This window comes from Onychostoma macrolepis, chromosome 05 (assembly GCF_012432095.1).
Source record: "Onychostoma macrolepis isolate SWU-2019 chromosome 05, ASM1243209v1, whole genome shotgun sequence".
Taxonomy (NCBI): Eukaryota; Metazoa; Chordata; class Actinopteri; order Cypriniformes; family Cyprinidae; genus Onychostoma; species Onychostoma macrolepis.
Genome location: NC_081159.1, coordinates 28,626,879 through 28,847,587, shown reverse-complemented (window position 1 = coordinate 28,847,587; position 220,709 = coordinate 28,626,879). Strand labels below are relative to the sequence as shown.

General features: G+C 37.5%; 10 protein-coding genes across 22 annotated transcripts; 6 read left to right on the top strand and 4 right to left on the bottom strand.

The window, feature by feature from the left end:
* Positions 1-25,859: 25,859 nt before the first annotated feature.
* LOC131541272 (zona pellucida sperm-binding protein 3-like) lies at positions 25,860-29,138 on the top strand. Of its 2 annotated transcripts, none has more exons than XM_058776921.1 (8): positions 25,860-26,411; positions 26,584-26,699; positions 26,787-26,890; positions 26,971-27,148; positions 27,430-27,547; positions 27,728-27,807; positions 28,038-28,156; positions 28,245-28,845. In XM_058776921.1, exons 1-8 carry the CDS (start codon positions 26,040-26,042, stop codon positions 28,412-28,414), a joined length of 1,257 nt encoding a protein of 418 aa, XP_058632904.1. In that variant the 5' UTR covers positions 25,860-26,039; the 3' UTR covers positions 28,415-28,845. The 2 variants fall into 2 exon arrangements, with proteins under 2 accessions (XP_058632904.1, XP_058632905.1); XM_058776922.1 differs by lacking the exon at positions 28,245-28,845 and adding an exon at positions 29,039-29,138 and having other exon boundaries at positions 25,866-26,411.
* Positions 29,139-37,313: 8,175 nt separating this feature from the next.
* tmc2a (transmembrane channel-like 2a) lies at positions 37,314-53,801 on the top strand. The gene is made up of 20 exons (XM_058776728.1): positions 37,314-37,477; positions 37,561-37,599; positions 37,852-38,209; positions 39,089-39,238; positions 39,876-39,966; positions 40,363-40,444; positions 40,624-40,730; positions 42,829-42,927; positions 43,622-43,764; positions 48,238-48,385; positions 48,655-48,843; positions 48,956-49,135; positions 49,247-49,405; positions 49,551-49,679; positions 49,753-49,820; positions 51,407-51,646; positions 51,744-51,869; positions 51,950-52,028; positions 52,137-52,260; positions 53,101-53,801. Exons 1-20 carry the CDS (start codon positions 37,438-37,440, stop codon positions 53,310-53,312), a joined length of 2,763 nt encoding a protein of 920 aa, XP_058632711.1. The 5' UTR covers positions 37,314-37,437; the 3' UTR covers positions 53,313-53,801.
* An 877-nt stretch (positions 53,802-54,678) lies between these two features.
* LOC131541611 (annexin A1-like) lies at positions 54,679-70,887 on the top strand. 3 transcript variants are annotated; one of them, XR_009271544.1, is made up of 14 exons: positions 54,718-54,747; positions 54,934-55,008; positions 55,124-55,235; positions 56,097-56,191; positions 56,743-56,856; positions 57,039-57,129; positions 57,221-57,300; positions 57,388-57,444; positions 68,971-69,064; positions 69,180-69,275; positions 69,578-69,636; positions 69,758-69,880; positions 70,061-70,170; positions 70,763-70,887. XR_009271544.1 is itself a non-coding variant. In XM_058777475.1 (13 exons), exons 2-13 carry the CDS (start codon positions 54,955-54,957, stop codon positions 70,115-70,117), a joined length of 1,032 nt encoding a protein of 343 aa, XP_058633458.1. In that variant the 5' UTR covers positions 54,679-54,747; positions 54,946-54,954; the 3' UTR covers positions 70,118-70,423. The 3 variants fall into 3 exon arrangements, 2 of the variants coding, with proteins under 2 accessions (XP_058633458.1, XP_058633457.1); XM_058777475.1 differs by lacking the exon at positions 70,763-70,887 and having other exon boundaries at positions 54,679-54,747; positions 54,946-55,008; positions 70,061-70,423; XM_058777474.1 differs by lacking the exon at positions 70,763-70,887 and having other exon boundaries at positions 70,061-70,423.
* LOC131541612 (annexin A1-like) lies at positions 70,888-75,128 on the top strand. The gene is made up of 13 exons (XM_058777476.1): positions 70,888-70,960; positions 71,150-71,214; positions 71,374-71,485; positions 71,853-71,947; positions 72,538-72,651; positions 72,729-72,819; positions 72,901-72,980; positions 73,082-73,138; positions 73,571-73,664; positions 73,759-73,854; positions 74,232-74,290; positions 74,691-74,813; positions 74,928-75,128. Exons 2-13 carry the CDS (start codon positions 71,170-71,172, stop codon positions 74,982-74,984), a joined length of 1,023 nt encoding a protein of 340 aa, XP_058633459.1. The 5' UTR covers positions 70,888-70,960; positions 71,150-71,169; the 3' UTR covers positions 74,985-75,128.
* A 760-nt stretch (positions 75,129-75,888) lies between these two features.
* Positions 75,889-117,015, top strand: pcsk5a (proprotein convertase subtilisin/kexin type 5a). Its single transcript, XM_058774439.1, has 37 exons — positions 75,889-76,050; positions 79,172-79,276; positions 79,537-79,650; positions 79,762-79,896; positions 82,061-82,137; positions 82,246-82,334; positions 82,726-82,898; positions 88,015-88,227; positions 88,315-88,415; positions 88,649-88,752; positions 89,289-89,406; positions 89,602-89,790; positions 90,499-90,635; positions 92,663-92,782; positions 93,252-93,354; positions 93,472-93,662; positions 93,949-94,036; positions 94,124-94,227; positions 96,252-96,390; positions 96,478-96,593; positions 97,912-98,014; positions 98,462-98,598; positions 99,068-99,268; positions 99,440-99,508; positions 99,798-99,840; positions 99,958-100,100; positions 101,167-101,367; positions 108,417-108,500; positions 108,620-108,818; positions 109,674-109,888; positions 110,547-110,789; positions 111,916-112,149; positions 112,868-113,042; positions 113,239-113,456; positions 114,688-114,788; positions 114,897-115,092; positions 116,032-117,015. Exons 1-37 carry the CDS (start codon positions 75,889-75,891, stop codon positions 116,502-116,504), a joined length of 5,613 nt encoding a protein of 1,870 aa, XP_058630422.1. The 3' UTR covers positions 116,505-117,015.
* Positions 117,016-117,568: 553 nt separating this feature from the next.
* On the bottom strand, positions 117,569-134,304 carry prune2 (prune homolog 2 with BCH domain). Of its 2 annotated transcripts, none has more exons than XM_058774582.1 (11): positions 134,254-134,304; positions 124,482-124,558; positions 123,980-124,180; positions 123,723-123,899; positions 122,185-122,287; positions 121,972-122,103; positions 121,783-121,869; positions 121,532-121,630; positions 120,348-120,386; positions 120,197-120,241; positions 117,569-119,789 (listed from the first exon to the last, which is right to left on the bottom strand). In XM_058774582.1, exons 2-11 carry the CDS (start codon positions 124,534-124,536, stop codon positions 119,762-119,764), a joined length of 966 nt encoding a protein of 321 aa, XP_058630565.1. In that variant the 5' UTR covers positions 124,537-124,558; positions 134,254-134,304; the 3' UTR covers positions 117,569-119,761. The 2 variants fall into 2 exon arrangements, with proteins under 2 accessions (XP_058630565.1, XP_058630564.1); XM_058774581.1 differs by lacking the exon at positions 134,254-134,304 and adding an exon at positions 130,123-130,244.
* Positions 134,305-134,477: 173 nt separating this feature from the next.
* Positions 134,478-148,190, bottom strand: LOC131541442 (guanine nucleotide-binding protein subunit alpha-14-like). Its single transcript, XM_058777173.1, has 7 exons — positions 147,880-148,190; positions 145,708-145,892; positions 145,454-145,608; positions 137,054-137,182; positions 136,842-136,971; positions 136,576-136,729; positions 134,478-136,081 (listed from the first exon to the last, which is right to left on the bottom strand). Exons 1-7 carry the CDS (start codon positions 148,046-148,048, stop codon positions 135,891-135,893), a joined length of 1,113 nt encoding a protein of 370 aa, XP_058633156.1. The 5' UTR covers positions 148,049-148,190; the 3' UTR covers positions 134,478-135,890.
* A 6,162-nt stretch (positions 148,191-154,352) lies between these two features.
* Positions 154,353-161,916, bottom strand: gnaq (guanine nucleotide binding protein (G protein), q polypeptide). The gene is made up of 7 exons (XM_058777038.1): positions 161,113-161,916; positions 159,604-159,788; positions 158,444-158,598; positions 156,822-156,950; positions 156,543-156,672; positions 156,003-156,156; positions 154,353-155,789 (listed from the first exon to the last, which is right to left on the bottom strand). Exons 1-7 carry the CDS (start codon positions 161,246-161,248, stop codon positions 155,599-155,601), a joined length of 1,080 nt encoding a protein of 359 aa, XP_058633021.1. The 5' UTR covers positions 161,249-161,916; the 3' UTR covers positions 154,353-155,598.
* An 8,787-nt stretch (positions 161,917-170,703) lies between these two features.
* Positions 170,704-186,496, bottom strand: hnrpkl (heterogeneous nuclear ribonucleoprotein K, like). Of its 5 annotated transcripts, none has more exons than XM_058776489.1 (16): positions 186,367-186,496; positions 184,297-184,407; positions 183,674-183,771; positions 183,532-183,588; positions 182,619-182,662; positions 180,662-180,734; positions 179,397-179,510; positions 179,156-179,284; positions 178,723-179,033; positions 177,167-177,220; positions 176,518-176,560; positions 175,358-175,373; positions 175,141-175,173; positions 174,952-175,019; positions 174,061-174,230; positions 170,704-171,631 (listed from the first exon to the last, which is right to left on the bottom strand). In XM_058776489.1, the coding sequence occupies exons 2-16, from the start codon at positions 184,355-184,357 to the stop codon at positions 171,601-171,603; spliced, it is 1,302 nt and encodes a 433-aa protein (XP_058632472.1). In that variant the 5' UTR covers positions 184,358-184,407; positions 186,367-186,496; the 3' UTR covers positions 170,704-171,600. The 5 variants fall into 5 exon arrangements, with proteins under 5 accessions (XP_058632472.1, XP_058632473.1, XP_058632474.1 ...); XM_058776490.1 differs by having other exon boundaries at positions 176,518-176,557; XM_058776491.1 differs by lacking the exon at positions 175,141-175,173.
* Positions 186,497-187,322: 826 nt separating this feature from the next.
* On the top strand, positions 187,323-215,024 carry ntrk2b (neurotrophic tyrosine kinase, receptor, type 2b). 5 transcript variants are annotated; one of them, XM_058775842.1, is made up of 19 exons: positions 187,323-188,316; positions 190,124-190,198; positions 190,279-190,350; positions 190,489-190,557; positions 190,681-190,826; positions 190,923-191,074; positions 192,576-192,711; positions 198,906-199,220; positions 199,339-199,350; positions 200,377-200,400; positions 200,526-200,554; positions 201,123-201,222; positions 201,976-202,164; positions 204,527-204,657; positions 204,774-204,946; positions 205,302-205,542; positions 209,886-210,044; positions 210,256-210,458; positions 211,061-215,024. In XM_058775842.1, exons 1-18 carry the CDS (start codon positions 188,123-188,125, stop codon positions 210,439-210,441), a joined length of 2,403 nt encoding a protein of 800 aa, XP_058631825.1. In that variant the 5' UTR covers positions 187,323-188,122; the 3' UTR covers positions 210,442-210,458; positions 211,061-215,024. The 5 variants fall into 5 exon arrangements, with proteins under 5 accessions (XP_058631825.1, XP_058631827.1, XP_058631826.1 ...); XM_058775844.1 differs by lacking the exon at positions 190,489-190,557 and having other exon boundaries at positions 210,256-215,024; XM_058775843.1 differs by lacking the exon at positions 199,339-199,350 and having other exon boundaries at positions 187,325-188,316; positions 210,256-215,024.
* The last annotated feature ends 5,685 nt before the right edge of the window (positions 215,025-220,709 follow it).

Sequence of the window (220,709 nt, the reverse complement as noted above, 5' to 3'; positions counted from 1 at the left end):
TCAGTTGGCCATATATTTATATTATGTTTACTCAAGGTGATGGCTTTGTTTGAGGACTTGCTAAAATGATTACTTTGCTAAAAGGGCACTTCTCATATTTATTTATTTTTATTTTTTCTAAACAAAACATTAAATATATTAGGGGTGTGCGAAATTTACAAAAATATATCTCAATATTTTCTGGGATTTTATCTATATCAATAATTAGACAATATTTTGCTGAGTGTGTTATCTTAAGGACTACCGTGGACAGGTGACTCCTCTTTTTTTTGTGTGTGTGTTAACAACTGTTTATTGAATTTTCTTTAGGGAACAGTGGTATAAAACAAAAAGCAGCTGTACAAATGTAGAACCCAACCCATCCCACCCCCTGGTAGACTTATAAAATAAATAAAATGTAAATAAAATTAAATAATTAATTAATATGTATAGATAAATAAATAACAATAAAATAATTTTCACAAAGATTTTAGAAAAGATGACACAACATTAAAAGCTGAATGCCATGAATTTACAGTTTTCACATTAGATCCATGTATACAGGAAGTTGAGAGTTCCATCAAGATAATGTCCAACAAATACACAGTCCAGGTTCGTCTGTCCATTGTGTGAGGAGGATTCCAACGGTTGACTAGCAGTTTTTTTGCTGCTGTGAGAGCAGCTTACAGTAAACATCTTTGTTGGACAGACAAGGTGAAGTCCCAAAAGTCATTCATGAAAAAATGGCGCGAAACATATCTCAAACATATCTCAGTACCCAACAAATACGATAGGTCCTGTGAGAGCTGAGTCCAAAAAGGTGAGAGAGAGGGGCACTCTCAAAAAAAAAAAGCAAAAACGTTCCTAAAACTCCTTGGGAACAGAGATTACACTTAGGAGAAGATGACAGATTCATATAAAAACGTTTCATTGGAGTCAAGTAAACCCTATGCAGCAATTTCCAATGAATCATTTTAATCACCGATATACAAGCCTGAAAAGAAGTAGGAAGACGAGACCAATTTTCCAAATCTGAGGATACTTTGGCTAGAATACTACTATAGTTTTTTGAGATGTTTTCCTGCAGGGAAGGAAAAACATCTACCCCCATGTACTTAAAGTTTTGAACCAATGAAATAGATATAGATATAGAAAGGGATACGGAATCAATTTTAGAATTGAGGGGAAGTAAACATGACTTACTCCAATTAATTTTAAACCTAGAGAGAGATCCAAAATGGTCAAATAAATCCAACACATGAGTAATAGAATGTGACAGCTTCTCCAAAAACAATAAGATATCATCAGCAAACAAAGAAATATGACGATGAGTATTCCGTATATTTATGGGAGAAATAGTTTCAGATTGTCGAACTGCTTAAGCTAAGGGTTCCAAGGATAGGGCAAATAACAGAGGAGAAAGCGGGCAACCCTGACGAGTACCTCGATGTATAAAGAGTGGGTTAGAGCGAACAGCACCTGTGAGAACAGTGGCTGCTGGATTGGCGTACAGAACTTTTATCATATTTATGAAACTCGATCCAAGACCCAGATGCTGTAGAACCGCCCATAAATAGTTCCATTCTAGCTGGTCGAAAGCTTTCATCGTATCTAGAGATAATACTGCGCAAGGGGAGGACGAACTATTCGTTGAATTAATAATATGATATAACCTGTGTAAGTTATCCGAAGCTGAGTGAGATTTAATAAATCCTGTTTGGTCATGTTGAACTAGCCTATTCATAAATTTCTCTAGACAACAAAATAATACTTTAGCATATAATTTAACATCAGTCCCTATCAAAGAAAGTGGACAGTAACTAGAACAGGAAGTCGGATCTTTATCTTTTTTTAACAAGAGAGAAATAACAGCTATATTAATAGATGGGTGAAATGAGCCTTGAGTAACTGAAAACATTTATCATATCTAACATGAGGGGGCCTAAATCCGACCAAAAAGTAGTATACAATTCGATTGGAATACCATCTATGCCTGGGGATTTCCCTTTGTTCATAGATCGGATTGCTGACTCCAGCTCCTGAAGAGTGATCGGTTCAGCCAGGTATTCCGAATCCGAATCTGACAGCGTAGGTAAATCAAGGTTGGACAGAAAAGATGCAAAAGAGTCAGGGTCACCATCAGCAGAAGAAGTATAGGGGTTAGAGTAAAAAGAGTGGAAGGCAATATTAATGTCTTTTGGGTCTGTCATAATGAGCCCAGATTGGAATTTCACTGCAAACTTTTCACTGTTGTGTAATCTTAGAGCTAAAAGGTGGCTTGGTCTACTCCCTTGAAAACAGTAATTCTGCCTGGATCTTTGAATCAGGAATTCTGTCCTGGATCTCAGTAACGAATTGTGTTCGGACATAACTGCCACGATTTTACTGAGTGTATTGTCTGAGAAACAACGTTGATTATCTCTAGTCAGATTCTAGAGCTGTGATTCCAGTTCAACTATCGTTTTGTGTTGGTTTTTCAGAAGGAAAGAGGCATATGAAATTGAGTTATTCCTTACAAATCCTTTAACTGCATTCCAAAGTGTTCGAGGATCATCCACTGAACCTTGGTTAATTTCAATAAACTCAGCAAATTTATTTCTGAATTGACTGCAAAAGTTTTCATCCTGTAACAATTTAGGGTTAAATTGCCATCTAGTGGCACGAGATGGCCGAGGGATCAAAGATAATCTGCACAAATTTCCATCGTGATCCGACAGAGATAAGGAACAGATATCGGCATCACAAACAGCTGAACATAAAGAAGTAGAAATGAAAATATAGTCAATTCGCGAATAGGATTTATGAGTAGCAGAAAAGAAAGTGAAAGACTTAGCAGAAGGATTTAATAAATGTCAACTATCCACCAATGAGGTTGAGGTTACACATTGCCGAAGTTTGTCTGAACAAAAAGCTTGAGAGTGTGATTCCTTTGGTCCAGATCTATCTAGGATATGCAACATTACAGAATTCTGAGATAGGTATCAAAACAAATTTTGAGATAGGTTGACAAAACAGTGAAAAAAGTAGGGTCAGGAGTACAAGGGGCATAATGGACAGCAATAAAGTTTTTTGATATTCTGCATATTCTGTGTGGTGATCAGTTCACAGCAGTGATAGAAAGTAATCTTTTCGAATAAGTTTAAATTTTAAGCTTAAGTTTAAAGTTTAAAGCCTTTTATGGGCATTTTTACCTTTATAAAGCCTTTTTTTTTTTTCTAAAACTGTGCATCATCTGTGCATCATCTTTCCTTCTTAAATTGAATCAGTCAATTAGAATAAGTAATTTGGGCTGTTACCAAGCAAATTAAATCAGTATTGACAAAATTAATCTTTGCAATGCAGATAAAACACAGAAGCTGCATTAGAAGTGGCATTTAGATGCATTTACACACTGTTTAATGCAGGGCATGAATGCACTTAACCTGCAGTTACAAATGCATTAATACTGTTTTGATATTTTAAACATAAAATGCTGAATACTGATATTTGAAATTATTTTAAAAATTGAAAAGATACTTTAAATATGAAATTAAAACTGCCAGTAGGTGGCAGCAAGTTACTGTTAATAAGTGAGTCATTGCGACCGAACCAAATCATTTAAACGGTTGATTCATTCAGGAAGGAAACACGACATGTTGCTCAAACATGAGACGCAAATTGGAATTAAAACATAAGTTTTGAAACGTAAGTCTGAAACGTAAGTGTCTTAATATTCAATTCTTGTTTATTGAACTGCTGTATAAAATTAATATCACATTTGTAATCATGCTGCTTTTTGGTGCAAAAAACGTCAGTCTTCGCGTGATACTGATTAACTATATGAAATGATATACAACCCGAATTCCTGAAATTTTGGGACGTTTTTTAAATTTGAATAAAATGAAAACTAAAAGACTTTCAAATCACATAAGCCAATATTTTATTCACAATACAACATAGAGAACATAACAAATGTTTAAACAGAGAAATTGTACACTTTTATCCACTAAATAAGCTCATTTCAAATTTGATGCCTGCTACAGGTCCCAGAAAAGTTGGCAAGGGGCAACAAAGGGCTTAAAAGCTACAAATTTTGAAAAGATTCAGCTGGGAGAACTTCTAGCAACTAATTAAGTTAATTGACATCAGGTCTGTAACATTATTAGCTATAAAAGGGATGTCTTAGAGAGGCAGTCTCTCAGAAGTAAAGATGGGCAGAGGCTCTCCAATCTGTGAAAGAGTGCGTTAAAAGATTCTGGAATTCTTTAAAAACAACGTTCCTCAACGTCATATTGCAAAGGCTTTGCAAATCTCATCATCTACAGTACATAACATCATCAAAAGATTCAGAGAAACTGGAGAAATCTCTGTGCGTAAGGGACAAGGCCGAAGACCTTTGTTGGATGCCCGTGGTCTTCGGGACCTCAGACGACACTGCATCACTCATCTGCATGATTCTGTCATTGACATTACTAAATGGGCCCAGGAATACTTCCAAATTCCAGAAGCCACCGCTGGTAAACACAATCCGCTGTGCCATCTGCAGACGCCAACTAAAGCTCTATCATGCAAAAAGGAAGCCATATGTGAACATGGTCCAGAAGCGCCGTCGTGTCCTGTGGGCCAAGGCTCGTTTAAAATGGAAAGTTTCAAAGTGGAAAAGTGTTCTATGGTCAGACGAGACCAAATTTTACATTCTTGTTGGAAATCACGGACGCTGTGTCCTCCGGGCTAAAGAGGAGGGAGACCTTCCAGCATGTTATCAGCGTTCAGTTCAAAAGCCAGCATCTCTGATGGTATGGGGGTGCATAAGTGCATACGGTATGGGCAGCTTGCATGTTTTGGAAGGCACTATGAATGCTGAAGGTATATAAAGTTTTTAGAGCAACATCCCCTATCCCCTCCAGATGATGTGTATTTCAGCAGGACAATGCAACACCACATACTGCAGCTATTACAACAGCATGGCTTCGTAGTAGAAGATTGTCTTATGTGATTTGAAATTCTTTTAGTTTTCATTTTATTCAAATTTTAAAAACGTCCCAACATTTCCAGAATTCTGAGAAGGCGCTACAATCCTGACGAGTCATAGCAATAGAGCGGAGGCGCCAAAGCTGCAGAGAATCCGCTTACCCGGAAGCTTCCGTCACTCACATAGATTTACAGAAAAATTACCATTGTTTTCAAATAAATAATTTTACATACTTATTCCCAACACTTTATTAAGCTTTAAGGCACATCTCAAATGACAAGGGATCAACTTATAATCATGTTTATATTAATTAGCCCGTGAACTCATTCTCTCAGACGCAGGGCTGGACTGGGCCAAAAAAATTGGCCCTGGCATTTTTTGGTCCTGGTGGCCCACCACTATATATATATATATATAGTGGTGTGAAAAAGTGTTGGCCCCCTTCCTGCTTTTGATTTTTTTTGCATGTTTGTCACACTTTAATGTTTCAGATCATCAAACAAATTTAAATATTAATCAAAGATAACACAAGTAAACACAAAATGTAGTTTTTAAATGAAGTTTTTTATTATGAAGGGAAAACAAAATCCAAACCCACATTTGCGACCAAAAATATTAATTTGCGAGTGAAGTTTTTGCTGAGGTCGCCAATGGCGACTATGTTATGACTTGAGTTTTTTTCCTGATTGTTTTGCGATCACATCTTTTATGTCCAGGTATTAAACTGAGACGATGCGCATCAAAGTTTTAATGGAAAAAAAGAGTTTCAAACAGTCCTCATCTCTGCCGAAATGCCTGCTTATAAACGCAGCTCAGTTGTGCAGCGCGAGAGATCAAAATGACGGAGACGTGCAAAGTGAAAGTGCAGAAAAGCAGTGTCTATTTCATGCACAACTTGAACAAACTTCAACAGGTAAAGCTGTCAGCTGTGTGGATTTTGGCAATATCGTTAACAATTCTCGTTTATAAACATTACTAATATGCAGGGGTGCACATAACTGGTCCGCAGGTCCGCATGCGCGACCAAAATTAAAAATGCGCTGTGTAAATAAGCTCTGACAGCGCATTTGCGTATCGACATGGTTGACAGCTGTTAATGCACAATTACCATTTTAGATCGACAAACTGTACTGTATAAGATTTCTATCCAAACTGAAAGCACAATCTAGGCTACCGCTGCCGTTTTCAAAGCAAAACTGTGACATTTCATTCACTGACGCTCTTCCATCAGCAGCGCTAAACCCGGAAGCGCATAATATTTACTTGCCGGCAACCCGCCAAAATAAAAGCTCGCTGATTTTACGTTTGAAAATTATAAAAATTAAAGTTAAAATGATAATAATAAAACAAATAATAAAAATATTAGCATTTTATTTTTGTTTACTATAAAATAATTGCATTTGTATGTAATACTCCCTTTTTATTTTAAAATAAAATAGTATTATCATACTTGATTATTTAGTTCATTATTTTTAGTTAGTTATTTTATTTAAAAAAAAAACGAAATAAAGTGCAATAATATTATCACTATTATTAATTAATTTTTTTAGAGTTATATTTTATGGGTCACACTACATGCCATAGCCCGTGTGAGGACCAAACCAAATCTCCAGGTTCTCATATGAGAGCCAGGCTGAAAAACTTATGTGCACCCCTGCTAATATGGCTTCTTGTTATCAATATCTTTAGTCTATGCTGAGTTCTGTAAATGCGTGAACTTCATATTAGCCTGTTTGCAGCGCACTTGCCGTCCAGTAATCATAAGCTTTGTGCTTTGTTACTTTTTAATAAACAAAGTATCAGCTTTAACATTCTGCCAAATTCATAACAAAATTCATAAAATAAATACGGTTTTGGCGCGGTTTTAATGCGGCAGGCGCAATCGCTTTAGCGCCTCAGTTCAAGCGGCAAGTGAACCCATTATATCTTTCTCTATTATAGTATGAAATTAATGTGAATTAATATCAAAAGGTAGGCTATTTTATAAGAGAGCCTACACTTATTGAAATGTCTCATGTAATCGCTCATTCTGTGTCAAACTGGAAATCTTGTAAAGTTTGTAAACAATGCCACGTAACAATACCTAACCACTGGCCATCCATAAACTCATCAGTCAGCTAGAAAAATAATTATAAAGAGGAGCATTTTGCTATATTTATTCACTCTTGCATATTAATATGTTTACTTAACCTGTTGTCTACATGATAAAAAATGCAAAAACCGACTGGATGTGTGAGAGATTTGACATTTCTATAGGATGCATTGAGGAGGAGCCCAAACTAACACTGTAAAAAGCGATCAGTTGACTTTTCTTTAAAGAATTGAGGAAACCCAGGGCTCGCAAAATCGCGGGGCTATTGCGTTTTCCAGTTGGGCTACCAAAATGTATCACTGCCCTGCCCAGCGGGCTAACTTAAATACTGTGGGTCCTTAACCTCTCAATTTACTTATTTAAAACTTTTTATGGCCGTAAATTTTATACATGTTAAATGGTATAAGAAAAGTCTTAATTATAATTTCAAGAGGTCTTACAGTTGGGGATGGAAAGACAAGTGTCATGAATCTAGTCTGCACTTCCATTCACCCTCCACCAGAGGTCACTCGCTCACCACATGGACTTCACACCATACATTACACTGATCACAGCTGTCACCAATCACTCATTGCACTAATCACACGCACACCTGATCCCACGCACATACTGATCACACACGCTTTATAAGCCTTGGACTTTCTCTGCCTCTCTGCCGAGTATTGTATGCGTTTACCGCTCCCATAGCCGTAGCTATTCTACCGAGCCCCTGTTGTTTTCCTAGTTTTCCCCCTGCCTGTTTGGTTTGTGTTTTCCCGTGTTTGTTCTAGCACGTGTTTCCCTGGATTAACCCTTGCCTTGCCGTTTGGACTCTCATTGCACCCCATTGGATTCTAGCCCGTGTTCCCTGGATTATCTCTCTGCCTTGCCCACTGGATACTGTTGCCGATCATCGACCTTCGCTTGCCCTAGGATTACTCTTTGTCTTGTCCCTGCCATACCTGTTTGCCATTGTTTCGACCCTGCCTGTACGACCACGTCTCTGCCTAAATAAAGCTTGCACATGGATCCGCACGACTCGCGTCTCGTCAGCCATGTTACAGAATACTCGGCCACACAAGGATCCAGCAACTTCTCAGACGGACATTGGTCAGGTATGGACACAAATAGACAATTGTTTGCCCTTAAACAAGGCCCACATTCATTGGAGACCCATATTAGGCAATTTTTAGTTTTTGCTCATTATTCCGATTTACCAGACATAGTCTTAATTGAGATTTTTTTGTGATGGCATTAATCCACCTCTGCGATCTCAGCTCAGACGCGAGGGCCCGCGTTCATCACTGAGTTGTTTCTTGGATTATGCTCTGTGGTCTGTTGGTTCAGCTTCCACTGTGGGTGTCGCGGAGGAACGCGACACCGCATTCTCTCGTTGGATAGCAGACACACAAAGTGGCAGCTACACTAGAGCACGAGCACAAAATGGCGGCCACAACAACACCCCGTCATGTCATTGCTGCTATTCATGAGCCAAGTCAGGTCAAAGTTGATGTCAGAGAATCAAATCCAGTCACAGTTGGTCGTCATCAATCGAGTCATGTCACGGCTGCTCGTCCAGAGTCACGGCTGCTCGTCCAGAGTCACCGCAGCACGTCACGGCTGCTCGTCCAGAGTCACCGCAGCACGCCACGGCTGCTCGCCCAGAGTCACCGCAGCACGCCACGGCTGCTCGCTCCAGAGTCACCGCAGCACGCCACGGCTGCTCGTCAGAGTCACCGCAGCACGCCACGGCTGCTCGCCCAGAGTCACCGCAGCACGCCACGGCTGCTCGCCCAGAGTCACCGCACGCCACGGCTGCTCGCCCAGAGTCACCGCAGCACGCCACGGCTGCTCGCCCAGAGTCACCGCAGCACGCCACGGCTGCTCGCCCAGAGTCACCGCAGCACGCCACGGCTGCTCGCCCAGAGTCACCGCAGCACGCCACGGCTGCTCGCCCAGAGTCACCGCAGCACGCCACGGCTGCTCGTCCAGAGTCACCGCAGCACGCCACGGCTGCTCGCCCAGAGTCACCGCAGCACGCCACGGCTGCTCGTCCAGAGTCACCGCAGCACGCCACGGCTGCTCGTCCAGAGTCACCGCAGCACGCCACGGCTGCTCGTCCAGAGTCACCGCAGCACGCCACGGCTGCTCGCCCAGAGTCACCGCAGCACGCCACGGCTGCTCGCCCAGAGTCACCGCAGCACGCCACGGCTGCTCGCCCAGAGTCACCGCAGCACGCCACGGCTGCTCCAGAGTCACCGCAGCACGCCACGGCTGCTCGTCCAGAGTCACCGCAGCACGCCTCGGCTGCTCGTCCAGAGTCACCGCAGCACGTCTCAGCTGCTCGTCCAGAGTCACCGCAGCACGTCTCAGCTGTTCACGTCTCAGCTGCTCTTCCAGAGTCACCGCAGCACGTCTCAGCTGTTCACGTCTCAGCTGCTCTTCCAGAGTCACCGCAGCACGTCACGGCTGCTCGTCCAGAGTCACCGCAGCACGCCACGGCTGCTCGTCCAGAGTCACCGCAGCACGCCTCAGCTGCTCGCCCAGAGTCACCGCAGCACGCCTCAGCTGTTCACGCCTCAGCTGCTCGTCCAGAGTCACCGCAGCACGCCTCAGCTGTTCACGTCTCAGCTGCTCTTCCAGAGTCACCGCAGCACGTCTCAGCTGTTCACGTCTCAGCTGCTCTTCCAGAGTCACCGCAGCACGTCTCAGCTGTTCACGTCTCAGCTGTTCACGCCTCAGCTGTTCACGCCTCAGCTGTTCACGTCTCAGCTGTTCACGTCTCAGCTGTTCACGTCTCAGCTGTTCACGTCTCAGCTGTTCACGGCTCAAGTCCCGTCTGGTCCGCCCTGGTGGGCTCAAGTCCCGTCTGGTCCGCCCTGGTGGGCTCAAGTCCCGTCTGGTCCGCCCTGGTGGGCTCAAGTCCCGTCTGGTCCGCCCTGGTGGGCTCAAGTCCCGCCTGGTCCGCCCTGGTGGGCTCAAGTCCCGTCTGGTCCGCCCTGGTGGGCTCAAGTCCTGCCTGGTCCGCCCTGGTGGGCTCCTGCTCCGCCCTGGTGGGCTTGTGTTCCGTTGGCTCCACCCTGGTGGGTTCCAGTCCCGTCCACTCTGCCCTGGCTTCCTGCTCTGCCAGCTCTACCTCGGTCCCAGATCACTCCACTTCCACATGGACCTGGCCCTCCATCCCTCCCCCTGTTCCGCCTCCGCTCCACCTCCCTCCTGATTATAGACTGTGTGGAGCGTCTGGAAGCCGCTCTTTGGGGGGGGGGCTCTGTCATGAATCTAGTCTGCACTTCCATTCACCCTCCACCAGAGGTCACTCGCTCACCACATGGACTTCACACCATACATTACACTGATCACAGCTGTCACCAATCACTCATTGCACTAATCACACGCACACCTGATCCCACGCACATACTGATCACACACGCTTTATAAGCCTTGGACTTTCTCTGCCTCTCTGCCGAGTATTGTATGCGTTTACCGCTCCCATAGCCGTAGCTACTCTACCGAGCCCCTGTTGTTTTCCTAGTTTTCCCCTGCCTGTTTGGTTTGTGTTTTCCCGTGTTTGTTCTAGCCCGTGTTTCCCTGGATTAACCCTTGCCTTGCCGTTTGGACTCTCATTGCACCCCATTGGATTCTAGCCCGTGTTCCCTGGATTATCTCTCTGCCTTGCCCACTGGATACTGTTGCCGATCATCGACCTTCGCTTGCCCTAGGATTACTCTTTGTCTTGTCCCTGCCATACCTGTTTGCCATTGTTTCGACCCTGCCTGTACGACCACGTCTCTGCCTAAATAAAGCTTGCACATGGATCCGCACAACTCGCGTCTCGTCAGCCATGTTACAACAAGAACCTCGATACAGCTGGATTAAACTTCAAAAGGCAATGATGTCATTGAATAAATATGAGTTTGGTGTAGGGAATATTAACAAGTCCCGCCCATTTGGAGCTGGCTCCAACCTCCGTTTATACCTATCTCGGAGAAGCTGCTATATTTGCTCCTGAAGCGCCAACTTAATGCATAATTAAAGAAATACATTAAGTGAACTTGACAATTCTGAGTTACACTGACAAATAACAGTTTGAAAAATGTGTTGTTCTTTTTTTTATTTTAAGTTGGACCAACTTAAATTTATTAAATTGCAATTACTTAAAAGTTCTTATGGTCCATGATATTGGTACAGATTCTGTGTAATAAACAATTCTTTGTGACTGTATATTTCAAGTTGGAAAAGACATTTAGTTCCCACTTTAAGTGAACCTTAGTTCCCAGGTCATCTACAAGATGGATTAAAATGCTGATAAAGTCAAGAAAAGAGTAGACAAACACATGATTGAAATGTCAAAATGTTAAAAAAAAAAACAAATAAATAAAACGCGTTTATTCTGTGGCACCTAAAAAAATAATTTGGCGCCTAAGTTTTTTTTTATAGGAGCCAATGGCTCCTTACTCGATTTTTTTGTTTGGAGCCCTGCCCTGTGTGAAAAAGTGCTTGCCCCCTAAACCTAATAACTGGTTGTGCCACCCTTTGCAGCAACAACTGCAATCAAGCATTTGCGATAACTGGCAATGAGTCTTTCACATCATTGTGGAGGAATTTTGTCCCACTTTTCTTTGCAGAATTGTTTTAATTCAGCCACATTGGAGGGTTTTCGAGCATGAATGGACTGTTTAAGGTCATGCCACAGCATTTCAATTGGATTTAAGTCCAGACTTTGATTTGGCCACTCCAAAACCTTCATTTTGTTTTTCTTGAGACATTCAGAGGTGGCTGCTGTGTTTGGAATCATTGTCCTGCTGCATAACCATGAGGTCATAAACTGATGGCCGGACATTCTCCTTCAGGATTTTCTGATAGAGTGCAGAATTCATGTTTCCATCAATTATGGCAAGTCATCCAGGTTCTGAAGCTGCAAAGCAGTCTCAGACCATCACACTACCACCACCATGTTTGACTGTTGGTATGATGTTCTTTTTATGAAATGCTGTGTTGGTTTTACGTCAGATGTAACGGGACACACACCTTCCAAAAAGTTCAACTTTTGTCGCATCAGTCCACAGAATATTTGCCCAAAAGTCTTGGGGATAATCAAGATATTTTTTGGCAAATGTGAGACGAGCCTTTGTGTTCCTTTTGGTCAGCAATGGCTTTTGCCTTGGAACTCTCCCATGGATGCTGTTTTTGCGCAGTCTCTTTCTTATTGTTGAATCATGAACACTGACCTTAATTGAGGCGAGTGAGACCTGCAGTTCTTTAGATGTTGTTCTGGGTTCTTTTATGACCTCCTGGATGAGTTGTCTTTGTGCTCTTGGAGTAATTTTGGTTGGCCGGCCACTCCTGGGAAGGTTCACCACTGTTCCAAGTTTTCTCCATTTGTGGATAATGGCTCTGACCATGGTTTGCTGGAGTCCCAAAGCCTTAGAAATGGCTTTATAACCCTTTCCAGACTGATACATGTAAACTATTTTCTCATCTGTTTATGAATTTCTTAAGACCGCGGAATGATGTGTTGCTCTTTAAACATGCTTCACTTTGTCAGACAGGTTCTATTTAAGTGATTTCTTGATTCAACAGGTCTGGCAGTAATCAGGCCTGGGTTTGGCTAGTGGAATTTAACTCGGCTTTCTAAAATAATGTGGTTAATTACAGTTCTTTCATGAGGAGGCAGGCACTTTTCACACAGGGCCATGTGGGTTTGGATTTTGTTTTCCCTTCATAATAAACTTCATTTAAAAACTGCATGTTGTGTTTACTTGTGTTATCTTTGATTAATATTTAAATTTGTTTGATGATCTGAAACATTAAAGTGTGACAAACATGCAAATCAGGAAGGGGGCCAACACTTTTTCACACCACTGTATATATATATATATATATATACACTACCATTCAAAAGTTTTTGAACAGTAAGATATTTCATTATTTTTTTTCGAAAGAAGTCTCTTCTGCTAACCAAGTCTGCATTTATTTGACCCAAAATACAGCAAAAACAGTAATATTGTGAAATATTTTTACTATTTAAAATAACTGTTTTCTATTTGAATGTATTTTTAAAATGTAATTTATTCCTGATTTGCTGCTCAAAATACATTTATTATTATTATTATTATTATGTTGAAAACAGCTGAATACATTTTTTTTCATGTTTCTTTGATGAATAGAAAGTTCAGAAGAACAGCATTTATCTTAAATAGAAATCTTTTGTAACATTATAAATGTCTTTATCATCATTTTTGATCAATTTAAAGCATATTAATTTGCATAATTTCTTTCCCAAAAAACAAAACAAAAATTATACCGACTCCAATCTTTTGAATGGTGTATTGTATAATGTTACAAAAGCTTTTTTATTTCAGATAAATGCTGATCTTTGGATCTTTCTATTCATCAAAGAATCCATTAATAATAATAAATATTTCTTGAGCAGCAGATCAGCATATTAGAATGATTTCTGAAGGATCATGTGACACTGAAGACTGGAGTAATGATGCTGAAAATTCAACTTTGATCACAGGAATAAATTACATTTTAAAATATATTCAAATAGAAAGCAGTTATTTTAAATAGTAAAATTATTTCACAATATTACTGCTTTTGCTGTATTTTGGATAAAATAAATGCAGGCTTGGTGAGCAGAAGAGAATTCTTAAAAAAAAACATTAAAAATCTTACTGTTCAATAACTTTTGACTGGTAGTGTAGATATGTATCATTGCATCTAGTTGTTTTGGATAATAAAAAAAAACGTCAGGTCTGACAATATCGTGTCTTTTCGAATTTAAATCTAGATTTATTCGCATTGGCCCATGGAAACCTCTATGAACACACTTGACGTGACTTGGCCAAAAAAACGCGGTGGACGAATTTATGTTTTATTAAAAAGTATTTGCGTATTCTGCACTAATGGCGCGCGCACACAGGATATAGATGCCTGCCTCCGTTGCGAGTCTCTATCAAGCACTTTACCGATTCAACTACTCTCCTCTCCTCCTCCTGCCTGGCTCTTTACGCCGCATCACTCACCGCAGAGCAAGCCTGTTCTTGATAAAGCTGCTGTGAAAACTGGGAAAAGCCGACGACGAAGAATTTGGGGTGAAGCGTTCTTTAGGCGGAGCAAAACACTTCATGGCTAGCGCATTGTGATTGGGTGGTTTGCGCTGTCAATACAGGAGACAAACCAACGGGCCACTGGCTGTTAGTAGTCCCTGCGTGATGGTCCTTGGCAAAAAAAAAAAATAAAAATAAATAATCTGTCGGCCCCTTCAGTGCGTCGGCCCACCGGGAAAATGCCCGGTATGCCCGATTACCAGTCCAGCCCTGCTCACACACACACACACACACACACACACACACACACACACACACAGACAGCTTGACATACATGCTCAGGATAAGTACTGTAATCCTACTGTATATGTGTACAGTATGCACATTGAGTACTGCTGTTCAGTTGGCTCGTTTGGGGCAAAATTTCTTTTTATTTTTGATACATTTGTATTTTTAAATGCATAAATCTTTTTATTTTATTAGAATGAATTTGTCTTTCATCAGATTTACCAGAATTTCTATTTGTGCTGGTCAATTATGAACAATAGGTAAAATTGAACTGCTAGCAAAAACTTGGTTGCTGCAAATATTTGAGTTGCTCCTCCCCTTTGTGTGGCCCCCCTCCCCTAATCTCACTCCAAACTTTAGCTATAACTTGAGAGCCCTGATAGTATGATATGTGGAAATGTGTGGTTTTATGATAGTATGTTTGTCATCGGATTGTTGTAACATTTTTAAAAGTGAACTAATTTTGATTTGTTTTACCCGACCATATGTTGTACCTCCGCGTTTTCAACCGCGGTGCATAACCTATGTTAAATTAGCCACAGAGATGACATTTGATCCTAAACCAACTCAGATATACGTGAATACATGACACAATTCTTAATTTAAAGAATGTATGTGCAGAATATGCAACTTTTTGTTTTATGATAATTTTTGAAATTTAAATATATAATACTATAAATTAAATTACAAACCCATGTGACCTAAAGACATCAAAGCATGTGCAAATTGAGAAAGTTATTCCCTAAGCCTTGTGCAATATAGAGATTATTATTCAGAATAATATGTATTGCCTTTTGATATGAAAAGGATATTTTCTTGAATATTTCACTCTTAGTGTGTGATAATGTCATATTGAATTGCTTTAATTCATAGGGATTAAACTAATAAACTAATTTTACTAGTGAGTTTACCATTTGTTTTATTAATGTTTAATGACAGTGCAATTTATTGTGCTTACCTGACTTACTCCTGATGTTTGGCTGTGGTCCCTCCAGACACTCTTTGGCAACTGGTCTTTGTATGGATGCCACCATGATCTAGTTTTCTCTTCTCCCACAAACTCCACTCTCAGGTATGTTTTTTTTTGCTTTTTCTTCTCTGTTACAAGGTACTGAACTGTCGCATCTTACAGCTGATGTTGTGATGTCCTGCCATACAGTTACCCGGATGAACATCACCAGTATTATTTCTGTCATGTAGCCTATATGTTGAGTGTTTCATGCGTTTCATCATGGTTTTGATTTTAGGAGCTCCTGCAAGCTGGTGGCCATATTGGTGACTGAGAATAGAGGGGATTTGCAGACCCCCATTGAGATGTTTCCCTTCCTTCAGAAGTATAAAACGGTATAACATCATCTGTACTAGGGGTGTAATTGTTTGGTTTGTGTCATGTTTTTAGGGTCACAATTTTGGCACATTTTGGTATGTGCAATTCTCAGGGAAAATCAAGGACTAATGTCAAATAAAAATGAACAAAATAAGCAGTATAAGCAATAGCACACAGGAAGACTAATTCTTATCGTGGGGAGAATTTTTACCGGTATATTGCAAACGATAAGATATCGCCCATCCATCCCATTGCACACAAAGCTAATCTAAAAAAAAACTCTTTCTCCTTATTTATTCCTTCCCTTGCTAGCTTGTACTTATTTAAACAATGCCTGAGACTTGGTGTTACAAGCACTTCGTTTGTCAGATTGCCTCTTCAAGATGAATCGCTTCATGTGTTCCCCAAATTGTAAGTCGCTTTGGATAAAAGCGTCTGCAAAATGACTAAATGTAAATGTAAATGTCAAGGTCAAACCATTAGCCTTACTGAAAGGTGGACTGCCAAACAATTAAGCATCTGAACTGCAAACAGAAAATGTTTTGTGATTTTCATTTCACATTAATTTACCAATAAATACATCATAAATTTTGCAGAGCAGATTATTTTCATAAATTAATTTTTTTGTTAAAAATGGGTTTAAATGGTACAGTGTCACAAAACACATGCAAACTACAGTCAACACAAGCTAAACTTGAATGAAAAAAAGTTAACATTTCTTAATGTGGGCACAATGAAAATTACTATAATGCTTAGTCCACAATATATTTATGCTTCATGTCTTTGTAAAGATATTACATTTTTGAAGGAAAACATTGGCCCGGTCTCACAGACAAGCCTATGCCTATATTACCTATAGCCTGAAGGCCCTGAATGGCTTGGCACCTCAGTATTTGAGTGCGCTCTTATCACACTATAGTCCTTCATGTCTGCTGCGTTCTCAAAACTCTGGTCATTTGATAATACCTAGAATATCAAAATCAACTGCGGGCGGCAGAACCTTTTCCTATTTAGCGCCCAATCTCTTTAACCTGGCTTACACATAATACACTATCGCATTTCTATAATTCAAATCCGTTAAAGGATTGTTAGGCTGCATTAATTAGGTCAACCGGGAACACTTCCCATAACACCCGATGTACTTGTTGCATCGTAAGAAGAATGGCATCTACGCTAATATTAGTCTGTTTCTTTCTTATTCCGAGGTCACTGTAGCCACCCAATCCAGTCCGTATTCAGATCAAATGGTCACTGCAGCCACCAGTCCATATCCAGATCTTTTACCTTACTAACCTTTTATCTTAACACCATAATTTACAACGATATTTAGGTCTACAAATTACACATTGTGTAGCACCATTATATAATTGGTCTCTGCTGATGTTTAATAATACAAAAGTCGTAGAGGCTTGTCACCTTTACCATGAAGGCACAGTAAAAAAAACAAAACAAAAAACTGTTTGTAATGGACAGAAAATCTTTTTGGGAAGTGAGTGAAGGCCAAGAACAGAGGCAATGCTCACCAGGGACGGGAAGACCTGAGTTCAGCGCTAGAGGGTAAGATTTCAGAGTGTTTTCAAGTAGACTGTAAACGAGAAGCTAGATTGTTATATAGGCTAAGTGTAAAAATGAAAGAAGAAAAAATGTGAGGTGATGTGATATAAACATGGTTTAGACTAGTGTGTCTTTTTACATTCCTTAAAATATTTTAAAATATTTAAAATATTTGAATGTTTTTTTTTTTAAATAAATTTTAAAATATTTTAAACTTTTCAATAAATAAATATATTGATGATTTACTTCTTGAAAATCAGTCATTAGTTTAATATTTTGTGAATAAATCATGATGTGGGTTATTTGGAACACATGTGGGCTTAAATGGTGCCAAAGTACCAATTAAGCCCTTTTGACATTCATAAAATCTTAATTTTATATTCTAAAGTCTACATCAACTAATTAATACATTTTCAAATGAGAGATAAATCTTGCATTTTAACAATTGATTTTTCTTATAAACCACGTCAATATATGAAAAACACATACAATTATTTTGGTGGGCTTAATGGGTACACTTACCCTAAGTGTTTTACTCATAATGAATACTCCAGACCCCCACCATCTAATATACATGTTAGTAAAACAAGAAATGTGTTAAGAGAGCCATCCTGTTTATTTCTAAATAAGAAATAAAACTGAATTCAATATTGCAATGCATCAAGATCAACACAGAAATCTCTTAAACATACACACAGTCGTATTTCTGTGCATTTAAATTAAGTGTTGTAGTCTTGCCTTATGACATTTAAAAATGTAATGCTATTTTTAAAACAATGTCTCCAGTTTTCATCGACAAATCTTGGATTTCTGCAAGGAAAATAAAAATAAGTTATTGAATGTTAGCGCTGTATTTGCTGTGAAATAGCATGTGAAGTTTGTGTGGCCATAACCTTAAATACAATACCAGCAAGCATGCAAATTGTAAAAGAATAATTAACAGGCCAGTCAAACTAAACAATATTCCAGCCTGTCAAGCAAAACATACATACTTGTCTCCTGTTTTCTTTTTCAGTGAGCTGATTACAGATGTTTCACTGCTGTCATTGGCATGATTATAATCTGACAAGAATTTTGTGTAATTTCTATTCTTGTTGCATGATTGTCCTTTGAACTTGAATATTTGTATTCATTTGTTTTGGTTTGTTTTGTTTTTCACCACTGTCCTTTTTAAATACATATTAATTGGTAATGTCCTACACTGCTGTAGTATTTAGACATTTTGAGAATTGCATATCACAAATCAGTGTACTTTACTTTTTGTTGTTCACTTTTTTTTAGTGGTGTGAAGAACTAGATGTGTTGTGGTAAATTAAATGTTAATAAGAGGGTTTCTGTGTTTCATGCAACATTTCTGTATGAAATAGGTAAACTTCATTTAAACTTATTTGCATAAATACCATAAACTTCGTTTATAGGCGATATGCATTTAAAATTTGTCAATAACAGAATTTGGTTATTGTCCCAATCCAGCATACAAATGTTTAATGGGTTTGAAACCATTGATAGGATTATGTGATCACTTGTAGATACATTTACATTTACATTTAATCATTTAGCAGACGCTTTTATCCAAAGCGACGTACAAATGAGAACAATAGAAGCAATCAGACCATCGAGAGTGCAGCAGTATACAAGTACCATGACAAGTCTCAGTTAGTCCAGCACAGTAGACGTAGCTAGTTTTCTTATTTTATTTTATTTTTTTTATTATTTATTTATTTATTTTTTTTAAGACAGACAGACATAATAGGTAAGTGTTAGTATTAGTTGGTCAGGTGCTGGCGAAAAAGATGTGTCTTTAGATGATTTTTGAAAATGGCTAAAGACTCAGCTTTACGAATTGAGATCGGGAGGTCATTCCACCAGGTGGGCACAGTCCAGGAAAAGGTCCGTGAGAGAGATTTGGTACCTCTTTGTGATGGCACCACAAGGCGTCGTTCACTTGCAGAACGCAAACTTCTGGAGGGTGCATAAGTTTGAACTAGTGAGTTTAGATATATTGGTGCATTGCTAGTTGTCGTCTTGTAGGCAAACATCAGTACCAGAGAAGTTGTGGTGGAGTGATGGGTTGGTTGAAACCACGAGCAGTTCTGTCTTGGCAAGGTTGAGCTGAAGGTGATGGTCTTTCATCCAGCTAGAGATGACACTCAGACAAGCTGCAATGCGAGCAGCTACCGTCGGATCATCTGGTAGGAATGAGAGGTAGAGTTGAGTGTCATCAGCATAGCAGTGATAAGAAAAGCCATGCTTCTGAATGACCGATCCTAATGACGACATGTAGATGGAGAAAAGAAGTGGTCCAAGCACTGAGCCTTGAGGAACCCCAGTAGCCAGAAGTTGTGACTTTGAAACCTCACCCCTCCAAGACACCCTGAAGGACCTATCTGAGAGGTAAGACTTGAACCACAGGAGCGTGGTTCCTGAGATGCCCATCTTTCTGAGAGTGGACAGGAGGATCTGATGGTTAACTGTGTCAAAAGCAGCAGACAGGTCCAGTAAGATGAGTACAGAGGATTTGGAAGCCACTCTTGCCAGTCTCAGGGCTACTGTAACCGAGAGTAGGGCAGTCTCAGTAGAGTGGCCGCTTCTGAAGCCAGATTGGTTGTCGTCCAGAAGATTGTTCTGTGCAAGAAACAAAGAGAGTTGGTTGAACACAACTCGCTCAAGTGTCTTTGCAATGAATGGAAGAAGGGATACCGGTCTGTAGTGTTCTAAAAGTGCTGGATTTAGAGAGGGTTTTTTAAGCAGTGGGGTTACCCGAGCCTGCTTAAATGCTGTGGGAAATGTACCAGAGTGAAGAGAGGTGTTGATAATGTGAGTAAGCGCAGGTATGACTGAAGAAGAAATGGCCTGAAGGAGGTGAGTGGGGATAGGATCTAGCGGACAGGTAGTGGGATGATTGGAAAGGATGAGTTTGGAGACCTCCGCCTCCGAGAGAGGAGAGAAGGAGGTGAGAGTGTGTATTTGTCGGTAAGAAGTCAGTTTGTGGTGGGAGGAATTGGTCACTGATGGTTCTTGTTTTATTTGTAAAGAAAATTGCAAAGTCATCAGCTGTAAGAGTTGATGAAGGAGGAGGGGGAGGAGGACAGAGAAGAGAAGATTTTGATTTTGTTGTGGTAGTATGTCGTTTTAGCAATGGAGATATTTGCAGAGAAGGAAGAGAGGAGTGACTGAAACGCACTAAGGTCAGTAGAGTTTTTAGATTTGTGCCACTTCCTCTCTGCAGCCCTTAGTTTAGCGCGATGTTCACGGAGAACATCAGACAGCCAGGGGGCAGAGGGGGTAGTGCGTGCTGGTCTGGATGAAAGGGGGCAAAAGTTGTCTAGGCAAGATGTTAGAGTGGAGCAAAGAGTGTCAGTAGCACTGTTTGTGTCCAATGCTGAAAACTGGGAGGGTGAAGGAAGTGCAGATGAAACCATTGAGGAAAAGCAAGAGGGAGAGAGAGAGCGTAGGTTACGGCGAAAGGTGACCTGTGGGGGAGTGTGTGCTATGTCAGGAGTTAGTGTGAGGTTAGAAGTGATGAGGAAGTGGTCTGAGATGTGCAGTGGAGTAACTAATGTGTTGTCAGTGGAGCAGTAGCGTGTGTAGATGAGGTCCAGTTGGTTACCTGATTTGTGAGTAGCCATAGTAGACACTCGCTTGAGGTCAAATGAAGTGAGAAGTCAGTAGCTTCATTAGATATAATACATAAGGACAGGTAAGCACTTGTTTTGTCTTAATTGTAATGTATGATACTGCATTTTACAAACAGGAGAAAACCCTTTATATTCTTTTGACCAGTATAGTGTGGACACTTACCTGTGATGATCATAAATTACTTAAAAATAGTATAGATAATAGGGGATTGAGTAAGTCTGAGCTTTTTAAAAAGCACTACACTACTGTTGCAGGTGGGTGATGAATATACTGAAATCTTAGATGTCTGATACATAGTCTAAAAGTGTGTGTACATAGATAGGAAGTCTGAAAGTGTGTTTTGTCTTTATTTATGGTATTCATTTTTCGTTGTACATTTATGAAATGCATTCTTATTTGGATTAACGTTGTCTTTAAAACCTAATAAAAATGTTGTAATGACGTAAAAGCATCGTTGAATCGCTTTTGAACCAGTTCTTTGAAACAAACTGATTCGCGGGTATGTCTCCTCTAAAGGATCAAGCGAATAAACGCGTTCCTTTTTGTAGAATTATATTTTCTTACAAAAGTACAGCGTAGCAATAAAATCTTTAAAAGAAATGCAGTTTGTTTAAAATTATAGCGTATGTTGCAGACTAAACACACAGACATGTACTCATAATGAACTACGGGCCAGTGGTGTTGCAGTTACGTTGCCAGTAAGTCATGAAATTACCAAGTTACGGATAGAGTACCTATCTGGGACGTTCTTGCTTATCTTGTTACGTTAGGAGTTGGTAATGGGATGGTAATTACATTACGAGCATACGACGTCGTGGTTATATGTCCAGCAATTCTGAGTAGTTATAATTAATGAAATGAAAAAATTGTACCATTTGGGAGCATATTTGTAAATTCATACTCGTACTGCACAAAAATAAATAATCAAGAATGAAAAGAATAACCTAAAACTGACCATGAGGGAATTTTTAGGTTATTTAAAAAAAAAAAATAGCCACCCTGCAACATTAGAAACGTTATTTTATGGTTGCAAAAAAACAACCTAAAAATAACCACGAGGGAACGTTCTGTATAGGTTATTTTTAGGTTATTTTTAAAATAACCACACTGCAACGTTCTGGGAACATTATTTTATGGTTGCAAAAAAACAACCTAAAAATAACCATGAGGGAACATTCTGTATAGGTTATTTTTAGGTTATTTTTAAATAACCACCCTGCAACGTTATGGGAACGTTATTTTATGGTTGCAAAAAAAACAACCTACAAATAACCATGAGGGAACGTTTTGTATAGGTTATTTTTAGTTTATTTAAAAAGAACCATCCTACAACGTTGCGGGAACGTTATTTTATGGTTTGAAAAAAAACCCTAAAAAGAACGTTCCACTAACGTTATTTTTATTTTTTTATTTTAAATAACCAAACGGGAACCAAAAACTAACGTTAGGGGAACGTTATGTGTTTGCTGGGAATGTATCACTTAATAGGCTATTGTAAAACATCAGTGCTTTTGGATTTAAATCTAACAAAACATGCAAAGAAACAGCTGCTTTTATCATGTTCGTTTTGTGATCGCGCTAGTTCCAGTGACTTATTTCTTATTAGTTTTCTGATAACTTCTCTTTGTTGATGAAATGATGGAGTTGCGTGACGTTGTTCCAGAGAGGCATGTAAAGGGCGGGTTTTAGTGAAGCACAGTGGAGCTTCTGGCCCGACGGTGGAAACGCATCGTGATTTTGGGCTCGGTGCTACAGGTCTGAGACTATTAGCCCCGCCCGGCCCGTTTAAAGCACTGGCTCGCACTGGCCCGACAGTGGAAAAGCGGCTAATCAGTACCCAAGGGTAAAAAATATTTTTGGGAAATACAACACCCCCACTCCATCCAGCGCACCTGTGGAAAGACTGTTTCGCTTAGGAAGATTGGTTCTGACACCAAGAAGAAACAGACTGTCCGAAAAAAGGTTTGAAACCCTTCTCCTGATGAGATATAATTGGCGCTTCAAGTGTGAGCAGTGAAAACTTGTCAGACTGTGTCTCCGCGTCTCGTGTTTTCCCCTCCTATCGTATCCTTATTTGGATTTCCTGTCCGTGTCCTAGTTTGTCTTCATTAGTTAATTCGTCTCCAGCCCTGTGTCTTTAATTATCTCGTTTCCCCCAGTGTTCTTAAGTCCTGTGTTCCCTCGTCTCAGTGTTCGGTGTTATATGTCTATCATGAATGTCTAAGTGTAGTTGTGTTTATGGTAATGGTCAATAAAGTCTTCGTTCCCGAAGTTCCTGGTCTCAGCGTCTCCCTGGTCAACAGCTACGTGACAGAACACCGAACCAAAACTGACGAAATGGTAGTCGTCGCCCACACCATCCTGCCGCCGCTGATCCCGGGCCGCCGCCGTCTGCGGCTGGTCCCGGCCCGCTGGGCAAACCTCAGGCCGGTTCGGCTGCCAAGCACACCTCCGTTCGCGGCGAGGGATCGACAGCCATGGGCGGCTCTCCCAAGCCCGCCGTTCACGGGGAAATTGCAGCCACCGTTTGCGGCTCACCCAAGCCCGCCTGCAAAGAGTATGGCAAGCCCGCTGACGGAGGCTCAAGTGCCTGTAGGAATTTTGGTATGAGGAGTATGAGGGGATGTCGTACCGGCCAGTGCATGCCCCTCGCAAGTGCCAGCCAGTGCCTTCCCCTCACAAGTGTTCCCCAGTGTCTCCGCTGGTCCCGTCCAGCCCTCCTGCGTCTCCGCTGGTCCCGTCCAGCTCCGCGCTTCCAGAGCGCCCCCCAGTGCCTGCGCCACGAAGGCGCCTCCCTATCTCCGCGCTGCCCGAGCGCCGCCAAGAGTCCGCTATCCCTGATCGCCTGCCCAGTACCACCTTAAATTTCCACAAGAAAATTTTGGGGGGGTGGTAGTAGGGCTCCTGCCAGAGAGGCCGAGGCGAGGGCCGAGGTCTCGGAGGCAGACCCGCCATGGCCTCCAGAGTCCCCAGCCCCTAGGTCCACCCTGGAGGCCTCCAGAGTGCCCCTCCCCCCTCGGATTTTGTACGGCGCGAGATGCGCCTATTGGGAGGGGGAGGGGGAGGGGGAGGGGGGGGGTGTAATGTCAGACTGTGTCTCCGCGTCTCGTGTTTTCCCCTCCTCTCATGTCCTTATTTGGATTTCCTGTCCGTGTCCTAGTTTGTCTTCATTAGTTAATTCATCTCCAGCCCTGTGTCTTTAATTATCTCGTTTCCCCCAGTTTTCTTAAGTCCTGTGTTCCCTCGTCTAGAGGTCTAAGTGTTGTTGTGTTTATGGTAATGGTCAAAGTCTTCGTTCCCGAAGTTCCTGGTCTCAGCATCTCCCTGGTCAACAGCTACGTGACAAAACTAGTGGTGAGCAATAGGTATAACATAAATGCAAATATTACATCACTTATAGTAACTGAATTTAACTTTGTTGCTGTGTGCCTATACTGTTTTATTTGTCTACTATAAAAGTAGTAATACAAGTTTTTTTAGGTCATTACTTAATTGAAACATTCAAAGACAACATTCCATTAATTGTTGTTGCCAGATGCATTGTATACTACTGTATAAACTTATTTCATCAGCAGATTATGTGCTGGTAATTGTTGGTCTCTTTTTCCCCGCCAGCATGTTTGGTTGGTTCTGCTTGAGCCATTGGAGATTTTACTGTGTTGCTGCTTTATTAAATAACAGAAGTTGTTTAAAATGTGTGGCTTGTTGTCATATTGAGCCAGTTGTACTCTTCATTTACCTGTAACTTTCATGGATTCACAAGATGCAAATTATACAATTACAAATTTTTTGCAGTGTAATGGAAAAGTAATGTAACGAGTAGTGTAACTAATTACTGTTGGCTGGGAGTAATAAGTAAAGTAATAATAGTACTTTTTAAAGGAGTAACTAGTAATGAGTAATATATTACATTTTTTGAGTAAGGAGCTCAACACTGAATTTACATTTTTGGGTGAAATATGTTCTAATGTGGTTATAATTGGTCTTTTTTTTTTTTATAAACATTTTCAATAATTTAAAGATTTGTTTTGAAAAATGTTGTTTATACAGTGTACTTTAAGTACTTTTGTTAATATTTATACTTCTGTGATTATGGTATCTTTCCTTAATTATCTGAAATGTCTGCTAACAAATATTACGCTGCATAGCATATCTGTTTATATTGATGCTGAGCACGGAACGTCCTGAATGCTTTCATTCATATTTCGCTGTATATCCTGTGTTTTTATTAATAATTTGGGTGTATTTTACTGTTCATATCTGTGCGTTTTTCAAAATGAATTAATTTCGAGTCATATTCATCATTCACAGGCCTTTCAATTAGTTTGGGCATATGAGGACATAAATTAGGTTAAACTACTGCATGTCCGCCCATAGAAAATAAATAATTATAAAACATTACCAACTGATTACCAGCACACAACTATTGATCCGCGACGTTGCCAAGACGTCGCAGTTGCGAACTGGCAACGTCACAAAGTTACATCATGGAGACGTACACGCACCTTTCACTTTTCCGTTTGCCACACATCGCCACGACTTAACTTTGGTCACCAGATTACGTTGCAGTTATGTATTTTTGTTAGCTGGGCTAAAACTAACCATTGTTCTCGATAAGTTATTTTTAGGTTATTTTAAAAATAACCACCCTGCAACGTTCTGGGAACGTTATTTTATGGTTGTAAAAAAATAACCTAAAACTATAGGGAACGTTCTCTGTAAGTTATTTTTAGGTTATTTTAAAATAACCACCCTGCAACGTTCTGGGAACGTTATTTTATGGTTGTAAAAAAATAACCTAAAACTATAGGGAACGTTCTCTGTAAGTTATTTTTAGGTTATTTAATAATAACCACCATGCAACGTTCTGGGAACGTTATTTTATGGTTACAAAAAGAAAAAGAAAAAAAAAGAACGTTTCCTTAACGTTAGTATTTGGTTCCCAAAAATAACCAAACGGGAACCAAAAACTAACGTTAGGGGAACGTTCTGTGTTTGCTGGGAACAAGCTGAATTCACTGAATGAATTTTTAAATTCATAAATTCATAAGATTCGAGTCATTGGGACAACTCAAAGTCCCTATACAATTAGATTAAGAACAACTGCGTAATTGAATATAAACCTTAAAATGCGTCTAAATGAACTCTCCCACTTCCTGCTTCATGTGAACCACGACAATGCTAGAGAGTAAGCATATAGGGATAATTGTTCTATTAGGTATATGCGTTACAAGCGCCATTCGTAATTTAAAAGAACAGCCGATGATAGGGCCAGATTCTAGACAGTACAAAATCAAATCTTTACTGAATGAGGATCCTACAGATGATTTTACAGACGTGACCTCGAGCAGATCTGCACCTGTGCAGGTGCTTTGCACTGAGCAAAGCATGATTTTGCTCATCAGCGCGGACTTTCAATCCAACGGCCGTCGCGTCACTTCTGAAGAATTGAGCCTCGGTTGGTCTACCGAGAGCTGCAAAGCCTCTCAGTACAGTGATACTGAATATGTGATTAAAGCAGATTTACACCAGTGCGGCTCAGAGTTATCGGTAAGATTGTTTTTGCTCCGAGCGTTAGGTTTTCCGAAAGAAAAATAAATGGCCTAAATTAAATAGACTATTAGCTATGTTTATCAGTTTAGGTTATGTAAAGAAAATGACCACATATTCAGAACTGGGAAGACCATTTGTACCAAGTTTATCTATTTTCCTTAATTATTAGATTGATGGAGATCATTTGGTTTATTCAAACCGGTTGATCTACACCCCAATGCAAAACAGCTTTGGTATTGTTAGGACAAGCGGCATTTCTATTCCTATTGAATGTCACTACAAGAGGTTTGGACTTTTAACTATATGGTTACCATCATCTATACATTTAACCTGTTTACTTACTGTGTATTTGCTGCAACCTATACATCTCAGGATTCACTTCGTAAGCAGTATTGATGTGAAGCCTTCCTGGGAGCCACTTACATCTACTAAATCATCTGTGGAATTGATAAGTTTTTCCTTTCGTCTTATGAATGGTATGTTCAATATTACATAAAAGTTTTGTTTTACCTTATCTTTTTTTACTTTTTTTTTATTTTTTATTTTTATTTTTTAGATGATTGGAAGACTAAAAGGTCATCCTATGTGTACCACCTTGGGGAAGTGATGAATATCCAAGCTTCTTTCTTAATGGCTGGGCATTCTCCATTGAGATTAGTAATGGATAATTGTGTGGTCACCCTGGAGCCTAATGCTGCATCAGTGCCCCGCTACATGTTCGTTCAGAACCAAGGGTCAGTCAGTTACGGGACTTTTCCAGAGCTATGAAAACAAGACAATTATATCACAAGCAAATTTGCAAATATCCTTTGCCCAGAAACCATTCTTTTAAATAAAATCTTAAATGAACAGTTCATTTATTATATGTTAGGAGTTGTTGCATCTCTTTGTATTAAAATGAATTGCACATGTCTTACAGTATACCACTCTTGAGGTGGCTTAAAACATGTCACACTGATGATTAGTATGTGTACTTTAATGATAACAAATGGAATTTCTATCCCTTATGATGTAGATGTCTTGTTGACTCTAAAGTGCCAGATTCGAGTGCCCGTTTCATGCCCAGAAAACAAAATCATGTGCTTCAGATGCAGATGGATGCTTTCTGTTTCCATGAAGACCACCGGAATGCTGTGAGTCCTTTATAAACTAAAGCATTTCACTCTTTTGTTTTGTAGAACAGTGTATTGTAAGAAGTAAGCATTTTTCCTGTATACTTTCGTTGTAGCACTCGCCATTTGGAAGTTGATTTTCTATTTAAAAAAGGGTTGCTAAATGAACACATGTAAATTATTAAAATCTTTACTTTATAGATGTATATTACATGCCAGCTGAAAATTGTTGATCTGGAGATGAATATCATGAACAAGGCCTGTACATATTCTATAAACAGGTATGAGTGAAGTTTTTGTTGTGGTTTAAAAAACCAACAAAAAAAAAAACCTTTTTTAGTAATGCATTACTTTTTTATTTATTTTTTATTTTATTTTTTAACAACTATGTGTCCCTTAGGGTATAACAAATATTCCAAAGATAACTTGTTTGAAATGCATATATGCATTGGATTACACCTCTAATATTAATGTCTCCTGATTCATTAAGTTGACTTGTTGCTTTCTGAAGGTGGCTCAGTGTGGATGGTCGGGATGAGGTTTGTGAATGCTGTGAAAATACTTGTGATGTCATCAGCCAGAAACAAACTGGCATATGGAGTGGACTACCAAAGTGGTCAGTCAGCAGAGGTAAGCTTTTATCTAGGCCACATCATGCCAACAAATGGCAATACCCTGTGTTTCCATGGTTTTCTGCTAAGACCATCACAACTTTCAGGAAGTAGAGGAGGACATAGTCTCAGCCTTAGACGTCACACCCACGGACCGTTGGCTGAACGTCTGATGCATATGGCACACAAAATTGGAAACACTTCAGGAGTTTTGAAGTCGTCATCGGATTGGTTGAATAATTATACAGGATTTCCGGGTGTGTGTCGCGTTCTTTAACATTCTGTCTGGAAACAAAGATGCCGTGATGCCAAACCCTCTCATGGAAGAAGAAAGCCATCGTGTTCACAACTGTGACAATGAGCGCTTGTCAGGATCAAGTAAGATGTTTAGTTTAGTCAAGATATGTAAAGTTTGTGGCATACTCTTTAAAATACGTCTGAGTTTTACTCCGGTCTGCTATTGTGGGGACATTTCCACGGCCCTAAACATGACGTGGCACCAAATTAAACCTGATTTAAGGTTTAATTAACAAATTAAACCTTGCTTTACCTGTCAAATGGACACTTGGGCATTCCTTGGACATTGAAAACGGCTAAGGTTTCCAGACCTGCCATCAGTCTGAAGGTCTGGATACGCGAGACTAAGGAAGACACACCTCTTCCTCATATACTTTGCTTATCCACAACCATAAACCTTGGAAAGTACTACAACCCCCAAAAAAAACACACACACTTTATTTTCTACATTTAACCTCTGCTCCTTGCTACATTGTATACTATGAATATTGTTGGCACCATGGCAAATTGTTTGTGATGTTCCTTATTTTTAAATTGCTTTGGGATAGAAGGATCTGGTAAATTACTAAATGTAAAGTAGCCTAAGTCTCTCTTTGTTTTTCAGATACAACAGAGTCCAACACTGTGATGCTTGGTCCCATAACAGTTCTTGGCTAAATTCTTGTGCAATTCATGAAAAATAAAAACTATTGTTTGTCAGTCTATTTGCACTGTTTTAATCTAACATTTAAACACTTAATTTGGAGGTGTTATACTAGAAGTGTCTAATACCAGCTGTCTGAATTAGGCCTTTCTGGTAATTTGGGCTGGTTGGGATGCAACCCACAGTATGAGCGTTCCCTGGAAGTTTGGGAACACCATGAATGTATGATTACCTGTAGGACAACAGGAATACGGTTTATGCTGCAGTTAGTAGAAAACTTTACCGCAGACACCAAAAGATCTGGTATCTGGTGAAGATCCCCATCTCTTTGGAGGAAATAACACTGTTAGATTTTAAACAAGTCCTCAAAAAACCCAACTATAAGTTATTCTTTAAGTCTATGGATCAGGACTTCGAATGAGTTGCGACTGTGAACGCGCATCCTCTTTTCGAGAGGCGTTTGAATGTGGCTGTATCATGGTTCAGTGAGATTTTATCAGATGGTAGTTCCAGGGGTTTTTGGAATTTACTTTATTAGTAGATGATTATGTATGGTATTTACACGGTTTAAAAAAATAAAAAAAACACATGGTAAAAAAATAAGTACAATTTCTACTGAAGCAGTTCTATAATTAATAATTATGGTATTTTCATGGTCCTTGAAGGTACAAGAATACAAAATACATAATGGAATACATAGGCCTAATGGAAAATACATAACAATTGGTCTGCTATGATAACATGGCAAAACTATGGTGTTGCAATGGTTTCGTGTGCAAATAACATGCATGAAATTATACTTGCAAAGATTACCATGGTTTTTGGACTGCCATGATGCATGAATTTCAGTGCAATGATATATGCCAAAGAACCATCATATTACTATTCCATAATACAATTACTTTACTATGCACTTAAAAAACAAAACTTGTTGGATTAACATAAACAAAATATGTACATCAGTTGCACATATTAAAGTTATGTTTACTCAACATGATTTATATATGCTAAATGAACATGATTTATATATGTTCAAGCTACATAATTTAGGTTTGTTAAATGAACACAATCCATACATGTTAAAGCTACATAATTTGTTATACAAACATGATTTTTATGTTTTTCATTCATATATGCAGTGGTTTCAATAAAACTCACCTGGTTCTAAATTTTTATAATACTATAGGCTGGCTTTCCTCAAATGCATTTTGAACATCTACTGTACTTGCCTTAGCTACAACATTAACATTACTACTGTAGTTTAAAAAGTAGTAAGACAAGAAAAACATTTATTTTAGAGTACTGGATATAGAAATACAGCCTTCTCTGTGTGAAGTTAAAAATAGCATAAATTTCATGAACAATAACAACATATCCACTGTCATTGAGTACATTTTGAGTACAAAATGAGACCCCATCAAACAGGTGTAGTGGAAAAGGCGAACAGTAATGACGAGCATTAAGTAGTCCAAAGCTTCCCTTGGCGATTTTGTTTTCAGTTTTAAAAGCAGTAAGAAATCAAATCACGGTATAATTTTAACAGTACAATTAATTTTTCAGAGTATAGGATAAATGGATGACTATGAACTATGACATTTCCTGTCAAAAGACCAGATCAGATACAGTAAAATGCAAAAATTCACCATCAAACAGGTGTAGTGAAAAAGATGAAGAGTAATGAGTAAGGAGTTGTCCAAAGCTTCCCTTGATGTTTTTTTTTTTTTTTTTTCAGTTTTAAAAGCAGTAAGGCAAGACAAATCACTGTTATTTTTAACAAAAATTTATTTTTCAGAGTATGGGCTACAAAACGTGTGTGTGAAGTTAAAAAAAGCTTAAATTCAATGAATTAAAAAAAACAAAATGAGGATGCTTGACTTAATAATGGTTTAGTAGTGCCATTCTTCTGGAAACTGCTACTCAGCACCCTTTACACTGCTACATTCACTAGAGAGGGAGAGGAATATTTTAAGTAAAAAACATAATAATCAAATATAATTGCAGTATATTGAAAGAAATACTCACCACTACTATAGAGCCTTTGCCATTCAAATTGCACGTGAATAGATGAGTATCAGATATCTGTAAAATATTAAAAACAATGCATTAGTTTTTAAGCAATAACAATTTCTCAGAGGTAGATAAGGCTCCCTAGAATTCAGCATATTTCCTTCTTCATTTTAAAATTAAACTGATAAAACCTTTTTAGTAACACTTAAGAATGTTTTAGTGAACAGTATTAGAATAACGGATCAACTAACATGAATTAAAAATGCAAAAAGTTACAGTACAGTATTTATTAAGCTAAAAAAAAAAAAAAAAAAGTAAAGTAAAAAAAGTTTTCCTTGCGCGTTCCAAGGGGGCGGAGTTTCCAGAGAAAACATAACTAAATTATTACATTTCAACATGATTAATTCTAAAAAGTTGAACATCCTTCAACATTAATTGAATGACACAAGACTAAAATATGTTTAGACGAGAAACATAAATTAATCATGTTGGAAATACTAAATGCATTTTTGCAAATTCAACAATCCCCCATTGTCATTTTTTTCAGTGTGGTACAACCACAGCACAGTTCTGTAAGGGTGCCGTATTTAAAATAAATAAAAAGAAGGGCATTTATTATCTCTTATTAGTATCATTTATTACAGAATAAGTGCTGAGATTTTTTTTCACTGCAGTTTCTTTCATTATTATTATTTTTCATTTTTAAGGTAATTGAAAAGGTAAAACAAAGTTTCAAAGAGTCAAACTAAGGCATGCATGTCTGTAGCAGGAAAATCCACTGAGTGTTTACTGAAGTAAGCAGAGGGTAGCATCAGGATTGTAGTTAGGTGTGTTCAACTTGAAGCGGCTCTGCGCAGAATGATCAGTGTATGACATCACAGTACCGCGAGAGCCATAAAGCCATAAGAGATCAGACGAATGCTTTTGAATAGGTGTGTTCGACTTCATGCGGCGCCATGAAAACCGATCGGCGGCTGACTTGAAGAAGTGCATGCCGGTTAGAAAATTTGTCCGACTTGAACCTGCGCCGACGCCACGTCACTGTCACGTGTGGCATCAAAGTACCGCGAGAGCGTTTCGAGAGCAGCTAGCTCACTCCATAGATATCATATAGAGACTAGATACCCTATTGGCCGCTTACAGTGAATGGAGCGGGTGACCGGTTTAAGATGGCGGCCCCACCGCTCGTCAGCGCCAATAGGCAGTAGCGGTCGATAGGGCGTCTATCTAATATGATGTCTATGGCTCACTCAGCCGCCGCAGTTTCTCCAGAGCGACTGCGGGAGTGCTGATGACGACACAGCTGTTTCACGATTGGCCAAATTCACCACATGACAACAATGACCTGTGTTTCTAACATCTTCAATTCCAATACAGCTCACAAATATTATTTTACTAGGAAAATATCACAATCATGTGAAAAAATGGAAGCTAAGCCAAACTTTGAACATTTTATAAAAAGAGATTAAACAAATGGTACTACTACATTAGATAAAATTAAGAACAAAAAGCAAGAAAGACCTATGAAGCTTTTTGTTACTTTAAATTGTTGTAATTTTACCCCTGGCATGAATTGTTTCACTTTACATATTCTCATGAATGTTTATTTGTTTTTGTACTTGTTGTGAGTTGTATATGCTTGTACAAACCTTTGTATAATTTTTGCATAATAAAAAAAATAAATAAATACTGCCCACAAATCTGTTTTTAGAACAGTAAAAGCTTTTTTTACTTTTGTTAACAATGTTATAGTATGTAATGTTATAGTCACAATGTTATAATGAGTCACATTTAATAATAAAAAACACTGATAAAGGCTTATTGGTATTTAAATAGTACGTTTATGTTGAACTTTATTCTTGAACAGATGGCCCTGTATTAAGCAGTATATAAAAAGTGTTTCTGTTGCTCATGAAAACATTTCTGAAACGTCCGTGCATTTGACAAATATTGCATGTTATTCACTTAATCTGTGATAAGAGTATCCAAACACCGCGAGAGCATCACTACCGGGAGCAGAAAGAGTCCGACTTCACGTCTCCGCTTTCAATTCCGCCCCTGACTGCAAGCGGCTGCTCTCGCCGATAGGTCTGTGCGGCGCCGCATGAAGTCGAACACACCTAATATATGAAGGTAAAATACGTCAAAAAGATTTGCATGCGCAGGGTAAGATTTGTGAAAGTGTACATAAGATAGCAAGCGTAAATTAAATTTGCATTCGCAAGAAAAGAGTTGTAAAAGTGCAAATTGCATTTCAAGCTTAAGAAAAAAAGATTTGCAGCCTTTTACTGTTTTTTGTAAGTGTAATTCATGTATTGTGAAACTGCAACTTCATGCTAAGGCTAAATAAATATGATCTGTATTCTTCTGACTTCCATTTTTCCGCGCTTACACTTTTGGCACTGTTGTTTCGCCCAAATACAGCCAAAAGTATTGCAAGCCTGCGCCCAGTGTTTTGCAAGTGAAAACAACCGTATCAAGAACTGCAAAACGGATTGACTGCGTAAAACCAATATGTGTGTGTAGAAAAAAAAATCGTTGCAACTGTCTAAATGACTTCTTGTGTGCATAGAGCAAAATGTTCCCCAAATAATCCGCTATGTACGTCTGCGTCTTTGCGCTTGCAGTTTTGGCACGATTCTCTCACTGATTTCAGATTTGCAAACCCATGTGGAAGGCGGGACCTTCTTCTTGCAGCCAATCAAATGAGGCTTTCGCTGACTCGCGATTTACTCTTATCTGATTGGTTCAATAAACACTCCAGAAGTGAGAACACATCTTTATCTTAATTTGACTCAGCGTCATTCTTATTGTGGGGATGGTATTTTTAATGCAGATACATATAAAAAAATCAATTAATAATACAATAAAATAAAATAATAAAACAAAAAAAGCATGATCTTTTATAAGCTGTGTAGGCTACCATTAGGCTGACTACCATTCATTCTGAATTTCGAGCTAATATTAGGAAATGACATTTCTGTGTATTCACTCTATTTATCCTAATCATCCTCCTCCTCTTCAGCAGACCATATGATATTAGTTTGTAATCTTGATGCTACTGAAAGTATCTGCACTACTATGCATAATTTCACCATGTCTGCTGATCAGGGTTGATGGCAGATTTTTTGTTTTTCCTTTAACGTATTTAAAGGAGATTTTACTGTACTAAATATTTACCCCTAAATTATGCATTTACCATCTGTAATGCCATGTGAAACCACTAGATGGATGTATAACCATATAAAAATATCAACATTACTGTGTATTTCATGGTTTCTGGGAATATTTGATTCAGACATAGTTACTTTGCATTTGGTTTTCATTTAGATGCATATATTTAGACATTATTAAAGACTATATTTTGTCAAAGTAGTTGTAGTTTTTTAAATGTTGATTTGGTTTGAAGTGTCAGTTTTTGCATTACAGTCAAATCTGGAGACAAAGCGCTATTAAACATTTTGATTGTAAAGTTTAACATCATTTCAGTGGTATAGGCAGATTATCTAAAATCTTAAATTTCAATGCAATGTCGAACCAATCCAATAATGTTCACTCTAGCTTGAAGATCAGTATATAAGCACATGGTAGTCAGCCTAATGGTACACAGCTTCTAAGGATCATGCTTTTTGTTTTATTATTTTATTTTATTGTATTTATTTATTTTTTAATAAATATATGTGTGCATTAAAAATACCATCCCCGCAATAAGAATGACGCTGAGTCAAATTAAGATAAAGATGTGTTCTCAGTCTGGAGTGTTTATTGAACCAATCAGATAAGAGTAAATCGAGAGTCAGCGAAAGCCTCATTTGATTGGCTGCAAGAAGAAGGTCCCGCCTTCCACACTCGCTTGCAAACCTGAAATCAGTGAGAGAATCGTGCCAAAACTGCAAGCGCAAAGACGCAGACGTACACAGCGGGTTATTTGGCGAACATTTTGCTCTATGCACACAAGTCATTTAGACAGTTGCAACGATTTTTTTTCTACACACACATATTGGTTTTACGCAGTCAATCTGTTTTGCAGTTCTTGATGCTGTTGTTTTCACTTGCAAAACGCTGTGCACAGGCTTGCAATACTTTTGGCTGTATTTGGGCGAAACAACAGTGCCAAAAGTGTAAGCGCGGAAAAATGGAGGTCAGAAGAATACAGATCATATTTATTTTGCCTTAGCATGAAGTTGCAGTTTCACAATACATGAATTACACTTACAAAAAACAGTAAAAGGCTGCAAATCTTTTTTTCTTACGTTTGAAACGCGATTTACACTTATACAAATCTTTTCTTGCGCATGCAAAATTAATTTATGCTTGCTATCTTATGGACACTTTCACAAATCTTACCCTGCGCATGCGAATCATTTTGACGTCATTTCACCTTCGTACTTGCGTTCATTCGAGCGCTATGGCCAGAACACGATCATACCGTCTTTTATCGTACCACACACAGACACAGAACCAATATAGCTTGATCCCCGCCAGTTGATCAATACATATCATCATATCGCCCTAATTTCTTAAAGCATTAAGGGATAAAATAACGGTAGGCTACGAACCTCTGTAATGCAGCTCTGAAATGAATTGTACTCTGATATTACAAAGTTTTCTGTATAAAGTTTACTTTATAGAAAGGTTTATCTCACCCCTCTCAAACCGATTACAATTTCATTCGGTTTGGACATTTTTATTCCGATTGAGGTGTTTATATGGAGCATTTTCATTCGGATTGGACTTTTAAACCGATTACAATACTCCATGTAAACGCACATTTGCTACACTGCTGTGCTGCGCAGAGACGCGGAGGGGAGAAAGGCATCGACAGAGTCTCAACATTTCCTGACCCGACCTGATATTTAGATTTTTTTATTTGTTTAACAGGGAAAGCTGTGCGCAAACAGGAACACACACACGCATACACAAGCACACATGCATATTCATGTATAAAAAGAAAAACTCCCCAGAAAAAAGGGCACTTTCTTTTGAGGAAGAAAAAGGGCAGGTGATGTCTATGTGTGATGTGCCTGTACAGAAGTGAAGTAAGAACATGTCCTGTGTGAACTGTCTGTGCACACCTGGACAAAAGCAGCCAACTGCAGTGTGAAATGTAATTGCCGTTCAAGGTTAGATGCTTTAGTGAGTTTATACGTGCTAGTAAGTCTCTTACTTTAAAACTAATAATGATTGATGCAATGGTGATACTCTTTTGGCAGTTCACGCTAGTTCTGTTTAGTTTAACATGAACATGCCTTCATCAACATGGTTGTGATGTTATAAAAAAATTATTACTCAAATGATTTTATTGTTCTTTTTATTATAGCTAGATCCTGTACATAGATGTGCAGGAATGTTATGCATGTGTGCACACATTGTTTTTGCCTTTTCGCACTAATGAGCATGTAATAGCTTGCCTGTGAAAACTGAGATGCTGTGTCATCTACCAGGTGTCATGGTGCAGACGAGACAGGAGATCACATATATCTGTTTGTCTGCTTAGAGTTTCACTGTTCTTGAGTGTCTGCATATTAGAATGTGTTTCTGCCTTCAACAGGAATGGGGACCACGCATACCATACACACTGGTTAAGACACCTTCTGCTATCAAAATTTAGGCTAGTTTAAAATGGCAATAGTCAGAATCCTTGTATGGTGTAATGATTGCTGACAGTTGTCTAATACTGCAAATGTTTATTTGGATTCATTTGTGTTGCAGTGACTTTCTAACCATAACAGTTGTAAAGAAAGTGCATGTTAAAATGAAAGTGCAAAGCTTAATATACTGTGAAATGTGTTTAATTGTTTTGAAGGAAAACCTAAACCTTCATTAAATCTTTAAGGTGCCTCTTCTTGTGACAGCAGCATTAGGTGTCATGTGTCCCAATGAGTGAGAGTGCATCTAACAGTTTAAATGGATGCGGCGTACCATCCAGAATGCTTTGTGATTGTAATATTGAAACATTGATGGGATTTGAATTGCTCATCTGAGGGGCTAGACTTGTTTTACTTCATGTAAGTTCTCATATCATTTTAATATTGAGCTTTTCTTTTTTTTTTTTTTTTTTTTTTTTTTTTTGGCATTTGTACTCATTTCTGTCTTAAATAGAACTGTTTTTCTCTAAAAGACTTAAGCCGAACTCTTATCATCCAGACAATTTTTACAGCTCATACTAATATACTAATATAATAATACTAATATAAATAGCTATTACACACGTGAGGTCATGCTATGAGTTGTTGCTATGGCAATAGGGAGTCAGTTACTGGAGAGTAGTTGCACACCTGTGCAGTAATTTGTTAGACCACAGGTGCAAGGGAAGAAATTCAGAGACTAATAGAGATCAGAAGGGCAGCAAAATGCCGAAGAAAAGTGATACAACAAGAAAACTGGAAGATGGTGAGTAATACATTCATTTCAAATGTTGTTTAAAATTATGTCATCTGTTTACTTAGAGAGTTATTCATACATTTTTTATATAGTGGGAATAGAAATTGATGGAGATGTAGAGAGTGCTGAAGGTAAGAAAACGATTTCTTTATTTTCCTCTTTATTTTATTTAATTGGTGGTGCAAACATCAAGATTTCTATCATTCAAAGTCTAGGAAAAAACCCCACAACAGCTAGATCACCTTACATAGTGACAGCACATTTTGAAGAGGCAAACACTTTTTTCCAGAATTTCTACAGATCTCTGTGTTTATCTGCAAAATGTCTCGTTTTAATGCATGATATGCCTTTATAAATATACAGTTGTGCCATCTTTTACTCAGAGAACAATAAAGCAAAAGGCAAGGGTGCTAAAAAAACAGCCGCTGGTAAACGGGGCAAAGCAGCTGCCAGTGAGGATGAAGATGAGGATGATGAACCTCCAAGAGGTCGTCGAACAGCCAATAAAAAAAAAGCAGCCCAGGCAGATGAGGAACACAGCGATGATGATATTCCACAGAGGAGATGTGCCGGGAACAGGAGAAGAGGAAAAGTGCGCGAGAGTGGGCGAGATGGGGAAAATGAGAAGTCCGGCAGAAAAAACAAGAGAGGTGGAAACAAAAAACAGAAGGATGGTAAGGGGAAAGGAAAAGACAAGGACAATGACAGCGACAACGATGAAAAGAAGAAAAAGAACAGTAGGTATGCTGACACAAATGCTCACGAGATAGAATTAAATAATTTACTGATAATTAACATTTATTCCTCACGACACCTACACCAAGAGATCACTGAACGTAAGACAAAACTTTCCTGAAACTCCTATTATAGATAGGACTACTTAAACGTTCCTCTTTTACAGTCCATCCCTAAAGTTTTATTGAAATATTTATAGTTTTTCAGACCTTATTTACATACCATGTTTCCAAATTCTTTTTTTTTTATGTAAGAAAATATATGCTCAACTATTCCAGCCTTTCCATATAATGTGACAGTATCATTTTAACTATTCAAACCCATTGCATTTTTAATACTATGTCTACCCATATGCTCTAGACGCACACTTGTACTTGTTAGAGTTCAGTGCCGTTAATCTCCATTGTAAAACCACAGACATTTGCTAAAAAACATACTTTCAACAATGTAGGCTCAAATATAGTTTTAGTATTATGGGTGTAGGAACATTTACGCAATGAGGGTGACACAATAAGCCATGGGTACACTGGAAACAAAGAAAAAATACTCTTGTTTTTCACTAAACATATCTAAAAATCAATAATACTTTATTTTAATGTGTTCCTGTTACACAGCATTGATTACTGTAAGTTTAGGTTAGGGTTGTTACTTGCTTGTTATTAAGCATAATCTAATGTTATTACTATAGAAAAGGCATTTTACGTGTAACAAGGACACGTTCAAATAAAGGGTTACCAATATATCTTACCATTATAATTCTTGTTATTATAAAATCTTTCTGTCTTTCGATTTTTGTGTTGTCGTTTTAAGTCTAAATCTAACCATTTTTATTGCAATAATGGACTGTAAGAATGAAGCACTCTATCACTTCACGTTCTGTCTTAGTGGTGATGATTCCAAATCAGATGAAGAGGATGAGTCCATGTCTGAAGGAGAAATGGCCAAACTGATGGAGGAGGTGGAAGAGAAGAAGAAACTGATAGCAAGCATCAGGACCAAGCCCTGGCGAATGAGAAGACGACTGAAAGTCCTCAAGTACTGAGGAACCTTATGCAAAAAATGTTATAATAAATCAGTAAGACTGAAGAGACCCCCTGTAGCCAGGACTAAATTCACAATACAGCATGTTTTTCTAAAACAATTACTACTAAATAAAAGTACGAAGAACAAATTTAATGGAGACATTATTTTATTAAGTGATTTCATTAAATTCATTCTTCCACTAGAAGATGTAATCACCGGGGATACTCCACACATAGAAAAATTAACATTTTGTCTTCATTTACTCACCCTCATGTGGTTTCAAACCTGTGTCTTTCTTCTTTGAAAGAAGATATTTTGAAGAATGTTAGAAACCAAACAAACTTGTTGCCCAGAGGAAAGTAAGTCATACAGTATTGAAACAATATCAAAGTAAGTAAATGATGACAAACCTTTGGGGTGGAGTAGCAGTTTTATACGTTATGGAATTTAGTGGGTTTAATACTTTAATAGGCCTTTATGACTGTTGTGCAGTGGCACAATATCTGGTAAACATCTGTTTTACATCATATTTGTCTCTATATTGTGTATTTTAACTGCAATATTGTATACATCAATCCGCTTCAAGGACTACAACTATTTATTTAATCTCTTCCTCACAATACCATGTTCTCCTTAATTGTGTCTAAAGAGAGGCTCAGCAGTTTGTGGATAAATTTGAAGGTGCTTTGGGCAAAGGGAAAGGCAGGAAACTGTATGCCTACAAAGTCATGATGATGAAGGTAGGAACATGAAAATCTTCAATTTACCTTATATTCGTGGATTTTGTTGAAGTAAGCATCACTACAACTATTGCTGAAAATAAAATAATAATACTAAAAAAAAATTTTTTAAGAAAGATCCGAGCTAAATATAGAGATCAGAATGTCATAGAGACTTTGAAGTGGACACTTTTGACTAAAACCAGTATGCAACCACCTAGCAATGCCTTAACAATCACCCAGATCACACTATAGCAACAACATATCAATGGGTTAAAACACTGTTTAGATGCATTAGCAACCCCATATTAACCACCCACAACACCAAAGTTTCATGATGGCAAAATCTAAAATGTTAAAATCTAGTTAATTGTACCTGCCTAATCTTCCCTATATTCTTTGTGTCTCAACATACAGAAATGGATAAAGTTTCAAAGAGATTTTGAAAATTTTAGGACGGCTTGCATCCCATGGGAGCGGAAAATAAAGGAAGTTGAGAGTAAGTACTATGAATCCCAAGAGGAATGGTGCGTATCATATGTCTTATTGATGATAGAAAATTATTTCTTTCACCTGTACTGAGTTAGGAATTAAACTATATTTACTTGAATGTTTCCTGCAAGTGACCAAAAAAAATGTCCTTATCCTGAGCACTGGCGATGTTTCATCCATTTGCAGGTCACTTTGGCTCCTCAGTTGCTTCATACTTTATTTTCCTCCGTTGGATGTACGGCATGAACTTGGTCCTCTTCAGCTTGACCTTTGGCCTGGTTGTGATACCAGAGGTCAGTGTATAATCAGTTATGTTGTGCTGTACCTACAAACACTAATGATAAAATTATGCCCTTTTGCTGTACAGTAAAGGGAGCAGTAAAGTATCTTTCTACTTTGTCTCCACCCTTATAGAAATAGTTAAAATGTATTTAAAGGGTTCATGACATAGATTTTTTTTTTAAATGATTTAAATACATTCTTTCAGATTCACTTATAATGTTAATAAAGGTTTTTTTTTTTTTTTTTTGCACAAAAACACAAATAAGTATGTGGAAAAATTATTATTTTCAACTCTCATTCTGACTCACCGTCTAAAAATGACCTGTTTTAAGGGACGTGTCCTTCAAGGCTTCTCAGTAATCAGCCACTGTTATGATTTGTTAATGTCATTGCATAGGAAACAGTATCAACACCCCCTCTCTATTGCATGTGAGAGTTCTGACAACATAATCAAAATAAAACAGCCGTTTCCAGACAAAGCATTATGAAATCATTTACTTATGTCAGTGGCCATATCACCCTGCAGCCCAAGACTGGTTGCCCACTGAAGCTAAGCAGGGTTGAGCCTGGTCAGGACCTGGATGGGAGACTTCCTGAGAAAACTAGGCTGCTGCTGGAAGAGGCGTTAGTGAGGCCAGCAGGGGGTGCTTACCCTGTGGTCTGTGTAGGTCCTAGCGCCCCAGTATAGTGACGGGGACACTATACTGTCAACAAGCACCGTCTTTCGGATGAGACGTTAAACCGAGGTCCTGACTCTCTGTGGTCATTAAAAATCTCCTATGGCCTCCTAATCATCCCCATACACTGATTGGCTTCATCACTCTGTCTCCTCTCCACCAGTAAGCTGGTGTGTGGTGGGCGTTCTGTTGCAATATGGCTGCCGTCGCATCATCCAGGTGGATGCTGTACACTGGTGGTGGTTGAGGAGATTCCCCCTTTCTATGTGAAGCGCTTTGAGGACCCAGAAAAGCGCTATATAAATGTAACAAATTATTATTATTATTATTATGGTTTGTGATGCAGCTGCAGTCATATCTAGTACCGCTTCATCTTTCAACAAATGTTTCCATGCCTTGTTTACAAAATAAAATCCTCAGATATGATACGGGATGCGATTAAAAAAAATAATCTATCCACTTCCTTATGCTGGGATCCTTCTGATATCTGTACAAAGACGCGAACAAGCTTTTTAAACCAAACGCGTCAAAGTGAAAGTTTTTTCACTCCATTTTTCCTTTTGACGTCAGACTCAAGCACGTGGACTGTGTCAGAAAGCAAATGCACATCTGTATACTGTATCGAGTGTAGATGGCTGGAGGCGGTCATATGCAAACGATTACACCTGCAACTTGGTTTGTCATGTTATGACCCCTTTAAAATGTACTTTAGGCCATATCGAAGGGTGAGAACCAGAAGGGCGTAAGTGACATTTTTGGTGAAATGGAGATATCTATATCAAATGAAAGCTCTTAATGAGCTCTTTCTACTGGCAAAAGTACTGTCATCCATGAGTGTACAAATTTTTATTATAAACAATTGAAAACAATACACAAAGTCAGATCAAACTATGGTAAAATTTTTGTTTTGGCTCTCCTGTAAAGTTGGTAAAATGTCACTTACGCCTTTTTGGTTCTCACCACTCGATATGTAGATGAGTTTGTTTCTTCATTGGAACAGCATTAGCATTACGTCTTTTGCTCACTGGTGGATCCTCTGCAGTGAATGGGTGCCGTCAGAATGAGATTTCAAACAGTTGATAAAAATCTCCAGAATGTAGTCAGCATGACAGTCCATTGACTAATGTCTAGTTATGGGCAAAAAGCTGTGTTTGTAATAAAATTAAAAGTCCTCTGTCCATAATATTGCTTTTTCCAGGGCTTTATCTTGTCTGAATCAGGTGAGAAATATGCACAGATCAAGCACATTTTACACCTGAAAACAGTCCAAAACAGTTCTAAATAAATATTTTATGAGAGGACAACAAGAAAGAAAGTGGAGAAAGTGTTATTATGGTTTATGGACTGGTATTGTATGGCATGGTAATGGCCGGAAGCACCAGTGTAAAGTTTTTTGGGTGAACTATTCATTTAACAAATTACTTTCCACAAGGTACTCATGGGGCTTCCATATGGGTCCATTCCTCGGAAAACTGTGCCGAGAGAAGAGCAAGACACTGCTATGGACTATTCTGTTCTCACAGATTTCAGTGTAAGATTATGATACATGCATTATACAGAGGTCTGAGACCACTAGTGAAAACATTTGCATTTTAAAATACAAATTTCAGGATTTTATAACAACTGGAGTGACAGTTGAATTTAAAAAAAGAACATGAATTGTAGAATATTTTAGTACAGTATTTTTATGTTACCTTTTTGACAGCAGCACCCAGAAAAGAAAAAAAAAAACATAAATAAATAATTAAATGGTATGGTGAAGGATTAAGGGATCTAAAATATGCTCATGCAGAGTAAGGCATTAATATTTGCATTATAAGTACTAATAACCAAACAAAATGCTAGAAATATGCATGCTAGTAAGCAATTAGTTAATAGTGAGAAATGGTTAATGTAAAATAAAGGGTTACCGAAAATGTGAAACTATTTGTCCATTTTTACTTACTATAAATAAAGACTTTGAAACTGAGATTTTTGAAATTTGAAAGAACTCGTTTTAAAATATGCATATTTTCTGTTATATATGTATGTACACAATAGTGCAGAATCTGACATATTTCATTTAATTTAGTATCATTTATTTTACATTTTCTGTTTATTTTCAGGTTTAAATTAAATTTAAAACCCCATATTTTTTTAAAACAGTCTCAGATGTTTGACCCCTCTGTACATATTTTCCTTGGTATGGTTATCAATAACACTCTCTGATGCCTTCTCTTTGACAGGGTTACTGCAAGTACTCAGTACTTTTCTATGGATACTATAATAACCAGAGAACCATTGGCTTCCTGAAGTTTCGTCTCCCTCTGTCTTACCTCCTGGTGGGCATTGGGACCTTTGGGTATAGCCTCATGGTTGTGATCAGAACGTGAGTCACTCTTTCATTCATTGCTAGATGTTGTAGCAATGACATGAAATGTTTTTGAGAAGTACGTGACTGTGAATATCTATGCCTATACAAAAACGTGTCTTTGAAAGAGTATAATTGTTGTTAGTTCTGAATAACAGAAGGTTGTACAGGTAGAATAGAGTGTATTTTCTTTGAATCTAAGATGTGTAGACTGTGTAGTCATATTAGACAGCTATGCAGAAAAGAAAAAAAAACTCCAACCTAAAGGTGAAGTGGTTAATTTTGGCACTAGTGTAATAATAATAATAATAATAATAATAATAATTCGTCACCCAAAAACTTCTACTAACCCTTATACCCGAGCCTACCTTTTAGTGGTTGTTTAAATGCGTAGATTTTTTATAAATTGCAATTCACTTCGGCCTGAGTGTAGATTCCATATGTGGTGTTTATATATATCTGCAATCTGATTTACATGTTTGCCACAAGTAGCAAGCGTGATTGGCACAGAGTGGGTCTGGTGTTACTGGCCACCTGAGGCAAGTACACGGGAGGACACGGGCTCTACACGGAGATTATAGAATCTCGCAAACGTGTTAGGTGTCGCACAGCCAGCAGCTCTACAGATGTCTGCTATCGAGGCACCCTGTGCCAATGCCCAAGAAGAAGCAACGCCTCTCGTAGAGTGTGCTCTTACTCCGAGGAGGCACGGCAACCGTTAGGCCTGATAAGCTAGGACTATAGCCTCCACTATCCAGTGGGCAAGTCTTTGTTTAGAGACAGCGTTTCCCTTCTGCTGTCCTCCAAAGCAGACAAAGAGCTGGTCTGAGGTCCTGAAGCTCTGCGTGCGGTCCACGTAAATGCGTAAGGCACGGACCGGACAGAGCAGAGTAATGGCTGGGTCTGCCTCCTCCCAGGGCAACGCTTGCAAGTACACCACCTGATCCCTGAAAGGCATGGTGGGAACTTTGGGCACATATCTGGGCCAGGGTGTCAGGACAACGTGAGAGTCGGCCGGTCCGAATTCTAGGCACGAATCGTCGACCAAAAATGCCTGCAGGTCCCCTACCCTCTTGACTGAGGCCAAAGTAGTGAGGAGTACTGTCTTTAACGACAGAAACTTTAGCTCTACTTACTGCAGAGGCTCAAATGGCTCCTCCTTGAAGGCCGTCAGGACCGAGGAGAGATCCCAAGAGGGTACCAGGTGAGGGTGTGGAGGATTTAACCTCCTCTCCCCCCTGAGGAACCTGATGACCAAGTCGTGCTTCCCGACAGACTTACCGTCTACTGCATCGTGATGTGTGGCAATAGCGACAACATACACTTTGAGAGTGGAGGGAGACAGCCTTCGCTCCAGCCCTTGTTGCAGAAAAGACAGCACAACTGCGATCGGGCATCTACGGGGGTCTTCCCGGCGGGAAGAACACCAATCGATGAACAGGTTCCACTTCAGCCTGTAAACGTGTCTTGTAGACGGAGCCCTGGCTGAAGTGATGGTGTTCACTGCCGCTGGAGTTAGCCCACCTAGAACCTCTGCAGAACATACGTGCAGATTCCACAGGTCTGGACGCGGGTGCCAGAAGGAGATCCCTTCTCAGAGGAATTTGCCAAGGAGGGACTGTCGGATTGGGTCCGATTTGGTCAGTATGGTGCCACTAAGAGGACCTGCTCCTTGTACTCCCTGACCTTGCACAGAGTCTGTGCAAGAAGGCTCACTGGGGGAAACGCATATTTGCGTAGGCCCAGAGGCCAGCTGTGTGGGTCCCCTCAGACAGGGAGAAAAACAGCTGGCAGCGGGACGTGTCCAGGGAGGCAAACAGGTCTACCTGTGCGTCTGACTCCAAAGGAGGAGATGTCAGGCGAGTTGCGACATGTGACGGGAGCGTAGACCACCTTGGTGGTTGATGCACGCAACGGTCGCAGTGTTGTCCGTACAGACCAGTACATGCTTGTCGTGTAGCAGCGATTTGAAACGGCGCAGCGCAAGCCATACTGCTAGCAACTCGAGGCAGTTGATATGCCACTGCAGTCAGGGGCCCTGTCCAGAGCCCCGATGCTGCATGCCCATTGCACATGGCTCCCCATGGCAGAGGAATCTGTTGATACAACAACATGCCTGGACACTTGCAGTAAGGGCACTCCTGCCCAAAGAAAGCAAGGTCCGACCACGGGCTGAAGGTCTGGTGGCAAGACGGCGTGACTGGGACACGGTAAGTGCCGCGTTGCCATGCCCATCTCGGGACCCGGTCATGAAGTGTCATGAAGTGGTCTCATATGACGCAAACCGAGTGGTGTAACAGCGATTCGCTGTGAACCAATCGAGAGGACGGATGCATTGAAAAATGTGTCTCTGCGTCAACATCCTGAACGGGAGCTTGTGAAGGGCCCGGTTCAGAACATGCAGGTCCAAGATTGGTTGTTGCCCACCGCCTTTCTTGGGTACGATGAAGTAAGGGCTGTAAAACCCAGACTTCATCTCGGCTGGAGGGACCGGCTCTATCGCGTCCTTCGCCAGCAGGACCACGATCTCTGCACGCAAGACAGGAGCATCTTTGTTCAGCACAGAGGTGAACGGAATGCCCCTGAACTTGGGAGGGCGCCGGGCGAACTGAATCGCATAGCCGAGTCTGATGGTTCTCGTGAGCCAGCGAGACAGTCTGGGGAGCACTAACCAGGCCCCCGGAGACCGAACAAGCGGATGTAGAGGAACCACTGACGTACCCGCAGTGGGGCAGCGAGGTGGAGTACAGGGACCCGACCCGTAAGGCAGCGCTTTTTAGGCTTTGGGTACCACTGGCTGGGGAGCTAGCGGCGGAACAGAACAAAAAGGAAACAAAAGATTCTCCGTCCGGCCCTCCTCCAGGGGAAGGAGTGTGGTCACCATCTCCTGAAGAGCAGAACCCATAAGCTCTAGGTCGCCCCTGTCTCAGGAACGCCGCTTGCCCTGTCGCTTTCCGGGCTTGGCAGTTGCGGAGACGGGCTGTGCCGCTTTCCTGCCGCCAGCTCCACACTGCGGCCAGTGTGAAGGCTGCTGTTGAGGCCGAGCTGGAGCGGAGGTGGAGGCAGCAGGAGGGCGCCCTCGGCGAAGAGCAGGCGCAGGGACTGCAGCCGGCGGTGGGGTGGAGACAGCCTCCGTCTGCTTCTGTGCAGCATAGAACTGTTGGGCAAAGCTCTCCAACCGCTTCACCGAACAGGCTGGCCTGGGAGATAGGGGAGTCCAAGAAGCGGTGCTTGTCGGCCTCTCTCATATCTGCCAGGGTCAGCCATAGGTGGTGATCCTGGACCACTAAAGTGGACATCGTCTGACGCGGGAACCGTGCTGTGACTTTCGTCGCCCTCAAGCCGAGGTCCGTCTCTGTGCGCAGCTCTTGCAACACACCTGGGTCAGCACCTCCCTCGTGCAGCTGCTTTAACGCCTTGGCTTGGTGGACCTGCAGGAGGGCCATGGCGTGCAGGCCGGAAGCGGCCTGTCCAGCAGTTCTGTAAGCCTTGTCCGTTAAAGTGGACGAGAGCTTACAGGCCCTGGACGGAAGGCGTGGATTATCCCGCCAAGCGGTGGCGCTTTGCGGACAGAGCTGCATCGCAATAGCGCGCTCGACTGGGGATCGATGCAGCAATCGACATTCTGTAGTCTGCTGGCACTCCGAACAAGATGCTGGGGATGTCCGGGGACCCAGCCACCTCATGCGAGAACACCAGAGGGCGCAAAGTGCTAGAGGAGTGAGAGGCCCACGGAGACGCACTCGACGGGGAAGCTCTCACTGTTATCCTCAGATCACCCTGACCACAAGCCGAAGTAGTCCTCCACTGCTGAGAGTTGGATGAACTAGAACGGGGCATGGCAAGGGGGACACCCCCTCATTTGATGAGGAGGTATCTGGATCGCAACATCGCGATGGTCATATTCCCTCAGTGAGAACATGACTCATCCACGAGCGCTGCTTCAGTGTGCTAATAGACCAAGCATGAGACACAGCGTTCGTGACCGTCAGACGGATCCAAGAAGCAACCACATCCAGAAATGCACGAGCAGAAGGCCGTCTTCGAACGTGACTGACTGATAGGGAAATATAGTTATACATCCTCATGAACTGACTGAAACTGAAGTAATTTTTCACTGAAAACCTTAATACACATTAACCATATTAGCCTCAAGTCCATTTCTCCACTAATAAGAATTCAAAGGTTTGCATGCCAACTTCCAAACGCATGACATAGGTCATGCCAGAGGTTGAGCTGTTGCTCAAATAATGATTTTTAAATAGGCCAGGAGACATTTTAATGTGAAAAACAATAAACACTTCACCTTTAAATACAAAAACTTCTCTTCAGCTATCCACAAAATTAGTTCACCACAGCATTATAGTATTACAGTATATTGCCAACACAACTGTTGTTATTTTGACTGCTATTAGAAATTGCGCTTCTGTTATCCTGCCGGCGAGAATGGATTCTCTACAAATGTTGAATAAAGTCCACTCTCGCTGTTAGGATGGCTAAAAACGCAGATGTAGGGGGAGGGGATGGAGAAGACAATGAGTTCACCTTTGCCTGGAAGATGTTCACCAGCTGGGATTATCTTATTGGAAACGCTGAGACAGCCGACAATAAATACGCCTCCATCACCACCAGCTTCAAAGTATGTGATTGTGTGTATACGTGGAAGTGCTTGGATGGGCGTCGATGTGTGTGTGCTGACCGCTGCAGTTTTTGTTTCATGGTCTGGTTGTCCTTTCAGACACCTGAGGAGGTCAACTCTCTATAAGACCACATATATGCCACTGGTTTGATAAATCCTCTAGCCAGATCAATTGATATGGTTTATATAAATGTTCATACATGTTCTGTAGATCCAAAATGCTCATTCATGAGTTTTTCTCAGTTTGGAAACTCTAATGCTGTCTGCAGGAGTCCATTGTGGATGAGCAGGAGAACCAAAAGGATGAGAACATTCATCTAAGGAGATTCTTACGTGTCCTAGCCAACTTTTTCATCACCTGTACCCTGGGAGGAAGTGGCTATCTCATCTACTTTGTGGTCAAACGTTCCCAAGAGTTTTCCAACATGGACAACCTCTCATGGTATGAGAAGAATGAGGTAAATATAAACACAAAACCACATTCAGCATTTTGTAACAAGATAGATAGATAGATAGATAGATAGATAGGAGACCTGTTAATTATGTAATAACAATAACATTGCATCTCAGCTTGAGATCATCATGTCTCTGCTGGGGCTGGTGGGTCCAATGCTCTTTGAGACAATCGCTGAGCTGGAGGAATACCATCCACGTATAGCTCTCAAGTGGCAGCTGGGGCGTATATTTGCACTCTTCCTTGGCAACCTCTACACATTTTTGCTTGCTCTGTTTGATGAGGTCAATGCGAAAGTAAGTTCTCTGTTGATAGCAGTGTTTACTTTCTATTCTTAGCTGAAAATCAGTGATGTTTAAGTAAACAAAACAGTTTTTTTATTTTTATTTTTTTTAATTGGTTTCAAGCTTGAAGAGGAGGAATCGATAAAAAATGCCAGCATTTGGTTCATGAAGGAGTATTATGCCAACTACTCAGCCAACAACCCAAATGACACAGGCACTCCACCTCCTGTCGACCCCGCTGATGTCATCAGAGGCCCGTGCTGGGAAACTACAGTGGGAATAGTAATGTGTCTTGTGTTCATCTAGCTCCTCCAGCAGAAATCATATATAGAATTTATTGTGTTTAATTGATAAGATCTAAACTTTTGTTTGTACATTTGCTCAAAATTAAAGCATTTACCTCAAACCGTTCACAATCCACCATTAGGAGTTTGTGAAGCTGACGGTATCAGATATACAAGTGACTTATCTGACCATCCTAATTGGTGACTTCCTGAGAGCGCTGATTGTGCGTTTCTTGAACTACTGCTGGTGTTGGGATCTGGAAGCAGGCTGGGTGAGTCCAATATATAAGCTCATCACCAACAATCTAAACTCTTTTGATAACTAACAGCCTTTTGTATTCTCAGCCCTCCTACGGTGAATTTGACATAAGCGGCAACGTGCTTGGTTTGGTGTTTAACCAAGGAATGATCTGGTAGGAACAAATGCACAAACAACATAACAGAAAATGTAAGCAATGGTATCAATGAAAAAGGAAAAACTTATAGGTTAGTGCATAGTTGGCCGAGTCTACTCAAGCCATATTTTGCTGATTAATTGTATCACGTTCTCATTACAGCCAATCTCGTGTTTGCTTAACACTCAGGATGGGAACAGATTCAATTATTTGCACTCCTGTAAGCAGTCTTGCGGTCTCACATTAATTTGCCCTGTTTAGTAAATCTGGCCCATTGCTATTGTGTACAGCAAATATTAATCTGAGGAGGCTCACACTTGATAGTAAAAAAATATTTTTTCCATAGGGTTCCATAGTTTGTAGTTATGCAGTTAAAGAAATGGTTAAGCATCTATTTCAATAATTTAAAGTGCGTTTGCACTAAGACCTAATTACTAGGGTGGTCAATGAAGCCAATAAATGTATCTGTATGTGTAGCAATGGAAAAATTATTTGTATCTGTATGTATATATATATATATATCTGGATATAATCAAATGTAGGCAGGACTTGAAAAGCCCATTTTAAATGTAATTTGGTCATAGTTTACAAATATGCCTTGTATTGCTGTAATTACTAGACCCAGACTCAGAGCTTTCACATCCACTGACTCAGACTTATGTATTTCTAAGGTTATACTATTAACACCAAAATTAATCTGTGAAACTTGAGAAAGCAATGGACAAAACCAATTTACAAGTAACAGTTGTTATGCAAATGCCTTGTTAATAAACTTAAAGTTTGCCTTATAACAGGACATTAGACTTTGTACAGCTCTATCTTAGCTACTTTAAACTGTATTGCATGTTGTTCATTTATTTTCAGATAGCATTATTAAGACATTAATAACAGTCAATTATAGGAATTACTAAGAAAAAAACTTACAAGATAACTGCTCCACTACATTAAAGCTACCGCCAATTTGAATGTTTCCATTTGACGTTGCAGTCGTCAGCTATATGTAGATCTCAGAAAATTTGGAGTTTACAAGTTGTAATCATGAGTTCTACAAGAATGTGAGCAGCTTTCACAAGTCAGAATCTTGTAATTACAGTAATTCTGACATGTTGTGAATGCACAAAGTCTAGCAAAAATGACCGACATCATTTACATTATATACTGTACATCATCAGAATAGCAACCAAAGAGTCAATAAAATAGTTAATCTGTAATATTATTCCACTGTTTATTTGTGCAGTGTATTGTAAGAGATCAATATAATACTATTGTTTAATACTGATAAAGTATTAGCATAGAATCAGACTATTGGAATCAACTTGTGTTTTACATGACAAACACTATTTGTGTGGCACATTTGAGTGACCAATAAGAGAGTTGCTTTCTATGTAGAGATTTCAAGTTTAGTCATTTATAAGGTTCAATGTAGACTCTTGCAGTACACCAGGTTCTAGAACAGGGCTACTGTAAAGGCTTTGAAGCTTTTTAAAAGGCTTTGAGATATAACTCCTAGCAAAAGACATTTGTATTACCACTTCTTCATTAGAATACATACACCACACTCTTTTGCACCTGTAGATATCAAGCTGTTTTTATGTGTTTGTCAGGATGGGGGCATTCTATGCTCCCGGTCTGGTGGGTATCAATGTACTGCGGCTCCTGACCTCCATGTACTATCAATGCTGGGCTGTAATGGCCTGTAACGTCCCACACGAGAGGGTCTTTAAAGCTTCCAAATCTAATAACTTCTACATGGGCCTGTTACTGCTCATCCTCTTCTTGAGTCTCCTGCCTGTGGTTTACACCATCATGTCTTTGCCTCCGTCCTTTGACTGTGGACCCTTCAGGTATCAGCTCACATATGCACAGAAACACATGTGTGTACATGTTATAATACCTCAAATTCATTATTATTATCAAATGTACTCATCCTCATTGTAACAGTGGGAAAGCAAGAATGTTTGACGTCATTATGGAGACCATTGATCTGGATCTACCTGCATTTATGGGGACGCTCTTTGGCTATGTAGCGAACCCTGGACTCATTATACCAGCAGTTCTTCTCATGGTGTAAGGGAATCATTGATTTTTTTTCTTAATCACATAATACAAGCAAAATCTCCTACATTTTTGTTTTGTATTTCTTACAGTCTGGCCATTTACTACCTGAATTCGGTGTCAGAGGCCTATCAGAACGCCAACATGGAGCTAAAAAAGAAAATGCAGATGGTTAGTATTGTTTTTGTACAGATGCACAGCAGTCCATACTAAGATTTGTTAGATGGCAGAGAGTTGTTACAATTTTAGCCAGTTTGTGCTTCTAACATTCATTTCTAGGCAAGAGATGAGGAAAAGAACAGACGGAACAACAAAGACAGCACTAACCAGGTGATGAAAGACCTGGAGGATCTACTTCCAAATCGCTCTCTTGCGTCCCATGCTCCTCCAGAGAATAGTGCAGGTTTGTATTGCATAGAATGTTGTTACTGACCAATTCTACCTTTGCATTTGGTAGTATTAATTAATACCAGTTAAGTATAATTGGTAATATTATCAGATTAGCTTTCACTTTTACTGTTCAAAAGTTTGAAATAAATAAATAAATAATACTTTTATTCAGCACTGATGCATTAAACCAGGGGTGTCAAACTCAGTTCCTGGAGGGCCGGAGCCCTGCAGAGTTTAGTTCCAACCCTGCTCCAACACTCATACCATGTAGCTTTCAAATAAGCCTAAATTTGAAATGTAATTGTTTAATTAGGGTTGCATCTAAACTCTGCAGGGCTCCGGCCCTCCAGGAACTGAGTTTGACACCCTGCATTAAACTGATCAAAAACAAGGACTTTTACATTGTTACACAAAACTGTATTTCAAATAAACATTGTTCCTTTGGACTTCTTATTCATCAAAGAATCCTAAAAAAATAATATATTAGGCAACACAACCATTTTCAGTTGTGATATTAATAATAAAAAAAAAATGTTAACTGAGCACCAAATCAGCATATAAGAATGATTTCTGAAGGATCATGTGACATTGAAGACTGGAGTAAAATAGAAAACAGCTATTTTAAATTGTTATAATATTTCACAATATTACCGTTTTACTGTAGCCTTAAAAAACATAAAAAAATCTTACAGACACTAAACTTTTAACAGTAGTGTAATTCAAGTCGTATGTGTTTGAATAATTTTAAAAAGTATGTAAATTATCCAAAAAGTAAATCAGTAAATCTTGAGAAGAGGATGCTTTACATTAAGCTCTTGCCCCTCATTCCACTCCATGTTTCTTCCTTCCTTAGGAAAAAAACATGACCAGGGTGGAAAATCTCCAAAAGTGAAACCAGGCACAGCTGGAGGCGGCGTGCATCTGCAGAAAGACGTGTCACTCGCGTCAGCTAATCCTAACGCCCGGGGGCCTGTGACTCGAGCGCCAGGCCCCAGGGGACCTGGACCTCTACCTGGCCAACCAGGGGCAAGCAGGGGTCAAGGGCCACCCCCTAGAAGGCAGTAACGTGTGATCTAGTCATTATTGTGTGCTCTGTCAGTCTACACACTCTATAATTAATGTAAACATTGGTTTGTTTTATTAGATAAATAAATATTTAAAGAAATCTGGAGATATCATAATAATTATCATACATTCCTTTACAGTAAATTGCATATATCATATACATACAGTGGCCCCAAAATGAATTTGGATACTCGGTCACATCAAATAACCTTAACTATCAACACTGGACATACAAAAAAGAGTGCAAATATTTTTTGTCTTCATTTTGAACAGCATATAGATTGTTTTATCATTTAAAGAAAAATTGTGAAACATTTTGCTTGGAAAGTGTTCTCTCTGGGGTTTTTTTCTTTTTCTTTTTTTCTATTAAACTAAATGCTTACTTTGGTATTTTGTTGATGCAGTGAGATGTGTTTTTAATTGTGTCTGAAGTGTCTAAACTCTCTTTGGGCCTACTGTATGTGTTATGTGTTTAATGCATGTATATTATACCACCACATATAACTGCTTTATTATTGAACTACAGTTACAGTACATTTGTTGTCTATTTTGTTTTTCGTGCTTTATAATAAATCCAAAATCTAAGAAGTGTTTTAGTCATTTCCTTACTTTAGTGTCTGTTGAGCATTGTGAATATTGGATTACTAATGCTCACTGTGATACATGAATCACTCAAAAAGCACCCAAACTGGTTCTGAACATTTCTGCATGTATCTTTTGTGCAAAAGCATGACACAAACCCTGAACCCAGATATACAACATTACTTTTTCAAACCTCATGATTTAGAGTTTGTCCTGTCACCTAAAATTGACCCCACAGCTTTGATTCTACATCTGTAGTGTGAGAAAACTCTAGTCAGCTTGACCTTGGACAGTTCACCCGAAAATGTCATTTCCTCACCCTTATGTAATTCCAGTAATTCCAATTTTCTTTCATCTGTGGAACACAGAAGGACACATATCTGCATTCTCTTCCTTTTGCCTTTCACAGCAGAAAGTCATGAGTTTTTGGAAAAACAATGAATGAATACATGATGATAGAATTTCTATTTTTGGATGAACTAACTGTGCATGAATAGAATAGAATATAGAATATAGAATAGAATATAATAATATGAAACTAAGTAGAAGCATGTGCACAGTCTTATGCAAAATCTAGTGAACAATGTCACTTCATGTACAGTATATGATTTTTGTTTAGGCTTCATATTGTATGACAGTTTATCTCACACAAACCAATAATCCTACAGTTTGAGGTGAGTGCAGCAAACACATTAAATGACTAAAGACAGGTACAACCAGAACAACTTGGTCCAACCCCTCCACCCACCCAAGTTTTTTTTTTTTTTGCATGTGCCTAAAGAATAAAAGGCCTGGTTATGTTTTCGAAATTACCCATTTCAGAGCAGCTCTCACAGACTTCCCAGGGAAACAGGTGAGATATCATAATAAATGTGTTTTACTGTTGTCATCAGTAGCTTATTTTAAAAAAGCTCTTTGAAAACATTTGACACTGAATCAATGACTTACAAACATATATTAGTTATGACGTTTCATAAGCACAACATAGCATTTATGTATGTATGTGTTTGTTTGTTTGTTTGTTTGTAACTTGTCATAGCTTTTTCAAAAGTTTTAAAGGATGGCATTCTTCAAGAAGTTTATCGACAAAATTAGTGATGATGACAGCAGCAAGGTAAGTATAGAATATATATGACCAATGATTTGAATATATTGAAGTTCACCTCAACATATTAGTAATTAGTCCATGGTTTGACATTCAGTGGGTGTTGTAATATGTTTCATCACAGGGTTTTAAAGGTGGTCCAGCGGAGACGGCATACTTTGGAACAGTAAAGCCTGATCCAAACTTTAATGCCCAAAATGATGCTGAAAAATTGAAGAAAGCTATTGAGACCAAAGGTAAATACATTGCTGTAAATACCAGTGTTTTACTCATTTTGAATTGTGCATAGCAGTGTTGTGCTATAAGGTTGAAGGAGACATCCTAACCAGTGTAGAAATCAAGATAAATGCAACGTTAAAGACGAAAAATGCTCTCATGCTCCTGATACCAATGTTAGAAATACTGTAGGGATGCTGCTTTTTTGAATGTGTTTTGACAAAGTATGAAAAAGACTGTTCATTTCAACTAGATATAATAAGCTATTTGTTTATTCAAGTGTTGTCATGTTTAATAGGACACACCCCTGCAATACCTTGAAAACTTTCCTGGAATGCATTTCTAGAACTACATTATGTCGTAGCTGAAAAACACAGGCTTAATGACACTAATTCATGAGCACTAGAACAAAACTGGCCACATGACAAAATAATTGTCTGTGTACTAAGGAATTATTTTGTATTTTCATCTATTTATATATATATATTAAAATATATCATACATATATATTTTGTACATGTGTTCTTTCCAAAAATGTCTTACTTAGTGTGTATCAACACCATCAGATACAAAAACGTGTACTGTCAAATAAAATACTAGCATTTGACTCAGATTGCACATTTGTTTTAAGAACATTCTAGTGACCATGTCCGATTAATTTAAATGTTGCTTTAAAAAAGAGACAAGCAAAATGTTTTGTCCCATGTCTCACGAATCAGCATTAAATTAAATACATATCTGCCAATACACAGTTATAGTTGTACTTCTTATGCACCTTGAGTTATGTGCATGATGCAGCGGCTGATTTTAACCCACCAGAATTACGCTGTAGTTTGATCATAAAAAAGGCTCTCACTTTCATCTCTTTTCCTGTCATGAAGGTGTGGATGAAGCCACTATTGTGGAGGTGCTAGCAAAGAGAAGCAATGCACAAAGACAACAGATTAAAGAAGCTTATCAGCAGAGTACAGGAAAAGTAAGCATTTTTACATCCAACAATGTTTGTCTTTGGCCTATTTAAATGCGTAAAGATGGTCTGGCATGTAAATATGAGATTGGATGAATAGATAGATGATGTTTAGAAGTTGTCTATTCATAAGTCTGTGTTATTTGTAATTGGGAAATATGAATGTTGTCTCAGATTTTCAAGATAGATGAACAGAAATAGACACAAAATAGAGCTGCAAGCAGAAATTAGGAAGTCAAGAACATCAGTGACATCATGTACACTGCAGTAAACATGGTCCAAGGAATAAAAAAAATTATGATTGTAATAGTTTATGAACTACAGTATGACTGAACTATTTTTGTGCCAATTCTTTCAAAGGTCATGAGCAGATGTAGCCTACACTTACAACATTTTACCAGCAGGTGGCATTCTTAAGTCATAAGGTCACATATTTGGTTTTGTTCTTAAAAAATCTAAATATCTGACAGCTGCTCAACTTTGTGTGTGTGTGTGTGTGTGTGTGTGTGTGTACTAGTGTATTGTACTATGTTTTTTTTGTTTTGTTTTTTTGGCCTCAGCCTATGGAGGATGCTCTGAAAAAGGCTTTGAAGTCAGATTTTGAGGAAGTGGTCTTGGCCTTGCTGATGACACCCCCTGAATATGATGCTTTTGAAATGAAAAGAGCCATGAAGGTCTAATTTTTTTTATCTATTTGTGTGTGTGTGTGTGTGTGTGTGTGTGTGTGTGTTATGTAGTGTTTGTGTGTGTGTTGTGTGTTTTAAACCTTAATATTTAAATATTTTAAAATGTTAGACACACAACCATCCAATGTTTTATTTAAAGATTTCAACACTAAAAATTAATTTATAATTAGGGTCTTGGGACAAAAGAGGCTGTCTTAAGTGAAATTCTAGGGACCAGATCAAACAAGGAGATCACAGCGATGAAAAATACTTTCAAAGCAGGTAACAACACAGATCCAAATACATACATATGCTTCCTGAATGCAGATGTGTGTGTAGCTGCTAAGTGCTAACCCTTTTTTTTGTTGTAAAGCCTATGGACAGCTGCTGGATGAACAAGTTAAAGGTGAAGTTAGTGGAGATCTTGAGACTATCCTGCTTGCCCTTTGCAAGGTACAAAAATTATGCTGTTTAGTATACGTATGGTACACCATAAGAATCTGAATCATTTATGTGTACTGAATATATATCCTATAACAGGCTACCAGGAGTGAAGACCATAATATTGACGATGGGCTTGCAAAGAGTGATGCAAAGGTACTGTGGCAGATTCTACGCCAACACTGTAACAACTGAACTAAACACACAACTCATCTTATTAATTATTGTGTTTAAATAAGCTGATTTGTCTGGGTCTATTTTCCAGTAACCTGTTTTGAATTTGGATTGGTTGGTAGGCATCTGGAAGTATCCCATTCATTTTCTCCATGGACTGTATGTGTATGGTTCTGTTGAAGCTATCCACCTTATTCTTCAATGCAGAAGTAAGCCTATGGGTGAGGCTAGCCGCTATAGGGAAATAATGAGAATAATAAAAACAAGCAGTAAACGGTAAAACTGTTTGCACTACAAACCAGTGTGTTCATAATTAAGACAATACATTAAAATAATATGGTAAGACACACCAATTTTCAATATCAAGCAGCAAAACGAGCTGTTTTGTACAGCTAAAAATTGCTGGACCGGAGACCGGAAACTAGACCCATACAATTTTACTCCTGCTCTTACGGGAAGAAAAGGGTGGATAAGTCAGTGTTGTTTGAAAGAGTGCAACAATATGGTTACAAGTGTGATATTTCTTTTATACAACATTTATACAAGAAAGTTAATATTGAGTAACTGACATTTTAGACAAAATATAGCCATTTATTTTATTTAAAAGTGCACTACTGCCATCTGTGATTGAAACTGAAAATTGCAAGTTAAAAGTAGCCTACTTACAGATTTGTTGTTTTACATCAGTTGTGCTTCAGTACTACTGTTGTGAAATGCTGTGACATCTTTGGATAACATAAGGAATATATACAAATGAGACAACAGTTTTAGTGGTTTTATTTTTGTTATTGTTATTGCTAGCTTAAAGCAAGTGAAGTGCCTCTACAGGTGTCTTCCGGCATCTTTTGAAAGTTATAATGCTCAGGATCATTTTTTTCTATTCATACAGGTAGGGTCTGATTTTTTTTTTTTGTAAAGTCGTAATCTTCATGACTGGGTGGTTGTTAAGATGTGGACAGTGAGGATTTTCTGGTTTAACAAGTGCTTTATACATTACAACAAGGTTCTTAGCTTACTTAGCTGCCATGTGGAAGATTAGATAAAAGCTGCGGGGTCTTCAGGCAGGGACTAAATTTAGCAGTGATAGTAGAAGCTGTGGCTTTATATCTGGTCCAGTGAGATGAAGGTGCATATTGAAAAAAAGAGGGGGCCAAGCACTAAACCCTGAGGCACCCCAGTATTTAGCTGATGAAGTCTTGATAGATTTGCCTCTGAGCTAAGACTCAAGACAGCAAGGTCCAGTTACTGTAATGCCAAGTCCAAAGAGGATGGACATGAGGATCTAGGTCTGGTTGCACCAGGTATGCGTAAAAAAGTTGGACCAGTCTTTTGACCAGTAGGGGGTGCTGTGCCGAAACTACTTATGTGCCCTCAGATCATGCTTGTTATAACACATACCAAGTTTGGTCAGAATCTGCTAAAGTGTTGCGGAGATATAGCCTCATGCCATTTTTTGCACAAACTTCATCAAATTCATTAGTGCGCTTTACGAAAATGGTTTGGTATATCAAAAACCTTTTGATAACTTTTGGCTAGAATGCTCTGAAGATGATCTGAGGCAATTTTGGTACAAATTGGACAAACTGTCTACGACGAGTTTAGAAAAAGTAGGTATTTAGAAAATTCACAATTGCAAAAATCTTGGACACGTAGAAATTTTAATTTTGGTATATAGAGAGTTTCAGTTAAAGACTGTCCTCTATCTGTGTGCCAAGTTTCATAATTTTCCCACAAACGATTCTACTGTATGGGCTGCCATAGACTCCCAGAGCGGAAGAAGAAGAAGAAGAAGACGACGATGAAGAAGAAAACCAATGGATACAATAGGTGCCTAAGCACCTTGTGTCACGGAGTACTTGGGAAAAGAAAGCAAGATTACAGCAACCAAAGACGCAAACCACATAACATATATTGTGACGTAGTGAGACCAGCCCTCCCCTGTGACTCAGTCACTTGTCACAAAACGATACAAAACACAACACACTCTTACAATTTCAACTGTCTTTTCTTTTCATTTTAATCTAATAATGGGACTTGAACTTTAAGGTGCTTGACTTATTCAAAACATACCAACAATCACAATTAAACCACTGAATTTAGGTCATCTCATGAATCATTCAGCATATCATAAACAATGCAAAGTATCAATACCAACTTAGATCTCAACTTTGAATTCAAAGCTTTAGACACAGTAATTCATGCATCGATTCATCCAAACCAAACATGGTGATAGAAATTTTCTTACATGTAAGGTTCACAAAGAAATAAATGAGGTTTGTTTGTTGTGTGAGTGAGTTCAGTTCAAGTGTGAAAGCATATATGAGAGCGTGTATGAGAGTTTGTTTGAGAGTGTGTAGGAGAGTTTGTTTTGAAAGTTCCGCTAAGCCCATCTTTTCTGAAAGTTACTGATGAGTAATTATCTTCGTCGAGTTAGCTGAATGAATGGATCAAGGCCTACCTGAAGACCAAACATAATCAATGAGGTTGTTTTCAAACCAAGATACTCCAAACTCCCAGTACCAGATTCCGATCCAGTGCCGTTTCACACAGCCAATTAACGAGTGGTGCAGCAACCTCCAAACTCGTCCTCTGTGCAACCAGCAACAGCAACCTTTTTGAACACAATGATTTTGAATCTAATAGTTTCCTTGATTTCGACTTTATTTTAGAAGATTCCGCTTTCACATGGCTCGGACACCCTTAAGAAAGGAGCAGCTTGCAGGAACATTGAATCCGAAAACTCTTCAACGTAGCAATGCAACTTTCATATCTCGGAATCTTCAATTATTTCGTTTCATTTTACACTTCATTAACATCTACAAACTGACCATACTTCTTACTCTGAATAACGAAAACTCTCACTTTCAACGTAAAGATCTGGTAGCAAACAAGGGGCACTCTCCTCTTCCCTTCCACAAACACCTGTGTTCAATTTTATCTCCATTTCACTCAGCGTAACTACTTAACTGACTCCTCCCAAAATTGACACGTTGCATTTTGGGTATCGTAGTTCCTTACCGTCGCACTCCCCCTCCATTGATCCAAACATCTCATAGTTCCTTATGAGAGGTTTAAACATCAGAATCCTAAAAATTCTTCATCATCTGAAGATTCTTGAAAAAGATCAATGAGCTTACGTTTCTCTTGCTCTTCTAGTTCAGAGGCAGTTGGAAAGCAAGGTTTCAAGTTGCAAACATGTACAACACGAACATCTTCACCTGTAGATTCCAGTGCTATTTTGTAATTTACCGGTCCCATTTGTTGAATTACACGATAGGGTCCTTTCCATTTCGGTGCAAGTTTAGCGGTGAAGCGATCCTTTGCACTTGACTGTGGAAAGTTTCTCATCCAAATTCTCTCTCTCTCTTTTAATGACATGTCTCGTCGATTCTTATTGTAATTGCGGAGTTGTCTTTGATGTGCTTTTTTACTATTTTCCTTTGCTCTCCTTTGTAGTTGTTTTAAATGATACACTGTGTCATAGTGGGCTGTATCGGGTGACAGATCATAACTTTCACCTTTCAGAAGTTTGTCCATCGGCCCTTGTAGTTTTCTTCCTAATTGAAGTTCGGCTGGAGACATTCCGGTGGTTTCCTGTACTGCAGAGTTAATGGCAAATCTGATTTCTTGTAGGTATTGATCCCATTTTTTATGATTGTCATCCACAAACACAGCAATCATACTTTTAAGAGTTCTGTTGATCCTTTCAGTCATGTTTGTCTGCGGATGGTAGGCTGTAGTTAGCTTTGGTTTCACATTCCAATTTTCACACACTTCTTTGAATATTGCTGATACAAACTGTGTACCTCAGTCAGAGATAAGAAAGTCTGGAACTCCCCATCTAGTTAGTATCTCTTTTCGAAATACATTGGCAACAGTCTGAGCAGTAGCTGAACGAATGGGAAACATTTCGACCCAACGGGTGAAATAATCAACAAATACTAAAAGATATTCGTTTTGATTAGTACTACGAGGCAATGGTCCCATGATGTCTACCCCAAGGAGCTGATTTGGTCGAGTACTGTTGATTTTCTGCATTTTCCCAGCAGGTTTTCTTTGGTCACTTTTTAAGGTCTGGCATTTTACACACCTCTTCACAAACTGTTTGATGTCTGACCACATCCCAGGCCAGAAGGCGACTTCTTGAATTCTTTTGTAAGTTTTGAAGATTCCTGCATGTCCACTCATGGGGTTACAGTGGTAATATTCCAATACAGATGGCACAAGATCTTTAGGAAGAAAGATCCGGTAAGGGGTGTGATTTTCAGTCAGGGTTTTTAGATATAGCTTGTCTTCGATTACTTCATATTTCTCTTGCTGACTTCCTTGGTTCTCAGCCAGAGTTTGAAGTATCCGCACAATTTCCTGATCACTGTGTTGTTTCTCCCAGATTAATTCATCTGTTATTGGAAAAATATTGACATCCTTTTGAGGTGAATACAAATTACAGTTTACATGAGGCGTAATCCGTGAAAGTGCATCAGGTGCTGCGTTCAGTTTTCCCTTCCGATATTCGACAATGAAATCATATTTCTGCAATTGCAGTGCCCATCGAATGAGACGGCTAGTGGTTTTAGGAGAACTCATCACCCACTGTAATGCAGAGTGATCTGTAACAACAGTAAACATTCTGTGTTCCAGATAATGCTGCCATTTCTCTAATGCCCATACTACGGCTAAGCATTCTTTTTCAGTTGCAGAATAATTTGATTCAGCAGAATTAAGAGTTCTGCTGGCATAGGCAATTACCTCCTCTATACCTTGGCTTCTCTTTTGGGTTAACACTGCACCCAGTCCAATCTCACTAGCGTCTGTATACACAAGGAAGGGATGCTCGAAATTGGGATGTCCAAGGTTAGGTGGTGTCATCAGGCATGTCTTCAATTCTTCAAAGGCCTTTTGGCACTGTGGTGTCCATTGGAAAACTCTGCCCCTTTTCTTTAAAGAGTTGAGTGGTTCAGCAATTCGAGAGAAGTTTTCAACAAATCGATGGTACCATCCGGCTAAGCCAAGGAATCGTTGAATTTCCTTAAGATTTCTTGGAATGGGATAGTTTCGAATAGCTTCAACTTTAGTTGGGTCAGCGGTAATACCTTGGATATTTATTACATGACCGAGGAATGTCACTTCAGGCAAACAGAACTTACTTTTCTGAAGATTGATGGTTAAACCAGCCTTATGTAGTTTATAGAAGACAGCTTGGAGGTCAAGGAAGTGCTGAGCAATAGATGGAGAATAGACGATAATATCGTCGATATACACAAAACACACTTCCACGTAGCTCTCCCAAGACAGTCTCCATCAGACGTTGAAAAGTGGCTGGGGCATTTTTAAGCCCGAAGGGCATTACATTAAATTGAAATAGCCCAGCAGGAGTGGTAAAGGCAGTCTTCGCTTTACTGGAAGAATCCATAGTAACTTGCCAGTACCCGCTGTTAAGGTCTAAGGTAGAAAAGATCGCAGATCCTGAAAGTGATTCCAAGATTTCAGAAAGATTGGGTAATGGATATGCATCATTGTCTGTTATAGCATTTAACTTACAATAGTCTACGCAGAATCGAAGTTGTCCATTCTTTTTCGGCACTAAGACCACTGGGGAAGACCATCCTGATTGTGACGGTTCCACAATGCCGGTCTCCAACATTTTTTGTAGCTGTTGATTCACAATGACTTGTTTGAAAGGTGACATTCGATAAGGCCGTTGCTTTATGGGTATTTGATGATGGGTATAGATTTGATGTTGGAGTACATCGGTTCGTCCCAACCGAAGAGTGCACTCTTGACTTGTTTGTAGAAGATGATTTAACTTGGCTTTTTGATCAGATGGTAACTGAGCTGCCTCCACTGCTTGGTGGATGAGAGTTGCATCATCTTCACAGTCACCATCTTTCAAGGCAAATGGTAATGTTATGGGTGGAAGAGAACTTAGTAGGGAAATACTTGGAATGGAACAGTGAATGGTGTTTCCGTCTTGCAGAGTGACACTCAGAGGGGATGGCACACTGGCATAACCAGGCTGAAAGAAATAATCCACTTCTGGGTTAGAGATGAATGAATACTTTCCTTGAGACACTTTCATCTGTATTCCACTGAAGAAGATAAAGTCTAGACCCAAGATCATTGAATAAGCAAGTGATTTGATTCTCAACAGAGCGACAGGTAAAGGGCATACTTGATCATGCAATTTAAGTGAAACATTCAACCATCCAAGAGGCATTTCAGCTTTTCCATTGGCCAAATACAATGGTCCAAGAGTCCAGGGATTAAGGCTTTTTTCTAATGGATCTAGATCTTTCCATAAACTTTCATGGATTAAAGTATAACTTGCTCCTGTGTCAACGATGGCTTTTCCTATCCAGGAACCAATACTAACTGGCACAATCAATTGTTGTGGTACAGCAGCAAATTTCGGACCATATGTGAAATCAACTTTCTCAGGGAAAGTGTTTGCAGTAGCCACAGAGTTAGTAGTGGATCTACCTCTGGATTTTAAATGGAAGGTAGGTTGTACATGTTGAGTGGATGGTAGACTAGATTGTGATGGAGTAAACTGTGGGCAGTTACCTGGAGAATGATGACCTTTACACCGCCAACATTGAACTTGTGGTTTATCTGTAGGTCGATTAACATGGGGACCAGCTTGACTCTGCTTTGAGCTCAAACGGTAATCATATTGCAACTGTTGTAGATGATCCTTTTCCAACTGTTGTCCAAGTCGTACCAAGTCTTCCACAGTGGACACACGACTACGCAGCTGGCTGGCCAGACAAGGCTTTAGGTTTTTCAGAATCATTTTAACTAATTCTGACTCTGTTAAGGTAGGCTTCCACCTTTTACAAAGTGCTCTGTACGTAAAAGCAAAATCTCTTACAGACTCTCTCTCACCTTGCGTTCTAATTCGGACTCGCTCAGCAAGTTCATCCTCATAATCTTCTGAAAGAAAAGCAATAAGGAAGGAAGACTCAAACTCACACCAAGTTGTAACTGTAGTTCTGGCTACTTCCCACCAATCACGGGCAGTACCATACAAGACTGTTCTAAAGGTAGCTAGAATTTCAGGATCAGATAAAGGATGTAATGCAAAAAAATCCTTACATTTAGTTAGATACAACAAAGGATCAGGGTCATCTGATGCTCTTCCAAAAGTAGGAAAGATTCATTTAAGATGATCACTCTTGACAGCGACAGCATTCACAGGAGGCAATTCACCAATGGATGGAGGTGATAGAGTTTCCTTCGATGGTTCCAAAGATACTTTGGTATTTACTGACAACTCATTTACTTTATCACTTAGAAGGTCAAGTTGAATAGTCACATGTGAAAAATCTTCAACAAATTCATTGTGACCCTTTTGAAAGTTTTGGTGAACAACTTTAATGTCGGATAACTGTTTAACAAGTTCATGACTTTTTTGAAAGTCTGAACAGCTCTAATGTCTTCTTGTACCTCTTGCTGAAGTTGCTCTACCATGAAACGAACACTGGATGTCAATGAATTTTCAACTTTTTTAAATTCATCCGTTATTAACAATCTCATGGTCTTCACCATTTGATCAGTCTCAGTTTCACTTTGTTGTTTGTTTTTTAACACAATCTTGGACATTTGCTGTGTGTGGTTGTCTACTTTATCAGCAAGATTTTTTAATTGGCTTTCATGTTGCGAAGAACTCAGCTTTAACTCACTAGAAAGTGTGCTTATAGCCGCTTCTTGTTTCTCCATGGTGTCAGACAATTTATCCCATTTACCTTGAACTTGAGCAGTAAGTTGACCAATCTCCCTTGCGGGGGTGGGAATCGTTCCAGGCAAATCATACTGAGTACCTGAAGATACTTGAGAACCATCCCTTGCTGGAGAGGGAGTACACAATTGCATCTGGTCCTGGTCTCCTTTCCATACAAAAGGTTGCAGGGGGGTACCAGAAGAAAAGCTTGAAGGTGCAAACTGCACATGGTTTCCTGAATGCAATGCAGTAAATCGAATTGGACTATAGGGACAATTAGGTACCTGAGGTTGTAGGACAGGTATCCAGACTGGAGTGGCAACATCTGGAATGTCTGGCACATCAATGTCCACCAAAGTTGATGATGGGTGCAAAGCATCTGCCATTATGTACAGTGTGAAAGATAGAGTATGTATGTGTTGTCTGTATATGAAATGCAAACAAACAAACAAACGTGAACATTTATCACAAGTTTTACAAAGTTCAAGAAGGTTTTTTTTTTTATTTCCAATCTTTGAGTCACATTTCAAGTCAGTTCAATATTCAGTTCTTTAAATTCAAGTCAAAGTTCAGTGTTCAAATAACCATCAACAATTTATAAGTTCAAGTTAATGTCAAGTCAATTTTTAACAATTTTTAATGTTCAAGTCCCTGTTCGGGCACCATTTTCTGTGACGTAGTGAGACCAGCCCTCCCCTGTGACTCAGTCACTTGTCACAAAACGATACAAAACACAACACACTCTTACAATTTCAACTGTCTTTTCTTTTCATTTTAATCTAATAATGGGACTTGAACTTTAAGGTGCTTGACTTATTCAAAACATACCAACAATCACAATTAAACCACTGAATTTAGGTCATCTCATGAATCATTCAGCATATCATAAACAATGCAAAGTATCAATACCAACTTAGATCTCAACTTTGAATTCAAAGCTTTAGACACAGTAATTCATGCATCGATTCATCCAAACCAAACATGGTGATAGAAATTTTCTTACATGTAAGGTTCACAAAGAAATAAATGAGGTTTGTTTGTTGTGTGAGTGAGTTCAGTTCAAGTGCGAAAGCGTATATGAGAGCGTGTATGAGAGTTTGTTTGAGAGTGTGTAGGAGAGTTTGTTTTGAAAGTTCCGCTAAGCCCATCTTTTCTGAAAGTTACTGATGAGTAATTATCTTCGTCGAGTTAGCTGAATGAATGGATCAAGGCCTACCTGAAGACCAAACATAATCAATGAGGTTGTTTTCAAACCAAGATACTCCAAACTCCCAGTACCAGATTCCGATCCAGTGCCGTTTCACACAGCCAATTAACGAGTGGTGCAGCAACCTCCAAACTCGTCCTCTGTGCAACCAGCAACAGCAACCTTTTTGAACACGATGATTTTGAATCTAATAGTTTCCTTGATTTCTACTTTATTTTAGAAGATTCCGCTTTCACATGGCTCGGACACCCTTAAGAAAGGAGCAGCTTGCAGGAACATTGAATCCGAAAACTCTTCAACATAGCAATGCAACTTTCATATCTCGGAATCTTCAATTATTTCATTTCATTTTACACTTCATTAACATCTACAAACTGACCATACTTCTTACTCTGAATAACGAAAACTCTCACTTTCAACGTAAAGATCTGTGTAGCAAACAAGGGGCACTCTCCTCTTCCCTTCCACAAACACCTGTGTTCAATTTTATCTCCATTTCACTCAGCGTAACTACTTAACTGACTCCTCCCAAAATTGACACGTTGCATTTTGGGTATCGTAGTTCCTTACCGTCACAATATACAGGTGGCAATTAACCTAAATTACACACAGCTGAGGGTAATGGGATATAATGGGGTGATGGGAACTGAAGTCCAGAACAAACACAAACAATAGTCCAGAAGAGTGCCATCAAGTGGACAGTCAAGGGCATTATCTAAGGAGCGGATACCAGACACTCCACCAGAAAACACAAAAGTTCAAGAGGGAGCTGGAAAGGAGGTGGATCAGGGGGAGGGATGGCGGGCCAGGCCCGTGTAGCGGAAGAGGGCTTGGAGACAGAGGTAGACAAGGGTGCCAGGGCAGGGCCAGAGGTAGACATGGGTGCCAGGGCGGGGCCAGCAGGGCAGGAGGCCGTGGCGGGGCGGGGCCGGAGGGACAGACCAGCGAGGCTCCAGCCAAACAGGAACCCCGGCGGACGGTCTACTTGCCCGTAACAGGGCAGACTAAGAGTTCAAGAGGGGACGCCACCACCCAGAGAGGAGCTGAAGCGAACACCACTGCCTCAGGAGGTTTAGCAGCAAAAGCTGCTGCCTTTGTGGGAGGAACTGGAGTAGGCTCAGGAAAGTAGGCTCAGCAGTGGGCTCTGGAGGTGCAGGTGGACTCTTGCGGTAGTGTATTACCTTTCCCTTCTTGCGGAGCTGCAAGTACCTGGAGAAGTTCCAGAAATCCAGTGACCTCACCTGTTCCATCTCCCAGTGCGGTATGGCTTCATCCAGCCCTAAGTTAAAAATGTCTTTAACTTCTCCACCCTGATATTCCAGCCTCTCTACCCTAGTCCGGAACTTTTGGGCGAAGGCCCGCACCTCCATTCCCTTTTGACGAAGTCCCTCCAAACCTTGAAGCAGGACATGTCCTTCAGGGAGCCGAATCTTGTCCCTCACACTGCTGGATCTTGTAATGGCTGAAGTTTTCAGTCACAGAGTACTCATGAAAACAATAAAGATCCAAGTGCAGTTTAATGAGTCTCAAACAAAGATCCAAAAACAGGGGAAAAACAAGGCAAAAACACAAGGTAACCCGGGGCACAGAAGCACGTGCCATGATTTAATTGATCAAACATTTCCTAAGTCTGTGTTTTTATATCAAGTCTCCCTGCACATTCTTATGACAGATATATTCAAACATACATTAAAAAATTAAGACTACAAGTTAAGTAAAATATTATGAATGTAACGTGCACATATTTATCAAAATTCTCTTCTCTAGAATTATTTTTCTAGCTGACTATAGAGTTTATCAATGAATGTCTTTCCTGGGGTAAATGTGACATTATGTGACGTATTGTTCACAAGCTGGTTTACTGACATCTTTTTGCGGTTGAAACACTGATTGAGAGATTACATTAGATATGATTCCTTTCAGTAAGTTGTTCTGTTTCTTACAGACGTGAAATAATATTTCCAAGGATTTATAAGGTCTCTCCAAGCAAGATAATGCATGATTCAGTTTCTTCTAATGATCCCAGATCATATGTAATAATTTACTACATAATTACGTACAGAAATATATTTTGTGTAAGGTCATTTAGCACTGTCAGCAATGTGGTAGTCTACACCGATCTTGATGATCGCTAAAGTTCACGTCTGCAGTAATAATTAATTCACAAATTAATTCACTAAATGCGAATCATGTCAGAACAAATCATGACGTTTCACTTTACACCTACCTTTGACTAGGTGTAAGATTTAGACTCAAACATACGCCTACGCCTAGATGGTGCAAGAGGTATTAATACTATGCATAACTGAAAACACATTTTGCCATCTTTGGGAGAGGAGCACAACAAAATGTCTAGCTCTTTGGTGAAGTTGCTCAGTTTACCTAAAGTACGTTGTGTGCAGTGCCTTGTTGGTACTCTTGTTCGGTAGACAGGTCTTCACACAAACAGTATTCACATCATGGTTGATGCATACTATAAAATGGAACACAGAAGTATGCATTATAATTTATAATAACTCAACAATAAATGCCAGCATGCTGGTGTGCATGTAAATGTACTAACTGTCTCTGCTTTATACAGGCTCTGTTTGAGGCAGGAGAGAATCGGGTTGGTACTGTTTGCTCTGTCCTGATTGATGTCCTCACATCCAGGAGTGAAGCTCAGTTGTGCAAAAGTAAGTGGAGAAACATCTATGACAGAATATAAATGTTACAAATATGATTATTTTTCACAGAGAGTTGACTTTATATTTTTAGGCACTAATAGTGTCATTAAAAATGTGTTTGCAGTTTTCCAGCATTATGGGAAGTACAGCAAGCAGGGTTTGGCCAAAGCATTGGAGAGTGAGCTGCATGGAAATCTTGAAGACTGTCTGGTGACCCTGGGTAAGGAAACAAGCCTTCATTTTAGTCTGTGGGTGTGTGCGAGAGATTCTAGACATGTTAAATACTTCAGTGATCGAAAGACTATTCAAAGCAAACCTTTTAGAAAGCTTGTTTTTCCAGCTCTGCGTGTCGAGGGTGGGTCCAGTCAGCACTGTCACACAAACCTTTATCACACACAGATATATAAAAAGATACAATAGTAACTAAACCATGCAGTATGAAGTCACATCTTCCGTGTGTGTGCTCATAACAGTTTTTTACAAACATACAAACCTCACAACATTCTTATTTTTCATGTTTAGTGAAGTCTGCTTGGAACAAACCTGCCTTCTTTGCAGAAAAGCTCCACCTGGCTATGAAGGTAAAGTTGCAAAGGAATTTATGGAATGTGTTTCAGTACGCCCATGTAGTTGTGCACTGTCAGTGCAGTGCTTTTTTATTTCTAATGTTTGCATGAATTTAACTGTAATGTGGGTTTCTAGGGGTTAGGAACCAATACTGATACATTGACTAGAATCATTGTGAGTCGTTCAGAAATTGACCTGCTGAAAATCATTCAAGAATATAAGAGGATGTATGGCAAAACCCTTCAGGAGGCCATTCTGGTGAGTCTCCATCATTTGAAAAGCTCTAAACAAATAGTTTGATGCTAACATGAAATAAAAATGAGCCCATTTACTTCACATCCATTATGGAATGAAATGGTCGCTTTTCATGATCCAGTCAATTTCCTACAAATTCAAGTCAAGTTCACCTCTACATTTACCCCTTTTCTGGTTTTACAGAAGGAAACGAGTGGAGACTATGAGAAGATTCTGCTGACTCTCTGTGGCACTCAATAATCATCTCTTAAATGTATAAATTATGTGAAAAACATCTGCAGATTCATTACATGGTAATATTAACTACCCATGTTGGCACAGCTCAATCCCCCTTAGTCGGCTTATGAAAAATGTCATTATGCACTCTGTAAATGTTATCATCTGTATAATATTCCATATTTACATTGTGATGAACATATTGGTATCTTTAGCATGTGACAGTATGTGAGAACTGTGAGCACTGGCTTGACCTCATCTGTGTGTCTGTTCTCATAATCAAAGAGACAAATTCCACAACTAATAAACTCTTTAAAACTGTGGATCTTATGCAATTTCTAGTGAACAATATCATTACATATGTAAGTTTGGTCACACTTTAGTTTGGGGACCAATTCTCACTATTAACTAAGTTTTAACTATGCCATTTGCCTCAATAAACTCCTAATTTGCTGCTTATTAATAGTTAGTAAGGTAGTTTAGGTAAGGTTAAGTTTAGGTATGACGAAGGATTAAGGCATCTAAAATATGGTCATGCAGAATAAGGCATTAATATGTGGTTATTAAGTACTAAAAACAGTCAATATGCATGCTAATAAGCAACTAGTGAGAACCACTCCCTAAAATAAAGTGTTATTAAGTTTCAATGTAAGATTTGTTTTGTAATAGGTTTAGACTACTGGGGGTGAGTGCAGAAAATACATTAAATGACAAGTCTTAGACAGGTACAACCAGAACAACCTGGTCTAACCCCTTTACCCAGCCCAACGTTTTTTTCAATGGGTGTGTATAAGGAATAAAAAGACAGGTACTGTTCCCGAAATTACCTACTTCAGATCAGCTCTTACAGACTTCACAGAGGAACAGGTGAGTTATATTTGTAAATGCATTTCACTGCATGTCCTACAGAGCTTGCCATAATTAACATTGCCAACAATTCATGATGCTATACTCATAATGAACTGATTGATGGTATTGGAATTGATATGACAATTTGCAGTAGATTAATCTGCACAATGTTTGCAATAACTTCTTCATTTGCTTTGTTCTTTACAGTGTATTAAAAAGCTCACAAGATGGCTTTTCTCCAGAATTTATTTCAGCAAGCTAATAAAGACGGGGTCAGTAAAAACATTTCATACCTTCTGGCAATTCAAAAAGATGAACTTTAGATGGGTCTCCTGTAGGGAGTGACTAACTCAAGCACACCTTTGCATTAGCAAAAGAAACTTAGCATTACTTATATGTACTTACATATGTTGTAATATGCTTCATCTTAGGGTTTTAAACCTGCTGTTGTTGAGACGGGATACCTTGGAACAGTCAAGGCTGATCCTAATTTTAATGCCCAGAATGATGCTGCAAAATTAAAGAAAGCCATTGAGACCAAAGGTAAAATGCAAAGTTAAACACATTTAACATGCCTTTATGTTCCTGGTGTTGAAACTCAAGTAGAAGTTAAAAACTATTTTGCAAATGAATTTTTTTTGTGTTGTTGCATGTTTGAAGGACACACCCCAACAATTACGTCATAGCAGGAATATATATGTCATACGTCATATCCCAATATATAGCTCTGTTAGGACTTGTATTATCATGCTTCTATTATGCTTATCCTAATTTCTCAGTGATTATGCGCAAGGAATCAAGTGCACTCATGTGCAATTGCCAAATAATGTCAAGATCTAGCAGTATTACTCTGTAAACAGCTGCTCATGTGAAAACCGATGTGATTTTGCCCTGATTTCCTGTCATGAAGGTGTGGATGAAGCCACTATTGTGGAGGTGATAGCAAAGAGGAGCAATGCACAAAGACAACAGATCAAAGAGGCTTATCAGCAGAGTACAGGAAAAGTAAGCATTTTCACATCTTTTTTAAGTATTCAGTATTCATTTGAATCCAGTTACTTATTCATGTTACTTACTGAAGCCTTCTATTCCATCTTAACATTTAAGGTGATATTTCATAATCGTTAAATACAAAATAATTAAATATTTTTTCAGATGCACTAAAAATAATGAAAGATTAACAACTGAACATTTTTCACTTTAACAGTCCTTTTCTATGGACCCTTGAACTTAACAATATGGGACAATACAGATGAATGAGCCAAGTCATATTGTGCCATCTACCCATTTCGGGTCAGGCTTTCTTGGTCATTGAAATGGTTGTGTAAAATATGGCAAGGCCGGTTGATACAAGGTTTTAATCCTATCTGAAGTTTTTACTGTACCAGTCGTTTTTGTTTGTTTGTTTTATCAATCCTTGAACTGGACATATGAAACAACATAGATGAGTGAGCCAAGTCATTTACAATATCTGTAGGTCCAAGTTTAAGAAACAGATGAGATATTGTTTTTTTTTTCTTATTTTAAACAGCATGGCCTGTTTATATTTTGTGTTATTTTGTACTAATAGCTTTTGTTTTATTATTAATCCTCAGCCTCTGGCAGATGCACTGCAAAAGGCTCTGAAGTCAGATTTTGAGGAAGTGGTCCTGGCCTTGCTGATGACTCCTTCCCAGTATGATGCTTTTGAGATGAAAAGAGCCATGAAGGTACAACTTCTGACTGTTCTTATTGCAATATGTTGCTTAAATCTACTTAATAATACTAGAATGTCATTGATAATCAGAGTCTTGGGACAAATGAGGCTGTCCTAAATGAAATTCTGGGGACCAGATCAAACAAGGAGATCACAGCATTGAAGACTTCTTACAGAGAAGGTATCAAGAAAGATTTACATACACACTGTACATGATCATTCTAAAAACAGAGGTGGCTGCTAACCTTTTTCTGTTGTACAGTCTACGGAGAGCTGCTGGAGGAAAATGTTAAAAGTGATGTTAAAGGAGATCTCGAGACCACCCTGCTTGCCCTTTGCAAGGTAAAAACAACATAGTTCAGTGACAATTTTGTTACAGAGCAAAAAAAAAAAAAAGTTTTATGTGCAATACAATGACATATTACTGTATCTAATAACTTCAGGCTACCAGGAGTGAAGACCGTGACATTGATGATGGTCTCGCTAAAAGTGATGCAAAGGTAAAGATTCTTTACTTACACTATGGCCAATGAAATATGTAATCTGGTCATTATTGCAAAATAAATCTTGACCCTGACATACTTAGGCTTACCGACATTATACTTATGATCAACGTTTCCATCTTGATGTTTTAACTCGGGCTTCCAGTCATCTATCGACAGTTTTTACGTTCACCATATACTAATAATACTGAAGTTGCCAAATGGTACCACTTAGCTGTTCTAAATTGTGTTGGTATGAAAATAGCATGGGTATGTTGCCATGGACAGCGGTCCATTATAAAGTCTTGCAGTCATTAAAAAAGTATCTGACCACTCAATGCTTGATACAGCATAATCAAGTTTTGCACAATGCCATATAATAAACATTATAAATGAAAACAAACAATGTCGATACTGACTGTCTCTGAATTTGCTATGTTGTTCTTTTAGGCTCTTTTTGAAGCAGGAGAGAATCGGATTGGCACTGTTTGCTCTGTTCTGATTGACATCCTCACAAACAGGAGTGAAGCTCAGTTGTGCAAAGGTAAGTGGAGGAATCAGATTCCTCTTCAGAGGTATTTTTATGAAATGCCATTTTGGAGTAGTTTAGCACTAACAGTGTTGTTTCAAATCTACAGTTTTAAATCATTACAGCAAAATGAGCAAAGATGGTTTTGTCAAAGATCTTGAGGGTGAACTGCATGGAAGTTTTGAAGACTGCCTGATGACCCTGGGTAAATATATAAGACTTCATTTCAGTCTTTGTGTCTGTGTGGGTGTGTGAAAGAGAAACTAATCATTTTATATGCTTCAGTGGCCATTTGGATAAAGGCAGTTCTATAAAAACTTGTTCAAGAGACAGGCTTGTTTTTCCAGCTGTACATGTTAAAGGTGGTTTCGTTCTCACACGTGAAATCTTAGGTTAGGTACAAATATCCAAGATTAACTAAATTTATATCTAAAAAATATGTAATGTTGTTCAAATTCACTTTTTAGTTATTATTTGTAATTATAATTAACAATAACAAGAAGAAGAATTATTTGTTTGTTTGTTTGTTTTTGCATTAATTTGACTTTATTAAATGTTCTTACTGTCTTTTTCATGTTTTAGTGAAGGCTGCTTGGAACAAACCTGCCTACTTTGCAGAAAGGCTCCACCTGGCTATGAAGGTAAAGTTGCAGAGAAATTCATAAAATGTTTTCCGTTTGATCAAATGTGTTTCTTATCTGGCCCAATGATCAAAGAGGCTAGAACTCTTTTGTATTTCTGGAGATTTTCAAATAACGCTTTTTCTGGCCTAAAGGACATCTGTGTGTCAATATCTTGATGAAAATAACTATCAAATCTATATATCACTATACTAAGCAACTTTGCATTTTCACAAATAACTCCAGAATTGGTCTGATTTGGCATTTTAACTGCATCTCAAAGTTTGTGGAGTTTAAAGTTTTCTTTGGTACAAGTGCTAGCATATCCTATTATTAACAAATGGACTAACAAAAATAGTTGCCAACAGAATTCAGTCAAGTCATCAAATCAGTTAAACTGTAACGTGGTCTTGCTTTACAGGGAATGGGAACCAACACTGACACATTGACTAGAATCATTGTGAGTCGTTCAGAAATTGACCTGCTGAAAATCATTCAAGAGTACAAGAGGATGTATGGCAAAAGCCTTCAGGAAGACCTTCTGGTGAGTCTACGTAACTCATAATGGGTGATCTGAAAAGTTTTTGAATTAAAGTTTGCATTCTTAGATCACTCGTATTTCAAACCTCAATGAAAAGTGGCTTCTGTGTTTTTACAGAAAGAAACAAGTGGAGATTATGAGAAGATCATGCTGACTATCTGTGGGGCTCCGTAGACAACAATAAATATCTTTATTCAACTGGATCACGCTAAACACATCTGTTCATTAAATGGGTGTATTCATGACCTGTGTAAACACCTAATCTCCTCAGGGTGTGTCTCTTCAGGAGTGTTTCATTAAAACTCTTTGTGCAACTCATTGTGTAATAGTTTTCCTTTGACCTGTACACTCAAAAGCATGTGGCTATATTTGTGCAAATAAGCTGTATGATTCTCCAAGTTTTGTGACATTTGAATGTACTCTGTAACCGAAAACATACAGTTGTTTCCAAGGTGCTATTTCCTCCTGATCTGATCACATATTTTGGTGTAATCCAATGCATTGAGGTTTATTCTTGATATTGATTCATTTCTTGAGTGAATGTGAATAAAACAAATAAATACAGAAACACATTTGTAAATTACCTGAAGGTACACAATGAAGACATCAACATAAATAAATGAAAAACCAAATATCATAAAAGAAAGAATCAATAACAACTAAGAAAAGGAAAACGAATACAAATAAGTATGCAGCAAGCAAATCATTTTAAAAAGCACACTGATTATGCCCAGTGCTGTTTAATATAATAACGTCATGAATAGACTTTAGGCCTATTATCTTGTACTGTGTTCCCAGTGTTTCTTGTTTGCTGTATGAGCACACAGTGCACCTGTAGAAACTGATAGGACTGTAATTGGAGAAGATGTTCCACAGGCAACAGATGCAGCGGAGCCATCACAGTGGAGTAGCGTTCACACAGTCAAACTAGGTCCTTTAGGAACTTTTTTTTTTACAATCATTTGACAGTCCAGTCTGTTGTAGACAATGTCAAGCCACCTTTTAATGAGAACTTTTCAATGAGGAGTGTCATCAGACCAATATTTCTGCATGAAGCAGAGATCATAACCATCTGAAGATGTCTCCTACAGCACTTTTTCCATATGCATTTTTACTTGGGATTGGACTTCAGTGTGTCCAAACAAAAATCTACACGAACCGCTGGGCGGTTAAAATAACTGAAGGTCCTGATGCTGCTGATCTTATCGCGGGAAAGTATGGATTTGTGAACATGGGCCAGGTAAGTAATCGGCAGAAGTGTATTGCCAGTTGAGTATGTTTCGTTTGGTAAAATCTGATAAAAGCTGAACAGTCTCACTTTTTACAATATAAACTGGGTATTATCTAATATTTTAAGCATAGAATTTATTATTTAAAATGCTTATTATGTATCTCAAAGGCTTTATCAAAATAGATAGTATGCTTTTGTGTTCTCCTGTTTTCTGTATGATCCCAAAATTGTAATTGGCAACTTTTCATTATGATACAGTGATGGTCACAGTTGGTAATGCCATGGTACTTTGAAAAGCATGAACTTTTATTCAAGTCAAGCTTGACTTACTGTCATTAAAAGTGAGAGATGATGTTTCACCAGGTCCAATTACTGCTAGAATAAAAGACCAACTCATTCTTATGAACACATTCTGTATAAACACAAACTCTAGTCCTTCCTAGAATATGCTTTATTTCAAATTAATCTTTCATTCTTGCTGAGCCCATGTCTCTGGGTCACTGGATCTTGTATAATAAATGTGTTTAACCATGCAAGACGAGCTCCTAACCTCCATGGCATCTTATACCCTACTTCAGTTAGTTAAGCAACAGGCACATTTTCTTTTGTCTCCTAGAAGAGAAAATTATTAAGGAAATTACAGTGCAAATACATTTTAAATGTGATTTTAACTTGATTTAATATTAGAGGTTTACCATGATGTGGTGTGCATATACGAATGCAATTGAAGTGATCTAAATTACATAAGTACTGTACATTTGACCAACAGTGTAAAACTGTGTAAAATGTAAAACTGTTAATACATACACACTACTGTTCAAAAGTTTGGAGTCAGTAAGACTTCATTTATTTATTTTACATTATTCTTTTTTTTTTCTAATTAGTACTTTTATTCAGCAAGGGCACATTAACTTGATCAAAAGTATAATTTTATAAAGTTACAAAAAAGTTCTGTTTCAGAGAAATGCTTTTCTTTTGAACTTTCTATTTATCAGAGAAACCTGGAAAAAAATGTATCATGGTTTCTACAAAAAAATATTAAGCAGCGCAACTGTTTTCAACACTGACTATATGAAGAAAATGCACCAAAATAGCATATTATAATAATTTCTGACTGATTAAGTAACAATTGAGACTGTAGTAATAGCTGCTGAAAATTCAGCTTTGCCATTGACAGAAATGCATTTTAAAATATATTAATATAATTACATAAGTTATAAAAATTTATATAATTGCACATACACACACTGCTTTGCGAAAGAATGTTGCTGCTTTATGTTAAACTGCTTTAAATTACTTTTTCCCCCACATCAATCTACGCTCCATACACCATAATGGAAAAGCAAAAAGCAAAAAAAAAAAAAAAAAGCAAATTTGTTACAAATAAAAACCCTTATCTGGAACAGTTGAAATTTAGCTCAGGAGCATTCATATTGCTTGGAGATATTACTACACTTCGAATGGAAGAAGTTTGAAACAACTAGGACTCTTCCTAGAGCTGGCCTCCTGGCCAAACTGAGCAATTGATGGAGAAGGGTTTTGGTTAGAGTGGTGACCATGAAGCTGATGGTCACTCTAGTTGAGCTCCATGATCACATGTGGAGAAACCATCAGGACAAACATTGCTGCAAAACTCCACAGATCTGGGCTTTATGGCGGTATGACAAGACTCTATCCTCTCCTCAGTATAGACACATGAATACACACTTGGAATTTGCGAAGAAAAACAAAAACAAAAAGCACCTAAAGGACCCTCAGACTCTGAGAAACGAGATTCTCTGGTCTGATGAACCTCAATTCCAAGCATCATGTTTGAAGGAAACCAGCTCTGCTCATCACCTGCAGAGTACCATTCCAAAAGTAAAGTGTGCTGGTAGCAGTCTCATGCTGTGGGGCTGTTTTTCAGCGGCAGGGACTAAGGGACTCGTCAGAGTAGAAGAAAAGCTCAGTGCACCAAAATACAGAGATAGCCTTAATGAAAATCCAGTTCAGAGCATTCAGAACCTCAGACTGGGCAGAAGATTCACCTTCCAACAGGACAATGACCCTAAGCAGAAAAGAGTGGCTTATAGACAACTCTGTGAATGTGTGAATGTTCTTATGTGGCCCAACCAGAGCCTAGGCTTGAGCCCAATCAAATATTTCTGGAGAAACCTGAAAATGTGTATCTGCTCCCATCCAAGCTGACAGAGATGAAAAGACGAGGAGAAGAATTGCAGATAATTGCCAAATGCTAATGTGCAAAGCTTGTCGCATCATGCCCAAAAATACTTGAGGCTGTAAAGGTGCTTCAGTTATATACTGGTTATGAATATTAATGCAATGTACTTATTTCAGCTTTTTTATTTTTATTTTTTTATTTTTGTGACATTTTATTTTTCTGTTTTTGCTTTGTCATTATGGTGTATGGAGTGTAGATTGTTGTGTAAAAAAGGTCATTTAAAGCAGTTTCACATAAGGAAGCAACATAACAAAATGTGAAAATGAATACTGTATATATATATATATATATATATATATATATATATATGTATTTTGAAATTAGTTATTTTAAATTGTAATAATATTTCACAATATTACTGTTTTTACTGTATTTTGATCAAATAAATGCCTTGATAAGAATAAGATACTTTATTTTTATTTTTACAAACATAATATATATTAATAAATATATAGATTTCTGAAAAAGCTGAAAATGTATTACTTTTAGGCCAGTTTGAATTCCGGTTTGATTAGACAGTTTATTTTGCTTTGTCTAATTGCACACACGTTGTCTTTGGTAACATGTAAGATGCTGACTTCCTCTCCTCAGTCAAATGAAATGTGTAACTGCCATCCACAGCGGGGCTGTTTAGTTCTGGTTAAATCTGGTATGGCTTCGGCCAACATCATAATGTCAAGGCACAGGGTGTCAAAGAGTAATCAGCAGCCAAAGTTTAAGCTCAGCTGAATCGTGCAGTGGTAGCTCAGGTTGCCTCTGATGGTAAGTCTATCAGCGGTGTAGGATAACCCTTTTGTTGTTTCAAAGGCATACGTCAGAGATGAATACATAATTTATGTCTCTGTCAGTGACACTTCAGCAGTGGCTGTATATATAAAACACAATCTTCTTCCCCTTGTGCTGCTGTAGATTGGTGGGCTAGTGGACCATTACCAGTTCCAGCACAGTGGAATCATCAAACGGTCCACAATTAAAAGCGGAGGAAACCACAGTCTCATCACCACAGAGACCAAGGTACAAGGATCATATACCTTCAGTCACTGAGACACCACTGAATAGTTAATAAGTTAGACTACACCACCCTATAAACACCACACACTTACCAAAACAGATTAAGATGGTGCACCAAACCACACGGATGCTTCCTTAAACTTGCCAAAAACTAGATGAGACGTTGATAATTGCTCTTAATGAATATTTCATATAATTCACTGTGGTTTGTGAAGCATGTTATGTATTCAGCAGCACATCACAAATATGTTCTAATGCTAAAGGTGAAGTGGATCCAGCAACAGATGGTTCAGAAGAGAGTAAAAAGAACTGACACAACAGACCAAACCCACGCTGCCAGCTTCAATGACCCTAAATGGGACAGCATGTGGTATATTGTTAGTATGCAACACATTACAATCAGAAATTTTTAAAAAGAGTACCTTTTATGGAAATAATATAGTTACTAAAACATACAAAAATGTGTTATATTTGCCTTCTGTTCATAGCACTGTGACCACAACTGCTTGACCGACATGAACATTCAGGCCGCCTGGCGCAGGGGCTACACTGGGAAAGGGGTTGTTGTTTCCATTCTGGATGATGGTATAGAAAAACAGCATCCAGATCTAAAACAGAACTATGTAAGTTCATAAAACAAAACAAAAAGAGAGATATTTGCATAAAGATATCTCAGAAGAAAAAAAATGTAATAATTGAAATAAATTGAGTTGCGTATATCATTTTTTTTTTATTATTTTAAAGCCATTGGCAGGTATTAGAGAGAAGGGTGGCTGATATAATCTGATATACTGTGTATTTATAATATTATATCAATTATTATATGTACTAAAAATAAACACATTATCCATTGACAAACCTGATGGTTTATTTTCTAGTCATCAGCCAAGTGGAAATTGATCAATGATCAATTCATACTGTGTGAATAATCAGCAAGATATTGGTCTATCACAAATTTTTAAAAAAATTTAAAATTTATGAATAGGATATGAAAAATATGAAAGACTATTAATACAGGTGCATCTCAATAAATTAGAATGTCGTGGAAAAGTTCATTTATTTCAGTGATTCAACTCAAATTGTGAAACTCGTGTATTAAATAAATTCAGTGCACACAGACTGAAGTAGTTTAAGTCTTTGGTTCTTTTAATTGTGATGATTTGGGCTCACATTTAACAAAAACCCACCAATTCACTATCTCAACAATTTAGAATATTTCATAAGACCAGTAAAAATAACATTTTTAGTGAATTGTTGGCCTTCTGGAAAGTATGTTCATTCACTGTATATGTACTCAATACTTGGTAGGGGCTCCTTTTGCTTTAATTACTGCCTCAATTCGGCGTGGCATGGAGGTGATCAGTTTGTGGCACTGCCAAGGTGGTATGGAAGCCCAGGTTTCTTTGACAGTGGCCTTCAGCTCATCTGCATTGTTGGGTCTGGTGTCTCTCATCTTCCTCTTGACAATACCCATTCGATTCTCTATGGGGTTTAGGTCAGGTGAGTTTGCTGGCCAGTCAAGCACACCAACACCATGGTCATTGAACCAGCTTTTGGTACCTTAGGCAGTGTGGGCAGGTGCCAAGTCCTGCTGGAAAATAAAATCAGCATCTCCATAAAGCTTGTCAGCAGAAGGAAGCATGAAGTGCTCTAAAATTTCCTCGTAGATAGCTGCGTTGACTGTGGACTTCAGAAAACACAGTGGACCAACACCAGCAGATGACATGGCAGCCCAAATCATCACTGATTGTGGAAACCTCACATTGGACTTCAAGCAACATGGATTCTGTGCCTCTCCAGTCTTCCTCCAGACTCTGGGACCTTGATTTCCAAATGAAATGCAAAATTTACTTTCATCTGAAAAGAGGACTTTGGACCACTGAGCAACAGTCCAGCTCTTTTTCTCCACAGCCCAGGTAAGACGCTTCTGACGTTGTCTCTGGTTCAGAAGTGGCTTGGTAGCCCTTTTCCTGAATACGTCTGAGCGTGGTGACTCTTGATGCACTCCAGCTTCAGTCCACTCCTTGTGAAGCTTTCACAAGTGTTTGAATCAGCTTTGCTTGACAGTATTCTCAAGCTTGCAGTCATCCCTGTTGTTTGTGCACCTTTTCCTACCCAAATTCTTCCTTCCAGTCAACTTTGCATTTAATATGCTTTGATACAGCACTCTGTAAACAGCCATGTGGGATGGTCATTAATTGAAACTCAAATGTAAATATTCTAATATTTTGAGATACTGATTTTTGACTTTCATGAGCTGTAAGCTCTAATCATCAAAATTAAAACAAAAAAACTTTTTAAATGTTTTACTTTACATGCAATGAATCTAAAATATATGAAAGTTTCACTTTTTGAAATAACTCACAAGAAAAAATGAACTTTTTCACGACATTCTAATTTATTGAGATGCACCTGTATGTCGTCTATATGCTAACAGATGTTATTAAAGGGAAAGGTCATCCAAAATTGAAAATTGTGTCATCATTTACTCAACCTCACCTTGTTCCACACCTGCACCATTGGTTTTCAGCTTTTGAACACAAAAGAAAATATTTTGAAGAATGCTGGTAACCAAACAGTTGATGGTAGCAATTGACTTCAATAGTGGGGGTACTATGGAAGTCAGTGACTACTATCAGTGGAACTGTTTGGTTCTGTCTTTTGTGTTCATCAGAAGCGAGAAACTCTTACAGGTTTTGAGCTCTTACAAGTGGAGAGTGGAAATGATGACAAAATGTTCATTTTTGGGCAAACTGTCCCTTTACTGTGTCATTCTATCTTTCTAAGGACGCACGAGCCAGCTATGATGTTAACGACAATGATCCCGATCCAACACCACGTTATGATGCAACCAATGAAAATAAGTCAGTTCCCTCTCACTCACTCTCCACATATTTTGATTCTAAATGCATTTTAAAATGAAATGCTCCAGACAAATATGAGGTTTCCTTTTCTTTGTGATTTCATTAAAGACATGGGACAAGATGTGCTGGTGTGGTGGCTGCCTCTGCAAACAATTCCCTCTGCATTGTCGGAATTGCCTACAATGCAAAAATTGGTGGTGAGTTATCAGAAGTGTTTGTTTATGCTTGCATACATATGCAGTGTTGGGCACGTTACTTTAAAAAGTAATTAGTTATAGTTACTAGTTACTTCTCACAAATAGTAACTGAGTTAGTAACTGAGTTACATCATTATAAAACGCCGCATTGTATTGTCAGTAACGGTAACGTCACTGTAAGGAGGGAAACAGTAATTCGTTTGATTACTCGTTACTGAAAAAAATAACGCCTAGTAACGCCGTTATTCCCATCACTGCACATATGTCTCTATGGCTATATTTGGTATACTGTCTGTTGTTATGCTTCATGCAACAATAAACTGTTACTGTAAGTAGTACTTAATATTATTGATATGAAGTGTTTCCCAATTTCTCTTCCCTGCACATGTAGGTGTGCGCATGCTGGACGGTGATATGACTGATATGGTGGAAGCCCAATCCCTCAGTCTGAAACAGCAGTATATTGACATATACAGCTCCAGCTGGGGTCCAGATGATGATGGCAGAACAGTAGATGGCCCCGGACCTCTTGCAAGGCTCGCTCTGGAAAATGGCATCCGCAAAGTTAGTGTGTGTTTGTGTCGATGTACATTATAGGGCAGTTTGAGTCAAGTCCAGACCTTATAAAACCCAAAGACCAATACTAGACTCCCTTTGACCAGTTGTGGAAAGTAATAAAGTATTTTTTACTTTGCTATTGCACTTAAACCTACATGTCACTTTCGGCGATTGGAGTTTTACTTTTGACAAAACTTTAAGTTATTTGCAGAGGAACATTGTTTTGGTAATTGCATAAGTTGTGCTTCAGCTCTGCTATACTATGTGGATGAATCTGATGAGTACTGAAATACAGTTTGTCCTCTCATTTTAGACCATTTGTAAAATCCGTTCCCTCATTTCAGTTAAGTCATTGCCATCACAATTTAACCAATTTAAGACAAGGGATGGTGCAATGCACTTAAATTTGTGTTTAATTGCATATTTAAATTTAATGAATACATAAAAAAAAAAAATGAAACGGTTACGATCTGTGTTGGAGCACGGAACACAGAACGCGGAGACGCAGGAGATTTCACAAACAACCGTCTTTAATAATCCAACATGGGGTAACACAGGGTAGGCAGGAGGCACACGTAGCACATGACGTTAGAGGCCTGACAAGGAAACATGGGCAGACTACACTTTATATACAGGGAGAAACGAGGGAAATAGACGAGACACGCCTGGAAACAATGAACACAATCAACATGAGGGAAACTAGGTCACGGTGAGCACATGAGGAGGAAAACACACACATAGTCCATGGGCATGACATATCGCCCCGGATGGGTGGGAACTTGGGAGGAGGCTAAGGAGGAGGACAGACACCCGGGAGGGGGCTGGCAGACAGAGTCCAGGGAGGTGATGACAGAGGGAGGAGCCAAGGAGGAAACAGGAGGAGCCAGGGTGGATCAGACGGAGGGAGGAGCCAGGGAGACGACAGGAGGGACTTGGAACAGGCGGTGCCAGGTGGGACCCAGGTCACAGCCATAACGGCGACCCACGGTGGAGCGGAAGGGCTGATGACTCCAGGGGGCCGACCAACAGCGGCGGAGCAGGTGGCGGAGGAGCCCGAGGCGGAGATGGAGAGCCGATGAGCCAGGGCGACGGGGATGATCCGGAGGACCAACGCGGAGTAGATGTTGCCGGCGACCAAGGCGGAGGAGGAGATCCAGAAGGCCGCGGTGGAGCTGGAGCAACAGAGGACCAAGGAGGAGCCAGAAGGGAAGGAGCCTGACGGAGCCGGAGGGACGAGGGAGCCCGGTGGCTGCCAGACGACAGCGGTGGAGGAGGCAGGAGCGAGCGGGGTGGGCAGACATTTTTGATCCTCCGAGATTTCAGGGCTGGTGTGCGCTTCCCACACACTCCAAGTTGCGACTCCCAGCACGGAGAGCGCGACTGACAGGGGAACGACAGGGCTGCACTTGGGGACACATTCTTTCTCTGAGCAGGGCGTGGAGACAGGAGCCCTCTCTGGGCTGGACGGGGGAACAGGAGCCCTCTCTGGGCTAAACTCAGGAAAGGGAGCCCTCTCTGGGCTGGATGTGGAAACAGGAACCCTCTCTGGGCTAAACTCAGGAACGGGAGCCCTCTCTGGGCTGGACGGGGGGACAGGAGCCCTCTCTGGGCTGGATGGGGGGACAGGAGCCCTCTCCTTTGGAGTTACACAGTCCCAGATCCATAATTAGCTCACCCTCAGCCACGGTGCAGAGGCCGGAGCTCCTCTCCGCGCTCTCGCTGTCCACGGCTTTCTCCCTTGTGGCGGACGTTGTAGCCGGCTCTCGCACCTAGTCTGGCGATCTGTGAGGCTCTGGTTCCGTGGCGATCCTCCGCTCTGTCGCACTCCTAGGCGATGGCACGTCGGTCACGACGGACTCGGGTTCTCCATCAACGGTGGGCTCGGGCTTGTGCTCCGCGCAGTGGGGAGATGGTGGGCTGGGCATTGGGTCTGGCTGTGTTCTGGATCGGAGGTAGACACTCCAGACAACGGATGATTGCTTCCCTCCAGCTCAGTCCAGTGGTGTCTGGGAGGTCGACGGGGCGGTAGTAGTTGGCCCTGATCCAGAACAATGAGTTCAGCACAGCTTTGTTGAATGCTGTTAAAATGGCGAGCTGGCTGAACTCAAACACATACTCCAAAAGGGGAAGGTCCTTGTGGGCGAGGGAGGTAAACTTTGTGGCGAGGGGATCCATGGGGAGCACAGGGAAACCAGAAAACAAAACACTGTAAAGACGCAAATAAATAAACAGAGGGGAACAACGCAAATAAACTTTTTGTAGGTCGGGTCTTCTGTCACAATCTACTGTGTTGGAGCGAGGAACAAGGAGCACAGAACGTGGAGACGCAGAGAATTCACAAACAACTGTCTTTAATAATCCAACAGGGTAGGCAGGAGACACACGCATGACATTAGAGACCCGACAAGGAAACATGGGCAGACTACACTTTATATACAGGGAAAAATTAGGGAAATAGACAAGACACACCTGGAAACAATGAACATAATCAACATGAGGGAAACTAGGTCACGGGGAGCACATGGGGAGGAAAATACACACAGATAGTCCATGGGCGTGACAGAAACAACCATGTAATTAAATTAATGCACATTTTTATATTGGTTTATTAGAAAATTATTGTTTTTCTGTTTTTTCTTTTTATGACGAGAGTAAACATTATGTATAGTAATTTATAGTACATAAACTAAATTAAACATTAACTAAATGTTTAGTTTTATTGTGAAAATTCTGATTTCATATTGTAGCTTACATAGTGTAGCTTTTGTTTATGGTGAAATTAATCAGAATCAAAATCAGAATGAGCTTTATTGGCCAGGTATGTTTACACATACAAGGAATTTGTTACAGTGACAGAAGCTCCACAGTGCAACAGAATGACAGCAACAGGACAGGACACAGATAATAAAAGAATAATATACAAATATACAAATAGGCAATGTACAAAATAGCAAAAACACAATATATAATATAGACAATTATGTGTGTACAGGTCTGATATGTGCAAATTTGAAATGAAAAAAATAAGTATGTGTGGTGAACAAATAATGTATAATAGTGTTGTGTGACGCTGTGTAGCGTCGACCAGATGTATAGTAACAGTTCAAAGAGGGACAGTGCTGGATGTGAGGGGTCCAGAGTGATTTTGCCAGCCCTTTTGCTCACTCTGGATGAGTACAGTTCTTGGAGAGTGGGGAGGGTTGTACCAATGATTTGCTTAGCAGTCCGGACTACCCTCCGCAGTCTTCTGAGGTCAGATTTGGTAGCTGAGCTGAACCAGACAGTTATTGAAGTGCAGAGGACGGATTCAATGATGGCGGAGTAGAACTGTTTCAGCAGCTCCTGTGGCAGGTTGAACTGGCGAAGGAAGTACAACCTCTGCTGGGCCTTTTTCACAATGGAGTCAATTTGAATGTCCCACTTCAGGTCCTGAGAGATGGTGGTGCCCAGGAATCTGAATGACTCCACTGCAGTCACAGTGCTGTTCATGATGGTGAGTGTGGGGAGTACAGGGGGGTTTCTCCTGAAGTCCACTATCATCTCCACTGTTTTGAGCGTGTTAAGCTCCAGGTTGTTAAGCTCCAGACTGCACCAGACAGCCAGCTCCTTAACCTCCTGTCTGTAAGCAGACTCATCACCGTCCTGAATGAGGCCGATCAGTGTGGTGTCGTCTGCAAACTTCAGGAGCTTGACAGAGGGGTCTTTAGATGTGCAGCCGTTGGTGTAGATGGAAAGAGCAGTGGGGAGAGAATGCAGCCCTGAGGAGCTCCAGTGCTGATGGTGCTGGTGCTAGATGAGAATTTTCCCAGCCTCACTAGATGCTGCCTGTTTGTCAGGAAGCTGGTGATCCACTGACAGGCGGAGGTGGGGACGGAGAGCTGAGTTAGTTTATTCTGAAGGGTGTCCGGGATGATGGTGTTAAAAGTGGAACTGAAGTCTACAAACAGGATCCTCACATAAGTCCCTGGTCTGTCTAGAATCTAGATGCTGCAGGATGAAGTACGGTGCCATGTTGACTGCATCATCCACAGACCTGTTTGCTCTGTAGGCAAACTGCAGGGGGTCCAGTAAGGGTCCAGTGGAGGCCTTCAGATAAGCCAAAACCAGTCTTTCAAATGATTTCATGGCCACAGACGTTAGAGCCACAGGTCTGTAGCCATTAATTCCAGTAATTTTGGGTTTCTTTGGGACGGGGATGATGGAGCATTTTAAGCATAAGGGGACTTTGCACGGCTCCAGTGATCTGTTGAAGATCTGTGTGAAGATGGGGGCCAGCTGGTCAGCACAGGTTTTTAGGCAGGCTACTAACACACCGTCTGGGCCTGGTGCTTTCCTTCTTTTGTTCTTTCTGAAGACCTGAGCACGTCATCTTCACTGATCTGAATTGCAGGTGTGGGGGAGAGGGGGATTGCTGGAGGTGTTAATGGTTGTGTGGAGAGGTGTTCAGGGCGGGTGTGGGGTGTTTTTCAAACCTGCAGTAGAACTCATTCAGATCGTCTGCCAGTTGTTGATTCTCCAGAGTGCTGGGGGATGGTGTCTTGTAACTGGTGATATCTTTCATACCTTTCAACACTGAAGCAGAATCACTGGAAGAGAATTTGTTCCTTAGCTTGCCAGAATAATTCCTCTTTGCCACTCTGATCTTCTTTTCCAGTGTGTATTTTGCCTGTTTATACAAGACTTTATCCCCCTCTCTGTAAGCATCTTCTTTACAATTAAGTTGTAAAGTTGTAAAAGCCCCAAAACAAATAACCTGCATTAAGTAACATATTGGCTTATGTCTAAAGAAAATATATTAAGTATGGTATGGTCTTTATAATGAATACTATTTTTAGTTTATATAAATGTTTTAGTTTTTGGCAACAATGAAATGTCCTTTGCTATTATATAAAAAATACAGGTTTAAACCAAACCATAACTATAATTTGAGAGAAACTAATCAGTTTGAATGTATAAGGGCTACCACCTGACATACAAAATCTCTTGTTAATTTTTTACCTTGTGTCCTTGCAGATTTTCTTTCATTTTTAAATAAGCAATTCCATTAGATGTTACAAGTAAAATTACTGTTATAAATTGTAACTAAACAGTAATCATCCATGAATTCTTCTTTGTTTCTCAGGGCAGAAAGGGCCGTGGCTCCATCTTTGTGTGGGCATCAGGAAATGGTGGGCAGAGTCAAGACCACTGTTCATGTGATGGTTACACCAACAGCATTTACACCATCTCAGTAGGCAGCACCACTCAGAGCGGCCGAAAGCCGTGGTACCTGGAGGAGTGCTCCTCTACTCTGGCCACAACTTACAGCAGTGGAGACAGTCACAGCTTAGGCGTTGTTAGTCACTCAGTGTGCATTTGTTTGATTCTTTGTCAGAAATTGTTGTTTTTTCCTCACCGGCTCCATACATTCATGTGTTTTCAGTTGACAACAGATCTGAGGCAGCGTTGCACTGATGAGCACTCCGGCACTTCAGCATCAGCCCCCATGGCTGCGGGAATCATCGCCCTCACACTGGAGGCAAAGTAAGCGGTTATGGTTTATTTGTGCTCTTTCTGTTAAATGTGGTCATCTATGTGTTGGACCTGGCAAATGCTTTGTGGTCAAATCACATCTGGTGATCTATCATCTTTGCTCATGGGATCTAAGTTTCACATACAGGTCTTATTGAGCCAATTGCACTGCAGGATAAAATATTTACTGCCATCCCTGTTGAGCATGTGATGAATAAACTAATTTCTTTGTTTTTCATGCTCAGTCCATCTCTGACCTGGAGAGATGTTCAGCACATTGTGGTGAAAACTTCACGCCGTGGTCACCTGAGTGCTTCAGACTGGCAGAGCAATGCAGCTGGATATGATGGTAAAATGAGCCTGGAAATGTCACTTATGATATATTATTCAACATGTATTTAATTTAGCTTAAAAACTATTCATAGTAAAAAAGTATGAAAGCACAATGTCCTTTGAGAAAAAATAAATACAATATAATACAATTATAATACAATTCAATATCACATCATCATCAAGATTACACATCTGATCTAATTTATAGATCTTGACTACTGTACTACTTCTAAAACATATGAACCCCCATTCTTCTAATACATGCATACTAAAATCAATAGAAAAAATATATATATACAGTATATATAAATATTTTATATATATTATATACATATATTAAATATAGTTTTGGAACTGGATGGTGTAGTTAAAGCATTTACTAACAGGGGCTCCACAGCATGCTTTTAGTATACGGTACATACTTTTAGTAGTGCATACGTAGTACATAATTTTATGCAGTCATCAATCATTGAATATGCAGTTGCATGGGAAATAAAGCATGGTTTCATTGGCAGTATGTAATAAACTGTTTCATCATTGGCTGTTGCGCAGTTAGTCACCTTTATGGGTTTGGTCTGATGGATGCTGAAGCCATGGTGAAGGAAGCAGAGACCTGGAAGCAGGTGCCTCCTCAACATGTGTGTGAGGAAAACATAGTCCAGACTGCCAGGTAACTGTTTGCCCATAACATTTATACTTTATCATGGTGCAAGTACTGTGGTGGTACCATGGTTTAGTCACATATACTATGGTACTGAATGACCATATTCTTATACCATACCATATTTACATGGTCCTCCAAAAGATGTCAAAGAATATCATAGTAACGCCATGGTATTTTTTTGTCTGCATTTATGTATCTCAGGATCATCAGTGCAGAGAGGGTGTTGAGGTCAGTGTTTAAGTCCTCAGGGTGCTCTTCTCAGCGTCTGCAGCGGGTGGTTTATCTGGAGCATGTGGTTGTACGTGTCACAATCACACATCCTCACCGTGGAGACCTGTCAGTCACACTGACATCACCCGCTGGAACCAGATCTCAGCTTCTCACAAACAGGTACAAATATACTGAGCCAGTTCAGATGGGCTGTAATTAAAATAATAATTGTCTTTATTGAAATAAAGTATATGATTCACCCTTCAAAGCCTACTATATCATATTTGATGACATTTCTGAGGCCTCTAAATTATTCTTTGTTTAACAGGTAAAGGCCTTTTAGTAGAATTTAAAAATGTCCTCCTTCAGCTCATGGTTAACATGACTTTTCACGGGGAATTCTTTATGGATTATTATAAAGTAAATGAAAGAAAAAATTGTATTGTTGGTAATATTTCAAGATGAACACTTACTGGACTGAAGCAACTTAGGTTTACCTGATTGTAAATACATATTTTTAGAAAAATCTTGTTAAAATGAGTATCAAATATGATAGCTCAGGCTTTTGATGAATGTTTATTTGTACATCTCTCAATCATAAAATCTAAACATAATAAAAACTACAGTGCTGTGAACATAAAACTAAGCATTTAAATCTCGTCTTGCTAAGACATACAGTATTATTGGGAGACATAGAGTGACAACTAATATTTACAGTATGCACATTTAGTCTGTTATCTTGTTGTAAAGGTTTCACTGATTTACATTACAAGCTATCATATTTTCATCTTACTTGGCCATATAAATATCAGAAACTTCACCAAATGAACATTTTCCACTAATTCTTTGGAACCTTGCTTCAGTTATTCTGGTGCTATTTCCTTTCAGACCGAATGATCACTCCAGTGAGGGTTTCCTTAAGTGGGAATTCATGACGACTCACTGCTGGGGTGAAAGACCAGCAGGAGACTGGATCCTGGACATCAGAGACTCGCCATCTCCACGGAGAAACAGCCGATTACAAGGTGCCCACACTCTAAACAAAAATGGTGCTACATAGCATTAAAAGTGGTTTATTGGCTTGAAAATAATCAAAGGGGAACCACTTTAAGGTTTGGGGAACCCCATTCTCCTCCGCTGAATTTAGATTTGTTACTCCATTGTCATATGTTTGCTCTGAATGGGAATTTACTACAATGGCAAAAACTGTTTTGAATCACTTTTATGCTTTTCTGAGGTCAAAAAGTCTCGTGTGGGGGCCCTGGAATATTTACTTATGGGGGGGTCTTGGGGGCAAAAAGGTTGAGAACAACGTTATCTTCAGGAAATACACTATTTTAACCAGGTGCTTAATTGTTTTTTTGTATGACAGTGGTGCTATATACAGGTGCATCTCTATAAATTAGAATGTCATGGAAAAGTTCATTTATTTCAGTAATTCAACTCAAATTGTGAAACTCGTGTATTAAATAAATTCAGTGCACACAGACTGAAGTAGTTTAAGTCTTTGGTTCTTTTAATTGTGATGATTTTGGCTCACATTTAACAAAAACCCACCAATTCACTATCTCAACAAATTAGAATACTTCATAAGACCAATAAAAAAAAAATCATTTTTTGTGAATTGTTTGCCTTCTGGAAAGTATGTTCATGTACTGTATATGTACTCAATACTTGATTGAGTGCTCCTTTTGCTTTAATTACTGCCTCAATTCGGCTTGGCTTGGAGGTGATCAGTTTGTGGCACTGCTGAGGTGGTATGGAAGCCCAGGTTTCTTTGACAGTGGCCTTCAGCTCATCTGCATTTTTTGGTCTCTTGTTTCTCATTTTCCTCTTGACAATACCCATAGATTCTCTATGGGGTTCAGGTCTGGTGAGTTTGCTGGCCAGTCAAGCACACCAACACCATGGTCATTTAACCAACTTTTGGTGCTTTTGGCAGTGTGGGCAGGTGCCAAATCCTGCTGGAAAATGAAATCAGCACCTTTAAAAAGCTGGTCAGCAGAAGAAAGCATGAAGTGCTCCAAAATTTCTTGGTAAACGGGTGCAGTGACTTTGGTTTTCAAAAAACACAATGGACCAACACCAACAAGAGGAATACGACAACTGTAGCCAAATTTCTTGACACGTCTGTGTGTGGTGGCTCTTGATGCCTTGACCCCAGCCTCAGTCCATTCCTTGTGAAGTTCACCCAAATTCTTGAATCTATTTTGCTTGACAATCCTCATAAGGCTGCAGTTTTCTCGGTTGGTTGTGCATCTCTTTCTTCCACACTTTTTCCTTCCACTCAACTTTCTGTTAACATGCTTGGATACAGCACTCTGTGAACAGCCAGCTTCTTTGGCAATGAATGTTTGTGGCTTACCCTCCTTGTGAAGGGTGTCAATGATTGTCTTCTGGATAACTGTCAGATCAGCAGTCTTCCCCATGATTGTGTAGCCTAGTGAACCAAACTGAGAGACCATTTTGAAGGCTCAGGAAACCTTTGCTGGTGTTTTGAGTTGATTAGCTGATTGACATGTCACCATATTCTAATTTGTTGAGATAGTGAATTGGTGAGTTTTTGTTAAATGTGAGCCAAAATCATCACAATTAAAAGAACCAAAGACTTAAACTACTTCAGTCTGTGTGCATTGAATTTATTTAATACGAGTTTCACAATTTGAGTTGAATTACTGAAATAAATGAACTTTTCCACAACATTCTAATTTATTGCACCTGTAACACCTTAACAACACCAAAGAACCGCTGAACAACCATATTGGGCTTAACAGGTTCTTAATATAGTAACGGTGCTACTGTATAACGGTGCTACTCAACCACCTCAAAGAACCTCTGAAGAACCTTTTTTGTGCGTGCACCACCTACTAACTCTTTAGTACTATTATATATGTGATTACCATATCCATGTATTACCATTTAATTGGTACTCTAACTTCAAGATACTTCAAAGTATATTGTGGTAACATTCATTGTATATGTACAAAATGTCAAGTACACCTGCCATAGAATGTACAGTAAAATGTTTTTCCTTCTTTGTTGTTTACATTAGGGAAACTGGTAGAATGGTCCCTGGTGCTTTATGGAACATCTACACATCCGTACATTCGACATGAGCAGCCCCGCTCTGCCCAGCTGCTGTCTGAAGACGACACCACAGAAGAGTACAATGGTGATTTATTTTTATAAGCCAAATAAATTTACATAGTATAATTAAAAAATATATATATTATAATATACAGTGGACAATTCATGTATGAGTTTCATAAAAACCTAATGGCATTTGCAAAGGCCATTTAAGCTATATTCCAAAGACATTTTACTAACTGGGTCACAGTGATGGTTGGATTTTTAATGCATGTAAGTCAGAATCTTTGTTTTGTTTGAAAAGTGCTATTTTTCTGTAAAATAAATGCCACTTGGTTATATATATTATTTTCTAATGCAATGACATTTAGCCTATATATTTTTAAGTGGGCTTAACTTCCCACCTTTGATTATCATTATCAAAGTGCATGTAAAGTAATAATAAAAATATGCTAAAGTGTACTTCTTTGGTCACAACGACACTTCTTGGGGCTATTGTACATATATAATTCTATATGGGAATACCTTTTAATTTTCCCTCTCCTTGATATAAGGCTCTTGTGACCCAGAATGTAGTGAGGATGGTTGTGAAGGACCTGGACCCCATCAATGTGTTTCCTGCTTGCACTTTTTCCTAAAGTTCAAAAATAACACAAGGTAAGAAAATTTTACTTCTGTATTTCTCTCTCTCTCTCTCTCTCACACACACACACACACACTGTCTCTCTCTCCTTCACAAGGTTTTTGATAATACTACATCTACTCTTTTTTCAGGACCTGTGTGTCCGAGTGTCCGAGTGGGTACTGGGGGGATAAGAAGAGATGTAAAAAGTGTTACTCCTCCTGCGAGTCATGTTTGGGCAGCCGCAGTGATCAGTGCACAGCCTGTAAATCTGGATATCATCTGAATGAGGAAAAGAACAACTGTGTGACCAACTGTGAGGATGGCTACTATCTTTACCAAGGTAAGAGTGATCCCACCAAAACAAGCCAGTTACTTGTTTACTCAAAGAAAATACTTCTAAAAATAAAGGTTCTTTATTGACATCTGTGGTTCCATACACAACATTTGATGTCAATGAATCCTTTCCACTGCACAAAATGGTATTTTTTTAGTTTATAGCCAATAAATTTAAAGCCCCAGCCACAACATCGCAATTGGTCCAAAGCATATAGCTGTATTTTAAACTTCACTTTCAGTGCTGACTTGCCTTTGACTAATTTTGTGTTATTAATGTTTTTGCCATGCAGAGGAAAATGTGTGTAGGAAGTGTAATATTGAGAACTGTATGAAATGCACCTCAGCCTCCATTTGCACAGAGTGCTCTGAAGGCACAAGGTAATAAATTTTAATAAAATATTTGAATTTCATGACAAAATGTAGCCACGTCTTTTCATTGTAATGAAAGATGACTGTCCCTTTCAGCCTGGTGGGGAACAGATGTCAGAAGAGTTGTGAGGTGGGCCATTACTACAGTGAGCCGGAGGACTCATGTGAGCCCTGCCACCCAGCCTGTGCTACATGCGCTGGTACAATCCACAAAAATACAAAGCACTGTCAATGACATCCCACCAAATGTATTCAGATCAACATGCCTGAGTCCAACCCTAAAGCAGTGGTTCTCAACCTTTTTGGCTCTAAGGCTAGAGCTGGGAATCGATTCCAAAAAGAATCGATTCCTCGATTCCGAGGCGTTGGGAATCGAGAGTCGATTCCAAAGGTTGGAATCGATCCCATCAAGAGGAATCGACTCCTCATTCAGAGCTTTTTTCAGTTCAACAAAGCTTATCTATGGGTGCCTCTCAAATGGAAGGCTGCACACATTTAAATTCACTAAAATAAACTGAAAGGAAACGAGTCGGTACTGCATCATCATAATTTGAGGATGCAGCCTTCCGTTTGAGAAGCACCATTCGCCTCCCTCATGCTCGATAAAAGCCGTAATTACGAGAGTTGTGAGATAAAAGATTATTTTTTATATATAAAAGATCTATTTCATTTTTATATTTACCCTTCGCCTCATGCTCGATAAAAGCCGTAATTACGAGAGTTGTGAGATAAAAGATCATTTTTTATATATAAAAGATCTATTTCATTTTTATATTTACCCTTCGCCTCATGCTCGCTAAAAGTGATTAGAAGTCTGATTCGTTTCCACGAAAAGTTTCTTTCGGATAGTTTTAACGAACCAGTTAAAAAAAATAAAAAATAAAATTATTCAGGGGTTATTTTACGTTGGATCCTATGTTGTCCACAATTTTGAGTGCTGCACGACAGAATAGATCATGACGTGATTGAGGATCTTATTTCCATCTAAAATTCTATTTTTATTTCTATCAGCCAATGATAATTCTAAAAGAAAACGTCACGAGCATAGATCAGTGGCCGAGCATCTGATTGACAGATAAACCACGAGCTCTTATCAGTGTTATTGTTAATGTTCTGGTTATTTTGTTTCAATGTACAGTTTGTTAATTTTGTGCAAAGCATACAGTCAAAGCATACCCTTATTATTAGATTTTTAACAAGAGTTCAATGACCCCTGCAAATACATAAATCATATATACTTGTTCACGATACTTTTAATTATTTAAATGAACATTAAGTAATGTTAATTAGTACATGATGTGATGCTGGAAACCCTGTGCTTGTTATAATGTATCAAACAGATAAAGATTAGGATCATGATTTTTTGATTCTACTACAGCACACTTTAAGTATATATTAGCACTGTTTGTTGTTTTATTCTGAGATCCGATAAAGCATTTGGGCCTGGAAACACTGATTACTGTCAGACTTCAAAATCCTTCTTCACTTGAATTAAGATTCTAATCATTTTTATTTTTTGAAAGCGCAGCCACCACAAAATAAGACTTTAGCACTTTGTTTACTTTGAGATCATTCTGAGGTTAAATACTGCTTTAAAAAAGATATAATTTAATAGCTATGATACTGTTTTTGAAATCAAATCTTTGATTAGCTATGACAGGAAACACTGGCATCTAACAATGCCTTTGAAAAAAATAACGCATATAAATAAACCCAAAAAGGAAATAAAAAGTTATCAAATAAGCATGTGTCCTCTTCTGTGTCCTAAACCCCTGAAACACTGGTGTCTCATATTTTACAGAAGTCAATGTAGTTTTGTAAGAAAATCAGTCAAATCTGTATGTGTGTGAAAATATTCAGATGTAACTCCCTTTGTAATCGTTAACATTTTCACAAGTAACTTTAATTTTTCTCAGTAACTGTAACAGATTACAGTTACATTTATTTTGTAATTAAATTACGTAATTACGTTAGGCTACATGTAACTAGTTACTCCCCAACACTGTGTACCAACTATAGACATTCTTTTATTTATTTTTAATTATTTAGTTTAAATATCACATTGGACTATCAAACAAGTAATTCTAGGGTATAATATACATATGATCATTAAGATTTGGTTCAGAATTTTGACCAAAGTCCAATAGGAACCCTGTACAGGATCTTGTGACTATGACATTTTGTGTCTTTATGTAGATGTGATAAGATCATGTCTTTTCTACAGCTGCAGGTCTAGAGTCATGTAATCGCTGTGCTGAAGGCTACTTGATGGAGAACTGGAGATGTGTGTCCTCCTGCAGTCAAGGTTTCTACGCTGTACAACTGAACTCTGACAGCACAGACACTCAGAGCACCTGTAAAAGGTGTGTGCTAAAACCTCTCATCCTTTCAGCATTCATCAAAATTTCCTATATTTCCTATATATTTCTTAAGTATGTGTATATGTGCAGGTGTGATGCAAGCTGTCTGGCTTGTGTCGGGCCAGGTAAAGAAAACTGCAGTGAGTGTGTAGATGGACACACACTTCTGGACGGTGTGTGTGTTCTCAGCCACAACTGTGTTGATGGTAGGTTCTGTTTTTTGTTTTTTTTCCCAACCGGAATATGCAACCATTTGATTAGGGCTGGGCGATATGATATGATTTTATATACAGTATGATGATCATCCAATGATAAAACTAAGAGGGAAAGAAATATACATTTTCCTCCCATCTTGTATTTATTCTCTGCAGTGAGTCAATGTCATGGACCTAAGGGCAGAGCAAGTTTAAATACCTTTCTAGTCTATATTTCCATCTTGTAATCCCGCTGTTTTGGGTATTTAAAAAAAAAAAAATATATATATATATATATATATTTGTAATAGAGCAGACACTGACTGTTGTTCATTTATTTATGACCTCATTTGGCGAGACAGCAGACGCTGAAAACACTGCGCGCTTCAGTATGTGTGTAGAAAACGAAACTGCGCGTCTGTGCATTCATTCATAAGGAGACACGCAGGATTCATATTTAAATGGTATTTTTGCAGCTTAACATTTACAGATACTAGTTCATATATACAGTACATTCTGTTTTTATAACTAGATTCTGCGATTCCGTCCGCGTTTTCCGAATCGCGGAAATCATAAAGCCCTGATCGCACCGCGACGCTCGTGTCCGGTGTAGACACGGTGTGAGTGTTTTTTTTTATGGGTTATGTTATAGCCCTGCTTGTTTTTTTTTTTTTTGTTTTGTTTTTTTAATGTTTATATGAAACCTCTGTATTGCTCATGTCATCGTATTATTTACTGCCGTGCGAGCCACGAATTAAAGCTTGGCGAGCCGCGCAACACTGCTTTACGGGATCCGCATTCCGCAGTACACGTCATTTTCTTTGCGAACACGTTGGGATGCGGCGGATTGCGGGGGATCACGAAACCCTACCTAAACTCTAATATGGCAAACGCGCGGGGGGGAGGGCTGAGCCCATTCGGGACTACGGGAGCGTCGGCGGATGTTAAAGAGAAAACCGATTTTCATTTAAACAAATCGACGTGAACTACACATTCGAGTTAATCGATAAAATCGATTTATCGCCCAGCCCTACATTTGATATAGAGTTATTGTAACATTTCAGTGTAACAATTTATTTTAAGGTGTCCTTATTACAGTGTAATTATAAATTTAAGTAAAAACTGAGTAATATAAATTAACTACATGTACTTACTACAGTATATGGTTGGGGTTAGGATTAGGGTTTGGTTTAGGGTTACTTGCATGTAATTATGCACAATTTATTGTTATTATAATAGTAATTACATGTAACGTGTAACAAGGACACCTTAAAATAAAGTGTTACCCATTTCGGATATAATTGTAATCGATTTATGTTTGTGTTTAAAGGGGAATATCAGGATGAGAGTGGAGAGTGTCAGCCATGTGATGAGTCCTGTCATAAATGTAAAGGTCCAACGAGTGTGGACTGTCTCAGCTGCTCCAACACACAGTAAGAAACAAGTTCAACAATGACTTATTGTATCATGCAGCATTTTTTAATAATCGTTTTTGATAATCATTATATTATATAAAAATTGAGTTTCAATAATAATTAATAATAATTGAGCACCAAATCAGCATATTAGAATGATTTCTGAAGAATCACGTGACACTGGAGTAATGCTGAAAAATTCAGTTTTGCCATCACAGGAATAAATTACATTTTATAATATAGCAAAATATAAAACAGTTTTTTAAATGACAATAATATATTTTTTTTCAGTAGTGAACAACAACAATAATAATGTTTTACTGTGTTTTTGATCAAATAAAGAGACACAACAGTAAAAATTCTTAATTATCATAATTATTTTATATTTTTGTTTAATTATTTCATAGCATTTTAATGTACAGTTATTTGCCACTAATATGCATTTCCTCTGTCCTGCTCTTGTAGTTGGCTGGATGAGGGGCGATGTGTGGTCAGCTGCTCAAATGGGAAGTACCCATCCAGTGGACAGTGTCACCTCTGTGACCACACTTGTGCTCAGTGCGTAGATGCTGGTCCTGCTAACTGTACCAGCTGTGATACAGGTCAGGATTCATTTCTCATCATAGTCCAAATGGCTGCTGTCCCAATAACTCAACTAAATTAGCATGTGCCACAATCCAGTTAATCTTATTTATAAGAGCTCCATCCAGTGTCCAGAATGAAAACTTGGCAAGCACCAAATGTGAGTAAAATGGACTTCATAATACAGTTCTCTTACATTTGCTGTTTAGTGGCAAGCAAATTAAATAAAAAATTCCAATCCAATCCAATGTTACTGTCTCACATCTAATAGCAAATATGACCTTAGCTTGTATTTGAATTTGCCTTTGGCTTGGAAGATAAAATGTTTTTTTTCTTTCATTTCCACAATTTCATTCCTGGCTTCAAGCCACCAAAATGAAAATAGGAGTAACAACATCATGATGGTTCCACCATCTAACAGTATGTGTCCCTGTGCGTATGGTTTGGTAATTTTGTGTGTATCATGTGTTTTGTTTGTGTGTGCTGTAGACAAGTTTGGGGTGGACCGGTACCTCTACCGTGGCGAGTGCGTGGAAGTGTGTCCTCAGGCTCATTTCCACACAGTGCTGAAGGCATGTGAGCCGTGTCCTTCACACTGCAAACTCTGTTCTTCAGCCACACACTGCATCAGGTGTGAGGACTCCTTCTACCTCAACGACGGAGTCTGTAATAGACTGGAGTGTGGTGAAGGTCTGACTTTATCTTCCTGTGCAGTTCAAATGTCACTTATTTTGTTGCTTGTTTCAAAAAGAGATATTTAGCACAATGTCTGTTATTAATGATGCTGGGCTTTGGGATTATTTTGCACTACATCATTCAATGTATGTAACTAGTGTGTGTGTGTGTGTGTGTGTGTGTTAGGGGAGGTGGAAGACCCAGAATATGATGACTGCATGTCATGTGAAGAGGGATGCAATAAGTGTGTTCTTTGTAAGTTCAGCATTCTATCTGTTCTGTGCTTTATCCAGGCATTTTATACTATTGCTATTGCTCATACAGTACATGGGGTTAGTTTTGTACTGGAGCACATGGCTGATGTTTGTGTTTGTTTGCCATGTGCTCTTTGGACTTTCAACTAAATTTCTTTAGTAAATCGAAATAAGTAGTTGTTAGAACATCACTGATGGTTGTGATAGTATATTTTGACTTCACATTCCACCATGAACTGTACTGAGTTCTATATAATTTCTACATAATTTACAGTTCCTTCACTTTGCAGATAATCCCAAACACTGCCTGTCCTGCATTGGTGGATATTACAAGTAAGGAACATTTATATGATGTAACAGAACCATCTGCTGGAATGTATGTGTGAAAGACAGAATAAACATTAATTTACAGATGTGTGCCACTCTGATAAGTATGCTCTTTCTGCACAGGTTTGAAGAGGGCTGCTATAAGCACTGTCCTGCTAAGACATACACAGTGGAGCAGAACATGAGCTGTGCATCCTGTGAGCATGACTGTGTCAGCTGTGATGAAGATGAGTGCTACTGGTGTGAATCTGACCTCTTCCTGTCAGGTTGGACATTTACATTTAAATGTATGCATTCGGTAGATGCTTTTATACAAATGACTTACATAGCATTCATGGCAGGCTGTACATTTTTATCAGTTCATGCATTCCCTGGGAAATCCATGGCCTTGGCGTTGCTAGCGCCATGCTCCAGTGGTTTTCAACCGGGTGGCCAGGACCCACTACACTTTATTGTTCTTTATCGATGGTTCCATGCAGAACCTTTATTTTTAAGAGTGTAGGGGGCCTCTGCAAACTTACAGTGGTGTCCCAATACATCTTAAAATAATTTAGATTTAGCTATATTGACAAATGCTGAAAAAAAGACTAAAAGTAAAGATGTACAACATTATACTGACATAATATTTTTTTTTAGTTTATTTGTTTTTATTACAACAGAAGTACCAGAGGAGCATCTGAGGAATATGTATGAGCTTAAATAATATTGTGAAAAAGAAGTATACTTTTAAAAAGAGTACTTATTACAGAAATAATATACTTTAAAAGAATACACAAGTACATAATTTCAAAGTTTTTGAACACTCAATTTCATTTTTTTTCACAAATAAATGAAAATATATTAATGTGTATTTTAAATTGATATTAAAGGCAATGAGCTGAACTTTAGAGTGCCTTTTTTGACCCACTGAAGCAGGATAAATTAAGGTAATTTATAATTAATCTTTATATTTCTTTTTCTTTTTTAATAATTACTTCTATTGAATATGAAAAATGGTTAAGTGTACTCACAAGCATTTATGGTAAACTAAAATATACTTTCTGTTGAAACTTGTCATGTATTTATTTACAGATATAGAATGATACATTTTCAATGTAATGTAATATCAAGTAACGTACTACAGTTCTTGTGCTGTAGTATCTTAATGTAGATATCAGAACACTACATTCTTCTAACTTTATATGCAGAGACAACCAAATGTACAAAACACAGAGCATAAAACTTTTAAAAAACATTCAATTTTTTCATTTTTAAACTAATTTTGCATGATCTTTTGACACAATTGGACAAGTTCAACACATGTTCATGTGTTTATTATACTGTGCCCTACAGATGGGAAGTGTGTGCGGGAATGTCCCGATGGTTTCTATGGTGATGAAGATTCTCAGGAGTGTGAGGAATGTCACTCAGACTGCAGGAAATGCAGTGGGCCGGAAGACAGTGACTGTGACAGCTGCGGCGATGGATTTACGCTTGATAATGGAGCATGTGTGCCTGAACAGGATGTCTGCCCTGCCCAGGAATACCTCACCGGTGAGAGCAACACTTCTGAGAGGAAAAAATATATAATTTAGAGATTGCCTGTTCATAGCTCTGGAGATGTTAGCTTTGTCTCATGGCATAGCCCAAATCAAGTTGGTCTTGGAAGAATTAAATTTTATATGATTTCATATTTAAATCAATCCATCTATCGATCCATTATTCAAAACTGCTGGTTCTATGTAGGGTCACAGTCATATTGATATCTTCCTTTTGAAATCTAATGTTTGATTGCAGACTTATAGGCTATTTGAGCACAGCTTAAGACTGATGATACACAGAGCAACTTTTTAATCAATTTTGCAGAGCAACTTTTTTGAGCAATGTTGCTGTGGCACTTTTTCATTGAGAATGGGTTACAAATTTCTATCTGGATATTTTAGATCAGTCTTGGGCTCTGTGTCTCACCTGGTTACCCATTGATGGCAACATTGCTCAAAAAGTTGTCCCGTGTGCAGGGCCGTTGCCAGAAAATCTTCAGTGGGGGGGCATTTCGTTTTCATAGGGGGACACACTTTTTTATGATCTCAGAAACAGACATTCACCAAAATAATAACAACCTGTATTATTACTTAAATTGATCAAGTTCTACATTAAAACATATTTAAAAAGGTAGTCTGTCCATAGTCTGTCGACTTTTGTGTTATTATGTTATATTATGGCTTTTATGTAGGCTATGTTAGAATCACCGCTCAAATCGCCATAGTTTTGTTCTGCACGAATCTTCTCTTTATAACACTATGTATAGGCTAAATAGAGATTCACTGTGCAGTGTAGAGAGAGATTTGTTGATTATAACTTAACTTTGTGAGATCGTGATGAACTATGGGTGACAGCTTTTTAATTGCTATAAAGGGAGCTTTCTATGTCATATATTATCCATTCAGAATTTGAATATAAGTTTTGTTTATCATGCTGCTAAGAGAACCAAATGCCACGTACACTCTACAAAGTAGCCTATTCGGAGTGACATCCACAAATGAAAGATTTAGCCTACTCTAGAAATTGCAGTAGCCTATGTAATAACCATAACAATGGATCGGACAAAACGTGTCTATGCATTAAGGACATGACTCGCAATTAAAGCTTTTTAATTTCCAACAACACAATAATAATAAAACAATAGCAATATAAAATTGGTAATAGCCTATAAAGCATATTAGCGCACTAGCCTCGCCATTAAAATAGTTGAAGGCTGAGGGTCTTTGAGTGAAATCTCCTGAGAGCTTTATTAAAACACTTATCCTACATGATAAACTTGTTGCATGTCACTGCCAAAATTTGATTCAAGATCGCATGCGCAGCTGAGCAAAGGGAGATTTTCTTTTAAGGAATTTAAGTGTTTTAGCCTATGTTTTAAAGTTAAGACACTATCTTATATGATTTATCTATACATCATGCTACACTTTTTTTTTTTTTTTTTTGCTATCTGTAGGCTTATAACAGTGAATTTGTATTTTAAAAAGGGAATACAACGAATTTATGACAGTGTTTTATACATTTTTTTTATACAAGTTAATCATGAAAAGTTCTTTAAAAGCACCTGTAATGCAATCAAGTAGGCCTAATTTGCAAAAAATTTTCAAGCTATTTTTAAAACATTTGCTGCATGGATTATATTTAAAAATATATATATATATATAATCTGCTATAGCCTAGACACATATCAGACAAAATTACATTGAGAGAAAAAACAAGTTGTCAACAAATCATTTAAATTTTACGGTATTCAGAACAAAGGAACATAAAAATCAGAAAATGTAGTCTAAGCAGCTATACAATTATAGTATAAATTTATATATACAAATCATAAAATAAAACACAAATTATAGCCTAATGGCATTCATTATAAGGAACATATAAAAATCTTGCCAAAACGAATGTATTTAAAGAGAAACTGAATTCGGCACGAATACAAATGACAAATCCCACGAGAGGCTCCGGCAGGATTGCTTGGATTCACTTTTATTTGTGTAGGCCTCACAATAAAAACAAAACATTGTGCTTTTGTAAAATAAATAAAACAAATAAGGTGATCTTTCAGTCCTCTCAGTTTCCTTGAACTTGCGGTCCAAAAATAAAACGAAACTCAGTGTAGACATGTCCGCAGTTTTTTTTTTTTTTTTAAAGAAATATGTTAATTATTTAAGTGAAATACATTTTGTTCATGACTATTTATTTTATTCCTTTTATATAGGCCTTGTTTTATTATGTTTTTCTCCCTACACAGAAGCGCTGCAGGTGCGTGAGGTGACGGTTTGAATCCTTATGTGCTGCTATTTACGCACCCGCAGTCCACTATGCCACAGTGTTATTAGCTTCCTAATAAGTTACCGTTGTAGAGATTAGTGGTTCTTTGAGCTAAATGTTGCTGAATACATGATTTTTTTCCCGCAATATTCATAGAATAGATCAGTAAAATAAACGTTTTTCGTTCTCAATATTAAGTTCACTCGTGATTTTGTAAGCAGGGGGGCACGTCGAGTCATTTGGGGGGGCACTGCCCCCTAATGCCCCCCCTTGGCGACGGGCCTGCCCGTGTATCATCTGTCTTAGACATTCAAACTGCATTGCAGATGTCTTCAAAATTGCTCCTAGAGACCCACTGTCCCTGGCAAGTTTATTTCCAACCTGCTTTAACACACCTGCCTGTGATTTTCTGGAAAAGGCGATGCTGAAGACATCAAGACATCAAGATGCTTAGTTGGATCAGGTGTGTTTGATTAGGTTTGGAGCTAAACCCTGCAGGACATTGCTTCTTTAGGAGGAGGGATGAAGAGTTTACAGATTACCAAAGGCTAATCTGGGGAGCATTTGCAGTCATTTGCATGACTTTATTAATATTAGGATCCTGCTGAAATTTGAGTTTTTAACCACAGTGCTTCACAATTAAATTCCACTGTTACATAATGGGCTTTTTCAAGTGCTTAGCTTTGGAAAAGCCTATTATTAACTGATGATTTAGCAAGAAATATTTGTAATATCAATAAGAATATTTTAGTTTGGCAACCTATGGCATATCAGTTATAATTAACTTATTATAAATATAAAGTAAAACGACAGAATACAAAATAACTGCAATAAATCTTGAGCTGTCTGTATGGTCATTTCTTTGTAGGTTCGCTCTCAGAAGAAAATGTGCAAAAATTGTACCTTACAACAGCTTGTCACTGGGGCAGTACTCTAGCATATTTTTCCCCTAAAACATTTATAGTAGTACCGGTGCATATTATTAAGTCAAGTCAAGTCAAGTCACCTTTATTTATATAGCGCTTTTACAATACAGATTGTGTCAAAGCACTTAACAGTATCAAATTGGAGGATAGAGTGTCAGTAATGTATAATGATAAGATTAAACACTCAATTTTCAGTTAAAGACATTTCATTATTGAATTCAGAGATGTCATTGTCTAGCTCAGTTTAGTTTAAATAGTATCTGTGCAATCAAATCGGCGATAATCGCTAGAAATTAAGTGTCCCCAACTGAGCAAGCCAGAGGCGACAGCGGCAAGGAACCAAAACTCCCTCTGTGACAGAATGGAGAAAAACCTTGGGAGAAACCAGGCTCAGTCGGGGGGCCAGTTCTCCTCTGACCAGACGAAACCCGCAGTTCAAAAGTTTCTATTTCTATTTTAATTTTGTTGCAATTTCTAACAATAGTAGTATTATGTAGTTAGGTATTTTATTATATTTTAGTTATTTTGTTATTTTTGGTTGATATATCTGGGGATATATCTCTGGGGGTCATCCGGGCGTCCTGGTCTCCGCCGACGATCAGGGCCGCAGACGTCACCTCCGGCGCCGACCCACCATCTGATCGGACACGGACCGAGAAACAGACTAGGAAAGAAACAGACAAACATTAGCGCAGATGCCATTCAACTTACGATGTAACGAGTACATCGTGTGTTATGGGGAGTGTTCCCGGTTCCGGTTGATCTAATTAATGCAGCCTAACAATCCTTTAACGGATTTGAATAATGGAAGCGTATTAATGTGTTATGTGTAAGCCAGGCTAAAGAGATGGGTCTTTAATCTAGATTTAAACTGACAGAGTGTGTCTGCCTCCCGAACAGTGTTAGGTAGACTGTTCCAGAGTTTGGGTGCTAAATAGGAAAAGGATCTGCCGTCCGCAGTCGATTTTGATATTCTAGGTATTATCAAACGGCCAGAGTTTTGAGAACGCAGCGGACGTGGAGGACTATAATGCGATAAGAGCTATTACTCTAAGGTACTAATGTGCACCCTTTAGTTGTTAGATAAGGTACTTTAACATTCATTCATTCATTCATTCATTTATTCATTTAACTGTGTCGTTTTACTATATTGGTTCTTTAGATCATTGGAGTTTGTTGGTTCATTCATTAACAAAGAAAAAGTGATTTTTAAAGTTTTAAAGTTATTACTTTAATGAAGAAGTTGCATTTTAGTATATTTTAAATAGGGATGCACCGAAATTAAAATTCTTGGCCGAAGCCGAAGCCGAACAAAATGGAACACTGGGCCGAAGGCCGAAGGCCGAATACCGAACACGGTTTTTCGCATTCTTTTTCCCCAGGCCTGTTTTTTCCATTTTTTTTTATTTATTTTTTTTGTCACCACTGCATAAATTAAATATCCAAAATGTGCTTTTTACTGTTTTGTCCTGCTTTTCAAAAAAAATAAATAAATTACAAAACAACAATTTAAAAATATTTACTTAACACTGAACATTTTTTTAACATTCTATCAGACATTATACCAACAAAGCAAAATTTAACTAAAAATTAATAAGTTACTAAAATAATATTTTTGGGCCATTTTTGAGACCCCCTTCTTGAATCAGGCATGTATTTTTTTTACTGTACAAATAAATGCAGCCTTGCTGAGCAGAAGAGAATTCTTTTAAAACATACTACAGATCCCAATTTGAACACTATTGTGAATGTTATAATAAATGTATAGAGCTGTTGTAGGGTAATTATTATTATTTTTATTTTACTTTACAGAACAACAGTAAAATTACAATACTAACATTTATGAATGTTGATGGAGTTGTTGCTTTTTCTTAGACTTTATTTTGGCAGAAACCCGCAGGAAGATTTTAGTGCTTCTTTTTGTTGACAACAGCATGCAGATATTTAAATGATTCTCATTACGAATTTGGGAAGATGTTTGTAGCACTTATCACATTGTCATGTGTCTTTAAAAAAAAAAAAGTTACTGAGCAAAAGACGAGTAGGCTACAGTGTTTTAACGCAGATGTTCCTCGCGCTTTGGACTTTGAACCCTGGCACCGCGAGCTCGTGCAGCGCTGTTTGAATACATGCAATCCCTGCTTGTATTAGAAAACATAACATTCTGCAGTTTATTTACTAATCAGTTGAGGCTATTTCGCGATTTCAATCATCATAGTAACCAGCATCAACCACCTCTTCCTCTTCTCATCGGAGACATGAGATGCAGCGCTAAGCATCTAACTGTCGGTGCTTCGTGCTTGGAATGATTTTTGCGTCTTTCTCTGACAGTTTTAAATACTTTCACACTGCAGACGTGTTTGCTGCATTAGTGCGCGCCCCTATTTGATCGCGTCACGTCATTGACTGCGTTTACATGCGCACGAATATTGCGATTATTTCCAATAATCAGAGTAAGGACTTAATCGCATTTTGATGTTTACATGTCAAGAGCAAAGCTCTTACTCCCGTTTACATGCAATTTCCATTATTCTTATTATTCGCTAAGAATTGTGGTTAATTTTTTCACTGCCATTATTCACATACCCCACTGGACAGCACAAATGATGGACTCAGAAAGAGCAGTGTTACTGGTCGCTGTTTTAATCTATTTACGTCTAATGCATAATGATTTTGTATCGCTCTATTCCACGCTTTTTCGGCGCCATGATAGAAATATGATGGAATTTGTTTGCCTATACGCTGCCGTCGCGTTCTGTTCGTCCTTTCTGGATGAGGGTAAGGAACAGAGCAACCTGATCTCACAGAATTCCGTGTAATGTTCACGGACTTAATTAACCCCGAATCTGTGGTGGCATCACGGAATCGCTGAAAATTCCGTGATGGGCTCACAGAAGGCATAAGCCGTGGTCCATGCACGGATTCACTGGTTTCCGTGCGTGGAGCACGGCTGATGCCTGTCACTGACTTACATTGGTATCACTTCTGTGAGCCCATCACGGAATTTTCGGCGATTCCGTGATGCCACCACAGATTCGGGGTTAATTAAGTCCGTGAACATTACACGGAATTCTGTGAGATCATGTTGCACAGAGACTGCTGGCAGCTTGTTGTGTTTTCCTCAGAATGCGATGCTTTCTTCCCTCCATCGGTTTCTAATCTCCGTATTATTACAGGTGCGTGTCACGTTATTCATATATGTCACAAGCGCATGCGCACTTTGGTCAGAGCGGCAATACTGCGATTAAGGTGTTTACATGCCTGTATATTCCGATTAAAATCGGCGTACGCCACCTATGTTAATACGATTATGCTTGCTGCGATTATGAGCTTAATCGTATTATTTAGATCGAAGTATTGCGTTTACATGAGGTAAAGCATAATCGCAATATCGCCAAAATCTCATTATAATCGCATTAAGAGGGTCCATGTAAACGCACTCATTGTTCGGTACAATTTATTCGGTCTTTTCGCTTATTCGGCCGAACACCGAAAGAGATTTTTTTGCTATTTTCGGCCGAACAATTTCGGTTGCCGAACATTCGGTGCATCCCTAATTTTAAATATATTAACTTTAGATGTAATGTCAAATAACGAAAGTACTTTACATGTACTTTAGTATGTTAGTCAACACAAATAACATAGTGATCTAAAATGTACTTTAAAGTAATATTTTTAATTTGATATTATTACAAAGTGCACAAAGTGTACTTAAGTGTGTTAAGAAACATAGTACACTTATGGCCTTAATGGGATAATATTGTATTTTTTGCAAGTACAATATTTTAAAAATATAGTTTTAATTTTTTTAATACTTTTTATATAAAATAATTGCTGGATATAACTGCTCCTGCTCTCATCTCTCAGATGATGGGGAATGTGAGGCCTGTCACTCTTCATGTGAATCCTGCTGGGGGGAAATGAATACTCAATGCAACACCTGTCTCAAAGGTAATACAACTCAAAGAAGAATATGATGGATGGAAAAATCTTTGGTTGGTTGTATAAAGGGTTAGGTGAATGGATAATTATGCATTATTTATGTGTGTTTTAACCACTCTGTCTTCTAGGTCAATATCTGAATGCAGATCAGATGTGTGTGGCACGATGCCCGGCAGGCAGCTTTGGCAGTAAGGAGAGCGGGCACTGTGAGACTTGCCCACAAGGTTGTGCCCAGTGCCAGGATGAGCAGCTCTGCACGCGCTGCCAGTCAGCACGTAAAAACCCTCTTTATTTGCAGGCTGGCCAGTGTGTGCGCAAGTGCACAAGGTTAGCCATTTACAGACATTAATGTAGAGGAATGAAAAGCTAATGATGTACTGTTTTCCCTCAGGTTTCTTGCACCCATTTAGTTATAATTTAGCCTCGCATGAACTCTCTAGTTTAAATGTTAGAGTTTAAGCTAAATCCATTACATTAATTATAGTGTTATTACATTTTTATTACGCAAATTTATGCAATATTGCTTATTTGCTTTTTTGTTGACTGTCATATTTGATACATCAGACTTTTAGTCCCAAAGGTCCAAACTGAGCAAAAATATGCAATTAGGTAGTTGCTGATTGTTATATAGCTGAAAGTAAGGAAATTCTATAGGTTGTAATGCAAATCAATGAAACTTCTTATATAAAATGCATAAATATCAGCTATTCTATATTTACCAATAATATGACTTAGTAAGATGATATTTAAATGCTTGATTTTATGATCAAAGCTCTGCCTTTTATTGTGGAGGGCAAAACATATAATGCAATGCAATTGTACCACAAGGGGACATTTTTTTATTATTTATTTAAACAAATAAAACAGTTGTTTAAGGGCTTTTTTACTTGCTAAAAAGTATAAACCATCAATCTATCAATCAGATGAAGACATTACATGTAGTACATACAACAGCTTTTTCAACAAAGTTTTGATTATGTAGATAATATTGAGGACTTAATTTGTGTAGCAAGTATGATACAGTAAGCTTTTAGGGTTAAAAATAAAGTGGCACTCATAAAAAAAGTCTCAATTCCAGTATGGATTTTGTCAAATTAAAAAAAGAAACATGTAAGGCAACTGTAGTAGTTAAACTGTAAATTTATACTGTATTAAATGATGTGCATGTTTATGTGTGTTCAGAGGGTATCCTGTGGGTCAGGTGTGTAAGAGCTGTGCATCTGGTTGTACATCCTGTGAAAAGAATGCAACAAACTGTCTGAGCTGTGAGGAGACGCTACTGCTCCACAAACATGAGTGCGTGGAGGGATGTCCACCTGGACACACAGTGAGGAACAGGGAGTGTGTGCAGTGTCCAGAGAGCTGTGTTATCTGCTCTGAAGACAGACTCTGTACAGGTGAGACTGAAATTCACAATTTTGCATGTTTTCATGAACTGTTCTTTTATGTTAAGAAAATAACTAGTTACAAAGATCAGTCTTCTACACTCTTCTACCTCTACAACAGCTGTCACTGTCAAAATGTACACCTTTGTACCTTATTTACCCCTAAAGGGTGTATATTAATACCTTAAAGTTCAATTTTATCACCTACTTAAAATAATAATACTATACCATATTTTTTCTGAGAATGTAGTGGCTTTCACAGTAGCATTAATACCACCAGTGTTTCATAGGTTCTCATACATGTTGATAGTTAAACTTTCCTCTAGCTCAAACAGTAAAGGATGGCGGGTCATGGGTTCAATTCCCCAAAAAAATGCCTGACTTGATCAAATGTATATTGACATTGCTTTGGTCATTCTCCATTTTCTAATAAACCTGTGTGTTGAACACAAAAACCTGTGCAACTATAACTAATCTTTAGAAATCAAACTAAATGAAACAGTTGGAATGTCCAATTAAGTAAATATACTGTATAAATGACATCACATGAATAAATAAACAAAATACATGCTGTTACATATATTGAAGTAATTTAGAAATTCTAACTTTGTCAATCTTAGCATTTTCGCATTCATTGTTAAATGTATTTTTTCTGTTCATTTAACTTCAGAGTGTAAGGAAGACTTCTTCCTGCATGCGGGTCAGTGTATAGTGGTGTGTCCTGATGGCTTTTTTGAGGACACGGATCAAGGCATTTGCGAACGTTGCCACGCCGATTGTGAGTTATGTGATGGGCCCGAACCAAACAACTGTGATTCCTGTTCCGACACTGACCACACACTGCACAACGGAGCATGTCTAGCCCCCTGCCCCGCACATACTTACAAGGAAAGCAGGTCCGGAGAATGCATGGGTGAGACTACATGTTCCTAAAAGTGCACTAAGTCATGGTTTTCCACTGAATTATTCTTTATAATTTTAATTTTAATTTCAAATTAAAATTTTAATAATAAAATTTAATTTGTATTTTTTTTTTACACCTAAAGAAATTAATAGCTCTTCCAACACATATTTAAAATGATGAACACAAACCTATAATGAAGTTTTATTTTACATAAGGGTGCATGAAGGTTGAGATTTGTTATACAGTATATATCACTTTACATAAAGTTGGAAAGAATATACATATAAGAATATACTGTACAACTTTACAAAGCTTTGCAATAATATAGTTTACATTTTACAGTGATTTTAAACAAGAATACAGCCGAGATTTGCTATATGTGACCCCAGACCACAAAACCAGTACCAAGTAGCATGGGTATATTTGTAGCAATAGCCAACAATACATTGTATGGGTCAAAATGATCGATTTTTCTTTTAAGCCAAAAATCATTAGCATAAATTAAGTAAAGATCATGTTCCATGAAGATATTTTGTAAATTTCCTAACGTAAATATATCAAAACTTAATTTTTGATTATTAATATGCTTTGCTAAGAACTTCATTTGGGCAACTTTAAAGGCGATTTTCTCAATATTTAGATTTTTTTGCTCCATCAGATTCCAGATTTTCGAATTGTTGTATCTCGACCAAATATTGTCCGATCCTAACAAACAATACATCAATGGAAAGCTTATTTATTTATGATGTATAAATCTCAATTTCAAAACATTGACCCTTATGACTGGTTTTGTGGTCCAGGGTCACATGTTGTATTGGTTGATGTGAGTGTTCTGTATGTCTCTTAGTAAGCTTGTACAGTATATCTGTATGGTAGTTGTACAATTTGCCATTAATTATTAATTTGTTAATTCATTCTAGTAATGAATTCAGTATTATTTAGATTTATGAAAACTGTGAGGTTTATTTTTCAATTTTTTTTGGCGTAGGGACAAGACTACTTACTTTTTGGTAATGACTGACACAATTACTGACACGGTTAGGTGATCCATATTAATGACAGGGTTAAAATTTTCATATTGTCACTAGATCACATGATGTTAATGAAAAGTCTTTTTTTTTTTTTTGTTCTGCAGCCTGCGACAGTTCCTGTCTAACCTGTTCTGGTCCTCACGACACATCCTGCAGCAGCTGCTCTGAGGGCCTGGCGATGGATGCCCACGGGCGCTGTGCTACACCCATCACATGTCCCTCACACCACTACAGCAACCAAGATGGAGAATGTCACTTGTGTCACAAGTATTGCCATGAGTGCTCTGGCCCACATCAGGACCAGTGCCTCAGCTGCAACCAGAACCACTATCTACTCAGTGAGTTCACCCCATTGAGGCCTAATACGCTTTTGATTCACAAGTGGAAGATGACTTGAGTGCAAAGAAGAAAAAAAAACTAATTCATTTAGAAGGCTGGAGTACTGCCTCCTGCAAAATTGCCATTAAACGAATAAATTAGATTTTAAATATATCTAAAAATAGTAACAGTTATTTTAAAGTGTAATAATATTTTACAATATTACTGTTTTAGTGTATTTTTTATCAAATATCTGCAGTGAGCATAAGAGACTTTTAAATCTTACTTACCCCAAACTTTTGAACAAAGGGTAATTGTTCATAATTTATTATAACCAAAACATCGATGGGAATACATGTAATTGCATCTTGATATTAGATAATATGTTAATAATCATTAAAAAATTTAAGTTTAAAGTCTGACATTTTTGGCCACAATAACAGAAAGACACAAAGTATTGATGACTTTATTTGTACTTTGTCATTTATAAATGTATATATTACAGAATTCCTTTTTCTTCCCAAATATATAAACTTCAGTTGTCACTGTATTATGATGTCTATATAATTGCATTAATGGTATGGTTATGTTATAATACAGATTACTGACATTAAATTGAACTAAAATCTCAAATGAAGACTTTTTTAACCATATGTGTACAGTAATTCCAGATGTTCAAATATAATGATAATTCCTGAGACTCAAATAATGTAAACAAAAGTTCCACTTGATCCACAGATGGCAGTTGTGTGAATCAGTGTCCAGATGAATTCTTCAGAGGGGAAACGCAGCGCTGTGAGCCCTGTCATCCTAACTGCCTCACCTGTATGGGGCGGCACAGCCACGAGTGCCTGAGCTGCAGAGCTCACCTCTACAGAGACGTCAAGGAATGTGTGGACACATGCCGCTCTGGGTAACTACAACACTTCAATGCCTGTAGTAAGGCATTTGGCCAGTGTTGCCTTATAAACAAAGCCTTATAAATTACAGTATATCACTAGGCCAATTAATCAGACAGTATTAGGTCTTACTGGACTGGCTTCTTCATTTCTAATAGATATTGCATTGCATTTTCTGTTTTCAAATGTTTTTGACTGAATCTTTTTCAGTCGCTACGCCTCAGCTGTCTCTAGGACGTGTGAGCGTTGTCACGAGAGCTGTGGAGAGTGTCTTCAGGCCGGTGCCGAGGGGTGTGTGAGCTGCAGAGAGGGGATGCTGTTCATCAGGAAACAGGGGCGCTGTGTGTCTTACTGTCCTGAAGCGTACTATCATGATACACACCACAAAACATGTGAAGCCTGTCACCCCAGCTGCAGAACATGCACAGGTACAGTATGGAAGAAATTACGCATGTGACTTAATATTTCAGACAAGCTAGTCACTAGTTCACTAAACAGGCTTCACTTAAGAAGTGAGCTTAGTTGTACTGAATATGCATTTGGAGTGTATTTCAAATCCTAAAAGAATATTAAAAAACAAAATTGTATTTGCAGATAATAAAATAATACTTCAAGTAAGTATACTTATACAGAGAGCACACTTTCATGACTTAATGTTTCTTAGCACAATTAAGTACACTTTTAATTTAATTAAAAGTTTTACTTTAATAAATTTTAAATCATTTTTTATCATGCTTTAAAGAAATACACTTATTTTGATGTCTTGACTTACTAAACTTACTAAAACACTTACAGCTGTAGTGTGTTATTTTAATGTATTTGAAATGCTAACGTTTGTCATTACAAATGTGCAAAGAAATAACATTAAATTACAGTTTACCATATATGTTTTTCAGAACATTTGTCAGTACATTAACCATATTTCAAAGACAAAATAAGTCATTTAGAAATGACATATAAAGACTTATTCATTCGAGTCCTCCTGGGAAGTTTGGGAAGTTGTAATTATGATGTCAGGAGCGTTCAAATCACTTTGCTTTGAGTTAGATGGCGATTTACTTTACGTCTATTTAATGATGAATAAAGGTGCATTGGGTGTTTTTTCTTTAAATTCCTATAAATTAAATTGTTATATATTTTATCATAATTGTACAATACAGTGGTATGTTTTTTTCTACATGCAACTTAGTTTTATTGTAAATGAAAAAAATGAATAAATTTACTGTTAATTATAGTCGTTGCATCCACTGTGTCCAACGTATTTTCTCACTGATACTTGGGGTTTTGATATAATTTAAACGCATCATTTAGTTATACGCATGGTCATTTCAATTCAAGTACTTTTTAAATTCAACTAATTGCATTTAATATATAACATGCAGTTAAGTGTTGGAAAACATTACATTCAATTTGCACCCAACCATGTTCTAACCATTCAAGTATATCATTTACATAATAAGCAGTTTTAAAAGTATGCGAAAGTTTTTTACAAGGGGGCGATTACAGGTTGACTTGCCTTTTTTTTCTTCAGGAATTAAATCAACTTTCAAATGGTTTATGCATATAACTATTTTAAATAACACTTTAAAATTCTATTTTTAACCATTAACCATTCAATAATTTAAGCCTAAAATGCTGGAATGTCATTTCAATTTACAGGCAAGAGTGTTGAGGTCTGTGAATCATGTCACCCAGGTTATACACACACACAGGGTGTTTGCGAGTCACCCTGTATCACTGGAGAATACGCTGAGCCTGAGGTAAACCTCTGTTCCTGTGCAGTCTATTCAAACATGTTTACTTCCTAATCAATTTTCACCTTTTTTTATGAATGTTGTCACATGATATCTGTTGTGATCTCTCTACAGGAACAGGGCTATAAGTGTGTGTCATGTGATGAGTCCTGTTTAGAATGCAAAGGTCCTGGGCCTCATAACTGCACCATCTGCCCAGCACAGTTCATTCTGACCGCAGAGGGGCACTGTCTGCCCTGCTGCACCAACGAAAAACAGGAAGACACAGCTGCAGTTCAGCAGGAGTGCTGTAACTGTACAGAGACCAGAGGTATTTGGACTTAATCTGCACTAACAGGTTAATCAGTGACATAATTGACAACATAGGCTCAGTGGAAAAACATGCCTCTACATGAATCATAGCACCGCTTCGTGAAGTTTCTGAACTTTTGAGGATAGTTTGTGTGGTTGGGAGCACCTTTCAAAGTGCCAAAGGCACAGGTTTTTTCTAAATCTTAGATCAGTTTTATAAGTTTGTAGCTATTTTTATACAAATTTTTATTGCCACATTTGTTTACTTAAAAGAGTAGTAGGTATTAGTCTCTTATTGGCCTTTTTAGCCAGGCCCCGATAAATAAGCAAAATAAGCCCTTTGCACGAATCCTTGCAATATTCTGACCTCAGAACACTTTTATCATGGTGCATAATTTGTAAACTAATGCATCATATAAGCTCCATATGTATGGCTTTGCTGATGCAGTAAACTTGCTCAGTAGCTCACCCGGTACAGCACTGCATTCCCTTGAGTCATGATAAAAGAGCTCAAAGGCTTGTAGAAGCAAGCTAAAATGGCACGGTTGCTACAGAGAACATGTTTTTCCCTCACTTTTTTTAATACTTTCGGTTAGCTTTATGGTAGTGTTTATTGTAGGTAGTACATTATTTTTAATTGCGAGAACATAAACCTTTTAGCACCACTCGCCGGACACTGCATTTCTGTGACATACAGCCACCAAAGTAATAACATTTTGCCTGATTGATGCTTATATGTTTAGAATAAAACTGAACGTGCTTTTACTTCCACTCACTGGACATTTCACTTTGAAAGTGTTGCAAAACTTGCAAAAAGCATAGTAATATTTTACAGAAAAGTTGCATGTTTTTTTCCAATGAGCCTGGCTTGGATTTTTATTTGGGGTGAACTAATAATAGTTGTCCGCTCTTTGTTCTTTGTGTGAGGCTTTAAAATAATCTTTTATTTCTATTAAAGGTGAGTGTGTTCTCAGCACTAACGTTGCCTTCCGTAACCATGAAGAAGAGGAATATACAGGAAACCTGCCACTCTTCATTACCGCCTCCATCCTGCTTGTTTTGGCCTCGATTGCTGTAATCATCCTCATTAAGCGTTCTCTTGCCAAACGACCCATACCTGAGCCTGCTGTCCCACGTGGGTATGAAAAACTGGGCAACGGTGGCGGCAGAGACAGCTTCTACAGAGGCACATCATCATCCGCCTACGGTGGTCAAGCAAGCTCTAGTTCTGGACGGTTCTGTGAGTCGAAGCTGGTGGATCTCGGTGATCAGAAGGGGAATCGGGTTGATGACGATGAAGATGATGAAGATGAAGATATTGTGTACATGGGACAGGACGGCACTGTGTATCGCAAATTCAGATATGGGCAGCTGGGAGACGAGCAGGAGGATGAGTTAGAATATGACGATGAGAGCTACAACTACCGATAACTTCTTCGGCTGTTTAAATGAAAATATATTCTGCAGGGTTACTGAAATTTTTCACTTAGAATGCAAAAGCAACATTGTATAATTAAAACAAAATGTCTGGACAGTTCAGCAAAGTTTTGATCGGAAATGTGAATAATTATTGTTTATGATGATACAGTGACAATGACAAATTGTAGCTTAATATTTTATTCAATAGTTCTGCTCATCTTTTCTGATCTTTTTATCTTTCAGCTGTTATGAAGACTTTTTGTTTTGTTCTACCTGTGTGAGTGATTATTTTTATTTTTTTTTTGGAATGTGTGCATTATGTCAACAGTCCCTGTGCAGTACGTTTCTTTACATTATAGTAGCAGAAGTGCAAAATTCCCCACTTATGATTTGGACCTTGGTTATTTTTTGTTGTGAAAGTGTGTCAGTTATGAATTTTAATAAAAGTATAATAATGTGTTAATTTACTATTTCAGTATCAATTTTTGATATTTAAATTATCCAAATCCAGATTCTAGTTTTTTCCCTCCAGTTACATTTGTGCCTTCATCATATTTTTGAAACATAATTCCAAACTAAACTATTAAAATGGTATTGAACAAAATTGTATGATGCTTTGCATTTTTTACTAATCAAATAATAAAAGAATATCAAAAGAATTATATTTGAATGTGATTAAAAACCTTCACTATAAGAAAAAAAACAAACAAAAAAAAAAACAGTACCTTATGTGTTATCTACCAGAACATTATGCATTAATTTTACAGACATTTCCTTTAACCCTAAAATACAATTCAAACATAATTAAAAAATATGGGTAAAATAACTGAATAATCAATACAAGAAATTTAATTTCTGTGTAAACTATTCCAACATAAAACAAGAGTTTTGTAATGTAAAATTTAATTAAATTCATTTAAAATTATTACATTGAATTTATAATATCTTTATATAAATATATTATCTTTATATAATATCTTCATCTTGATATATAAAAATATCAATAAAACATAATATGATTTTTAAAAGAAATGGAATGAGAATATTACATAAAACGGCACCAATAACACAACTGCTCAGATATAATTTTAATTTATTGATTTACTCTGCAATATAACATACATCTCAATCTCAATATGCTCTGCTGGAGAAGGCCTCTGGAACAAATTTCATCTATTCATATTATTCAGTAGAATTTCAGTCTAAATGGATCATATATCAACAACCAGGGACACATGCAGTGATCCAATCACACATAATGTCTCTCATATATTCACACACACACACACACTTGTAGACTTAATTTGAATATTGTGCTTTACAGCAATCTTTTTAAGTCCCTTTATTTTAGTTCCCAAACCTGTTAGCAGGAAGAACTTGGGAGACCTAACAGCATGTAAACACATAAACAGATAATCACACACGCACATACAAACCTATTCACATACACACCCTCACACACTGACACAAGAGTTCAAAAGTAAACAGAGCAGTCACACTGAACGTGAAAACCTCTGAAACAGCATGCTCTTAGGATTTGACAGATCTTTGATTGTGGCAACTATTTTTACCTTTATACATGGCAAACACTCACAAAGACATCAAAGTTCTGAAACATCTAGGACTGATTTTAGTGTTGTGAGCACAAGAACAACTAATGCATCACTATGGCTTGATTCTTAAAGGTGAAGTGTGTCATTCCAGCGCCCCTAATGGCTCCACAGAGAATTGTTGTTGGTAGTTTTAATAAAAGTCTGATTGCTTGGAAAAGAAATAGCACACCTCTCCACAAAAGTCACATGATTTGAGGTTTTATTCAAAACTGCTGATTAATATTGAGAGTTAGTGGTTTTGAAATCCCCTTTAAACTTGAAAATATGAGCAAAAGTAATATATGCAACATTTGGGTTTCAGAATAAAACGCATTCATTTTCTCCATTAAATAATTGATTTATAATAATTTATAAAATGCCTTAAAAACGTATAAACCATTAAACATAGACCTACTGTGAGGTACATGGTTGTTGGTCAATGCAGTATATGCTTTTGTTAAAGCCATAATTTACTGTTTCCTCACAATTATTAAATTATGTTTAACAGCGAAATTCCTAATGAAAACCTACATTATCCGTGATTATATATATATTATATCAACATCTTCAACATCTTTGAATCTAATCTCTGTGTTACTTAGATTCTGTCATTCACAATACTTCATAAGATTTTTAGCTTCAAGTCGAATTTTGTAATGTTGTAATTAACCCTGTAGCTTTTTGTTTTGGTTCATAGCTTATGTCTCTTTAATAAAGCCTTTTTTTAAAATCCCTACAGGAGAAGCAAGTGGATGAATTACTTCCGTAAACATTTTCTGCTGAAAAATTGAGCAGGCAATGTCGCACTCTATAGCAGTTTATATTAGCAAGCACTGGTTTTCACATTTAATGTTCTCAAACCACCTGGTGTGGCAATATCCGCTAATGTTTGTAATGACTGGCTGCACAAATGTTTTAAAAGAGCCACAAAAGTCTTTATGTTACTTTGTTCAGGAAGTCAACCTGGGTTTAAAGTAATAGAGGAAGCATTTTAGCATAACACACTTGACATTTAAGAACTACAAATGATTTCTCCCTGCTGATTTTGAACCCATACATATAAAGTGATATGAGGTGTTGTTTAAATTTAAACCTGACTCATATTGTTTCTGACAATGGCAATAATTAACTAGTGCTCTATTTTCTGTGTCCCCAAGTCATCAATTTAGCATGAGAGGGTAGAGAGTTGGCATTAGTGCTAACAGGATGCTACGCATTGAGAATAACCTTGCATGCACTAATATTAATACAGAGCAGCTGAAGTGACAGGATTTTGCCCTTTATGCATGCTCCAATTAGAAAAAATACCTGACGGTGAAAATTATGAGCCTAAAGGGGAAAAGTACAACATTGTATTATTGCTAAAATGCCTCTCATGCATAATTCAAGTAACAAGAGAAACTTTTGCAAGACGATAAAAGACAAAGAATGATCTAAGCATTGCGCTGGTTTAAGCTACTGTTCTGTGAGAAGAATTATTACATTTGAGGTGATTTGTGTTGAAGAACATGTGGTGCTGCACTATTCATCCCAGCACTGTGAGACACCAAAGCACAAAAATACCCTCTTCTCTTATTTTATGCGATTATTGCATCCACATCAGTGTGCAATCATTACAATTTGAAATACTCAAAACCTTTTCAGACATATTGTTCTTGCACCCACAGCCAACGGCTCTTATGAACTGCTCACATTGGGTTGAGCTCTGAAACAAATTTTGAAGAAGTTAATCATTATTAATAAAATATTTCTATCATTATTTATTTTTATTTTAAAATTAATTGAATACACTTTAAAGTCTACATGAAACACTTTTTACTTCTGTATTATGATGTATTTCCAAGTGAGTATATCTATATACAGTATATATACCTTGAATATTAAAGAGGCTCAAGTTCACCATTGAGGGCATCTCACATTATTGCATTATTGTCAACATTACTTCTTGGTGATGTTAGCAGAGCATTAGAGTTTAAGGAATTTTTTTAATGGAAAAAATAACATGTACTGATGAATCATGTAGCATGAAAAACTATGTTGTTATTTCATGTTGACTTTAAAAATAATGCTTGACTTGAAATGGCTATTTACTACACGATTAAGAAATCTTACATTGATTCTTGTGGATTCTCACTTCCTTGGAGAAAGCTGTTGATTCTTTATAAAGAAATGAAAAACACACGTTCATATAGCCAGAGCACTGAATTGTAGTATGACATAAAAAAAAGAGTCAGAGGTCTCAAACATCTTCTATAATACTCACTTAGAGCTCTCTGCTGTTTCCCGTAACTCCTCGTCCAGTCTAGAGAGGCAAAGATAAACTTATTTTTGATTATATTTTAGCTCAAAAACATTCTTTAAATTAATATTTTTTTTTTTTTAAATAACACTTTACTCTGATTTTATATTCAGAAATTATACAATTCAATAATTATGTTTACTTATACTTCACTTAAGGGGAGACACTGCAGGCAAAAACACTGTTTTTTTATGCACCTGTCAATTTTGAGATTTTGGGCTTTTTGGTTTTTCATAAAGTGTTTTTTCAGACTAGTAGAACGAAAACATCCAAAAGACACTGTTAAGTGTTTCTTTTATAGCACTTTATCTATTTGTATCAATAGATTTCAATTACAATACATATTTTTAAAGGTTTTTAAAGTTTTGTCTCCTACACTGAGCCATAAATCTCCACTTCAGTAGCACTTACACACACCAAACTTTACATTTTTATTCCTGTCTATATCCTGAAGGTTTTTACAGAGGGATTTGTTCATATATAATTTGCTTGATTATATACAACATTTTAATCCCCCCAAAATTGTCAAAATATAGTGTTTTCTGTCTGTTCTAAGTATTTTCTGAATTATGGAGTGACAAAATTTTGAAACTGACTTCATCCGGTGTTTAGATTTTTGTACTAGAAATGTATGCAAATTAGTGCATATTTCATTAAATAATGCCTCATTTGCATATTTAAACCTAACATTTTAGAAAACTTGTAATACAAAAAATGTTTGCAATTATCAATGTCATCAATCAACTAGGTAAGTAAGGCGATGACTATTAGTTATTTTTTTTACCCTATTCACCTGCAGTGTCTCGCCTTAAATATTTTAGATCGTAGGGGTTTGGTAGACAAAAAAGGACTCCCGGTAAAGCATATAAACCATCTAGCATTGCTGTTCACCCCAGTGTTTTAAATGTCTGTTCCCATAGAAACGTATCTTCATAGATTTTAAATTATTGAGTCACAACCCCTGTACAGATTGTCATAAACACCTCTTCATCAGCTACAGCTGTCTGCGATCGTCTCGCTCTCACAGTATGTGTGCAGCTGATCAGTGCCTGGATGCTTCCTCTGTTTACTTTTGTACTGCACAGAGCAGTGCCTAAAATAGTTTGCCATACATTTAAATATGTAAGACAGATAAACGTGTGGCTCACCTGATTATGCACTCAGGTATGTGGACGTACTCCATTGGGATGAGCTCCTCCAGTTCTGCTAAGCTGTTCACATACTTGATCTTACTGCTGAACTTTGAGCTGGAAAACATTTATAAATCAATTGTATTTAGTTATAGGTTATAGAATGAACTTACCATTTACACTATTTATTTATTTAAAATGTGATTTACTGCATAAAATGTAAAAATAAATGAATAATAATAATAAGTAAATCAATCCTTTCACTATACCTAATAAACGGTTTCGTGATGGCTAGAATTGTCCTAATGAACCATGATGGGTGAACAATGATGAAAGATTTTAAGTTCTTTCTGAGCCTGAAAAAGTGTAAACAACAACATTAGTCTTCTTCTTTTTTAATATACTGTATATATTGTGTATTTCATGTACAGTACATTCAGCAGGTATATAAAATATACCTCCTATCAATCATCTGGTAGCATCTCTTGAGCCAGTTGAGGCCAGGCATCCTGCGGTGTGGAGTGGCTCCATTCAAGTACACAATCATGTAATCCTCTGCTACCATGAGCTCTAGTGTACTGATAACATACCTGAGGAGTAAATCACATTTATTCAGTGATTTGTTCTCAGTATAGCTAATATTATTCTATTTTAGGTTTGACTGAACTCACAAGAAGAGGTTCTCCATGATCTCGTGATAGTCCTCTCTGTCACTGTCAGGGAGGAAGCATGCAGCAAATACAATGATGGCATTTGCGCCATTGCCATAGTACCCTGCGGGTAAAGAAAAGAACAGTTTTGAAGGATCACTGCAATCAGTCACAGCATATATATATATAGTATTATATATAAACAAACTGTGCTTAACTGTATTAAATGTGGTACTGTATATTAAAAAACTGTACTTGCAGGTAATATTAATAATGGAATAAAATGCCACTTTCATGATTGTTTCTTAACACATTTTGATTTGTTGACTAACATATTAAAGCACAAGTATTATAATTGTAAATGTGTTGTGTTTAAAAAAGTAAATTTTAAATGTACGAAATTGCAAATTTATCATTACAAATGTGTTTTAATAGATATTAAAGTATATTTAAGTATATGATAAATGCTTGTTAGCACATTCAACAGTACACTTTAACCATATTTCAAAGACAACAGAAATTACAAAATTATGAAATATTCACAACACATTTATTTATTTAGAAAATGCTTTTATCCAAAGCAACTTATAACTCAGGAATACAATAAGCGATTTAGCATAAGGGAACAATAAGTTTCAGCAATATGAAATTTCATAATTCCTACTTAAGTAGGTCAAAACGCACTCTTAAATTCAAATTTAATATAAATTGAAACTATAATACAGTTTAATTTAATTGTAAATAATCCACTTGAGTGGCTGAAAACATTGTTCAATTCACACTTAAGTATATTATTTTAAATTGTATTTCGTTGTTATAAGTATGCAATAACTAGCATGTAGTATTTATGCAATAAGCACTCTTTTTCAAAGTATACTGAAGTGCTAAAACCAGACAACAACAATACTGCTTACAATGAAAACATTTCGGGCACGTGTACATGACCACAAATAAATGCAACCATAACCTTTAAACATTGCACGTTAATGTAATGAATGAATGAATGAATGAATGGTGCACTTATATAGCGGGGGGGGTCTCTCCTCAACCACCACTAGTGTGCAGAATCCTATAATGTAATACTGATTTGATAGAATCATCGGAAGCACTTTATTTTTCAGGTCTGTTCTGCATGTACATACTATGTAGCAATTACAATAACTGGGTAATAAATACTAACCCTGAACCTACCCTAAACCTAAACTTAACCAATGTAGGTACTTTGTTTGTACTACCCAGTACTTTCTTGGGTAAGTACACTGTAAGTACACATACTGTAAAATAAAGTGTAAACAAATCGCCTACCAATCTTTTCTGTGCAAACAATCAGCTAGTGGATGATTAAGGCATTACAGCTCAAATATCAAACATTTTATTAAAAGGTCCATGTAAGTCCCTCAACAACATAGGAGCTTCATAAAATACTCCATTGTAGTTGCCCCATAAACTTCCATTGTAGAAACATACATGCATTTCTCTCCGTGTGAACCAGTATCTTTACTTTACATTTAACCCAAAACATTCTTTTGGATTTTCTTTGAAATATTCCTTTAACGTACCTCCATGGGATACGACTTTTTGGTAAGGTTCAATACTCTTCATGTTGATGCGGTGCTCTTGTTCCCCAATGATAACGGTTCTCCAGAGTTTGGAATCCTGCCGCTCCTCCTGAGCACTGTATGTGGGAATGGGCTCAACTGTTTCTTTAACAGAATCACTCTGAGATGCTTGAGGCTCTGAAAAAATTGTGTGTTAAGATATTAGTAATCTCTTTTTAATATTAAACAATTGTAATAATAAAGTTTTTATGTCCTACCTTCCCAGTCTATTTCATGGTCAGTATAATCTGCTTCGTCAGGTGTGTCTAGATCATCCACATTGATGTCGAGGTCATCTGGTGTGTCGAACAGGTCATCCTCACTTTGGTCCAACGATAGACTTATACGAGGAGCCGACAGCTTCTTCCTCTGAGAGGCCACGCCCCCTTGGCCCTGCAGGGGCAGGGAGGTGGGTGGAGCTAGTGGATTCAACAGACAATCGATAAACATTTAGAAATTGACACATCTGTTCATCATACTATTTCAGATTGGTTCATTTGAATATTGTTCCAGGACTGAAAAGCTTTCAGTAATGTGCCCAAATTGACTAAACCATATTAAGCCTAATAAGAATGTGTAGAAGAAGAGAATGTTACTTTATACCTCAGATTCATAACAGCTTCATTGTTCTGTCAGTTTGAAGTAGCCTTTGTAAAGGTATTCAGTCTTCTTGTGATATTTTGAGGCATATTCTAGAGTGTCAGTGTTTGTCAGTCTCACCTGGTCTACCCTCTGCCCCCTCAAAGCTCATCTTGTGTTCATGAGTCTGGTCCATCCCCACATCGCCAGAAGAGGAACTATGAGAAACAAATGTATAGCCACTGTCATCATCATCATCATCACTGCACTCAAATCTTTCTGTCAGGGAATAATAAAAATATTCTTATTCTTATAAATCATGTAAGTACTTTCAGTACTTTCACATAGACCTCTTGTGAAATGTCTTTTACAATCAAATAATTAAAAAATATCAATAATAATAAAAATAATTATAATAATCAGAGGTGTAAAAAGTACTCAAACATTTTACTCAAGTGAAAGTACAAATACTGAGTGAAAAAGTATCTGGCCAAAAACATACTTGAGTAAAAGTAAAAAAGTACAACTTTAAATTGTACTCAAATATTAAAAAAGTAGAAGTATTTTCTTTTCTGACAGACATTCAGAAGTTTGGTTAAAGGGAGAAAACGAAACAAAATGCAATGGTACAGGTCAAACACGTATATCTAGTGCAACAACAACAATTAAAATGCAGCACAGCGGACCACCGGGAAAAAAAATACAGGGAAAGGGATTAAAAGGAAACTCCATCCTTTCCACCCTCATGCCATCCCATGTGACTTTCATTTATCAGATGAACACAAACAAAGAGTTTTAGGGAAAAAAATCACGTGTATGGGACATCCAAAAATGACACTTCAAAAACTACACAAAGTGAATATGACAGTAACACATGCAACCCCTGTTAATGAATCAGTGTCTTCTTAAGTGAAATGATAGGCATACAGTGGGTACGGAAAGTATTCAGACCCCCTTAAATTTTTCACTCTTTGTTATATTGCAGCCATTTGCTAAAATCATTTAAGTTCATTTTTTTTCCTCATTAATGTACACACAGCACCCCATATTGACAGAAAAACACAGAATTGTTGACATTTTTGCAGATTTATTAAAAAAGAAAAACTGAAATATCACATGGTCCTAAGTATTCAGACCCTTTGCTGTGACACTCATATATTTAACTCAGGTGCTGTCCATTTCTTCTGATCATCCTTGAGATGGTTCTACAGCTACACCTTCATTTGAGTCCAGCTGTGTTTGATTATACTGATTGGACTTGATTAGGAAAGCCACACGCCTGTCTATATAAGACCTTACAGCTCACAGTGCATGTCAGAGCAAATGAGAATCATGAGGTCAAAGGAACTGCCTGAAGAGCTCAGAGACAGAATTGTGGCAAGGCACAGATCTGGCCAAGGTTACAAAAAAAATTCTGCTGCACTTAAGGTTCCTAAGAGCACAGTGGCTTCACAACAACTCCGTGACTGTTCTTGAATGGCCCAGCCAGAGCCCTGACTTAAACCCAATTGAGCATCTCTGGAGAGACCTAAAAATGGCTGTCCACCAACGTTTACCATCCAACCTGACAGAACTGGAGAGGATCTGCAAGGAGGAATGGCAGAGGATCCCCAAATCCAGGTGTGAAAAACTTGTTGCATCTTTCCCAAAAAGACTCATGGCTGTATTAGATCAAAAGGGTGCTTCTACTAAATACTGAGCAAAGGGTCTGAATACTTAGGACCATTTTGATATTTCAGTTTTTCTTTTTTAATAATTCTGCAAAAATGTCAACAATTCTGTGTTTTTCTGTCAATATGGGGTGCTGTGTGTACATTAATGAGGAAAAAAAATGAACCTAAATGATTTTAGCAAATGGCTGCAATATAACAAAGAGTGAAAAATTTAAGGGGGTCTGAATACTTTCCGTACCCACTGTATGTAAGAAGGATACAAATAGGCCTGCTAATATTTTAAGCTTGACTGTCGTGTTCACTTTGTGTGGGTTCTGAAGTGGTTCTGTTTTGCATTATCTGGACTAAAAATCTTTGCTTGTGTTCATCTTAAGAAAGAAAGTCATAAACATCTGGGATGACATGAGGGTCAGTAAATGATGAGAGAATTATAATTTTTGGGTGAACTATCCCTTTGAAGAGCAAGATGTGATGCAGAGGCTAGAAACATATTCCACACAGAATACTAGAATGTGTTGAATTAATGAGGAGAGTCATAGAATTAAAACATACAACATTAACGTTTTGAAAGGCCAATTTTTTGTGTGTTGTCTATTCAACGTCACTGTCTGACAGGATAATTAATCTTTTAATTATTTATTTGGGGCTTTTAGAGTTTTTTTTTTTTCTCAGCAAATATTGATAAATAATTATTTGTTACTAATTAGATTAATTAATGAGCAAATCATGTAATTATTAAGATTTAAAAAAAAAAAAAAACATTGACAGTCCTGATTCCTACTCAGTGTGTCATATAATGACATATTATAAATACAACTTATCCACTACCTGGTAGGGATGGGTATCGGTAAGGTATTAACGGTATTACTACTCTTACTGATACTGCTTATCGATCCGGTACTTTAACGGTATTCTTATCGGTACTTTTTGTTATATATATATATATATATATATATATATGAATGAGACAGATTAGGAGCTGGATTAACATTGCTTTATATTCTGAAATGTAAAATAAATATTTAATTAAATTAATATAAAACATCAATTTGTAAATGCACCAGTGTGCAGGCATTTTTAGTGTTTTATATACATAAGATACAGTAAGAACATGAACAAAGAAACAAAGTAAAACAAACCAACAAATACAATAAAACAAATATACAAATTAAATGAAATGAAATAAACAGTGCTTTCATTTTTCCATGAAGGTCTACTAACATTAATGTTCAGGTAAGTAATAGCTACAAAAGAAATCTAAAAGTAATCAAACGTAAAACAAAAAAATTAAAATGTAAAATAACACTGTATAATTTTCACTGTATGTATTGATAGATTAATGCTTATTAAAGCTATAACGTTATTCAGATTAAGAGCTGTGGGTGATTTTCTCTTTGCATTTTGTTATTTAACATTGATGGCCCAAGCACCAGTCTGTCACTTTAAGACAAAATATTGACACACATCGGATTTTCTCCCAACTGATCTCGTCCACTTAAGACATAAACTGTGTTTAAGTGAATACTCTCGTAGCTGGCCATTTTGACATTTTGTGTGCATTTGATCGTTTGGATGCGCCTGAAGCTCAAACTGTAATCTGCTTGTCCGTTTTGGAGCGCGGCGCGCGCACACATTTCATCCTGGGGAACAGCGTCTCTCGCGCTGATTGTGCTTTCAACGTTTTATTATCAAACATGTCCCGCAATGTAGCAGCAGTAAAGACAGCATTTTACAATAATCACCGATTGAGCTGATTCTGACGTTAAGTTTTGGTTAGGGAGGAACGAATGCGCACCGCTGTAAAGGGAAGGAAGTTGTGCTAGAAGAAACACGGCTATAATACTTAGAAGCCAAAATCGAAATAAAAAATAAATAAACTAAGCTTAATATAACAGCCACAGGCCTAAAGCATAAGCAGATGTTTGAATAGTTAGTTCTCTCTTCTATCATAATTAAACAGGGCTTTCATGTTGCACGTGCTGAAACTCCTCCGCGTAAGCGCGTTCTCGTTTCTGAATTGCGAATAGCAAAAATGTATCATAGACAGATGTTTAAATATTATTGCACATAAAAACAGCTGGCAACTCTGGTGAAATATAATTTGCAAAATAATGTGTATATATAGTAACAATAAATGTATGTGTGTTTTCTTGATTTCTCCAGTACCGACAGCAGAACCGATAACGTCAGAGCTTATCGATACTCCGGTCTTTCATAATTTAGCCCCGAGACCGATTTAATACCGGGTTTCGGTACCCATCCCTACTACCTGGTGAGAACATCACTAAACATGAATTACAATTCATTTAACAAACAATGCTTATTTAAATACTTTTGGAGATTTTTAATTAATTAAGAAACTATTTCCACAAAAATATTAATGGTATTTAAATTCTCATCACTGATTTTATTTGCACTCAATCTTGTGCATTCAGCACAGCTAATATTACACAGCTAATGGCTCTATCAAAACAGAACAAATAACGAATAAACATTTTTTGGGAAAATGCAACTTTGCTACCTCAATATGCTTCCTCGGATTTGATGGTGAACTTTTGAAGTCAGACATTTACCTGATGAAAGTCATAAATGAAGTAGAAATATGTGTGCTTGATGCATGAAACAATGATCATTGGTTCTCACATCAGGCACGCACGTTTGAGCTTCCGTTTACCATATTTAATGTGCATAAGATCAAATAAAAATGTAATGTACATTTTAAGATGAAATAAAATTGTAAGGAGAAAAAGTACTGTTTTTTCTTCAGAAATGTAATCAAGTAAAAGTACAAGTAGTCAGTTTAAATTGTATTTGAATAAATTACAAATCCCCCAAAATAATACTTAAGTAAAGTAATCAAGTAAAATTACTCAAGTATTTTACACCTCTGATAATAATGAATGATGGATCACTTTCAATGTGCAATAACAACAGCAATAACAACAACTAACAACAATATATATATATATATATATATATATATATATATATATATATATATAATTATTATTATTATTATTATTATTATCATCATAATAATAAATTATGGATCACTTTCACATAGACTTCTAGTCAAATGTGCAATAACAACAACCAACAAGAAGAACAAGAATAAGAATAAGAATAAATGATCCAGTTGATCTTTACAGGTTTTACAGATTTAAAATTAGAGCTACAAAATAAGGACTCACAGACAAAAAGCTGTTTCAAATGAGCTTCAAGCAGAGTAGATGCACTTAACACTGTGAAACAGGAAATTTTGCAGCTCTTCGATATGTTGCAATATCTGTCTTGCATTTGCTTCAGCTGCAATACGCAACAAACTGACTGTCAACAGAAAACGTAGTCTGTATAATCTTATCTGCTCTAAAAATCTATCTGTACCGTTGCTTTAACATCCCTATTTGGAATTTCAAAGCAGTGTGAATTCATGTGTAAATTTATGCATACACACACAGAGAGAGCCACGTGAGAACGCAAACCTGTCTCGCGGGAATATCTACAATAGGCTGCCAGATGGTTGCTAGTTCTCAAACAGAGAATATGTGTTGATGGAGAGAAAGAGAGTGGGTGAGGGTGAAAGTGGAAAGGTCTGTTGCTCTCTCCCTCCATCAAGACGTAGGATTAATCCATCCATCCATCCATCCTCCACAGCAGGAAACAGGAAAAGTGGGCGGGCATTATGTCATCATCAACACATCTTTTCTGCTCTCTCTCCCCTCTTCTTTATGAATCACTCTTCCGCTTAGTTTCCACACACTGGCATTTGCAAACATGCAATCGCACATACACATAGGCAAATAAATGAGCCATGCATGCAGAGCCATGAATTTGAATAATGGCCAAAGCAGGTCAGCTGTGCATAGACTTATTACGATACAACATGTGCCTGTATTCAACATGACAAACGTTCATTTATGATCCAAATGCAAACAAAAGCAGCTGCCCGTGTCTTGCATCATAAAGGATGCTGATGCTAAACCTCTTCCGCTACCAAAGATGCATCACAAACAAATCCCCATCCCTCCCTCTTTCCCTCCCATCTCAATGCTTTCAAATAACAACAATCTTCCTTCGTCCCCTGCTAGAATGACCCCTAGTGCACTCACCACCACGGCTGAGGCACAGTTCTGTCTCCTGCCCTGGGTTTCAGATCATGGATGTGTGCCTGTGTCTCTCAGCGTCAGGGATGCTCGGCTCACCCACTGCCAAGAGCCTCCACCATTTTGTGGTCATGTGACCCTCTCTAGCACCAAATAAGGGCGTGAGGCTGTTCTCTCCGCCCTGAGCTTGAGATACAAATGAGGGAGACTCAGCAGCAGCACTGCTGTGAGGATAAATGAAACGGATGGGTCTGACTGCACAGGTGAACTGTGAGCGAGTCTGGCTGTGCAGATGAGTAAAGAGACATGAATGAGTGTGTCTGTGAGAGCCAGAGATTTTCCCAGAGCCCATTCAGACTCATTAAATAAACCAAAGCCCCTGAAACTGAATGTCCTTTTTGAAAAATAAAACACACCAGAAAATCCATGCTACCGATACATACAATTAAAGGAAGCTAATATTAATACGTTTGTGAATCATAATCATGAACTCTTTGAAAAATGTAATTCTTTACATCGAATCAAATTGTTATCACAAATGTATAATATCTTAGCCTCCAATGAACCCATAAGCTCTTTGCCCATAAACAAATGGAATAATGATCTTCACTGTGAAAATACAGACTTTGCAAAGATATTTTTGTCTTCTTTTCTGGTAATACCAGAATAGAATTTATACAATAAAAAATACTAAAATCGAGTACATATCACAAAAAATAAACATGGGCTTTGTCTATATTATTAATACATATACAGGTGCATCTCAATAAATTAGAATGTTGTGGAAAAGTTAATTTATTTCAGTAATTCAACTCAAATTGTGAATCTCGTGTATTAAATAAATTCAATGCACACAGATTGAAGTAGTTTAAGTCTTTGGTTCTTTTAATTGTGATGATTTAGGCTCACATTTAACAAAAACCCACCAATTCACTCTCAACAAATTAGAATACTTCATAAGACCAATAAAAAAAAAACATTTTTAGTGAATTGTTGGCCTTCTGGAAAGTATGTTCATTTACTGTATATGTACTCAATACTTGGTAGGGGCTCCTTTTGCTTTAATTACTGCCTCAATTCGGCGTGACATGGAGGTGATCAGTTTGTGGCACTGCTGAGGTGGTGTGGAAGCCCAGGTTTCTTTGACAGTGGCCTTCAGCTCATCTGCATTGTTGGGTCTGGTGTCTCTCATTTTCCTCTTGACAATACCCCGTAGATTCTCTATGGGGTTCGGGTCTGGTGAGTTTGCTGGCCAATCAAGCACAGTAACACCATGGTCATTAAACCAGCTTTTGGTATCACTGGCAGTGTGGGCAGGTGCCAAGTCCTGCTGGAAAATGAAATCTGCATCTCCATAAAGCTTGTCAGCAGAAGGAAGCATGAAGTGCTCTAAAATTTCCTGGTAGATGGCTGCGTTGACTGTGGACTTCAGACAACACAGTGGACCAACACCAGCAGATGACATGGCAGCCCAAATCATCACTGACTGTGGAAACTTCACACTGGACTTCAAGCAACATGGATTCTGTGCCTCTCCACTCTTCCTCCAGATTCTGGGACCTTGATTTCCAAATGAAATGCAAAATTTACTTTCATCTGAAAAGAGGACTTTGGACCACTGAGCAACAGTCCAGTTCTTTTTCTCCACAGCCCAGGTAAGACGCTTCTGACGTTGTCTCTGGTTCAGAAGTGGCTTGGTAGCCCTTTTCCTGAAGACGTCTGAGCGTGGTGACTCTTGATGCACTGACTCCAGCTTCAGTCCACTCCTTGTGAAGCTCTCCCAAGTGTTTGAATCAGCTTTGCTTGACTGTATTATCAAGCTTGCGGTCATCCCTGTTGCTTGTGCTCCTTTTCCTACCCAAATTCTTCCTTCCAGTCAACTTTGCATTTAATATGCTTTGATACAGCACTCTGTAAACAGCCACACCTTTCAGTAATGACCTTCTGTGACTTACCCTCTTTGTAGAGGGCGTCAATGTTCGTCTTCTGGATCATTGCCAAGTCAGCAGTCTTCCCCATTATTGTGGTTTCAAAGAACAAGAGATACCCAGAATTTATACTGTAGGGATGGTCATTTATTCAAACTCAAATGTAAATATTGTAATATTTTCAGATATTGATTTTTGACTTTCATGAGCTGTAAGCTCTAATCATCAAAATTAAAACAAAAAAAAACTTTTAAATGTTTTACTTTACATGTAATGAATCTAAAATATATGAAAGTTTCACTTTTTGAAATAAGTGAATAACTTTTTCACGAAATTCTAATTTATTGAGATGCACCTGTACATACTGCCAAAACAGTTCAGACAATTTTATCAATTCCTTCTGGAGTTGTATATACATAAAGAAATTCTGGTCAGAAGTTAAATGTAATTCTAGATATTAATCTCCTGCTATCACCCTCAATGTTTCTGCTGGGAGATTTTTCTTCCATTAACTCTTCATAAGAAACAAAAACATTTATCTTTACCTCATCCATACTAGCTATTAAACTAGAAGGATAAAACTAATATATCATTGGTTCAACCTATTAATAGGCACTTCACGGTCCTCTTTTAAAGTTCCTGGACAGTTGAGTTTGAAAAATGAAACAAGGTATATAATTAAGGTGTGGATAAATTAGATACTTAGTGACTTGAATGAAGTGAGTATAGGGTTAAGTATATGTACTTTTTATTTATGTCTGTTTTTTGTCTTTTTATGTGTGCAGCATCTGTTAGCATATCTATCTCATGCTCATGTTTGTTTGATGTACAATTTATCTGTCTACATTATATGTATTGTACACTTCAACTAAATAAAAAAAATAAAAGAAATCACTTTAGCATACTTTTAAAAAGAGGACTTAAAATAATATACTTTAAAAGAATATATTTCAGTGCATACTTAATATTTACAGACTCTTAATTAATTTGTAAATTGCAGTTAAAAGACAATATGTTATATACAAATTTATATTAAATGCAAATTTTCTTTTCTTTTTTTTTTTTTTTGACCCACTTTATGGACTTATGTAAGTATCTTTATATGCAATTTCACAATTTTATTGTCTCTGAAATATGGTTAAAGTGTACTGCCGAATGTACTGACAAGCATTTACGTTAAACTAATATATACTTATTGTAATTTCTATTGAAACTTGTTATATTGTATTTAAATATGTTGCAATTTAGTATGTTTAAAATATATTAATTTTAAATGTAATATTGAACTCCAACAGAACACTGCAGTTAAAATTAAAATCAAGTACTTTACATATGCTTTAGTATGTTAGTCAACACATACAAATTTGTGTTTTTTTAAAGCAAGGTAAGAGATTGTTAAAGTATAAATTCACATAGAGTAAGTGTCTTTTAATTTCCTTAATATTATATTATCTGCAAGTACAGTTTTTAAAATTAGGTGCACTTCTTTTTCACAAAGGATACTAATGGTAGCTGACTAATATTGTCATTTACTTACAAAGAAATTGAAGCATATGGACCACTAAAATGCATTTTTCAAATACAAATTCTCATTCACGTAATGTGAGAAAATGTAGTTCTTGTTACTGTATTGTGAAAAAAATAATGGTATATTATAAATAGCTTTATTATTGTTGTTCCTTTTTACATTATTGGTAATAAATGAATCATTATGTCTGGACAGCATAAATCAAACAGTAGTTAGAATGACGTTGTATGTTAAGGTTAATGTTAATCAAGAAATATAAGGGAAAATGTAGATTATGATGCTTTCCATTTCATGTTTTCCACTGCTGTTAACTTTTTCTCAGTTCTACAGTACTACAGTGTAACTAATCATTAAAGAAATATTCCATGTAGTCTTTAAATTAAAAAAAGAGGTCACAACCATTCATACTAAAATTGCATAGCCTGTGGTCACAATGCTTTATACTGTAAACGGAGCATTGTGCTGGAAGGTGATCATTCGCCTGATGCCCCATAAAAATTCACTGCTTTGAATCTGCCCTCAGTGTGTCCATAAAAGAGATTACACACACCTAAACCACAAAATAGAATTTACTCAAAGCGCTGTTGTTTCCTGCTCTATTACGATTCGTCATGTTCTATGATTTAAGATCTCCACAGTGTTGAGAGAACCGTGAACAGTGTTGTGTGTTCAGCTACTCACCAGCTTTCTGTTGCAAGTCTCTTGTGTTAAAGGAAGCAATGGGAGGTGCTCTATGACCTCTTACTCAGAAAGTGTTTGGTCCAATGTTCATTGCTACAGCAACTGTGCCACACCTGACATAACGAAGTGTAAAGTTATAAATCACAACTGGAGTTATAGATTCAATCTTTAGCTCTGTCGAACAATCTCAGTGCTCAAAAACACACACACACATACACTACACACATTTAAATGTCTTCTTTTTTTAATTAAAATCATATAATCATAATTGTATACAAATATTTTAGGACTTAATATAGAAAACATTAACATTATGCACGTGAATAGACTTCTGCTAGAAAAAGAAAGGAATCACCAGGCTTTTTATTTTGCTTACCCAGAGTCTATGTCCTACATTATTTATTTTGTCCACTTTTGTTACTAACAGTGTATAAATAATACAAGAAATTCTGCATTAACACCAGCTGAGCTGGCATGTGTTCACAGAAGATCAGAGATATTGCAAAAAAATAAAATAAAATAATAATTATAATAATAATAATAATAATATAAAAAAAATACTCACTGATAAGAAGTAAAAGTAGCACAAAAAAAATAGTCGGAACTTTTTTCTTATGATGTTTGTGATCTATTCATGCAACAAAATTGTATTTTTTTCTATCAATTTTTAGTCAAATTTCAATTTTTAAAAATGCTTTTCAAAAAGTGGGATTGCATGTTTTAGCACGCATATGTAAAAATAAATGTTAATTTTGGCTCACTAACACACAACTTTATTGCATTTGTTGCAAATATAAATAACGTTTTAATGGCATGCTAAAGTATCACACATCAATATAGCTTCTACCTAAGAATCACACTAGAAGTTGTGACCGTAGTCACACTAGAAATTGTAACCGTACATACAGTAAATATTTACAAACATGTTATTTTTAGAGTCTAAAGACTTGAACCTATCTGTACTGAAGTATCATTCTTGTATCCATGTCAGTGTTGGAGAGACTATTTGAATAGCAAAGACAGCGGCTACAATTGATTTGCATGGATTCAAAGGCTGTCTTTTATGCCAGCCTGTCTTAATTCATATTTCATTCAAATCTTGTGTGGAAATAGAACATAATAGCAGATACTCACTAAGATGGCCACATGAAGTGTCAGTGATAAAATATAGCCATTTACCTGATACCACATATTTAAGGTTTGACTTTGGGTGGATTTTGTTTACTGGGAAGTTTAGGAATAGGATATCAATGGGAAGTTGGCAGGGCTGGGAAACATAATTTAATAATAATAATTGAATTATTTGATCAATTTTATTCTATTCTATTGTGGGCTTATAAAGTAAAATTTGGGTTTTAATATGATTTAAAAAATGCCCTCAAACAAATGCCAAACAAAGTTAAATGGACAATTCACCCTAAAATGAAAATTATGGTATCAATTACTCATATTCCTCATATTTGTACAAACCTGTATGACTTCCTTATGACTTTTAATATCCACCAATGCAGGTAGGCTACATGCTAAATTCACAGAATGTACTTTGCCATAATCCCAGTACTGACACACAGATCACATTAATATTTTCACTGAATTAGAGGTCAATGTAGCCATATATGTAAAAGTACTTTTGTCATTTAACCCAAGTTAAAGTCGGACAGGTTGTTCCGCAGAATGGTGTCCTTCACAGCATCAAAAACAAAGCGGATATTTTCAGTGTCGGTTGCACAGGTGAAATGAGCATAGATGCTTTTATGTGTGTCCGAGTTCTGCTCCTCATACATACTCAAGATGAACTTCATTGCAGCATCTGCGTCGTTTTTAGGGCCTGTGGAATGAGCAGATAACATATATTTCAATGTAGCAGTGCTGGGGAGAAACTACTAATTTGCATTTTTTTTTTTTTTTTTTTTTTCCTGATGTGTAAAACTTTTGGTTGGGTGGACTTTTCACGGATGGACAAAAATGATGAAAGAATTTTTTTTTTTTCATTTTGGGGTGAACTAACATAATATGAATAGCTTCTCCAACACAGCACTGTAGTATGTTTACTGCAATAAATGACATGTATTAATATTTTTTAATCAGAAAACAGCATAAAATACAATTAGTCAGAGAGTGTGGCTTTTTCATACAACAGCACTGTCTCACTGTACTGATTGTTTCAGTTTTTAAGGTTTTATATCTGAAACAAGTGATAAATCTGCCAGTTTGGTAAGACAAATTATCTATGAAAACAAGCCTTATGCTGTGTTGCTTCTCATGTAAATGTATGTTGTTTCAATGAAAAACAAGACAAAAATGTGGTTTTGGCACTCCAACCTTTGTATTGTGAAAAATAGTCTTCAAGATGTGACTTTGAGATCTTCTCCTTCAGGATATCTGTTTTATTGAGGAAGAGGATGATAGAGGACTCCTGGAACCAGGGGTAGGAGATGATTGTCTTAAAAAGTGCCTTACTCTCCTCCATGCGGTTCTGGTATAAAATCACATCAACAGAGTTGTTAAACTGTTAATCATCTACAATGTAATGATGCTTGATCTCACTAACCCAGAAAAGCTACTGACAATGCATGGAAGTGACTAACCTCATTTGAACACTCATATAGGACCTGGTCGTATTCGCTCAGAGCCACCAGAAAGATGATGGAAGTAACGTTTTCAAAACAATGGATCCACTTCCGTCTTTCTGATTTTTGGCCTCCAACATCAACCATTCTACAAAAACAAGAGGTTTTGAATTATAAAATGGGTCACAGTCAGTCATCCATCTTCACACCACCATATAATTAAGAGTTACCTGAATATGACTGTCTGGAGGTCAAAGATGTACTCAATGATGCCTGTGGTTGGAACTCGGACTCTCAGAATATCCTGAACAGTCGGCAAGTAAAAGGATGCAGATATTCTGTCAATGTCATCGAGGTAACTAGTAAACAGAAAGAAATAACACAGACTTTGAGAAACCACGAAAATTCCTTTTTAGTTACTTGTCCAAAACCCTAAATGGCCACCAAAATTCACCAAACACAAAATAAAGTTTCAATTTCATATGATAAAGCTATACATATTTTTAATTAACATATCATGCAATTTGCCGTAAATATTTTTATTTTCTGAAGTAAAACGCTTGATTGTGTGCTGAGGTAAAAAGAGTCTATTTTTCAGTTCTTGAATTCCCTGAATCAAACCAATGACCAGGGATTTGCACTAAAGTCTGAGCTACAGCTACTTTTTTCTTCTAAATTACAGTTTACTTCTAAATTGAAAGTAGAGCTCTTAGAAACAAAAAAGCACTATTACACAGGGACCTGTGATACTTTTTTCAGGATTCTTTAATAAGTAAAAAGTAAAAAAAAAAAAAGCACACCATTTATTCAAAATATAAATTTTGTGTTATACACAATATACACTACTATTCAAAAGTTTGGGGTCAGTAAATGTTTTCTTTCTTTCTTTCTTTTTTATTATTAATACTTTTATTCAGCAAGGATGTGTTAAATTGATTTTTTTTTAAAAAGTGATACTTAGAAAAGGTTTCTATTTTGAATAAATGCTGTTCTTTTTTAACTTTTTATTCATCAAAGAATCAAAGAAAAAAGTATCACAGGTTCCAAAACGTTTTTAAGCACCACAACAGTTTCAACACTGATAATAAATCAACATATTAGAATTATTTATGAAGGATTATGTGACGCTGAAGACTGGAGTAATGGCTGATGAAAATTCAGCGCTGCGTCACAGAAATAAAAATTAAAGTATATTAAAAAGGAAAGCAATATTAGCCAATATTCACAATATTACTGTTTTTTTCTGTATTTTTGATTAAATAAATACAGCCTTGATGAGCATAAGAGAGAGAAATGTATGTATATATGTGTGTGTGTATATATATATATATATATATATATATATATATATGTATGTATGTACAGTGCTGCTTGAACGTTTGTGAACCCTTTAGAAATTTCTATATTTTTGCATTAATATGACCCAAAACATAATCAGATTTTCTGAAAGTCCTGAAAGTAGACAAAGAGAACCCAATCAAACAAATGAGAAAAAAAATATTATATATAATATCAAATGGAGGAAATTCAAGACCACTGTTACCTTCCCGAGAAGTGCTCGACCAACAAAGATCACTCCAAAGCAGAATGTGTAATAGTCTGCGAGGTTGCAAAAGTTCCCAGGGTAACTTCTAAGCAACTAAAGGCCTTTCTCACATCGGCTAATGTTCATGAGCCCACCATCAGGAGAACACTGAGCAACCATGGTGTGCATGGCAGAGTTGCAAGAAGACAGCCACTGTTCTCCAAAAAGAAAATTGCTTGCTAAAGATCATGTGGACAAGCCAGAGGACTATTGGAGAAAGGTTTAATGGATGGATGAGAAGCTGCTATGTTCGGAGAAAAGAACACACTGCATTCCAGCTTAAGAATCTTATCCCATCTGTGAAACATGGTGGTGGTAGTATCATGGCTTGGGCCTGTTTTGCTGCATCTTGGCCAGGACAGCCTGCCATCATTGATGGAACAACCAGCTAATTCTACAGGAAAACGTCAGGACATCTGTTTAAGAACAGAGTCTCAAGAGAACGTGGGTCATGCAGCAAGACAACAACCCCAAGCACACAAGTCATTCTACCAAAGAACGGTTAAAGAATAACAAAGTTAATGTTTTGGAATGGCTGAGTCAAAGTCCAGACCTTAATCCAATTGAAATGTTGTGGGAGGACCTAAGCAAGCAGTTCATAGGAGGAAACCCACCAACATCACAGAGTTGAAGTGGTTCTGCACTAAGGAATGGACTAAAACTCCTACATGTTATTGTGCAGGACTGATCAGCATTTACAAGAAACGTTACCTTCAGTTACTGCAGCAAAAGGGGGTCACACCAGATACTGACAGCAAAGATTCACATACTTTTGCAACGCACAAGTAAATCTGATTATGTTTTGGGTCATGTTTATGCAGAAATATAGAAAATTCTAAAGGGTTCACAAACTTTCAAGCAGCACTGTATATATAGTCACGCTCTATGTGCAGACAGACATCGACGGAGAAGATACGTTCAAATCATCTTTAATAATTCCACACAAGAGCAAGGGTAAATCCACGAACAGGCAGAACACACACTAGCCTGGTAATACCAAACTCTGCTACTTTGCTTTGCTTCGTAGACAGAGTCTGTAAGGGCATAATTGACAAGCGTTTACTTTCTCGTGGGGGGGTGCTTGTCTGAAGTTTAAAATCATTGGTGTACCCATAAGCCAATCACATAATGTTTGGTTATGACATATGGTATAAACACAGGTATGCGGCGAAAACAAAACCATTGAGCGAAATACCAGAGTGAAGATGGCTGTGAACGACTTTTGCAGATTATGTGAAGTAAATCTACACATCCACAATTATCGCCTTGCTGGACTTTGGCCTCCCCAGTTTCTCGCTGACGATCGGTAACAGTTGATAAATTAAACTTTTCCCAAAACCTGTCGGGAGTAGGGCCACAACATCATCTCCATTCAAAATGTGAAACAAACACTCTTCTTCTTCGAGCTTCAGTTGGCAAATGCCGGGAATATTCTCCACAATAGAGCGAATAACATCCCGTGTCTCCATGTCCGCTGTCGTTTTAGATTTCCCTAAACTACAATCTTAAATTCGGCGCTTAGCGTCTATGTCACGGCTCTCAGCCCGTCCTCTGTTCGAAGTCTGACATAGTCAGGCTAAACACACACAGGGACGTACATTCAATACCGGACAGGGGATCACAGGACAGACTCAAACTAAATACACAGGTAGATGAAGATAATTAACAAGACACACCTGAACCAAATTACATAATTAACGGGAGACAGAAACTCGGTCACGCAGAGCACAAGTGGAAAGAACACACACAAACAGTCCTGGGGTGTGACATACACACACTTTACACTTTTCTTTTTGCCTCTATTTTTCATGAGCTGAACTCAAAGATCTTAGACTTTTTCTATGTACACAAAAGGCCCATTTCTCTCAAATATTGTTCACAAATCTGTCTAAATCTGTGTTAGTGAGCACTTCTCCTTTGCCGAGATACTTCATCCACCTCACAGGTGTGGCATATCAAGATGGCAGTACATCCCTGTCACACCCCTGGACTGTTTTGTTGTGTTTATGCTCCCCATGTGTTCCCTGTGACCCAGTTTCTCCCCAGTCTTATTGTGTTAATTTGCTCCAGGTGTGTCTTGTTTTGCCCTGATTTCCCTGTCTTTAAAAGCCCCAGTCCTTTCAGGTAGTGTTTATGGATGTCGTGTGTTTCCCATGTTCCTGTTTTGGATTTCCCCCTGTGAGTCCAATATTAAAGACTGTTCAACGTTTCTCTTTTTTTCTGGCAAGCCTTCCAAACATGCCATAATTGTCCCATATTTTTCTAATTGTACTGCCATGAACTTTATCATTTAACATGTTAACTGAGGCCTGTAGAGTCTGCGGAGTTCTTGGGTTGTCTGCCATTTCTCTGAGCGTTACACAATCTGATCCTGGGAGGATTGGTGTCTGTTTTGAATGTCTTCCACTAGTGCATAATCTTCCTCACGGTAGAATGATGGACTACACATCGTTTAGAAATGGTTGCGTCACTCTTCCTAGATAGATGGCAGCAACAATTGCTTCTCTAAGATCATTGCTGATGTCTTACCTCCTTGACATTGTTAACAGTTAACACACCTGAAGGCTCAAGACCAGCAAACTGCCAAAACTTCTGCTCACACTTTCTGATGATCAGTTAATCAAAAGCATTTGATTAGCAGTGCCTGACTGCTACTTACCCACTTAATTCCTATGTTAATAGTAAGGGTGTCCTAACTTTGTTTCACACGGCTTTTCCATTTTGGCTTTATATAAACCATGGAATTCAATATGGTGTCCTAACTTTTTCACATGACATATAATATATAATTGTGCCAGCAGCCATATCACCCTGTAGCCCAAGACTGGTTGCCTACTGAAGCTAAGCAGGGTTGAGCCTGGCCAGTACCTGGATGGGAGACCTCCTGGGAAAACTAGGTTGCTGCTGGAAGAGGTGTTAGTGAGGCCAGCAGGGGGTGCTCACCCTGTGGTCTGTGTGGGTCCTAACACCCCAGTATAGTGACGGGGACACTATACTGTAAAAAGCACTGACCTTCAGGTGAGATGTTAAACCGAGGTCCTGATTCTCTGTGGTCATTAAAAATCCTAGGATGTCCTTTGAAAAAGAGTAGGGGTGTGACCCCGGCATTCTGGCCAAATTTGCCCATTGGCTTCTGACCATCATGGCCTCCTAATCATCCCCATACACAAACTGGCTTCATCACTCTCTCTCCTCTCCACCAATAAGCTGGTGTGTGGTAGGCGTTCTGGCGCACTATGGCTGCCGTTGCATCATCCAGGTGGATGCTGCACATTGGTGGTGGATGAGGAGATTCCCCCCTTCTATGTTAAGCGCTTTAAGTACCCAGAAAAGCACTATATAAATGCTTTTTATTATTATAAAATTATTTTTATTATTAGCAAATTGTTATATATATATATATATATATATATATATATATATATATATATATATATATATATATATATATATATATATATATATGACCCTGAAATAATAATGTTTGGGTCAAAATTATCAATATCTCTTTTATGCCAAAAATAATTAGGAAATTAAGATCATGTTCCATGAAGATATTTTGTAAATTTCCTACCATAAATGTATCAGAACTTAATTTTTGATTTGTAATATGCAATGCAAAGGACTTAATTTGGACAACTTTAAAGGCGATTTTCTCAATATTTAGATTTTTTTCTTTTGTACCCTCAGATTCTGGATTTTCAAATAGTTGTATCTTGGCCAAATATTGTCCTCTCATAGCAAACCATACATCAATTATGTGTTAGATGTATGCCTTGTTTTCTGTTCTCTCCGTTGTGACCTAGTTTTCTTGAGTTGCCTGATTATGTCATTCAGTTCACCTGTTGTCTGTAAATCATCTCATTAGTTCCCTTTGTTTGGTTCATGCTTATAAGTCCTCAGTTCTCCCTTAGCCTTTGTCTGTTCTCCGTCTATGTTAAATTGGTTTACTTGCCTTGTCTCCTGGATTTATCTAATTAAAGGACTTTTCTGTTGATCTCCATCGTCACCATGCGTTTATACAGTATTAGTGATGCAAAGTCTGATTCATTTCCGCAAACCGGTTCTTTTCGGACAGATCGGCTCATTGAACCGGTTCAAAAAGCCGATTAATGGACGTGCTACTTCGGCTGTGCGTCCTGCGTCATCATCCTGGAACTAAAGTTCGATTCAGTTCGATTTGTGAACTGGCTCGACCGGTTACTTCCTGAGAACTGGCTCAAACTAACCATTAGTTCAAGAACTGAACATCACTAGTTTATATATCACCAACCTGTGACAGAAGAACGGACCCTTACAGTTTTTTTTGCGGCATTTTGTTTTCTTTTTCCCCACTCCTCTATCACCATGAACATTCCTGCAGTTGCCCTGCTATGCCTGGAGCAGGGTGACCGTCTGCTGGAAGACCACACACGGGACTTTTTACATCTCGCGCGCCTGACTCATTACCCTGATCGCTCTGTGTTTTTACCACGCCAGCCTGAGCGAACGGTCAAATTTCGCCGCAATTGTGGCTACGCACCTGGTGGGGGGGCTCTATGGTATCGGCGCATATATATATATATATATATATATATATATATATATATATATATACATACATACATTTAGTAATTTAGCAGACACTTTTATCCAAAGCCACTTACAAATGAGGACAATGGAAATGTGTGTGTGTGTGTTTTGTTTTTTTGCAAATATGATTTATTGCAATGCAATATTCTCTTCGGTTTTCTATCAGCTGTGACATTGGCTATAAATCTACATGTTTTTTACATTTTATCCAAGGGCATTTGTTTTTTTACCTTTTTATAGAGGGCATTTTCCCACTAATCTCATTGACTTTCATTTCAAATTCTTACATTTGATCTATAAATTCAATTATAATAATGTGATTGTTATTATCTATACGTTATCATATTAAATTTACACTGAAAAATACAACTACATTAAATTATGAGATTCTTTAAAAAAAACAATTGAATATACAAACAAGAAATGATGGTGGAAATTATACTTTTCAACGAAATTAAAACGCCAGTGGTGAGCGTTTAATGAGTGAGTCATTGAGTCGTTCATTCAAACGATTTTTTTCAACTGGCAGATTCATCAGATGTTTATGCATGAGCTAATGAAACTTTGACTCAACCGATTCGTTCAAAACACTGAATCATTCAGCAATGAATCGGATGGTTGCTTTGAGATGCGCTGTGGTTCCGCCAAAAATGTAAGTGACCTAATATTATTGTATTTGCTCATTGAACTGTTTATAGAACTATTAAACAGTCCTAATGGTGAAAACGTTGAGTGATGTTGCCTTACTAACTGTATTTTAAATATAAAAACTTTCCATTTTAAATTTTTACCTCAGTATGCTGAGTTTCTTAGTGTCGCGCGTTTTGATTTCTCCTGGAGAGGCTGCGTGAACCTCGCCTCAGCAGCGCAACCTTAGACCGTCAATAGATGCATTATATACAGTAGCTATCCACTATTCGCCACTTACTCTAAATGTAATAAAATCAGAATAATACTTGAGTTTTGGTGTTTACATAGTTATTTTTGGTTAGTGATGTTTTAATCATGTTACTTGTCTGGCATTAATGAAGCATTAATGTCGAGCCCTGGAGTCTATGTGCCGGGGCTTAGCCCTGGACGGCCCCCGCCCAATTTAAACCCTGCTTAAAACCAGCCAGTTCCTCAGCCCTATCTCTGCTGGTGCCTGTCAGTCTCTCAGCTCACCCTCAGTCAGCGCCATCTGGGCACTCTGATCCGCCTCGGGACTTCCAGCCTCCAGCTCCGCCTAGGCGTGAGTATACCCTGTCTCCACCTCCAGTCTCGGAGTCCAGGACTCCACCTCGGTCCTTTGACCCATCGGCTCTGCCTTGGCTCCTAGCTCCCTCGTCTCCGCCGTCTCCTCGTCTTGGTCAGTTGTCGACCATCCGCCACCTCGGTACTACACTCCTCCGGCTTCGCCTCGTCACTCCGTCCCTCTGGCTCTGTCTGGCTCCTCCTTTCCTCCGGCTCCACCTTCGTCCTCAGTCTCTCCTGCTCCGCCGTGGTCTTCCGGATCCCTGCCTCCACCTTGGTCGTTTGAGCCATCAGCTCTGCCTTGGTCCTCAGTTGAACTTTGTTACGGCGCAGGGACGCGCCTTCCCAGGAGCGGTTGAACCGTTACATGTATGCCTTGTTTTCTGTTCTCTCCGTTGAGACCTAGTTTTCTTGAGTTGCCTGATTATGTCATTCAGTTCACCTGTTGTCTGTTAATCATCTCATTAGTTCCCTTTGCTTGGTTCATGCTTATAAGTCCTCAGTTCTCCCTTAGTCTTCGTCCGTTCTCCGTCTATGTTAAGTTGGTTTACTTGCCTTGTCTCCTGGATTTATCTAAATAAAGGACTTCTGTTGATCTCCATCGTCACCGTGCGTTTGTATATCATCAACCTGTGACATGGTGGTGTATAGATCCCAGTTGAAAAAAAAATGACCCTTATGACTGGTTTTTGTGGTCCATGGTCTCACACACATGCACGCGTGTATATATATAAGTCATGTGCAAAATATTGTTATGGGGTCACATAAGTTTTAACTTAACAAAAATACTAATTACCACTTTCTGGCACTGTTGGATCATTTATTTTTTTATTTAAGTGACATGACGTGTATGGTAACCTATACTTGGAATTTGTGCTCTGCATTAATTTAACCAATCCAAGTGCACATGCAGCAGTGAGTAGTGAACACACACACACACGGAGCTGTGCAGAGGTGCCTGGGAGCGATTGGGGGTTTGATGCCTTGCTCATGGGCACCTAAGTCATGGGTACTGAGTATGGATGAGAGCGCTGTTTATTCACTCCCCATATTCACATGCCATAGTATGCAATGATTACCATACTCAGATACAACCGTATTAACGTGGTATTCCAAAGAATACAAAGAACACACACACAGAGACACACATTGCATTATCATGGTGCCCTGTCGAAAATGTGGTATATAATACAATAGTACTTTCTGTCAGTGTGAAAAATTAAATGTTCACTGCACTTACTATTTGGTCGAGTCTGATAACTGGAACTCTCTCCTGCGTTCAAAGCATTTCTGCAGACCTTGGTCTTTCCACACACTCTTGATGGCTTCAGCATGTTTAGGCTCCAGTGAATGTACTGTTTCGGGGATCACACTGTTAAGCATTGCAGCATGTGTCTACAACACACAGATTAGATTTTAGTTTTGAGGAGAGAGCTAAGATATTTAACATGTCTAATAAAACATATGCTTTATCTCAGAATTCCTGGTGCATACTTTGTTTTTTCCATCAATAAAAGGAATGTTTAGGTGCTCCATGGCTTGAACCAGGTTGTGAATGGAAACAAAGATATTCTGGAACACCAGCTTGGCATAGGCCCTCCTGTCCTCCTCTGTGTAGCCCTTGCCATGAATGATTCTCATCTGCTTGATGAAGGTACTCTTACCGCTCTCCCCTGTGCCTGTCGAAGGACATGGAAAGTTTTTGCTGTGAGATATCATGCATTACTGTGTAGCTATATTCTTTTTTGCATGAATATTTACTTTAATACCAAAGTTAAAGCTTCAAAAACCACTGCAGTATTGCTGCAGCATTTTTTTCCATCAACTTGGACTGATTACATTGATCTGGCATTTTTTTCATGTCCTTCATGTAGACAATATTCCTGTTCTGGTGGAAAGTGCTGTATATGTTATTGAGCTGAAAAATGATAAGCCTACTATAGCTACATTTGAATTTGTCTCATAATTCCTGAAGTTTGCATTATTGATTCTGATTCTGATCTGATTCTAATAATCATCTCTCAGCCACAGTTTTCGTATCTCATGTGCACTTCTACATATTCAATATTTGGTATGACATGAAAACCAGCTTGGTCATTCCTAAAACATCTCCCTTTTTTTGTTACACAGAGCAAAGGAAGTCTGTAACAAACATAAGGATGAATACATGACACAATTTTCTTTTTTGGGTGAACTTTTTCTTAATGTGAGTGTTCAAACTGTTATTTTGCAGATATTCCTTCAACCACAGAGATTCTCTTGCAAATATATGTCGGGAAATTATCTTATTCACTCGTGCTTATTTTTAGAAACACACAGAGACCTGACAAAGACACCTAGTATGGATTTTCTAATTTGCATGTTTGATATGAACATTGTGATTGTGTGATCAGAATGGTCTGCCAGTAAGGTGTGAACGGTTTGAATATGATTTGTTTTAATGTGAAACCATAGTTAAACAAGTATATTCAGAAACTATCATTCAACAAAATAGTCTATACACTACAATACAATAACTTGTTTAATAACTTGTAAATTTTACAAGATTTTTGTGATAAGTATTGCTGATTATTGATGAATGTTTTATTTTTGTGTCTCTCTCTTTGTGGTCAAGTCACCTTTATTTATATAGCGCTTTTAACAATACAGATTGCTTCAAAGCAACTTTACAGTATTAAATAGGAAATTAGTGTGTTGATAATAAAAAAAGGACAATAGTAAACAGTCAAATTCTCAGTTAAAGTCAGTTTTTCATCATTGATTCAGTGACGTCATCGTCCAGCTCAGTTCAGTTCAAATAGTATTTTGCTTCAAAACTGAATAGTAGAGAAAACCACACAGAACACCAAACTCACTCAGTCACTTGAGTTTGATAACACGTAACCAAGTATGATGCCACATCACATGCACACACACACACACACACAAAAATTCTGACATTGTAGTGCTGTATGTGAATGATTGTATCTATTACAGTACATGCCAGACAGGTCTGACAGTCGGGAGTTTTGCTAAAAGGGTGGAGATTTTTATCATGGTTAAAACAAGGAAACACTGGATAAGCTCAATCATCTGTTCTTCTATTAAACCGGCATTGACTTAGCTGATTAGAAACAAACTTAACCAAAAATATAGTGTAAAATGCATGAGTCAAGGAAAACATAAATGAACTGAAACATAAATAACTGCTTATGTTCCATATGATGCAAGTACACGTATAGAACGTGATGGAGCTGATCCTATCAGTTGATCCTATGTTAGGAATTCACACGTTGTTCCTGTTTGCATGCTTTCTGCAAGTATCTTGACATGCTTACTTGCATTTTAGTTTCATTAAGAACATAAAAATAATGCTGTGCTGTATGAGACTGAATGACTTTCCATTGACAGCCTTTTGCATATATTTGCATGTGACCGCTAACAGTCAGAGGATATATGTCATCTAAACATTTGAAGTGTGAATTTTGTGAGCCTTATAAGTATTGTATAAAAGCTTTAGTACATATCATCTGACAAATGAATTGTTTTACAATTTAATGTCAATAAATGATTGATGCTGAAGATGCTGAACAACTCAAATTATTTACACTGACCATTACAAATTTTCAAGTGTCATTAGAAATGTACATACATAAAATAAAACAAATAAAAATGAAAAGTACATACCTAAAAGCAAAAGTTTCAGTTGTCGGGATGAATCCCGCTTGTCCATCTTAAGTTGTCTCTCAATTTCTTGGTGAATCCTGTTGCTTTCTCTGTCTTCACCCGACAAGCAGCAGTCCCCCATCCTGAACAGCCTGAACCTTCTCCAGTACTTTGCAGTTAACACATTCATCAATCACTCACTCTTCAAGAAAGCCTATTGAAACACGCCTACCTCAGGACTAGCCTGATGAACTGTAATTTACAGGTATAGTTTCTTCCTTGTTCAGTGGATGGGGTGGGTTGTCACATAAGGCATTAGTTTCCTTTTTCCTCTGCACCAGTCTCTATTAAAACAAACAGGAAAAAATCATGAACAGAGGAACTGAAGAATGCCATTTTAAAATTGTAAATTGTGTAACATTCTCCTGCGGAACACAAAATTTATGAAGAATGTTTAATCCAACCGTTTTGGTATCCATTGACTTCCACTGTATTGACGAAAAAAATCCCTCTCATTTTATGTTCCACAGAAGAAAGAATGTTGTACAGGTTTGGCATGGTATGAGGGTGAGTAAATTATTTAACCTGTAATTTTTTTTTTTGCACCTGTGCACCTTGTCCAAGACTGGAGATCATGTTGCATACAAGGAACTAGTTGTAGTATTACACCTCTTGCTTAAAATGCCACTAAACAAAACTGGTTTGTTGACTGATTTTAGAGGGATCTGGGGCACTTTTCAGATGGTCAGATTAGGAGCCAAAATGAGGCAAAATTAACATTTTAAGAACATTTATCACATCTGAAACTGCCAGAGGCATACCAGACTGGCCAAGGATGTGCAAATGTCACCCAGACAATCAGCTTGCATAATGATGATCCAAATATAGGGATGTAAGTGGCTCAAAATCACTCTCCAGAACATTCTCGTTCACCATTCCTGGCTGGTGGAATGATCTTCCCACCCATATTCGGAGTGCTGGATCCCTGTCAATCTTCAAGCAACAGCTGAAAACTCATCTCTTTCGACACTACTTGACTTCACCCTACACAAAAAAAAAAAAAAAAAATCTTTCTCCTTATTTATTCCTTCCCTTGCTAGCTTGTACTTATTTAAACAATGCCTGAGACTTCGTGTTACAAGCACTTCGTTTGTCGGATTGCCTCTTCAAGATGAATCGCTTTATGTATTCCCCAATTGTAAGTCGCTTTGGATAAAAGCGTCTGCAAAATGACTAAATGTAAATGTAAATGTAAAAATGTGTGATAATGATATTAAAATTATGAAATTTAGCAATCGATTATAATGCATTAATTATGCCCAAAGTGTTAACAGCATTACATGTGCTCTAGCAACACAATAAGATCTGTGGAAACAAGTATATGCTCTTTATTAAGAAGGTTAACACACAATAAATTAGTTATTTTTAAATCTTGTTTTAAACAGCATTTTCATCTTTTTTTTCTTTTTGTTTTTTAAAGAAAGATCTAAGGTAGTGAAACTTGCTGGAAATCAATATCCTGGACAGGGCAAAAATATGCAATATGCTAAATGTATAAACAAAAGGCAATTTATATTTATATATATATATATATATATATATATATATATATCAAAGCTGCAGCTAAACTTTTAAAAAAAATCATTTTGTATTACATATTACATTTGTTTCATTCAACCATATTTTGAAAAATAACAATGAAATGAATAAGAACAAAGAATGAATAAATGAATATAAATAAATGTATGAATAAATATTAAACATATACATTAGCTGACATTCTTTTGATAAAAGAGGCATTAATTTGTTTAGTTATGGCATTACAGCTAAAATAGCTTTAAATACTTTTCGTGGGTTAACTGCATGTCACTTTATTATGCTTCAGTCAGGCTTGGAATGACATGAGGATAAGTACCAAAGAATTTTTTTTAAAAATGTAAACATTCTGAATAAACAAGTTTGTTGCTGTAGCACAGAATTCCATGTTATCCCACATGTGGCATATTTCTCTCATTAAATCCCCAAAAAAGAAAATATGAGGAACAAAATGTATGTGCATGTGATTATGTTTTCTGATAGAAACAGACTGGCTCGTCTGGTATACGATGCTACGAGTGACCTAATGATGCGGTTTGCCACAAACATGCAGGAAAACAAACCTGCTAAATATTTATATTGCCACAGAGGAAAAAATATACTTATACACTATACTTATAGGAAAAAATATACTTAAAGTAATACAAAATACAATTTCATGGCTATTAAGAGATATCTGTTGCAGTTACAGGGAAGGTGGTTTCTGGGTTTTAAAGCAGTAGATGGTTTTGTAAAGTACTAGAAATTAAAAACGTCTGAACAAAATTCTGCTGTGGCGTCTCCCTGTATATTTAATAGTGTAAGGTGTCTTGTGTCACAGAACACTTATGCAATGTTTTTGGATGGAATGAGGAAGTATGAACAAAAACAGGCTATTAAATTGCGTAAATAGCAGCTCCATTAAACTATTAAACTTAAGTATTTCTACTTAATAAGTTTTAAAGTTGTCTCCCGAAATATACAATGGATTGCAAGGCAAGTTTATTTAGCACATTTCATGCACAATACACTGTTAGACATTTCTGTAATTTCCACAGTTATTTACTGTATATCACCCAGTATAATACTGCAAATTCCCTTTACAGTAAATAACTGTAATTCCCTTTGCATCATGGGAATTTTCTGTGACGTCAGACCCCACATACAGAGACTTACTGTATTTTTTAAAATTGCTGTATACTACTGTAACGGTCTCTTTGGCGCCATTATACTGAGGTCGTTTTATTTTCCTCATTTCTTACATTTGGACTGACACAATTTGCCCTACACCGTGTCTACAACGCCGCAACAGCTTGGGACTGACTACTGGATGTGTTGCATCGCTTCTAATGATTGGAAAATCCATTTGTACTTCGTGTCAGAAACAGCGCGGGCGCTTGTAGTACATCTGTACATCAGAAATATACCAGGGCATCACATTACTGTCCGCATCCACTGTAGATAATATATATAATGGGTTCTATATTGTATGAACCCGCGAGAGTGGGAGAGCTCCGGAGAACATCTGCGCAGTGTGTCGATGTTACCAGAGAAAAAGACCAGCAAGCAAGGTAAAAATATATGTACGTTTGTCTGTGTGTTTGTGTCAGATTTTTGCACACCAGTTTACCTAACATTAGTAACATTTAACAGTTACTAGTCAACATGGCGGTTACTGCGCTGTCGTTTCAAACGACTTTTGTCAGCTTATTGAATTAAGTTACCGAATTAAAATTGTTTTTAACGAGCAACGCTTATCTTATATTAACATTAGGTTAACTAATGTGAAATTTAGTTCAGGTGTTAGTAGTTATGTTGGCCAGTAGCCTGAGAAAATAAAATCATATGTTAGCTAGGTTAAACTAGTTTTATGGCTAGCTGCCTTTCTAGTTTTAGAATTAGTTTGTTATAGTTTTTAATGGAATTTAAGATTTACTGCATTTTTTTGTATTTGTGTTTTAAAGGCAACTGCAATGAAGCGTCAAGAAAGACATGGACATGCCAGCCACCCTGAGGCTGATAATTTATGGTAAGAGAACAACTATGTTTTTGAGAGATTTGTGTATTCTGTATGAGGTTTGCCTTTTAAAAGTGTGCTATTTCTACTTCTTGTTTTTCAGAGAAGACATTTCTGACAAAGTGGATGGTGAGCAAAGATGGTGGCCACGTTTTGGAGCAGCACCTGGGTTTCGCAGATGGCTATGTATTCTTTGGCTGCTTGTCTTTATGTTTCTGTTGCCTAAAGATTCTTTGTGAGGATAAATCACAACAAAATGCACTGCAAAACAGTCCTAAGACAGGAGAAATGGTGAAGATGCACTATTCCAGAGTTGGAAGACTGTTATACATGCAATGTTTTAAATAAAGAATTTGATATTTTGTAATTATTGTGTCTGTTTTAATTGAATGCCAGTAGTACTTATGTAGAGTAAAAATAAAATGAATTCTATATAAAAATTATAAAATCCAATGAAATCTATATTAAAATGAATGAATTACAGTAGTATACCGATCAATCAAATACAGTTTGCTACTGTAAATTGTAATTACAGTAACTTAGTTACTGTAAAAACCCTTTGAAATGTCTAACAGTGTAGTAAAAAATTCAAATTCTAATAAAATGGAACAAATAAGAATATTTGTTTTTCTAATTAAAAACAAATAAGAAGAAAAGAGAAAAATAAATAAGATGATGCAGTACATCAAGAGGATGCAGCGCAGTTCTCATTCAGTAAATGCACAGTGAAACGTGTTTTGATCTTGAATTGGTCCTGATGATCTGAATGGTCTGCTTATATTCAGTGAACATTCAGGTGTATCTCAATGAATTAGAATGTTGTGGAAAAGTTAATTTATTTCAGTAATTCAACTCAAATTGTGAAACTTGTGTATTAAATAAATTCAATGCACACAGACTGAAGTAGTTTAAGTATTTGGTTCTTTTAATTGTGATGATTTTGGCTCGCATTTAACAAAAACCCACCAATTCACTATCTCAACAAATTAGAATACTTCAGAAGACCAATAAAAAAACATTTGTAGTGAATTGTTGGCCTTCTGGAAAGTATGTTCATTTACTGTATATGTACTCAATACTTGGTAGGGGCTCCTTTTGCTTTAATTACTGCCTCAATTCGGCGTGGCATGGAGGTGATCAGTTTGTGGCACTGCTGAGGTGGTACTGAAGCCCAGGTTTCTTTGACAGTGGCCTTTGGTTTTCAAAAAACACAATGGACCAACACCAGCAGATGACATTGCACCCCAAATCATCACAGACTGTGGAAACTTAACACTGAACTTCAAGCAAGTTGGGCTATGAGCTTCTCCACCCTTCCTCCAGACTCTAGGACCTTGGTTTCCAAATGAAATACAAAACTTGCTCTCATCTGAAAAGAGGACTTTGGACCACTGGGCAACAGTCCAGTTCTTCTTCTCCTTAGCCCAGGTAAGACGCCTCTGACGTTGTCTGTGGTTCAGGAGTGGCTTAACAAGAGGAATACGACAACTGTAGCCAAATTCCTTGACACGTCTGTGTGTGGTGGCTCTTGATGCCTTGACCCCAGCCTCAGTCCATTCCTTGTGAAGTTCACCCAAATTCTTGAATCGATTTTGCTTGACAATCCTCATAAGGCTGCGGTTCTCTCGGTTGGTTGTGCATCTTTTTCTTCCACACTTTTTCCTTCCACTCAACTTTCTGTTAACATGCTTGGATACAGCACTCTGTGAACAGCCAGCTTCTTTGGCAATGAATGTTTGTGGCTTACCCTCCTTGTGAAGGGTGTCAATGATTGTCTTCTGGACAACTGTCAGATCAGCAGTCTTCCCCATGATTGTGTAGCCTAGTGAACCAAACTGAGAGACCATTTTGAAGGCTCAGGAAACCTTTGCAGGTGTTTTGAGTTGATTAGCTGATTGGCATGTCAACATATTCTAATTTGTTGAGATAGTGAATTGGTGGGTTTTTGTTAAATGTGAGCCAAAATCATCACAATTAAAAGAACCAAAGACTTAAACTACTTCAGTCTGTGTGCATTGAATTTATTCACAATTTGAGTTGACATTTTCCACGACATTCTAATTTACTGAGATGCACCTGTGTATCTTGTCATGTGTGAAGGCCCAAGGCCATGTATAAAGGTTCCAAGCATTATGTCATTCCAGTAAGAATGTAAGCCATGTCTAGCAAACCTGTTCTGTAACCTGTTCTAAACACCGAACAACTAAATCATTAGGCACATTTATTAGCTGAACCGACACACAGATCAGGTACATGCAATAAAGTTAAATAGTTTGACTTTTTTAACTTTCAGACTCAGATATTTCATATTTCAGGGTTTACTTGTTTACTTACATTTAAATGTAATGTTTTTAAAAGTTTTCAACAATACAATCTACCATTTTATTTTCCTTTTGTAAAATGTTTTGCTTAAAATCTTTCTTAAAAACAATTGCCACTTGGTTTGATATTTTGTTTATTGCAGTGACATTTATGCAATTTTAAGTCGCATAAGTGTCCAAATACTTTTTTGGCCCACTGTACGAGTTTCATGATTTTTACATTTGGACAGAAAATATGTGACCCCGGACCACAAAACCAGTCATAAGGGTCCATTTTTTGAAATTGAGATTTATACATCATCTGAAAGCTGAATAAATTATTTTCCATTGATGTATGGTTTGTTAGAATAGGACAATATTTGCCTGAGATAAAACTATTTGAAAATCTAGAATATGAGGGTGCAAAAAAAAATCTAAATAATGAGAAAATCAATAGTTGTCCAAATGAAGTTCTTAACGATGCATATTACTAATCAAAAATTAAGTTTTGATATATTTTAGGTAGGAAATTTACAAAATATCTTCATGGAACATGATCTTTACTTAATATCCTAATGATTTTTGACATAAAAGAAAAATCGATCATTTTGACCCATACAATGTATTGTTGGCTATTGCTACTTATGAATGGTTTTGTGGTCCAGGATAACATATTATACACTTCTCTCTAAAAAAGCAGCAAATATTATATACTGCTCTCTAAAATAGCAGAAAACCCCCACACATTTCCAGTGTTAACCCTGAATTCAGCACTGTTCACCCCCCAAAAACGTTTCTGAGGATCACAACAGAAATTTGGTCCTTTAATCTTCGCTCAACACAAAACATTAATTTGTTTGACACACATCTAATCACATGAAACTCTTTACAAATCTTTAAAAACAACTGCAAATGTTGACCAAAGCTTTATTACACCACACTAACCACACTGTCAATTCAGTACAACACCAGTTAGAGCATCATTGCCTCAATGAGAACATCTGTTGGGTAATTTATTACGAAAACAACTCTAAAAGTATGCAAGTGTTACAGAAAATCTCTGAATGGCACATTTGTAGTTTAAGATAAGGATGCACAGGGATCATGTGCATTCAGGCTTGATGTAACAGAACACAGGTGGTCTTAATGGATCAGGTCATGAACAGCAGATGTACAATAATCTGTTTCAAGAACACAATGACAAGAAAAAAAATTAAAAATACAAAGAGAGACAAATGATACTGGCAAGGGACACTTATTGCCTGTGGTATGATTGTTAGTTTGGCAATACATAAAACAATCACATTTGAAGAACTTTGGCACTTTTAATGTAAATGCTAATGTAAACTAGCGGTTATCTATTCTTCATCAATACGTGTGCCTTGGAAATGAGAAAAGACCCTTATCTACTAAGCTTGCTCTGACTCTTAAAAAAATAGCATGTTACAATACCATATAAGTACTTTCATTGCTTTCTAAAGACCTCACCACACAGAATAATTAATATGTCCAAGTTGGAGAAATCTACATAACATTTATAGCAAACAGTTCAATGAATACAACTTTAAGAACCTGCTACAAAATAAACCTTAATAAAAAGTTCAATAACATAACGTATTTCATTAAAATGGAATAATAACATTCAAGTTGAACCCTGCGAAGTAGATCCGAGGTGCAAATAAATAATGACGAAGCAGTGAGCAGCTTGTGTGTCCGAGCAGAATCAGCGGACTGCTCGAACAGTTAAAGCAGACTTTAGTGGATCACAGCATTACGGCAGACTTTAGCTGCAAACTGACGAGTCTTTTAACTGGGCAAGACAATGACAAAACCATAACCGGCCGTTGTTTAGACTAGATTGTATTCCTTCAGTGTGAGCTGCAAGATGGTGTCCTTGACAGCAGCGAACACGAATCGGATGTTTTCTGTGTCAGTGGCGCAGGTGAAATGAGAGTAAATGATTTTTTCGGAGTCTGGATTCAGGTCGACAAACATCTTCAGGATGAATTCCCGTGCGGCTTGAGCATCTCTCTGGGGTCCTAAGAGAGAAAAATAGATCGATTTTGGTTAGCTTGGTCGTCCTGAAACTAATCAGAGCTTTTACTTAAAATAACTTAGAACCTGAAGTATGAGCAATAATACAGCACCATGGAAAGACCATCAGTCCAATAAACGTATCATGACTGATCATCTTTTTCAAATCTCACAGAATAATCTGGAAAAACAACACATCACAATATTTATAAACTTACCATCATATTCAGGAAAGTAATCTACAAGGTGTGAAAACAATATTTTCTCTTCCAAAAGGTCTTTCTTGTTCAGAAAAAGAATAACTGATGAATTCTGGAACCAGGGGTACGTTATTATCGTCCTAAACAATGCTTTGCTTTCCTCCATTCGATTCTGTGGGAGAAAATAACACAACAGGGCCATTTCAGTGGTTATTTTAGTCCGGCTTTACTACAGCAATGCACACTAACATTCAATTCACTGCTTCTGGCCATTTCAGAAATAAAATAAATAGTCATTTCATTCAAACACTACTAAAGTGAGTTAAAAAGTTAAAAGTTTTTTGACCAAGAAATGTACACTTTCAACAAATCTTGATAGTAGAATTGTATACCCCCCAAAATAAATACATAAATAAAATAAATAGAATGTTACTTAGTAAAAATTAATTTGTCTGTGCTGAAAGGCATATGCATCAAGCCATCACGCAAAATAGAATTCTGCAAACATTTAACGTGGTTAGTAACAACTTTGGCTCCCTCTGCTGGTAGCTCATTTACCTCATTGTCAGATTCAACCAGAACTTGGTCATATTCACTGAGTGCTACCAGGAACATGATGGAGGTGACGTTTTCAAAGCAGTGGATCCACTTCCGCCTTTCTGACCGCTGCCCCCCTACATCTACCATCCTGATGGAGGAGGACAAGTCATCAGATTGAAAGTTCATACACTTACAATCTGGCATCTGAGCACTGGGTTGAATTGTACGAACTGAGCATTTTGAGCATCAATGCAGTACTAGATGAACTAGAACAGTAATTATAAAGAGAAGATTTACCTGAATATGACACTATGTAGGTCAAAGGGGTATTCAATGATCCCTGTTGTGGGCACTCTGACCCTGAGCACATCTTGCTGGGTGGGAACATAGGAAGGGGCGGCAATGCGATCCAGAGAATTTAGATAACTGTGGACAAACAGTGAACATTTCACAGTTCTGAAGCATCTCTATGATTCGTTGTTGGGTGAAACCCGAGTTGCATTTTACCTCAAAATAAGAATTAACAAATGTACTTCTGGATACAGGAAGCATATTTTTATAACAAATATTTTCAAGCTATATAGCTATAAGGTTTGTGCCACAGCTGTCCTAATGTAATAGTATTGGTGATTGCCAAAATTTTTTACGTTTCTGTAATCAGTTAATCCACACCAGTATTTGTAAGCTCTTTAGTCACAGTAGTGTTTCTAATGCTAAAATATAATTATTGTTTGGATTTAATGTATTCAAAGATAGATCATACAAACGTTTTAAAAACAAGTCTTTCGGAACAACTAGAAACTATTTGGAAGGCAATAACAACAGAGACTGTGGGCAAAAAACCCCCATAAAACCAATGCCAGCAAGAATGCAAGATGTTATCAAGGCCAAAGGAGGCCATACAAAATACAAATACATAAATACAAAGTTTATTTTGGTTATTATATATGAATAAAGACTATTCTGTTGTTTCAGTTTGTTATTTGCCTAATAAATGACAATACAATTTTTAGTTTAAACAATTTTCAAGGTTTTGACAGATTACTAAAATATTGGTTTTCACTCTTTATTATTATAAGTTTGTTAAGCACTGTATAGCAGTATAACATTTAATTGAAATTGTTTAAATCATGCAGATTTTTTTTTTTTTTTTCACTACAGTAATGAAACTGATATTTTTGGAACTGGGGCATGTGCTTGATTGATCTTAATGATCCTGCAATGAGCTTCATTTTCTTCATGGAAAATATAACCTGGTATTAATACTTACTAATTTATGCAGATTCCCAAACTACTATTGGAAGGTATGACAGTCATATTGGTTCAGCTTACTGATTTATTAATGACAACAAATATAAATCCTAAGGCAACTGATTATGTAGACTATGTGTATATAATATGCTAAACATTTCATATGGAAGCTCATAGTTACTCTGTATTTTGACATGGTGCTTTAGCATTTAGTTACATCCACAAAAACTCACTTTACTCACTGTTTGTCAGACTAAAATTAAGAGGAAATATATTGCTCAGAGAGAAAATATTAACTTTGTAACAAATATTGACAGCAGTAGTATAGAGCTACTAATATTAATTTGAATATTACGGCTCAGATCATTCGATCTTGGGTGAATTTGATGAAAAATGTTTTGATGAGAACTTGAGAGTGCAGACTTTGGTGTCTTGGCAAATCTGACCGCAGTGTGAGACATTGTTGAGATATTTTCTAAAACTCTAGAAGACACATGTTAGATTATTTGACTTTTTCAAATGAGAAAAATCAGAGAAGCAGAAGTCTTCAGTAAAAGCCACATTTGTTCTGCATTTAATCTCATTGCTGTATAGCAGAAGCCGTATTGGAGCGATCTTATTGTGTTTCTTCTTTCTTATGGAAAGTGACAGGTTTAAGATGCACTCACTATTTTGTGGAATCTGAGAGCTGGTATTCTCTCCTCCGGTCATAACACTCCTGAATTCCTGGGTCATTCCATAAACTCCTGATGGCATCTACATAGGGGTTGACGAACAAGAAGACGTTCTCTACATCTACTTCTCTGACAATGTTTGCATTGGCCTGTGAGGAGAAAAAAACAGTGTTAAAAGCTGATGCTTCAGCCAATGCAGTGTTGCCAAGTCCGTGGTTTTCCAATGGAATTGGGCTACTTTTATAAAGCTGTTGCAGGTTGTTTTTTTTTGTCTGCAGGTTGAAGCGAGACCCCTGTCCCCGGTAAAGCATTTCTGACCCAGTGGAACACCCTGGAAGGAGATCTTGACTGCCAGGAATGCAAATTTAGAGCAATTTTGATTTAGTCACATTTTCCCTAGAACACGATTGGGCTAGTTTTAAGTTTCAATTGGGTGGGTTTTGTTACGCAGAACGGGCAACCCTAAGCCAATGGGACACAATTAACAGTAAACCTTGAGTCACATCCTAGCCCATTTATACATAACCTGGTTACAACTTTATTGACCCATTTTACTTAAAACTCAAATTTGTTGAAGTTCTCCATCTCAATACACCTGACCCAATAAGACAGAACTTGATTGAGGCTGTGTTCCAAAATATTTCAACTACGCACAATGGAAAATAGGTTTGTCTTTGGGGGCATCTACAAATGGAAAAAAAAAACTAGATGGCACATTTCTGCAAGGCAGTAAAATAGTATAATTAATTTCATAGCTTGGAGGGGTAATTGTGTTTAAGCCGAGGAAACATGATTAGCCAAAGTGATTGCATCTCTCTCGGGGTATTTGACTCGATGTTTGACCTACTTCATGGCAAAGTTATCTGAGTGACAATTGCTCTGACACATTGCCATGACTCTCATGCAGACAATGCAAGTTGAGTCCAACTTGCAACATTCCCCTGATTCTCCAAACTACAGAAGATGCAAAAAGATGCCACACTCTAATATTCATAGCACCAACAACATTCAATAGCATCTATTTCCTTACTACTAAAGGTTTAGCTTGCGCTTTAAAAGTTCAGAGAAGACCTGTGACCAAGATAAAGAATGCATAACAAATCCATAGAAACATCAGTTTAATAAGAGTGATTGGGTAAGACAAATTACTGCACCTTATTATGTTCATATTTGTAGTGGATCTGGAGAGCATCCATTGCCCGTATCATGGCCTGCAACGATGTAAAGATGTTTTGGTAAACCAGCTTGGTAAAGCATCTTCTGTCCTCTTCTGAATAGCCTGAGCCATGAATGATTCTCATCTGTTTAATAAAGGTGCTTTTCCCACTCTCTCCAGTTCCTGAAAGCGGAAGCATGTGAATATTGAAGGGTTAGCTGTGGAAAATCTGATTCAGTTGAACTAAATGGTTTGTTTGGAAGGTTCTTGAATGGCAGCATTTTGTGTTCATCGAGTCTAATTTGAGTCCAGAAAGTGAGGCTGATTACCCCTAGTTTTTAGACACAGTCTTAACATAGTGGCTATGTTTATGCTACTGGCCCCAGCTTCGACCAGGTAATGATGAGTTTAGACTAGTTAAAAAATAAAAAAAAGTTTCAATGGTTAGAGTTGAACTGAATTTTCCAACAGAGATGTCTCTATCGAATCTTAAAACATTGTATAAATGAATGCATCAACAAATCTTATGGATTCCTAATAAATCAATCTTAAAGAATCCTTAAGATAATTTTCTTTTATATTACAATAATATTAGGCTATATTTCTAATACTAAACGAATTTCTTCTTTACAAAAGAGTGAATCATAATTTTTTTTGCAAATGGACTCGACCAAATAAACACAACAGAATTAAAAGAACAATTTGTTGGTGAATCACATATGTGACCCTGGACCACAAAACAAAACACCATAGTATAATATACCATAATATATTTGTAGCAATAGCCAACAATACATTGTATGGGTCAAAATGATAAATTTTACTTTTATGCCAAAAATCATTAGGATATTAAGTAAAGATCATGTTCCATGAAGACATTTAGTAAATTTCCTACTGTAAATATATCAAAACTTATTTTTTTATTAGTAATATGCATTGCTAAGAACTTCATTTGGACAACTTTAAAGGCAGTTTTCTCAATATTCAGATTTTTTTGCTCCATCAGATTCCAGATTTTCAAACAGTTGTAACTCAGCCAGATATTGTCCTAACCTAACAAACCATACATCAACGGAAAGCTTATTTATTCAACTTTCAGTCTGTGGTGACGTATAAATCTCAATTTAAAAAAAGAAAAAAAAAAGAAAAAGAAAAAAAAAGACCCTTATGAATGGTTTTGTGGTCCAGGGTCACATATAATAAAGACATCACATGTTGTACATAAGCATACGTATGTTAGGAGTCAATCACATCCCATCGCAGATGCAACAGTTGTCCCACCTCTCGAGCTTATATGAATCTAAATAAAGAGGGCTGATTTTTTTCTTTGCAGAAAAACAAACGTGCAAAGGTGAGAGAATCAGTTACCTACGTACGCGATGTATTTTAATGAATGATATGAATGAATGATTTTTATTTTCAGATGCCACATGTGTAAAACTAAAACTATTCGCATTTTTACACCTTGCACGAAAGTTTGGTGGAGTGACACGAAAGCACCTCGTACCCAGCAGAAGCAGCTTGAGCTCGCGCCGAGCGTCTTTCTTGTCGCGGCGGAGCTGCCGCTCGATCTCGTCGTTGATCCGTCGCGCTTCTTTCGCCTCCTCGCTGAGGCAGCACGCCATGATGGTGTCCAGTGTCATGATTCAATTTACAATTTTACAAAATTACAAAAGCTTTTCAGCAATTCCATCGGAAGAACACCAGTCCCGATTCTAATGCAATCGTTTAGATGAAGCCAGAGAAAGAGTTTCCCTACCGCGCGCTGAGGAGAGAATCCAAACCATAAATAGTCAATTATACCCCTAATATTTGTGCAGCGGATGGAAAACGGCAGTCAAATGCTACAGCAAACCGTATTCAAAATGTAACAGTGGCTGAAATCCTGATGCGGTTTATCTGTGTTTTAAATCACTCAGAAAAGCAACAGATCCTTTGGATTTAATAACTCCATTGCAGACTGTTTTTATAGCCTGTTTGGCGTTCAATATTGAAAGTCAATACAACACAGTAGTTCCTCTTTAGACCGTACTAAAGTCTCCTGTCCATGAACTTGTGGTTGGGAGTATTTGCATGAATGGTGTCGCCCCCGTGTTAAAGTCTCCGCTCCGGGCGTGGTATCACTGCATATGGCCGACAATTCCCTGGAAAACCGTTTCCCAACGTAAGTGAACGCTACAGCACAGTCAGGAGTCCATGCGTCTGACGAGATTTTATAAGTCAATCCATTGAGGTCTTCACTCCTGTTGATTTAAATCCCAGTTTGAATAGGCTCGATTTGGACTCTCGGTTCTTACATATGCAATAGGGATGTCCGATTCACTAACGAATCGTTCTTTTGAACAGGCTCTTTTAACGATTCGGACGAACCGATTAGCACGCGTTTGTGAATCAGTATGCTAGAACTTTTGTTAGTAAACTGTAGGACGGGGACAGTTTGTGCTTTCAAAATATGTACATTTTGTATGTAATTATATGTAAGTTACCTTGATATTATTTTGCTACAGAAGTAATGAGTAAAATGTGCAGAGGAATTATACTGTGTGATTCAAATGAATCGGTGTTTGAAATCGACTCAAAGTAAACGTCCGAACCAACCGACTCGCTAAAATGATTCGGACCTGTCTACTAATATGTGATGTTCATTAAAGGCAACAGCATCCACCACTCCCTGTTGTGTGACGCGCAGAATTGAGGAGGAGCAGCTGGTCAAAAAGAATAAAATAGTTCAGACTTAACACATTGGACCAGTCTTGATGTCAAAACAGGTTAAAACAGGATTCCAACATAACAAAAGAAATAGTTTTTTTTCTTTTTTTCTTTCAGGAGACAATAGTCCATGGAGCTGCTAAACATAATCTGTAGGGGGGGAAAAAAGATAAGAAAAAAAAAACCTTTAAGTACATGGCTGGAGCTGAACTTTACAGGAAGGTAGGATGTGGCACCCATTTCAGTGTTGGAAAATTACACAGAACATTTAAGTGCTTTTTCATGACCTTAATTAAATATGAACATGAAATAGTTTTCTTTCACTTATTTAAATATTTCTTGTTTTTAGTTATTTCATATGTCAGTTCTATAAAATAAACTTATAAGAAATGATTTAAACCTCTTAATGGAGAAAAAAAACCCTGCTCTAATCAAATAATCAGATTTATGTTTTAGCAAGTTTCAGTGTTTTTAATTATCATTGATTATTTTAATGGCAACATAGCTGAAATAAAAGTAGTTTACTTTTTTATATTTTATGTCAGCTAATATTTATTTCAAGTAGTGCTGTGAAACGATTAATCTCATCCAAAATAAAAGTTTGGTCCCACTTTATATTAGGTGGCCTTAACTACTATGTACTTACATTTAAATTAATCATTTGGTACAATGCACTTATTGTGTACATACATGTTTTTACATTGTACTTATATTTTTAAAAATACCTATATGTAGTTACATCTGTAATTAATTTCTGTAATTACATTTATAATTACACTGTTGACCCATCCCTTACACCTTAACCCACCCTTAAACCCACCCATACCACCAAACCTGTCCCTAACCTTAACCGTATCCCACCTCAATAGCAGCAAATGTGTTTTGCAATACAGTATGAACACAATAAGTACATTGTACTTATTTTTTGATGTAAGTACATAGTAGTTAAGGCCACCTAATATAAAGTATAACCAAAAGTTTTTGTTTACATATATACAGGTGCATCTCAATAAATTAGAATGTCGTGGAAAAGTTAATTTATTTCAGTAATTCAACTCAAACTGTGAAACTCGTGTATTAAATAAATTCAGTGCACACAGACTGAAGTAGTTTAAGTCTTTGGTTCTTTTAATTGTGATGATTTAGGCTCACATTTAACAAAAACCCACCAATTCTCAACAAATTAGAATACTTCATAAGACCAATAAAAAAAACATTTGTAGTGAATTGTTGGCCTTCTGGAAAGTATGTTCATTTACTGTATATGTACTCAATACTTGGTAGGGGCTCCTTTTGCTTTAATTACTGCCTCAGTTCGGCGTGGCATGGAGGTGATCAGGCACTGCTGAGGTGGTATGGAAGCCCAGGTTTCTTTGACAGTGGCCTTCAGCTCATCTGCATTGTTGGGTCTGGTGTCTCTCATCTTCCTCTTGACAATACCCCATAGATTCTAGGGGTTCGGGTCTGGGGAGTTTGCTGGCCAGTCAAGCACACCAACACCATGGTCATTGAACCAGCTTTTGGTACCTTTGGCAGTGTGGGCAGGTGCCAAGTCCTGCTGGAAAATGAAATCAGCATCTTCATAAAGCTTGTCAGCAGAAGGAAGCATGAAGTGCTTGAAATTTCCTGGTAGATGGCTGCGTTGGCTGTGGACTTCAGAAAACACAGTGGACCAACACCAGCAGATGACATGGCAGCCCAAATCATCACTGACTGTGGAAACTTCACACTGGACTTCAAGCAACATGGATTCTGTGCCTCTCCAGTCTTCCTCCAGACTCTGGGACCTTGATTTCTAAATTAAATGCAAAATTTACTTTCATCTGAAAAGAGGACTTTGGACCATTGAGCAACAGTCCAGTGAAAATTCCCATTCCCACCATCAGGACAATAATTAAGAATTTCCAATCAACATGTTACGAAACTGCCTGGAAGAGGACGTGTGTCTGTATCGTCCTAATGCACGGTGAGAAGAAGAGTTTGAGTGGCTAAAGACTCTCCAAGGACCACAGCTGGAGAATTGCAGAAAATAGTTAAGGGGTCAGAAAACCTTTAAAAAAAATTCTCCTAGCTCATCCAAAAACAAACTCCAGCATATTCAGGTATCAGACACAACTGGAACTTCAAATGGGACTGGCTTCTAGGTCAGATGAAACTAAAAAATGAGCTTTTTAGCAGAAAACACTCAACACAGGGATAAAAAGCAGAGGTGGGTAGTAACGAGTTACATTTACTTCGTTACATTTAATTGAGTAATTTTTTTGGGTAACTAATACTTTTAGAGTATATTTAAAGATGGGTACTTTTACTCTTACTCAAGTAGGCCTACATTTTTAGTGAAAAAAACGGTACTTTTACTTCGTTACTGTGGGCGACGCTCCTCTCCTTACTTTATCTTAATGCAATACAAGTTAAAAATGCTTCAATTTATTCCAAACGCGCCGTTTACTTTTTTCTGGGCAATGAGCGATGCCCATTCGTGAATGATTCATTCTTTTGAGTCAATTCTGTTCGAAGGCTTGATCAAACCAGTTGGCAAACCAGTGAATCGGTTCGAGAATCAGTTTGAATGATTCGTTCAGTTCCCTGCCGCACGCGCCGAGTCGTCTGAAGCGGCTCTCACTCAGAGTTGTAACATCAAGAGCATTGAAGACGTGGCTTTGGATCTACAGTCAATTGAAAGCAAATCTGTAAAGGCTATTGTTTGCTAACGTTAGCTATGAAGATATTTAACCCTTATGTGCTGTTGGGGACGTTTTCGTCCACTATGGGGTGCTGTTGAGTCTTAATTTGGCCACAACTTTCTCTGTGTTTCAGCAAATGGAATGATTTTTGGTGACAAATCTTATTTTTACACACATTTTGGGAAAATGCTTTGAAAATGTTCAAAAACTTAACCATACACTGTGGGCAAATTCACTACCCTTTCGTTATGTTCGGGATGAAAACATCCACTAAATTAAACTGCTGTAAAAATGTATCAGATAAAAAAAAAAATTCTTTTTTTTTTTTGCATAAATCTATTAATCAACCTCAGTCCTGATCAAAACTACTAAATGTCTTTAAAAAATCCAGGATTTTTACTCTTTAATTGCCAAGTTCATAAATGATGTCACTGATTTGGTGAAAAAAACACACAAAATGACTTATTTTCAATATAAAAAGTGATTGTGGACCAGATTTTTTTTAACCTTTTATCACAGTCTTGGGCACGTCAAAGATTAGTAACAACATTGGCTTTCATGCATTGTTAGTTTTTGTGCAGCATCAGATTTTAATTTTTTCTCCCTCATTTACTGTTCGTGGCTGTTTTTGCCCCATTGACTTCCATTATAACGACATTATTTGATTGCAAAGCCATGACACCATATAATCATGCATTCTTGATTGTTGGTAGTTTTCCCTGTTGGGAAGAGGTAAAATTTGTCATTTTTACTGTTGATCACCAGGTAGCACCATTAACCCTTTAGATAGGCCTGTGCAAAAAAAAAGCTTAGTTTCTGGCTTGTGTATGGAGTATAACAGCATATTATAGTGTGTGTGTGTGTGTGTGTGTGTCACACACACACTATAATATGCTGTTATACTCCATATAACTCCATATACAAGCCAGAAACTAAGCTTTTTTTTTTGCACAGGCCTATCTAAATATATATGATACAGTTTTACAGCAGTTTAATGTAGTGGATGTTTTCATCCCGAACATAACGAAAGGGTAGTGAATTTGAACAATGCACAAGGGTTATTAGATGAACACTGCGTGCTGTCTACGGTTCCACAGGTATAGATAGGCTACATTACAGTACACGATACCTCTATTAGCAGTTTGTTGTACATGTACCTTATACATTAAATAAGCTGCCACAGAGTATGAAATGAACACCCGCCAAACTAGCTCTGCGCAGCGGCACGCGACCTGTTCCAGGAGGAATGCCTGTTTTCACAATATACATTTGTTTACATTTTGCAAAACAGACGGAAGAAGATCCGTCAATGTGCATTTGTTTCTATATGTAAGGGATAATCAACGGCTAGCTGTGCATTAAACGATTTGAATGCACGACTTGGAGGCGAAGAACCGGTTGCCTCCGCGAATTAGCCGTTGATTATCCCGTTTATGCCATGGTCATTTCCCAGCATTCACATATTAAAGATGTTAACAATATTTGTGCTGCAATATTTGACCGGAACGATAAAAATGACGGTTATTTTCGTCTGTATTACTATTCAACTGTAACTGTATGTTACTATGGTTACCAATGTTTATAGGAAGCGCATTAATATAGAACGTGATTAAACTGACCTGGAACTACCTGTTGATTAAACTACGAATTTAATCAACACCTGCCAGCCAATCAGAATCGAGTATTCGGACAGACCATGGCATAAGTTCAGATGTTCGGTAGCGGTCATCATGTGAGGAGTTTTCACTCTTCTCCGTGTCAGTGGTTATATATAGGACATATATACAATACATAATTAATATACTTTCAAATATAATTTAATTCAGTGATGCAAATCAAAATTTTCATCAGCTGTTACTCCAGTTTTCAGAGTCATATGATCCTTCATCTAATATATTGATTTATTACCAGTTGGAAACAGTTTTGCAGCTTAATATTTTTTGGAACCTGTGACATTTTGTTCAGAATGATTTGATGAATAGAAAGCTCAAAAGAACAGCATTGATAATAAATCAACATATTGGAATGATTTCTGAAAGATTATGTGACACTGAAGACTGGCATAAAGGCTGATGAAAATTCTTTTCATCACTGCATCACTGAAAATAAATTACATTAAAAAAAAAGACATACACACACACACACACATTACATAAATTTGATCTATATATCTATATAAAAATAGACTATAAATGTGCAGTATATGATCCAAAGTAACTAGTAACTAACTACTTCAGTAGTTTTTTTTTTTATCCGATACTTTTTTACTCTTACTCAAGTAACTATTCAGACTATTACTTTTACTTTTACTTGAGTAAATATTTCTATAAGTACTTTTACTTTTACTTGAGTACAGTTTTTGGGTACTCTACCCACCTCTGATAAAAAGTACCCATGTGTACAATGAAATATACTGCTGTATTTTTGATGTTGTGGGCCTATATTTCTGCTGGAGGTCCTGGACATCTTGTTTAGACGCATCGCATCATGGATTCTATCAAATACCAACAGATAAAAAAATCAATAAGTGACTGACTCTGTTAGAAATATTATAATGGGCCATGTTTGGATCTTCCAACCGTACAATAATCCAAACACAAACCTCGAAAACAACACAAAAATGGGTCACTGAGCACAAAACCAAGCTTCTGCTGGCCATTCCAGTCCTCTGACCTGAACCCTATAGAAAATGAGTGGGGTGAACTGAAGAGAAGAAGCACCAACATGGAGCTGGGAATCTAAAGGGTCTGGAGTGATTCTGGATGAAGGAATGGTCTCTGATCTCTTGTCAGGTGTTCTCTAACCTCATCAGGCATTATAGGAGAAGATTTAGAGCTGTTAAACTGGCAAATGGAGGTTTCAAAAAGTATTGAATAAAAGGGTGCCGTTAATTGTGGCCAATGTGCATTTGAGAAAAACATTTATTTCATAATGATATTTCCCCCCATTTTAAATTCTTATCCAATGAAAGGTTAGATTTTTGCGAATTTTTAATAAAAGATCAAAAGGATTAACAATGCAGATTAATTTTCACAGCCTTCTTTGATCATATTTACCAAGGGTGCCGATATTTTTGTCCATGACTGTATATATAAATACACACACATGCATGTATATATTTAAGAAAAATGTTTTTATATATAATATAAATTATATGAACATAAATATATACATGGAAATATTTTCAAAATATATACTGTATGTGTGTGTATTTATATATGCATAATAAATATACACAGTACACCAGTGTTAATTTTGGCAGGCATTTTTGATTTAGTCTTAGTCTTTATCTTGAGACGAAAATGCTTAATAGTCTTAGTCACATTTTAGTCATTTGAGTCTTTCATAGTTTTAGTCTAGTTTTAGTTGACGAAAATTCATTGTATTTTTGTCAACTTTTAGTCATTACTTTTAGTCAAAGTCCCGTTAACAACATTTGTTTTGGTAGCTATTTTATATGTAGTATTCAAACAAAAATAGGCATCAATACTTATCTTTAGACCAAATCAATTAAGCTTATGAGAAATTTGAATCAAGGATTGAATTTGGAAAAACTGGAATACATTTTCATTTTTTGATAGAGATACAAATTAAACTCATTTTACAGATACAGTAGCTTTACTTAATTATACATTTATTTAACATCTTTTGTTGGTTAACATTTATGACACGGATAGGAATGCTGTCCCTTTAAGACGGAAGGCATGCATGTAATACTGACACACATTCAGTTTTCACCCACCTGTTTACGCTCACTTAAGCTATAACTGACTGTATTTACGTGAGATACTCTGACTCTACACAATAGACATTTGAACTGCTGTGTGTGTATTTGAGCACCAAGAGCTGATCGCGCGCTGTATGAGAACTGAAGAAGTGGAGCGTGCGCGAGAGAGAGCGCTTCTATCAGCGCGATTCCGCCTATCCTGCCTTCACTAACTTTAATTTAATCGACAACGAACTGTGACTTCCGGGAAAAACGGGACGTCTGATCACTCTATCCCTAAAAAAAACCCTTCAGGTGCTGAGGCCATTGTTTCAGATAGCTAGTTCGCGTTTTGGTATCCTATCCGTCCGCTGCGGCTGCCATACTGAGACTAGATATAAACGCCCCTCATCTGATTGCAATCCAATGACAGGGACCACATTTTGAAAGACAATACAGTTAACTTAGCCTATACTATAGGATGTATTTTGAATGTCCGGTAGTCCTCAACAGTGTTGCCAACTTAGCAATTTTGTTGCTAAATTTAGCAACTTTTCACACTACCCTAGCAACTTTTTCTTCTAAAAGCACCTAGCAACAAATTTAGCTATTTTTCAAATTTATTTGGCAATTTTTAGCAACTTTTGATAAATGACTCAAACGATAAAAAGGCACACGGTTTCCATCTAAATTACACAAAATGAGGAAACCAAAGATGCATAGCAGTACACACATCACATGAATTAATTAGCTGCTATTTGCAATTGTTCAATTTGATAATAATGGAATAATTGTTCATTTATGATACACCTTAGCTTGTACCTGCGATTGTTGATCAGTTAGTACACTGTAAGAAAAATATATGGAAAAGGTACTAGTAATTTTTCAGGACATTGTGTTATCCATTATCCATCATAACCCTGCAACTTGAAAACACAAAATACAATGGGTAATTTAAAATAAAAATAAAAAATCCTTAATTAACATGGTAGATTGTGCCCGATTTTTATAGACTTTTCTTAGAGTGTAGCACACTAACTACTAATACATTGCTTAAAACTATAACTGTTCAGAATGTGTAGTTTTATAAGTTTATTAGCTAATAAAAAAATAAAAAATGTAATGGTTCAAAACTGTGCAAGTGTTAAATAATTCAGTGTTGTATTTAAAAATACAGTTATTTATATGTTAATATTATATTAGGCATTTATATTATTTTACAACAAATCTAAATTAACATATATCAAATATATTTTTTGCTGAGATTTGAGGTAGTGACACATTTTTGCGTCGTAATTACGCAATGATGTCATTGCGCTATGACATCACAACGTCATTTAGCAACAAATTGACCTTCCTTTAGCATCTTCCCCTGAAAATTAGTTGGCAACACTGGTCCTCAAATAACATTTTAGTCCCGTCTCGTCTTGTTAATAAAGACGCGGCATAAATTTCGTCATAGTTTTTATCATCAGATATTAATTTTATCTCGTCAACATCTCCTCTTAGTCACAGAAAAAAGGTTCGTTGAAGAATATTTTTCGTCTTCGTCGACCAAATTAACACTGCAGTACACACAGATATATTTTGTAAATAAAAACTTTTATTTTGGATGCGATTAATCATTTGGCAGCACTAATTTCAAGCAATGAAAATGTTTTTTTTTTTTTTTTTAAGTTTCATATAACCTTGACTAGTACTAGTTTGCACTACAAATTTATTCCACATTCTTCTGCTAATTTTTAGGGGAAAAGGCAGCAGTAGGATTTATAGAAACATAATTTGTCAAATACTCAAGAAATAGTATTTATCAAATTGTGCCAAGAATGTAAAAGTAACATGACATACATTTTTCTCTAAAATACTATTAAGAAATGTGCATCTACTACTCCGTTAAGGGCACACACATCTTATTTCAACAGAACAAGCCATTTAGCTGCACACGTCCCTTTGACTAGAAATTTATTCCAGAAGTACCACAACCAAAGCACAGACACTGTTTTAGTAAAAGGTGGCACAGACTTCATTTATTTATTTCTTTCGATTTGCAGCACATTCTACAAAGACACTAGAGGAGACAGAGAGAAAGAAAGATACAAGAACATGGAAGAGACCTGCCACAATTGTTTTTTTCTTACAGATAAGCTTTTATTTCCCCCCAGCTATGAAGAGAAAGGTGTCTAGAAAGATCCATCTAAAATGGTAAAAATGCTTACAAACAGACGTACAAAACAAGCGCTAGCAAGATTTAACGGATCCCAATGTCAATGGAGTACAAACGGTCAATCCATCTTCTGAAGTTTTACGAATCTGAAAATCGGGTTGAGAAAACTAGCACAAAAAAATTCCCTCAGGAATTAATCCTTTTTCCCACCCCGAATACCCCCATTTATCAAATCAAAATAGACGTTCATCCTTTAAATAAAACTGTACTGATATTAAAACTTTAAAGAACTGAACTCAATATTTACACTTTCCCCAAAAAGTCTCATCATCAAGAAGACAAGATAATGGGACAATAAATTCATTGGCAAAAAAACGAAAACAAAACGAAAACCAAAAAAAAAACAACAACAACAACTTAAGATTACATTCTGCATGTTGCACAGACTAGGCATGCAGCTCTGGTAAGGCCAACAGCGGACATCACAGATGGGCTCCCTCTAATTACGAAACAGTACAATCAATAATGGAAAAATCGCGTGCAGAAAGAAAACGTTAAAGAAATAAGAGGATCCACTTGCTTTTGAGAAAACTTTTCCCTCAAATATGTTGTCTAAAAAATATTGTTAGGAGAAATGGCAGGGAGCACATCTACCCAAGAAGCAGAGGAATGTAGGCTCTGAAAACAAGTTGAAGTGAATGGGTATGGCAGTTTGGCTTGGATCTCCACCCTCTAGAAGAACCGACCAGAGTACTGCTTCACGCTGAAAGAGGAAATGACACGGTTGAGACCACAGACAAAATCTCATCGTGCTGGGATAGTTCAGCCAGCGGCCAAATGATTTAGAATCTGGATATGCCGTTACAATAAACAATACAAAACAAACTGTATATACAGTATTATAATAAAAGAAATACAGTACTGAAAGCATGAGTACATCATCTAGTTCATAATACACTGTGTGTAGAGAAGATAATTAAACAAGTTGATTTACTTGGAGCATTTTAAGGTTGTTTGGATAGTTTTTCTTCATCTTTTGTTTTGATATTTTAGCAGCAATGCATTAACTTAAAAGCTACAATCTAAACTGTATATTCCCTAAGAAATACATCCGATTTGAAAACTAGCCTAATTATACCCAGTTTAACATTTTGGATTATTGCCTCTCCTGGGGTCCGTTTTTCATACCTTGCTTAATACATCGGAGATGATTTGAAAGATGCCAGATCTTCTAATCGTGATAACTGATCTCTGGCTAATTTGGTTCTTCACATGAATTTGCGGATTTGATTAAAATATCTGGATTAAGTTGCGCAGTAATATTAGACATTCTCGTGTTCCCCCGAAAAGGGCAGATGTATCGATCCTCAAAACCACAATCAGCAATGCAGCGATTGGCTGGCGGCAAGACAGCAACGTTATGACATCATATAATTTAAATAGACTGGACCTTTATAAGGAAACAGAATCAGCCAAGCGAACAAAACTACATAAAATGTTATAATAGATTAAACTTTTTTTTTACATTTTATTTCATTGTATTATTATTTTTTTTGCATGATTTCCAATTATTTATATTCACGATTTGTTGTATTTGTACAGGCTTTACATTTTTTCAATGTTGTAATTAGCAATTAGCATGACACTGCTGCGGTTTACATCCTTAACATTAATCAAACAATTAAAGGAGGAAATCCCTCACTGTTTTATAAGCTTTAATGCGCGTTAATGCATACAGTGAAGAATATCTAGAGTTTTATTTTATATTTGTTTACTTTATGAAATTACTGTAGTATTTTTGTAGCACAGACCTACATGAAAAACTTAAGCATTTCATTTGCATATTTATTCTAATATATTTATTTGCCCACTTGTTTGTAATTAGTGTTAATTTATTATTGACTGTTTACATGTTTTTAATAAGCTAGAGAACTTTACTGTGATATGGAAATTTGTTCAGAGACTTACGAAATTTCAATAGTATATAAAATTGTGGTTTTGTAACAACCTTACTTCCAGCACAAATACCTATTGTGATCCATATCATCAGTTACACTGTCCAACTATGAATCGTTCTCAAAAAGACCGATCATTTACATCACTTCACGAAGTAAATAGGGTCAATTATGATTTCATACCTGCTTTAAATTGAACAAAATGACTTATTAACTGTATACCCAAACAATAAGAGTGTTTCATTTGCTTGAGGATATCATAATACCATGATACAGACAAGAGACAGGTTAGCATTTTGCATTAGAAAGCAGTCGCACTAGCATGTTACAGTAAAAAAGCTGGTTTATGATCAGTTTACCCATACTGTCAAATCAGCTTGAGTTCAAACAGAGTATAAGCCAGCACTGACATGGTCAGATGTGAGTTCAGATGTTAGTCAGAGTAGGCCTCTTCAGTTAGGGTGGGTGAAATGTGTTTGAGGGTGGGGGCAGATGATGCTGGGCCTGTGCTGTAGGGCAGACCGTGATTTGTTGTCACTTCATCTAACTAACAACAACAAAATCACAAGTCTTCCACACAGAAGCAAGCCAGCGTTCACTCCATTCTCCTGGGTCCCACTCATTTGCCCCTTGGTAAATTATATTTGGATTTGATCCCAAATGGAACTAATATAACAAACCCTTCTGTACACATTTCACAAAAAGAAAAAAAAACATGAAACTCCCCCTGAAGTTGGAAGCTGTTAGGTCAGGCAAAAAGAAGTGCATGAAACGGCAGTCAAATGTATATGAAGCATAAAGAATGTGTGAAGAACTACTGAAAATACATTTTAGTTTCAAATAGTAAGCAAAGAAAGACAGGCAGTTGGAATTAGCAGTTCAGCACCTGTATTTTCACCATAACAAAATACAAGACTTAATATACTCAGGAAACTGTGATTTGTTTGGTTAAGTGTAACCTTGTGTCCAAACCAGGTATGACAACAAAGTAGGTAAATATCTTTTTTTTTTTTGGTTCTAACTAGCATTGGGAATAGAGATTCTTATTCAAAATTGGTTCTATAAGGATTGTTAAATGAAACTGTTAAGGAGCCGTAATTGCTAAGTGAATTCAGAGCCCACTCTGAATCTCACTGGTCCAAAATTGGAAAGCTGCCGCACCTGGTTAAAACGCATGATGGTTCGGCGTCAGGATGGGGTTGTGGTAAAGTGCTGGAATAGGCGATATTAGACTCACCTGTTCTGTAGTAGATACTGGGCGTTCTGAATCTGGTCCTGTGTGCCTGTGATGGTAATGATCCTGTCCTCTGAGCCCTCCAGAGGCTCGTCGATTTTAATGGATGCTCCCGACTCATGACGGATCTGCTTGATCCTCTGGCCACCTTTTCCAATGATAGAGCCGGCCAGCTAAAACAAGACATGAAGTAAATGTCTCCCATTCCACTAAAACTACACTAAAAACAGTGGTTGAAATACTAACTGAAACATCAAAAATACATAAGTTATTTCAAAATCAGGTATCCAAACAGATTTCCAAATTCAAATTAATTCTGTTTCAGAAGCTCTTAATCTGATTTTGATTTGGGAATATTTCAGTTATAATGTCCACTTTGCTTACATAAGAAATACATTTTTCGGCTAAAGCCCAAAGTATACTGTACTATTAACTCAATTGCAGTAACACACTGTGTAGCACAGGGGTGCTTAGCAGTGTTGCGATCAAGCTGAGATCAAATAAAATATAAATATTAATTGGGAAAAATAAATATAAAAAAAAAAAAAAAAAAAAGAAGTACACTTACATTTAAATGAAAATACTAAAATGACAAACTATAAATGGAAGCAAATGTTAAAAAAAAAAAAAAAACTTGCAAAAAAAAGAAAAGAAAAAGGAAATTAAAATGAAAACTGAAAATATAAAAATACTTAATTACACTGAAAAATATGATAATAGAATATAAATAATATTCAAGTAACACTGCTCCCAATCCCACTATTTCAAGTCACTCATTATCTGCACCACCAAATAAAACTCAGAAGTGAATATCTCAAAACAGAATTAAGACTCAAACTATAAAAACCTTGTGTTTTTCTATTTTTACAAAAATGTGTGTCATTTTGCACTCACATCTTTAGGGATAGTCACTTGTGTTGTAATAACAGGTCCACCAATGTCACTGTAAGAACCTCGACCACCTGATGAAACAAACATCTTACTGTGATTCAGCCAATGCCTCTATGTAGGCCTCTCATTAACACCCTTATTCAAGCAGAATTAATAAATACACAATCCATTATCACAATATCTGACACTCACCAGATTGGAAGGGCTCCCAAGAAGAATTATTGTCTTCAGATGAAACAAGAAAAGAAAAAGAAGATGGAAAAAGTGATCAAGATATCAGAGCTATGACAGTAAAGGATAAAGAGAGAGAGAAAAGCAGGAAACGCTACACTATTGAGGAGTGCAGTGCTCCGTTTGACTGGAGGTAACCTTGAGCTAGTGTGTATGTGTGCAGCTGAAGAACACTCACCATATCCACCTCCACTCTATGTACAACGATGGGGGGGAAAGAGAGAGAAAAAAAAAAAAAACATGGAGTCAATTCAGAGAGCACAAGCGTAAACTCAAAGCACATTCTACATGGATCGCTGATTCTTTAAGCTTCCAGTCTGACACGTCTATTTAAAATGAAAGCAATAAACCACTCGAGGACATGCAATACAGTGATTTTTTTTACCACGGTTAAAGTGGTTTTAGGTCACTGCTTTGCCACACACCTAACATTCCTTAACTGCTGTAAAACCATTGTAATGCCTGGGTTCTAAGCATACTGATTACTAAAAACTGTGTAATTTTTACGTAACTTTTTTTTGCATTGACATTTTTGACAATTAGACACATTTATCCCATTTTTTATTATTGTAATCTCATTCATAAAAATTCACAATATTTAAATTTCCATTGAAAATGGAAGGAACAAACATGGCATCAGCAATCAGAAGAGGAAAATTGATTAATTTGTCATGAATTTGCAAGAATGCCAAAAACAGCCTTTTTATTTATTTATTTATTTTATTTATTTTTTAATGCAAAATATATAATATTTGAAAGAAATATACTAACATTTATTCTATAAAAATGAATTGCGTCATTGATATTAATCATTTTCTTTTGATTTTTTTTTTGTAAGAAACGTGTCCTGGATGTGTTATTATGAGACTGAGCTCAGCTGAACACACTGGCTGTTTTACAGCGGCTTTTGTTCAGATTTTAAGAGTTGAATTCAACATGCATGTGCTTGATGCTCCATGTGGACACTGTCAGGCTTGGCATCTTCCAGAACTCTCAACTCACTCAGAGCAGCAAAGCCCAAAGTTCATTGGCGAGTGTGATGGCTTTCACCTACGTATTTAACTGCTCCTTGGTAACCAAGGCAACAAGTGATTCAAAAATCTGTTGCCAAGCAACAGCAGGCCAAACCAGTGCACTAGGCATAAGAGCTCCACATATGCATCTATTACATTGTCACAAGAAAGAACAAGCCATTCCACTTTTTTTCTGAAAGTGCCCATTAATGAAAGAAGAAAAAAAAACTATATCCTTCAAAAATGATAGATGACCATCAAATGATGAATCTCAATATATGCTGCAAAACTACAAATTCATATTCAGATGTTGATTTATGCTCACCATGCTCTCGTAGCGGTCTCCAGGTCGCCCCCTTCGGTCACTGCTTACAGGAAGAGAGACACGTTTAATTTTATGTGCTCATAATGGGCACGCTTCTGAAAGCTCTGAAAAAACCCAACACCCTGAGTGGCCAAAAAAAAAAAAAAAAAAACCTACCTACCAACAGAAACTAGAAATAACAGAAATAAGATAAAACGGATAAATATTTACATTTAAAAGGCCATCATTTCATTGCCAATTTTAACTGAAATGATTACAAAATATTTTTCACATGCCAATTATTTAATTAAATGGAAAACAGAATTTGGTCAAAATTCAACAGAATTTTAGATAAAAAAAAAAAAAAAAAAAGGGGCCTTAAAAATGTCATTTTTAAGTCAAAGATTTAGCAACATGATGTATGGCAATTTTGTTTTCTATTTGACCAATAAATGTAACGCACATAAACCCATCTTGAGTCCTGTTAGTAGTAAAATTAACTTGCTTTCTCCTTTTATCTCGGTTTGGAAAGGTGTAGTGTGCCAGTAAATGTTTCAGGTTAACTGGTATTCATTTCACACTCTTTGTGAAGTTTTGCATTTTGTTGCTCGTTTTTGTTTTGCTTTTAGGGCATAGGTCAGTTAAATGCACAGCTTTTCCGATTACTTACTTTGGTCTGTCATCCATATTGCTGTGATAGCTCTGGTGAGAAAATCGATCACCTCTGGAAACAAAAAGTCATGTAATCAGTTATTCCTTTCCCACTAACACAAATGTAGTTCTAAGCTGGTATAATGCATAATATACAAGATATGACAGATTGGCCAGTGAACTCCAAAGAACTGCATTGATTCCCTCACATCATTCAACAACATCAATGCTAATCACATAAAACATAAACAACTGTGGAAAAGATAATAAAATGCAAAACATAAAAAAAAAAAAAAAAAAAAAAAAGCATTTGCATGTAATTTTATTTTATTACAGTTATTATTTATTAATAATAATAATAATAATTTTTATTTATATAGCGCCTTTCTAGCACTCAAGGTCACTTTACAAATCAGGCTTAATACCAAAAAAAAAAAAAAAAAAGCTAAGAGTAATATACAGAAACCACTTACAAGATTAGATTACATACAGAAAGAATGAAGATAAACATCCATAACAGGGTACAGTTCACAGTCAATGACTTGAAGAGTAATGGTCAGAAAAAAAATGGGTTTTTAAGAGGTTTTTAAAGGAGAGAAGGGATGATGCCTGACGGATGGTTTGGGGAAGAGCATTCCACAATCTGGGAGCAACAACACTGAAGGCCCTAGCTCCCATTGTCACCAGACGAAACTTAGGGGTGACTAACAATCCCTCACTAGAAGATCTTAATGAACGGGCAGGTACATATGGCAGAAGTAAATCAGATAAATAAGGAGGAGCAATGTTATGGTGGGCTTTATAAGTGAGAATTAGTATCTTGAAGTTAATACGCAAGGAAACCGGGAGCCAATGAAGATGATAAAGGATAGGGGTAATGTGATCGTTCTTTCTTGTGTGAGTAATCAAGCGAGCAGCAGAGTTTTGAACATTGTAGTTGTTTGATATTATTAGCTGAGACGCCACAAAGAAGTGAATTACAATAATCTATTTGGGACGTAACAAAGGCATGTATAACAGTTTCAACATCCTGCTGACTGAGAGAGGATCGAATACGCGAGATATTACGTAGATGGAAAAAAGCTGTCTTAACCACTTTACCAATATGATCGTTGAATGAAAGAGTAGAATCAATGAGAACACCAAGATTGCAAACTTTAGTGGAGGGCATAATCAGATCACCATCCAGATCCAGCAGTTGACTAGAATGCTTAGATACAACAGCTTTAGAGCCAATCAGAATTACCTCAGTTTTATCAGAGTTAAATCTAAGGTAATTTGCCTCTAGCCAAAGCTTGAGTTCCTTGATGCAATTCGTTAATGAAGGCGGAGGAAACACTGAAGTGGAAGGTGTGCTAAAATAAATCTGAATGTCATCTGCGTAACAGTGGAAGTTAAACCCATAGTGCTTAATTATTTGTCCAATTGGTAGCATATAAATGGTGAAGAGGAGAGGGCCCAAAACAGAACCCTGAGGTACACCAGAGCTGATGAATTTGGTATGCCCAATTGATGCCCTTATTGAAAAACTGTAGGTTACTGTAGGTTGAGGAAATCACTGCTACATTCTCTTACCCTCCTCTAGGTGGTGGTGGTGGAGGCAGAGGCAGATTTCGGGCCCTACTGCTCCCACGTCCTCCTCTGCCTGGTGGGGGTGGAGGTGGTCCACGACGAGGGCTCATATCATCATAATCCCGTCTGGACGGAGGCATGGGACGACCTCCACGGCCAGGAGGCATACGATCGAATCCTCCTCTGCCTCGCATTGGGAACCCACCCATAGGCCGTCGCCCTCTTTCTTCATACATCATGGTGAAGCCGCCATAATCATAAGTCTCATCATAAAAGTTTGGGTCATAGGGCTGGGCTCGACCTTTAATGGGAGCCTACAGATAATGCAGGACAAATATAAGCTTTATTTACAAACCAAGAAGAAACTTTTGGATTTTGCTACAATGTCTAATAAGAAGAAACTGTTAAAAAGAATGTCAGTATGTTATCATCTCACCTCTGAAATCAGCTCTAGAATGACCTTGATGCACTCAACTACACGTTCAGGTTTACCCCCGACTAGCACTACACGGTCAGTGGAGTGGGGGCAACATTCCTGGAAGAGCTTGATTGTAGTCTGGGTATTCTTAAAAATGGAGAAAAAAAAATGTTTTCATTGTCAGGGAAATACTTTTATTTAAGACACCTGGTTACTAACTCTATTTTACGATATGTGGTATTTTTAGTACTGTGCTTACCTCCCTCAGTTCCTTGATCTTGGCACCTTTGACTCCAATAATGCCTCCGGCCAAACTCTGATGAATCAGCAGACGCAGCTCACAGTCAAAGTCAGTCCCACTGTAGTGCTGATACTGCCAAACATACAGAGTAAAGGAACATTTAAGGACACATGCAAACCAATAGACATTTTGTCACATCCACATCTTCATGAAAACGCATACATATGCTACCGATCAAAAGGGTTTTACATTTTTAAACATTCTACATTTTTAAAAATCTTTTTAAAAGAAGTATTTTATGCTCACCAAGATTGCATTTATTTTATTAAAAACACAATAAAACAGGATTATTCCTGTGAAGGCAAAGCTGAATTTTCAGCAGCCACTACTACAACAGAAATCCTTTAGAAATCACTCTACTATGGTGCTCGTGCTCGAAGAACATTTCTTATTATCAACATTGAAAACAGTTGTACTGCCAATTACATTTAGAAAACTGTGATACTTTTTTTTCAGGATTCTAAAAAATATGAATAGAACAGCTTTTATCTGAAATAGAAATTTTGTATCAATGTCTTTGTCACTTCTGATCAATTTAATGTACATTTGCTATATGTGACCCTGGACCACAAAACCAGTCTTAAGTCGCTGGGGTATATTTGTAGCAATAGCCAAAAATACATTGTATGGGTCAAAATGATCCATTTTTCTTTTATGCCAAAAATCATTAGGATATTAAGAAAAGATCATGTTCCATGAAGATATTTTGTACATTTCTTAACATAAATGTATCAAAACTTCATTTTTGATAAGTAATATGCATTGCTAAGAACTTAATTTGGACAATTTTAAAGGCGATTTTCTCAATATTTTAATTTTTTTGCACCCTCAGATTCCAGATTTTCAAATAGTTGCATCTCAGCCAAATATTGTCCTATTCTAACAAACTATACATCAATGGAAAGCTTATTTATTCAGCTTTCCATTTATTCAGGGTCACACATAATTAAATATCAAATTGTTAGAATTTAAACACTTGTTTTCCAAAAAAAAAAGAAAAAAAAAAAGCTTTACTTAGTAATTAATAATAATCAAAAAAAGACTACAGTATGGCTATACAATATTTTGAATAGAACATTGTACAAAGTCTTATGGAAAATTAAAGTTGTTAAACTGAAAATCTACAAATCATATGCATTTGAAACAAATGATATGCATACAAAACAATAATGTTGATTTAATGGTGTCTTTAAAGCTTTCAATGCTGGGTTTTAGATGCTCACCTCCTCCAGGGTAGGGATGATCTTCAGCAGAATCTCACCAATAGTCTCTATATCTGCACTCACACTCAGGATCCTGTAGCAGCACATCAAGCCAAATGAAAGACAAAAGCAAAACAAACGGATACAAAACTTTAGATCCTGAGCCCTGCTGCATACCACAAAGCAATGAAGAAGGGGGAAATAAGACTTTGAATTTAAAAAAAAAAGTAAATTAAAGAGAGGACTGCTGAACACATGTTTTAAGTCTTCCAACACTGGACTGAGATACGGGCAATTGACATGCACTCAGTTCTCGCACATTCAATTAATACAGGCCTTGAAGAGATGGGCGACAGCGGGAGGGCTGAGACTGAACAGGCACTGTATGGCTACACGAGCCAAGAGAGAGAATGAGAGAGATCCAAGACAGGCCTGCTTACCACTATCCCACCACCAGAACATTAGGGGGAGAAGGGGAGAAAGAAAGAAAGAAAGAAAGAAAGAAAGAGAGAGAGAGAAGGAAAAAAAAAAAAAATTCAAAAGTATCTTGCAAATCACTCTATGGTGCCATCAGCACGTCACATTCTCTCAACGACGAGAGAAATCAAACCAAAAACTAACAGAAAAAGCAAAAGAACAAGGCGAAGGGGAGGGGAAGGGAAGAATGATAGATTTATTTGCAGATAAAGAGCCTGAACGTATGTGGGCTAAGAGAGAAAGAAAAAAAAAAAACAAGGGGAAGGAAATGCAGCACCAGAGAAAAATCAAAGACAACAGTGATGAGTGACAGAGAGGGCTGCGGTACGGCGCAAGCTCAGAATCATGGACAGTGATGTTGGGAACAGTGAGGGAGGGGGGCTCAGGGGTTGGGGGTCAACAAGGACAGAGCGAAAAGAGATGGCCTTCTCCACAATTCACTGTCAGTTTCAACAAATGAAAATAATCATCCAAACTAGGACTGGGCAGTATGATGCATAGGAAAACTGATAGATATTTAGCTGTTTTACATTATATATATTTGCTTGTGTTAATGTGAGATAGACTGTTTTAAGTTACTGCAAGGAGTAATGCAAAAATAATAGTGATGCACCAAATCATTTGGTAAAATTAAATTAAAACTGAAATTAAAGTTTTGATTTAGACAATAACTGAAAATAAAGTTCCTGTAATTAAATTTTGGTAACTGAACTCTTTATAATATATAATAACCAGACAAACAAAAATTTTACATGCTCATGGTAAAGTGCGTCAATACTGGCCACCTGTTGTAGCTTTAGCACATTGCATTTATTCATGCAGTATATTTTAGGTTGCTTAAAATGTAGGCGCATCACTACAAAATACAGAGGGACAAATGCAACATTTAGTTGTTTGTGGTTATTGAGGAATGATGCAACTTCTCACATTAATATTGAATTCAGTTGACGTGGTCACAGATCTTTGTATTTTTTAATATTGGTTTTACACGTGTTACAGCTGTTTTTGCTTTCAGACTGAATCATATGTTATGAATAATCTGATATTTTGTTTTCATAAAAAGTTAAATGTAAAAAGTAACTTTAATTTGTAACTGCAGCAAATTATATACATTTTAATTCGCACCAAAATAACATATTTGTCATACCACCCACCCCTAATCCACACACTTCATTCAGCAGAGACTAATATGAGTGAGGTCTCTCCCCATCTGAGAAGCGATTGATTATATACAATTCTGTGCGACAAAAAGTTCGCAAATTATATTCAAAGACTTAATGGGGGTGTTGGGGGAGGAGAGAAAACATATATATAAATATATACAAAAATTAATTAAGAAAAAAGAAAAAAAAAGAAAAAAGTCAAATGGAACAATACACGTTTCTTAAAAGGGGAGGGGGACTATATGTGTGAAAATGTTAAAATGAAACAGAAGTCAGGTTATCAAAGACATGTGTTCTCTTTCTAATCAGGCAGTGAGGCAATAACTGGTGGGACATACCGCTCTGGGCCACTGCTGTCTGGGACTGATACACTGGCATTGTACTGCATTGGTCGTGGAGGTTGGCATTGGGCAAGGGCATTCAATCACATGATGTCAAGTAAGGTGCCCGTTTAAGGAGGGGCACGTTTATGGGCGGGGCCAACCGGGGTGTCAGGTGGGCGGGCGGGCGTTCAGGGGCGGAGGTTGGGCCAACATCAAGGTGGGCAACGCAGGAGGGGCAAGTCGATCCAGTACATGGGCAACGGAGGAAGGTGGCCAAAAACAAAAAGTAAAGGAGAGGGAAGAGGGGGAGAAGGAATACATTTTTAATTGAATACAAGGCTATACTCATTAATCTACTGTCCAATTTTCTTTTTTCTTTTTTGAAGAGACTATGCAATGAAGGCACAAGAAACAGGGCTGGACAGATCTGAAGACAGTTTTTAATGTAGAACCACTGGGCAACAGTGGTTCACACAGGACTATGGGTCAGCTCAAGAGTCAAGACATCTGTAATTGGGTTTTCAAAGTGGGGGAGAGTGAAAGAGAATGCCTTCAAGAACAAAGTCGAGAAGTGCTTCCCCTTTAATACACAATGTCAAGGACTCACAAAATAGCCTCATTTCAGAGAGCTTGTCTGTCCAAATGAGCCAACCTATAGCTACAAAACGGAAGATCTGCCCTCAAGATCAAATGCATAAAAATCTCAGCAGGATTTTAATGGGATTGTAATGGACGGATTGGTGTCATGAGTTTTGATTTGTGTGATTTCAAATCCGACTGATTCGTGTTTTTGCTGACAAAGTTGAAATGCTCACGAAAACAACTGTTGGATTTGAAAATGCTGTCAAGAAGTCTCGTTAAAACTTGACCATTAGAGAACTTTGCTTAAAGGTTCATAATAAGCATGGAGCATGGTCTTAATACTCACATCTGTGCGTAAGGCTTTAATGTTCTTGCCTCCCTTTCCAATCACAGCCCCTGCATTCTGCAAACATAAAACAACACTTCTAAAAACGTCTTCTATATCAAAGAAATGGAGAAGAAAAGTTCATTTGTATGGCTTCACTCACTTTGCTTTGGAGAAGCACCCTGAGCTCTACCATTTCATCTGTGTTGCGGGAGCGTTTGAATGCCTGTTCCTCATCCATGTCCTCAGCAGGGCGCTTGCCTGAGGGAACACAAATCTGGCACATGAGCCTCAACAACAATTAAGACATTCCTGTTTATCAAACTGCTCGTTCTGAGAGAATGCCATTACGGAATCCAAAACAAAACATAAGCACTAGTGACTGAAGTTCTCATGAAATTTGAGGACTTACAGAAAGCAGTTTAACAAATAACCATCTTTCTACCATTAAAACATTATGTTAAAATCCAAATTTATACATATATGGTGGAGTATAAGGCAACCACTCGAGAAAATGCTTCTATTTTGGATTTTTTTCTAATTTAACACGATCATTCAAATAAACATACATTTACTGGGGGGAATATTATGTTTAGCTGAAAGATAAAGCTATCAGGCCATCAGAATGCATCAGAACATGTCTGTTGCCGTTTAGCCTTTATTTAACTCTTTAACAAAGACGTTTAAAAAAATATATAAAACTACCCATGAAAAAAATAATGGGAACTACTTCAAACCCAAGGTCACAGAAAGAGTGGACAGACACAGTTGAACTCTATTCATTACCGTTTGTGTCAGTGTTACTGAAAGTGGTCTCTTCTTCCTGCTGCTCAATTTCTGTCTCCATTGTCTTCAGCCAGCGGTGAAACTGGAATAGGCTGTCCTCGACCGGTAACTCTAAGAGACATATCATTTTAAGTGTTAAAACAATGCAGAAACTACACCATCTTTAAGACCAACATGAAATCAGAATTATACTTAATGAATACACATTCCTGGTCTTAACGTAGAAAGTTTATGTTATTCTAAATAAATAATTTAATAAATTTTCATCAAAATGTAATAGCTTGTTCTATATCAGAATCAACTTCTAGCTGATGTAAACAAGGCCTCGTTTCTCAACACCTCGAAAAACCTGTCAGTGATTCTCAATTGGTTTTGATTCAGAATTGTACAAAAGGTAAACCACAAATCCTTAAAATCAAGGACTGACACATTTACGAAGAACTACAACAATATGCAAAATTATTAAGATAATGTAGATGCAGAAAATAGACCTAGACAAACTTTATATTATTATTAGCCATATTACCAAGTGAGATGAATGTGCTAGAATACTGGAGAGTTTGATTGGACTAATCCAATTTTCAAATTTGAGATCATGACACCACAAAATAAAGGAAGCGTTTCCAGACTGTATATTCCTCCAACCAAACTATACATGATTAGATTAATTTATCATTTGTTTATTTACCAGAACAGACCAGCAACCCTTCAGCTGAAACCCACTGATACAGAGGTTTACTTAACCTTTTTTTTTTTTTACTTTCTTTTTACTTAAAAGAAAATGACGTACGTTAAAAAAAATAATGCTAATATACGATGATGAGATTTCTTGTTTGATAAGTTAAGCGTGCGGTTACTTTAAAAGTAAATTCAAAATACGAACAAAAAAAGGAAGCACAATAAAAGAACGCAATATATAGTGTGGCGCTGAGGCCGTTTGCTCCCCGTTATGAATGTGTTTCACTTTTATTATCTGCTATGAGGGGAGGCGTCTGAGGGGGTTAGTTGAGGGGAGGGGCCAGGTGTGCGCTGCGGAGGAGAGCTCATGGTCAGTTCAGACTGGGGGAAAAGAAAAGAAAGTTGAAAAAGCCCTCGGAGAAAGAGAAAGATTAAAAAGCCGCGTTTTCTTGTTTTTGGGGAGTTAGGACGCCTCCTGATACCCTTGTTCTAGCTTATAAATTCAGGAAATAAACGAAGGCCGTTTGGCTGCTTGTTGAACCGGATCTCCGGCTCCTGCCTATTTATTCTGGGAAGTTGCACGACGCTACTAAAATAAATAAATATATATATATATATATAACGTATACACACACACACACACACATTCTAAATCAATTTATTTCAACCATTACAAGAGTTAACAATTGCAAAGTGCATTTATTTTACCCGCAAAAACACAGTTGTCAGTATTTTAATTATTAAATGAGACCTAACGATATCGAAATATTCACACTGGTCATATATAATAAGCACTTAGTTTAGGGCTGTGTCAAGGCCCAGTGTTTCAAAATGGTGCGCAAGTAGCATTTAGCCTGCTAGCCTTACAGTTACAGTTGCCATAACAGTACAAGCCTTCATTAACTGACAACACAGCTGCATTTACTGAACTTCGCGAAGGAAATGCATAACAATTTTGCGGACTATAACAAGAACACCTGTCCAAAAAAAATAATATAAACGAAATCTTTCTGCGCCTGAGATGTACGGGCACAAAATGGCTTGTTTTCTATATTCACTCTTATTGCGAGCACAATGACAACACGGGGTTTAGTTAGTCCATTTAGTATACTTATTTATAAACAGTTTGCGTCTGTGTGCAAGATTCTGCTTTGGTTAAATAATAGGGAAATGATTATCTGATGACTGTTGCGTATGATCAGCAGGAAACTCCATTTTGAGAGCCGCTTACCTTAGCAAGCTAACTGGCTAATTTACAGCACGGCGACGCATGTAACAGTTAATGGTCTAATTAACGTTCGACATTTCTGTTATTTATTACTCCCGGAAATAACTATACAGTTCTAAAAGGAGGTGCCTGTGTAGAAATACGACTCAAAATATTGAACAAACCTGCAGGCAGCCTTTCCGTCACACCAATATTCGCCCGAAATTTCTACGCCTTCTACCTTGATTTCATTGTAGGTTTACGTGCAATTTTTAGCTTCGTGATTGGCTGTACGAGAATACAAACGCGCGGCTCTATTGGTTTAAATGACTGTCAATATAAAACCTAAAAATCTAATTGGATAAGGTGGCTGTCAGCTAAGTAATGTTGTCCCGCCCCTTAGCATTCGCTTACATTATAGGCTATCGTCATAGCAACTGCGAAGCGCTCGACTTATCTTGCGTTTAACAGCTTGGCATCATATACCATAAATAAAAAAGAGACTTGGTTTTATCACCGTTTGTAGTGACAGATTTACAGTCGATAATGGTGCAGCCTCTCGTGCCTTTCGCATGGTTTGGTTCGCAGAGTAAAAAATACAAACCCCAGTCAAACTGATCGGAATAATCCTATCTAATACAGTTCTCCTTGTTTTAAGATCAAACGGCTTGTTTATTAATGGGATGGGAATGTAATCTTTTGGGTAAAATGACAATCCTGCTCACATCGACCGTGATAATATGTGTTGCCTTTGTCGCCCCCTCCTGGTAAAAATATAACAGTTCTTCACATTTCACTTCATCTTTTGGCTTGCGCTGTAGTGATTTCCTAAACCAAGGCCCTTCAGTGTACTCTTGCTAAAAACCAAATCAAAATATTTATATAACGCGCGGAATCTAGCGCAGCTGGGCTCTAACTTCTCTCTCAAGATGAACACGGACGTAGAAATGCAAGCATTGCTGTCAAATGTGAGATTCAAAGGCGCATTTTCCGAATCTATCACCGCGCCTCGCCGTTCCCTTCAAACAGACTGATGATTCGGTAAACACCCTAAAGTGATAGATTATTACTAATATAATTTCGTCTCCTTTTACATAGGCTACACCGCGATTGGAATGCGAGACTGGCATTACCAGTAAAAAAAAAAAAAAACATCCAGGCATTTTTGTTTAGCAATTATTTTTCTAGATGCAGCCCATCTTGTGCGTCAAACAGCACGTCACACTCCGATAATGGCTATTCATGAAGTTGTGGTATTGTTGAAAAGAACACGATGGAGAAGCAACACAGCGAGCTCAGACTGAATGGTTAAAGATTAAAAAAAGGGGGGGAGAAACATGAAAATGAAGTCATTTCCCAAATGATTCGACATAAAAAAAAAACACAATCTTTGCATCCCCATCCCTGTCAACATAAATCTCCAAAAGATCGCCCCATTGACAACACAGGTGATCAATTATTGCAGATATGGCTTCGCCGAGAGCGTCTTTAACGTCCCCGCCACATGTAATTACAGCAGCGATGTCTGAGGGAGATGCGGTGGGTAATCAATAGGCGCTTGCAGCAGGTACGCGCTGCTGCCTCTTCACTCGCGCGCAGACGCACGCGCGCACGCACACCGTCTCGCTTGTTTTCTTGCCCAGCGCTGGATGTGAGACGTCAGCGTCACCGCCGCAGCCCGTAGACACACGCAGCCCGCGGCCACGCGTTTCTCCACCGCGTCTGGAAGAAGCGAAGCCCGGATAGCGCAACATATTGGCACGCCAACATTTCCCCGCTGCGTTATCACCTTTCTACGGAGACCAGATAAGGCCACTCCATGACAGTCTCGCGTCGCGCACAACGTCTTTGCGCATCCCACAGCAGCGGCATCTCATCTCGGAATTGCTGAAAATACTACAAGACATTACACAACGCTGAACGCACCGCGCTAGACCTGCCATGACCGCAGGGGTTCGTGGAATGGCTCGCTTGGGGCTGTGTGGGCTTTTATTCGGGCTGCTGAGGCTCAGCTCGGCTTGTCCTGGGTCGTGCTTTTGCAATGCCTCGAGGATCTCGTGTATCGATCAAGAACCAGGGATCGAGGATTTCCCTGTCTTGGTGCCGGAGTCTGACATGGAAAACATCACGGATATGTAAGTGGAGTGTTTTAGCGGATAAATTAACCGGGAGATCTGCTCCAGCATCACAGATGCGTGAAAAAACAAATAAATAAAAAACGCGCGCGCGCGCGTGTGTGTTTGCGAGTGTGTGTGTGGGTAGATTCCTCAAATCGTCGAGGGCCAAAATAAGTTTAGTGCACTGCTATTTTTCATGACATGCCCGTTTCCGTTATGAGCATCTGTGAAGTTCGCTACGATCGTTCTTGCGTATGAAGCTCTTGGCATCAAACAAGACCATAGCATGACATGCAACAGACATCATGTGTCGTGTGTGTGAAGAGAGGATGAGTAAGGGGTGGGGGCCACGGTAAATAAGCAAGAAGTTGGCAAGATAGCACATCTAAAGGGTTTTCTTTTGACAAAGATGGTCACTCAGAGGAAAATTTTGTGCGGCTGCTGACTCACCTCAGCTGACTTTCTGTACCAGAACAAGAAAGAGAGAAGAAAAAAAAGACAACGCTATCGCCTTACACTATAATGTATAAATTGACCACATAATGCAATTAGATGCATATCGGTGAAGATACAGCGTCCGCTTCATAGAGATTTATCAGTGCTGATCTGATCTGCTCGAGTGCCCGCGCTGACAGACGAGACGACTTGAGAGACCGTCAAATGGCTTGGTCTTGGGGAAAAAAATGTGCGTTTAGGCCTGCCGCGAGGGATACGCTAATAAACTGCTGTTATTTACAAATGAAATTAAGTTTTACGCGTACGTTATTACATGAATTGTTGTGTACAGGTTAGTTGGGGAGTAGTCTAACGTGTCCGCAGAGCAATAGGCATTGGCGCCTACGCAAATATGTCACTCCGTTTCCACGACAACGGCTCACCGGACCCACTCCAGGCATGTGCGCGCTGTAGTGAAATCATGGCTTTTTCACGCGCACCTTTGTTAACTTGTTCATATGGTGACGGTTTGATAAAAAATAAAAATCGTTTTACGATGCGTCTGTTTTAGCCATCGCTGAAAATACGGTCTATTTGATATTGAGTGATATTCAATTTCTGGTCTATGTTTTCGCATGCCAGTGCGGATTGAAAACAGCTCGGCTTGATTTTGTTTGTTAGGCGCACGCCTAGTTAAATTGTACGTTCACACATAATATTGCTGAAACTCTAAACAGAAAGTAACATTACTGTGGTATTCTTTGTAGTACATTGGATTGCTGTGTAAATGCCGCGGTACAGGAATTTCAATACCATGCTGTACATATTTTTTTTTTTTTTAAGGACAAGGATTGTTTTTGACAAGGTACCAGGCTAATAGTATTATCTGAACTCGGTAGAATACCGTTTAAAACCAATTGAATCAATTCCTTTTTATTCAGCAAGAAATTGATCAAAAGTGTCAATAAAAACTTTCACATTGTGACTTTCTATTCACTGAACTTTATTCATCAAAATTACCACAAAAGGATTGAGCAGCACAACTGTTTTCAACACTGATAATAATAATAAAAATACTTCTTGAGCGCCAATTTAGCATTAGAATGATTTCTGAAGGATCATGTGACACTGAAGCCTGGAATAATTACAGCTGGAAATTCAGCTTTGCCTTCCCAGAAATAAACAAAATGTTAAACTATATGCTATTTTAAACTGCAATAACATTTCACAACATTAGTGTTTTTACTGTATAGGTTTGATAAAATAATTGGTGAGCATGAGAATTCTAGTAAAACATCAAAAATCTCACTGACCCCAAACCGTGGATGGTATCACAGTGCCACAGTGTTTATGAATCTAATGTACCTAATCATTCCTTTCAATTCCACAGATACATCTCAAATCAAAAAAGGCTACTTACAATCAACGAGGACCATATGAAGTACTACTCAAATCTCAGGAATTTGTGAGTATCTGAAATTTTACAGTCATGCCAAATGTTAACGAAACAGCAGTTCTTATGTGAGCATATGCTGTCTCACACAGAACAGTGACCAATACTCACCTGACATATGTATCTACAATGGCCTTCTTCAACAATTCCAAACTTCAATATCTGTGAGTTTTTTTTTTTTTTTTGATACTTTACGTTATTAAATTTAATGAAATTATAAAGCAAATTTTAAAATGTAACATGTTCTATACTGTTATTCTTTATTTTTAATTAATTAAGTATTTTTCTACTCTAATCTGTAGGAATCTCAGAGACAATAACTTATCAACACTGTCTTGGAGGGCACTTCGTAATTCAAACTTGTCGACTTTGTAAGATTTTTTTTAATTAAAAAAAACAACAAACAAAACAAAACTGTATGTACAGTGCTCTGTTTGTACACCATACAAAGAAAGCATCTTTCTGTTCCTGAAGTCTGTTTGGGTTTGCTTCAGGTTGCTCTCCGGGAACCCTTTGCAATGTGAATGTAAGAACATCTGGATCAAAGTCTGGTTGGATGACAGTGAGAGAGAGGGGTTGCAGTGTCTACAGGACGGAGGAAGAGCAAAAGCCCTCTCTAGGCTCAAGCTTCCTTCATGTGGTAATGAAACCCAATGCAGTTTTAAGTTGCACAGATTTTGGTAATAAATATTTAAAACTCATCCTCACAAACATGTAATTTATGTCATTATTTCAGAGTATCCACGTGTCGAGGTCATCCCTGCTGTTGTCAATCAAATGGCAGGAAGTGATGCCACAGTGACGTGTAGTGTGTCAGGAGCCCCGACCCCTGAGCTCTCCTGGAGCTTAAACTCCAGTGATCACCCTCCTCTCTCAACCAGTCATGAGGTAACACCCTGTTTTAAGTATAAAGCTAGTTCAGAATAGCATGCTAATATAGTGCTCTTTCTCTTTCTGTAGACAGAATGCAAGTTAAATAGAATGTTATTAGATATGTAGAATATGTGGTTGACTGGCTACATTTGCTGAGATATGCAGTATTATATAAAAAAAAAGTATGGAATATTGTTCAATATTCATTTTTGGAAAGCACAAAAGATATTTTAATGAAATCAAAAAAAAAAAAAATTTGTCTTTCCATTTAAAGTCCATTCCAGCAAAACTATGACTGTGAAGTTATAAAGTGATATGATAAAGAATACAAGAAATCCATATGAATCAAGTGGTTTAATCCAAGTTTTCTGAAGAGGCACAATCGCTTCATACGATAAACAGATGTAATATATCCTTTTATTCATATATAAACATTGATCAACCTATGTTGCCTGTTATGTATGTTTATGCGTGAATAAATGCCTAAATTTAAAGTTTATCATATAAAGAAATCATGTCTCTTGAGAAGATTATTAACTGCTTAATAATAGTATTGGATTAAACTGCTTGATTCATTACAATATTTTTATGAACTTTTTGAATCATGAAAGGTTTGGTTAAATGCAATTTCAAATGAGGGACATACATCTCGCAGGATTCATTACAAATATCTTTGTGTTTCAAAGATAAAAGAAAGTCTTATGGGTTTAGAAGGACATGACAGTGAGTGACTGTTGACAGAATGAAATATAAAAAAACAAAACTTAACATGCAATGTGATTATGATAGTATTCCATTCTGAACAAAACAAGTCTCTTGAGCTTTAGCATCAGATTTAATATTCCTTGTAGACACATAGCATAGTGAGATCTCCCACAAAATCATAACTTAAGGTGGAATACTAGATGGAAAACAGTGTTTTAACAGAATATGATAGCCCTGTTTATGATAGCCCTATTTAGTAGGCCTATACATATCTGCCGTCCTCACATCAGTTATAACCTCTCTCCTCTTTTTGCCAGTTTTACACATTTAGGACACTTAAACACTTAATCTCTGTAGCATCCTATAATGTGCTTTCAAATATCATGATTGATCACAGTCCTGAAACCACAGATGCTTGACTCTAGCCCGTAAAAGCTTTGTGTTTCCATTAATATTTAAAATGCTCGCTATACTACTTACATTAAAGGAGCCTTCACCCGAGGTGAAAACAACAGCCTGTATGACAGATTAAATACACTGAGGTGTAGAATGAGAACATGGATTATTTAGCTCCAGTTAATGCCGCAATTTAAGAAAAAAAAAAAATTGGAGTATTTTTTGTTAAGTTGATCCAAAGTATTTTTTTTCAGTGTGCTAGAACATTAGAAAGACTTGTGTGTGGGCTCTTTTGACATTGGTCAGCAGGTAACCACGACCCAGAATACCCTGGCAACCACAAAGCACATGCATGCCAAATGTTTAAAATATGTTTAAACATAATCAGATCAGAGTCGTGGTTTCTTTCCCACAGATTTCTCACACAATGGAGCTGCAGTCTATTCTGACTCTAAGTGAACTTTCACCTGATGACAACGGCAGAGAGCTCACCTGTAGTGCCGAGAACATTGTGGGCCAGACTGAGGCTTCAGTCCTTCTCAATATTCTTTGTAAGAACTCACATTGTGTTGTGTGGATTTGCTTTGCATTGCTTTGACAGAATGAGCCCCAAGTTAAGGTTCGTTCCAGTCCTCTGTGACAGAAGGCCTTGAGCTCAATGGTGGGCCATGACCAGTGGTGGACAAAGTACACAAGTACACTGTACTTGTTTTAAAGATACCCTGATGAAATATTACTCCATACTTATAAATGTATAAGTACTCCTTTTGAATTTTGTACTGATCTGATCTGTAAGAACCACATATTATTATTATTATTATTATATATTTTTTCAATTTAATGTGCTTCATCCTTATGCTCAAAAAAACTATTTTAAGAGAGAGGGGTCTAATGTCCCAGTCACTCAGATATAATAGACCTAAAATAGGTTAGAGCTCAGTCTGACATTATTATGAATTAATAGTAGTCGGCACACTGGAGGATCATAATACGCTCGCTTCTTGGCTTAAGACCAGTACAGTGATTTGTTAACTTTTTAGACTTGCTCAGACCAGATCATTAAATCGGAGTTAACTGATGCAATTACATTAATTGCAAACTTTGAACCAGTTCAACTGAATGATTAAAAAAAACAAAAAAACATCAGTGATTCACTCATTCAATGATTGGACATCACTACTGGATCTCTTAAATTCTTAACATAAAAATAACTAGGAATGGCATTTTTTATCTGAAATTAAGTGGAGTAAAAAGTCAAGACATTATGCTATAGAATGCAGTAAAGTAAAACTCTGTTTAAAAAAAGATAGTTTAAAAATATACATTAGTATATACAAAATATACAAAAGTATTAAGAATACATTTCTTTGTTACTGTCCACCACTGATCGCACAACCTTTCCCAAAAAGAATTTATAATCCACATAATCGTGAATCAGTAGGGTATTAAGGGCTGTGTATCCTATGAGTCTTATTGCATTATCTTGAGAAATTGAGAAAAGTAATCCAAATTTGGCAGATTCCAACATGGAGAGGTAGTTTGACATCCTCATCTTTAAATACAATGAATGAAGACTATGCAAGGTGAAACAGCTAAAAACCACTAAGATAGAGGATGCTTTTTTATTTCATGTATCAGTTTATCAACTTATAAAAGTCCAAAGATTTTCTCTGCAATGAAAGTGAGAGGTACCCAGAGTGTGAAGTCTCTTTGGAGCATGATACATGTTCAGATAAGCACTTAAAAGTCAGCCAGTTTCAAAAAAAAAAAAAAAAACTTTATTCCATAAAAAAATAGTAATGTAACTAGCGGTGTCCCCGACTAAGGATTTTCATAGTCGAATCAGAATTTTCGAATCTTGCCGATAGTCGACTGAAACTCGAATCATATGTTTGGGGGCTGGGGGCAAAATAAAATACCAAGAGTCAAGTCAGACATTGGACAGTCATAATTATCGACTTTAACACGCAGGGAAAATGTGTAACGGACGCCTCACAGATACAAAAATAATGTTTTATATTTTGATTAAAATATAGTTAATATTATAAACGTCAGCAAAACCCTAAGAATTCACAATATTTTTTACAATAGTGCTCTCATTATAACGTTATGTATATTACATTTATTAATGTTCTGGATTTCTGTTTTGAGCTGTGCGTGCTGAATGTGACCAGTAGAATGAAGCATTTGATAGCAGGTTTTTAATCAATGGTATTTAACTCATCATTTATCTCAGAATATGCTTCGTTATTTATACAACATAACGTTAATATTACGACTTATAGGCTATCTGCACAAAATGCCCCGAATGCATGAACGTCTGCGTGGCTCTGAATGAACTCTTGTTGTGGACGCGTTCTTCACACAACAATGCGCTGAAACACGGCAACTAAACTCTAAACATTCACAGCGTTTTATTATAATAGTGTTCTCGTTATAATGTTATTTATATGACAGTCCCAGTCATAGTTATTAATATTCTGCATTGTTGTTTGTCCTGCTCGCGCTGCGCGGTGAAGAGATGTACTACAATGAAGCGCATTACCGCAACTCAACCAAATGCATCTTATACGAGATAAATAATACACGATACATATAAACCGGCTGAAATGTTTTGAAATCACTTATACCCTACCTGATCGAAAAAATCTAGTCTTTCACTCTGCCTGTGTCAGTTTGAGTCTTGTTAAAGATTTAAATCGCTGCCGCCAAGATGCTTCTCTGTGGGTCACGGATTATGGAAAGTGAAACTTAAATCTGTTGGGGTGGTTGGATTTATTTAGGCACGTTAAAATATTTATGTAAAACTTATTTCTTTTCAGATTCTTATTTACAGCATTATCTTAATAGGCTGTATATTAACTTATTGGGAGAAAACGGGTAGTTCTATGTGAAATCAGACATTGAGCACCCCATATAGCCAAAATGGCATGATCATAACACCCCGCGAATATTCGACTGTGAGATCGGTAGTCGAATCAGTCTCCTCCTATCGAATCTTTGACTATTTGGGGTCACCCCTAAATGTAACATAATTAGATACTTTTTTAAGAGTTATGCAATAGTATAATAGGTTACTTGGTAAGCTGTCCCAACACTGCTGATGATCATGTACAACCTGAATTCCTGAAATGTTGGGACTTTTTTAAAATTGGAATAAAATGAAAACTAAAAGAATTTCAAATCACATGAGCCAATATTTTATTTACAATAGAACATAGGTAACATAACAAATGTTTAAACTGAGAAATTTTATAATTTTATGCACAAAATAAGCTCATTTCAAATTTGATGCCTGCTACAGGTCTCAAAATAGTTGGGACGGGGGCATGTTTACCATGGTGTAGCATCCCCTCTTCTTTCCAAAACAGTTTGAAGACGTCTGGGCATCGAGGTTATGAGTTTCTGGAGTTTTGATGTTGGAATTTGGTCCCATTCTTGCCTGATATAGGTTTCCAGCTGCTGAAGAGTTTGTGGTCGTCTGTGACATATGTTTCGTTTAATAATGTGCCGAATGTTCTCTATTGGTGAAAGATCTGGACTGCAGGCAGGCCAATTCAGCACACGGACTCTTCTACTACAAAGCCATGCTGTTGTAATAGCTGCAGTATATAGTTTTGCATAGTCCTGCTGAAATACACAAGGCCTTCCCTGAAATAGACGTCGTCTGGAGGGGAGCATATGTTGCTCTAAAACCTTTATATACCTTTCAGCATTCATAGTGCCTTCCAAAACATGCACGCTGCCCATACCATATGCACTTATGCACCCCCATACCATCAGAAGATCTCACTCCTCTTTAGCCTGGAGGACACGTCTGACCATAGAACACTTTTCCACTTTGAATCAGTCCATTTTAAATTAGCCTTGGCCCATAGGACACGACGGGGCTTCTGGACCATGTTCACATACTGTATGGCTTTCTTTTTGCATGATAGAGCTTTAGTTGGCATCTGCAGATGGCACAGCGGATTGTGTTTACCGACAGTGGTTTCTGGAAGTATTCCTGGGCCCATTTAGTAACGTCAATGACAGAATCATGCAGATGAGTGATGCAGTGTCGTCTGAGGGCCCGAAGACCACGGGCATCCAACAAAGGTCTTCGGCCTTGTCCCTTACGCACAGAGATTTCTCCAGTTTCTCTAAATCTTTTGATGATGTTATGTACTGTAGATGATAAGATTGGCAAAGCCTTTGCAATTTGACATTGAGGAACATTGTTTTTAAAGTATTCCACAATCTTTTTACGCACTCTTTCACAGATTGGAGAGCCTCTGCCCATCTTTACTTCTGAGAGACTCTGCCTCTCTAAGACATCCTTGTTACAGACATGATGTCAATTAACTTAATTAGTTGCTAGATGTTCTCCCAGCTGAATCTTTTCAAACATTTTCCCTTTGTTGCCCGCATGCCGAATTTTTTGAGACCTGTAGCAGGCATCAAATTTGAAATGAGCTCATTTAGTGAATAAAATTTTAAAATTTCTCAGTTTAAACATTTGTTATGTTCTCTATGTTCTGTTGTGAATAAAATATTGGCTTATGTGATTTGAAAGTCTTTTAGGTTTCATTTTATTCAAATTTAAAAAATGTCCCAACATTTCTGGAATTCGGGTTGTATTAGAAGTATAGAACATGCTATGTTCCCATGCATAGGATAATTCTATTGTTAGGTTACTGAATTTAACAAATCATTGTATTTGCCAATATTATCATGAAAATATAGAATTCTGCTCTCATGCACAAACAATTACAAATTAATTGAAAATTCACAATACTGCAATAACCAATATTATTGTTGAATGTAGGTTTTCATCAGACTTAATTATGACTTTGTTCCACATTTTAGAATAACAGTGAAGTCATCAAAACTTAAAAATAATACAGGCGGTAGCATGGGAATTATGTAGTGAAAAATGTTAAATCTTGTATTTGAGCTTAAAAGTCGCCACCCCTTGCCCTTTACAGGGGTACTGTTTACAGCTCTGCACACTCTGGGCTTCCCTCAACCAAAATCATGAGGCGCATCCTAATTTTAAACTGTATTGAAGGCATCAACATGTATGCTGGACACGTGTTGCCTGTCTTTTTTTTCACAATCTGTTCCAATACATCTATTTATTTTTTATTTTTTAATATATAACTATAGTTTTGAAGAGAAATTGATATGTAGGCATGGAAAGTTGATTCATTCAAGTTGAGTGCATCCCAACTTCGATTAGTACTGTAAGTAAAACTCACCGAACCTCCAGTAATTTCCCCATGAAGTATTATTTCAGTGGTGGAGTGTGTCTGTTCATCAAAGTTGCGATTGACTTCCTAGAATTTGAAATAATGATTCATGTCATTGAGCAGTCACATCAGAAACTTTGTAAGTGATTAATATTACCATCATTTTTCTTTGATTTGTAAGCTTGATGTCTACCAAGTATATTTTGACATTTTGACAAAATAATAGGATTCCAAACTGAATAGGAGGCTGTGGGTCATTTGACATGAATGCTTAGAGATTAGATGGCTTCCTTTAAGAGAATGGTAGGTTGAACTATTGGATGGTTTTTAAGAGTTCAAGATACATTTGAAAATGTGCCAAATGCTTAAGATTCAGGAAGTTTCCCCTCAAGCTATCACATTAGTCTACTGGGCCCGACAAAACTCACATTGTTGCATAACACTGCTTGAAAAACCTTTCCCACTTAATAGTAAGCTTTGAGCCTTGTAGAATTTACCAATTTTATTTTGTGTGTTTTTTATTGATATTTGCGTAGTTAAAGGAGTAGTTAACACATTAAGGAAAAAATAAAGATTTAAGTTGAGGATTTGGTGAAAATTCAGTGAAGATCATTTACTCACCCTCATGTCATTCCAAACCCATATTTTCTGTCTTCCCTGGAACATAAAAGCAAATGTTTAGCAAAAAGTCCAAACTGCTCTTTTTTGTACAACAAAATACAATTCCATTCAAATGTTTGGATTCAGTAAGATTTTCTTTTCATCAATTAATATTCAGCACTTTCAGTTAGACCTATTTCAAATAAATGGTTCTTTTAAACTTTCCTGAAAAAAATCCAAGAATCTTGAAAACTTTTCCACAAAATTTTAAGCAGCACAACTATTTTCAAATAATAGGAAGTCAGTGTTTTACATTCATTTATGAAGGATCATGTGACAAACCATCAGAGGAATACATAAAAAAAAAAATAATAATCTTACCAACCCTAAACTTTTGAATGGTAATAGACAAATTCAAACTTTTGACTTCATTGACATCAAACATGGCTCAATGCGTCGTGAGGAGCAGCTTGGAAATTCTGCTGGAAAATTATATGGTTTTGAACAATAAGAAGCAATCTATTCCTTTAACAAAACAGTCTCTTTTTTATATGTACACTAACATGATGTTTCATTTCCACCAATCAGCGACAAATCAATTAACAACCTTTGTTGAAATCCTTTTATCCATTTGCTTTTGGTTATGCATTGCATGCTTCTTCATGTTGTGTTGTAATATTGCAGTAAGCCTCTTTATTTCTTATCATTCTCTTGTATTTCTCACCCTAGAATCCCTTTATACTGCCCCTTCGTCCCATGTGCTGTCAGACACTTTCCTATCGTCAAACTACAGCGAATTTTTCCACATTCCTCTCGTTTACTCCTGTGGTACATCCTGTGATTACACTTCCTCTCCTCCTCCCTTATTTCCTTCTCTCTCGTTCCTCTGCCCCTTCTTCTTTCTCCTGAGTCAGTTCCCCCTACTATCATGCAGCTGTTCCAGCCCGTGAGGAACCAGGACTGGTGCATTCCTTTCACTGTGACGGGCAACCCGAGGCCTGATCTGCACTGGTACCACGAGGGGAAGCTGCTGGAGGAGCAGCAGTACATCAGGACCAAAATCCATGAAATCACGGATACGGAGTACCACGGCTGTCTGCAGCTAGTCATTCCCACTCATATCCATAACGGCATTTACACACTGGTGGCTAGCAATGAGTTCGGAGAGGACAGGGGAAACGTGACGGCGCACTTCATGCACATACCTGATGTGGACCACTCAGGGACAGGTGGGCTTGGGTTTTCTTGCTTCACTCTAAAATTTATGTTTTATTTGATTTATTATTATAAATAATACAGCCTATTAATGTGTACAATCAAACATCTGTCATATTTTTGTTTCCACAGAGTTCTATTATGGTGAGTTATCTTGTAAAACAATATTTTGGTTGATTAAAGCAAGCAAAAGTTAGTTGGGTTAAATTTGACCCTAAAATTTCACCCTATTCAAAAGAAAAAGAACAAAGAAATCCATTTTAGGACCTTTAAGATTTTTAACATTGTGACAGTAATTTTATTTTTTAATTTAAAAGATTAAGCACATTTTCCCCACCAAATACATTTTTCTTTCTTTTTCTTTCTTTCTTTCTTTCTTTCTTTTTTATTTACTATATTGTGAAATTTTAGCAATTTCATACTGAACTCATAAAAATCATCCTGTTTGGATACAATTATTTATTTTAAATCATTATTGTAAATAATGTTAAGTACAAAGACTAAGATATACTATTAATTAGTGTAATTTTACTTTTTTTTAACTGCTTACACACATTTTCAAAACTTTGCCTCTTTTTTTCAAAACTTTACACACAAATCCAAGAATTGCACACACAAAATGCAAAATGACTCACATCTCTTGCAAAATGAAGCACTGCATTCAAAATATCACAAACACATCACAAAAGCAAACATTTGCAAACACCTTTACCATAATATTAATTCCTATTAGATTTTTGTGTTACATACAGAATTGTGTGTTGTTTTGCAAAACATTTTTTATGAAATTGAAAACCAAGAAGGCCAAGATTTAGTGTATGGTTTTGTAGATTTGGTGTGTGGTTTTGGTGTTTGAGTGTCAGGTTTCAGAAATTGTGTGACAAGTAAAGATTTTGTGTGTAAGCAGGTGAAAAAAAAACTGTACGTAGACTACTGCCATTAGGGGATTTGTGCTTAATTGCTATGAAAATAATTGCACAATGCAAAAAAAATAAATAAAATAACTTTATGCAAAATATAATTTCTTATGATAATGAGGTGAAATATGACTAGTTTTCATGAGATTCACCCAGCTGCTTTTTGTAACTCATAAATATATATATTTATATATTGTGATGTTTATAGAATGCTATGTATCACTATATAATCCATTTCCATTTTTTGGAACAGACACAGACACGACATTTAGTCCAGGTAAGTCTGTTCCTCCCTTTATCACTCATGTATCACATGAATTTGTTCAAACCTTCAGGCTTTTATAGTTTTGAACTTCAGTCCTTTAAATAGTGTAATTTGTTTCATCTGCCTTTTTTTTTAAGAAACCCCGCCACTGGAGGACAAAGTCGCGGTATGTTTTTGCATAGTGCGATTAAAGGAAAATTTCAGGTTAAATACATCTTAAGTTTTATTGACAACATCTGCGGACTGCTGTTGATTACTATAGAAAACGATTTTGACCCATCCATCGGTTTGTGCTTACACTGGAAGTCTATGGGGCCAGCATTCTGGAGAGTTTAAAGGCAGAAATATGAAGCTTGTACTTTTGTTTAAGCACCTCAGTAAAAATGGTTTATTTGAGCTGTAAAGTTGTCTAAATCATTTTTGTTGAGGTGGGACTACTTTTCTAGATGGAAACATTTTGCCCCATAGACTTTCCTTTTTTATTTGTTTTTACAAACTGAGAGACTAGACACATTCATTTCTGTAGTAATTGACGGCAGGCTGCAGATACTGTTGACAGAGCTTAGGATATTCTGTTTATTGTTTGATTTATTATTGGACAAATTACATTTGTGACAATATCATTAAAGCAAGACATTTTCAATTTGTAAAAGACTTTTTTTGATACAATCAGTTTAAACCCACCCCAGATGTGCTAGCTTCAGTAAAATCTACTGTACCTTTATATATTCTAGGTTTATATAGTGGTTGGAATAGCTGGGGTTGCTTTAACTGGATGTATCCTGATGTTAGTTTTCCTCAAGTATGGCAGAAGCTCCAAGTTTGGTATGAAAGGTGAGTGCACCACTTAATAGTGCATACCTTCTTAATACACATACCTGGTTATTCCATAGAAGTTTTTAAGGCGACATATCATGAAAATCTGACTTTTTCCATGTTTAAGTGCTATAATCAGATCCCTGGTGCATCTCCCGACCCTGAAAATGTGAAAAAAACACAAAAAAACAAGAACCCAGTAAATTTTTTTTGATAAGCCTTTCTCTGCAAGCTTGTGAAAAAAACAAGCCACTCAGATTTCACTCCTCCCATGAAGTAGGAAGGGGACGTTATTATAATATTACCGCCCCTTAATCTGCATGTTTCCATGTTTCACTGACAATGTGTTTTTGTGAGTGACAACGGTGTATATCAGTTCTAATGCCACAGTGAAAGTTCGAGCAAAGCATGCTTACTGTTCTGTCTTTGGCTGCACTGACGAGTACAGAACACTATTTAGACATGCAATTTCTTTCCCAGCTAATTACCTTCACAGACATAACCGACTGTTTTTGTAACTCGTGTGTGTTTTTAAGATAAACGTATTTGACAGTTTTAAGTGCAATAAAACATGAAAGAGAACTTATTATGAATTTGAATATTTTTCAGCAACATTATTAGTTGCACCTTCTAAACAAAAGTTATGGATATTGTTTCCTCTCTTATAATAATGCACTTTTTCAACACATATGTATGTATTCATGTGTATTGAGAATTTGAATTCCTATTATTTCTGTGGATTATTGTATTGTCTGATTTTTTTCCCACCAGGCTCTTCATCCGTCATCAGTAATGACGACGACTCGGCCAGCCCGCTTCACCACGTTTCCAATGGCAACAACACGCCATCATCATCGGAAATGGGCCCAGATGCCGTTATCATCGGAATGACAAAGATTCCAGTCATCGAAAACCCCCAGTACTTCCGCAACCCCGGCAGCATGCTGAAATCGGACACTTGTGAGTTGCCGTGGCATGCTGGGCCGTCAGCGGCCCCACTCCATCCTCTGAAATAGATTCCAGCCTAGGTTGCCACTGGTCAGTTGTCATAGTAACCTCCCCTTCTATCACCATGGCGATGATATCAGGGGTGGCTGACGCTGTGCAACTTAATCACTGTTGAACTGTAGATGGATCTACAAGCGTTCTTCATTTAAATTCATTTACATTTTAGGATCTGTAAATAGTGCACCTGTAAATCTTACCAACACCTGATTGATCGTTAGTGATGTTTGCTAAAGCAAGCATCTCACATAGTTGCTCATATGTAGGGTTAAGTCGGCATGAAATCAACATTGACCCTATTTATTTTCTTGTTGCATGTTACTGGTGTTATTATGAATGATTAATACATGGATATATATTTGTGACCTCTAAACTAATCTATCTATATTTAGGGTTTTATTTGTTGTAGAGGTTTTATAAGCACAAGATAATGATTATACATTTTTACCATGATTTACAGAAAAAAAGTAATTCGGTGTAACAATATTTCATAATAAACATTTCTTGTTAGGCATATTTTCAACAAGAATCATTAGATGACATTAAAAGACTAAAATACTAACTTTATAAATCTTTACCCATTTTGCTGCTATCCTTCAAACTAGTAGGTTTACCCTTTTGTCAGCCAGTTGTTTTAAAATATAATACAATTTAGTATGATCACTTATTCCTGAAATGTTTTAACAAGTACAGGTCAGAATAAGTTTGTTGTTTAATTTTCACATAAATATCTGTTACGCTGAATGATGATAAAACATTGTTTCACCTATATTTTGATTTTTTTGGGGTTTTTTTTGACAAAAGTAATTTGAAACATTAAAGCAGACACTTGCATTTAACATGCTTTTTTTTTTTTTTTTTATAAAATCACCAAAATGGGACGTCATATATATATATATATATATATATATATATATATATATATATATATATATATATATATATGGGCCATTCTACAGAATTGGTCCAAAATCAAAGTTTTGGATGTCTTGAAAAAAATGTATTTTCCAAAACATTTGTATGTATGCTAATTGTATAATATCCAAGGTACACATTTATTGCACAGTTAATTCTCATATTGTATTTTCAGAAAGTTTTGGAATATTTCTCCTCTCTCCAAATTTGTCACTACCAAAACACAGTAATAAAACAATTTAATTAGAAGGGTTATAATGACCTATTAATATTTTGCTTACATCTCCATTGTATATATATATATATATATATATATATATATTACATTTTTTCAGAGGTAAATCAATAACAATTAAATTTCAAGTGTAATTTATGAGATAAAAAGTTGATCATACTGATTTCAAAGTTAAGGATTCATTAGTTTGAATATAACAGTGTTTACCCTAGTTTTATAGCTAGGTTTTGGGGGGGATGATTGATGCAACATATTGTCAGACGCGCGCTCTCTGTCCGCTGGTGGGAGTGTGCTCTCCTGTGTAGGGTCCTATGAAATCTGTTTTATTTTTTCCCAAATTCAGTTTTTTCTGTTTAAATTTTTCTGGATTCCACTTTTTTCTGGACTCAACAAGGTAAAACAACAAGGTATAGACCTGTTCTATGGGAAAGGTAACCTTAAATGACTTATTTTGTGATCTGGCACAATATAGAAAATAAAATGAAATAAAATTATCTTGACCTTCAAGGGGGGGCGGGGGGTTGCCCCCCTAATATAATGGCAGGGAAAACACTGATATACATTGAACCAAAAACATCATAACATCTTGGCTGAACAGTGGTACACATAGAAAAACTAAATGTTATGGAATAATTCCCCAAAAAAGTGCTTAATTTCAGAAAAAGGTGTTCAGTAGTGACGTTCCTTAAAGTTACACACAGATTTTTCATAATTTTAAACACATTTACCTCAAAATGATGGGACCAATCTACTCACACATTGTACCTATGAAAGAGGAGGACACAGGAATATTTCTTGATCATAAATTTAGGGGTGCAGTTAAAATCAGTCTTAGCCAATGGACTAAAACATACACTGTTTTGGGAGTGACATGAAAATGCGGGACACATTTTTATTTTATTTTTTTTACATAAAGTTCCATTATTTACAAAGGAAATTAAATTTTTTTTTTTTTTTACTTCACTTTTTTAAAAGAATCAAAAAGATACTTTTAAAAACAACTGGAAAAAGATTATTTCAATATCATTTTCATAAGTTGAAATCTATGTAAAAAAAAACAAATATATATATATATATATATATATATATATATATATACACATACACACGCAACTAAATTACTAACACTTTATCTAGTTTTAACTATGCGTGTTCCTTGTTTTGCAGTCGTCCAACACATAAAACGTCACAACATTCTGCTGAAGAGGGAACTTGGAGAAGGGGCTTTTGGGAAAGTGTTCTTAGCTGAATGCTACAACTTATCTCCTGACCAAGAGAAGATTTTGGTGGCTGTTAAGGTATGGTACATTTATACAACAAAACATTGATTCTGCACATTTCATGTTGTGGCTACATAATGAGGCTTTACTGTAGGTATTTCTGTAATAAAAGATCACACTTTCTTATCTCACAGACTCTGAAAGAAGCCAGTGAAAGTGGACGAGCAGATTTCCACCGAGAGGCAGAGCTCCTGACCAACCTGCAGCATGAGCACATTGTCAAGTTTTATGGCGTGTGTGTAGAAAGCGACCCTCTCATCATGGTGTTTGAGTACATGAAACATGGAGACCTCAACAAGTTTCTCAGGTTTGCAGGAGAGTGTTTATCACACCCACCTTTATGGTTTTTTTAAACGATGTTTCACCCCAAAATGAAAATTGCTATCATTTGCCCTTATGTCGTTCCAAACCTGTGACAATGTCTCTAAAATATCTTATTTTTTGTTCTGCAGAAGAAAGAAATTCATACAGGTTTTTAAAGAAAGCAAAAATGTGTCTACAGCAGTGCATATTTTATTCTAAAGCTTGCATGGATTATTTCAATAAAGAGTTTGTTCATTTGATCTGTAAAGTCTAAGCAAAATGTGGTTGTGTGTTGTCCGCTTTCTGACCTCCAATTTAGTTCAGCCATGCACATGCTATTCTCATACTCTCTCTTACAGGGCTCATGGACCAGATGCAGTGCTGATGGCAGATGGACAGCAGAGTTTGATGGTGGAGTTAACTCAGCCTCAGATGCTGCACATTGCCCAGCAGATAGCAGCAGGCATGGTGTATCTGGCCTCACAGCATTTCGTGCACAGAGACCTGGCCACACGCAACTGCCTAGTAGGAGAGAACCTGCTTGTCAAGATAGGAGACTTCGGCATGTCCAGAGATGTGTACAGCACCGACTACTATAGGGTAAGTGTGGGTCACCTTGGAAATGTCCATATCACAGTGGTCCTTTTGGTCCACAGAACCAAAAATCTACTACAAATGTCTTATTTCGCTTGAAACCTGAATGCAAAACTGCATTATATAGGATTTTATTTCAATTACAGTAATCAAACAATTAAATAATACGAAACATAGATGACAAACTCCTTTAAAAAAACATCATGGCAACATTATCCACCATATACAATGAGTTTATTGACCAATATGAATACTTCAATGGATAGTTCTTAAATTATAATTTGGTATCTTAAACTAAACTTACATTTTACATAATACATCTTACAAAATCCTGAACATGTTTACAGCTTAGATTGAAAATAAAATAATTACTTCCAGTATAGGTACTGAAAGGTATTTATTGCATTTGTTGTTTATCAATATGAATATTATCTATTCTCCCTTACACTGTAAAAAAAAAAAAAAGTTGAGCAAACTTAAAAAAAAATTTTTTACCAGCTTCAGCAGATTTTTGAGTTTGCTCAACTTATTTTTGTGGGAGATTCTCAAATTTTTGTTGTATAAACTTAAAACGACAAGTTGAGAAAACTCAAAAATCTGCTGAAGCTGGTTGCCTTAAAATTTTAAGTTGGCTCAACTTTTTTTTTTTTTACAGTGTAGTAAATGAAAATATATGAAGTTTTTCTTCACTTACCTCTGACAGGAAGAAAATCTGCTATTTGTGATGTTGCATTACTTAAAGGGGTCATCGGATGCAAAATTCACTTTACAAGTTGTTTGAACATAAATGTGTTTTAGAAGCGTGTGTACACATCCAACCTATAATGATAAAAATCCACCCAGTGTTTTTTTTTAAATCCCTATTTTAAAATCACCTTTCTCAAATCAGGCTGTTCTGTGATTCCTGTCAGAATGACGTAGTTCTGTACAGGCCGCTCCCACAATGGTTGATTGACAAGGCCGTCTTACCTTAGAGCCGCCCTGAGTGAGCTGAGAGCTGTCCACCATTGTGTCGACTCCGGTGCAGGGGAAGACAAGAATGTCTCCGACTGAGGTGTTTTGTTGTTGGATGTAATAATGAACATAGCAGCCATCATTTTACTCCCGACATCTGAGCTACTGAAGACGCAGAGGATTAACGTTACTTTCGTTTTGAAGGGAATGTGCCGATCCCGATCTGCCTAAAGCCGCAGTCACACTAGAGTCTAGACTTTTCGTTCCATTGACTTCCATTCATATGCATGTGAATGCGTCAAATAGGGGTGTGAATCGGCACTGGTTTCACGATTCAATTCGATTACGATTATCATGTCAACGATTCAATTCAATTCGATATCACGATGCATCACGATTATATCAAATTTATTTTGTGCACTTTTATTAAATTATATAAGCAGGCTACTTTTTAAAATAATTATGTTAATTAATTAATATATAATTAATTAATTGTTGTTAAGAATTAAAAGTAAATATAGATTCAAAACATACAAGCAAATATAAAGTAATAAAGGAGGAAAAGACGATTACAAGTGATGAACAAAAAACACAAGCCTATCTTAGCATTTAAAGTGACGGACTAAAAAACAGCTTGCTGAAAACAGAGCTGATTTCGACAGGGTAAAAATTGTGTTTTTTACACTACCATTGAGAAATTTTAACCAAAGTATGTTACAGACTTTTTATTAAACCCTAAAGAATCATATCAACTTGTGGAAAATGGGCATCCGATGGCCGCTTTAAAGTGGCAGTGTTTCATTTCTGTGCGACACCAAACAGAAATGCAAAAAGAAAGACTGTTTTCTAATAGAGATAATGTCGTAGTGTCATGCTGCTAAAATAAACATATTGAAGTTGCATTTTTTGCCACTGATTGCTAGCACAAAATGATACACACTACAGCTTTATGCATTCAGAATCAAATCAGAAAAGATTACAGATATGTATTCTATATTTTCATTGGTTGCTCAAACAAGCCACTGAAGCGTGTGAACACAGGAAATCTCAGAGAAACCACAGAAAATAATCCACAGGGCCATGCCAGATTCTTGCTTGAACATTCCCACTCACAAATGTGAATGCAAACAAGGGCATATTAAGCAACAAATGATGGATGCTAGAAGACCATTGCAGTCAAAGTCAAGGCTGCTCAAACAGAGCATTGTTTTGAAAATGCCACAAACTACAGTGTTACACTCCTCACATTCTGCTTCTCAGCAGTTCAGCCAACTGTCAGAGATTCTCTGGTAGCACTTGTTTAATCTAAGGTTAGTTCTGGCTTGGGTCATTTCCTGATCCCAGCCCTCTCCTTTCTTTTTCCTGACTTTTTCAGACAGAAAGAAAGAAAGAATTAAAAGTTATCTGTGACCTCTATCAGTTGAACCTCTGTTGAATCTAATCTCTATGAATCTGACAAATTCATATGGAATGGATGAACACAAAAAAGCAAAAGGCAGTCTGTGTATGTCCATAATGGATAATATGATGATATACTGTTGTTTTGTCTTTCATTATTATGGTTTATTATGACTAATGACTATTTAAATGTATGCATCTGAACAGCTGATTAAATACTGTAAATATGAAAGTGCCTCAAAAACCAACAGTTCCCCACAGTGAGTTCTTCCAGAAAAAGCCCAGACCATCTGACACTCAAGGGCTCTCCCAAACCTGCATCCTGCCAACACAGCCGGAAACACTCTGCTGTGTCAGCAGCCGTGTGTGTGTGTGTGTGTGTGTGTGTGCGAGTGTGAGTGTGAGATGAAGGAATATCAGCTCCCTCTGTCGTATAACAATAGAAAACACATGATTTTGTCATTGCATGATCACTAGAAATCCTGCAATGCAATGTCATGGTAATGAGGTCAAACTTTTGCAATAAACAATGTATTGTGGCAAAACACTGCAGTGGTTTTACGTAGTTTTATGCTATAAAAGACCCATATGCTCAATCTGAAGTGTCTCACCTTTAAACAAGATTGATACAGTGATTTTCGGTATCACAATTTCTATTCTTTTGGTCTTGAATAGGTGGAAAATTCTTTGTGCTATCTAATAAACTTTAGCACAGGAAAATGACATATTCCAAGTCTTCTGAAGCCATACAGTAGCTTTGCATAAGAAAGAATTATATGCAGAATTATAGAAACTCATCCCCTTTTCAATCTCATTCACATTTCTGCACATTCAGTCCTGCTGCAAGAACCAATGGCATCTGGCACTTGAGAGCTGAGATTAAAAATGAATTCCTTCTGTTCCTTGCAAAGCTATTCTATGGCTTCTGAAGACTTGGTATTTAGAACACAACTTGGTTTGAAACAACACAAGGGATTTACATTCAACAATTTTTATTTTTATTATTATTATTGGAAATATTGTGGTTGCACTTCATTTTACAGAATGTGTATTGAGTAAAGTAACTACTACAGTTGTTATAATTCCTCTAGTAAGTATATAGTATGTAAACTTGTTCAAAATGTTTTTGAATGAAGTTTTTATGCTCACCAAGTCTGCATTTATTTGATCAAAAATACGGTAATATTGAGAAATATTATTACAACTCTTTTCTATTTTGATATATTTTAAAATGTAACTTATTCCTGTTATGGCAAAGCAGAATTTTCAGCAGCCATTACTCCAGCCTTCAGTGTTAAATTGTCCTTCAGAAATCATTTTAATATCCAGTTGAGTCCCAGTTGTGCTGCTTAATATTTTTGTGAAAAAAATGGATTGTTTAGGCCAACTCCCACTGTACCGACAGACACGTTCATTGTTAGCCATGTCTGTTGCCATTCATCAGTGCTGGTTTTCACCAATTAAACATTTTGGAATCTGCATTTGTAGGGTGATTTGGAATGTCTGAGAAGTGACATACTGTCGTCTGGACATTGGTTTATGTCTCTTGGATTAGCCTTTAGATGAATTGAAAAAGTGCTACCAATATTCCTTTAGTATAAGTCAACCATTTGAAAGTGATATACAGTATAAAAAATGCATATTAATTTTTACATTTGTTCATGATTATATTTAACAATGTTATTAAATAATTTTTGTTTTAAACAATTAATATTGAGTGTTAGCGAATGGCAGAAGTGATCTAAATGTATAAATAGGTGAAGTTAGCTTGCACAATTAAATATGAAATATCAACAAAATACAGGTACACTTAAAGAAATAAACAAAATCTAATACAGTATTAGCAGATAACATGGTGCTGCTGATATATTGCCCATCCCTAAAATTATTTAGTTTATTTTGCTTATTATGAAGACTCTAAAATTTAAACGATAGGAGATGGATTTAATAAGTGCATGTGCTTCTACCAGTCACTTAATCTGTATCTCTTGTCTCAGGTGGGTGGTCACACCATGCTGCCCATCCGCTGGATGCCCCCAGAGAGCATCATGTACAGGAGATTCACCACAGAGAGTGACGTGTGGAGTTTGGGTGTGGTCCTCTGGGAAATATTCACATATGGCAAGCAACCCTGGTACCAGCTTTCAAACAACGAGGTAAGACACATCAGTCATACCTAACCTGTATCTCATAAGTAGGAATGGAAGTCCTCATGTAATACTAATTATGATTAGTTCTTCCTCAAAAGCACTCACTGAATCAACCCGGGACCTTGTAAAAATGACTGTTTCTAGGCAGACTGATGCACCCTTAGCAGACCCTGTGTTCAGTTGTCACTCTGGACCGTGTTTCTGCTGCCTCCTGCAGGTGATCGAGTGTATCACACAGGGTCGGGTGTTGCAGAGACCTCGTACTTGCCCCAAAGAGGTGTATGACCTGATGCTGGGCTGCTGGCAGAGGGAGCCCTACATGAGACTCAACATCAAAGAAATCCACAACCTGCTCCAGAGCCTGGCCAAGGCTTCGCCTGTTTACTTGGACATCCTGGGCTGATCCGTTTGCCAGTATGGGTGTGTAATTGTTAGTAAGAAAAAGTGTGTGTGAATGCGTGGTATAATAGGAGTAAGGGATGGTTTCGATTAGGATGAGTGATTGAATATAGATGTGTGTGCGTCTGTGTGTGTTCATAAAAATGGCTTGTGCTTCAGCACTCTCACCACATAGACTAAAAGGCCTTAAAGTTGACTGTGTGCATTGCTTTGAGTTTTCCCACATCTGGACATGTCCATCTATCATGTATCAATAGGTTTTCTAAAAACCCCAAATAGTTACAAACAGAAACATCTGATTGTTGTAAATATGCGTCAGAGACAATGCAGACCTTTTGTTTAACAACCTTTTTGAAAAAGGTAATTTGGTTTAGGAAAGTTTCTATTTGTTTTTCTCTTACCATTTTGTTTATCGAGATGGACAAAATTCGGACTTGATGAGGACCCAGTCATTAGCACAACGCTGTCAACGCCCTGGCGTCATTCTGGCAGACTTTACGCAGATCGCAATACTATTCATACCGCAAACTATCGAGTAACAATCATGGAACTGCCAGATTCATGTTTCATTTGAAGTTTTTTTTTAACACATCTGTTCTAATTTTAAACTTTTCTGTGCCAAGTTTTGATGTCTATAATGCTGAGGTCGATGAAAGGCGTTTTGGGACATCTCGGTGCGCCCCATCTTACTCAGCGCGAACTTCGTCATAGAAGCACAGCGACAAAGACGCCTCCTTTTTTTTTTTTTTTTCGTTTTTTCTTCGGAAGAGGCTTGAGGTTGGACACAGAGTGTTTGGAGTGAGCACAGAGGCAAAGTCACCAGCAGTGGCACTTAAGTATTTCCTCAGACTTTGTTTGGCTCCCCGGCCATAGTTTTGATTCAAAGGGCACTTGTCTCTCTAACTGAGGCTCGAAGAACAATGGGAAGATGCTGTTCGTGTGTCAGTGGTAACAGTCTAATTTTTTTAATGTTAGGGTGCTTACACACTAGAAAACGTTTTGACTGAACACTTGATGGATAGAAATCTGCAAGACTGTGTTTCTGAGGGTGTGGAAAAGAGCCATTCGTCCTGGATATTTCCCTGCCTTTGGCCCTAGAGGCTGGGATAGGTTCCAGCATCCCTACGACCCTACATCGGACAAGCGGTTTTGGATTATGGGTGGATGGAAAGAGCCAGGGCTATTTGAAATAAAGCAGAAATACAGCCAAATGGATTTCTGAAAGCACAATTGGACCTGCCTCCCTGGGATTCTCAGTAGTCAACAGATCCCTGCATTACAGCCAAAGTACAAATTCCCCCCACTTTTGGTCACGTAACGGAGCATCAAAATCAACAAATTCCCGGTGTACTCCAACGTAGCGTGAACTAGTGTGTAGGCACCCTTAATCATCATCATGTTGCAATTTGATGGACTTTGCCTTTGCGAAGACTGAAGATTTCTTTCAAACCTGTTCCTGAGGAGTATATCCATAGATGTTGTTCATAACACAACAGACCTGCCTGATCAGCTGGAGTTGATTGCTCTTGGATTATTCATTATTATCTGTTTATGTATCAACTGCTAAATAATATGTGTATGTGATAATCTATGATCAATTTGTTTTCGATGTATTGTGGGCCGTTTCAAAGCGATGGGCTTGGTGGGCACTGTGAAGTGAATGTTCATGTGAGAATGATACGAGTCGGACTGTCCCTGAGGTCACGACAGGAAGACCCTATGAAGGGACTGTCCAGATTCAACCTGTGTGTTTCAACCCCACTAAACAAGTTACCAGAGGAGGACGACTGACAACCAACAGGTTTAAATTGATTACAAAGGACTGAATGACAACTAAAATTGTCATTGCACTATACAGTGCGTTCAGACAGTATTCAGATCCCTTCATTTTATGTATAGCCCTATGCGAAAAATTTTTTTTCCACATCAAAAAATACTCTCCTTACACCATGATGCAAAAACTGCAAATTTATTAAAAGAAAAAACACAAATATCTCAATAACTTAAGTATTCAGACCCTTAACTCAGTACTTGTCTTATCAGCAATTATTTCCTCAAGTCTTTTTGGTCCTTTCAATCTGTCAGGTTGGATGAGGACCATTGGTGGACAGACATTTTTATGTTTGGGTACAAGCCTGAGCTCTGGCTTGGTCACTCGAGAACATTCGGAGTCATCGTTAAACTACTGCTGCATTAGTCAATGTGTAATTTCTGTTCACAGATTTGGTTTTTGCTTTATAATGGGAGAGGCCCAGCATGATTTACACACTAAACCGATATAAAAGAACTAGTAGACGAAAGCTCTAGTGGACTCTGTTTGGGCCAAAGTTGCGTTTGAACACACTACAAAGACTGCAATCAATGGCCAACTAGCATGTAGTCTACCTTTGTCTGCGTAAATACAAAAAAAGCAAGCAAATCAGCTGTTGATCAATTAATTGGTCTTCACTTTCTTCATTCTAAACAGCCATGTCGTTACGACAGAGCAAGGCTCTTAAATACTTCGTACAACCCATGTGATGGTTCTGTTATGTGGTAAGGAGTTTAGATTAAGGAGGTGAAAAATGGAAGCATTTTAGTATAAAGGTGAGGTCACAATTACTGTTCTGCAAATTTTCACAGGTGAAATCCAGTCATTTCAGTAGTGATTTCTCCATGCGGATTTGACCGGTTCGCCCCAACACAAAGCCGCTTGGTTTGAAAGGGACTACTCCTGTGTGAGATGTGCTTCATACATCATTACATTATTAACAACGGACCTTTTTTTGTGTGTGACTGTGACTGCACCTTTACGAACATGAAGAAATGAAGGAGTCTGAATACTTTCTGAATCCACTGTAATAATGTCTATAGTGTTGTTTGCTAGCCGAGCATCACAATCACTGTTGTTCATATTTAGGGCTTACTTGAATATTACACGCAGTACATATTCAATTCAGCTGTATCTGTAAAACCGCAAAACAAAATCTTGTCAATCTGACTATTTCTGTTGACTAACACCAGGGCTGCAGTATTCGACTTGTCCTCCTCTGCCAGAGTAAATGTTTTTTCTCAATTCCGATCAGCGGGGCTCCTCGTGGACCCCAGCAACACATTTTGCATCGACTGACTGGTGTGAAGTACCAGAGATGTGTTGCTTTGAAAGCGTCTGTATATATGCAATTAGACTGTAAATATACATGAGCAGGATCAATCATTCTTTGTACACTGATGTCAAATTCTTTCCAAACAGTACATTGGCAGGACCTACTTTTAACAGCCGACATTACCCGACATCGTGAGTTGTCGAACAGCGTCCAATCGAGTCAAGTGTCGGTCATTATGGTCATGATCTTTTTGAGCAGTGACTTATGACCTCTTAGAGCTTTGCACTTTCTTTATAGATGTACTGCTCATATTTTTGTAGTTTTCACCCTACAATTGTAAGCACTGCAAAAAAATAAAAAGAAAAAAAAGGAAAAAGAAAATGCACTGAAAGAGGTTATTTATATTGAATCTGATTATTTGCTAACGTTACAGATATCGAAGAAATGTATTCAGTCAGTTACGCTAAACAATTTTTCTTGTGTTGTGGCAGACTGACTATGTGAAGACTTTATTGAACAAACATGGCATTTTCTTTGTTTTTTTGCTATACAGATTTCTGTGTGTTCTAATAGCCAGCCTGTACTTTATAATCCATTCTGTACAGTTCTAATAGATGTCTATATAAATAGTATGTTCTCTCTATATATTCTGTTTCAAACAGGCATCATGTCAAATGTGTGACATTGTAAAGGGAAGTAAAACATGTCTAATGGGCCTCCGGCAATATGTGAGTGTAAAAACAGTTTATTTTGCGTGACAATGTATAATTTATTTTTCCTGTGGTTGTTCATAATAAAAGTACGATTTGATTTTTTTTTTTTTTTTTATATGTGTAATTGCTCAACTAGCCTTTTCCCCTGTGTAGTAAACAATTTGAGGTTACTGACGCTTACTGCACTTTTTTTTTTTTTTTTAAATTGAGGGTTGATTCACATCCAGAAGGAAAGAGCCAAGAGAACCCCCATCCTCATTTGATTTGTGGAAAGCTCTTAACATTGTATATGAATGAAGAACTGTGACTGAGTACTGGAACGCTCTTTATGCATTATTTTGTAAGCCAAGATTTTATGCTTCGTCGGGTGAATCTCAATTAAAGTGTAGCGAAATGTCCTAGTCAGCCCAAAAGAGAAACAATACATGAAAAGATAAGCCTATTTAAGGTCAATTAAGCTTTTTTCTTTTTTTTTTTTTTAATATTGGGGTAAAATATATCCTGGACATTTCTTTGTGAAATGCACCCATTTAGGCAATTGAAATTAGACATTTGTTCCCATTTCTTTTATTTGTTTAGCTGGATCACTGGTTGTGAGTGAATGAATGTGTGTGTGTGTGTGTGTGTGTGTGTGTGTGTGCGCGAGCGTGTGCTCCAGGCAGACTCAATCTCTCACGGCTTTAGGTGTCAGTACTCTATGCTTGTGCATCCTGTGAGAAGCTTCTCTGCAGTCAGTGAAAATGTTCCTTGTAATACTGTGCATTTAATAAAAGTGGTATGTCTTACTACATTGTGTGTAATGTTGCAAATTTTATTCATAACTAACAACTGTGCAGATACAAACATAAAGAGAGAAATAGACACACATGCACAACCACACAAACGTGTGTGTACACCTATCTTTATATCTATACACACACACACACACACACACACAGTGCTGCTTGAAAGTTTGTGAACCCTTTAGAATTTTCTATATTTCTGCATAAATATAACCCAAAACATCATCAGACCCTAAAAGTAGATACAGAGAACCGAATCAAACAAGTGAGAGAAAAATATTTTCTTTGTCATTTATTTATTGAGAAAAATGATCCAGTGTTACATATCTGTGCGTTGCAAAAGTATGTGAATCTTTGCTGTCAGTATCTGGTGTGACCCCCTTTTGCTGCAGTAACTGAAGGTAAAGTTTCTTGTAAATGCTGATCAGTCCTGCACAATAACATGTAGGAGTTTTAGTCCATTCCTTAGTGCAGAACCACTTCAACTCTGTGATGTTGGTGGGTTTCCTCCTATGAACTGCTTGCTTAGGTCCTTCCACAACATTTCAATTGGATTAAGGTCTGGACTTTGACCCATTAACATTATTATTTGTCTCATTAACTCATTAACATTAACATTGTTCTTCTTTAACTGTTCTTTGGGTTGTTGTCTTGCTACATGACCCACATTCTCTTGAGACTCTGTTCTTAAACAGATGTCCTGACGTTTTCCTGTAGAATTTGCTGGTATAATTCAGAATTTATTGTTCCATCAATGATGGCAGGCTGTCCTGGCCAAGATGCAGCAAAACAGGCCCAAGCCATGATACTACCACCACCATGTTTCACAGATGGGATAAGATTCTTAAGCTGGAATGCAGTGTGTTCTTTTCTCCGAACATAGCAGCTTCTCATCCATCCATTAAACCTTTCTCCAGAAGTCCTCTGGCTTGTCCACATGATCTTTAGCAAGCAATTTTCTTTTTGGAGAACAGTGGCTGTCTTCTTGCAACTCTGCCATGCACACCATGGTTGCTCAGTGTTCTCCTGATGGTGGGCTCATGAACATTAGCCGATGTGAGAAAGGCCTTTAGTTGCTTAGAAGTTACCCTGGGAACTTTTGCAACCTTGCAGTCAATTACACGTTCTGCTTTGGAGTGATCTTTGTTGGTCGAGCACTTCTCGGGAAGGTAACAGTGGTCTTGAATTTCCTCCATTTGTACACAAGCTGTCTGACTGTGGATTTGTGCAGTCCAAACTCTTTAGAGATGGTTTTGTAACCTTTTCTAACCTGATGAGCAACATCAACTATTTTTCTGAGGTCCTCAGTGATCTCCTTTGTTCATGACACGATTTACTTCCACAAACACGATCAGACTTTGATAAATCCCTGTTCTTTGAATAAAACCGGTCACGTACAGACTTTTGATAGTCATTGCACTGACTGAAAACAGCACAGATGGACTCTAATTTCACCTTTAAATTAACTGCTAATCCAAGAGATTCACATACTTTTGCCACTCACAGATATGCAATATTGGATCATTTTCCTGAATAAATAAATGACAAAGAAAATATTTTTTTTTTCTCATTTGTTTGATTTGGTTCTCTTTGTCTACTTTCAGGACTTATGTGAAAATCTGATTATGTTTGGGTCATATTTATGCAGAAACAGAGAAAATTCTAAAGGGTTCACAAACTTTCAAGCAGCACTGTATAAACCAGTCTGGTTTCAGAAGTGGACATTCAACTGAGACTGCCTTGCTCTCAGTTGTTGAAGCCTTAAGACTGGCAAGAGCAGATTCCAAATCTTCAATACTTATCTTGCTAGATCTGTCCACTGCTTTAGACATGGTTAACCACCAGATCCTCCTGTCAACCCTATTGGCAAAGGGCATTTCAGGAACAGCACTCCAATGGTTTGAGTCTTACCTCTCAGATAGGTCCTTCAAGGTATCTTGGAGAGGTGAGATTTCGCAACATCTAACTACATGGGGTGCCTCAGGGCTCAGTTCTTGGACCACTTCTCTTCTCAACATGGCATCACTAGGTTCTGTCATTCAGAAACTTGGCTTTTCATATCACTGCTATGCTGATGACACTCAACTCTCCCTCTCAATCCATCCTGATGATAGCTGCTCACATCTCAGCTTGTCTAACAGACATTTCTTGCTGGATGAAGGATCATCACCTTCAACTCAACCTTGCTAAGACAGAACTGCTTGTGGTTCCATTCCATCAAACCCCTCGTTTCGTCATAATTTCTCCATCCATTAAGGCAGATCAACCATAACTCCTTCAAAAACGGCCAGAAACCTTGTTGATGATTGACTGATTGATGATCAGCTGACTTTCTTAGACCACATTGCTAAAACTGCCCGGTCCTGCAGATTGCTTTATTCAATATTAGGAAGATCAGGCCCTTTCTTTCAGAACATGCTACACAACTCCTTGTTCAAGCTCTTGTTCTGTCCAGGCTGGACTACTGTAGGCAGTTTTATCAAACTTTTACAATTAATCCAGAACGCGGCAGCAAGATTACTTTTTAATGAGCTGAAAAGAACGCATGTCACACCTCTGCTTATCAATTTGCACTGGCTACCAATAGCTGCTCGCATAAAATTCAAGGCATTGATGTTTGCCTGCAAAACCACCACTGCCATCCCAAAGAGGCACAAAATCACTTGCACTGACTTTTAAATTAAATCCTCCGGTGGAATGACCTGGCCAACTCAATCCGAGCATCTTCAAGTATCTAACTCTAGCACTCTCTATTCTAATTCTATTCTTTAAAAAAATTATATATATATATATATATATATATATATATATATATATATATATATATATATATATATATATATATATATATATATATATATATATATATATATAATAATAATAATAATAATAATAATAACAACTTGCCCCTTTTAGAGTTGCACTCTATTCATTTACTAACTGCTTGTTACTTTAAAAAAAAAAGATAAAGGACGTTCGTCTTACAAATAAGTTTGTGTGGTTGTACGTGTACCCATTTCTCTCTCTTTATATTTGTATTTGCATAGTTTTTAGAATTTAAAATTATTTATTCCTGTAATGGCAAGGCTAAATTTTCAGCAGCCATTACTGCAGTCTTCAGTGTCACATGAGTTTGCAGAAATCTTTACTGTCAGTCAAAAAAATTTAATTTAATTTACTGAACATAAACTCCTAAACTGTAGCATATAGTACATGTATAACATTTATTTTTTTTTTTTTGTATATTTAAACAAACATATTAATCCTTCATGTGTAAGGACCAGTGATTGGCCTGTGGCTATAATATAAAATCATGCGTTCATAATTCATGTCACAACAATGTAACAAAATAAACTCTTGTTTACTATTTACTAGAACTTAACGACACTTATTTTTCTCCATTCTATTTTTATGACAGTGAAGAAAAAATAGTTTTGAATGATTTGTATTATGTACTTGCTCACAAAGGGTTATTTTGGTAGAAAGGCCACTTCATGTATGGCATGAAAGGAATCCCAAGGCTAATATTTAGGTCTAACAATAGCCGGTGAATGAAGGGCCAGCTGCTCCAAACCACGGCAAAATTCACATAGACACTCCGTAGTAGTTGGCACTAAATTCTTTTTGTGGCAACGTGCCCATGCCTTGCAGGTAAACAGTTAAAATGGCATCAGGTATCTTGAGGCTTGAGGGCTAAAGTATTAACTGTGTTTGAGATATCACCTGTGATGGACACACAGTATTATTTTTCTACTTTTAAAGCAGCAGCTAAATATTATAAATCCAAAAATGACAATGGCTGAAAATGTACTCAACCTCAGGCCATCCAAGATGTAGATGAGTTTGTTTCCACAGAATAGATTTTGAGAAATCTAGCATTACATCACTTGCTCACCAATGAATCCTCTGCTGTGAATAAGTGCCGTCATCACAATAATTCACAAGTAATCACATGACTCCAGCCCATCAATTAATGTCTTGTGAAGCAAAAAGCTGCATGCTTGTAATAACTTCTGGTCAAAATGTCAGTCCATAATAACGCTGTTGTCCTGTCAAAAGCCACAGACATATTTTTCCAGAATTGTTTTCACTTGATCTGTGCATATTTGTCTGAATAGGAAGTACAGTGAGTTTCTAAATAGGTTGATGTGACTAGTATTCAGACCAAAGTCACAGAGAGTAAGAGGATGGGGTTTGGTTTTCATCAAAAGCTGTGCGCCGTTTTTATTGTAGTATTCTAAATTTACATTAAAAAAAGAAAGTCTGCCCATGTCCTAGATCCATTATGAAAGTTAACGCACAAATTCCATATACATCTCATTGTATTTTACATAGAGGATAAGAGTATAGGCATGGAGGTGGCATGATCAATCACAAAGCTTAAAAGAACCAAGAAATTAAAAAAAACAAAACAACCCTGAATAAATAGAAGGTGCTGTCTATTAGCAGAGAGTATAAGCATGTCACTCTTTTGAGAAGTTTAACAAAGCCCGTAGCGTGGCAAATCTTGCGCCCTCCTTTTACCAGTGAAGAGAGAGGGGTTCCAAGCGTACTAAAGCAGAAATGTGAGGAGTAGAGTGAGATGACAATGGAGAGCCTAACTTGTCTGTACAGGTGCATAAGTTAGAGAGTACATCTGGTGGTTACACAGACACTAAGACATCGACGTCTAGTTAAAATGGTATAAAGCAGGTTATCTTTTGTCGATACCTGTATATTCTTTTTTCTCGTAGGCAACAAGACATTTTTAAGGTGTTAATTTGCCTCGGCCAATTAGGCTGACCATTTGAACGTCCAATAGAGCGCAACAGTGCGGTTTCGAAAGCAAAAATCCCATTTACTTGCTCCACAGAGAAACTGATTTTTAATGGAAAAAACTGAAAAAGATGAGCTGTTTCAATGTCATGAAAAAAAAAAAAAGATTTTACTGCGAGGAACTACACTACCCATAATTCTGAAGAGAGCTCCACCTATCAGAGACTTTGCTGCTATCATGGAAACAAAATCGCAGTAGCGGCTACCCACTCCCATTAAGCACTGCGAATTACAAAACACAAACGCTTGTTCACACCAAAATGAATATTTGTTAGGACAATTGGGTGCGATAAAATATTTCATTTTAAATCAACTGCTGTTAATGTTTCTGTTCAGACCAACATGAACCTTTCGTACACTATCAATGCGACAACTAATTAATTAATTTATTTTTTACAGAAAGGCGCTCTATTCTTTTTCCATTGCACTGCGAAGAAAACTGGCTAACCAATAAGATTCTCACATGTGTTAACATGTCCAGAGCCACTACTGTTACAGTTTGAATTAGCATTTTTATGCATTGGGCTAAACAGACAAATTCATATGCAAAAATCTAACCAAATTTGTGGCAAATTCTAATTTAAATTTACAGTATTTAAATCTCCTCAAACTTTCAAACTACTTCTATATGTTAAATTACAGTAGTCGACATTTGAAGTGGATCAAAACCTTTCATCAAAGTTGTCCTAAAATCAAAATGCATTCTTGTCTTAAGACAACTTTGATGAGCTTTTTTGTTCCACCTCAAATATGTAGCAATATTATGCAATGTTTTTATCCTTATATTTTCATTTTAATTTGATTAAATCATTCACAATAGTTTAGAAATACAAATTAAAATTGCATACGTTGTGATTTATCTTGGAACTGGTCAGT

What these genes read in the sequence shown, in the direction of transcription:
- LOC131541272 (XM_058776921.1), top strand. Translation starts at nt 26,040, where the DNA reads ATGCTAGAGAGTAAGCATATAGGGATAATTGTTCTATTAGGTATATGC. An exon ending in ATGAAGACCACCGGAATGCT is followed by an intron (nt 27,548 to 27,727) that starts GTGAGTCCTTTA and finishes TTTACTTTATAG; the next exon opens with ATGTATATTACATGCCAGCT. An exon ending in AAAGTGGTCAGTCAGCAGAG is followed by an intron (nt 28,157 to 28,244) that starts GTAAGCTTTTAT and finishes CACAACTTTCAG; the next exon opens with GAAGTAGAGGAGGACATAGT.
- tmc2a (XM_058776728.1), top strand. Translation starts at nt 37,438, where the DNA reads ATGCCGAAGAAAAGTGATACAACAAGAAAACTGGAAGATG. An exon ending in ACAAAGTCATGATGATGAAG is followed by an intron (nt 39,967 to 40,362) that starts GTAGGAACATGA and finishes CTCAACATACAG; the next exon opens with AAATGGATAAAGTTTCAAAG. An exon ending in CTCATGGTTGTGATCAGAAC is followed by an intron (nt 43,765 to 48,237) that starts GTGAGTCACTCT and finishes TCTCGCTGTTAG; the next exon opens with GATGGCTAAAAACGCAGATG.
- LOC131541611 (XM_058777475.1), top strand. Translation starts at nt 54,955, where the DNA reads ATGGCATTCTTCAAGAAGTTTATCGACAAAATTAGTGATGATGACAGC. An exon ending in GTGATGATGACAGCAGCAAG is followed by an intron (nt 55,009 to 55,123) that starts GTAAGTATAGAA and finishes GTTTCATCACAG; the next exon opens with GGTTTTAAAGGTGGTCCAGC. An exon ending in ATCAGCAGAGTACAGGAAAA is followed by an intron (nt 56,192 to 56,742) that starts GTAAGCATTTTT and finishes TTTTGGCCTCAG; the next exon opens with CCTATGGAGGATGCTCTGAA.
- LOC131541612 (XM_058777476.1), top strand. Translation starts at nt 71,170, where the DNA reads ATGGCTTTTCTCCAGAATTTATTTCAGCAAGCTAATAAAGACGGG. An exon ending in GAAAGCCATTGAGACCAAAG is followed by an intron (nt 71,486 to 71,852) that starts GTAAAATGCAAA and finishes CCTGTCATGAAG; the next exon opens with GTGTGGATGAAGCCACTATT. An exon ending in TCGCTAAAAGTGATGCAAAG is followed by an intron (nt 73,139 to 73,570) that starts GTAAAGATTCTT and finishes TTGTTCTTTTAG; the next exon opens with GCTCTTTTTGAAGCAGGAGA.
- pcsk5a (XM_058774439.1), top strand. Translation starts at nt 75,889, where the DNA reads ATGTCTCCTACAGCACTTTTTCCATATGCATTTTTACTTGGGATTGGA. An exon ending in TCATCACCACAGAGACCAAG is followed by an intron (nt 79,277 to 79,536) that starts GTACAAGGATCA and finishes CTAATGCTAAAG; the next exon opens with GTGAAGTGGATCCAGCAACA. An exon ending in CAGATCTAAAACAGAACTAT is followed by an intron (nt 79,897 to 82,060) that starts GTAAGTTCATAA and finishes TATCTTTCTAAG; the next exon opens with GACGCACGAGCCAGCTATGA.
- prune2 (XM_058774582.1), bottom strand. Translation starts at nt 124,536, where the DNA reads ATGGACCAGACTCATGAACACAAGATGAGCTTTGAGGGGGCAGAGGGT. An exon ending in ATACCTGAGTGCATAATCAG is followed by an intron (nt 120,387 to 121,531) that starts GTGAGCCACACG and finishes TTGCCTCTCTAG; the next exon opens with ACTGGACGAGGAGTTACGGG. An exon ending in GAGAATCCACAAGAATCAAT is followed by an intron (nt 119,790 to 120,196) that starts GTAAGATTTCTT and finishes AATTTGTTTCAG; the next exon opens with AGCTCAACCCAATGTGAGCA.
- LOC131541442 (XM_058777173.1), bottom strand. Translation starts at nt 148,048, where the DNA reads ATGAATGTGTTAACTGCAAAGTACTGGAGAAGGTTCAGGCTGTTCAGG. An exon ending in ACTGAAACTTTTGCTTTTAG is followed by an intron (nt 145,893 to 147,879) that starts GTATGTACTTTT and finishes GTCCTTCGACAG; the next exon opens with GCACAGGGGAGAGCGGTAAG. An exon ending in TTATCAGACTCGACCAAATA is followed by an intron (nt 137,183 to 145,453) that starts GTAAGTGCAGTG and finishes TCTGTTTACTAG; the next exon opens with TTACCTCGATGACATTGACA.
- gnaq (XM_058777038.1), bottom strand. Translation starts at nt 161,248, where the DNA reads ATGACACTGGACACCATCATGGCGTGCTGCCTCAGCGAGGAGGCGAAA. An exon ending in ACAAATATGAACATAATAAG is followed by an intron (nt 158,599 to 159,603) that starts GTGCAGTAATTT and finishes TTCTCCTCACAG; the next exon opens with GCCAATGCAAACATTGTCAG. An exon ending in TTACTTTCCTGAATATGATG is followed by an intron (nt 155,790 to 156,002) that starts GTAAGTTTATAA and finishes TTTCTCTCTTAG; the next exon opens with GACCCCAGAGAGATGCTCAA.
- hnrpkl (XM_058776489.1), bottom strand. Translation starts at nt 184,357, where the DNA reads ATGGAGACAGAAATTGAGCAGCAGGAAGAAGAGACCACTTTCAGTAAC. An exon ending in TCATCCCTACCCTGGAGGAG is followed by an intron (nt 179,511 to 180,661) that starts GTGAGCATCTAA and finishes TATGTTTGGCAG; the next exon opens with TATCAGCACTACAGTGGGAC. An exon ending in AATATGGATGACAGACCAAA is followed by an intron (nt 176,561 to 177,166) that starts GTAAGTAATCGG and finishes TCTTCCTGTAAG; the next exon opens with CAGTGACCGAAGGGGGCGAC.
- ntrk2b (XM_058775842.1), top strand. Translation starts at nt 188,123, where the DNA reads ATGACCGCAGGGGTTCGTGGAATGGCTCGCTTGGGGCTGTGTGGGCTT. An exon ending in CACTGGAGGACAAAGTCGCG is followed by an intron (nt 200,555 to 201,122) that starts GTATGTTTTTGC and finishes TATATATTCTAG; the next exon opens with GTTTATATAGTGGTTGGAAT. An exon ending in AGATTTTGGTGGCTGTTAAG is followed by an intron (nt 204,658 to 204,773) that starts GTATGGTACATT and finishes CTTATCTCACAG; the next exon opens with ACTCTGAAAGAAGCCAGTGA.